At 41.2% G+C, this 288358-nt stretch overlaps 2 protein-coding genes and 1 pseudogene across 2 annotated transcripts; 1 reads left to right on the top strand and 2 right to left on the bottom strand.

Annotated features, from left to right (window-relative positions):
- Positions 1 to 7802: 7802 nt before the first annotated feature.
- LOC140691898 (tetraspanin-7-like) lies at positions 7803 to 29447 on the bottom strand. The gene is made up of 7 exons (XM_072956278.1): positions 29302 to 29447; positions 25523 to 25597; positions 23742 to 23837; positions 22156 to 22311; positions 16408 to 16491; positions 9004 to 9076; positions 7803 to 8756 (listed from the first exon to the last, which is right to left on the bottom strand). Exons 1-6 carry the CDS (start codon positions 29311 to 29313, stop codon positions 9008 to 9010), a joined length of 492 nt encoding a protein of 163 aa, XP_072812379.1. The 5' UTR covers positions 29314 to 29447; the 3' UTR covers positions 7803 to 8756; positions 9004 to 9007.
- Positions 29448 to 89667: 60220 nt separating this feature from the next.
- Positions 89668 to 203414, bottom strand: TSPAN7 (tetraspanin 7). Its single transcript, XM_006211833.2, has 8 exons — positions 203264 to 203414; positions 111173 to 111361; positions 107394 to 107468; positions 105613 to 105708; positions 104027 to 104182; positions 98279 to 98362; positions 90875 to 90947; positions 89668 to 90627 (listed from the first exon to the last, which is right to left on the bottom strand). Exons 1-7 carry the CDS (start codon positions 203342 to 203344, stop codon positions 90879 to 90881), a joined length of 750 nt encoding a protein of 249 aa, XP_006211895.1. The 5' UTR covers positions 203345 to 203414; the 3' UTR covers positions 89668 to 90627; positions 90875 to 90878.
- A 179-nt stretch (positions 203415 to 203593) lies between these two features.
- On the top strand, positions 203594 to 253455 carry LOC102538875 (ferritin light chain pseudogene; annotated as a pseudogene).
- Positions 253456 to 288358: the final 34903 nt, after the last annotated feature.

Raw genomic sequence — 288358 nt, 5'->3', positions numbered from 1 at the left:
CTTATGTAATGTGTTAACATTAGGGAGACAGGAAATCTTTGCAACTTTTTGATAAATCTAAAATTATTCCAAAATAAAAAGTTTCTTTAAAAGAATCCTTACTGAAGAGAAGTTTACTTATAAAAATTAAAAATACAAGAAAACAATATACCACGAGTGACAGCAAACACACATCCAGGAGGATTAGCATTCAGAAAATTTAGATAATAGAGTATCTTAGGGAAGGATAAAAAATGGTTGAGGATTGTTAGAGACGGGCTACTATATAAAAGGAACAGAAGATTTAAAAATAATTTACTATTAAAAATAGACAAATTTGAGAAGAAAACTAGAAGACAACTGAGGAAATTATCCAGGATGATCTGCAAGAAATAATAAAGATGTGGAAAAAATGAGACTCTAAGAGACATATAAATTAGTCCGTCATAAATGGAAGAGGGGCATCATAGGCAAAGAGTCTTAAAGGCAACTAGGGAGAAATGACGTTATTAGGAAGAAATGATAGGTTACCCAGAAATGAATAATTAGTCTATTAATAGTAAAAGGCCAGAAATACTTTCAACTACCAATCTAGAATTTTATCCCCATTTAAACTTAAATTCAAGAGTGAGGATGACATGAACGTTTTTCAAGACTGAGATAATTTAATATGTACAGACCCCTTGAAAACAAAACATTGCATAGCTGACTCTTGAACAACACAGGTTTAAACTATACAGGTCCACTTATATGCGGATTTATTCCAGTAAATACCACAGTACTACATGATCTGTGCAGTTGGTTGAATCCACAGATGTGGAACTGTGGACACAGAGGGCTAATTATAAAGTTGTGCAGATTTTCAACTGCACGGAGGGTCAGTGCCCCTAACTTCAGTAAAAACAAACGAGCCCAGAAGAATTGAGACACAAGATGCAATAGTCAAAACAAAGCAAAAAAAAAAAAAAAACTGGTACACATGTAATTAAGTCTAAATAAGCTCTAAAAACTATAATAGTTATGATTCACTTGAGGACATGGTAGAATCAAAACATCAGGCAACAAAAACGTGGAAGTGAGAGATGACAAAATTAAAATACTCTAAGGTCTCTTATTTTGAAGGAAGATGGAGATTCTGATTAACTTTACATTTCAAGTATGCACATTAAGAAATTAAGATTAACCACTGAAAGAATAAACACATACTGTATAATTTCAAAAATACATAAAAATAATTCAAGAGAAGATAGGAAGAAAACACAAATGAATAGTAGACAAAAAATATGGTAGAAATAAAACCAAATATATCAGTAATACATAACTGGATTAAGCTTTTCAGTTGACTTTCTCAGGTGAGCTAAAAGAAAGCAAAATGCAGTTATATGCTGTTTAAGAAGACACATCTAAAATATTACAGAGAAAGGTTGAAAACGGCTATAGAATAATACCTTTGGCAATGTTCATCAGAAGAAATTATAAAAACTATTATCAGACAAAATGAATTTTAAATGAAAAATCAATTAGAAATACAGAGGGTCAGTCCACAGTGATAATTTTTCAATGAGACATAATATGGAACTTGCATGTCCTTAAAGACATAGCTTTTAAACACAAAGGAAAAAGTGACAGGTCACACAGGGGATTTTAATGTATCATTCTCAGAACTTCATATGTCAGAGAAAACATTCATAAGAACAAAGACATGTTGAATAATCACAAAATTTACTATTTGGATAGATTTACAAGCGTGTTACCCCACACCCCATAATTAGAGAAGACAGACATTTTAAGCAGAGACAGAGCAAACACTGGCCACATAGGTGGGCACAAAGTAGGTCTTAATAACTAGCCTTTATCTTACAAACCAATTTCTTTTAAACAAAAGGCAGTCCGAAGCTCTACACATTTGGAAACTTTAAAAAAAAATTCCAAATTTATTATTCAATGAATAAATCTTAATGGAACTGGCAAATGTCTACAACTGAAAAACAAAAATTGCAAATGAAAACAAATGTGGCTAAAGTAGCACTTAGAATTTACAGTCTTTTATAAACATGTTAGAAAAGATCACTTAAAATATTAACGAGCTAAGAACGCAACACAAAAAGAAAAAAACATGGAAACCCAAAGAATGTAGAAGGCAGAAGGCAGCAGAAATTAATGAAATCAAAAACAACAGAGAGGATCAAATCAAAAGACTAGCTCCTTAGAAAGACATAAAATAGACAAATTTCTGGCATGACTGAAAAACAAACATTAGGAATAAAGGTAACAAATCTAGAGGCCATTAAGAGAAAGACAAATATCATATGATATCACTTCTGTGTGGAATCTAAAAAAAAAAAATGACACATATGAACTTACTAACAAAATAAACTTATGGTTACCAAAGGGGAAAGGGGTGGAGAGGGAAATATTAGGAGTTTGGGATTATCAGATACACACTACTATATATAAAACAGATAAACAACAAGGTCCTACTATATAGCACAAGGGACTATATTCACTATCTTGTAATAATGTATAATGAAAAAGAATATGAAATGCAAATATATATGTGTAACCTAATCACTATGATGTACACCAGAAACTAACACAACATTGTAAATCAACTATAATTTTTAGAAAGATATCAAAAATAAGACAGTACTAGCACAGGGAGCTATATTCAATATCTTGTAATAACCTTTAATGAAAAAGAATATGAAAATGAATACATATATGTATATGCATGACTGGGGCATTGTGCTGTACACCAGAAACTGACACACTGTAACTGATGGTACTTCAGTAAAATTTAAAAATATTAAAAAATACAAGAATTGGAGACATCAGTAAAAAAATTTTTTTAATTAAAAAAACACTAAAAAAAGACATTACTATAACTTCATAAATTTGAAAGAAAAAATGGACAATGTTCTACAAAATAATTGATCTAAAATGTGAGGCACAGAGAGAAATTGTTGTAGTCAATTAGGATTGGAGTTATCAGGAAGTATATCACAGAAGAGATGGTCTTTGAAGATGGGTGGCCTTGGGAGAAGGCATGCCACAAAGGGAAAATGAGAGGAAAAGCAGGGGCTGGGAGCAAGTATGTGTTAAGCAGAGTAAGATAATCTCAAGTAAACGGGATAGAAGGGGCATAAGGTGAAAAAGGTAAGCTAAGTCAGCTTCTAGTACAGTGGTACCCTATCCTGGCTGCACACTGAAATCACCTGAGGAGCCTTCAAAAAAAAAATATCAATAGCCAGGCCAGACCCTAAGAAATCAGTCCCTGGGGTGGTCTCTGACTACAATCTCAAATATCTATTCAACCTATGCTTTGTCCAGAGGCTTTTAAAATATATATATATATATTTGTAAATATATACATATATATATACACATATATATATATTCTTAAAAAATATATATATATTCTTTTTCATTATAGGTTATTACAAAATATTGAGTATCATTCTCTGTGCTATACAGTGTGTACAGAGGCTTTTAATACTGATAAATGTGTGCAAACAATAAGGATAAAATTTTTGTTTTGTGTATTTTCTATTACTTTAATCCTAATAAATTCCTTAGACTGTTCCAACATTTTTAAATGACATGATTCAATTATTTCCTCCTCCCAGCCTCAACTCTTTATATATTTAGGAAATGTAAACTAATTGTATTAGAATGAGTACAACACAAATAAAAAGCAAAGCTCTTTCTAAAATCAACCCACAAATAACGGAGGGACTATGGAATCAAACGTTGCTCTCGCTAAGAAGAAAGGACTTCTGATATTTCAGATTATCTGTGTCACTGCTTTCACCTCTTCCCACAAATGTGCTTAATCAAGAACTGACTGGATCAGAAGAATTACTATTGTTAAAATGTCCATACTACACAAAGCCATCTACAGATTCAACTGGCAGAACCCACAGTCACAGTGGAGGATTCAATCCCACTAGGAATAGCAACCCCTATCAAAAGTCCAATGACCTTTTTCACAGAACTACAAAAAGCAATCCTAAAATTCCTATGGAACCACAAGACTCAAAACAGCCAAAGAAATGCTGAGAAAGAACAACAAAGCTGAAGACACCACACTTCCTGATTTCAAATTATATTACAAAGCTATTTTAATCAAAGTAGTGTGGTTTCAGCATAAAAACAGATGCAGAGATCATGGAATAGAATCAACCAATATTTGACAAGGAAGCCAAGAATACTCAGTGAGGAAAGGACGTCTCTTCAATAAATGGATATCCACATGTAGGAGAATGGAATTGGACGTCTATTACACCACTCACAAAATTTGACTTAAAATGGATTAAAGACTTAACTATAAGACCTGAAACCATAAAACTCCTAGAAGAAAACATGAAAAGTTCCTTCACATTGCTTTTAACAATGAAGTTTTGGATATGAAACCAAAAGCACAAAAAACAAAAGCAAAAATAAACAAGTGGGACTACATGAAAATAAAAAGCTTCTGCACACCAACAGATACAGTCACGAAAATGAAGAGGCAACCTACAAGTGGGAGGAGATACGTGCAAACCGCATATAAGAAGTTAATATCCAAAATACATAAGGAACTCCTACAACTCAATAGCAAAAAAAATCCAATTGAAAAATGGGCAGAGGATCTGAATAGACATTTTTGCATTTTGCAATGAAGATGTACAAATGGCTAACAGGTACTTGAAAAAGTGTTCACTGTCACTATCAAAGAAATGCATATCCCACAATGAATTATCACCTCGCATTTGTTACAATAGCTATCATCAAAAAATGAGAGCGAACACATGCTGAAAAGGATGTGGAGTTTGAATAAGGGAACTCCTGTGCACTGTTGGTGGGAATGTGAATTGGTGCAGCTGCCATAGAAAACAGTATGGCGGTTCCTCAAAAAATTAAAAATAGAACCACCATATGATACAGTAATTTCACTCCTGGGTATATATCCCCCCCAAAACAAAAGCCCCCCAAAACAAAAACACTAATTCAAAAAGATACAAGCACTCCAATGTTCACAGCAGCATTACTTACAATTGCCAAGATATGGAAGCAACCTAAGTGTCCATCAACAGATGAATGGATAAAGAGGATGTATATATATGTGTGTGTATACACACACACACACGGAATATTCTTCAGCCATGAGAAAAAAGGAAATCCTGCCATTTGTAATGCCATGGATAGATCTGAGGGCATTATGCTATGTAAAATAAGTCAGAGAAAGACAAATACTATATTATCTCAACATACATGGAATAGAATAAAAGCTGAACTCAGAGAAAGAGTAGAATGATTGGTTACCAGTGGCTGGGAGGTGGCAGAAATGGGGAGATATCAGTCAAAGGGTACAAACTTGTAGTTAAAAGATGCACAAGTTGGGGGAGGGTATAGCTGAGTAGTGGAGTGCGTGCTTAGCATGCATAAGGTCCTTGGTTCAATCCCCAGTACCTGAAAGCAACCTGTCTTAATAAACAAACAAACCTAATTACATCCCCTGAAAAGGACAAAAAAATTGTAAAAGATGCACAAGTTCTAAGGATCAGAACTATAGCACAGCATGACAACTATAGTTAACAATACTGTATTATATGCTTGCAAGTTGCTAAGAGTAGATTTTAAATGCTCTTACCACAGAAAAGAAATGGTAATTGTTAATTAATCCTACCATGGTAATCATTTTGCAATATATCAGTGGATCAAATTATCACCTTGTACACCTCAAGGCTACACAACATTATATCAATTATATCTCAATAAAGCTGGGAAAAAATAATTGACTATATTGTGAAAAGTTAAATGACAGGCTGAGAGGAAATAAATACATCCAAACAAGGATTTGCATCCAGAATACATAAAGAATTCCTACAAATCAATTTATGATAACTGAATTTTTAAAAACACAAAGACTTGAACACCTCATAAAAAAGGATATCAAAGTGCAATGACATACTGAGTATTCAATATCACTAATCATAATGTGAAGACAAACTAAGATACTGCCACACACAGAATGGCTAAAACCTAAGTCTGAGAATAGCAAGTGTTGGTGAGGATGTGGAACAACTAGAACTTTGCTACACTGGTGCGAGTGTGAATTAGTATAACAACTTTGGAATAATGTTAAGCAATACCTTCTAAAGCTAAATATCTTATTTCTGAGCAATTCCACTGATGTTTACATCCACCAAAAAGCATATACCATAAAGCTCATTGTGGTTGTATTCACAGTAGCCCAAACCTGAAAGCAACCCAAATGTGTGCAGCAGAATGGATCAGTTGTGCTATATTCATACAGTGGACTCTTACACAACAATGAAGACAAGACTATGCTTATATGTACCACATAACTCTTGCAGACAACGCTGAGTGAAAGAAGGTACGTGAAACAGTCTGTACTGTATGACTTCATTTACATGAAGTCCAAGAACAGACAAAACTAATCTATGGTAATGGACTTCAGAGTAGCGGTGACTCTTGCGGGGATGGGGGCAGTGGTTACTGACTGAGAAGGGGCAGGAGGGAACCTTCGGGGGTTCTAAAAAAAATTCTGTATCTTACCTGGGTGATTGTTATACTGGTTTATATATGTAAAAATTCAAGCTGTCCACTTACATTTTGTGCAGTTTACCACATGTAAATGTTATACCTCAGGAAAAAAAAAAGAAAAAAGGTATTTCAACTTGTGTCTTTTTCATTTCATTTGAAGGAGGAATATGCATTATACACAAGTCCTTCGAGGTTGAAAACATGAATGCCTTACAGTTTTAAAGTCAAATCAACCTTAGTCCAAATGTTTCACGTTGAAATTATGTAATGATGAGCTCTGACTTTAATTTAGAAATGTAGAGCTTTCTTGCTTACCAAAGCAGAACGATGTTAGTGTTAGTATACCAGTAAACGCATAGTTTGCAAAAGGTGAACCACGGGTGGTTCTATTTAGGATTTTACAGAAAAGCCTCATTTCCGTATGTAATAAAATAGAAATTTAAATGAAACTTTAAAGTTTTGTGATACATATGTTTCCATAGAAGAGATCTTAATTCTCTAAAAACGCTGACCTTTGGAAGAGAGACTATCTGAAGGTATGGGTCAGTACCCTTTGTAAGCCTTTTAGGATCTACCTGATGCAGAGTTTGGGCTAATAAATGCATCTAGTTAAAACACTGTCTCCCATCCTAATTACAGAGAGGAGGGAGCTTTTTAGATCCACTTATTTGGAAACAGATCAATAAATGCTTTTACTAGTTCTTAAAGATGATTCACTAAGAAGGAAAAAATAGATCACAGATAATATACACTGCACATACTGCTAAAATGCTCTTTACATCAAGTGTAAGGACTCCATACTTGAGTGCAAACCAGGCCGCTGGGACAACTGAATGGTATGATGTCATCTCTTTTTTAGACAGTTATTCAGAGAAGAAGGGAGGAAGGGAAGAATACATGCTCATTAGAAACAATAAAGGGAAAAACAGATGCATATTTCCTTTTTTTAAAAAATGACATCCAGACTTAAAAAAACCAAACAAACACATCTTTCTGCCTCCAGCCTGAAATAACATGAAGATTCTGTTTTCACAGCCAACAGTATATCCTGCTTGTGATAAATGATTCAAATTTCTGGAATGTCCATAAAAAATCTAACCCTTCGATTTTTCCACTGCCTGATGCTATTTTGGTAGAGTGGGAGCTGCTGGTGTAGGGGGATGTGCCAGTGTGTAAGGTGGTCCACTTCCAATTCTCTGTGGAACAAGATGGACTAGAAATGTGTTTAAAAACTTAACCAACCAAAGAACAAAACCAGAACACAGCAATTTGTAATGACTCTATTTATTAATACGTGTATCACAAATGTTCACAATATCAATGCATTCTTGTTGGCATGCGAGACAGAGGCATTATTTTTTAAGATCTTTTAAAAATATTTTGACTTTTGTTCCCCCTTCACACTCATTTTTAAATTGATTTGATGAGGTCCTCAATGTCTGTAATGTCAATGCAAAGAAAAAAGTAGAAAGTAAAATAACACAGTAGCAGTTAATTGGGGAAAAACAGAAGTCATATTATTTCCTTCACGGGAAGCAACAATACAGCTTTGTAAGAGGATTATACAGGTTTCAACTGAGAAGCCTAGCTGCACTACACTGCACGTTCCCAGGCATGTAACAAGGAGCAAGGATGCCGCCCAGAGTGCAACAATTTCCTTCGTGCCTGTTTCTCCTCACGGACAATTACCAATGTCTCTCTTTGCATGTCCTAAGCAGCCTGAAGAAGGTAGGAAAGAGCCTTAGTAAAAGGGAAAACCCAACCAAAGGAGATGAAGCCAAAAGAACAGATAGCTATCTGCTTGTCTACATCTGGGGGAGGGGGCATTTATCAATCAAGATCAAGGGCTAACAGGAGCCTCCCACACTACATGCAGGGCCCAGCAGGGCCAGTGATGGTGCGGATAACCAGTCACCTACGATGAGCTGCAGCTGGACCAGGTACAGATGGAGGAGCCGGCACGCACAGGGCCTCGGGTGGGGTCCCCTAGGACTAGATGCAGGGAACCTGGCTACACTCTGGCACGATGGGGCTTCACAAAATGGAACGCTACACATGATGCAGGCTGAAAGGTGGAGCAGAGGCTGTGTGGGAGTGTCAGTTGCACGCAGGGTGGGGGGTTAGGGGAGGTGTGTTATGTACTGTGCTCTAACATTCTTTGGAAGTCTTTCAAAGATTGCTGCCATTCCTTTTGAAAACAGGTCTCTTATTCCGTCGTTCTTGAAAGACTAAGAGAGAAACGAAAACATGTGAGTGGCTCACCATTAACAAGGACTTCAAATAAGGTGACAAGCTGAAGAGAGCATGTATATGTTTTCCACAACAGCAGTGATCACAGCTATGAGGCTTTGGCACGTGGACAAGTGCCACCAAGATCAAAGAATGAAGTGGCCAGGCAGCACCCTTGTCCCTTTGAAGGGTTGTATGTGCCCCAAAGGGAGCACCCTGCAATTCACACTCCCCACCACCACTCACCTCCTTACACCATCTCATACTGGTTGGCCGTGATGAACCGGGACAGACAGCAGGCCAGCAGCATGCCAATCAGCTGTTGGCAGAAGAAAAGTAAGAAGGAAGATCTCAAGTCACTGAGCTGCACAATTCTTTGACCCCCACCCCAATGTAATTTTTAACAGTGGAGGGCTTTCGTATGTGAATGGAGGGAAGGGCACGAGGGAAAACGATCAAACCTGATTTCGGCTGTAGGGAGTCTAAGCGCTGGTGGAAGACAGCTCGAGGTTCTCGAACTGGCCATTGAAAAACAACTTTTGACATGTAAGTAGCATTGAAATGTGTTCATGTATTCTGAGAGTGATGAAAAACTGAAGCACCACAGAATTAGCAAGGTATTAACAAAAATGCCAAAATCGAATTCAAAACCAGCTAAGTGCATGCATTGGGGAAGCTATCTCAACACAGGATGATACTCCAGCCATACCCAGCTGACAGCATGACAATTCTTTCCTTGAGATGATGAGATGCTATACTTGGTGAGTTTGCCAGTGAAGTAAGAAAAGTCATGGCTTGTGGGGGCCAGGGGGTGGGGAGGGGAGTGGGACTTTAATTTCTTTTTGTCTCTAAACCATGTAGATATTTTAGGCCTAAATGGGCCCATCTACACCCAAGGTCTACTGGTTTTTCAGGGGCCCCAGGACAACTGCTATCAGGGTACCTCTACCTCCTCAGAAGACCTCACTCTTCTACCCATCTTTGGGCCTTGACTTAACTATAGCACAGTGGAGCTGATAAAAGCTGTTGTAACAATATTGCACAGTGGAGCTGATAAAAGCTGTTGTAACAATATTGAGATATCCTTAAACACATCTTGCACATTCTGCTCGTTAGAAACCAAAATTCTCATTCCTGACTCTAGAGGATCAGCACTCTTCAGACAGGAGCGTGACTGCACCCGTGTCTAGAGGCCTGCAGTATCTCTTGGCTAAACGGAGTCCCTTCTCCTTGCCTTAAGCAATTGGCCATGTTTGCTTGGCTCAGAGGTGGCAATGACCTTTTGACCTCATCTAGTACAGTGTCAAGTGTGGCCCCTGGACCAGGAGAATCAGCATCACCCGGGACCTCGTTAGACACACATTCTCAGGGCCCACCCGAGACCTGCTGAATCAGACACTCTTGCGGATGGGGCCCAGCAACTGGTGTTTTAACAAGCCTTCCAGGCGAGAGAACCACTCATCCAGTCCATCTGGTCACCCCTCTCTTACAGGTGACACACCTGCAGTCACACTGGGTCCCAGTGTTGGTCAAGGCAACACCTGAACTCTGTTCTGCTAGCTCTCTGCCCAACTCCGCAGGTTCCAGTCCACCTGCCTCCCTTTTTTGGTGCCATCCCAGATTCTTATCTTTCTTTTTAAAATTGCAATTGTGCTGTGAAATATGCAAACTATAACTTCTATCAGGTAAGGAAGATCGCCACCTTACTGGACTTACCTTATCTCCTACTAAGGCTCTGGCCAACATCATTTTGTGCCACAAAATCCATAGTATCATGCACCTACCACCAAGTGGCCAAAGGCACCATGGCTGTAACCTCCAGAATACTGTGCCAAATGAGAAACTAAAATCCCTCCCATGAGTGCAAGGACTTTGAACCTTATAGCTTGTCCCTGTTCATTAGAACTGCCATTTTTCAGGACCAACACACACCAGATCACACGTGATGCCCTCAAAAATCAGATGCCAGCCAAACCCCAAAAAGCATTAGAGGCACATAGCACATTCAGAGATATCAAGCTATTTAACCCTTATGACATCCCTGTGCAGTATTACCATCCCAATTTTCCAGGTAAGATAATGGGTTCAGGGAGGTTCAAGAATTTCCCCCAAGCCATATAGGTAACCCACACAAAGTTCAAGGTTCCGCTCTTTTCTTCTAGCCAAGAATAGCCCCTTTGCCCCTTTTCTAGCCTCCACCTCCACCCTGGGGACCAGACCCCTGTCCTCTCCGGAGTCAGCCCTCCGCCTCACACCCCCAGGGGCTCCTTCCTGCCTGACACTGCACATGTCAGGGAGAGGGCTCGCAGTGGGTATCTCTTTATTTCAAGTTCCTAGATGCTCCTTTCTTTTTAAAGCTTAGTATTTCAGGTTCTTCTCGTTGACCTCATGTGTTTTAGCACATCCAGTGGTCACCCTTTCACTTCATAGTCGGCAGTGCTCCCGGCCCCCCGCCGGCAATTCATAAGCCACACAGCCAGACAACCCTTCAGTATGCTTTCATAGTTCTTTTATCAAAAATGCCTGCTTTCAAGGGAATATAGCTTGTCCATCCACCTTTTTTTGTTCCCCAAACAGAAACAGCATCATTGCTAAACACTGGACATACTAACTCTCTCACAGAAACCATAACTTTAAAAAATACAGGTAGAAAGAAAAGCTGTTTGCTTTTAAAATAATTATATTTTGTATTTCTGGGGCAAGAACATACTTTCTTCAGTTTGCCCATGGCAGAAGACAGATTTGTTTTTAAATCACTTTTTTAACATCCACTAAGATAGTTTTTTCAAAAAAAAAAAAAAGGTCTCAAGTTGAGGTACGTATGAGCCTTGTGAAAACAGCAGTTCACACGTATTGGCTTTTAGTTACTTCTAGTGCAAGAGAAACCAGGCTTCGGGATATGGTAGGTGTTTTGAATTATTCACAGGGTTACTGATTTCAAATCTGCTATCGTGTTTCATCATGTTTGAGAGAAAACTTTGCTCTCTCATTTCCACAAGTACAAGTCAAGGGAAGGTGGGGAACGGGGAAGCATCCTGTACTTAATGCCAATTATTATTGGGTTATTTCCGGGTACATAACTGAAAGCCTGTTAACGGTAAAGACACAGCCTCTTTCACAGTCTGAGCCAGGACAAAAGGCCCACTTGCCACTAGACCCAATTAATCTGTAGATAGAGAAATCCATCCTTATTTAGATGAAACCCTTTTTTAGGTTAAGTATGTATAAAAAGCGCCTCAAAGAACAGAGGTCGGCTCTGTGGGAGTCCGGGCTGCTGATATGTATTAAGGCTGGAGTCTGTGGGCAGAAGAACAAACTTCGCTTTAATCCCAGAGGGAGACAGGAGAAGGAGCGCCTGCCTCGGGTGCCGAAAAGCCCTTGGGACGGAGACCCCAGAACCAGCCCTCACTCCCCCCGTGCCTGGGGAAATGCCAATCCCGTACAGCCTAGGCAGTTTGAGATCACATTATTTATATTTGGTTGACTAAGCTTTGTAATTAGCCTTTGTCCAATTTGTGGAAGCCACGTTTTATTTTTACCACCATCGGCCTTGTCGATATGTTCTGCGTTCTTTTGGGTCACAAAACCCTCTGGGAGGCCCTGCTGCTTCACGAACGGAGAAGCCAGAGAGAGGGAGGAAGAGAAGAAAGGCTCTCTACTTAAAAAAGGCCGACTCTAGGCTTTCTCGAAGCACCTCCTCCCCAGACAGCTCGGAGAGGGCTGGGCATCACTGGGGCTCTGTGAGTCACAGCACCGGGGCAGACTCCAACAGGTGGGAGACAGGGGATGAGAGAGAAGTGGGGTCCAGGTCGGCAAAGATAAGGGACGTAAAAGGCGATGGGGCCAGGGTGTCTTCCCCTGCGATCCCCACGGGAGCCCATCGTGGCCCCATCTCTGGTACTGAGGGGCAGAGAGAGGCCAGCAAACACAGCTGTAAAGGCAGCTTTCTTAACAAGAAAGTGGCAAGCAGTAGGTCAAAAATTCAGATTCTTCTAACGCCTATGGAGATCTTATGTTGGTGACTTAACTGGGAAAGTAAATAAAACTTCCACGCCTTTGGGAACGTGCCAAGGAATCTGGTATGAATAAAACTGTATAAATGCTTTTAGGGACCGTTCCAGGGCCTGAAAATACTAGGAGAATAAGTTAAATGTTCCGTTAGCCTTATGTGGCCATGCCTCATGGAGGCTACCGACAGCTGTATCCTGCCCTCCATACGGAAAAGGTAAACAGGTCCCAGAAAAGAACGCTTGGCCCATGATGCATCACCTCAGCAGCCCCTGGGCCCGGGGGAGGCCCTGCAGGGGTGAGGGTCAGGGGGTGGATGGGTGGGGAAAGGATCTGCAGCTTCCTTTTTCCTTGCAATTTCACAGACTCAAACCCTCTCTGTATAAAGGCACAAAATAAGTTCCATTTAGGTGCCACGTGGGGCAATGCTTAGAGATGTCTTTGGCCTCAATGTTTATAGAGCAGAGCAGGCGAGATCGTCACCCGGCATCTACGGTGGCCGCCTAACCTCAAGCACGTCGCTCAGCTCTCTCCTCCTGGAGAAGAGCTCTACCGTCCCTACCGAGGGATGTCACATTCTGTGCTGTGGGGGATTCATCCAGCCTAACAGCTTCCAAGTCTAGCGAAGCTACTTACGTTGGGTACAAAGTGCTAAATATGGAGACCCACAGCAGAAGGCCAAGCAAGGCGGGAGGCAGTGCCACAAACTGAGCGATGTGAGTGTCCGGACTTGGACTCTTGGCTTCCAGGTCACTTTAGGGATGAGGAAGGCGTTGATCTTTCTCAGTGTGTGTGTGTGTCCCCTCCCCCAAGCCCTCTCAAATAAAAGAGTAGCTGCCAAAGCTGTCAAAACACACTCAACCACCTGCTATAAAATTATAGGGGGGCCTGCCCATCAAGTCCAGACAAATGGGCTTTTCCTTGAGACAGCAAAGGCAACAGGACTTTGTGGACAGAAGTGTTAAACGCCTGCCCAGACCCTTCCGTCCAAAAACAGAACTCAAGAGCTTTAAGTTACTAAGTCGGGTAACGGGACAAAGTTCTTGCACAGGTGGTTGAAAGGCTAGGCTCAGCTTAGTTCTCCTTGTACCTCATACCACCTTTACTTTCTAAGACAACGGATGAGCAAGGCCAGTTTTTTCCAACAGAGGAGCGCGTGGACATCACAGAGCAGGTGAGGAAAAGGGAAGAGAGAAGGTGGAGGGCAGGTGAGGAGGGGGGAGAGTGAGCTCTGTTCTTTCCTACCCACTTTGGCCTCCCTGCGGCCTCTGCTCAGCAGAGGCTGCTTTATTATAAGAAGGCTGAGACACAGGCCAACACGATGGATTTCTCAATATTAGGCAACCATTGCTGTGTTTTCCTATGATACTTGTCCGAAAGTCTTTGAACACACGTGGCTAAAGCTTGGGTTCCTGGTCAGTGACCAGCACCAGCGGGGCTGGTTCTTCTTGAACAGGCATCTGGTAAGTGGCCACCATGGTCCCAGAGAGGCCCTGGATCTACTGGCTTCTGGAAGCCAGCTTCAGCTTCCAGGCCCTCGGAGGCCGCCGGCACTAGGAACTGCTACTAACAGCCAGCCGTGGCCCGTCCTCTCCCTGCCCCAAGCCGAGCACGCCAGAGCTCAAGTCCCTGCCCCACGGCGCTGGACTGCCCACGGGGGTGAATGGGACTGACTCTGCAATGCTATTGAGCTTTGGGTTTTGTTTTTTTATCCCGACAACTGCTTCACCTTGGTGAGACATAAACTCTCTGCAGAGAGGGTCTGTCTGGGGCTTCCCGGGGGGGGGGATCAAAGCCCCTCTCTCACTGCCCCAGAGGGCCGCGGAGCAAATGCAGCAAGCCCCGTTTTCTTCAAGGGACTTCTTCAAGGCAGCACAGAGATGAACACCCATCGGGCCAGATAACCATCGGTCTACCCCAAAGTCCCTTCGTAGGGATGCGAGAGAGAAGTGGGAGAGGTATTAATGAGATTCTTGACGGCTTGGTTCATCCCATTCATGAGAGTAGGACTGTCTTGTCAAGCCCTCGCGGCCACATGGAAATATTCTTGGATGATAACATGTTTCATCCATGAGATTCTAGGCTCTTTGAGGCTCTCTTCTCCCCAGGGAGAGTAGAGCAGCAGGTCCCTTTATGGTTCCCAGGCAGCTATTAGGGGAGACTTCGGCGATAGTCCCTCCTCCAAGATACGTCACTGAAGTGCTATTACTGAGATATGACAGCAACCCGGAGAACGTGCAGGGCTGCAACTTCTTTTGACAGGTCTTGGAGACTGAGTTAATTGGCACTATTTGTGGTACCTACTCTAGTTTGTGGAAGGGTGGGGTTTAATTCACTTCATGAGCTACAAAAAACAAAGCATGGTAAAAGGACTTGGAAATTGCCACAGGAAATACACCCTCGTGCTGCCTGAGTCCACATGGCCTTGTGAGATGAACCGTCACACAAGTTTTTGTGACTGCTTGGGAAGAAAAGTTTTTCGACTTATCTAAGGCCAAGCCTCCTGTTTGCAAAAACTACCAGGCTAACGTGCTCTTCCTTGATCTCAGAGATGGTTAGGACACAGGTATGTTCGTTTTGTGTATAATTTAATAAGTATACGTACAATGTATGCCCTTTTCTGTATATGTGTTATTTCAATAAAAACGTTTCAGGAACAAACTTGAATTAAATGCAACTGCATCCGCAGTGCTCGGTAAGAAGGAAAGAGGCATAGAATAGGGGACGGCGGGGGAGTCATTATAGTCTGGGAGGGCCAGTACACACTTCAGGCAGGTAAAATCAGAGCCATGGAAACATTACGGGGATAATGGTAATTGGGCTTTGCTGGAAAAGTAATCTTTTGGTCTGAAAAAAATCTGAGTTAGAGATAAATCAGGTTTTTATTTGGTTGGTCAATATCTATGCAGATCCTTCTACCCACAGCAATAGTACAGCAAGGTCGCATCGTTTGGCTGGGAGGTCAGAAGCCTGTGGGGCGATACATGGCCTGGTGGAGGGGGGCAAATTTTTAGCTTTAGCTTTATCATGTTCCACCCTAGAGTATGTGTGGCTTGCTTAGTTTGCATAATTACTTCTCCCATTCTTTTTTAGAGGCTGGGTGGAGATAAAGGGATAGAAAGTCTGATATGTACAAATTCAGTTTCCTCTTAAGAAACAATAATTAGAACCTAGAGGCTAAAATAATGATCATAAGATGAAATTTCCTAAATTTAGGCTTTCTTTAAAGCGAGCGATCTCATGCATAATCCACAGGAACTAAGAACAAAAAAAGGGCAGATCAACCAGGAAAAATGCCTCCCCGCGCCCCACAAATCCAAATCAGCCATTTGATGCGTGGCATTGTTTATGCTCCAATTAAGGCAGCACTTTGTGCAGCTAACCTCCATTTGACCTACAGAAGAAGCAAGTTGTTTTTCTGGAGCTAGTCATTAGTTGAACTGTAACCGATATTCCCTTGATGGCAAAACTTCATTTAAGTTGAAAAAGGAAAATCAATAAACAGATGACCTGAGGACTAATGAGCAAGGAGTTCTGACCCCATCTATCAGCCCTTCCCCGGGGCCGCCAGGGACTCTGGAGACCAGGGAGAGAAATGAGAGCAAGAGGCAGAGGAAAAGCTGGACCTGGTCGCAAACTTACCTGGGAGAATGCGATTCCAAAAGCCACTCCAGCGATGATTCCCATGTTGGTCTCCATGAAACTGGTCACCAGATCATAACAACCCTGAAAACAGAGAGAGACGGTCTCAGAGACATGTTTTACCCAAGCCAGATGGGGCTGTGTTACCCTGTAACACTCCCACATACACCCCAACCTTCATTCCACGAGCAGAATGAAAAAATCTCAAAGATACAAAAGGTGTAGAGAGTAGTACAATGAACCCCCAACTGACCCTTCCTCTAACATCACAATTAACATGTGGCCAATCTTGTTTTGTTGAAATCTCTTCAACACTCATCCCCCCCGGCTGGATTATTTTAAAGCAAGTCTCAGACATACACTTTCATCTGCAAATGTTTCCATAGTGGGATTAAATTTAGCAAGAAGTCTGTAAGATCTATGCAGTGAACACAGTAGGGATACAGAAGTAGACTTGGACAGATGAAAAGGCATTCCACATCCTCGAACAGGAAAACCCAGCATCATAAACATAGCTACGAGCCTTTTGACAACAAATGACAAAACCTTAGATAAATAAAGTGAAATCATCTGGTTAGAAAGAGGTGTTTGAATACCTGCCAACTTTATGGCATTTTAGGCTTCTTCCTATGGAGACCATTAAGTTTTTTGTGTTTTTGTTTTTGTTTTTTTAAGCAGGGAAAAAACCTATGTTCTGGAGTCATCTTTTCCACAAACTTACTATATGACCTTGAACAAGTCACTTCCTCTCTCTCTAGATGTCAATAACCTCATTCATAAAAAGAAGTGAGTTTCCCTTTAACATACTATGAAACTCCAAATGTTGTGACTAAAACCAATACCAATTTTACCAATTTCAATATTAGTTTAAAATTGATATAGCTCAGTGGCAGAGCACATGCTTAGCATGCACAAGATCCTGAGTTCAATCCCCAGTACCTCCATTTAAAAAAAAAAAAACAGGTCCCTACGGATACTGATAAAAGTCAATTTATGTACCAGGACTCATGAAACAGAGGCCACCCTAGTGGCTTGGCCCACATCACAAATCCTCGACACCCATCAAGGAATCCCAAGATATGTCAACTACAATCTTCTAACTCAGCTGGAACTAGCTTACCTTACGCTAGAGTTCGGTTTCTTTAAAATAAATGGTCTGGTTGGAGTTCAGCAATGCTGCCAAGTAAGTTTTGTTGCTGTTACTCTGGATTACATGTTGTCAGCCTGGCCCAGGTAGGACACCAAATAATGTACTTTACTCATAACACAAAGGCAAAAGCGGACACTTCCTTGTCTGACAGCTCAAACAGTGGGAATTAGTGAGTGTGTATGTGTGCGCGTGCGCTCGCACACATGTGTGAGGGTTTTATATTATACTTATTTGGAACTGGGCCAAATCAACCTAGACTTCTATTTAGCCTTGGAAGACGTGTTTTTTTTTTTTCCAGTTTTCTGGAAAAGGGCTTCAGCTTGAACGTATAAAGTCTGTGAAAAATCAAGACGTTGACTGCATTAACAGGGTAAAGGAAATTGTTGTTTATCAAGAAAGGCCCACTAAATCGTAATAACATCTGAAGAATGAGAACAAAGAACATCTTCCATTTTTAAATTCAAAATTTAACAATTTAACATGTCTCATAGAGCTTCTGAAAATGCTGCCAATGCTGTATCTTTTAATAAGCGATGTTTTATGCAGTCTGTTGGCAAATTAAAAGAGATGCATTAACTTAGCAGCAGTGCTTTGACACATGTTTTCAATGCAATGGACAGACTATACTCCTTGGTTATGTGATGCAAATGTGAAGGCCAGGGCAGGGGTGGGAAAGGAAATACGTTATTGCTCATGGGAAGTTTTGAAATTCGATTCTCTCTTTTAGGAGAAGCTGGCAAGCTGACTTCATTTTAATAGTGAAACTATATATCACATGATTTTCCAAAAGGTAGTAGAAAGGAGGTCAGTTCAGGTTAGGAAGAAGTCAAAGCAAGAAGAGAGGTGGATATTCCAGCACTTTCCCAAATGGTAGTGGCTAAGATAGCTTCTCTCTGTGCTGGTCATCTTTCATTGGGGTGTCTCCTCCCTGCAGTGACAGTCGGGCAGGGGAATGCACTTGAGATCACCAGCGGTGTTAGGTCCGCTCAAAATATGGAAACACAAATCCAGTAATAAAAACCCGAGAGAAGTGAAGTGGGCTGTTCTCTTACTCTGGGAAATAGTTTGCAATAGGTGTTTTTGTTTATTTGTTTCTGCTGTGAACTTTAATTCTACCCATAAAGTGAATATGTTTTTCTAAGGTATGACTTCCACTCCACTGTGGGAGATTTCAGAGTCAGTCACATTATTTTTGATCAGCCCACTCCAACCAGGAAGGGGAATCAGTAAAATGAAGTAAGGGCCTGGCATGAGTACAACTGTGGCCAAACCGTTCTCTCTACACCTTGTTCTTCAAAGCGGGTGGTTTTGTTGTTGTTGTTTGTTTGTTTTTAATGAGCAGCAATAGCATCACGGGGGATTTGGTTAGCAATGCAGAATCTGAGGCCTCCCTCCAGACCCACCGCATCAGAATCTGCCAAATTCTGGGGTTATTCATTTTTAATGAGTTTTAATGAACGTTAACAATAGCTCGAGAAGTTTCATGTGTGCATTAAAGTCTGAGAAGCACACTCCTGGATAACAACAGTTCCCCCACTATTCTTCACTGTAAACAGAAAGCAAATTAATGAATTGCATCAGTCAGAGAGTTACTTAAGATGAGAAGATGAACTGATTTCACTTCTTCGTGGTTGTTCCAACGATCGAAGACCAAGGTTGAAATAAACATCTTCCATCTCTAGCCTTTTCTCTGTTTTTTGCTCCAGGGGCCCACGAGCCCATTTTCCAGGTCTCAGCCTAGCTCCGCAGACTACCACAACTACTTTGATCCTACAAGCCCAGTCCATGTTTGCATTCCACCCGAAATTCTCCCTGAAACCACAATCTTATCTGCCCACAACAATCTCTTTTAATTTCCTAAAATGAAAGCCTGGTTGTCAGGTGTGAGATAAATCTACAGAGAGAACTGCTAAATGTCCTAGGAAACACCCAGAAACAGAACAGGTAATTTGCTCGCCCTCTCAGCAAGTCTAAATCAACACGGCCTCCAATGGAAAACACCTGGAAGTGGCAGACTTGCAATAGCAGGAGCAGACGGCTAGTCCCAGACAGGTTCTGGGAAGAGGTATCTCAGGATCTGCCAAGTAGAATAACTCCCTCTCTTCCTCTTGCCCTTGATCTTAAAAAAAAAAAAAAAAGTCAAGGAATTCCTAGGGAGTACGGGCTCAGCTATGAGTTAACTGAACCTGCAGACATTTCAGCATCCTGCTTAGCAAAACCAAAATCAGTGGTGTCCCCCAAACAACAAATATCCTGCTTAACCGTTCTCGCCTCCTTCCTCCTTTCTCCCAGTTATCTGTACAAGGTAGGTTTCTCAGGCTGCCAGGTAAGAGCCAAGATTCCCCTTTCTGTGGACCCTATGGTGTTCAAGACACCAAGAGATCTACAGAGATTTAGAATCTACTTATTCTATGTAACAGGATCCCGCATAACTAGAATGAGGCAGTCGTTAAGCCTCCTGGGGGAGGCTAACCTTCACGAGCACCTGATACTACAACCTCCACCCCATCCGCATCTCCTACCTTTTAAAGATGAGAGGTGTGTCTGAGACTTAGGCCCGGGAAGTAATTCATCTGAGAAGTTCAGGTGGGCATTAACTGAGAATATCTAATGAAACTGAGTAGACAGATTTGTTTTCATTCACTTTTTCTCCACTGAGGGAGCCAGGGTGGAGTGTCTAAGGGAAGTAAGAGAGAAGTTACGTACCTCTTTGAGGTATGTGAGGTACCCAGGAAGATATAAAGTAGGATTCGGTGGCGGGGGGTGTGTGTGTGGGGAGGGAGACCAGTTTGTAGGTTACCAGTGAGATGATTTCTTTCTGGAAATCGCTGAAAGGATGATAGAAATGAAAACAAAGAAAAGATCCTCCCTACAAGGACCTGCTGCATCATTTCTAACAAAAGACTGAGTGTGGGGTAGTGGGAGACAGTCACACTACAGCTAACATTGAACATCATAGTTAACATGCATCTTGTCCCTACTCTGTGCTGTGCACTGTGCTTTAGATATTTTATCTCATTCAATCCTCGTATCTATCCTAAGGGGCAAGATTATTACCTCTATTTTACATATGAGAAACACAAGGCTGAGAAGGTTAAGTAACTTGATCACACAACCAGCAAGTGGCTGAGCCAAAATTTAAACTGGAGTCTGTGGTCCTGACTTCTAGGCCCTCAAATTTCACAAAAGAAGAGGAAGTCTGGGTGAAATTAAAAACAAAAACAAAAACAAAAACATATCAAGGTTCATGATTGCTGCTTCTACAAAGGACCTCCGGAGGCTGAGCTGTGCCCATATCTCACTGCTGTAAAGCACGTCTTGCCTTCTATACATTGGAGCATCCACCGAGTGCTACGTCTGCTCAGCACTTCATCAAGTGGCGGCATAATGACACACATGGGTGCTCAGCAGGGAGGCCCATGAAGAAACCAGAAGTCACCTTACTGATGAGAAGCGAAGGAGGCCTCGCACTTTGAGTTCACAGGAAAATGCCAGTCAGAACAGATGGCCTCTTAGCTAAGAAGCTGTCAGCACTGAACATCCTGTCTCACCACGCCCATAGCCAAGTAACACGCCCCAAGTGACAAAACGAGCTCCTAGACTGGCGACAGTGCCTCGCAGCAGTTCTGCCATCGACACCAAAATTAAATGGGTAAAATATAGAAACTATCTCTTAACATTCTAATCTTGAAAAGATGTTATCTTCTCTGAATTAGTCAGTTGTTGGCTGAGATCCTATAGGATTTTAAAGACCTTAGAAAACTAGAACTTTACCTTAGTGAGAAAGTAAAATTAATCTGATGGCTGCATAACCACAGGTAAACTCAACAGTAGGCTTTTCCCTGTTCCTTTTGTTTCACCAGAACATATTTTCTACCTGGCATTTCTCTACGTGTCTAAGAGCATAGATAGCCTTTGCGCACAGCTGGGCCATGTCTTCACCATGTTCTCTGCAGAGCAGATTACAGAATTGATTTTCCTTTTCTCTGACTACTTAAATTTCATTTCCCACACGTCTACTATGTACTAACTTTCCAATTTCTTTTAGCCAGTTTTTTTTTCCCCTCTAATTTCTCTGGGAGTCAGGATATTGACAGTGTGTTGAGCTGAAGTTGTTGATTTTCTTTTCCTACAGCACTGAACTCCCCAAGATAAAGGCCACCCTCTTTGCAGGAGCAGATGCCGCCTGCCAACTCAACTCCCTCTTCCCGCTGAGGACTGGCGCCCAGCTGGGAACAATTTCATGTTTCAAAAGTATGTTAAGCGGAAGAAGGACGTCCAGAAAGAAGAAAGGCACCATTCCCTGACATCAGCATCAGAGCTAACAGGAACCACTTGCTAAACCTTCCGAACTATGCCTCGTAGGGTCTGGCTGAGGGAGAGGGACGCGAGGCCGAGCTGAGTCACGGCTCTCTCTTCCAGGCGTGGGCGGCCTTGAGCGCCTCTGCTCGGCAATCAAGAACCACAAAGGAAGATTCTTGACTCTCTCCAAGACTCCCATTTCTAACCTATTCGTCAGAATTTCACAGAGGCCAAAAAGCCCTCCCCAAACATTCACTACTGATCCCATCAGGGCTGGGGGCGGGGGAAGCAAGTACCTTCTGGTTAACTTTAGTGGCGGCCACGGTCAGGTTGTGCAGATCCTGGGGGTTACAGTCGGTGTCGTTCATGCAGCAGCTCGGGGGGATGCCGTGTTCCAGGAAGTAGGGGCTGGTGCTCCAGTTGGTGTAGTTCTGCACGCCACAGCAGCTCAGCTGTTAGCAGGGAAGGGAAAAGACTCAAGTGCGGCAGAGCAGAGGCATGGTGCTCTGCGCACTCACCGCCCTGCGACTTCTAAAACGAAAGCACGGGCCAAGCCCCTAAGCCAACAGGCGCAGCCCTGGTGCGTCAGGATGAGCTGAAGCTCCACTAACAGTTCTGCGCGCTGGAAAGCCCGCTTGAACTCAGCGGAGGAAGTGAGTTCTAGATCACAACGCTCATTGGTTCCCTTAGCACCGCCGCAAAGCAAAGCAGGTGTGCTGGGCCCGGCTACGCAGCAAAATCACCTGTGTGATTGGATGCCGTTAAAGAGGCAGGTGCAGCTCAACCAAATCGGGGCTGTCGATGGGGTACCGAGGCAAAATGGGTTTTAAAAAGCTCACTACGGAATCTATCCTAATTCGTACATAAATGGTTTAGGGGGGAACAAAAGGTGCACACGGAGGAAGAGAGCTGGGGCTGGTAAGCTAGCTGATCTTGTAAATCAAGTTTCACAGGGACACATCCATGCCTATGCGTTCCGTGTCGCCTAGGGTGGCTTTTGTGCCACAACAGCAGAGCTGGGTAGCTGGGACAGAGAATGCCTGGCCTTCACAGCCTAAAAGAGCTGCTATTTGACCCTTTACAGCAAAGGTGTGCCAACTGCTGACATAGAGGGTGTTAAAGCCAATGAGGCAAAACATAATTATTTGGCAAATCTGGGTAAAAGGTGTACAGCTCCTTGGACTCTTGCAATTTTTCTGTGTAAGTTGGAAATTTTATCAACATAAGTTACAAAAAAACCCTCATAAAAATCAGAATACTGCTTCTGAAGTAAAACCAAAACTAAAACAATACAAGACAGCCCTCAACCCAAAACCTCTCTAGTTGATCCTGATGGGCCGTTGGGCTCGAGTACCACCAGGCAGGAAACATTGACTTTCCTCATATCCTCCGCGAAGCACCAGGCAGCCCAGCCATTCACACACCTGAAACATCCTCAGTCGCTCCTAGATCCGCTCTCCACACCCACTGCCCCACCCAAGCCCGTGGAAGCAGCTCAGCTGGGCTCTCCACCCAGCCTAAAGACACCATCTCCAGAATGCCGGCCTTAGGGAGCCAACTCAAAGTAGGGCTGTCCTACACTCACTGCCTACCTCCTTGTCAAGGTTTTGGATTTTAAGGGCAAACTAGCTCTCCCTGGGATGCTCACATCCTTACCAAGGAAAAGCAAACCAGAGGGAGTTGTCCTCTTTGACGCTAATTACCTGGATCATTAGACCCTGAATAAGTACTGGATGTCTACTCTTGGTAAGGGATCTGGATCAAGAGGTGGAGAATGGGGATCAAGAGCTAACGCTGCTGGTCCAACGTCACGGACAGCCCACAAGTCCAAGGCCAGACCCTGTGGGCAGCCGGCAGCCCCATTTCCTTCCCTGGGACTTACACTGCGCTGCACGTGGTCCACCGCCCGGCTCCTCTCGTCGTTGCCCTTGTAATTCTGCATGGCGTCCGTGTAGGTCCTCAGGAAGGTGTCCTTGATCTAGGGAAGACAAGGAGGAACGTGGCTCTGGTCCACTGCGGCCCAGATGGACTCAGATTCATCCCAACTTCCGCCCCAAAATAGCCTCTCCTGAAAGTCTCTGAATAAATGTAGGCCAGGGAGGAAATGCCCTGTTTCTAGAGACAAAAGGGCTCAGGAAATTAACCAAGGGATTTATCAGCTCAGGAGCTTAAAAGAATTCTTTCCCCCTACCCCCAATCCAGAGGAACCCTGCCTAATGACCTACGGAGTGGCTGGTCATTTTCAGAAGGGGCCGTCATGGTGGAATGCTCACCCTCAGGCCTGGGTTTTCTAGTTATTTGCTTTGAATTGGTTAACCGGGGATAACTCAAACATGGGGCCCAGTCCCAGCAGCACACACGGGGGGAAGGTGGGAGCGAGCCGGGCCAGGCCTGGGCTTCACACAGGCACTGAAGGCACCTCTAGGGCTGTCGAGGCCATGGCTTCATCAGGTGTCACCTCAGCTGAGAATCAGAATTGGGGGGTCTACTTGCAGATGCAGAGCTCACATCAAATGGGTTCTAGAAGTCAGCCTTGGCATGTGAGGGGCCATGTCTGGTAAAGGGGAAAAGCAGGGTGATGGGGAGAGGGGGCAGGAAGCACAGAAGGCAGGCTCACTGGGAACTTCAGCCGGCCAAGCACAAAAGCACAGCCCGAGTACAGGTGAGGCCAGACTTTCCAGGGCCGCACAGACACTCAACCTCACCATCCTTCCCACCTCCGTCTCCTGATTCTTCCCATTCCAACACACATGTGGCTGCTTCGATCTTTACTGTTATTTACAGGGAATAATAATGAATTTTGGAGGGAGAAGGGGAGTTAAAACCAGAACTTTATTGTAGCGTATACACCTTCTGACCTATCATCAATGTGCACATCTGAAAAGTGATACCGCAGCGGCTACAGGCGGCCCAGGAATGTCTCAGCTCCGTGCTAGCATCTATATGTTGTCTAAATAGAGCAGCCTGGGGTACCATACATGGAAGGATGGCCACACAAGACAGCAGTGGTGTCCTTGAAACTAGCAGGAGCACAAAAGATTCAAAACTATTTTCCTCCAGCTGTAGAAATCTATAAAATGTTACATGTCAGATGAAAACAAAGCGCAGCTGTAGGGGTTTTAGATCGTGAAGTCTTCTCTCCTTTTCCCTCCCCACCAAGCAAAGCAGCTGGGCTCCTGACCACTGGGGTGTGGATCTTACCCCAGGCGGCAGGGGGCGCCCGGCAGGGCTCTGGGGAGGAGAGCACAGGCTGCTTTGGGGAAATCGAGCACTTTGCCTTTGGCGAACGACGAGTAGGGCTTGCCCTTGCCGCCTGAGAAACCCTGTTATATGGACACACACTCGTGCCTTGCGGAAGCAGCTGTTTTAAAAGTATTTCATCTATATGGAAGGTCACTTTTAAAACAAGGTGGAGAACCCTTTTATGCCACAGCTATGTAAAGAAATAGAGATAACGATTAACAAGCAAGATTTCAGGTTTGGCGAAATTCGTGCGTTTAGAATTGCATTGGAATTTCCACTCCCAGTACATGGCATCTGGAAACTAGCGACACCACTGGAGATGCCAGCGAGCCTCTACACACCCCTTACACGTTCCCTGAGGTTTCCAAAATCCTCCTCCCAAAGACCCTTAATTGAGTTCTCCACTTGGCCGATACTCACCTCATGACGAAACACAAACCCTGAAATGCCAGCAACGAGCTCAGCCAGGAACACGAGGGACAGGAACATGGCATACTGCAAAGTCAAGTGCACGGGGACAGAGTCAGATACGGCGGCAGGAAGACGCGTGCTAGCGCCATGCCTGTCAGCCCGGCTCCACGGGGACAAACCTGGGCGGGCTCTTTACAACCAAGTATCCCCTCTTCTGAACGTTAGGCTCCCTAAGCTAGAAAGGACTCTGTGTCACAGGACACAGCTCCGCCTTGTCTGGGAGTCCTTCAGACCCTCTTCCTCACAAGGGTCACCTGGCGTCTGCAAGCCGAGTCCCCTCCCTCCATCCGTCCACCCCTGGCAGCTCATTCAGTTTTTAAACTGTTCCCACAGCTAGAAGGGCCTCCTTCCCCTTGGCCACAGTCTGCCCACTTATAACTTCCACTTGCTGGTGTTGGATCGGCTTCCAGGAGACCCCAGGACCAGCCCGACCTCTCTTCCGTGCCACGGCCCTTCCTCGGTGCCAACACAGTCGTTGTTAATCTGCTGCTTCTCTTCCTCGGGGCCACCCTCCCGTTTCCTTAAGCACATCTCCTAGGAAGTGGCTTCCAACCCCCTTCCTTTGGAGTCGTATTCCCCCCGTCCCTCCCATCCTAACAGAACGGCCGGGGGTGCACAGGCCTGCCTCACCGTCTCCCTCACAGTGGCCTGAATGCGGCACCCACGGTGGTGCCCTGGGACCCCTTACCTCTCGTGCTCTGCGCACAGTGTAGTGTTAATGGCCTTTTGAAAAGCAAATCGGCTACCCTACTGCTGAACAATGTTTGCAGGCACCTAGAAGTGCTTCTTACTCAGCTCACGCTCCCTGCGCTTTCCGAGCTGACTGTCTGTGTGCGCACACACGCCTCAGCTCAGGGCGATTACACGGTACTTATGAGACATTAAGGGTTTCCATTTTTGTGACTTTGAAAAGCAGATAAAAGGAAAGAGAATTGATTCCTTTCCTACAAGGCATATGTCTTACAATCTGCCTCTTCTCAGCTCAAAATGAAATAACGACAGTCCTGAGTGTTCGGAATGGCCCTCGATGATGCCCTGGAATGTGCGTACGCTGCACACGGCCGCGTTACTTACTTGTAAAGTATACATATGCGCGTAGGGTCATAAATTATTTTTTCTTAGCTAGGGGCACATATATTAAATAGAGGAAATGCCAGTTTCATTCAAAATATTAATAAAAGTTTCTACACACACTTAAAGCACAGACACTAAAATATCAAGCACACAGTTACTAACAGAACGCTCCATGTTCGTGACTTCTGTCTCTCAACTTGGTACAAAATGCAACGAGAAGCACATTTTACCGGAGGGAGTCTCGCCCCAGGCCTAGACTCCACCAGAAAGTCCTTTGAGATAGTAAACCGTCAACAGGCAGGTGGGAGAAAGAACACTGGATTTCGGTCCTAGCCTTGTTGTGGAATATCTCTTAGGAAAGAGGTCACCGCTCTGGGCCTCCATAAAGTGAAAACAGTTATTTCCAGTTGTTTTGCAATGAATGAGGTTAAATGAGGGCCGTACAATTCTAGACAGACAGTTAATCAAGTGACTTCTGCTCTCTTCAGCTACATCAGCAGTTTCCTGTCTCTGGGAAGTTCTCTGCTTCCAGGAGCTTCCAGGGGAGAACTGCCGCGCCTTCAGAAGGCCTTGGCCAAGAGCCTACTGGGAAGAGCTCGTGCTAAACCCAGGTGGGAGGGCTCGAGTTTTCTCCAAATGAGAATACTGTAGTACAGGCAGTGCTGGCTTTGGAAAGAAACATATCTTGGTTCCAATCCCGGCTCTCTGCACGTTAGCTGTGGGAACCTGGACAAGTTATTTCACCTCCAGGTCTTTATCACATAACAGGAGCATCCAACGTGCACTTCACGGAGGTGGCGAGGAATAAACAGAACACGGTCTGCACCCAGGACAACATCGAGCAGGTGAAAGGAACGAAATGATAGTTTCTAAAAGACCAGAAACAAACCCAAAATGAAACCCCTAAAAATTCTCTACTCCCCAAAAGGCTCACTTGCTGGCGAGCTCACAAGTGTCAGGAGAAAACGGCCACGTGGTGTGAAGCCACTTTCAGAAGAGGCCAGGGGTCACTGCTGCAGCCTTGCATGCCCTCTTCAGCCCGCCGCAGTCATGGTGTTTGGGCTGGAAGAAAACTTGGTGATTTAGTCCAATACTGTTCTTTCATAAATGGGGACAAAGGCCCAAAGAGGTTACATCCTTGCCCCTGAGACTTAAGCCAGCAAGTGTCAGGGTCAGGCAGGTCTCCAGACCAAGTCCCTTCCCTTCTTGTTTGGACAGATGGATTTTTTGCAATCTTTCTTTTCTATGCCTCTGGAGTTAATTCTCCCCTTGTTACTCACTGTATTAAAGAAAGGGTTCTCAGCACTGGCTGTGTAATAGAACCCCCCGAAGAGCTTTTGGAAAAAATGTGAGGCCAGAGCCTCACCACCACAGATCCTGGTTCCATTGGCTGGAGATGGGGCCCTGGCAAAAGTGCTCTTCAAAAGCTGCCCGCGTGACTTAGGCATGCATCAAAGCTGAGGACCACAGCACTAGACCAAAGCAGACCCTAGGCTTGTAAGAAGGACTAGAAGGTAGACACAGGGCGCTGGTGGAGGTGACAGCAGCAGAAGTGCCTCACTATGGCCTCACTACAGCTTCTCCACCAACCTGGAAGGATCAGGGGCAGCCAGGGTATCCACCTCCCGCATGGGCTGCAGGACAGAAAGTGGCCAAATCAGGCACAGCCTCCATGGGGTTGCCAACAAAGAGACTGACAGGTGCCCGCTTGGAAGGTGGTTCTTTGCAGTGACTCACACCCATATCCATCACTGGCTGGTATCAAGGGTTATGACAATCTAGGGCTAAACAAGAAAGTCCAGGCAAGCCCACACTGACGGAACCTCTGCTCCCCTCTTTCACAGATCAAGACATCCGAACGAAATCCTTTTAAACAAAATTTTCTTTTGAGGAGAGGCCCTTGCTACCTTTTATCTAGAAAAAAACTTCCATATTAACTCTTTTAATAAAAAGCATGGATGAATGACTGGAGAATCAGGCAACTCGTCTACCAACAAGTTAAGGCTTGTGGTAACAGCCTTTCCAAAGCCTGCCCCTACCCTTTGGGAAGCATCAGTGCTGTGTGTGTTCTATTAAAGGCTACCTAGCACTGGTCCTGGTAGCCAACACCTGGCACTGCATTAACCCTCTGCTGGGTGGGGAAGCCCTGGCTTAGCTCAGCTCCCACCGCCTCGCACCAGGGTGTGCGGGTGTAGAGAAGAGAGTGCCCGTGCGTCCGAGCCCTGCCAAGGTCAAGGAGGAAGAACGTCTTTCTCCAAAGGCAACTTGGACATGAAAGGCTGCTTATGGCCGGGACGCTGCCTTGTCCACCCAGGCTGCACATCACCTGCCTGAAGACATTTTTTAAGACAGAATTCAAAACTGGAACAGGGCATCTTGCCATGAGGATACAAATGGCTTATTGGAACCGCTGGCCACTGCCTTGTCATCATCTACCTCAAGGGACCAGGACTAGTTTTGCGCTAGGCGGTGTTTGGGGCTGTTTCTCCCTCTAGGGGATTAAAGGGTGGATTAGGTAAGAGCCTGAACTAAAATTAGAGTCAGCGAATATTAAGGTCTCGTCTGTGGCTTTAAGAAGGGCCACTTCACTTTCATGTGATTTCTATTTTTACAGAGCGGAGTTGGAAAGCAGAATTATATTGTGCCACACTCACCAGTTTCAGCATCCATGGGCTACCACGGCACGTAGCAAAGCACCCGAACAGGCCAAAGACGACGATAGTGGTGCCAGTTCCGATGAGCACGTAGGGAGCATTTGTGGAGTTCTCGGCGATAAGGGAGATATAGGTGCCCAGAGTGAGCTTGCCCCAGACTCCGACGGCCAGCAGGATCACCCCGGTGATCTGAAAAGGGGGAGGAGGGAGACGGGAGCATGAAACTCCTGCTGGAAAAGGTGAGGATCAACACAGAGCAACGTGGCCGGAGTGTGAAGACTCGAGTTTCCATGAGCAAGACGGCACTTGCTGTGGGATTCCCTGAAGCGGTGGGAAATGTCAGACACCATTAACTAAAGCCATCATGGAGTAAAGATCCTTTGATTTTGGACAAGTAAATCTGTCCCTTACACACTCCCATATGCAGGTACTATGTTCATCGGAAATCAAGCCAACAATCAAGAACTTTAAAAAAAATCTGCATAAAAATGTACATTCTAATACAGGTCTGAGCACTTTCTCAGGTCTGGTCTGAGAGCTGCTGCCCAACACTGAGCTGGGCGCAACCAGTGAGGACGTCAGCCTCCCTCTTCAATGGCATGTGTGTATATAGCATGTTTTAAGGATATTCTACATGATGTTTTAAAGAACACAGTGGTTTTCTTTGACTGCAATCACAAACATCTCTACAAAAGCAAAATACTCAACAAAATACTTTGAATCCCTACTGACGCGCTGCCATATTTACAATACTCTATTCACTATAAAACAACAGAAGAATCTGAACAGTTCCTGGAATTAGACTGTAATACGATTTGTCTAATTCTGCTGATCTGTCGGAAGGAAATCCCCATGGCATGTCTAAACCGCAGAACCCTGCACGGGTCAGGCCCTTCCTTCGGGGGATGGACCTGGGGCCGCACACCACGCCATACGCTCCATCCCCTGCAGGCCACACACCCACCAGCTTCAGCTGCTGAAGCCAGTGGTTGACTTTGTGTCTCTTATCTCCCCGGTCTGTCCCTCCTTCAGTTTACCAATAGCTCAGCAACTCACCTGAACTGACACCCCTCCAATGGCCACCACTTCTGACATCTTAAGAGGCTTGAGAGAAGCCAGGGTGTCCAAGGAAGCCCTTTCCCAGTTTTGTCACCCAACACCTCCGCTCCCTGTCCAGCCTGCCCATTCAAGTGAGGAGGCAAGATGAGAAACTGGAGAACACCTGTATGACACAAATCAATGCCCACCTCTCCAAGGTTTCCCCTGTCAATCAACACACTGGTCCGTCATGTCTATAAGTGAACACCACCAAATAGATGCTACACGAGGAAACATCTGGCCGGGCCAGCAAAGATGCCTAGGACTTTCTCTTTTTACACTTCCTTCTGCAGTTTGGAGCCATCAAGTTCCACCATCAGATGGTTCCTCTGCGCAGAAAAAAGAACAGACCCTCCTCCACCTTCCCCCATATCAGCTGAGAGTGGGCCCCACCTGTCTGGGGGATGCGATCAGTGGAAACAATAAGAGTGTGGTGAAACTTTTCTACCCCCACCCCGACAGCCTCTGTCCGTTGTAGAACCATCACTGTGAAAGACAGAAGTAAAAGCTTTAAATCGATCGAGGAACTTGTGCTACTTTTATAAGGCAAAGGTGAAGGAATGAGATGCAATCTTGAGGAGAAAGCGTTTGACATTAATATTTGGGCGAAAGTGGCCCGGTGGAGGTCTACCGTCTTCGAAAAGTCAAAATGGGGATGGCCTTCGTGACTTAAGAAAACCAAGAACTCATTTGTTGCCAAGAGTTCCAAGTCCTCTACTGACACCTGGTGGTTGCTAAAGAAAGTACCTCCCTTGAACACCTTTTCTGGCATACTCTTCCAAATGGAGACAAGATGCTTTTCACCCGCTAGAATCAAAATTTAAGATTCAACTCTCCACTTGTTTGGGGTAAGAATGCGGTGAACATAAGTTAGGTAGAAAGGACAGCGCCTGAGCTATCTTTTATTACTTGACGCTTAGCACGGTGCCAGGCACAGAGTAAATGCTTAATATTCATTAACAAATACATTTCATTTCTCTGGGTCTTAGAACCTCTATTTAATAAAACAGTCTTTCAAATGCCAAATACTCAGAAAACTTCTCCATCAGGTAGATGCTGAGAGGTCACTTAAAATGAAACCAAAGAGAATCTTTCTCCCCTATGTCCCTCTCTGGCATTATCTACCTAGAACTGTAAGTATTACAATGTAAGTGTACTAAACTAGTTAAACTAGGTGTTTAGGGTGAGTATAAGTGTCATCCAGACACTTGGGGTTTTATGCGATTGCGTCCAAAGATTCAGTAACCCTTCGGACATTCACCGAGTAGCGGCATTCCATACACCACTATTGCCAATCATTCTTGGAATGTGACTGCTTTAATGAAAGTGTACGCTGCTCACCAAGTATAAGAGTCTGATATATTTCTGTGGCCAGTGATTTCATGAAGTTCACTTATACTACCTTAACAAATATTACATGCAGTATGTCAAAGTTGACACAAATCAGGATTAAGGCAAATAGTATTAGCATTTTTATTCCTTTTCTTTCAAAAAAATCATTTCTCCAAATTGAGCTATTGGTTTGAGTTTGAAACCTCTCCTCATAAAGCACAAAGCCTATACTATAAACTTGTTAAAATGTTCATATCATGTAAATTACACATTCTATCTTTTTTTTTTTTTGAAGAAAGACAATTTTTACAGACCTCAAGGATGCCTCTTGAAGATTGCCAATGGGCGCAAACCAGGACAACACCATAGGCACCATATTGCATGGGAGAAAAGCCATCCAACATTTTGACCTTGACCACGTCAGACATCCTTTAAGGAACTCCACCTCTGAAATGAGGTGGAAACTGGGATAGACAGGCCCCTTCCAGCACCTGTGTTCTAGGAATATAAAAACCACTCAGAGAGGAATGCCCTTCTCCAGTGTTGCTTCTCTCGTACTTGAACATTCCTGATGGACCAGCTCTGTGTTTGGAAGCCCGAACCCCACATGTGCAGGTTCTCCTGCGCACACCAAACCCACCCCTTCAGCCTCATCCCCCTCACTAGTCTTTGTGGACTCTATGGACTTCCAGGAGAACCGAGCTGCTCTTTGGGAGCTTCCCATACTTTCCTGCTTCTCCATCTTTGCTCATAATGGTCCTCTTACCCAGAATTCTTACCCTTCCTATCCCTACCCGTCTATACCCTAAATACTCCGGGTATACTATATGCACTCCCCACAGCCTCCTTCAACAGAACTTGCTCTGCAGGGTGCCACCATCGTGCACCCTATCCCCCGCCCATGCGCATCCAGGACTGTGATTCCCCTTGAGGGCAGGAGCTGGGGGCCTTGCATACAGTCAATGTGCAGTACCTGTCTGCCGAGTGAACAAATTAGCAGCTGGCTGCGGAGTTAAGGGGGAAGGTGTTTCCTGTTAGCCATCCGCCTGCTCTACCGTCTGAACATCTCTGAGCAACTATTAGACATGGTGGAATGCCAGTGTGAGCAGGCATTGTCATCTGGGGAAATAACAATGTTAAGGAGAAAGAGGAAAGGAAGAAATAGACAAAGAGGAAAAGGTTGGGCTGTGGAGCAGCCTGAAGCGAGTAAAACTGCAAACTGTATTTGGTGATGGTAGCAGTGGTGGACTTGCAGTGAGTCTTGGAAGAAACTGCCAGGCAGTTGAAGGAAAAAGCTCTAAGCAAAGGGCTAAAGATCATAAAACACAATAAACTAGTGCTCACTCACATTTTTCCTCCTATAATAATGCTTCTTATAAAGGGTAAGAAACATACAAAGGCGAGCCAAAGACAAAAGTCGTGGTCTATAGGACTTTTTTCCTTGGTTCCCCCCCTTTTTTTTGGAAAGGATTTTGTTTTTAGAGCAGTTAGGTTTATAACAAAATTGAAAAGGAGGTACAGAGATTTCCCAACATTCCCTGCCCCTCCACACATATAGCCTCCCCATCATCAACATCAGTCCTCAGAATGGCATATTTTTTATCTTGGTTCCTGTTTACAAGCACAGAAACACTCACCCATCCACGTGCCTCTACCAGCACCCACGAAGTGAAAAGCAAAAGACGAGTTCTCTTGACATCTGCCTTCTGCTCTGGGGTGCAGTGAGTAGGTTCAGAGCTCACCAAAATAATTGTGTGTCTGAGCTCTTCAGCGACCTCAAATTCCAAAATCAATCAGTGTGTCACTGATTTGGCTTTCTCATGCAAGTTTTGCTTCTTTCTCAGAAGAATCAATTAGCCAGCAGCCTGGAGCGTGGCCGAGGAGGGGACAGATCGGAGAATATGGATAAACCATGTGAGTGGCCCGGTGAAGGCCCCACCACCTTACTGCCCGCATATCAACCACAGGCCAGGAGGGCAGGCTCGGCGCCCACCAGCACTAACCAGGCTGAGGCTCTCGGTCTCTCTTTGCTCCCAGCATCTCACGATGGCTCGACATTTTCTGCACGCTTACAGCGCAGCTCACAGTGTGTGTGGGGGGGGGGCGGGGGGCACATTACCTCCAGCTACTACTAATTTAGACTTGGTGAGGAGGCTGAAGAAATGATAACGGTTCCATCAGAAACGGCAGATCAGAACTAAAAAAGCTTTAGTGTGATAGCTCACATTACTTGAAAATTGCACTAAAAGAAAACTACAGGTACGTTTGCCACTGTGCCAAGGGGTGTCTGAGATGCTATGGAAGAGACTGACCGAGGTTTACATTCATCCTGAAGTGGATGCTGGGGGAGCAGGTGGCAGAGATAAACGAGTCCCCTGCTCCTGCCAGGTCAGTGCCACTAATGCTGGGAAGTCGCCCTACTGTCCCTACAGCGTCCTGATCCTCAGAGAAGGGGGGTGTATAGCATTTCCATCTTTCTCACACGCCCAGAGACATTTCCTTGAGCCACTCCCTTTTCTGCACACAGACCATACCGCCTCGGATTAAACTGCAGCAGCTCTTCTGGGGCCCATGACAGGCTGTGCCAGGTTTGGGTCTGATAGAGTACAGTACACATACTCTTTTTTTCCCCCTTTAACTGCGTCATACACTAAATAGGAACTTGTGGCATCATTAGAATAACGTGCAGACATTCATGTAGAAAGTGGGGCTCATGAGCCATGTGTTATGCAATTAAGGGAAAAAAGATAACAGAAAATGGAATTATAGAAGCACAAGCTATTGAGAAGATGTACCCTTCTCTAAGAAGCCATCTGAGAGAGAAAGCACAGGATCTAAAACCAGCCGAAAGGAACACGCAGAAGAGACTGGAGGCAGAAATCGCAGTTAGATAGCCATTTTAGGTGGAAGCCGCAATTCAATCATCCCAGAGGTCTACAGGTTAATTCACTCTCAGCCACTATACAGAGATAGTGGGAAATATCCTTCCCCCATTCCAGATGGCTCTATAACTCAGAAAAAAAACGCCTGCCACAGAAACTCCATACACATTATCAATAATTAAAACACAGGTCCTTAGAAGTTCGATTTTAAGAGAAAAGGCAGTCAACAAGCTATGCTTTCAGCTCGTCCATACGGGGAGCGTGTATTTGGAGGGGACCGCAAGGGAGGGCATGTCTGTGCACAGTGCTCTGACCTGATTTTATAAAGATGGGTAAAGCAACCAGAAAGGCATAGAAACCAGCAGCTTCCAGAATCTCATGGTCTTCTCTTTAAACTTGAAGAAGTAACAGTGTGAATCTGTCATATTTACAACTTAAGATTTTATTACGAATTATTTGTGTAAATAGTTAATGCTTTAAAATAGACTAAGAACCTTCAGTTGCAGTTTTGTCGCTAGTAAGCTGTGTGACTTTGGGAAGATCGCCTAACCTTTCTGGGCCTCGGTTCCCCGTTCAGTAAGATCAGGAGGTGGGAAATCCTGACTTCCAGCGCTTCCTGCAGTAACAGCGTTTTGATACAACAAATCTTAATTTCAAACTTGACCTCCATATTCCCTCTGAAATACTTATAGACGTACCAGAAGTTTATTCGGTCCTCCCTGTGACTGACAAACTGTCACCAGCGGGAACAGGAAAGTCGGCTCATTTTGGGACTTGAAGCCAGCTTTCCAAGGTGACAAGTGGTTGCTGGGGAAGAGAAAGGGGGGCACGTGCTGTAGTTTTACACAGACATCCAAAAATGCATAAGTTTGCTGGCACAACAGCAAGCTTTACTTTCTCTATGAAGATGACACTGTCATCTTAAGAGCAACAAGACATATGCTTTGCACTGTTTCTTTCTAGGCAAGTATGTTAGCCAATTCGATCCTTTTGCCCTGTCACTCTTCTGTCTATGTGTGTGGGTGCGTGTGTATGTGCGTGGAAGGGGACACACATTACACAGCATGGTGGGGAGGCTAGCGGTATCAGTAAGAAAGAGATGGGGAAGTTGAGAAGAGGAAGAGAATTGAGATGCTCTTAAAAGCTGACTTGTTAAAATGGAGTTGGAGAACCGACAGGAAACCCAGAGGCCATGTGGTCCAGGCCCTGTTTTCTTCAGAAGGCAGTTGTGGAGGTGGGACTGGAGTTCCGCAGCAATCAGAGCTGCAGGTGAGGACTGAGGCCAGAGGTGACAGCGAGGGAGGAACGTGTCTCAGGAAGCAGAAGCAGGAACAGCGGGAAGGACAAGGGCTAAGGCTTGAGGAAGACGGTCACTCCGATGTGGGAGGACAATGCTAGGAGACGAGGAGCAGCGAGGAGACACAGAGCAGAGTGGACACGTCTGTGAAGGTAGCCGCCCAGAGGAGAAGTAGGAGACACGGAAGAAAGACACATTTTTCTCCTCTAAAGACTCATGGGAAACAAAATCCCAGCACAGTTCACTGACCCCAGGTGCGCCCATGAGTAGACAGGACAGTCTTTATATATACACCCAGTAAAGCCCACTGAGATTATATTTTGTATTTGAATATTATTTCATCCTGTAGCCAATTCATGGAATTTCAATTCCAGGAGCGAGGTCATGAGCCTAGAGTGATGGGGCACAAACTCGAGGTTCTATTTGGATTTCATCAGTGACCATACAGCTAGGGTCAGAAGTGCAGATTGTCTATCGGATCATAGATGCTTTTGAAATATGAAAAGGGCTTTGAACAGCACCGTGAGAAGTCCGGAATTCCAGCTCTGGCTGTGGACCCCTCACAGGCGCTCCTTCACTTGTGTGGTGAAGCAGCTGATCACTTCATAGGAAACGGCTGCAGGGATGTTTTCAGTCCAGCAAACAATGCTTCCTTCTCCCAGATGGCTTATATTTGCATCCACCCTCTCGGACCAGTCAAGTCGTATATCTGCGCTTTAGTTCTTCATCTGCGAAATGACAGGACGGGCCCTGGTGACGTCTACAGGAGTCCTTCCCAGCTAAAGTTGTATGTGTTACCTTGAATTGCCCAGAGGTCCTCAGAGGGGCCAAGATCAAGCCCAACTGTTAGCTAGGATGCAGACCACACTGGTCAATGGCTTTTACCAAGGGCTGGTGCTGGCTGGATTCCATGCACAGCCTGGGGGAGTTCAGCTGGGGTTGGCCAGAGACTGAATGATCTCTAATGTCCTAGGGGCCCAGGAAGTGGTAGAAACTGATCAATATGGCGACAGCACTTTTCTGAATCAAAAACTGGGTCTGGAAATAGTAGAGACGTTGGAAAGAGGCCTATTACAGAAAATCAGGGCTGTGCAGCTGCTAAAGTCATAATAAAGACCACTTTATCAAAATAGCCTTTTACTACTTGAATAATGAAACCCCTTCGAATGCGGCCCAAGCAGTTCCACCTTATACTTAATTCCATTATTCAACAAAGGGTCACAGGAAATTTCCAAACATGTTATTAGGGACTCTGTGAATCCCATCAGGAAATGAGAAAGAATGGGCAGCCCTGAATTGGTTTCACATTTCCTGTATATTATTCTAAAAGATTCTGGACTTTAGGTCTCCTCCCTCTTAAACAAATCCCTAAAGTAAGGCCCTAGAATTAAAAAAAATTCACTCCATGTTTATTAGCACATTGAGAAATGTTCCATTATATCAGGGAGAAATTTTAAGACGGCAGCTTTTTCTGAGCCTCTTGGCATTACTTGTTATTTCTAAGTATTGTTGAGTTCTCCTTGAAAATGTTTAAAACAGGACTTAGTTTTTGATTTACACTAAAAGGGAAAAGTGAGCACACTGGAGGGGCTAAGACTGTCTCGATGTAGTTCACACCTCTGGTTTCACCAATGACCCAGATATATAAATAGACGGCATATAGATGAATGCCTGTTAGGAACTGGGGCCAGCAAAGCCACTTGTGAGGAGATTTATGTACTTAGAAATCAGGACCAGCTGCAGTGGCTAAAGTGACAGAAGCTTAATGTTTGGGGGAGTTCCTCTATGCCACACCTCCTCTGTGGAAGCCCCAAGTTGATCTCACTCGTATTTAAAATCCGTCGGCCCAGTTAACACACACAAAGGTGGGTGAGTGGAAGGAGCACCAAGCCTTAGCACCCTCAGCAGGGGCCAGCCGACTGAAGGCAGAGCTGTGGGGAGAAACCACTTCCTTTCCATTCCTCATGTGATGGAGGACTGGATCCACACTCTGAAAAGATGAATCCAATTCCACGCTAATAAGAAAAGATATTTTTAAAGAAGTTCGTGTCCGGGTCAGCTTATAAACAAGAGCTCCAAGTCTATTACTGATGCTTGTTGACAGACAGTTTGTGCTGACCACACATTTCTCCTGCCCTGTATTGTTAACCGTGTGTATCAAGATTTGAAAAGCCTTGTGGGAGGGAAAAAAGGTCTTTAACCTCCTTTGTCTCCACCAGAGCCTCACCCACATCCTGTACCTGATTTTCCCAGACAACATGTCATTCAGACGTTCTGTCCCGATACCCATGTAAGCAGAATCACTGCTTGTCTGGCTATGAATCTCAATATTTAACTGGAAAGCTAGTCACTGTGCCTGTAATGAACGCACAGGGGAGCTCAGTAAATGCAGAATAGACCTTAGTGGTGCTCTCTTCTCCAAATTCAGCTCCCTTACAGTGGCCGTGTCCTAACAACGACTCCACAAACGGGACCTGGAACGCCCGTCTGTGACTGAGCCATACACGCCTCGCTTGGGATTATGCTGTTGAACAGATTTAGCTCTCTAGGAGTTTCATTCTTTTCAAAAGGGAAAATGTTCTTTGCCTAATGCCTACATAGGATTATCATCTTCAAAATACGAAAACCAAAACCCTAGTCCTCCATATATACCTATATATACTTTATACACACATGTGTAAAGTAAACAAGGAGCTAGAACTCAGACGGTGAAGAAATCCCTGAAGGCCTGTGCTCTGTCTGGCTGTGTGTTGATCAGGGTGAGGAGGTAGGGTGTCTGGGGGAACTTACGCTTCTCTGCAGGTGAAACTGGGGCTGGTAAGACATGAGAGAGAGGATCTATTAATGAGTAAAAAAAAATGAGTAAAAAAATGAGTAAAGTAAGTGAAAAAAATTAAATGAGTAAAATGAGTTTAAATGAGTGGAAAAAAATTATTAAATTAGTAAAAAAAAAATCTGTGGCAGAAACATGCCCACAATATTCAATGAGATTCTTACATGAACAGTGAGGTGGTGCTCTCCCTTCAGTGGTCATAACTTTCTCCTGAGATGATTTACGGGAGGGAAAAAACAACATTTCTATTAGGGATGGAATTAACTTTCCTCTCAACCTTCAGATATCCACACTGCACACACATGTGATAGTGCCACCCAAAAAGACGCACAGAGAAAAGTCAGAAGTCTAATACTATGAGGGTGTTGTGGAGGGGGGAGTGACTTTAGGTAGCACAAGTTCTTGACAAAAAAAAAATCAGCTATTACAGAAAAGCACTGTGAAGACACTTTGCCCACCATCACCTGGGCAAAGCAGCCATCTCTGCCTTCTCTCCCTGCCTCCATCTTTGCTCATTACAGATCTCAGTTTTTCAACATGTTCCACATCTCAGTTTTAGAAAACAAACCCGAATACACCCCAGTGAGTAGCATTACTTTTAACCCAGGCAGGGTGATCCCTTCAAACCTAAGTCCAACAACACGACTCCTTTGCTCAAGTGTCTTCCACACATTCCACTCTCAGAGCGAAAGCCAATGTTCTCACCCTGGCGAGCAAGGCTCTACTTGACCTGCACTGCTCGAGAGTTCTCTGATGTGACCCCCGCTCCCGGCTCCCCCCGTGCTTACTAGGCTCCAGGAGCATGCAAAAGGAAGAAGTGAGCACGCTGGAGGGGTTAAGACTGTCTCAATGTAGTTCACACCTCCGGTTTCACTGATGACCTAGTCTTTGGCCAATTCACTTCTTATCCAGCATATTGCTTCATAAATATCTCCTTCTGACCACAATGGGGACTAAATGAGAACGTGTGGAATAGTTCCGTCTAATCCATCACCACTAATGGAAACATAATTCGAAGCTCTAACATCCTGTAACTCCATGAGGTCTGTAATTGATGGTTAGGAGTCAAGAATGAGCAGTGCTTATACCAGCAAGATTTCTCTTTTAAAAAATGTACTATGGCAGGGGGCCGGAGGGGGGCAGCACTTTCTATGTGCTGGGCACTGGGTTAAGTGCTTTAATGCTTTATCTAGCTCAATCCTCCTAATAACCCTACGAAACTTGCTCGAGGTCATCACCACTAAGTGGCAGAGTAGGTACTCAAGCCCCAGTCCTCAACCACTGCCTTCCTCTCGCGTCCTCTTAAGTAACCAGCCCTGGAGAAGATTCTTTCTCTCCAACCCTCTACTCGTAATTCTTCTACAAGAAAGCTCGGAAGCCAGTGTCATCCATCCTGGCACCGATGCCAGGTGGATTCTCAACCCTGAGAATCTGGATGCCACAACTAAAAAATAAAATCTGCAGGCATGGTCACCGATTTATTTATTTTAAAATGCTATCCATTATTTCTCCCCTTTCAAGCAGGAAAATCTACAGAAACGGAAACATGTTCTGCTCCAAGCTACAGCTTAATACTTTAAAAACCAGGGATGGACAATAAATATCCTAATGTATATATTGTGATGAATTAGAAAGGTTAAATATCACAAATCCCAGACACAAATCTAACACAAGGACCAATCTCCAGAATGAGTAAAGCTTGACATACAAACAGGAAATTGTAGCATGTTCTGGGGAAAGTTTAGAGGTACTCTGGGTTTGGTCTTGAGAAGAGAAACAAGAAGCCATGGCTGAAATATATATGTGGAGAACCCACTCTGAAGCTGTGGAATGATCAGACTTTCAAAGTAGCTCTGACCCAAAGCGCTGGGCTGAGTCACCAGCTAAAGGCAGCGGCATCCTGCCTGCCTGCCCCGCAGCCCGGAAAGGGGATGCGATCGATCAGTCCTTCACGAACTCCGGGCGCAGACCGGCAACACAGTTAACTGTGTGTGTATGTGCCTATGATAAACGGCATTTATTGAGCAGTACTGGGCTCTCTTTATGCTTCGTCACATTTCTTCTTCATCTCTTTTGCAGATTAAAAACAGGCTTTGAAAACTGAGGTTTTTGAAAGGTCAGGCAACGTGCTCAAAGTCACAAAGCTAGTAAGTGGTACAGCCCAGGGTTAAATTCATCTCCATCTGCCTCCAAGGCAGTTTCCCCAGCCATCGTGATCTCTGCCTCCTGTGGCAGTGTGAGCCAAGCGGGCCAGCTTCCAGGGCCGTGGTCCCCTTGGCCCAAATTATCCAGTCCCTGGGCTTCCCCTCCAGGTGGCTAAGTGATGGGATGAGAAGCCTGGTTTTTCTTATACCACCTCAGTGCTTGTTAAGAGTGAGTTATGAGAAAATCAGCCCTCTGAACCAATTCTCATGAGTTTTTAAGGCAGTTCCTAGTGTTCAACATGCAGGAAACATGTGTGGAACTCAGAATGCATTTTCTTTCAGAAACAGTGTTAGATACGATGCCTGTGTTCCTAGGCCAGTCCTCAAAGGTCTATATTTAAGCCACTAACGGGGAAAGTTACAGGAAAACAGATTCTTGTCTCAGTCCAAGGAAGAACCTTCTAATAGTACGCATTGCCTCAGATGGAGTGGGTTGCCTTAAGACGTGTGACAACAGAAGGTAAACAGCTTTCTGGGCATTTCCACAGGGTCTCCAGAGGCCACCATGAGACAGAAGTGCCAAGGAAGGGGAGCCAGCAGGAAAGGCAGAATTGCCAGAAAAAAGTCATTCTGATCCTGACTGTTGCCCTGGAAGCCGTGTGCTTTTCCGGCCGATCATCTCCCTGGATTTTCACACATGAATCAACAGGACCTTCAGCAACGCAGGAACCAGGCAAACCGTTTTTCCTACGCTCCAAGCAACGTTGCCTTTGACCTCCAAGAGGAACTGGTTAGAAATACCTGCTCAGTGAAATGACGTCGCAACTAAAATGAGCTGTGCTCATTAAGCGGGGAGATGGCACCTGGAGGAACGTCTTGCTCTGTCATTATAATCCCTGCCCCTTCCCCAGGCAATACGTCCCCTCTCCGCCATGTCATGCTGGAGTCAGAAATCCTGGCTGACTTTCAGAATCAAAGAAGCTGGTTAAAGATAAATTTACAAAAGCTATAGAGGCAACCTGCATGCTTTTCACATATCGACAAAGATTCTTTCAAAAAACCTGACATATATTGGAGGTAAAAAAAAAAAAAAGAAAGTGTCTAATAAGGTCCTATTAGTAATAGTATACTGCACCAGAAATCGCTTCTCTGTAAAACAGTTACTGAGCTCCTCAGAAGGGCTGTGCAATTAGCACTTGGTCATGGCTATGGGGACAGCTACAGCTCCACTTTTTACCCCTGAGGTGAAGTAGCCGCCACGGCCAAGCTCCCTCCCGTGTGGAGCGCGCTGCTTGTGTCTGCTCGACCCTCCGGCCCCATCGCTGCCCAGCCAGGTCCCACTGGCCCTTCAAAGCACAACTACAATGCCCTCTCCACCAAGAGGCCTTTCCTGACACTCCAAGACAGTCATCATTTCATCTTCCTCTTAACGTGCATAGGATTCGTCAGATCTCTCTTATGAACAGCACTATGCCTCGCGTCCTAAGCCTTTGTGAACACCTTACTGCATCCCCCGTGACCCCCTCCCACCAGAGGAGAGGGACTGCCGGCAGTCTACCTGGTCAGCCTCATTCTCAACACTCTATGGCTGTGCAGCACCAGAAAATTTTTCTGGCAGAGCAAGTCACTGCCTCTTGCAGGAGCCCCGTGTCCAGCACAACCACAGGTGAGACTGTGTTCTTAACCATACACACCCTGTGGCATCAAGTGCTTGTTTCTGATAACTAAATGTGATCATAGAGGGTGCCTGGATAGCAAATGTCTCATCTAGGGCACACTGATGCACACTCAACTTTGGCCCCAGAGGATGCTGGGAGGGCATGGCATGGGCAAAGTGGGTTGGGGGGACCTGACAGGTAAGAAGAACCGGAGATGCACCGACAGTCAGGCATGGCACCAGCATTAAGGGTTGTTGCATTGCTTCCACACTGTCCTTAGAAACAAATGTGACTGCTGTGGTCTTCGGCAAATCGGAAGTTCAGAATAATACAACTTGATCATCAGGCGTCCCCAACTCAGAAGCCACTAATATAAGTCCCCTCCTTTCCTGATAGTCACCATCAACTACTTATTTTAAAAAACAGGCTTCCCAGCAAAAAGCAGAAATCCTTCCCCACTGACAGGCAGTATTGGCTAAAAGTGACTGAAAGGGGCACATAAGGGGCCAGAACAGCAGAGCCCCCCTGTATTCCACACAAGCTAATGTGACCAAGGACACTCTTTCCTGGGCACAGGGGAAGCTACCAGACCTTACCATTTGTTCGTACTCAAAGTCCAGAGCCATCTGAAGTCCCGGCACACACTGTGAGTGACTGGCTGGCAGGGTGGTCCAGCCAGCACCACGGGTATATTCTGAACTGTGAAATCAGTGGCTATTCTTATTTTTGCTAAACTGCTCTTCCAACTCATTTGGCCTTGTGTTGTTCGACCAGAAAGTATTGCAACTGTGGACTGTGTGGCTGCAGAGAAAAGCCATACAGGCCACCTTGAGCAAAAGCGGGGGAGTTTCCTAAGGGCAACTCCAGGACAGGTGCCCGGCGAGGTGCCCTTTCCCTCCCCTACAGCGAGGGCCCTGGGATGGTCTTCTCCCGCAAATCTGCCACATTCTTCTCCATTTGTGAGGACTGGGTCTCTCTACATGATGACAAAAGCCTCCCACGAGGGCACCTTCCAATTCAAACATCCAGCAGAGCCTGACGGACAGCCTTGGACACTGATTTCAAACTCGTGGAGGAGCGAGTCTGAGGGGCCCATCTCAGGTCAGGGGACCTCTCTGACACCACCGGCTGTGATGGGGGCAGGACCATGTTCCCCGCCTCATCTCATCAGCAAGAGCTCGGAGAACAGCTCTGAAAAAGTCGTAAGCAGAGCAAACCGCAGGTTACCGTGCCTGCCACTGAGAGACTTGGCCAGTCCTTTCCTCTTGGAACCAAGGAGAGGGGTTGTGAGGCAGTCTACCTGCTCGGCCTCAATTTAAACACTCTGTATTCTGTGCAGCACCAGAAAAGTCTCGGGGAAGACCAAGTCACCACCTCTTGAGAAAATGCCATCACCAGCCCAAGTCTTTGCCCAGAAGAGGCCCTGGGAGAACCCCACGTGGGTATCCAGAACCAGCTCACACGAGCGCAAGTCCTGGCCTCCTGACTGGGCTGACTGGGGGGAGGGGGCAGTGCTGACAACTTCCGGGAGGCCAGACTCTTCCCTCAGCTCCTCCCCAAAACAAGACTGAGATTCGGTGGCAAGTGCCCTCAAATAAATAAAGACACTACCCTAACGGTGGGTAGAGCTCAATGGTAGAGCGCATGCTCAGCATGCACAAGGTCCTGGGTTCAATCCCCAGTACCTCCATTAAAAATAAGTAAGTAAATAAACCTAATTACCTCCCCTGCTAAGAAAAACAACAACCCCCCCCACCAAAAAGAAATTACAAAAAAAATAAAGACATTACCCTAAGGTGACCTGTACATTGCAGAATTCACTCCGCTCTACAGCTCATTCAAAGTAGTTCTCTCTTAAATCACCCAAAGGGGTTGGCGGGATCCTTTGGCCACACGGCATCTTTTGCCACATCGGGTTAAATGCCATCACCCCTCTCCTGACTCGCCAGCTCAGCCGCCAGTGGCTTCCACTACTGCAGCAGGGACTCCACCGACACAAGAACCAGGGCTTGGCTGTTGGAGAGAGGTGGGTAAATATGGACGATACAGTATAGGAAGAGGCGGCCCCCTGTGTCACAATGTGTTAATACAATCACTTGGGGAGAGGCAAGAGCCTGCGGCTCAAGTACATATGAAACAAACACCTTCCAAAATGCCAGAGGGTGTTAATTTTTTTTTAATTTAAGTAAATGATATAGTAAAAAAAAAAAAGCAAGCAAGTTTGGGATGGCACCAGGGGCCCTCATTACACCACGGGAATAACATAATACTGTTGATTCTTTAGTCATTTAAATTGCAAGAGCCTAAACTAACATGTAGTGACAGAAATCAGAAGAGTGACTATCCCTGGAGGGGATGACAGGCGGGGCACAAGGGGTAATGGAGATGATCTTTATCTTAACTGAGGTGTGTTTTGAGGGATGACCGCAAAACACAAGCAGAAAAAGGATGAGTGAAGACATATTATTATATAATCATTAGAGACTGCAGGAGGAAGAAAATGGCTTGTGGATTTTACGTAACAACATTAACATCTTGTCTCACGTCTGTAATGTGCTTTACAGTTTGTAAAGTATTTTCATTCAGAAAATTCCATTTGATGCTCATCATAACCCCATGAGGCCCACATAATCAACATGCCCATTTGCAATATGAAGAAGCAGGTTCAGAGACAATTAAGCGTTAACCGAAGTCCCGCGTTCTGTAAGTGACCAAGATAGAACTAAAACCCGATGCCCTGCCTCACAGGCCAAGTCCTTTTGATTATACCACATCAGGGACTTTGAAAAACTAGCTTTCTTGATACATAGTTTAATTCATTTTTTCTTGTGTATCCGATTTGTGCCTGACCTGGTTCTCCAAACTTTAAGTTCCCTAGAAAAACAAGTTTATTTAAACAACATCATCCTAACGTAAAGGAATCAGGGTTGACAATCTGCTCCAACCCTAGGACTCCATCTGTGCAGAATACCCTCCAGCTCTTCAGTAATCAACCCCTGAGGATAAAGGCTCAAAAGCAAAGGGTTAAAATAAAACCTATGCAATGAACACTGCTACAATTATGTCAAATGGCAGATTGTAGTTTTGATCTGTCTTGAAACTTTTTAAGTGTCCAGCTTGCCATCTGAATAGCACACACACAGTTGAGGTTAGGGACTGAGCCATCGTGCTTTATATTTCTAGTAACCAGTAGGGTGCTCTACTTCGAGCACGGGCTCAGGAAATGCTTCTTTTCTCTATTGGTGCAGCCACTATGGAGGACACTATGGAAGTTCCTTAAAAAGCTGAAAATAGACTTACCATGTGATCTAGCAATCCCACTCCTGGGCATATATCCAGAGAAAAATAAAATTCAAAAAGACACATGCAACCCAATGTTCACAGCAGCACTATTTACGATAGCTAAGAAATGGAAGCAACCTAAATGTCCATCAACAGATGACTGGATAAAGAAGATGTGGTACATATATACAATGGAACACTACTCAGCGATAAAAAAAGAATAAAATAATGCCATTTGCAACAATATGGATGGGCCTGAAGATTGTCATTCTAAGTGAAGTGGGCCGGAAAGAGAAAGAAAAATGACTTATGACAGCATTTATATGAGGAATCTAAAAAAAAAAAAAATAATAATAATAAGGACACAAATGAACTAATTATTATTTCGATTTCTTGAATATGTGTAAGCACATTTGACTGTCCTTTATGATTGGATTAATGCATTCTGTTGATTCTTATTTTGTAGTTAGCTTTATTCCTTTGATAACTATGTAAGTTTAAAAAGCTAAAGACCTAATCTGTTCTTAGAAACAATAATCAGTACATATATATAAACTAAAAAAGTGCAGTCTACTGTATATATGTATTTACATGCAATATAATGTGTGTGTGCAGTCGAACTATAATAATTCAACCTAATAAAACTAAAAAAGGGAAAAGAAAAAAAGAAATGCTTCTTTTCTCAATAGATTTGGTACCTTCCGGGAATTAATAGGGTTAAAAACAGAATCCCGTGACACAAATTCTGTATCACAAAAATGCGCTTCAGGAAAACTCAGGACAAATTTACTATGATGGTTTGTGTATTAACTGCATGCACGCACTCTCTCCCTTTAATCCAAGCGGGGGAATCATTTACAGAGCGTAACCAAAGGACTCGAGCTAGCAAGACCAACCTGGAGAAACTTCTGCGTTAGAACAGCAGTGAGGATAATTTTTTTTTTTAATGTCTGTATTTCCAGCTGAGTGTAATGAGAAGAAAATCTCTAGTCAGGACAGCCCTTTCCAAACTTCGATGCCTGCCTTCTCCCCCAGAGCACCTGTAACTCTCCCCGAAGGTCAGATGGCTTTCAGGTTGAGTTATCTTTAAGATGCACAGCAGGGCTGTTCTTTCTAAGTGGAGCACAGGGGAATGTAAGTGCTGACCTCTGCCAAGGACGATGAGCTGGGACAACCTGCTCTCTCATGACAACCTGAAGATACGAATATCCCTGAAGTAAAGATGAAAACGATGGTAACTGTGAATTCAGTTTCTCCAGCTACACTGGTCTCTCCCATCTGGTTGCTGACATCTCCTGTTAAGAACCCCCGTTTTACACGCACCCGTCCCTCCTAATCCTTCTACTCTATTCCATGGCCACCTCAGGGAAAGAGTACAAACAAATGCCATCTTCACAAAATCCCACAGCTCTACATGGTAATTTGTATGAGCTGAATGGCCAAATAAAATTGACTGATGAAAGCCACAGCCATAGCCCATTGGCCACACAATCCTGCAGTTTTTTCTTTTTTCTTTGTTGCCGAAAGACTTTTTCCCAAGTGGTAATAACTTTCCAGGCTTCATTTGAAAATGCACCAACCCTTGCCAGATTGAAAACCAAAGTGTTAAGACTGTTTGACCAATAAAAGTCTGGAACTTGTCAGGCTAGTAACCGGCTGGCAGATGATGTAAGCAGTCTGACTTAAGTGTAAACTGGGCACACACCAAAAAAATCAACCCTCTACTTCCGAGTTCTTCCCGTATACAATGACTCTACTTCGTTATTTCATAGGGTTAATGAGTGGTTTTAATAGATAATATGTCTAATGTTCTCAGCAGCCAGTCAGGCTTGATAAGCAGGAAATGTTACACAAAAATTGTGGGGATCCCATTGTTACTTTATTGGTAATATTGATACTACTCAGCTCGTCCAGGTATTTCCACAGCCGCGATGCTACCAAGAAGCTGCACTGCCTAGAATCCTTTTATGTCCTGAATCGCTTCAATCCTTTTATGTCCTGAATTGCTTCTTGGAGGAGTCTTTCATTCTGAGACGCATCTAGACAGGAATCCAGAGGTCTGCTCCGGTTTTTAGGAAGAACAAACCATATTGTTTTGCAGCTAAACAACACCCTTTTCCTTACTTTGCACAGCTATTCCCGACTTCTCAAGAAAAAGCTTGCTTTCATTCATTTTCAAATCCGTGCTAACAAGTTGTTTTGAATTGAGCTCTTGGAAGAGGCAGGGAGTCTGTCAGCTCCTTCACCTGTAGGTCGGCCTTGGGATGACTCTGTGGGGACCCTGGTCAAGGGGGTGAGACCCAGCCAGGCAACAATGGGCTTGTCGGACTAAAAGCCATCCGAGCAGGTTCAACCTGGTATTATCAGAGTCTGAGTGCAGATTCAGTTGGAGGGGGGCTTCACTAGAAACACTGAGGTCGTGACGTTTCCTAACCCCTCACTGGATACCACATTAGAAGTCACCTACTGTCAGCAGGGAAAGAGTGAGAAGCAGGAGGCAGCAGTGGCCATGTGAACAGGCTTGCAGCAATCTACCTGGGTTAGAATAATCTTGTCTATATCACTTACCATCTGAGAGATCTTCTGCAAGTTACCCATGTGTGTGGCAAGTTACCAAGTTACCTGTAGGGTCAGGAATGATAGTACCTCCTTGACAGGGCTGATGGGGGGAGTGAGTGAGTTAAGATGGATAACGTACTTGGACTATGAGCTGGTGCATCAGGAGCGTTCAATCAATGTTAGCCATTATCTTCATCAACATCATCACTTAGTCCGACCCCCACAATTTTACAAATGAGAAGACTGAGGCCCAGAGAAGCAAAATATTTGCCCAAGACCTAAAAGAGTTTCTGGGGAAGGTGGGTAGATTTATCAGGACTGTTTATAGTGACAATACTTAATTTATTCTGAAATGCAAAAATCATTAAGAAAATACAAATGACTAAAAAGGACACTTGTTAAATTATTGAAAAACCAAGCTCCGGCATACTGTATGGTTTACTTTGATGTTGGTGTGATTTCTCCCCATTCCTAATCACTGTCATGCAGTCACAAAAGGCTGGAAAAAAAGAGACGAAATATCACAGAACGCCACCAGAACAACAATGCTGCTGCTTCTTAAATTCAAGGTCAGAAGCATCAGCACTTCCCAGCAAATCGACCCCCAAAACAGGGGACTCAGAATAATTTTAACCTATACATCACCCTGTAGAATCAAACTCTCTCTCCTGGGTATAGTTTACTGAGGTCAGTGCAGTTTGGGAAGAAGTGGGGGAGTTTGGGCTCCACTCATTTTATCACACTCACCGGAGCCATCCATCCTAGACTGAGAGCAAAATTCATCCCATTGGAGTGAGAGGAGCACAGAGCATTCACGGGGTGCTACGAACTCTGGCCAGTTACCTTGTTGGTCTTTTACAGCAAAGATACCAGCCTTTCTGCCCTAAATTCTAATCTTTCACTCATTAGCACCAAAGCAAAACTGGTTTAAATTCTCAAATTTCCCTCCTTAATCTATGCTTTGTCCCCTTGTCACCAAGTTCTTTCCTCTCACACCCAGCTTCCATCCTGACACATTTGCCTTCCTTAGTAAAACTGGGGAAACTCTAGTTTATTATAGGCTAAACCTTGATTTCATGTTTTGGTATGAAGTCCTTTCTCCTAAGTCTTAGCAATCTACCACATTGCTGGAAATATCCCCTCTTGTGACCTTCTTTGCATATTCTTTTATATTTGTCTGAATAAACAGCCTTGATTCTCTACCTTTGCTCATACGTTCTCTCCAACCTGAAAAGCACTCCTTCCCACCGATCAGTATTCTCTTCATCCTTAAGAGCCCAACTTGGGCCACGTTTTCTCCTCGGATTTAAATCCCCTACATTTAAATCTGATGCTTCAATAATATCCAACCAACTGCAGCTCCCTGCAACCCATCAGGCCATTTTGTGTCTTTGCTCATTTTCGGCCTAGACATCCCCCGGACATTTTAAAGACCCTGTGGTAAGGATCCACTGTACATCTTTCCCTGACCTCCACTCTACCGTTTTCTAGCAGAGGTCCCTTCCCCTTCTGTACTGCTCTTCACCATCACTTACACAGCATTGCCACATACCAGGAACTCTTATAAGAGTGTGTGTATCAACTTAGTCCTTATAACAATCCCACCTCCCATGAGGTAGATACTATTACTACTCCCCATTTTACAGATGAGGAAATGGAGGTACAGAGTGGTTAAATAAGCCACCCAAGATCACATAGCCAGTAAGTGGCAGAGTTAGGATTTGAATCCAAGCAGTAATAGTCCAGACTAAGCTTTCATCACTGCCCCCCAGCTGCCTACTCGTGTATCTTTCCATCACATGATTAGCCTACATTTTAATCATTTACATGTGCACCTTCTCAGTAGGGGGAGTCTTCCTCAGGTTAAAGGTGCCATATTGTTGAACCATTTTACTTTCAATGTCACTGCACTAAAGCCAACACCCTAGATTACAAAGCCACCCTATTTGCACTTATAGTGAGACGCTTCTTTCTCTGTTTCGTGTTTTAGGCCTTAGCTCTCCAAATAGATGATAGCTGGAAAATACAGACAACCTCCCAGCCATTTCTGAGTCTACCACAGTACTCAACACAGTGATGAGCAAAGGGTAATTATCCTGTAAATATCCACAGAGACTGGATGGCTGTTTCCCCCCGTGATGGTATTGTCCACTTGCCCTTACTCAGCAGCATTCTGCTGACTTCTTCAATGAGTCACCCTGAATCTTCAGTCTAGCCTTGAGACATCCTTGCCACAGCTGCCCAATTTAATGGTACCTATAACCTTGAGATGCATTCCATTTAATCCCCAGGCGTCACTGTAGACAAGGCTAAAGACAAGTTACAGATTCACTCTTGGAAAACAAATGCACACACCAGAGCATGTCAGAGACAGAACAAAAGAAACTGCTAATGGCTTTGAGGGGAAAAAAATGTGACAATGTGACAAATATCGACTATAATAGGAGGAGGGCTCTTCATACCTAATAGAAATCAGTATTTTACACCTTGCAAGGAAAATTAAGGGACAGGAGCAGGATGAGGTGGCAGCTAGTCGAGACAGACCTCACAAATCCCAAGATAAAATGATAAGAGGGAGAAGGCATTTTTTTCCATTCTGTCCCTTTTTAACCTCTCCTTCTACATCCCATCTCTGCCATTTTTGGTCTAAGCCGCAACCTCCAGTGTATAAAATGGAAATAATTTCCGCTCCACAGGGACACAATGGGAAATGCTCTGAAACAAAATGGGAAAGCACTGTGGACAGTACACCAAGGAAACGGCATCCCAGAGACATCCCTGCTGTGGGGCAGTGCTGGCCAGAGGATGGCTGCCTCCTTCAGAAAGGGTTTTTGGACTCCTTTCCTCATAATTAACTCTGTCAACATCACCCTGAAGGTAAAAATAAGCCAGAACTTAGGTTCAGCAAGTTAAGAAGGAAGTACATGCCTTCATGAGGGCAGTTGCCTTATTAGGTTCTTACACTTTTCTTTCTTCAGCTCCAAACAAACATCTGGAAGGAACAAACCTTCACCTGAGAAAGTCCAAAGCCTCTCTTTAGAACTGCAGACAGAAGAAGTCCTTGGAGAGGGCGCTGCACTCTGAGCATCAATTGTGCTGTGAACATATCTGAGACCTCTCGCTGGGAGGGCGTGCACTAGTCACCAAGGCTGAGAATTGGTGCGCAAATCCTGGAGCATGAAGACTGAGCGAAGGCTTTGCCTTGCATCTGGCCAGACACAAAGCCCAGCTCCCATGACTAGCTAACGTGTGACCTTGGGCAAAGCCTCCCTCATCTCCTGTGTCAAATGGGGATCACACACTTATCTCATGGACGCCTAGTTAGGAGTCCGTGAAATACAGCTCAAGTGCTTGGGGCCGCGACTAAAACCTAGAAAGGGCTCAATAAATGTCCTGCTCACTGCTGTAACTTAACTTCCAAAGCAGAATCAGCCTCAACTCACAGGCAGGTGTCTCCTACTTAATGTAATTCAAGAAGCGTGAGGTGGGCTTCTGCTCTCATTGCTCCTTCCCATATAAATGTCAAGAGTCCCTGAAATGTCACTTTAAAAGGCATATTTCATAGTTAAAATTTTAGCAGGAGGAGAGAAAAATACCCTTAACTGGCAATAAAATAGCAATTCATCTCAAAGCGTAAGTGCTTTAATCAAGTCAGCCTTGGCAAAGGGGTGAGGAGAGCCTGTTCAGGAAGACACTAACTGAAAGCCTCTCTCTTATTCTACAAGGAAAATTCCAGGGCTTCTCCCTGAACAGCAAATGCTGTGGACAAAGAGCTTTGGGGTAAGGTGGGCCTGAGTTCAATTCCAGCAGCTTCGTCAGATAGGGATCGTTGTCACCTTGAGCACCACCTCGCTAAGCCCGTTTCCATATCTATAAAAGCAGAGATAAGATGCAATCTTGGGAATTGCCCAATTGTTCCCAGAGTTTGCTGTTATGCTATTTATGAGTTTTCAGAGGGGGTAGGGAGGAAGCCAGGAAGAGTAGAAACATGTTGAATGTGGAACCTGGCACAATCCAGGGGCTCAAGAAATGTTAGTTTCCCTTCCCCTACAAGGGAAGCTGTCTAGACATCCAATTCTGGTAAATCAAGTTTCAATTATCCTGTAAAATGCAAAGAAAATCCAATTTTGATACTAGCCCATTTTGGAGGGGGGTAGGTAATTAGGTTTATTTATTTTAATGGAGCTGCCGGGGATTGAACCCAGGACCTTGTGCATGCTAAGAACATACTCTACCACTGAGCCTCCCCTCTGATACTAGCCCATTTTAAACCTACTTCTCTTTTTCCTGGCTTCCTCCTCATCCCCTTTCAAAACTCATGAAGGCATCTAACAGCAAAAAAAAAAAAAAGTAACAGATCTGTTGTAGCTTAAAACTGTCAATTTTTACTTGTGCATACACTTTCAAAAAGCCTATCCCATTATGGCTGAAGTTCTGAAAAGAATCGCTCTGACAAATACAGTCACAATCAGAAAACAAATGACTGTCATATAAAATTACCTCATAGTGATTACTGTGCAGGTGAAGGAAAATATTCTCATCCCTCAAGAACAAGAATCATTGCTCAGAGACGAAGGAAGGGCGGGGCCTGAACTTGAAATTGCCAAAGCAGATCCCACCGATGAAGACAGTGGGTACTTCCTCACCAAATCCAAAGCAGCAGCAATACAACCATCCACTGAGAACTGCAATCTAAGGACAGATAATACTCACATCTGACAACAATAAGCCAATACGCAGTAGAATGTGACATGTCACAAGAGGGACAACCATGTGCCACGTGGGTACAGCAAACAGGAAATCACTTCGTGAAACTAAACATTCAGACTAGAGCCAGCCAGATGGAAGAGATCCTGCCGGCTGGGGATGGCCAGGGGAGAACATTCCAGGCAGAAGGGAGCATACCCTCAGCGTAAAGAGGCCACCCCCTCCCCATGCTGGGTTCTGGGTACACATGCTGGGCTCACTGGTATCCCTTGTCTTCCACTTAGGTATACAACCTTGGGTAAGTTCTTTTAATTTCCCTGAGACCCAGTTTTCCTTCTCCTCAAAGGGGATGATGATAGCCACCTGCGAGAGGGCTGGTAAGTGGATCAGATGAGCTGATGTAAACTAAACCACTTAGGCCCAGGCCTAACCATCAATGCCCAATACACTGTGGCTGCTGCTCTCCTTATTCTTCTAAAGACTAAATAAATGTCTTTGCAGATGCTTTCTCGATGTGGCTCAGAGAAGCCTGCTAGAACAATTACTTACCTATGCGGTGGGTCAGAGGCAAAGGGTGTTGTACAGGTAGCTAAGTGCATTCTCCACTCACACTAGGAAGGCCCCACCTATTACAGCACGAAAACCAAAGGTACCAAAGCCCACCCTTTCCCCAGAGAAGGTCCCCGCCTGCTGCCTGCTTTAACCTCCTGCATTCTAGGGAGAAGTGCCAATTAACCAGAGTGTGTACAGTGTCATACTAGGGTTCAGTGAGTTTTCTTATTAACTGAGAATTAATAGAAAGCCCATTTGTTTAAACTCTTAAAAAAAATCTTAAATCCGTGAGTCTATCCTTTGCCTCAGAGAGTGCATTGTGGCCATAATTTAATCTGTCTTTGATGATTTAAGACCTAGCAGGGCCCCAGGTCCATATAATTAAGGATGGTTCCACCCAACTGAGGCTTTAGCAGAAGCTGGGCCGACTGCAAAAGCAAGTTGATGGGAGTGGGAGACAATTTGAGACTAGTGTCAAAGTCAAGGGTTTCAGACTTGTCCATGATCAATCTACATAAGAATTAAGATTTATACTGAAACCCTGTATACACAACTTAAATGAGGGTTTCTCAGAGCAGTACTCACCTGCCCTCCCAGCATGCATTCTGATATTTTCTACTCTACTGAAAATATCATTCTCTAGGTAGCACTCAGGTTGTGCCCTAGACGGCCTCTTGCTCTGTGTTTTTGGACAGACGCCACATAGAGATAAGGAGATAAGTCAATACGATTTCAATTGGATAAATTGGGAGTTCGGGATTTGCAGATACTACTAACTACTATATATAAAATAGATAAACAACAAGTTTCTACTGTACAGCACAGGGGACTATAGTCAATACCTTGTAGTAACCTATAATGAGAAAGAATATGAAAAGGAATATATGTATGTACGTGTATGAATGAAACATTATGCTGTACGCCAGAAATTGACACAACATTGTAAACTGACTATACTTCAATAAAAATAATTTCAAAGACAAAAAAACCCTCAGAAGATCAAAGGCTGCAGCATTTTGCTGGAGCTGGGGACTTAGAGGGGAGGGAGGTATAGCTCCCTAATGTGTAGTCCTAAGGAGCTGCCCTTTCTTTGCCCTCGCAAAGTCAGCCGGGGCCTGTGCCATGCCCTACAAAGTCATAGTACATGGTGGGGAATCCTTAATACTTAAACAGGTCAATGGAGAGTGGGGGTGGTTCCTGGCTGGGGGGGGCTCCAGGTCTGATGTACCAGTCGCCTGGTCCTCCTGGGGCCGGGGCAAGCCATTACCTCTGGAGAGGCCACAGCACACCTGCATCTTAACACATCCTCCGCTTCACAGTAAGCTCCGAATCACTGCAACATGAAAACATTTTTTTTTTGCATCGCTCAGCTGTCACAAATGTCTGTGGGAATCCCAAGCACACCAGAGGCACTTCTCCACAAAGAAGCTTCTATCAATGAAGAGCCTACTGTGCCGCGGGCCACCTGTGTGGCCCAGCATGGCCATCCAGGAAAATAAACTCCTTGCAGCTAGAGAAAACCATTGGCAGCCATCCACGCTGGCAAACTGCCGTGTGCGTGCGTGCACGGAAAGATTTCCTATCAGCAGGGGCTTGCTCTCCTGCGAGGAAAGATGGCTGTGTTTCAAGAGGCAACTGGGAAGGAAAAACTGAGTTCAGCGTCCCCAGTGATAACTTAGCAGCACAGGAAGGAAAACAAACTCGACTGAACCGGGCCACCCTAGGGACCCAGTATGGAACCGAAGCAATGACTGCCATGACATTTCTAAGTCTAGGACCAAAGACACAAGATTATATATCTCTTCGATATGGACATGGCCTTGAGCATGTAAGCGGAAACCAATGGGGGAAGGAGTCTTAGAGGAAGCAAATTAAAGCAACAGCAGAATAACTGACTCACCCATCATATGAATTAAAAGCACCACTTTTGGATTTTGTTTTAATTGACATATAATTGACTTTCAAGCAATTTCGGAATTTTACAGGAAGGAAATCTGCCAGTTAGAATATGCAAAGGCCAATTTGCAGGATACCAAAAGCAGCAGTAAGCTGAAATCCTAACCAAGACACAGGAACTTCCAATGTGGCCAGCTAAGGAAAAACTTCCCAGAAAGTCAGGATGCAACAATGAACTTGAATTACGAAGGGGTAATTTCTTACAACCACATGCTTTGTGACATCTTGGCAATTTGCCCTGTGATGTTTCTTCAATAGGACCACAGTCTTATTAGAAAAGGCATGGAAAAAAAAATCTTGCCTGGCCCTCATACTGACTTAAGTTACCAGGCCCACAGGCCTGCGGATGCCCGGCCTGGCCCCTCCCAACAGGTGCCTCAACTGTTAGTGTCATCTTTCACTTCTGCTCAACACGATGGCCTTGGGGCTGGAGTTGCATCTTTTTCCATGATGTTCTACTCTTTGTGTTAATTCTCATCCAAAAATTACCTTGGAGATTTGCTTGGTGGCCTCCCTGTTCCTGAGTGTAAGACATTTGATTGCGAACAGAGACAGCTTTGGAACAGAGGGTAATCTGCAACTTTAAATGTTTCTCTATGAGGAAAGGGTGAATACCATTTACTCAAAGTCTGAGGAATGGTTATGAAATGATTGGAGCAAGGGAAAAGAAAATCGCAGAAGAAACAGCTTCTGTTTTGCTGCTAAGTGGTTTGACTTATGAAAGAGTGAAGAGGGCAGATACACTTAGCTATTCTTACCATCAACACCAGGAGGGCTCGGCACTATTTGACTCAGATGTGGCTTGTCTGAGGCTGGAGTACAACCCATGCAAGTTTTGCAAAATAAATCCTCCCTAATTAGCAAGTACATATACATTAGTGGGGCTGCCAGTAAGGAATTTAAAAAATTTCGTCTGAAAAACGAGTAATTGAATCCTTTGACAGAAATGGGAAGCTTGCAATGAGTTTCGTGGGGTATTAGTCACAAACTAAGGCCTGCACGCCCTGCCTCCCTGGAGTTGGCCATGGGGTAGCCATGCAGCCCCACAGCCACCCCCTCACCTGCAAGGGCTCACACAGGTAGTAGAACAGTGGTTTGGAAAATGGCTTAGAGTCCCACGCTGTAATTTACTGCTGTGGGACTTTGGGTAACTTACTTATCTTCTCCCTCAGTTTCCTTAACTGTTAAATGAAGACAATTTTACTACCTAAAAAGATAGTACACGAATACAATAAAAGAAAAAGACAATATAACACAAGGTTGTACTAAGGACTAAATGAGGTACCACAACATGGGGCATATAGTAAGTGTTCAATAAACATTAGCTATCGGCATCACGTTTTTAGATTTTTCCAAAGCTTGCTTTATTTTTCTTCTCTTTCTGACAGTGACATTTCTAAAAGTGAAATATCATTCATCCTCATCAACAAAAGAAGGGAAATGGTGTCTATTTCATAAGCAATTTAACCAGAGAGACTTACATCATCTTCTTTAGGAAACGGAAATAGTTTCGAAGCAAGATCCTTTTATGACATTGCCTCTGCCCCCAAACATCTTGCCAAAATGGAACAGAAGAGACATTCCATAATGGTTTTCTTCCTTCAGAGGCATCTCCGTCTCTGCGAGAAAACCCCTCCATTCAAGTTAAAGGACAAAATTCAAACTAGGTCTTGGGGTCTGTTTCCTTTAAAACTAATTTAAACTTGATTTCATTGACTGGATTAATTAGCTCTTTTCTCCTCCAATCTTCAGAGTTCAGGGTAAAGATGTCATTTATTTTTGCAGTGGGAAGTCACAAGTCACGGATGTACCCCCAAAGATACATCTGTGTCAGGCTGCTCTCAGGCAAGGAGAAGAAGGAGAGTCTGAGATGGCAGTAACAGAGGCTGCATAGAATCCACTCAGCCAATACCAAAGTTCCAGGACCAGGCAGGGTTCACTGCCTGGAAGTTCACCGTGGAGTCAGATCCAGGGCTACGGCCCTGCCTGCTGGGTCACATCCTGCTTCTCTCATGGCCTTCGGCCTAGATAAGCACCCTCACATTTGTTCATGGTGGAAGGACTCACTTCCCAGACCCCTCCTGCCCACATCTCCTTATCGGCCCATGCAGACAGGGACAGAGGTTGAGCATTATCAGACAGCTGAGGTTCAAGTGCTACTTCTTGCTTCTTGCTTCTCCTGCACTGAACTGTCCACTTCCCCTTAGACACAACCCAGACTTCGCAGGCGGGCATTTGCTTCCCTTCAGTCCTGGCTTTGAGCTATCTTTCCGGTAGGATCTGGCTCTGTTCTCGAACATGAAGTGGCTGCTGGATCCCCAGTGGACATTACGTTGTCCTCCTCTTGGGCTTTGTTGTGTTCCCTTTCTTAGGCGCAAGTCCTCCACCCATGGCCCACCCAGCCCCCAGGTCAGCCAGGTCCTGCTTCTCTTGGAAATCTTGGTTCCCTCACTACCCTAGAGCCCTCTAGGCCTTGCCCTCCCCAGCTGTTTGGCTCTTCCTTGGGCTTTCATTTAACTTAACCTCTTATGAGTGAGTTTTGTTTCCCTAACTAGGTGATAAGGCTCTTGTGATCAAGGGTCCTGCGGTCGATTTCAGCGGCCCCTCCCGCACGGGGTCCAGCACAGTGCTACACATTCAGATATTTACTAACTGCATGTTACGAGTAAGACCTTGGATGCTTCTGACCTGTAACCTGAGGGCCTTGTCAGAACTTTCTACCCCAGGATGCTTGTTTCTGACCATTCCTTCTCTGCTCCAGCCTGGGGACCCACGTCCTCCGTGTATTCCTTCAACCTTGGGGTTCCCCGAATTGCTCGGGTCTTGCTCTTCTGCTCTCCTCATCCCCTGGAGAAATTTCATCCACTCCATATTTTCTTCCACCAGTGACAAGAGTGAAGCCTAACCATCCTCTGGAGTTAAACTTCCTCTCCCTGGCTGGTACTTACATGCCAGTCAGTCACCCGTACTTGGATATCTCTGAGGTACGTCCAGCTCAGCCTGTCGAAAGCCAGAACCATTGCTGTTCCTCAACCCTGCTCCTGTTCCTGTGTTCTCTCTCTGCTGGTAGCCCCACTGCCCTCCTAGTTGTCCAAGCTGGAAACCCAAGAGCCATCCTTGATTCCTCCTCAGATACCAAACCCTGCCAACTTGAACCCCCAAATGTAACCCTTTTCCACCCCAACTGTCAGTGCTTTAGCCAAGGCCTGCTGATATCACCTCTGGATATTATAGCCTCTTCTTAGCCAGTCTGACTTTAATCTCATGCTTCTCAATTTCTCCCGGAATGGTCAGTTTCCCCTGTTCAAAACAGTTCCCCAGCTCTTTGTTGCCTACACTGCGAGGTCCCCAGTTCTCAACCTGTTGTATAAGGCCCACAGGGCTCTGTTCCTGGCTGCTATTCCTCCTGCTTTGTCTCGAACAACTGCCACTGAACACAGCATCAACATGGAACTGTTTACCGTACCTGCCCACCCACCTGCCACCACACCCATCTTATTACCTTGTCTCTTTCTCCAAATACCTGCCTTGGCTTCACTGCTGTTCCACTTTCTCTTGAGCTGGCCAGCTCTGCTCATCCTTTACAACTGGACTCAGGGTGCCCTTCTCCAGGAAGCGAAACATTTGTTTGTATCTGATCCCTCCCATTTCAGTCCCCCACTCCAACCTAAGCAATACCCCATCCAAATCATTGATTTCATATAGAACACAGTATTCTATTTATTTATGCTACTTTTCCTTTTCTGTATCTGGCTTCCCACTTGATTGTGAGCTCCATGAGGACAGGGTTCATATTTTATGTATCTTCAGTCTGACACATACTAAGCGCCCAGTTTGCTGAATGAAAAAAGTGTTTATTGCTCCTCAGCATATAGACAATTGCAGTGACAGAGGAAACTTCTTCAGGTACCAGCTTTTACAGCTGTGTAGAACGTGTGTGGGTTTATGTGGGATAAAGGTGTCAGAATTGGCGTCAATGCTGTGATCGATCATGTATATTTAGTACTTGTTTCTTTGTTCCCTTTGCAACTTTTCCCGGCTGAGCTTCAATACAGCATCACAGAGTGGGAGACATGAACTCTGTGCCTGTTATGAAACTACTGTGGTATATAGGTTAAGTGTGTGTGGCAATGGGCTGCTTATATAATCAGATTTGCCTGGATATTGCTTCTGGGCTGAGGCCACAAGTTGCCAAGTAATGAGGGGTAAACCACAAGCATAAGCCAGAATAAACCGAGTGCTGTCAGGATAAAGAGGACTGTAAAACTGGAGTTGGAGAGGAACAGAAAACAAAACAGTATTGCCTTGTATTCGTGGAGCTGTTGTCATGGCTTCTGGGGCAGTATTTGATGACTCAAGTATCAGGCCATTTTATCTTGGTTTTTGGTGGTTAGTAAGGAAAAATGATAAAGCTTCAAATTCAACTTAAATAGGAGGCAATTATCTGCAGTCTCTCAATCACTCCAAGTGTGAAAGGTAATCTGTTGGTCAGCTCTGTCGGCTTCTGCCCTCTACTGATTCACTTGGAGTTGCTAAAACTCTTAACCTTGAACAGTTTTTGGTCTCTGTAAGAAAAGGGAAGATGATTTTGCCTAGAAATTAAGAAAAGTGTATCTTTGTGTATAGACACTTGCATTTTTGAAATTAGAATTCGAGTATATTTTACTTTTTTGGTTACTATCCAGTCATTACCCACTCCTGAAAGCCTAATTTAAGCTGTAGAGAACTGTATTAACTCTTACTTTTGTAAGCCTGGCCATGCCCTCGATAAATGTGGCTTCTTGATTCTGGTAGAATGGTTGACACATTGATTTTATAACTTCATCCTGCCTAGAATTATTAATAGTTCATTGTTCTGCTTGATCTTTCTTCCCTGTTAATCTTTGTGAGATTTGTGGTTTGTAATTGTTTTGTAGCCAGCATTCTCAAATAATGTAGTTTTCATTTTACGTTAATCAGAAGTGGAATGTTATTGGGTAAAATACTCCTTAGGAGCATAATGAAAAGGACCCATTAATTTTCAGGGCAAGAGGGCTAATTACTCCCCACCCCCTTCATTCTGTATTAATTGCTAATAACTTTTTATAGAATTGAGTACATGAAGCTAATTTTGATTACTTCTTTTCAATGTATGACATATCTGAAACGCTTGGTCAGAACAAGAAAAGAAGCTTTAGAAGGTCGAGTGCTTAATAAATATGCTTTATCATATTAAAGTAAATGAGTCAAAATTGAAAAGAAATTTGAGACTCCAAGAGGGAATACTCATGTTTTTAATTAAGAGGGTCTGTAATTGGGAGACCTGAACATTTTATGAGCACACACGTGGGCAAAACTTCCTAAGAGATACTTTATAGTATCATTATTGAAAATACTAACTAATAAATATAAAATGAACAACTAATTTATACTGTGTAGCACAGGGAACTGTATTCAGTATCTTGTAACTTATGGTGTAAAAGAATACGAAAATGAATATATGTATGTTCATGTATAGCTGAAGCATTATGTTGCACACCAGAAATTGGCACAACATTGTAAACTGACTGTATATCAATAAAAATATATATATATAGATACCCCCCCCCAAAAAAAAGAGACAGCATAGTATGGTGGTTAAGCATGGGGCACTGGTGCCAGTCTGATTCAGTGAGAATCCCAACTCCACTGCTGTGTCCTCAGGAAAATTGCTTAACCTTCTTATTGCTCAGTTTATTAATCTGTAAAATGGGGACAATGAGAGTGCTTCCTAATTCATATTATTGTTGTGAAAATTAAATGGGATAAAGCCTTTAGAATAGTTCCTGATATTAATATTATCAATGTTAGATATTTTTAGTATTAAAAAGCATTCTCATATTTGCAACCCAAATGTCCATCAGCTGAATGGATAGACAAAATATGGTCTGTCCACACAATGGAATATTTATTATTAGCCTTAAAAAGGGAAGGAAATCCACTCACATGCTACAACATGGATGAACCTTGAGGACATTATGCTAAGTGAAATAAGACAGTCACAAAAAGAAAAATACTGTATGATTCCAGTTATATGAAGTATCTAAACTAATCAAATTTATAGCAACAGAAAGTAGAGTGGTGGTTATCAGGGGATAGGGGAAGTGAGAAATGGAGAGTTATTTAATGGGTATAGCATTTCGGATTTGCAAGATGAAAAATTTCTGGAGATTAATTAATTGCACTACAGTGTGAACATACTTAGCACCACTGAACTGTGCACTTAATAGTTAAGATGATAATTTTTATGTTTGGTGTTTTTTTGTTTTTTTTTACCACAGTCAGTAAAAAACAAAAATTCCCTTTTGAACACAAGAGCATTTCTGGGAAGCTGGTAATGTTCTATATCTTGATCTTGGTGCTAGTGATACGAGTGTGTTTAGCTTGTGAAAATTCGTGAAATACATGTTTATGAGTAATTTCTGTTTGCCTCTTACACATCAAAAGTTTAAAAACAAAGATACTCCCTTCCTTGAATGACATAAGCTTGCAATCTCATAGCCAGGAAAAGCACACGATTATCTATGGAAACAAAATTTTAAAATACTAACATACACAGAAATGAGTATTCAGTCAAATAGAAATGACTAGCAAGCAGATGTGCTAAGAATTCAAGAAATTCAAACACCCTTTGTATAATGTTACAACCTGAATTAACTTAAGAAAATGACACAATGCAATGCAGACAGAATTGCTAACCTGCACAAGGATTCCATTTTTTCAATCAACCACACTGAGAGGAAAACTCAGAAGAATTCAGTGACACAAACCATACCTTTTAAAAATAATAAACAATAACTGACAAACTTCTGTAACAGCTTTTTTTAGATTTAATTCACTTAGCATATAATTCGCCTATTTTAAGTGTAAAATTCAGTGATTTTAGTACATCCAGAGGTGTGTAACCATCACCATAATCAACTGTAGAACATTTTCATTGTCTCAGAAAGAAACCCTGGATCCTTTAACACTCCCCATTTTTCCCCATCATCCATGCCCCTACCTGTCTACCCATAGGCAACCACTAATCTACTTTGTCTCTATAAATATGCTTATTATTTATATTCATACAAATAGAAGCATACAATATGATCTTCTCTGACTGGTTTCTTTCACTCAGCATAATGACTGAGAGTCCTCCATGTTGTAGATGCATTTTATTTCTTGTGTGATTATCCTGGCTAGAACTTTCAGATCAGAGTAGAAGAGAAGGGACAATTCTTGTGATAAACCCTCTGTATTAAAACATTATTGTTTTTATATATTGTTGGATTTGATTTGTTGCAATTTTGTTTAGAATTTTTTAATCCATGTTCATTGGGGTATTGGTCTGTAGTTTTCTTTAATGTCTTTTTCAGGTTTTGGTATAAGAATAATGCTGTCCTTATAGAATGATTTGAGAATTTTCCCCCACCCCTTTTTCTTCAGTTTTCAAAAATACTTCATCTCACATAACTGAAACTTTTAATCCTTTGACTAATACTTCCCTATTCCCTCCTCCCGCAGCCCCTGGCAACTACCGTTCTACAATATGCTTCTGTGAGTTTGACTATTTTAAATTCATAGTATCAGTGGTATCATGTAGTATTTGTCTGTGTCTGGCTTATTTCACTTAGCATAATGTCAATATTGATTCTAGGTTCATCCATGTTGTTGCAAAAGGCAGGATTTCCTTTTTTTTTTTAAATTGAAGTATAGTTGATAAACTATGTTGTCTTAATTTCAGGTGTACAGCATAGTGATTCAGTGTTTTTTATATATTTATATATATACACACATATATATGTACACACACATATGTATACATTTTCCATTATACATTATTACAAGATAATGAATATAGTTCCCTGTGCTATACAGTAGGTCCTTGTTGTTTATTTTATATGTAGTGTGTTTCTGTTAATCCCAAACTGTTAATTGTGCCTCCCCATCATTCTCTTCTCCTTTAGTAACCATAGTTTGTTTTCTATGTGAATCTGTTTCTGGTTTGTAGATAAGTTCATTTCTATCATTTTTTTTAGATTCCACATATAAGTGATATCATACGGTATTTGTCTTTCTCTGTCTGACTGACTTCACTTAGTATGATAATCTAGATCCATCCATGTTGCTGCAAATAGTACTAGCTCATTCTTTTTAATGACTAAGTAGTATTCCATTGTATATGTATACCACAACTTCTTTATCCATTCATCTGTCAGTGGACATTTAGGTTGCTGCCATGTCTTGGCTATTGTACATAGCCAAGCAGCCATAGTGCTGCTTTGAACATTGGGGTGCATGGATCTTTTTGGGTTAGAGTTTCTCTGGATATATGCCCGGAACTGGGACTGTTGGATCATATTGTTAAGTCTATTCCTAGTTTCTAAGGAACCTCTATACTGTTTTCCATAATGGCTGCACCAATTTACATTCCCATGAACAGTGTAGCAGGGTTCCCTTTTCTCCATATCCTCTCCAACATTATTTGTAGACTTTTTAATGATGGCCATTCTGACTGGTGTGAGGTGATACCTCACTGAAGTTTTCATTGGCATTTCTCTAACAATTAGTGATATTGAGCATCTTTTCATGTGCTTGTTGGTTGTATGCCTTCTTTGGAGCAATGTCTGTTTAGGTCTTCTGCCCATTTTTTGATTGTTTTTTGATATTAAGCTGTATGAGCTGTTTTTATATTTGGGAAATTAATCTATCAGTTACATCATTTGTAAATATTTTCTCCCATTCTGTAGGTTGTCTTTTCATTTTTGTTTATGGTTTCCTTTGCTGTGCAAAAGCTTTTAAGTTTAATTAGGTCCCATTTGCTTATTTTTGCTTTTATTTCCATTACTCTAGGAGACAAATAAAAAATATTGCTGCAGTTTATGTTAAAGAGTGTTCTGCCTATGTTTCCTCTAGGAGTTTTAGAGTATCTGGTCTTACATTTAGGTCTTTAATCCATTTTGAGTCTATTTTTGAATATAGTGTTAGAGAATGTTTTAATTTCATTCTTTTTACATGTAACTGTCCAGTTTTCCCAATTATTGAAGAGACTTATTGCTTATTGAAGAGACTATCTTTTCTCCACTGTATATTCTTATCTCCTTTGTTATAGATTAATTGACCATAAATGCATATGTTTATTTCTGGGCTTTCTGTCCTGTTCCATTGATCTATGTGGCTGTTTTTCATGCCAGTACCATACTGTTTTGATTACTGTAGCTTTGTAATATAGTCTGAAATCACGAGGTGTGATTCCTGTAGCTCCAATCTTCTTTCTCAGGATTGTTTTGGCTATTCAGGGTCTTTTGTGTTTCCACACAAATTTTAAAATTTCTGTTCCAGTTCTGTGGAAAATACAGTTGGTAATTTAATAGGGATTTCATAGAATCTGTATAATGCCTTGGGTAGTATGGCCATTTTAACAATATTGATTCTTCCAATTCAAGAACACAGTATATTTTTCCATCTGTTTGTGTCATCTTGAATTTTCTTCAACAGCATCTTACAGTTTTCAAAGTATAGCTCTTTTGCCACCTTAGGTAGGTTTAATTCACAGGTATTTTATTCTTTTTGATGTGATGGTAAATGGGATTAATTTTTTTCTGATATTATGTTGTTAGTGTATAGAAATACAACAGATTTCTCTATACTAATTTTGTATCCTGCAACTTTACTAGAATTGATGAGCTCTAGTAGTTTTCTGGTAGCATCTTTAGGATTTTTCTATGCACAGTACCATGTCATCTGCAAACAGTGATTCTTCTTTTCCAATTTGAATTCCTTTTCTTTATTTTTCTCCTCTGGTTGCTGTGGCTAGGACTTTCAAAACTATGTTGAATGAAAGTGATGAGAATGGATATCCTTGTCTTGTTCCTGATCTTAGAGGAAATGCTTTCAGCTTTTCACCACTGAGTATGATGTTAGCTGTGGGTTTGTCATATATGGCCTTTATTTTATTGAGGTATGTTCCCTCTATGCCCACTTTATGAAGAGTTTTTATCATAAATTATTTTTATCAATTAAATTGAATTTTATCAAAAGCTTTTTCTGCATCTATTGAGATGATATATGGTTTTTATTCTTCAGTTTGTTAATGTGGTATCTCACATTGATTGACTAGCCAATATTGAAAAATCCTTGCATCTCTGGAATAAATTCCACTTGATCATGATGTATGATCCTTTTAATGTATTGTTGGAGTCTGTTTGCTAGTATTTTGTTGAGGATTTTTGCATCTGTGCTCATCAGTTATTTTTTATTTTTTTGTGATATCTTTGTCTGGTTTTGATATTGGGGTGATGCTAGCCTCATAGAATGAGTTTGGAAGTGTTCCTTCCTCTGCAATTTTTTGGACTAGTTTAAGGAGGATAGGCGTTAACTCTTCTCTAAATGTTTGGTAGAATTCACCTGTGAAGCCATCTGGTCCTGGACTTTGGTTTGTTGAGAGTTTTTAAATTACTGACTCAATTTCAGTACTGGTAATTGGTCTATTCATATTTTCTATTTCTTCCTGATTCAGTCTTGGGAGATTGTACTTTTCTAAGAATCTGTCCATTTCTTCTAGGTTGTCCATTTTATTGGTGTATTATTGCTTGTAGTAGCCTCTTATGATTCTTTTTATTTCTATGGTGCCAACTGTAACTCCTCCACTGTGATTTCTGATTTTATTGATTTGGGCCCTCTCCCTTTTCTTCTTGATGAGTCTGACTAAAGGTTTATCAATTTCGTTTATCTTTTCAGAGGACCATCTTTTAGTTTCATTGATCTTTTCTGTTTGGGGTTTTTTTGTTTCTTTCATTTATTTCTGCTCTGATCTTTATGATTTCTTTCCTTCTGCTAACTTTGGGTTTTGTTTTTTCTCTAGTTGCTTTAGGTGTAAGGTTAGGTTGTTTGTTAGAGATTTTTCTTGTTTCCTGAGGTTAGCTTCTATCACTGTAAACTTCCCTCTTAGAACTGCTTTTGCTTCATCCCATTGTCATGTTTTCATTTTGATTTGTCTCTAGGTTTTTTTTTTTTTGGTGGGGGGGAGGTTAATTAGGTTTATTTGTTTACATACTTTTTTAAATGGAGGTACTGGGGATTGAACCCAGGACCTCGTGCATGCTTAGCATGCACTCTCTCAGAGCTATACCCTCCTCCCTAGGTATTTTTAATTTTTTAAAATGTTCTTCCATGATCCCTTGGTTTAGTAGCATATTGCATAACCTCCACGTGTTTGTGTTTTTTTGCAGTTTTTTTCTTGTTGTTGATTTCTCATCTCATAGTGTTGTGGTTGGGAAAGATGCTTGATGTGATTTCAGTTTTCTTAAATTTACCCAGGCGTGCTCTGTGGACCAGCATATATCTATCCTGGAGAATGTTCCATGTGCACTTGGAAAGAATGTATATTCTGCTGCTTTTGGGTGGAATGCTCTATAAATATCAATTACATCTATCTGGTCACCTGTGTCATTTAAGGCCTGTGTTGATTTTCTGTCTGGGTGATCTTCCATTGATGTAAGTGGGGTGTTAAAGTCCCACACTATTACTGTCGATTTCTCCTTTTATTTCTGTAAACGTTTACCTTCTATATTGAGGTGCTCCTATACTGGGTGTATATTTAGTTACAATTAGATCTTCTTGGATTGATCCCTTGGTTATTAGGTAGTGTCCTTCTTTGTCTCTCGTAGCAATCTTTATTTCAAAGTCTATTTTGTCTAATATAAGTATTGCTATGGCATTCTTTTGATTTTCATTTGCATAGAATACCTTTTTCCATCCCCTCACTTTGTCTGTATGTGTGTCTATCTGAAGTGAGTCTCTTGTAGACAGCAAATAGATGGATTTTGTTTTTGTATCCATTCCGCCGGGCTGTGTCTTTTGGTTGGAGCATTTAGTCCTTTCACATTTAATTATCGAAATATATGCTTTTATTGCCATTTTGTTAATTATTTTGGATTTGTTTTTGTAGGTCTTTTTTTTTCCATTTCATCTTTTGTTCTCTTGTGATTTGGTCACTGTCTTTAGTATTATGTTTAGATTCATTTTTCTTTTTTGTATTTATATCTATTACTGATTTTTGGTTTATGGTTACCATGAGGCTTCAGTATAGCAGTCTATATATCTATATACACATACACACACACATATATAAAATTGCTTCAAGTCACTGATACTTTAATTTCAAATGTATTTTAAATACCCTGAATTTGAGCTCTCCTCCCCTCACAATTACTGTTTTTGACATCATATTATATATGTAATTGTTCTGTGTGTCCCTTAACTGCTTATTGTGGATACAGATGACTTTACTACTTTTGTCTTTTAACCTTCCTACTAGTTTGTTTGTAGATGACTTCCTGATTTTGCTGTATGTTTGCCTTTACTGGTGAGCTTTTCTATTTCATAATTTTCTTGTTTCTAGTTGTGGCCTTTTTCACCTAGAGAAATTCCTTTAGCATTTGTTGTAAAGCTAGTTTGGTGGTGCTGAATTCTTTAGCATTGTTTGTAAAGCTTTTGGTTCCTCCATCAAATTTGATGTATGAGAGCTTTGCTGGGCAGAATATTCTTGACTGTAGGTTTTCCCCTTTCATCACTTTAAATATATTGTGCCGCTCCTTTCTGGCCTGAAGTTTCTGCTGAAAAAGCAGCTGATAGTCTTATGGTAGTTCCCTTGTATGTTATTTGTTGCTTTTCCCTTGTTACTTTTAATATTCTCTATCTTTAATTTTTCATTTTAATTACAATATGTCTAGGTGTGTTCCTCTTAGGGTTAATCTTGTATAGAACTCTCTGTGCTTCCTAGACTTGGGTGACTGTTTCCTTTAGATTAGGGAAGTTTTCAGCTATTATCTCTTGAAATATTTTCTCAGACCCTTTCTCTCTTCTTCTTCTGGGACCCTTATAATGAGAATATTAGTACACTTGATGTTGTCCCAGAGGTCTCTTAAATTGTCCTCATTTCTTTTCATTCTTTGTTCTGCAGTAGTTTTCACTACTCTGTCTTCTAGTTCAGTGATCCATTCTTCTGCTTCATTTAGCCTATTATTGGTTCCTTCTAGTGTATTTTTCATTTCAGTTATTGTATTCTTCATCTGTTTGGTTTTTCTTTATATTTTCTCTTTTTTAAAAACTTCTAACTTCTCGCTCTGTGCATCCATTGTCCTCCTGAGTTCTCTGATCATCTTTACAATCATTACTCTGAATTCTTTCTCAGGTAGATTGCCTGTCTCCACATCACTTAGTTCTTCTGGGATTTTTATCTTGTTCCTTTGTCTGAAACATATTCCCCTACCACCTCATTTTGTCTAAATTGCTATTTGTATTTTTATGTATGGGGTAGGTTAGTTACATTTCTCAACTTTGGAGAAGTGGCCCTTTGTAGGAGACTTTGTATGCATTCTAGCAGTGCACTCCCCTCTTGTTACCCAAGGGCCAGGGGCCAGCTGCTCCCAGGGTAGTCTGGCCTGAGTTTGGAAACTTGTTCCATAGGCTGTGGGATCATAGTTTTCTTGCTTCTGGTGTCTGCCACCTGGTGGGTGAGGCTGGTCTAGAGGCTAGTGCAGGTTTCCTGGTGGGAGGGGCCAGTGCCTGCCCAGTGGTGAATGGAGCTGGTTCTTGGCACTCTGGTGGGCAGGGCCGTTTCTAGGGGCATGTCTAGAGGTGTCTGTGGCTCAGGAAGTCTTGAGGTTGTTTCCATATCCTGGCTATTGTGAATAATGCTGCAGTGAACATGAGAGTGCAGATATCTCTTTGATATCCTGAGTTCAATTCCTTTGGACATATACCCAGAAGTAGGATTGCTGGATCATATGGTAGTTCTATTTTTATATTTTTTAGGAACCTTTGTACTTTTTTCCATAGTGGCTGCACCACTTTACGTTGATTCCAAGAGTGTATGAGAGTTCACTTCTCTCCACACCCCTACCAAAACTTTTTATAATAGCCATCCTAACAGCTGTGAGATTATCTCATTGTGCTTTTGATTTGCATTTCTCTGGTGATTAGTGATGTTGAGCACCTTTTCATATACCTGTTGGCCATGTGTATGTCTTCATTGGAAAAATGTCTACTTCTTTGTCAATTTTTAAATCAGGTTATTTGATTTTTTTTTTTTTTTGCTTTTGAGTTGTAGGTGTTCGTTATGTATTTTGGATATTAACCTTTTATCAGATTTATGGTTTGCAAATATCTTCTCCCATTTCATAGATTGCCTTTTCATTTTGTTGACTGTTTCCTTTGCTGTGTAGAAGCTTTTTAGCTCAATGCAATCCCGATTGTCTATTTCTGCTTTTGTTGCCTGTGCTATTGGTATCATATCCAGGAAATCATTGCCTAGGCCAGTGTCAAGAAGCTTTTTTCCATATGTTTTCTTCTAGGAGTTTTATAGTTTCAGGTCTTATGTGTAAGTCTTTAATCCATTTTTAATTTGATTTTTAAGTAAAGTGTAAGATAGGAATCCATTTATTAAAGAGACTATCATTTCCCCAATGTGTATTCTTGGCATCTCTGTCAAATATTAATTGATCCTAAGGATGTGAGTTTATTTCTTGGCTCTCTATTTTGTTCCATTGGTCTGTGTCTCTTTTTATGTCAGTATCATACTGTTTTGATTACTGTAGCTTTGTAATATATTTTGAAATCAGGAAGTTTGATGCCTCCAGCTTTGTCTTTCTTGCTCAAAATTGCTTTGGCTATTTGGGGTTTTTTGTGCTTCCATATGAATTTTAGGATAGTTTTTTTATTTCCCTAAGAACATCATTGGTGTTGATAGAGATTGCATTAAATCTGTAGATCACTTTGGGTAGTATGGGTATTTCAACAATATTCGTCCTTCCAATCCAAGAACATGGATATTTTTCCATTTATCTGTGTGTCTGCTTTAATTTATTTCATCAGCATTTTATAGTTTTCAGTGTACAAGTCTTTCATATCTTTGGTTAAGTGTATTCCTAGGTATTTTTTTTATGCTATTGTAAATGGGATTTTTTTTTTTAAATTTCCTTTTTGGACAGTTCATTGTTAGTGTATAGAAACAACTGTTTTGTATGTTGGTTTTGTATCCTGCAACTTTGCTGAATTTTTTATTAATTATAATAGGTGTTTTTTTTTTTTTGCAAAGTCTTTAGGGTTTTCTTACATATAAGATCATGTCATCTACAAACAGAGCTGCTTTTACTTTTTTCTTTCTGATTTGGATACCTTTTATTTCTCTTTCTTGCCTAATTACTCTGGCTAGGACTTCTAGTTCTATGCTGAATAGTAGTGGCAAGAGTGGGCATCCTTGCCTTGCTCCAGGTCTCAGAGGAAAAGCTTTCAGTTTTCCACCATTGAGTATGATGTTAGCTGTGGGCTTTTCTCACAGGGCCTTTACTGTGGTGAGGTATGTTCCTTCTATACCTAATTTGTTGAGAGTCTTTGTGGGGGAATATTTTAAATTATTATTTTAATGTCTGTGATAGATAGAAGGGCTATTCCTGTTAAACTTATCTTCTTGAGTGAAGTTTGGTATTTTCTGCCTTTCAAGAAATTTTTAGCCATCTGAATTTTCAGAGGTATTTATATAAAATAGTTCATAATATACGATTATCCCTTTAATATCTGAAGACTTTGTATTAGTTTCACTCCACTCATTTCTGATAATGGTGATTTGTGTTTATCCTTTCCCTGATAATTCTCACTGTAGGTTTATCAATTATATTGATCTTTTCAAAGAACCAGCTATTGGTTTAAATGATTTTGTCTATTGTTATTTTGTTTTCTTTTTCATTGATTTCCACTGTTTTTTTTATTATGTCCTTTCTTCTGCTTATTCTGGGTTTAATTTCCTCTTTCTCTAGTTTCTTCAGGTGGAAGTTGTAGTCATTCATTTAACATTGAAATGTGATTATTTTCTAATTTTTAGTGCTTTAAATGTCCTACTAAATACTGCTTTTGCAGTTTTCCATAAATTTTAATATGATGACTTTTTATTTTCTTTATGTTCAAAACACTTTTTTCTTTGAACCACAGGTTATTTAGAACTATGTATAGTTTTTAAATATTTGAGGAATTTCCAGAGGTCTTTTTGTTATTGATCCCTATTTAAACTCCACTATGGTCAGAAAATATATATTTTTTAAAAAAAAGTACAGTTAGTTACAATGTGTCAGTTTCTGGTGTACAGCACAATGCCCCAGTCATGCATATACATATATATATTTGTTTTCATAGTCTTAGAAAATATACTTTGTATAAGTTTTAATCTTTAAATTTATGGAAACTTATTTTATGGCCCATAATATGTTCTATCTTGGTAAATATTCTGTATAAAGTTGGTTGATTTTGTTCAAGTCTACTATATCCTTTATGATTTATTTTTTGCTTTAAAAAAAATTATTGCTGAGAAAGGGGCATTGAAGTCTCCAACTATAATTGTAGATTAGATGTGTTTATTTCTTTGTAGTTATATCATATTTGCATGATTTATTAGGTGCTTAAACTTTCACAATTGTTATTATTTCTGATGATCCCTTTATCATTAATTACCTTCTTTACACTGGTAGTATTCTTTACTCTATAATCTAATTTGTTTAACAGTGATATAGTCACTCCAGCTTTCTGTCAATTAGTGTTAGCATAGCATATCTTTTTCCATCTCTTTACTTTTTAACTTACTTACGTCTTTATAGTTAAAGTGTATTCTCATAGGTTCCATATAGTTGGGTCTTGCTTTTTTAATACAATCTGACAGTCTCTACCTTTTAATTGGGGCCTTTAGTCCACTTACATTTAATACTATTATTGATATAGTTAGGTTTAAACTTTTATCTTGCTACATGTTTTTTGTCATACCTGTGCTTTGTTCTTTTTTCCTTTTTTCTACCTCCTTTTAAATTGAATACTTTTAAAATCCTATTTTATTCCACTGGTTGACTTCTTAATTATGACTTTTAGGTTTATTGGTTGCTTTAGGATTTATAGTATATATCTTTAATCACAATCTAACCTTCAAGTGATGCTGTGCGACTTCACATATATTGAAAGAGCCTTACAATAGCATTCTTCCATTTCTCCCCTCCCGAGCTTTGTGCTATTATATTTTGTTTTTACATGTACAACTCATGCCACATTGCTATTATTCTTGTTTAAACAGTCAATTATCTTTTAAATAAAAGTAAAAGAAAAAAGTCATATATTTACTCAAGTAGTTACTGTTTCTGGTGCCCTTTATTGTGTAGATACGTATTTCCAGCTAGTATCATTTTTCTTCTGCCTAAAGGACCTCTTTTAACATTTTTTATAGCATGGATCTATTGGTGGTGAATTCTTTCAGATTTTTTTATGTTTGTAAAGTCGTTATTTCCTTGGGGCTTGAAAGATATTTCTGCTGAGTAAAAAATTCTAGGTTAATTTTTTGTTTGTTTCCTTTCAGTTTTTAAAAGATGCTATTCAATTGTTGGCTTAGTCTGCTCCAGCTGCTATAATAAAAATATCATATACTGGGTGGCTTAAACAACAAACACTTAATTTCTTACAATTCTGGAGGCCAGGATGTCCAAGATGAAGGTACCAGCTGATTTGGTGTCTGGTGAGGTATCTGGCCCACTTCCTGGTTCGTAGACAGCCATGTTTTCACTGCAACTTCACATGGTTGAAGGGACTAGGGAGCTCTCTGGGGTCTTTTTTTTTTATAAGGGCACAATGCCATTCATGAGGACTTCACCCTTATGATCTAATCACCTCCTAAAGACCCCCCACCTCCTAATACCATCACCTTGGGGAACAGGATTTCAACATAAGAATTTTGCAGGGATCTAAACATTTGATCATTTGCAACTGTCATCTTTCTTACATTTTTCTTTCCCAACAGAAGTTTATTATCATCCTTACCTTTGTTTCTCTGGACGTCACCTCTTTTTCCTCTGGTGAATTAAAAGTTTTTCCTTTTATCACTGATTTTGTACAGTTTGCTTATGATATGTGCCTTAAAGTAGTTCTCTTCGTCTTTTTGTATTCAGGCTTTGTTAAGCTTCTTGGATATCTGGGTTTATAGGTTTCAACAAGTTTGGGGAATTTACTTACAGGAATACAAAAATATCCAGTACTTGCCTCAGCAGTGGGGAATAATTAGCCTTAGGATAAACGTGGCCCTGGTTCCCCTAACAAATATTTTTTTAAAAAGGCTTGAAGGTATTAAATGGTTTTGAAGTAATTGAACTATGTTTTAGACCCTTTTGAATACTCTGCCCAATGCCCTGGGAATTGTTTTTCTGGACTTGCTGATGAGGATAGGAACTATCCCTGCACCTGTGTGAGCCTCAAGCACTGTTTCATCCACCAGTCTGGGGTAGTTTTCCCACACACGTGCACCAATCCCTATTCTCCCGAATACTTAAGGGTGCTCCTCTGTGACCTCTGGAGTTCTCTCTCTGTGCAGCTCTGTCCTCTCCAGCACTCTGTCCTGCGAACTCTAGCTGCTTTGGTCTCCCTGGACTCTCTGCTTTCTATGTTCAACTCAGGGATGGTGCCTCAGGAGGTTTCCTCTCCCTCCATCACAAGTCAGTGAGCTGAGGGAATCAGACTGCTCACTTCCTCTTTCTTTCCGTCTCTTGGGGATTACTATTCTTCTGATTTCAATGTCTTCACATCTGTCGTTTCATACATTTTGCCTAGGTGTTGGTTGTTTCAGGCAGGAGGGTAAATCTGGCCCCTTGTACTCCAATTTTGCTAAAATTGATAGTTCCTTATCTGAACCTATTTTAAAACCAAAATAACTTCCCTGTTAATTCTTCTCTGGTAGAGGACTTTTTTTTTAAATATTGTATTTTATTTATTTCTGTTATTCCTAATTCTACAGATTTATAAGTCACATAGTCTTCATTTTGATTCATGCAGTTTCTCCCTTAGGCAGTAACTCCTGTAAAAAGGTAAAAATATTGAAATCTAAGAGTAGAAATGTGATCTTCCACAAATCTTGCCCACAACGGTGTGTATGTGTGGCATCGCATAGACACTGTGTGGATGTTGGTGGTGGCTGGAGGGGCTGGAGGCTGGCTCTCCATTGGTGGAACTGCCCTTTGGTAGGCGAGGTCTGGCTTGATTCCCAATTGTCTTAGTTACAAAGAATCCTCAAAGGACTAGGGTGGTCACTGGACCGACCAGTCATTGAACTATAAGATATCAAAGGGATCTTGAGAGTCTTTGGAAACATCTAGTCCCATCCTGATTTTGTAGATGAGGAAGATGAAGTGGTAGGCATCTAAGAGACTTATACAAGTCTCCTAGGAAATTCTGAGGCCTAAGCTGGTAAGTCTCTGGACTCCCATCCTGTCAGTGCTTCTACACGGCACTGCTCACTAGCTATGGCTCTGCTTGCAAAATACGTCTGTGTAGTGCAGTGGTAACGCTAGCATTCATCGGGCATTTCTGAGACACCATTATTCTTGATTGGCATTTAATTTACCCTATTTTCTAATATCATCCTACTTCTTGTTTATGAGCAATTTACACTTCAGGGACTGGGGCAGGTATGTCCAATCTGAAAGTGGAAGAATGAGGCACTTTCTGATGCCAAAGCAGAGTAGTTTCAAACTAGTAATTGGTGAAAAATGAGTTAGAAATATTCCATAGGCATTTAATTTGGGAACTAAAAGTTCTCAAGGTAGGTTTTCTTTTTACCTTTCCTTTTAAAAGTTCTATTGAGATTTAAAGTACACCAGTAAAGTGTAAAAAAATTTAAGGCAATTTGAATTTTTACTATTTATATATCTTTTGAAATGAAACGCTGTTATCCCAAATGAACTGGGTAGATAATCACCTGTAATAATTTATCTCCAAGTGGATCCCGCTACTCCACATTTACCCATTGATCACGTGCGCACTGGTAGACAGGCAACGGGTATTTGCACGATGGATTTATGTGAAATGGTACTTATATCTGGAGTAGAAATTCTAGCTTTGCAATGTAAGCATATCCTGGCATTTCAGCTGTCACGGATACTGGGTTTGGAAGATATGACTCTTGGGAGTTTTAGTACCTTCAGCTGTTAAGTGAAAAGAATGCCAAGCTTCCGCAGGTACCGGCTTAGATTTCTTGCTTGTTATCATGGACAGACCTGCATGTCCTACAACAGAAAGCTCAGTGTAGGCCGCTCCTTGAGCAAGAAAAACAGAACTTCCCACTTCAACCAACTCAGCTCCACTCGTTCTGTTAAGACAACTTTGGGGCCACAGAGAATTTAATATATTGGAATTTAAAAAATAGTCTGTGCTTGCCCAGTTCCATGGATCCGTCTTCCTTTTTAAAAAATCAGAAATACCTAGTGCAGATTGAATTTGTCAAACTATATTTCTGAGGGGCAGAGCGGGTAAAAGAAGGAAGCGGTCCCCCCAAAGCTGTCCTCTTCTGAGTGTTCAGGCACCGGCTCCCCTCCGGTTTGCCTTCCGACTTAACGAATGCATAAGCTTTCCATTTACTGCTTTCAGCGGTTTGAGCGATCCATGTGGCTTCCTGCCCTGGAGGAATTTCACAGCTAAATTGTTGCATACAATTACATAAAATAAATTTAAACTGGGTAGGGTGAGTAGCAGGCAGGCTAGTCTGAGTGTTTCTACTGAGTTATTAACCCTTGGTAAAGCGGGAGAAATCACTGCGTAAAAATGAGGTCTTGCTGCTTTCTAAACCAGCTGATAAATGATACCATCTGCTGGAAAGGAATTCTCATTGCCCTCACCACTCCCCCCACCCACTTACAAGAATAGGCATTCTCCATTTATTACGTACTGGCTTCCATGTGCAAGAAGGGCGGTGGGCTGCGGGGCTGTCACCTCCCCCCAGTGGCAGAGGATTCTAGCTGACTGGCTTACACTATAAGCCTGGTTCTCCAGGTGGCCAAACAGCCTGCATTTTTAGGACACCGATCATTCTTTGGGCTCAGTGACCTAAATCGGTGTTCTCAAACCTGACTGCACCTCCAAGTCCTCTAGGGAGCCTTCACTCCCAGGTGATTCCAAAGAACAGTCAAGATTGGAAACCAGCGGCCTTTGTCAGTACTTCTCAAATGTTTGTGTCTATGAATCTCCTGGAGATCTTGTTACAGGGCAGATTCCGATTCGGATTTTGGGTAGGGCCTGAGATTCTGCATGTGTAACAAGCTCCCCGGCAAAGCCCACATTTTGTGTAGCTCTGATTTCTCTCAGTAGCGTCATAATCCAGTGGTGCTCAAACTTTTTTTTCTTAAAGCTATGAAACCCTTTCTTCAAACCTGTCACAGGAAAGCCCCATATACCTCACATAGAACTGGTGCGGTCCTGATGGTGCAGGGACGGAGCTGGTGTACAAAGCTCATGAACCATGAGGACAGTGTGCACATTCTGTGTTAATGGATGCACTGTGAACACCATTATGCCCTCCTGCATGGCGTTAACTCTTCTTTGCAAGGAAATAGCTATAATTAGAGAGGAACTGAATTTCTGGAAGCGTCTTCAGGATCCTTATTTGGGGGAGGTCTTTAGCCTTGTTGACTTAACCACAAATGGCTGGTTTCCATAATAAATACGCATACCTGTGTCCACAGTGCCCAACCCAAAGCTTTAGGTCGATGTTTGCCCACCTTTTAAATTAACTAAGTTGAGATGATGTCAGCCTGTCTGCCTGGGCTCAGAAAAGAATTCAACCATGTAGTGAAAATTGGACTGTTTTCATTTTCTTTCTGAAACATCTAATTTTACTCATTCATACGTTTGTCATCTGTCTGCTTCCATAAAATCGTAAGTTCCATGAGGGCCAGGGTCTGCTCTGTCTTGTCACAACTGCAGCCCCACTTTCAGAGCAGTGCCTAGCACATAGTAGGTGTTTAATAAATATCAATGGAATGCCTGTATTGAGCTCTTAAAAACTCAATATTTGGGTCCTTTTCTTCTTGATGAGCCTGGCTAGAGGACTGTTGATTTTGTTTACCCTTTCAAAGAACCAGCTCTTGGTTTTACCGATTTCTTTTTCTATTAATTTTTGGATTTTTGGGGGGCGGGGAGTAATAGGTTTATTTATTTTAATGGAGGGACTGGGGATTGAACCCAGGACCTCGTGCATGCTGAGCACACACTCTACCACTGAGCTATGCCCTCCTCTACCTTTTTCTATTGATTTTTCATCTCTATTTCCTCTCTGATCTGTGTTTCCTTCCTCCTTCTGACTTTAGGTTTTATTTGTCCTTTTAAAAATTCTTTTCAGTGGGAGGTTAGGTTATTTGATGTTTTTCTTGTTTTTGAGGAAGGCCTGTGAAGTTCAAAGAACTGCTCTGGCTGCAGCCCATAGATTTTGTATGCTTTCCCGTCATTCCCATTTGCATGCAGTCTTTTTCCATCCTCTCACTTTCTATGTGTGTCCTTCACCCTAAGGTGGGTCTCCTGGAGGCAGCATATTGTAGACTCTTGTTTTTTATCTAGTCTGCCACTCTTGTCTTCTGATTGGAGCATTTTAGTCCCTTGTCATTTAAGATCATTATTGACAAGGTTTAAAATGGTAATAGATGCATTGTTTTCCAGTTGATTTTGTATTTCTTTTTGGCTTTTGTTTCTTTGGTTTCCTTTTGTATTATGCTTGTGTTCTCTTTTTGGTTTCTGTGAATCTTTTGTACTCCCCTGAACACAAACCTGCACAACCAGACTATCAGAAATTCCTTCAATCGTGCTTTCTAGACACTTACTGTTCTGGAGAGGACTTTAGACATATTCATTTATCATTAAGTATCCTCTTAAAACTGTAATCTTCTAGGATTCTCTATCTGTAGTTTTTCTTATTGCTGAATTTCCCTTAACCCAGTAATTATTCCTTTTTTTTTTAAATTGAAATGTGGTCAGTTTACAGTGTTGTGTCGATTTCTGGTGTACAGCATAATATTAAAGTTGACCTAAGAATATCTGAAATATGGGGGGGAAAGATATTTGAATTGTTCATGCTTATTTGAGGCTAACACGCAACATTCATTTGAAAAAACAATGTAATCTTTTTGCTCCCAAATGACAAATAACTCCACTTCTCTATTTTTTAAATTGCAGCAACCATCATTTCACATAATTAATCCTCATGAAGTAAAGGTAGTGGAGGAAAGGGTAACAGTTGAGTACCAAGTTATTAATTTTAAATGATTTCTCTGCAGTGTTTTTCTACCAAGAGGTGTGTAGTAGCACAGAAATGACATAATTACTAGAGTTTTTCAAGAGAGTAGACATGCAGGATTTAGAAACTCTTCCAAGATAATGAAAAAATAGGTGATATATTTGAAAACTTGCAGCATTTGATTTTTGCTGACCATCAGGAATTCCAACTCCTAAAGAGAAATGTTTGAGGAGGTGGGGCCAAAACAAGCCTTGGCTTAGTCATGAAAGCAATGGGAGCCGCGAGATCAGTGAGCGCAGAGGACAGACTGACTTGTAAAGCAGTGCTCTTCCCGAGTTTGGTTGCTTAGCTGAGTTAACCTTGTGTGAGTCATTCAGTGCATCCCCGAGGGAAGAAAATCCCACGTAGCTGTGGCAGGCAGCGTCTAGGACGCCCCGAACAGTCCAGCCTCCTGGCTGCACAGCTTTGCGTGAGCCCCCACTTCTGCATGACAGGACTTACTTACTCACGACTTCGGTGTGTTGGAAGTGATGGCATGTCACTCCTGAGGTTAGATTATCAAAAAGTGGCTTCTGTCTTGAACATTCTTTCTCTCCCTGTCTCCCTCTGTATTTCAATAAAAATATAGAATCACTTTTTTTTTAGATTTCTAAAATATATCTACCCAGTTCTTTTGAGATAAGGGTTTCGTATGAAAAGACATATAAATAAACTGCCTTAATTTTTTACACTTTGTGTATTTTAAATCTCAATAGAACTTTTAAAATGAAAGGTAAAAAGCAAACCTACCTTGAGAACTTCTAGTTCCCAAATTAAATGCCTATGGAATATTCTTTCTCTCCCCCTCTCCCCCCCACTCCTCTCTCCCCCTCCTTCCCTCTCTACTCCACCCCCTCTACCCACCCATCTCTCCCCCTCCCCTCCCCCTCCCCAAATAGCCCCCTTAGCCCCCACCCACCCCTCTCCCCCTGACTCCTCTCACTCTCCTCTCTCCCTCCACCCCCTCTTTCTCCCTGTCTCTCCCCTCTCTCCCTCCATCTCTCTCCCCCTCCTCTTTCTCTCTACCCCCTTTCTCTCTCTTCTCTCTCCACCCCCTCTCCCTCTCTCTCTTCTCTCTCCCTCTCCACCCCCTTCTCCCCCATCTCTCTCCTTCTCCCTCCCCCCCCAGTCTCTCCCACTCCTCTCTACTCCCCCTCTCTACCCCTCCCCTCCCTCTCTCCATCTCTCTCTCTCCCCATCTCTCCCACTCTCTACTTCTCCCCCCCCCACCTCAGCAAGTCATCTGCCAAGCACCCCGTGGCAGCATAGGGTAGCAATATGGAGAGGCCTCTGTGACGAGGGACCAAGGCCTGTCAACAGTCACCTGAATGAGGCCAGAAGCTGATTTCCATCCCCCACGTTGAACCCTTAGAGATCACAGCCCACCACAGTTGGTTAATTTCAACTTCCTGAGAGACCTTGAGAGCCAGAAGCTCCCAGCTAACTCACACCTGGATTCCCGATCCACAGAAACTGTGATGATAAATGTTCATTTTAAACTGGTAAGTAAGTGATGGAGCAATTTGTTATAAAACTACAGATAAGTAATATAGTTGTATTTATAGAATATACTGTATTGGCCTTTTTACAATTAACTGTACAAACCTGAATTATTCTAGTAGGAAGATGAGTAGCTTGCACAGTCTGTTATATACATAGACATTAATCAGCACTGCTTGAAGACAGGCATCATCATCTTCACATGCCCCAAGATATAAATCCAGTAGGTTTTCAGTTAATCTTTGAATTAGATTGCTCCATGGAAAATCACACAATAGGTCAAGAGGATCCAAGAACAGATAACTTAACTCCCCTACCCTGGGAGCTCTCCCACAAACCTCCGTGTGCATGCAGTGCCCACTGCTGTTTGTTGCAGAGAGTTGCTAGGTCTAGAAGTTTATTTGTTCTTGGATCCTTCTGGTGTTTGTTTGCCTATTTGTATAAGTTATATTGGAGGTTCTGTTAGGAAACAGAAGAAAGAAAACAAAGAAACAAAAATTGGGGCTTTTGTCCATAGGTCTAAAACGAGAACACAAGCTGGATCATTGAAGGACTCCTCGAGGTAGGTAGAGTTAGTTATTTTGAGGACAGTGGGAGATACTGTGATATATCCGTTAGATAAAAATAGTGATACAGTAAGTGGAAAACAAGATGTGAAGCAAAAATAGAATGCCACAGAATTCTAGAGATAAAACAACTAGGACTTGTGGAACAACTCAAACTAAGAAAATATATATATACATGAGATCAGTTAAGCTTCTGGCACACAGTTGAAAGATCTGGAGTTCATTCATTACTCACAGGAGAACCTAAAACATTCTTAGGTTATGCCAGTCACTGTGAGGGTATAAAGGCGGTACTGACAGTGTCCTTGCCCTCAAGAACACTATAAAAAGAGCCTAACCAATTATGAGTAAAGTGACTTACACAGGGAACAATTAGAACAAGAAAGCAACATGTAATGCACTGCAAATCATAGAATCCAGGTCCTGGCAACATGGCAAAAAGACAAAAAGCCACACCCACTAGGCAGAACCCCAGATACCGGATAAAAATGTTTAAGAATTAAATATACATCTGAAAACAGATGAATCTCCAAGAGAACAGAAACGAATTTAAAACTAGAAAAGGCTCTTGAGTTATGTTCCATCAATGACCAGGGTACAGGGTGTGGTGGAACATTGGACTGAGTATACTCCTCAATGCCTTGAGGGTTTAATGCCCACAAGGGGTCAAGAGACATATTCCTGAGCTCACACTGAATGATCTGTATCTTCATGACCCTGCATAAATCCAGTGAAGCCCTATAGAAATAACAAGATTTTCAGGTGTGGAGTCTAAATTAATACTCCCTATGTTGTATGATTCCTCAAGCTGAGAAGCTAAAAATCTGGTTCTGGTTCTGGATCAGCTAAAACTTCTTGGGTGCCTGTCTAAAGAAATGCCAAACTTCTCTGGGGGGACAATTACATAACCCAGATTGCATGGTACTACCACAGAAAAACCAATCCACTCGCTCAACGTAGTATCCTGGATTTGATCCTGGAACAGAAAAAATGGAGGAAAACCTGGTGAAATCGGAATAAAGTCCAAAGTTTAGTTAATAGTAATGTATTGGTGTTGGTTTGTTAGTTTTGACAAATGAACAAGACTTATGTAATGTGTTAACATTAGGGAGACAGGAAATCTTTGCAACTTTTTGATAAATCTAAAATTATTCCAAAATAAAAAGTTTCTTTAAAAGAATCCTTACTGAAGAGAAGTTTACTTATAAAAATTAAAAATACAAGAAAACAATATACCACGAGTGACAGCAAACACACATCCAGGAGGATTAGCATTCAGAAAATTTAGATAATAGAGTATCTTAGGGAAGGATAAAAAATGGTTGAGGATTGTTAGAGACGGGCTACTATATAAAAGGAACAGAAGATTTAAAAATAATTTACTATTAAAAATAGACAAATTTGAGAAGAAAACTAGAAGACAACTGAGGAAATTATCCAGGATGATCTGCAAGAAATAATAAAGATGTGGAAAAAATGAGACTCTAAGAGACATATAAATTAGTCCGTCATAAATGGAAGAGGGGCATCATAGGCAAAGAGTCTTAAAGGCAACTAGGGAGAAATGACGTTATTAGGAAGAAATGATAGGTTACCCAGAAATGAATAATTAGTCTATTAATAGTAAAAGGCCAGAAATACTTTCAACTACCAATCTAGAATTTTATCCCCATTTAAACTTAAATTCAAGAGTGAGGATGACATGAACGTTTTTCAAGACTGAGATAATTTAATATGTACAGACCCCTTGAAAACAAAACATTGCATAGCTGACTCTTGAACAACACAGGTTTAAACTATACAGGTCCACTTATATGCGGATTTATTCCAGTAAATACCACAGTACTACATGATCTGTGCAGTTGGTTGAATCCACAGATGTGGAACTGTGGACACAGAGGGCTAATTATAAAGTTGTGCAGATTTTCAACTGCACGGAGGGTCAGTGCCCCTAACTTCAGTAAAAACAAACGAGCCCAGAAGAATTGAGACACAAGATGCAATAGTCAAAACAAAGCAAAAAAAAAAAAAAAACTGGTACACATGTAATTAAGTCTAAATAAGCTCTAAAAACTATAATAGTTATGATTCACTTGAGGACATGGTAGAATCAAAACATCAGGCAACAAAAACGTGGAAGTGAGAGATGACAAAATTAAAATACTCTAAGGTCTCTTATTTTGAAGGAAGATGGAGATTCTGATTAACTTTACATTTCAAGTATGCACATTAAGAAATTAAGATTAACCACTGAAAGAATAAACACATACTGTATAATTTCAAAAATACATAAAAATAATTCAAGAGAAGATAGGAAGAAAACACAAATGAATAGTAGACAAAAAATATGGTAGAAATAAAACCAAATATATCAGTAATACATAACTGGATTAAGCTTTTCAGTTGACTTTCTCAGGTGAGCTAAAAGAAAGCAAAATGCAGTTATATGCTGTTTAAGAAGACACATCTAAAATATTACAGAGAAAGGTTGAAAACGGCTATAGAATAATACCTTTGGCAATGTTCATCAGAAGAAATTATAAAAACTATTATCAGACAAAATGAATTTTAAATGAAAAATCAATTAGAAATACAGAGGGTCAGTCCACAGTGATAATTTTTCAATGAGACATAATATGGAACTTGCATGTCCTTAAAGACATAGCTTTTAAACACAAAGGAAAAAGTGACAGGTCACACAGGGGATTTTAATGTATCATTCTCAGAACTTCATATGTCAGAGAAAACATTCATAAGAACAAAGACATGTTGAATAATCACAAAATTTACTATTTGGATAGATTTACAAGCGTGTTACCCCACACCCCATAATTAGAGAAGACAGACATTTTAAGCAGAGACAGAGCAAACACTGGCCACATAGGTGGGCACAAAGTAGGTCTTAATAACTAGCCTTTATCTTACAAACCAATTTCTTTTAAACAAAAGGCAGTCCGAAGCTCTACACATTTGGAAACTTTAAAAAAAAATTCCAAATTTATTATTCAATGAATAAATCTTAATGGAACTGGCAAATGTCTACAACTGAAAAACAAAAATTGCAAATGAAAACAAATGTGGCTAAAGTAGCACTTAGAATTTACAGTCTTTTATAAACATGTTAGAAAAGATCACTTAAAATATTAACGAGCTAAGAACGCAACACAAAAAGAAAAAAACATGGAAACCCAAAGAATGTAGAAGGCAGAAGGCAGCAGAAATTAATGAAATCAAAAACAACAGAGAGGATCAAATCAAAAGACTAGCTCCTTAGAAAGACATAAAATAGACAAATTTCTGGCATGACTGAAAAACAAACATTAGGAATAAAGGTAACAAATCTAGAGGCCATTAAGAGAAAGACAAATATCATATGATATCACTTCTGTGTGGAATCTAAAAAAAAAAAATGACACATATGAACTTACTAACAAAATAAACTTATGGTTACCAAAGGGGAAAGGGGTGGAGAGGGAAATATTAGGAGTTTGGGATTATCAGATACACACTACTATATATAAAACAGATAAACAACAAGGTCCTACTATATAGCACAAGGGACTATATTCACTATCTTGTAATAATGTATAATGAAAAAGAATATGAAATGCAAATATATATGTGTAACCTAATCACTATGATGTACACCAGAAACTAACACAACATTGTAAATCAACTATAATTTTTAGAAAGATATCAAAAATAAGACAGTACTAGCACAGGGAGCTATATTCAATATCTTGTAATAACCTTTAATGAAAAAGAATATGAAAATGAATACATATATGTATATGCATGACTGGGGCATTGTGCTGTACACCAGAAACTGACACACTGTAACTGATGGTACTTCAGTAAAATTTAAAAATATTAAAAAATACAAGAATTGGAGACATCAGTAAAAAAATTTTTTTAATTAAAAAAACACTAAAAAAAGACATTACTATAACTTCATAAATTTGAAAGAAAAAATGGACAATGTTCTACAAAATAATTGATCTAAAATGTGAGGCACAGAGAGAAATTGTTGTAGTCAATTAGGATTGGAGTTATCAGGAAGTATATCACAGAAGAGATGGTCTTTGAAGATGGGTGGCCTTGGGAGAAGGCATGCCACAAAGGGAAAATGAGAGGAAAAGCAGGGGCTGGGAGCAAGTATGTGTTAAGCAGAGTAAGATAATCTCAAGTAAACGGGATAGAAGGGGCATAAGGTGAAAAAGGTAAGCTAAGTCAGCTTCTAGTACAGTGGTACCCTATCCTGGCTGCACACTGAAATCACCTGAGGAGCCTTCAAAAAAAAAATATCAATAGCCAGGCCAGACCCTAAGAAATCAGTCCCTGGGGTGGTCTCTGACTACAATCTCAAATATCTATTCAACCTATGCTTTGTCCAGAGGCTTTTAAAATATATATATATATATTTGTAAATATATACATATATATATACACATATATATATATTCTTAAAAAATATATATATATTCTTTTTCATTATAGGTTATTACAAAATATTGAGTATCATTCTCTGTGCTATACAGTGTGTACAGAGGCTTTTAATACTGATAAATGTGTGCAAACAATAAGGATAAAATTTTTGTTTTGTGTATTTTCTATTACTTTAATCCTAATAAATTCCTTAGACTGTTCCAACATTTTTAAATGACATGATTCAATTATTTCCTCCTCCCAGCCTCAACTCTTTATATATTTAGGAAATGTAAACTAATTGTATTAGAATGAGTACAACACAAATAAAAAGCAAAGCTCTTTCTAAAATCAACCCACAAATAACGGAGGGACTATGGAATCAAACGTTGCTCTCGCTAAGAAGAAAGGACTTCTGATATTTCAGATTATCTGTGTCACTGCTTTCACCTCTTCCCACAAATGTGCTTAATCAAGAACTGACTGGATCAGAAGAATTACTATTGTTAAAATGTCCATACTACACAAAGCCATCTACAGATTCAACTGGCAGAACCCACAGTCACAGTGGAGGATTCAATCCCACTAGGAATAGCAACCCCTATCAAAAGTCCAATGACCTTTTTCACAGAACTACAAAAAGCAATCCTAAAATTCCTATGGAACCACAAGACTCAAAACAGCCAAAGAAATGCTGAGAAAGAACAACAAAGCTGAAGACACCACACTTCCTGATTTCAAATTATATTACAAAGCTATTTTAATCAAAGTAGTGTGGTTTCAGCATAAAAACAGATGCAGAGATCATGGAATAGAATCAACCAATATTTGACAAGGAAGCCAAGAATACTCAGTGAGGAAAGGACGTCTCTTCAATAAATGGATATCCACATGTAGGAGAATGGAATTGGACGTCTATTACACCACTCACAAAATTTGACTTAAAATGGATTAAAGACTTAACTATAAGACCTGAAACCATAAAACTCCTAGAAGAAAACATGAAAAGTTCCTTCACATTGCTTTTAACAATGAAGTTTTGGATATGAAACCAAAAGCACAAAAAACAAAAGCAAAAATAAACAAGTGGGACTACATGAAAATAAAAAGCTTCTGCACACCAACAGATACAGTCACGAAAATGAAGAGGCAACCTACAAGTGGGAGGAGATACGTGCAAACCGCATATAAGAAGTTAATATCCAAAATACATAAGGAACTCCTACAACTCAATAGCAAAAAAAATCCAATTGAAAAATGGGCAGAGGATCTGAATAGACATTTTTGCATTTTGCAATGAAGATGTACAAATGGCTAACAGGTACTTGAAAAAGTGTTCACTGTCACTATCAAAGAAATGCATATCCCACAATGAATTATCACCTCGCATTTGTTACAATAGCTATCATCAAAAAATGAGAGCGAACACATGCTGAAAAGGATGTGGAGTTTGAATAAGGGAACTCCTGTGCACTGTTGGTGGGAATGTGAATTGGTGCAGCTGCCATAGAAAACAGTATGGCGGTTCCTCAAAAAATTAAAAATAGAACCACCATATGATACAGTAATTTCACTCCTGGGTATATATCCCCCCCAAAACAAAAGCCCCCCAAAACAAAAACACTAATTCAAAAAGATACAAGCACTCCAATGTTCACAGCAGCATTACTTACAATTGCCAAGATATGGAAGCAACCTAAGTGTCCATCAACAGATGAATGGATAAAGAGGATGTATATATATGTGTGTGTATACACACACACACACGGAATATTCTTCAGCCATGAGAAAAAAGGAAATCCTGCCATTTGTAATGCCATGGATAGATCTGAGGGCATTATGCTATGTAAAATAAGTCAGAGAAAGACAAATACTATATTATCTCAACATACATGGAATAGAATAAAAGCTGAACTCAGAGAAAGAGTAGAATGATTGGTTACCAGTGGCTGGGAGGTGGCAGAAATGGGGAGATATCAGTCAAAGGGTACAAACTTGTAGTTAAAAGATGCACAAGTTGGGGGAGGGTATAGCTGAGTAGTGGAGTGCGTGCTTAGCATGCATAAGGTCCTTGGTTCAATCCCCAGTACCTGAAAGCAACCTGTCTTAATAAACAAACAAACCTAATTACATCCCCTGAAAAGGACAAAAAAATTGTAAAAGATGCACAAGTTCTAAGGATCAGAACTATAGCACAGCATGACAACTATAGTTAACAATACTGTATTATATGCTTGCAAGTTGCTAAGAGTAGATTTTAAATGCTCTTACCACAGAAAAGAAATGGTAATTGTTAATTAATCCTACCATGGTAATCATTTTGCAATATATCAGTGGATCAAATTATCACCTTGTACACCTCAAGGCTACACAACATTATATCAATTATATCTCAATAAAGCTGGGAAAAAATAATTGACTATATTGTGAAAAGTTAAATGACAGGCTGAGAGGAAATAAATACATCCAAACAAGGATTTGCATCCAGAATACATAAAGAATTCCTACAAATCAATTTATGATAACTGAATTTTTAAAAACACAAAGACTTGAACACCTCATAAAAAAGGATATCAAAGTGCAATGACATACTGAGTATTCAATATCACTAATCATAATGTGAAGACAAACTAAGATACTGCCACACACAGAATGGCTAAAACCTAAGTCTGAGAATAGCAAGTGTTGGTGAGGATGTGGAACAACTAGAACTTTGCTACACTGGTGCGAGTGTGAATTAGTATAACAACTTTGGAATAATGTTAAGCAATACCTTCTAAAGCTAAATATCTTATTTCTGAGCAATTCCACTGATGTTTACATCCACCAAAAAGCATATACCATAAAGCTCATTGTGGTTGTATTCACAGTAGCCCAAACCTGAAAGCAACCCAAATGTGTGCAGCAGAATGGATCAGTTGTGCTATATTCATACAGTGGACTCTTACACAACAATGAAGACAAGACTATGCTTATATGTACCACATAACTCTTGCAGACAACGCTGAGTGAAAGAAGGTACGTGAAACAGTCTGTACTGTATGACTTCATTTACATGAAGTCCAAGAACAGACAAAACTAATCTATGGTAATGGACTTCAGAGTAGCGGTGACTCTTGCGGGGATGGGGGCAGTGGTTACTGACTGAGAAGGGGCAGGAGGGAACCTTCGGGGGTTCTAAAAAAAATTCTGTATCTTACCTGGGTGATTGTTATACTGGTTTATATATGTAAAAATTCAAGCTGTCCACTTACATTTTGTGCAGTTTACCACATGTAAATGTTATACCTCAGGAAAAAAAAAAGAAAAAAGGTATTTCAACTTGTGTCTTTTTCATTTCATTTGAAGGAGGAATATGCATTATACACAAGTCCTTCGAGGTTGAAAACATGAATGCCTTACAGTTTTAAAGTCAAATCAACCTTAGTCCAAATGTTTCACGTTGAAATTATGTAATGATGAGCTCTGACTTTAATTTAGAAATGTAGAGCTTTCTTGCTTACCAAAGCAGAACGATGTTAGTGTTAGTATACCAGTAAACGCATAGTTTGCAAAAGGTGAACCACGGGTGGTTCTATTTAGGATTTTACAGAAAAGCCTCATTTCCGTATGTAATAAAATAGAAATTTAAATGAAACTTTAAAGTTTTGTGATACATATGTTTCCATAGAAGAGATCTTAATTCTCTAAAAACGCTGACCTTTGGAAGAGAGACTATCTGAAGGTATGGGTCAGTACCCTTTGTAAGCCTTTTAGGATCTACCTGATGCAGAGTTTGGGCTAATAAATGCATCTAGTTAAAACACTGTCTCCCATCCTAATTACAGAGAGGAGGGAGCTTTTTAGATCCACTTATTTGGAAACAGATCAATAAATGCTTTTACTAGTTCTTAAAGATGATTCACTAAGAAGGAAAAAATAGATCACAGATAATATACACTGCACATACTGCTAAAATGCTCTTTACATCAAGTGTAAGGACTCCATACTTGAGTGCAAACCAGGCCGCTGGGACAACTGAATGGTATGATGTCATCTCTTTTTTAGACAGTTATTCAGAGAAGAAGGGAGGAAGGGAAGAATACATGCTCATTAGAAACAATAAAGGGAAAAACAGATGCATATTTCCTTTTTTTAAAAAATGACATCCAGACTTAAAAAAACCAAACAAACACATCTTTCTGCCTCCAGCCTGAAATAACATGAAGATTCTGTTTTCACAGCCAACAGTATATCCTGCTTGTGATAAATGATTCAAATTTCTGGAATGTCCATAAAAAATCTAACCCTTCGATTTTTCCACTGCCTGATGCTATTTTGGTAGAGTGGGAGCTGCTGGTGTAGGGGGATGTGCCAGTGTGTAAGGTGGTCCACTTCCAATTCTCTGTGGAACAAGATGGACTAGAAATGTGTTTAAAAACTTAACCAACCAAAGAACAAAACCAGAACACAGCAATTTGTAATGACTCTATTTATTAATACGTGTATCACAAATGTTCACAATATCAATGCATTCTTGTTGGCATGCGAGACAGAGGCATTATTTTTTAAGATCTTTTAAAAATATTTTGACTTTTGTTCCCCCTTCACACTCATTTTTAAATTGATTTGATGAGGTCCTCAATGTCTGTAATGTCAATGCAAAGAAAAAAGTAGAAAGTAAAATAACACAGTAGCAGTTAATTGGGGAAAAACAGAAGTCATATTATTTCCTTCACGGGAAGCAACAATACAGCTTTGTAAGAGGATTATACAGGTTTCAACTGAGAAGCCTAGCTGCACTACACTGCACGTTCCCAGGCATGTAACAAGGAGCAAGGATGCCGCCCAGAGTGCAACAATTTCCTTCGTGCCTGTTTCTCCTCACGGACAATTACCAATGTCTCTCTTTGCATGTCCTAAGCAGCCTGAAGAAGGTAGGAAAGAGCCTTAGTAAAAGGGAAAACCCAACCAAAGGAGATGAAGCCAAAAGAACAGATAGCTATCTGCTTGTCTACATCTGGGGGAGGGGGCATTTATCAATCAAGATCAAGGGCTAACAGGAGCCTCCCACACTACATGCAGGGCCCAGCAGGGCCAGTGATGGTGCGGATAACCAGTCACCTACGATGAGCTGCAGCTGGACCAGGTACAGATGGAGGAGCCGGCACGCACAGGGCCTCGGGTGGGGTCCCCTAGGACTAGATGCAGGGAACCTGGCTACACTCTGGCACGATGGGGCTTCACAAAATGGAACGCTACACATGATGCAGGCTGAAAGGTGGAGCAGAGGCTGTGTGGGAGTGTCAGTTGCACGCAGGGTGGGGGGTTAGGGGAGGTGTGTTATGTACTGTGCTCTAACATTCTTTGGAAGTCTTTCAAAGATTGCTGCCATTCCTTTTGAAAACAGGTCTCTTATTCCGTCGTTCTTGAAAGACTAAGAGAGAAACGAAAACATGTGAGTGGCTCACCATTAACAAGGACTTCAAATAAGGTGACAAGCTGAAGAGAGCATGTATATGTTTTCCACAACAGCAGTGATCACAGCTATGAGGCTTTGGCACGTGGACAAGTGCCACCAAGATCAAAGAATGAAGTGGCCAGGCAGCACCCTTGTCCCTTTGAAGGGTTGTATGTGCCCCAAAGGGAGCACCCTGCAATTCACACTCCCCACCACCACTCACCTCCTTACACCATCTCATACTGGTTGGCCGTGATGAACCGGGACAGACAGCAGGCCAGCAGCATGCCAATCAGCTGTTGGCAGAAGAAAAGTAAGAAGGAAGATCTCAAGTCACTGAGCTGCACAATTCTTTGACCCCCACCCCAATGTAATTTTTAACAGTGGAGGGCTTTCGTATGTGAATGGAGGGAAGGGCACGAGGGAAAACGATCAAACCTGATTTCGGCTGTAGGGAGTCTAAGCGCTGGTGGAAGACAGCTCGAGGTTCTCGAACTGGCCATTGAAAAACAACTTTTGACATGTAAGTAGCATTGAAATGTGTTCATGTATTCTGAGAGTGATGAAAAACTGAAGCACCACAGAATTAGCAAGGTATTAACAAAAATGCCAAAATCGAATTCAAAACCAGCTAAGTGCATGCATTGGGGAAGCTATCTCAACACAGGATGATACTCCAGCCATACCCAGCTGACAGCATGACAATTCTTTCCTTGAGATGATGAGATGCTATACTTGGTGAGTTTGCCAGTGAAGTAAGAAAAGTCATGGCTTGTGGGGGCCAGGGGGTGGGGAGGGGAGTGGGACTTTAATTTCTTTTTGTCTCTAAACCATGTAGATATTTTAGGCCTAAATGGGCCCATCTACACCCAAGGTCTACTGGTTTTTCAGGGGCCCCAGGACAACTGCTATCAGGGTACCTCTACCTCCTCAGAAGACCTCACTCTTCTACCCATCTTTGGGCCTTGACTTAACTATAGCACAGTGGAGCTGATAAAAGCTGTTGTAACAATATTGCACAGTGGAGCTGATAAAAGCTGTTGTAACAATATTGAGATATCCTTAAACACATCTTGCACATTCTGCTCGTTAGAAACCAAAATTCTCATTCCTGACTCTAGAGGATCAGCACTCTTCAGACAGGAGCGTGACTGCACCCGTGTCTAGAGGCCTGCAGTATCTCTTGGCTAAACGGAGTCCCTTCTCCTTGCCTTAAGCAATTGGCCATGTTTGCTTGGCTCAGAGGTGGCAATGACCTTTTGACCTCATCTAGTACAGTGTCAAGTGTGGCCCCTGGACCAGGAGAATCAGCATCACCCGGGACCTCGTTAGACACACATTCTCAGGGCCCACCCGAGACCTGCTGAATCAGACACTCTTGCGGATGGGGCCCAGCAACTGGTGTTTTAACAAGCCTTCCAGGCGAGAGAACCACTCATCCAGTCCATCTGGTCACCCCTCTCTTACAGGTGACACACCTGCAGTCACACTGGGTCCCAGTGTTGGTCAAGGCAACACCTGAACTCTGTTCTGCTAGCTCTCTGCCCAACTCCGCAGGTTCCAGTCCACCTGCCTCCCTTTTTTGGTGCCATCCCAGATTCTTATCTTTCTTTTTAAAATTGCAATTGTGCTGTGAAATATGCAAACTATAACTTCTATCAGGTAAGGAAGATCGCCACCTTACTGGACTTACCTTATCTCCTACTAAGGCTCTGGCCAACATCATTTTGTGCCACAAAATCCATAGTATCATGCACCTACCACCAAGTGGCCAAAGGCACCATGGCTGTAACCTCCAGAATACTGTGCCAAATGAGAAACTAAAATCCCTCCCATGAGTGCAAGGACTTTGAACCTTATAGCTTGTCCCTGTTCATTAGAACTGCCATTTTTCAGGACCAACACACACCAGATCACACGTGATGCCCTCAAAAATCAGATGCCAGCCAAACCCCAAAAAGCATTAGAGGCACATAGCACATTCAGAGATATCAAGCTATTTAACCCTTATGACATCCCTGTGCAGTATTACCATCCCAATTTTCCAGGTAAGATAATGGGTTCAGGGAGGTTCAAGAATTTCCCCCAAGCCATATAGGTAACCCACACAAAGTTCAAGGTTCCGCTCTTTTCTTCTAGCCAAGAATAGCCCCTTTGCCCCTTTTCTAGCCTCCACCTCCACCCTGGGGACCAGACCCCTGTCCTCTCCGGAGTCAGCCCTCCGCCTCACACCCCCAGGGGCTCCTTCCTGCCTGACACTGCACATGTCAGGGAGAGGGCTCGCAGTGGGTATCTCTTTATTTCAAGTTCCTAGATGCTCCTTTCTTTTTAAAGCTTAGTATTTCAGGTTCTTCTCGTTGACCTCATGTGTTTTAGCACATCCAGTGGTCACCCTTTCACTTCATAGTCGGCAGTGCTCCCGGCCCCCCGCCGGCAATTCATAAGCCACACAGCCAGACAACCCTTCAGTATGCTTTCATAGTTCTTTTATCAAAAATGCCTGCTTTCAAGGGAATATAGCTTGTCCATCCACCTTTTTTTGTTCCCCAAACAGAAACAGCATCATTGCTAAACACTGGACATACTAACTCTCTCACAGAAACCATAACTTTAAAAAATACAGGTAGAAAGAAAAGCTGTTTGCTTTTAAAATAATTATATTTTGTATTTCTGGGGCAAGAACATACTTTCTTCAGTTTGCCCATGGCAGAAGACAGATTTGTTTTTAAATCACTTTTTTAACATCCACTAAGATAGTTTTTTCAAAAAAAAAAAAAAGGTCTCAAGTTGAGGTACGTATGAGCCTTGTGAAAACAGCAGTTCACACGTATTGGCTTTTAGTTACTTCTAGTGCAAGAGAAACCAGGCTTCGGGATATGGTAGGTGTTTTGAATTATTCACAGGGTTACTGATTTCAAATCTGCTATCGTGTTTCATCATGTTTGAGAGAAAACTTTGCTCTCTCATTTCCACAAGTACAAGTCAAGGGAAGGTGGGGAACGGGGAAGCATCCTGTACTTAATGCCAATTATTATTGGGTTATTTCCGGGTACATAACTGAAAGCCTGTTAACGGTAAAGACACAGCCTCTTTCACAGTCTGAGCCAGGACAAAAGGCCCACTTGCCACTAGACCCAATTAATCTGTAGATAGAGAAATCCATCCTTATTTAGATGAAACCCTTTTTTAGGTTAAGTATGTATAAAAAGCGCCTCAAAGAACAGAGGTCGGCTCTGTGGGAGTCCGGGCTGCTGATATGTATTAAGGCTGGAGTCTGTGGGCAGAAGAACAAACTTCGCTTTAATCCCAGAGGGAGACAGGAGAAGGAGCGCCTGCCTCGGGTGCCGAAAAGCCCTTGGGACGGAGACCCCAGAACCAGCCCTCACTCCCCCCGTGCCTGGGGAAATGCCAATCCCGTACAGCCTAGGCAGTTTGAGATCACATTATTTATATTTGGTTGACTAAGCTTTGTAATTAGCCTTTGTCCAATTTGTGGAAGCCACGTTTTATTTTTACCACCATCGGCCTTGTCGATATGTTCTGCGTTCTTTTGGGTCACAAAACCCTCTGGGAGGCCCTGCTGCTTCACGAACGGAGAAGCCAGAGAGAGGGAGGAAGAGAAGAAAGGCTCTCTACTTAAAAAAGGCCGACTCTAGGCTTTCTCGAAGCACCTCCTCCCCAGACAGCTCGGAGAGGGCTGGGCATCACTGGGGCTCTGTGAGTCACAGCACCGGGGCAGACTCCAACAGGTGGGAGACAGGGGATGAGAGAGAAGTGGGGTCCAGGTCGGCAAAGATAAGGGACGTAAAAGGCGATGGGGCCAGGGTGTCTTCCCCTGCGATCCCCACGGGAGCCCATCGTGGCCCCATCTCTGGTACTGAGGGGCAGAGAGAGGCCAGCAAACACAGCTGTAAAGGCAGCTTTCTTAACAAGAAAGTGGCAAGCAGTAGGTCAAAAATTCAGATTCTTCTAACGCCTATGGAGATCTTATGTTGGTGACTTAACTGGGAAAGTAAATAAAACTTCCACGCCTTTGGGAACGTGCCAAGGAATCTGGTATGAATAAAACTGTATAAATGCTTTTAGGGACCGTTCCAGGGCCTGAAAATACTAGGAGAATAAGTTAAATGTTCCGTTAGCCTTATGTGGCCATGCCTCATGGAGGCTACCGACAGCTGTATCCTGCCCTCCATACGGAAAAGGTAAACAGGTCCCAGAAAAGAACGCTTGGCCCATGATGCATCACCTCAGCAGCCCCTGGGCCCGGGGGAGGCCCTGCAGGGGTGAGGGTCAGGGGGTGGATGGGTGGGGAAAGGATCTGCAGCTTCCTTTTTCCTTGCAATTTCACAGACTCAAACCCTCTCTGTATAAAGGCACAAAATAAGTTCCATTTAGGTGCCACGTGGGGCAATGCTTAGAGATGTCTTTGGCCTCAATGTTTATAGAGCAGAGCAGGCGAGATCGTCACCCGGCATCTACGGTGGCCGCCTAACCTCAAGCACGTCGCTCAGCTCTCTCCTCCTGGAGAAGAGCTCTACCGTCCCTACCGAGGGATGTCACATTCTGTGCTGTGGGGGATTCATCCAGCCTAACAGCTTCCAAGTCTAGCGAAGCTACTTACGTTGGGTACAAAGTGCTAAATATGGAGACCCACAGCAGAAGGCCAAGCAAGGCGGGAGGCAGTGCCACAAACTGAGCGATGTGAGTGTCCGGACTTGGACTCTTGGCTTCCAGGTCACTTTAGGGATGAGGAAGGCGTTGATCTTTCTCAGTGTGTGTGTGTGTCCCCTCCCCCAAGCCCTCTCAAATAAAAGAGTAGCTGCCAAAGCTGTCAAAACACACTCAACCACCTGCTATAAAATTATAGGGGGGCCTGCCCATCAAGTCCAGACAAATGGGCTTTTCCTTGAGACAGCAAAGGCAACAGGACTTTGTGGACAGAAGTGTTAAACGCCTGCCCAGACCCTTCCGTCCAAAAACAGAACTCAAGAGCTTTAAGTTACTAAGTCGGGTAACGGGACAAAGTTCTTGCACAGGTGGTTGAAAGGCTAGGCTCAGCTTAGTTCTCCTTGTACCTCATACCACCTTTACTTTCTAAGACAACGGATGAGCAAGGCCAGTTTTTTCCAACAGAGGAGCGCGTGGACATCACAGAGCAGGTGAGGAAAAGGGAAGAGAGAAGGTGGAGGGCAGGTGAGGAGGGGGGAGAGTGAGCTCTGTTCTTTCCTACCCACTTTGGCCTCCCTGCGGCCTCTGCTCAGCAGAGGCTGCTTTATTATAAGAAGGCTGAGACACAGGCCAACACGATGGATTTCTCAATATTAGGCAACCATTGCTGTGTTTTCCTATGATACTTGTCCGAAAGTCTTTGAACACACGTGGCTAAAGCTTGGGTTCCTGGTCAGTGACCAGCACCAGCGGGGCTGGTTCTTCTTGAACAGGCATCTGGTAAGTGGCCACCATGGTCCCAGAGAGGCCCTGGATCTACTGGCTTCTGGAAGCCAGCTTCAGCTTCCAGGCCCTCGGAGGCCGCCGGCACTAGGAACTGCTACTAACAGCCAGCCGTGGCCCGTCCTCTCCCTGCCCCAAGCCGAGCACGCCAGAGCTCAAGTCCCTGCCCCACGGCGCTGGACTGCCCACGGGGGTGAATGGGACTGACTCTGCAATGCTATTGAGCTTTGGGTTTTGTTTTTTTATCCCGACAACTGCTTCACCTTGGTGAGACATAAACTCTCTGCAGAGAGGGTCTGTCTGGGGCTTCCCGGGGGGGGGGATCAAAGCCCCTCTCTCACTGCCCCAGAGGGCCGCGGAGCAAATGCAGCAAGCCCCGTTTTCTTCAAGGGACTTCTTCAAGGCAGCACAGAGATGAACACCCATCGGGCCAGATAACCATCGGTCTACCCCAAAGTCCCTTCGTAGGGATGCGAGAGAGAAGTGGGAGAGGTATTAATGAGATTCTTGACGGCTTGGTTCATCCCATTCATGAGAGTAGGACTGTCTTGTCAAGCCCTCGCGGCCACATGGAAATATTCTTGGATGATAACATGTTTCATCCATGAGATTCTAGGCTCTTTGAGGCTCTCTTCTCCCCAGGGAGAGTAGAGCAGCAGGTCCCTTTATGGTTCCCAGGCAGCTATTAGGGGAGACTTCGGCGATAGTCCCTCCTCCAAGATACGTCACTGAAGTGCTATTACTGAGATATGACAGCAACCCGGAGAACGTGCAGGGCTGCAACTTCTTTTGACAGGTCTTGGAGACTGAGTTAATTGGCACTATTTGTGGTACCTACTCTAGTTTGTGGAAGGGTGGGGTTTAATTCACTTCATGAGCTACAAAAAACAAAGCATGGTAAAAGGACTTGGAAATTGCCACAGGAAATACACCCTCGTGCTGCCTGAGTCCACATGGCCTTGTGAGATGAACCGTCACACAAGTTTTTGTGACTGCTTGGGAAGAAAAGTTTTTCGACTTATCTAAGGCCAAGCCTCCTGTTTGCAAAAACTACCAGGCTAACGTGCTCTTCCTTGATCTCAGAGATGGTTAGGACACAGGTATGTTCGTTTTGTGTATAATTTAATAAGTATACGTACAATGTATGCCCTTTTCTGTATATGTGTTATTTCAATAAAAACGTTTCAGGAACAAACTTGAATTAAATGCAACTGCATCCGCAGTGCTCGGTAAGAAGGAAAGAGGCATAGAATAGGGGACGGCGGGGGAGTCATTATAGTCTGGGAGGGCCAGTACACACTTCAGGCAGGTAAAATCAGAGCCATGGAAACATTACGGGGATAATGGTAATTGGGCTTTGCTGGAAAAGTAATCTTTTGGTCTGAAAAAAATCTGAGTTAGAGATAAATCAGGTTTTTATTTGGTTGGTCAATATCTATGCAGATCCTTCTACCCACAGCAATAGTACAGCAAGGTCGCATCGTTTGGCTGGGAGGTCAGAAGCCTGTGGGGCGATACATGGCCTGGTGGAGGGGGGCAAATTTTTAGCTTTAGCTTTATCATGTTCCACCCTAGAGTATGTGTGGCTTGCTTAGTTTGCATAATTACTTCTCCCATTCTTTTTTAGAGGCTGGGTGGAGATAAAGGGATAGAAAGTCTGATATGTACAAATTCAGTTTCCTCTTAAGAAACAATAATTAGAACCTAGAGGCTAAAATAATGATCATAAGATGAAATTTCCTAAATTTAGGCTTTCTTTAAAGCGAGCGATCTCATGCATAATCCACAGGAACTAAGAACAAAAAAAGGGCAGATCAACCAGGAAAAATGCCTCCCCGCGCCCCACAAATCCAAATCAGCCATTTGATGCGTGGCATTGTTTATGCTCCAATTAAGGCAGCACTTTGTGCAGCTAACCTCCATTTGACCTACAGAAGAAGCAAGTTGTTTTTCTGGAGCTAGTCATTAGTTGAACTGTAACCGATATTCCCTTGATGGCAAAACTTCATTTAAGTTGAAAAAGGAAAATCAATAAACAGATGACCTGAGGACTAATGAGCAAGGAGTTCTGACCCCATCTATCAGCCCTTCCCCGGGGCCGCCAGGGACTCTGGAGACCAGGGAGAGAAATGAGAGCAAGAGGCAGAGGAAAAGCTGGACCTGGTCGCAAACTTACCTGGGAGAATGCGATTCCAAAAGCCACTCCAGCGATGATTCCCATGTTGGTCTCCATGAAACTGGTCACCAGATCATAACAACCCTGAAAACAGAGAGAGACGGTCTCAGAGACATGTTTTACCCAAGCCAGATGGGGCTGTGTTACCCTGTAACACTCCCACATACACCCCAACCTTCATTCCACGAGCAGAATGAAAAAATCTCAAAGATACAAAAGGTGTAGAGAGTAGTACAATGAACCCCCAACTGACCCTTCCTCTAACATCACAATTAACATGTGGCCAATCTTGTTTTGTTGAAATCTCTTCAACACTCATCCCCCCCGGCTGGATTATTTTAAAGCAAGTCTCAGACATACACTTTCATCTGCAAATGTTTCCATAGTGGGATTAAATTTAGCAAGAAGTCTGTAAGATCTATGCAGTGAACACAGTAGGGATACAGAAGTAGACTTGGACAGATGAAAAGGCATTCCACATCCTCGAACAGGAAAACCCAGCATCATAAACATAGCTACGAGCCTTTTGACAACAAATGACAAAACCTTAGATAAATAAAGTGAAATCATCTGGTTAGAAAGAGGTGTTTGAATACCTGCCAACTTTATGGCATTTTAGGCTTCTTCCTATGGAGACCATTAAGTTTTTTGTGTTTTTGTTTTTGTTTTTTTAAGCAGGGAAAAAACCTATGTTCTGGAGTCATCTTTTCCACAAACTTACTATATGACCTTGAACAAGTCACTTCCTCTCTCTCTAGATGTCAATAACCTCATTCATAAAAAGAAGTGAGTTTCCCTTTAACATACTATGAAACTCCAAATGTTGTGACTAAAACCAATACCAATTTTACCAATTTCAATATTAGTTTAAAATTGATATAGCTCAGTGGCAGAGCACATGCTTAGCATGCACAAGATCCTGAGTTCAATCCCCAGTACCTCCATTTAAAAAAAAAAAAACAGGTCCCTACGGATACTGATAAAAGTCAATTTATGTACCAGGACTCATGAAACAGAGGCCACCCTAGTGGCTTGGCCCACATCACAAATCCTCGACACCCATCAAGGAATCCCAAGATATGTCAACTACAATCTTCTAACTCAGCTGGAACTAGCTTACCTTACGCTAGAGTTCGGTTTCTTTAAAATAAATGGTCTGGTTGGAGTTCAGCAATGCTGCCAAGTAAGTTTTGTTGCTGTTACTCTGGATTACATGTTGTCAGCCTGGCCCAGGTAGGACACCAAATAATGTACTTTACTCATAACACAAAGGCAAAAGCGGACACTTCCTTGTCTGACAGCTCAAACAGTGGGAATTAGTGAGTGTGTATGTGTGCGCGTGCGCTCGCACACATGTGTGAGGGTTTTATATTATACTTATTTGGAACTGGGCCAAATCAACCTAGACTTCTATTTAGCCTTGGAAGACGTGTTTTTTTTTTTTCCAGTTTTCTGGAAAAGGGCTTCAGCTTGAACGTATAAAGTCTGTGAAAAATCAAGACGTTGACTGCATTAACAGGGTAAAGGAAATTGTTGTTTATCAAGAAAGGCCCACTAAATCGTAATAACATCTGAAGAATGAGAACAAAGAACATCTTCCATTTTTAAATTCAAAATTTAACAATTTAACATGTCTCATAGAGCTTCTGAAAATGCTGCCAATGCTGTATCTTTTAATAAGCGATGTTTTATGCAGTCTGTTGGCAAATTAAAAGAGATGCATTAACTTAGCAGCAGTGCTTTGACACATGTTTTCAATGCAATGGACAGACTATACTCCTTGGTTATGTGATGCAAATGTGAAGGCCAGGGCAGGGGTGGGAAAGGAAATACGTTATTGCTCATGGGAAGTTTTGAAATTCGATTCTCTCTTTTAGGAGAAGCTGGCAAGCTGACTTCATTTTAATAGTGAAACTATATATCACATGATTTTCCAAAAGGTAGTAGAAAGGAGGTCAGTTCAGGTTAGGAAGAAGTCAAAGCAAGAAGAGAGGTGGATATTCCAGCACTTTCCCAAATGGTAGTGGCTAAGATAGCTTCTCTCTGTGCTGGTCATCTTTCATTGGGGTGTCTCCTCCCTGCAGTGACAGTCGGGCAGGGGAATGCACTTGAGATCACCAGCGGTGTTAGGTCCGCTCAAAATATGGAAACACAAATCCAGTAATAAAAACCCGAGAGAAGTGAAGTGGGCTGTTCTCTTACTCTGGGAAATAGTTTGCAATAGGTGTTTTTGTTTATTTGTTTCTGCTGTGAACTTTAATTCTACCCATAAAGTGAATATGTTTTTCTAAGGTATGACTTCCACTCCACTGTGGGAGATTTCAGAGTCAGTCACATTATTTTTGATCAGCCCACTCCAACCAGGAAGGGGAATCAGTAAAATGAAGTAAGGGCCTGGCATGAGTACAACTGTGGCCAAACCGTTCTCTCTACACCTTGTTCTTCAAAGCGGGTGGTTTTGTTGTTGTTGTTTGTTTGTTTTTAATGAGCAGCAATAGCATCACGGGGGATTTGGTTAGCAATGCAGAATCTGAGGCCTCCCTCCAGACCCACCGCATCAGAATCTGCCAAATTCTGGGGTTATTCATTTTTAATGAGTTTTAATGAACGTTAACAATAGCTCGAGAAGTTTCATGTGTGCATTAAAGTCTGAGAAGCACACTCCTGGATAACAACAGTTCCCCCACTATTCTTCACTGTAAACAGAAAGCAAATTAATGAATTGCATCAGTCAGAGAGTTACTTAAGATGAGAAGATGAACTGATTTCACTTCTTCGTGGTTGTTCCAACGATCGAAGACCAAGGTTGAAATAAACATCTTCCATCTCTAGCCTTTTCTCTGTTTTTTGCTCCAGGGGCCCACGAGCCCATTTTCCAGGTCTCAGCCTAGCTCCGCAGACTACCACAACTACTTTGATCCTACAAGCCCAGTCCATGTTTGCATTCCACCCGAAATTCTCCCTGAAACCACAATCTTATCTGCCCACAACAATCTCTTTTAATTTCCTAAAATGAAAGCCTGGTTGTCAGGTGTGAGATAAATCTACAGAGAGAACTGCTAAATGTCCTAGGAAACACCCAGAAACAGAACAGGTAATTTGCTCGCCCTCTCAGCAAGTCTAAATCAACACGGCCTCCAATGGAAAACACCTGGAAGTGGCAGACTTGCAATAGCAGGAGCAGACGGCTAGTCCCAGACAGGTTCTGGGAAGAGGTATCTCAGGATCTGCCAAGTAGAATAACTCCCTCTCTTCCTCTTGCCCTTGATCTTAAAAAAAAAAAAAAAAGTCAAGGAATTCCTAGGGAGTACGGGCTCAGCTATGAGTTAACTGAACCTGCAGACATTTCAGCATCCTGCTTAGCAAAACCAAAATCAGTGGTGTCCCCCAAACAACAAATATCCTGCTTAACCGTTCTCGCCTCCTTCCTCCTTTCTCCCAGTTATCTGTACAAGGTAGGTTTCTCAGGCTGCCAGGTAAGAGCCAAGATTCCCCTTTCTGTGGACCCTATGGTGTTCAAGACACCAAGAGATCTACAGAGATTTAGAATCTACTTATTCTATGTAACAGGATCCCGCATAACTAGAATGAGGCAGTCGTTAAGCCTCCTGGGGGAGGCTAACCTTCACGAGCACCTGATACTACAACCTCCACCCCATCCGCATCTCCTACCTTTTAAAGATGAGAGGTGTGTCTGAGACTTAGGCCCGGGAAGTAATTCATCTGAGAAGTTCAGGTGGGCATTAACTGAGAATATCTAATGAAACTGAGTAGACAGATTTGTTTTCATTCACTTTTTCTCCACTGAGGGAGCCAGGGTGGAGTGTCTAAGGGAAGTAAGAGAGAAGTTACGTACCTCTTTGAGGTATGTGAGGTACCCAGGAAGATATAAAGTAGGATTCGGTGGCGGGGGGTGTGTGTGTGGGGAGGGAGACCAGTTTGTAGGTTACCAGTGAGATGATTTCTTTCTGGAAATCGCTGAAAGGATGATAGAAATGAAAACAAAGAAAAGATCCTCCCTACAAGGACCTGCTGCATCATTTCTAACAAAAGACTGAGTGTGGGGTAGTGGGAGACAGTCACACTACAGCTAACATTGAACATCATAGTTAACATGCATCTTGTCCCTACTCTGTGCTGTGCACTGTGCTTTAGATATTTTATCTCATTCAATCCTCGTATCTATCCTAAGGGGCAAGATTATTACCTCTATTTTACATATGAGAAACACAAGGCTGAGAAGGTTAAGTAACTTGATCACACAACCAGCAAGTGGCTGAGCCAAAATTTAAACTGGAGTCTGTGGTCCTGACTTCTAGGCCCTCAAATTTCACAAAAGAAGAGGAAGTCTGGGTGAAATTAAAAACAAAAACAAAAACAAAAACATATCAAGGTTCATGATTGCTGCTTCTACAAAGGACCTCCGGAGGCTGAGCTGTGCCCATATCTCACTGCTGTAAAGCACGTCTTGCCTTCTATACATTGGAGCATCCACCGAGTGCTACGTCTGCTCAGCACTTCATCAAGTGGCGGCATAATGACACACATGGGTGCTCAGCAGGGAGGCCCATGAAGAAACCAGAAGTCACCTTACTGATGAGAAGCGAAGGAGGCCTCGCACTTTGAGTTCACAGGAAAATGCCAGTCAGAACAGATGGCCTCTTAGCTAAGAAGCTGTCAGCACTGAACATCCTGTCTCACCACGCCCATAGCCAAGTAACACGCCCCAAGTGACAAAACGAGCTCCTAGACTGGCGACAGTGCCTCGCAGCAGTTCTGCCATCGACACCAAAATTAAATGGGTAAAATATAGAAACTATCTCTTAACATTCTAATCTTGAAAAGATGTTATCTTCTCTGAATTAGTCAGTTGTTGGCTGAGATCCTATAGGATTTTAAAGACCTTAGAAAACTAGAACTTTACCTTAGTGAGAAAGTAAAATTAATCTGATGGCTGCATAACCACAGGTAAACTCAACAGTAGGCTTTTCCCTGTTCCTTTTGTTTCACCAGAACATATTTTCTACCTGGCATTTCTCTACGTGTCTAAGAGCATAGATAGCCTTTGCGCACAGCTGGGCCATGTCTTCACCATGTTCTCTGCAGAGCAGATTACAGAATTGATTTTCCTTTTCTCTGACTACTTAAATTTCATTTCCCACACGTCTACTATGTACTAACTTTCCAATTTCTTTTAGCCAGTTTTTTTTTCCCCTCTAATTTCTCTGGGAGTCAGGATATTGACAGTGTGTTGAGCTGAAGTTGTTGATTTTCTTTTCCTACAGCACTGAACTCCCCAAGATAAAGGCCACCCTCTTTGCAGGAGCAGATGCCGCCTGCCAACTCAACTCCCTCTTCCCGCTGAGGACTGGCGCCCAGCTGGGAACAATTTCATGTTTCAAAAGTATGTTAAGCGGAAGAAGGACGTCCAGAAAGAAGAAAGGCACCATTCCCTGACATCAGCATCAGAGCTAACAGGAACCACTTGCTAAACCTTCCGAACTATGCCTCGTAGGGTCTGGCTGAGGGAGAGGGACGCGAGGCCGAGCTGAGTCACGGCTCTCTCTTCCAGGCGTGGGCGGCCTTGAGCGCCTCTGCTCGGCAATCAAGAACCACAAAGGAAGATTCTTGACTCTCTCCAAGACTCCCATTTCTAACCTATTCGTCAGAATTTCACAGAGGCCAAAAAGCCCTCCCCAAACATTCACTACTGATCCCATCAGGGCTGGGGGCGGGGGAAGCAAGTACCTTCTGGTTAACTTTAGTGGCGGCCACGGTCAGGTTGTGCAGATCCTGGGGGTTACAGTCGGTGTCGTTCATGCAGCAGCTCGGGGGGATGCCGTGTTCCAGGAAGTAGGGGCTGGTGCTCCAGTTGGTGTAGTTCTGCACGCCACAGCAGCTCAGCTGTTAGCAGGGAAGGGAAAAGACTCAAGTGCGGCAGAGCAGAGGCATGGTGCTCTGCGCACTCACCGCCCTGCGACTTCTAAAACGAAAGCACGGGCCAAGCCCCTAAGCCAACAGGCGCAGCCCTGGTGCGTCAGGATGAGCTGAAGCTCCACTAACAGTTCTGCGCGCTGGAAAGCCCGCTTGAACTCAGCGGAGGAAGTGAGTTCTAGATCACAACGCTCATTGGTTCCCTTAGCACCGCCGCAAAGCAAAGCAGGTGTGCTGGGCCCGGCTACGCAGCAAAATCACCTGTGTGATTGGATGCCGTTAAAGAGGCAGGTGCAGCTCAACCAAATCGGGGCTGTCGATGGGGTACCGAGGCAAAATGGGTTTTAAAAAGCTCACTACGGAATCTATCCTAATTCGTACATAAATGGTTTAGGGGGGAACAAAAGGTGCACACGGAGGAAGAGAGCTGGGGCTGGTAAGCTAGCTGATCTTGTAAATCAAGTTTCACAGGGACACATCCATGCCTATGCGTTCCGTGTCGCCTAGGGTGGCTTTTGTGCCACAACAGCAGAGCTGGGTAGCTGGGACAGAGAATGCCTGGCCTTCACAGCCTAAAAGAGCTGCTATTTGACCCTTTACAGCAAAGGTGTGCCAACTGCTGACATAGAGGGTGTTAAAGCCAATGAGGCAAAACATAATTATTTGGCAAATCTGGGTAAAAGGTGTACAGCTCCTTGGACTCTTGCAATTTTTCTGTGTAAGTTGGAAATTTTATCAACATAAGTTACAAAAAAACCCTCATAAAAATCAGAATACTGCTTCTGAAGTAAAACCAAAACTAAAACAATACAAGACAGCCCTCAACCCAAAACCTCTCTAGTTGATCCTGATGGGCCGTTGGGCTCGAGTACCACCAGGCAGGAAACATTGACTTTCCTCATATCCTCCGCGAAGCACCAGGCAGCCCAGCCATTCACACACCTGAAACATCCTCAGTCGCTCCTAGATCCGCTCTCCACACCCACTGCCCCACCCAAGCCCGTGGAAGCAGCTCAGCTGGGCTCTCCACCCAGCCTAAAGACACCATCTCCAGAATGCCGGCCTTAGGGAGCCAACTCAAAGTAGGGCTGTCCTACACTCACTGCCTACCTCCTTGTCAAGGTTTTGGATTTTAAGGGCAAACTAGCTCTCCCTGGGATGCTCACATCCTTACCAAGGAAAAGCAAACCAGAGGGAGTTGTCCTCTTTGACGCTAATTACCTGGATCATTAGACCCTGAATAAGTACTGGATGTCTACTCTTGGTAAGGGATCTGGATCAAGAGGTGGAGAATGGGGATCAAGAGCTAACGCTGCTGGTCCAACGTCACGGACAGCCCACAAGTCCAAGGCCAGACCCTGTGGGCAGCCGGCAGCCCCATTTCCTTCCCTGGGACTTACACTGCGCTGCACGTGGTCCACCGCCCGGCTCCTCTCGTCGTTGCCCTTGTAATTCTGCATGGCGTCCGTGTAGGTCCTCAGGAAGGTGTCCTTGATCTAGGGAAGACAAGGAGGAACGTGGCTCTGGTCCACTGCGGCCCAGATGGACTCAGATTCATCCCAACTTCCGCCCCAAAATAGCCTCTCCTGAAAGTCTCTGAATAAATGTAGGCCAGGGAGGAAATGCCCTGTTTCTAGAGACAAAAGGGCTCAGGAAATTAACCAAGGGATTTATCAGCTCAGGAGCTTAAAAGAATTCTTTCCCCCTACCCCCAATCCAGAGGAACCCTGCCTAATGACCTACGGAGTGGCTGGTCATTTTCAGAAGGGGCCGTCATGGTGGAATGCTCACCCTCAGGCCTGGGTTTTCTAGTTATTTGCTTTGAATTGGTTAACCGGGGATAACTCAAACATGGGGCCCAGTCCCAGCAGCACACACGGGGGGAAGGTGGGAGCGAGCCGGGCCAGGCCTGGGCTTCACACAGGCACTGAAGGCACCTCTAGGGCTGTCGAGGCCATGGCTTCATCAGGTGTCACCTCAGCTGAGAATCAGAATTGGGGGGTCTACTTGCAGATGCAGAGCTCACATCAAATGGGTTCTAGAAGTCAGCCTTGGCATGTGAGGGGCCATGTCTGGTAAAGGGGAAAAGCAGGGTGATGGGGAGAGGGGGCAGGAAGCACAGAAGGCAGGCTCACTGGGAACTTCAGCCGGCCAAGCACAAAAGCACAGCCCGAGTACAGGTGAGGCCAGACTTTCCAGGGCCGCACAGACACTCAACCTCACCATCCTTCCCACCTCCGTCTCCTGATTCTTCCCATTCCAACACACATGTGGCTGCTTCGATCTTTACTGTTATTTACAGGGAATAATAATGAATTTTGGAGGGAGAAGGGGAGTTAAAACCAGAACTTTATTGTAGCGTATACACCTTCTGACCTATCATCAATGTGCACATCTGAAAAGTGATACCGCAGCGGCTACAGGCGGCCCAGGAATGTCTCAGCTCCGTGCTAGCATCTATATGTTGTCTAAATAGAGCAGCCTGGGGTACCATACATGGAAGGATGGCCACACAAGACAGCAGTGGTGTCCTTGAAACTAGCAGGAGCACAAAAGATTCAAAACTATTTTCCTCCAGCTGTAGAAATCTATAAAATGTTACATGTCAGATGAAAACAAAGCGCAGCTGTAGGGGTTTTAGATCGTGAAGTCTTCTCTCCTTTTCCCTCCCCACCAAGCAAAGCAGCTGGGCTCCTGACCACTGGGGTGTGGATCTTACCCCAGGCGGCAGGGGGCGCCCGGCAGGGCTCTGGGGAGGAGAGCACAGGCTGCTTTGGGGAAATCGAGCACTTTGCCTTTGGCGAACGACGAGTAGGGCTTGCCCTTGCCGCCTGAGAAACCCTGTTATATGGACACACACTCGTGCCTTGCGGAAGCAGCTGTTTTAAAAGTATTTCATCTATATGGAAGGTCACTTTTAAAACAAGGTGGAGAACCCTTTTATGCCACAGCTATGTAAAGAAATAGAGATAACGATTAACAAGCAAGATTTCAGGTTTGGCGAAATTCGTGCGTTTAGAATTGCATTGGAATTTCCACTCCCAGTACATGGCATCTGGAAACTAGCGACACCACTGGAGATGCCAGCGAGCCTCTACACACCCCTTACACGTTCCCTGAGGTTTCCAAAATCCTCCTCCCAAAGACCCTTAATTGAGTTCTCCACTTGGCCGATACTCACCTCATGACGAAACACAAACCCTGAAATGCCAGCAACGAGCTCAGCCAGGAACACGAGGGACAGGAACATGGCATACTGCAAAGTCAAGTGCACGGGGACAGAGTCAGATACGGCGGCAGGAAGACGCGTGCTAGCGCCATGCCTGTCAGCCCGGCTCCACGGGGACAAACCTGGGCGGGCTCTTTACAACCAAGTATCCCCTCTTCTGAACGTTAGGCTCCCTAAGCTAGAAAGGACTCTGTGTCACAGGACACAGCTCCGCCTTGTCTGGGAGTCCTTCAGACCCTCTTCCTCACAAGGGTCACCTGGCGTCTGCAAGCCGAGTCCCCTCCCTCCATCCGTCCACCCCTGGCAGCTCATTCAGTTTTTAAACTGTTCCCACAGCTAGAAGGGCCTCCTTCCCCTTGGCCACAGTCTGCCCACTTATAACTTCCACTTGCTGGTGTTGGATCGGCTTCCAGGAGACCCCAGGACCAGCCCGACCTCTCTTCCGTGCCACGGCCCTTCCTCGGTGCCAACACAGTCGTTGTTAATCTGCTGCTTCTCTTCCTCGGGGCCACCCTCCCGTTTCCTTAAGCACATCTCCTAGGAAGTGGCTTCCAACCCCCTTCCTTTGGAGTCGTATTCCCCCCGTCCCTCCCATCCTAACAGAACGGCCGGGGGTGCACAGGCCTGCCTCACCGTCTCCCTCACAGTGGCCTGAATGCGGCACCCACGGTGGTGCCCTGGGACCCCTTACCTCTCGTGCTCTGCGCACAGTGTAGTGTTAATGGCCTTTTGAAAAGCAAATCGGCTACCCTACTGCTGAACAATGTTTGCAGGCACCTAGAAGTGCTTCTTACTCAGCTCACGCTCCCTGCGCTTTCCGAGCTGACTGTCTGTGTGCGCACACACGCCTCAGCTCAGGGCGATTACACGGTACTTATGAGACATTAAGGGTTTCCATTTTTGTGACTTTGAAAAGCAGATAAAAGGAAAGAGAATTGATTCCTTTCCTACAAGGCATATGTCTTACAATCTGCCTCTTCTCAGCTCAAAATGAAATAACGACAGTCCTGAGTGTTCGGAATGGCCCTCGATGATGCCCTGGAATGTGCGTACGCTGCACACGGCCGCGTTACTTACTTGTAAAGTATACATATGCGCGTAGGGTCATAAATTATTTTTTCTTAGCTAGGGGCACATATATTAAATAGAGGAAATGCCAGTTTCATTCAAAATATTAATAAAAGTTTCTACACACACTTAAAGCACAGACACTAAAATATCAAGCACACAGTTACTAACAGAACGCTCCATGTTCGTGACTTCTGTCTCTCAACTTGGTACAAAATGCAACGAGAAGCACATTTTACCGGAGGGAGTCTCGCCCCAGGCCTAGACTCCACCAGAAAGTCCTTTGAGATAGTAAACCGTCAACAGGCAGGTGGGAGAAAGAACACTGGATTTCGGTCCTAGCCTTGTTGTGGAATATCTCTTAGGAAAGAGGTCACCGCTCTGGGCCTCCATAAAGTGAAAACAGTTATTTCCAGTTGTTTTGCAATGAATGAGGTTAAATGAGGGCCGTACAATTCTAGACAGACAGTTAATCAAGTGACTTCTGCTCTCTTCAGCTACATCAGCAGTTTCCTGTCTCTGGGAAGTTCTCTGCTTCCAGGAGCTTCCAGGGGAGAACTGCCGCGCCTTCAGAAGGCCTTGGCCAAGAGCCTACTGGGAAGAGCTCGTGCTAAACCCAGGTGGGAGGGCTCGAGTTTTCTCCAAATGAGAATACTGTAGTACAGGCAGTGCTGGCTTTGGAAAGAAACATATCTTGGTTCCAATCCCGGCTCTCTGCACGTTAGCTGTGGGAACCTGGACAAGTTATTTCACCTCCAGGTCTTTATCACATAACAGGAGCATCCAACGTGCACTTCACGGAGGTGGCGAGGAATAAACAGAACACGGTCTGCACCCAGGACAACATCGAGCAGGTGAAAGGAACGAAATGATAGTTTCTAAAAGACCAGAAACAAACCCAAAATGAAACCCCTAAAAATTCTCTACTCCCCAAAAGGCTCACTTGCTGGCGAGCTCACAAGTGTCAGGAGAAAACGGCCACGTGGTGTGAAGCCACTTTCAGAAGAGGCCAGGGGTCACTGCTGCAGCCTTGCATGCCCTCTTCAGCCCGCCGCAGTCATGGTGTTTGGGCTGGAAGAAAACTTGGTGATTTAGTCCAATACTGTTCTTTCATAAATGGGGACAAAGGCCCAAAGAGGTTACATCCTTGCCCCTGAGACTTAAGCCAGCAAGTGTCAGGGTCAGGCAGGTCTCCAGACCAAGTCCCTTCCCTTCTTGTTTGGACAGATGGATTTTTTGCAATCTTTCTTTTCTATGCCTCTGGAGTTAATTCTCCCCTTGTTACTCACTGTATTAAAGAAAGGGTTCTCAGCACTGGCTGTGTAATAGAACCCCCCGAAGAGCTTTTGGAAAAAATGTGAGGCCAGAGCCTCACCACCACAGATCCTGGTTCCATTGGCTGGAGATGGGGCCCTGGCAAAAGTGCTCTTCAAAAGCTGCCCGCGTGACTTAGGCATGCATCAAAGCTGAGGACCACAGCACTAGACCAAAGCAGACCCTAGGCTTGTAAGAAGGACTAGAAGGTAGACACAGGGCGCTGGTGGAGGTGACAGCAGCAGAAGTGCCTCACTATGGCCTCACTACAGCTTCTCCACCAACCTGGAAGGATCAGGGGCAGCCAGGGTATCCACCTCCCGCATGGGCTGCAGGACAGAAAGTGGCCAAATCAGGCACAGCCTCCATGGGGTTGCCAACAAAGAGACTGACAGGTGCCCGCTTGGAAGGTGGTTCTTTGCAGTGACTCACACCCATATCCATCACTGGCTGGTATCAAGGGTTATGACAATCTAGGGCTAAACAAGAAAGTCCAGGCAAGCCCACACTGACGGAACCTCTGCTCCCCTCTTTCACAGATCAAGACATCCGAACGAAATCCTTTTAAACAAAATTTTCTTTTGAGGAGAGGCCCTTGCTACCTTTTATCTAGAAAAAAACTTCCATATTAACTCTTTTAATAAAAAGCATGGATGAATGACTGGAGAATCAGGCAACTCGTCTACCAACAAGTTAAGGCTTGTGGTAACAGCCTTTCCAAAGCCTGCCCCTACCCTTTGGGAAGCATCAGTGCTGTGTGTGTTCTATTAAAGGCTACCTAGCACTGGTCCTGGTAGCCAACACCTGGCACTGCATTAACCCTCTGCTGGGTGGGGAAGCCCTGGCTTAGCTCAGCTCCCACCGCCTCGCACCAGGGTGTGCGGGTGTAGAGAAGAGAGTGCCCGTGCGTCCGAGCCCTGCCAAGGTCAAGGAGGAAGAACGTCTTTCTCCAAAGGCAACTTGGACATGAAAGGCTGCTTATGGCCGGGACGCTGCCTTGTCCACCCAGGCTGCACATCACCTGCCTGAAGACATTTTTTAAGACAGAATTCAAAACTGGAACAGGGCATCTTGCCATGAGGATACAAATGGCTTATTGGAACCGCTGGCCACTGCCTTGTCATCATCTACCTCAAGGGACCAGGACTAGTTTTGCGCTAGGCGGTGTTTGGGGCTGTTTCTCCCTCTAGGGGATTAAAGGGTGGATTAGGTAAGAGCCTGAACTAAAATTAGAGTCAGCGAATATTAAGGTCTCGTCTGTGGCTTTAAGAAGGGCCACTTCACTTTCATGTGATTTCTATTTTTACAGAGCGGAGTTGGAAAGCAGAATTATATTGTGCCACACTCACCAGTTTCAGCATCCATGGGCTACCACGGCACGTAGCAAAGCACCCGAACAGGCCAAAGACGACGATAGTGGTGCCAGTTCCGATGAGCACGTAGGGAGCATTTGTGGAGTTCTCGGCGATAAGGGAGATATAGGTGCCCAGAGTGAGCTTGCCCCAGACTCCGACGGCCAGCAGGATCACCCCGGTGATCTGAAAAGGGGGAGGAGGGAGACGGGAGCATGAAACTCCTGCTGGAAAAGGTGAGGATCAACACAGAGCAACGTGGCCGGAGTGTGAAGACTCGAGTTTCCATGAGCAAGACGGCACTTGCTGTGGGATTCCCTGAAGCGGTGGGAAATGTCAGACACCATTAACTAAAGCCATCATGGAGTAAAGATCCTTTGATTTTGGACAAGTAAATCTGTCCCTTACACACTCCCATATGCAGGTACTATGTTCATCGGAAATCAAGCCAACAATCAAGAACTTTAAAAAAAATCTGCATAAAAATGTACATTCTAATACAGGTCTGAGCACTTTCTCAGGTCTGGTCTGAGAGCTGCTGCCCAACACTGAGCTGGGCGCAACCAGTGAGGACGTCAGCCTCCCTCTTCAATGGCATGTGTGTATATAGCATGTTTTAAGGATATTCTACATGATGTTTTAAAGAACACAGTGGTTTTCTTTGACTGCAATCACAAACATCTCTACAAAAGCAAAATACTCAACAAAATACTTTGAATCCCTACTGACGCGCTGCCATATTTACAATACTCTATTCACTATAAAACAACAGAAGAATCTGAACAGTTCCTGGAATTAGACTGTAATACGATTTGTCTAATTCTGCTGATCTGTCGGAAGGAAATCCCCATGGCATGTCTAAACCGCAGAACCCTGCACGGGTCAGGCCCTTCCTTCGGGGGATGGACCTGGGGCCGCACACCACGCCATACGCTCCATCCCCTGCAGGCCACACACCCACCAGCTTCAGCTGCTGAAGCCAGTGGTTGACTTTGTGTCTCTTATCTCCCCGGTCTGTCCCTCCTTCAGTTTACCAATAGCTCAGCAACTCACCTGAACTGACACCCCTCCAATGGCCACCACTTCTGACATCTTAAGAGGCTTGAGAGAAGCCAGGGTGTCCAAGGAAGCCCTTTCCCAGTTTTGTCACCCAACACCTCCGCTCCCTGTCCAGCCTGCCCATTCAAGTGAGGAGGCAAGATGAGAAACTGGAGAACACCTGTATGACACAAATCAATGCCCACCTCTCCAAGGTTTCCCCTGTCAATCAACACACTGGTCCGTCATGTCTATAAGTGAACACCACCAAATAGATGCTACACGAGGAAACATCTGGCCGGGCCAGCAAAGATGCCTAGGACTTTCTCTTTTTACACTTCCTTCTGCAGTTTGGAGCCATCAAGTTCCACCATCAGATGGTTCCTCTGCGCAGAAAAAAGAACAGACCCTCCTCCACCTTCCCCCATATCAGCTGAGAGTGGGCCCCACCTGTCTGGGGGATGCGATCAGTGGAAACAATAAGAGTGTGGTGAAACTTTTCTACCCCCACCCCGACAGCCTCTGTCCGTTGTAGAACCATCACTGTGAAAGACAGAAGTAAAAGCTTTAAATCGATCGAGGAACTTGTGCTACTTTTATAAGGCAAAGGTGAAGGAATGAGATGCAATCTTGAGGAGAAAGCGTTTGACATTAATATTTGGGCGAAAGTGGCCCGGTGGAGGTCTACCGTCTTCGAAAAGTCAAAATGGGGATGGCCTTCGTGACTTAAGAAAACCAAGAACTCATTTGTTGCCAAGAGTTCCAAGTCCTCTACTGACACCTGGTGGTTGCTAAAGAAAGTACCTCCCTTGAACACCTTTTCTGGCATACTCTTCCAAATGGAGACAAGATGCTTTTCACCCGCTAGAATCAAAATTTAAGATTCAACTCTCCACTTGTTTGGGGTAAGAATGCGGTGAACATAAGTTAGGTAGAAAGGACAGCGCCTGAGCTATCTTTTATTACTTGACGCTTAGCACGGTGCCAGGCACAGAGTAAATGCTTAATATTCATTAACAAATACATTTCATTTCTCTGGGTCTTAGAACCTCTATTTAATAAAACAGTCTTTCAAATGCCAAATACTCAGAAAACTTCTCCATCAGGTAGATGCTGAGAGGTCACTTAAAATGAAACCAAAGAGAATCTTTCTCCCCTATGTCCCTCTCTGGCATTATCTACCTAGAACTGTAAGTATTACAATGTAAGTGTACTAAACTAGTTAAACTAGGTGTTTAGGGTGAGTATAAGTGTCATCCAGACACTTGGGGTTTTATGCGATTGCGTCCAAAGATTCAGTAACCCTTCGGACATTCACCGAGTAGCGGCATTCCATACACCACTATTGCCAATCATTCTTGGAATGTGACTGCTTTAATGAAAGTGTACGCTGCTCACCAAGTATAAGAGTCTGATATATTTCTGTGGCCAGTGATTTCATGAAGTTCACTTATACTACCTTAACAAATATTACATGCAGTATGTCAAAGTTGACACAAATCAGGATTAAGGCAAATAGTATTAGCATTTTTATTCCTTTTCTTTCAAAAAAATCATTTCTCCAAATTGAGCTATTGGTTTGAGTTTGAAACCTCTCCTCATAAAGCACAAAGCCTATACTATAAACTTGTTAAAATGTTCATATCATGTAAATTACACATTCTATCTTTTTTTTTTTTTGAAGAAAGACAATTTTTACAGACCTCAAGGATGCCTCTTGAAGATTGCCAATGGGCGCAAACCAGGACAACACCATAGGCACCATATTGCATGGGAGAAAAGCCATCCAACATTTTGACCTTGACCACGTCAGACATCCTTTAAGGAACTCCACCTCTGAAATGAGGTGGAAACTGGGATAGACAGGCCCCTTCCAGCACCTGTGTTCTAGGAATATAAAAACCACTCAGAGAGGAATGCCCTTCTCCAGTGTTGCTTCTCTCGTACTTGAACATTCCTGATGGACCAGCTCTGTGTTTGGAAGCCCGAACCCCACATGTGCAGGTTCTCCTGCGCACACCAAACCCACCCCTTCAGCCTCATCCCCCTCACTAGTCTTTGTGGACTCTATGGACTTCCAGGAGAACCGAGCTGCTCTTTGGGAGCTTCCCATACTTTCCTGCTTCTCCATCTTTGCTCATAATGGTCCTCTTACCCAGAATTCTTACCCTTCCTATCCCTACCCGTCTATACCCTAAATACTCCGGGTATACTATATGCACTCCCCACAGCCTCCTTCAACAGAACTTGCTCTGCAGGGTGCCACCATCGTGCACCCTATCCCCCGCCCATGCGCATCCAGGACTGTGATTCCCCTTGAGGGCAGGAGCTGGGGGCCTTGCATACAGTCAATGTGCAGTACCTGTCTGCCGAGTGAACAAATTAGCAGCTGGCTGCGGAGTTAAGGGGGAAGGTGTTTCCTGTTAGCCATCCGCCTGCTCTACCGTCTGAACATCTCTGAGCAACTATTAGACATGGTGGAATGCCAGTGTGAGCAGGCATTGTCATCTGGGGAAATAACAATGTTAAGGAGAAAGAGGAAAGGAAGAAATAGACAAAGAGGAAAAGGTTGGGCTGTGGAGCAGCCTGAAGCGAGTAAAACTGCAAACTGTATTTGGTGATGGTAGCAGTGGTGGACTTGCAGTGAGTCTTGGAAGAAACTGCCAGGCAGTTGAAGGAAAAAGCTCTAAGCAAAGGGCTAAAGATCATAAAACACAATAAACTAGTGCTCACTCACATTTTTCCTCCTATAATAATGCTTCTTATAAAGGGTAAGAAACATACAAAGGCGAGCCAAAGACAAAAGTCGTGGTCTATAGGACTTTTTTCCTTGGTTCCCCCCCTTTTTTTTGGAAAGGATTTTGTTTTTAGAGCAGTTAGGTTTATAACAAAATTGAAAAGGAGGTACAGAGATTTCCCAACATTCCCTGCCCCTCCACACATATAGCCTCCCCATCATCAACATCAGTCCTCAGAATGGCATATTTTTTATCTTGGTTCCTGTTTACAAGCACAGAAACACTCACCCATCCACGTGCCTCTACCAGCACCCACGAAGTGAAAAGCAAAAGACGAGTTCTCTTGACATCTGCCTTCTGCTCTGGGGTGCAGTGAGTAGGTTCAGAGCTCACCAAAATAATTGTGTGTCTGAGCTCTTCAGCGACCTCAAATTCCAAAATCAATCAGTGTGTCACTGATTTGGCTTTCTCATGCAAGTTTTGCTTCTTTCTCAGAAGAATCAATTAGCCAGCAGCCTGGAGCGTGGCCGAGGAGGGGACAGATCGGAGAATATGGATAAACCATGTGAGTGGCCCGGTGAAGGCCCCACCACCTTACTGCCCGCATATCAACCACAGGCCAGGAGGGCAGGCTCGGCGCCCACCAGCACTAACCAGGCTGAGGCTCTCGGTCTCTCTTTGCTCCCAGCATCTCACGATGGCTCGACATTTTCTGCACGCTTACAGCGCAGCTCACAGTGTGTGTGGGGGGGGGGCGGGGGGCACATTACCTCCAGCTACTACTAATTTAGACTTGGTGAGGAGGCTGAAGAAATGATAACGGTTCCATCAGAAACGGCAGATCAGAACTAAAAAAGCTTTAGTGTGATAGCTCACATTACTTGAAAATTGCACTAAAAGAAAACTACAGGTACGTTTGCCACTGTGCCAAGGGGTGTCTGAGATGCTATGGAAGAGACTGACCGAGGTTTACATTCATCCTGAAGTGGATGCTGGGGGAGCAGGTGGCAGAGATAAACGAGTCCCCTGCTCCTGCCAGGTCAGTGCCACTAATGCTGGGAAGTCGCCCTACTGTCCCTACAGCGTCCTGATCCTCAGAGAAGGGGGGTGTATAGCATTTCCATCTTTCTCACACGCCCAGAGACATTTCCTTGAGCCACTCCCTTTTCTGCACACAGACCATACCGCCTCGGATTAAACTGCAGCAGCTCTTCTGGGGCCCATGACAGGCTGTGCCAGGTTTGGGTCTGATAGAGTACAGTACACATACTCTTTTTTTCCCCCTTTAACTGCGTCATACACTAAATAGGAACTTGTGGCATCATTAGAATAACGTGCAGACATTCATGTAGAAAGTGGGGCTCATGAGCCATGTGTTATGCAATTAAGGGAAAAAAGATAACAGAAAATGGAATTATAGAAGCACAAGCTATTGAGAAGATGTACCCTTCTCTAAGAAGCCATCTGAGAGAGAAAGCACAGGATCTAAAACCAGCCGAAAGGAACACGCAGAAGAGACTGGAGGCAGAAATCGCAGTTAGATAGCCATTTTAGGTGGAAGCCGCAATTCAATCATCCCAGAGGTCTACAGGTTAATTCACTCTCAGCCACTATACAGAGATAGTGGGAAATATCCTTCCCCCATTCCAGATGGCTCTATAACTCAGAAAAAAAACGCCTGCCACAGAAACTCCATACACATTATCAATAATTAAAACACAGGTCCTTAGAAGTTCGATTTTAAGAGAAAAGGCAGTCAACAAGCTATGCTTTCAGCTCGTCCATACGGGGAGCGTGTATTTGGAGGGGACCGCAAGGGAGGGCATGTCTGTGCACAGTGCTCTGACCTGATTTTATAAAGATGGGTAAAGCAACCAGAAAGGCATAGAAACCAGCAGCTTCCAGAATCTCATGGTCTTCTCTTTAAACTTGAAGAAGTAACAGTGTGAATCTGTCATATTTACAACTTAAGATTTTATTACGAATTATTTGTGTAAATAGTTAATGCTTTAAAATAGACTAAGAACCTTCAGTTGCAGTTTTGTCGCTAGTAAGCTGTGTGACTTTGGGAAGATCGCCTAACCTTTCTGGGCCTCGGTTCCCCGTTCAGTAAGATCAGGAGGTGGGAAATCCTGACTTCCAGCGCTTCCTGCAGTAACAGCGTTTTGATACAACAAATCTTAATTTCAAACTTGACCTCCATATTCCCTCTGAAATACTTATAGACGTACCAGAAGTTTATTCGGTCCTCCCTGTGACTGACAAACTGTCACCAGCGGGAACAGGAAAGTCGGCTCATTTTGGGACTTGAAGCCAGCTTTCCAAGGTGACAAGTGGTTGCTGGGGAAGAGAAAGGGGGGCACGTGCTGTAGTTTTACACAGACATCCAAAAATGCATAAGTTTGCTGGCACAACAGCAAGCTTTACTTTCTCTATGAAGATGACACTGTCATCTTAAGAGCAACAAGACATATGCTTTGCACTGTTTCTTTCTAGGCAAGTATGTTAGCCAATTCGATCCTTTTGCCCTGTCACTCTTCTGTCTATGTGTGTGGGTGCGTGTGTATGTGCGTGGAAGGGGACACACATTACACAGCATGGTGGGGAGGCTAGCGGTATCAGTAAGAAAGAGATGGGGAAGTTGAGAAGAGGAAGAGAATTGAGATGCTCTTAAAAGCTGACTTGTTAAAATGGAGTTGGAGAACCGACAGGAAACCCAGAGGCCATGTGGTCCAGGCCCTGTTTTCTTCAGAAGGCAGTTGTGGAGGTGGGACTGGAGTTCCGCAGCAATCAGAGCTGCAGGTGAGGACTGAGGCCAGAGGTGACAGCGAGGGAGGAACGTGTCTCAGGAAGCAGAAGCAGGAACAGCGGGAAGGACAAGGGCTAAGGCTTGAGGAAGACGGTCACTCCGATGTGGGAGGACAATGCTAGGAGACGAGGAGCAGCGAGGAGACACAGAGCAGAGTGGACACGTCTGTGAAGGTAGCCGCCCAGAGGAGAAGTAGGAGACACGGAAGAAAGACACATTTTTCTCCTCTAAAGACTCATGGGAAACAAAATCCCAGCACAGTTCACTGACCCCAGGTGCGCCCATGAGTAGACAGGACAGTCTTTATATATACACCCAGTAAAGCCCACTGAGATTATATTTTGTATTTGAATATTATTTCATCCTGTAGCCAATTCATGGAATTTCAATTCCAGGAGCGAGGTCATGAGCCTAGAGTGATGGGGCACAAACTCGAGGTTCTATTTGGATTTCATCAGTGACCATACAGCTAGGGTCAGAAGTGCAGATTGTCTATCGGATCATAGATGCTTTTGAAATATGAAAAGGGCTTTGAACAGCACCGTGAGAAGTCCGGAATTCCAGCTCTGGCTGTGGACCCCTCACAGGCGCTCCTTCACTTGTGTGGTGAAGCAGCTGATCACTTCATAGGAAACGGCTGCAGGGATGTTTTCAGTCCAGCAAACAATGCTTCCTTCTCCCAGATGGCTTATATTTGCATCCACCCTCTCGGACCAGTCAAGTCGTATATCTGCGCTTTAGTTCTTCATCTGCGAAATGACAGGACGGGCCCTGGTGACGTCTACAGGAGTCCTTCCCAGCTAAAGTTGTATGTGTTACCTTGAATTGCCCAGAGGTCCTCAGAGGGGCCAAGATCAAGCCCAACTGTTAGCTAGGATGCAGACCACACTGGTCAATGGCTTTTACCAAGGGCTGGTGCTGGCTGGATTCCATGCACAGCCTGGGGGAGTTCAGCTGGGGTTGGCCAGAGACTGAATGATCTCTAATGTCCTAGGGGCCCAGGAAGTGGTAGAAACTGATCAATATGGCGACAGCACTTTTCTGAATCAAAAACTGGGTCTGGAAATAGTAGAGACGTTGGAAAGAGGCCTATTACAGAAAATCAGGGCTGTGCAGCTGCTAAAGTCATAATAAAGACCACTTTATCAAAATAGCCTTTTACTACTTGAATAATGAAACCCCTTCGAATGCGGCCCAAGCAGTTCCACCTTATACTTAATTCCATTATTCAACAAAGGGTCACAGGAAATTTCCAAACATGTTATTAGGGACTCTGTGAATCCCATCAGGAAATGAGAAAGAATGGGCAGCCCTGAATTGGTTTCACATTTCCTGTATATTATTCTAAAAGATTCTGGACTTTAGGTCTCCTCCCTCTTAAACAAATCCCTAAAGTAAGGCCCTAGAATTAAAAAAAATTCACTCCATGTTTATTAGCACATTGAGAAATGTTCCATTATATCAGGGAGAAATTTTAAGACGGCAGCTTTTTCTGAGCCTCTTGGCATTACTTGTTATTTCTAAGTATTGTTGAGTTCTCCTTGAAAATGTTTAAAACAGGACTTAGTTTTTGATTTACACTAAAAGGGAAAAGTGAGCACACTGGAGGGGCTAAGACTGTCTCGATGTAGTTCACACCTCTGGTTTCACCAATGACCCAGATATATAAATAGACGGCATATAGATGAATGCCTGTTAGGAACTGGGGCCAGCAAAGCCACTTGTGAGGAGATTTATGTACTTAGAAATCAGGACCAGCTGCAGTGGCTAAAGTGACAGAAGCTTAATGTTTGGGGGAGTTCCTCTATGCCACACCTCCTCTGTGGAAGCCCCAAGTTGATCTCACTCGTATTTAAAATCCGTCGGCCCAGTTAACACACACAAAGGTGGGTGAGTGGAAGGAGCACCAAGCCTTAGCACCCTCAGCAGGGGCCAGCCGACTGAAGGCAGAGCTGTGGGGAGAAACCACTTCCTTTCCATTCCTCATGTGATGGAGGACTGGATCCACACTCTGAAAAGATGAATCCAATTCCACGCTAATAAGAAAAGATATTTTTAAAGAAGTTCGTGTCCGGGTCAGCTTATAAACAAGAGCTCCAAGTCTATTACTGATGCTTGTTGACAGACAGTTTGTGCTGACCACACATTTCTCCTGCCCTGTATTGTTAACCGTGTGTATCAAGATTTGAAAAGCCTTGTGGGAGGGAAAAAAGGTCTTTAACCTCCTTTGTCTCCACCAGAGCCTCACCCACATCCTGTACCTGATTTTCCCAGACAACATGTCATTCAGACGTTCTGTCCCGATACCCATGTAAGCAGAATCACTGCTTGTCTGGCTATGAATCTCAATATTTAACTGGAAAGCTAGTCACTGTGCCTGTAATGAACGCACAGGGGAGCTCAGTAAATGCAGAATAGACCTTAGTGGTGCTCTCTTCTCCAAATTCAGCTCCCTTACAGTGGCCGTGTCCTAACAACGACTCCACAAACGGGACCTGGAACGCCCGTCTGTGACTGAGCCATACACGCCTCGCTTGGGATTATGCTGTTGAACAGATTTAGCTCTCTAGGAGTTTCATTCTTTTCAAAAGGGAAAATGTTCTTTGCCTAATGCCTACATAGGATTATCATCTTCAAAATACGAAAACCAAAACCCTAGTCCTCCATATATACCTATATATACTTTATACACACATGTGTAAAGTAAACAAGGAGCTAGAACTCAGACGGTGAAGAAATCCCTGAAGGCCTGTGCTCTGTCTGGCTGTGTGTTGATCAGGGTGAGGAGGTAGGGTGTCTGGGGGAACTTACGCTTCTCTGCAGGTGAAACTGGGGCTGGTAAGACATGAGAGAGAGGATCTATTAATGAGTAAAAAAAAATGAGTAAAAAAATGAGTAAAGTAAGTGAAAAAAATTAAATGAGTAAAATGAGTTTAAATGAGTGGAAAAAAATTATTAAATTAGTAAAAAAAAAATCTGTGGCAGAAACATGCCCACAATATTCAATGAGATTCTTACATGAACAGTGAGGTGGTGCTCTCCCTTCAGTGGTCATAACTTTCTCCTGAGATGATTTACGGGAGGGAAAAAACAACATTTCTATTAGGGATGGAATTAACTTTCCTCTCAACCTTCAGATATCCACACTGCACACACATGTGATAGTGCCACCCAAAAAGACGCACAGAGAAAAGTCAGAAGTCTAATACTATGAGGGTGTTGTGGAGGGGGGAGTGACTTTAGGTAGCACAAGTTCTTGACAAAAAAAAAATCAGCTATTACAGAAAAGCACTGTGAAGACACTTTGCCCACCATCACCTGGGCAAAGCAGCCATCTCTGCCTTCTCTCCCTGCCTCCATCTTTGCTCATTACAGATCTCAGTTTTTCAACATGTTCCACATCTCAGTTTTAGAAAACAAACCCGAATACACCCCAGTGAGTAGCATTACTTTTAACCCAGGCAGGGTGATCCCTTCAAACCTAAGTCCAACAACACGACTCCTTTGCTCAAGTGTCTTCCACACATTCCACTCTCAGAGCGAAAGCCAATGTTCTCACCCTGGCGAGCAAGGCTCTACTTGACCTGCACTGCTCGAGAGTTCTCTGATGTGACCCCCGCTCCCGGCTCCCCCCGTGCTTACTAGGCTCCAGGAGCATGCAAAAGGAAGAAGTGAGCACGCTGGAGGGGTTAAGACTGTCTCAATGTAGTTCACACCTCCGGTTTCACTGATGACCTAGTCTTTGGCCAATTCACTTCTTATCCAGCATATTGCTTCATAAATATCTCCTTCTGACCACAATGGGGACTAAATGAGAACGTGTGGAATAGTTCCGTCTAATCCATCACCACTAATGGAAACATAATTCGAAGCTCTAACATCCTGTAACTCCATGAGGTCTGTAATTGATGGTTAGGAGTCAAGAATGAGCAGTGCTTATACCAGCAAGATTTCTCTTTTAAAAAATGTACTATGGCAGGGGGCCGGAGGGGGGCAGCACTTTCTATGTGCTGGGCACTGGGTTAAGTGCTTTAATGCTTTATCTAGCTCAATCCTCCTAATAACCCTACGAAACTTGCTCGAGGTCATCACCACTAAGTGGCAGAGTAGGTACTCAAGCCCCAGTCCTCAACCACTGCCTTCCTCTCGCGTCCTCTTAAGTAACCAGCCCTGGAGAAGATTCTTTCTCTCCAACCCTCTACTCGTAATTCTTCTACAAGAAAGCTCGGAAGCCAGTGTCATCCATCCTGGCACCGATGCCAGGTGGATTCTCAACCCTGAGAATCTGGATGCCACAACTAAAAAATAAAATCTGCAGGCATGGTCACCGATTTATTTATTTTAAAATGCTATCCATTATTTCTCCCCTTTCAAGCAGGAAAATCTACAGAAACGGAAACATGTTCTGCTCCAAGCTACAGCTTAATACTTTAAAAACCAGGGATGGACAATAAATATCCTAATGTATATATTGTGATGAATTAGAAAGGTTAAATATCACAAATCCCAGACACAAATCTAACACAAGGACCAATCTCCAGAATGAGTAAAGCTTGACATACAAACAGGAAATTGTAGCATGTTCTGGGGAAAGTTTAGAGGTACTCTGGGTTTGGTCTTGAGAAGAGAAACAAGAAGCCATGGCTGAAATATATATGTGGAGAACCCACTCTGAAGCTGTGGAATGATCAGACTTTCAAAGTAGCTCTGACCCAAAGCGCTGGGCTGAGTCACCAGCTAAAGGCAGCGGCATCCTGCCTGCCTGCCCCGCAGCCCGGAAAGGGGATGCGATCGATCAGTCCTTCACGAACTCCGGGCGCAGACCGGCAACACAGTTAACTGTGTGTGTATGTGCCTATGATAAACGGCATTTATTGAGCAGTACTGGGCTCTCTTTATGCTTCGTCACATTTCTTCTTCATCTCTTTTGCAGATTAAAAACAGGCTTTGAAAACTGAGGTTTTTGAAAGGTCAGGCAACGTGCTCAAAGTCACAAAGCTAGTAAGTGGTACAGCCCAGGGTTAAATTCATCTCCATCTGCCTCCAAGGCAGTTTCCCCAGCCATCGTGATCTCTGCCTCCTGTGGCAGTGTGAGCCAAGCGGGCCAGCTTCCAGGGCCGTGGTCCCCTTGGCCCAAATTATCCAGTCCCTGGGCTTCCCCTCCAGGTGGCTAAGTGATGGGATGAGAAGCCTGGTTTTTCTTATACCACCTCAGTGCTTGTTAAGAGTGAGTTATGAGAAAATCAGCCCTCTGAACCAATTCTCATGAGTTTTTAAGGCAGTTCCTAGTGTTCAACATGCAGGAAACATGTGTGGAACTCAGAATGCATTTTCTTTCAGAAACAGTGTTAGATACGATGCCTGTGTTCCTAGGCCAGTCCTCAAAGGTCTATATTTAAGCCACTAACGGGGAAAGTTACAGGAAAACAGATTCTTGTCTCAGTCCAAGGAAGAACCTTCTAATAGTACGCATTGCCTCAGATGGAGTGGGTTGCCTTAAGACGTGTGACAACAGAAGGTAAACAGCTTTCTGGGCATTTCCACAGGGTCTCCAGAGGCCACCATGAGACAGAAGTGCCAAGGAAGGGGAGCCAGCAGGAAAGGCAGAATTGCCAGAAAAAAGTCATTCTGATCCTGACTGTTGCCCTGGAAGCCGTGTGCTTTTCCGGCCGATCATCTCCCTGGATTTTCACACATGAATCAACAGGACCTTCAGCAACGCAGGAACCAGGCAAACCGTTTTTCCTACGCTCCAAGCAACGTTGCCTTTGACCTCCAAGAGGAACTGGTTAGAAATACCTGCTCAGTGAAATGACGTCGCAACTAAAATGAGCTGTGCTCATTAAGCGGGGAGATGGCACCTGGAGGAACGTCTTGCTCTGTCATTATAATCCCTGCCCCTTCCCCAGGCAATACGTCCCCTCTCCGCCATGTCATGCTGGAGTCAGAAATCCTGGCTGACTTTCAGAATCAAAGAAGCTGGTTAAAGATAAATTTACAAAAGCTATAGAGGCAACCTGCATGCTTTTCACATATCGACAAAGATTCTTTCAAAAAACCTGACATATATTGGAGGTAAAAAAAAAAAAAAGAAAGTGTCTAATAAGGTCCTATTAGTAATAGTATACTGCACCAGAAATCGCTTCTCTGTAAAACAGTTACTGAGCTCCTCAGAAGGGCTGTGCAATTAGCACTTGGTCATGGCTATGGGGACAGCTACAGCTCCACTTTTTACCCCTGAGGTGAAGTAGCCGCCACGGCCAAGCTCCCTCCCGTGTGGAGCGCGCTGCTTGTGTCTGCTCGACCCTCCGGCCCCATCGCTGCCCAGCCAGGTCCCACTGGCCCTTCAAAGCACAACTACAATGCCCTCTCCACCAAGAGGCCTTTCCTGACACTCCAAGACAGTCATCATTTCATCTTCCTCTTAACGTGCATAGGATTCGTCAGATCTCTCTTATGAACAGCACTATGCCTCGCGTCCTAAGCCTTTGTGAACACCTTACTGCATCCCCCGTGACCCCCTCCCACCAGAGGAGAGGGACTGCCGGCAGTCTACCTGGTCAGCCTCATTCTCAACACTCTATGGCTGTGCAGCACCAGAAAATTTTTCTGGCAGAGCAAGTCACTGCCTCTTGCAGGAGCCCCGTGTCCAGCACAACCACAGGTGAGACTGTGTTCTTAACCATACACACCCTGTGGCATCAAGTGCTTGTTTCTGATAACTAAATGTGATCATAGAGGGTGCCTGGATAGCAAATGTCTCATCTAGGGCACACTGATGCACACTCAACTTTGGCCCCAGAGGATGCTGGGAGGGCATGGCATGGGCAAAGTGGGTTGGGGGGACCTGACAGGTAAGAAGAACCGGAGATGCACCGACAGTCAGGCATGGCACCAGCATTAAGGGTTGTTGCATTGCTTCCACACTGTCCTTAGAAACAAATGTGACTGCTGTGGTCTTCGGCAAATCGGAAGTTCAGAATAATACAACTTGATCATCAGGCGTCCCCAACTCAGAAGCCACTAATATAAGTCCCCTCCTTTCCTGATAGTCACCATCAACTACTTATTTTAAAAAACAGGCTTCCCAGCAAAAAGCAGAAATCCTTCCCCACTGACAGGCAGTATTGGCTAAAAGTGACTGAAAGGGGCACATAAGGGGCCAGAACAGCAGAGCCCCCCTGTATTCCACACAAGCTAATGTGACCAAGGACACTCTTTCCTGGGCACAGGGGAAGCTACCAGACCTTACCATTTGTTCGTACTCAAAGTCCAGAGCCATCTGAAGTCCCGGCACACACTGTGAGTGACTGGCTGGCAGGGTGGTCCAGCCAGCACCACGGGTATATTCTGAACTGTGAAATCAGTGGCTATTCTTATTTTTGCTAAACTGCTCTTCCAACTCATTTGGCCTTGTGTTGTTCGACCAGAAAGTATTGCAACTGTGGACTGTGTGGCTGCAGAGAAAAGCCATACAGGCCACCTTGAGCAAAAGCGGGGGAGTTTCCTAAGGGCAACTCCAGGACAGGTGCCCGGCGAGGTGCCCTTTCCCTCCCCTACAGCGAGGGCCCTGGGATGGTCTTCTCCCGCAAATCTGCCACATTCTTCTCCATTTGTGAGGACTGGGTCTCTCTACATGATGACAAAAGCCTCCCACGAGGGCACCTTCCAATTCAAACATCCAGCAGAGCCTGACGGACAGCCTTGGACACTGATTTCAAACTCGTGGAGGAGCGAGTCTGAGGGGCCCATCTCAGGTCAGGGGACCTCTCTGACACCACCGGCTGTGATGGGGGCAGGACCATGTTCCCCGCCTCATCTCATCAGCAAGAGCTCGGAGAACAGCTCTGAAAAAGTCGTAAGCAGAGCAAACCGCAGGTTACCGTGCCTGCCACTGAGAGACTTGGCCAGTCCTTTCCTCTTGGAACCAAGGAGAGGGGTTGTGAGGCAGTCTACCTGCTCGGCCTCAATTTAAACACTCTGTATTCTGTGCAGCACCAGAAAAGTCTCGGGGAAGACCAAGTCACCACCTCTTGAGAAAATGCCATCACCAGCCCAAGTCTTTGCCCAGAAGAGGCCCTGGGAGAACCCCACGTGGGTATCCAGAACCAGCTCACACGAGCGCAAGTCCTGGCCTCCTGACTGGGCTGACTGGGGGGAGGGGGCAGTGCTGACAACTTCCGGGAGGCCAGACTCTTCCCTCAGCTCCTCCCCAAAACAAGACTGAGATTCGGTGGCAAGTGCCCTCAAATAAATAAAGACACTACCCTAACGGTGGGTAGAGCTCAATGGTAGAGCGCATGCTCAGCATGCACAAGGTCCTGGGTTCAATCCCCAGTACCTCCATTAAAAATAAGTAAGTAAATAAACCTAATTACCTCCCCTGCTAAGAAAAACAACAACCCCCCCCACCAAAAAGAAATTACAAAAAAAATAAAGACATTACCCTAAGGTGACCTGTACATTGCAGAATTCACTCCGCTCTACAGCTCATTCAAAGTAGTTCTCTCTTAAATCACCCAAAGGGGTTGGCGGGATCCTTTGGCCACACGGCATCTTTTGCCACATCGGGTTAAATGCCATCACCCCTCTCCTGACTCGCCAGCTCAGCCGCCAGTGGCTTCCACTACTGCAGCAGGGACTCCACCGACACAAGAACCAGGGCTTGGCTGTTGGAGAGAGGTGGGTAAATATGGACGATACAGTATAGGAAGAGGCGGCCCCCTGTGTCACAATGTGTTAATACAATCACTTGGGGAGAGGCAAGAGCCTGCGGCTCAAGTACATATGAAACAAACACCTTCCAAAATGCCAGAGGGTGTTAATTTTTTTTTAATTTAAGTAAATGATATAGTAAAAAAAAAAAAGCAAGCAAGTTTGGGATGGCACCAGGGGCCCTCATTACACCACGGGAATAACATAATACTGTTGATTCTTTAGTCATTTAAATTGCAAGAGCCTAAACTAACATGTAGTGACAGAAATCAGAAGAGTGACTATCCCTGGAGGGGATGACAGGCGGGGCACAAGGGGTAATGGAGATGATCTTTATCTTAACTGAGGTGTGTTTTGAGGGATGACCGCAAAACACAAGCAGAAAAAGGATGAGTGAAGACATATTATTATATAATCATTAGAGACTGCAGGAGGAAGAAAATGGCTTGTGGATTTTACGTAACAACATTAACATCTTGTCTCACGTCTGTAATGTGCTTTACAGTTTGTAAAGTATTTTCATTCAGAAAATTCCATTTGATGCTCATCATAACCCCATGAGGCCCACATAATCAACATGCCCATTTGCAATATGAAGAAGCAGGTTCAGAGACAATTAAGCGTTAACCGAAGTCCCGCGTTCTGTAAGTGACCAAGATAGAACTAAAACCCGATGCCCTGCCTCACAGGCCAAGTCCTTTTGATTATACCACATCAGGGACTTTGAAAAACTAGCTTTCTTGATACATAGTTTAATTCATTTTTTCTTGTGTATCCGATTTGTGCCTGACCTGGTTCTCCAAACTTTAAGTTCCCTAGAAAAACAAGTTTATTTAAACAACATCATCCTAACGTAAAGGAATCAGGGTTGACAATCTGCTCCAACCCTAGGACTCCATCTGTGCAGAATACCCTCCAGCTCTTCAGTAATCAACCCCTGAGGATAAAGGCTCAAAAGCAAAGGGTTAAAATAAAACCTATGCAATGAACACTGCTACAATTATGTCAAATGGCAGATTGTAGTTTTGATCTGTCTTGAAACTTTTTAAGTGTCCAGCTTGCCATCTGAATAGCACACACACAGTTGAGGTTAGGGACTGAGCCATCGTGCTTTATATTTCTAGTAACCAGTAGGGTGCTCTACTTCGAGCACGGGCTCAGGAAATGCTTCTTTTCTCTATTGGTGCAGCCACTATGGAGGACACTATGGAAGTTCCTTAAAAAGCTGAAAATAGACTTACCATGTGATCTAGCAATCCCACTCCTGGGCATATATCCAGAGAAAAATAAAATTCAAAAAGACACATGCAACCCAATGTTCACAGCAGCACTATTTACGATAGCTAAGAAATGGAAGCAACCTAAATGTCCATCAACAGATGACTGGATAAAGAAGATGTGGTACATATATACAATGGAACACTACTCAGCGATAAAAAAAGAATAAAATAATGCCATTTGCAACAATATGGATGGGCCTGAAGATTGTCATTCTAAGTGAAGTGGGCCGGAAAGAGAAAGAAAAATGACTTATGACAGCATTTATATGAGGAATCTAAAAAAAAAAAAAATAATAATAATAAGGACACAAATGAACTAATTATTATTTCGATTTCTTGAATATGTGTAAGCACATTTGACTGTCCTTTATGATTGGATTAATGCATTCTGTTGATTCTTATTTTGTAGTTAGCTTTATTCCTTTGATAACTATGTAAGTTTAAAAAGCTAAAGACCTAATCTGTTCTTAGAAACAATAATCAGTACATATATATAAACTAAAAAAGTGCAGTCTACTGTATATATGTATTTACATGCAATATAATGTGTGTGTGCAGTCGAACTATAATAATTCAACCTAATAAAACTAAAAAAGGGAAAAGAAAAAAAGAAATGCTTCTTTTCTCAATAGATTTGGTACCTTCCGGGAATTAATAGGGTTAAAAACAGAATCCCGTGACACAAATTCTGTATCACAAAAATGCGCTTCAGGAAAACTCAGGACAAATTTACTATGATGGTTTGTGTATTAACTGCATGCACGCACTCTCTCCCTTTAATCCAAGCGGGGGAATCATTTACAGAGCGTAACCAAAGGACTCGAGCTAGCAAGACCAACCTGGAGAAACTTCTGCGTTAGAACAGCAGTGAGGATAATTTTTTTTTTTAATGTCTGTATTTCCAGCTGAGTGTAATGAGAAGAAAATCTCTAGTCAGGACAGCCCTTTCCAAACTTCGATGCCTGCCTTCTCCCCCAGAGCACCTGTAACTCTCCCCGAAGGTCAGATGGCTTTCAGGTTGAGTTATCTTTAAGATGCACAGCAGGGCTGTTCTTTCTAAGTGGAGCACAGGGGAATGTAAGTGCTGACCTCTGCCAAGGACGATGAGCTGGGACAACCTGCTCTCTCATGACAACCTGAAGATACGAATATCCCTGAAGTAAAGATGAAAACGATGGTAACTGTGAATTCAGTTTCTCCAGCTACACTGGTCTCTCCCATCTGGTTGCTGACATCTCCTGTTAAGAACCCCCGTTTTACACGCACCCGTCCCTCCTAATCCTTCTACTCTATTCCATGGCCACCTCAGGGAAAGAGTACAAACAAATGCCATCTTCACAAAATCCCACAGCTCTACATGGTAATTTGTATGAGCTGAATGGCCAAATAAAATTGACTGATGAAAGCCACAGCCATAGCCCATTGGCCACACAATCCTGCAGTTTTTTCTTTTTTCTTTGTTGCCGAAAGACTTTTTCCCAAGTGGTAATAACTTTCCAGGCTTCATTTGAAAATGCACCAACCCTTGCCAGATTGAAAACCAAAGTGTTAAGACTGTTTGACCAATAAAAGTCTGGAACTTGTCAGGCTAGTAACCGGCTGGCAGATGATGTAAGCAGTCTGACTTAAGTGTAAACTGGGCACACACCAAAAAAATCAACCCTCTACTTCCGAGTTCTTCCCGTATACAATGACTCTACTTCGTTATTTCATAGGGTTAATGAGTGGTTTTAATAGATAATATGTCTAATGTTCTCAGCAGCCAGTCAGGCTTGATAAGCAGGAAATGTTACACAAAAATTGTGGGGATCCCATTGTTACTTTATTGGTAATATTGATACTACTCAGCTCGTCCAGGTATTTCCACAGCCGCGATGCTACCAAGAAGCTGCACTGCCTAGAATCCTTTTATGTCCTGAATCGCTTCAATCCTTTTATGTCCTGAATTGCTTCTTGGAGGAGTCTTTCATTCTGAGACGCATCTAGACAGGAATCCAGAGGTCTGCTCCGGTTTTTAGGAAGAACAAACCATATTGTTTTGCAGCTAAACAACACCCTTTTCCTTACTTTGCACAGCTATTCCCGACTTCTCAAGAAAAAGCTTGCTTTCATTCATTTTCAAATCCGTGCTAACAAGTTGTTTTGAATTGAGCTCTTGGAAGAGGCAGGGAGTCTGTCAGCTCCTTCACCTGTAGGTCGGCCTTGGGATGACTCTGTGGGGACCCTGGTCAAGGGGGTGAGACCCAGCCAGGCAACAATGGGCTTGTCGGACTAAAAGCCATCCGAGCAGGTTCAACCTGGTATTATCAGAGTCTGAGTGCAGATTCAGTTGGAGGGGGGCTTCACTAGAAACACTGAGGTCGTGACGTTTCCTAACCCCTCACTGGATACCACATTAGAAGTCACCTACTGTCAGCAGGGAAAGAGTGAGAAGCAGGAGGCAGCAGTGGCCATGTGAACAGGCTTGCAGCAATCTACCTGGGTTAGAATAATCTTGTCTATATCACTTACCATCTGAGAGATCTTCTGCAAGTTACCCATGTGTGTGGCAAGTTACCAAGTTACCTGTAGGGTCAGGAATGATAGTACCTCCTTGACAGGGCTGATGGGGGGAGTGAGTGAGTTAAGATGGATAACGTACTTGGACTATGAGCTGGTGCATCAGGAGCGTTCAATCAATGTTAGCCATTATCTTCATCAACATCATCACTTAGTCCGACCCCCACAATTTTACAAATGAGAAGACTGAGGCCCAGAGAAGCAAAATATTTGCCCAAGACCTAAAAGAGTTTCTGGGGAAGGTGGGTAGATTTATCAGGACTGTTTATAGTGACAATACTTAATTTATTCTGAAATGCAAAAATCATTAAGAAAATACAAATGACTAAAAAGGACACTTGTTAAATTATTGAAAAACCAAGCTCCGGCATACTGTATGGTTTACTTTGATGTTGGTGTGATTTCTCCCCATTCCTAATCACTGTCATGCAGTCACAAAAGGCTGGAAAAAAAGAGACGAAATATCACAGAACGCCACCAGAACAACAATGCTGCTGCTTCTTAAATTCAAGGTCAGAAGCATCAGCACTTCCCAGCAAATCGACCCCCAAAACAGGGGACTCAGAATAATTTTAACCTATACATCACCCTGTAGAATCAAACTCTCTCTCCTGGGTATAGTTTACTGAGGTCAGTGCAGTTTGGGAAGAAGTGGGGGAGTTTGGGCTCCACTCATTTTATCACACTCACCGGAGCCATCCATCCTAGACTGAGAGCAAAATTCATCCCATTGGAGTGAGAGGAGCACAGAGCATTCACGGGGTGCTACGAACTCTGGCCAGTTACCTTGTTGGTCTTTTACAGCAAAGATACCAGCCTTTCTGCCCTAAATTCTAATCTTTCACTCATTAGCACCAAAGCAAAACTGGTTTAAATTCTCAAATTTCCCTCCTTAATCTATGCTTTGTCCCCTTGTCACCAAGTTCTTTCCTCTCACACCCAGCTTCCATCCTGACACATTTGCCTTCCTTAGTAAAACTGGGGAAACTCTAGTTTATTATAGGCTAAACCTTGATTTCATGTTTTGGTATGAAGTCCTTTCTCCTAAGTCTTAGCAATCTACCACATTGCTGGAAATATCCCCTCTTGTGACCTTCTTTGCATATTCTTTTATATTTGTCTGAATAAACAGCCTTGATTCTCTACCTTTGCTCATACGTTCTCTCCAACCTGAAAAGCACTCCTTCCCACCGATCAGTATTCTCTTCATCCTTAAGAGCCCAACTTGGGCCACGTTTTCTCCTCGGATTTAAATCCCCTACATTTAAATCTGATGCTTCAATAATATCCAACCAACTGCAGCTCCCTGCAACCCATCAGGCCATTTTGTGTCTTTGCTCATTTTCGGCCTAGACATCCCCCGGACATTTTAAAGACCCTGTGGTAAGGATCCACTGTACATCTTTCCCTGACCTCCACTCTACCGTTTTCTAGCAGAGGTCCCTTCCCCTTCTGTACTGCTCTTCACCATCACTTACACAGCATTGCCACATACCAGGAACTCTTATAAGAGTGTGTGTATCAACTTAGTCCTTATAACAATCCCACCTCCCATGAGGTAGATACTATTACTACTCCCCATTTTACAGATGAGGAAATGGAGGTACAGAGTGGTTAAATAAGCCACCCAAGATCACATAGCCAGTAAGTGGCAGAGTTAGGATTTGAATCCAAGCAGTAATAGTCCAGACTAAGCTTTCATCACTGCCCCCCAGCTGCCTACTCGTGTATCTTTCCATCACATGATTAGCCTACATTTTAATCATTTACATGTGCACCTTCTCAGTAGGGGGAGTCTTCCTCAGGTTAAAGGTGCCATATTGTTGAACCATTTTACTTTCAATGTCACTGCACTAAAGCCAACACCCTAGATTACAAAGCCACCCTATTTGCACTTATAGTGAGACGCTTCTTTCTCTGTTTCGTGTTTTAGGCCTTAGCTCTCCAAATAGATGATAGCTGGAAAATACAGACAACCTCCCAGCCATTTCTGAGTCTACCACAGTACTCAACACAGTGATGAGCAAAGGGTAATTATCCTGTAAATATCCACAGAGACTGGATGGCTGTTTCCCCCCGTGATGGTATTGTCCACTTGCCCTTACTCAGCAGCATTCTGCTGACTTCTTCAATGAGTCACCCTGAATCTTCAGTCTAGCCTTGAGACATCCTTGCCACAGCTGCCCAATTTAATGGTACCTATAACCTTGAGATGCATTCCATTTAATCCCCAGGCGTCACTGTAGACAAGGCTAAAGACAAGTTACAGATTCACTCTTGGAAAACAAATGCACACACCAGAGCATGTCAGAGACAGAACAAAAGAAACTGCTAATGGCTTTGAGGGGAAAAAAATGTGACAATGTGACAAATATCGACTATAATAGGAGGAGGGCTCTTCATACCTAATAGAAATCAGTATTTTACACCTTGCAAGGAAAATTAAGGGACAGGAGCAGGATGAGGTGGCAGCTAGTCGAGACAGACCTCACAAATCCCAAGATAAAATGATAAGAGGGAGAAGGCATTTTTTTCCATTCTGTCCCTTTTTAACCTCTCCTTCTACATCCCATCTCTGCCATTTTTGGTCTAAGCCGCAACCTCCAGTGTATAAAATGGAAATAATTTCCGCTCCACAGGGACACAATGGGAAATGCTCTGAAACAAAATGGGAAAGCACTGTGGACAGTACACCAAGGAAACGGCATCCCAGAGACATCCCTGCTGTGGGGCAGTGCTGGCCAGAGGATGGCTGCCTCCTTCAGAAAGGGTTTTTGGACTCCTTTCCTCATAATTAACTCTGTCAACATCACCCTGAAGGTAAAAATAAGCCAGAACTTAGGTTCAGCAAGTTAAGAAGGAAGTACATGCCTTCATGAGGGCAGTTGCCTTATTAGGTTCTTACACTTTTCTTTCTTCAGCTCCAAACAAACATCTGGAAGGAACAAACCTTCACCTGAGAAAGTCCAAAGCCTCTCTTTAGAACTGCAGACAGAAGAAGTCCTTGGAGAGGGCGCTGCACTCTGAGCATCAATTGTGCTGTGAACATATCTGAGACCTCTCGCTGGGAGGGCGTGCACTAGTCACCAAGGCTGAGAATTGGTGCGCAAATCCTGGAGCATGAAGACTGAGCGAAGGCTTTGCCTTGCATCTGGCCAGACACAAAGCCCAGCTCCCATGACTAGCTAACGTGTGACCTTGGGCAAAGCCTCCCTCATCTCCTGTGTCAAATGGGGATCACACACTTATCTCATGGACGCCTAGTTAGGAGTCCGTGAAATACAGCTCAAGTGCTTGGGGCCGCGACTAAAACCTAGAAAGGGCTCAATAAATGTCCTGCTCACTGCTGTAACTTAACTTCCAAAGCAGAATCAGCCTCAACTCACAGGCAGGTGTCTCCTACTTAATGTAATTCAAGAAGCGTGAGGTGGGCTTCTGCTCTCATTGCTCCTTCCCATATAAATGTCAAGAGTCCCTGAAATGTCACTTTAAAAGGCATATTTCATAGTTAAAATTTTAGCAGGAGGAGAGAAAAATACCCTTAACTGGCAATAAAATAGCAATTCATCTCAAAGCGTAAGTGCTTTAATCAAGTCAGCCTTGGCAAAGGGGTGAGGAGAGCCTGTTCAGGAAGACACTAACTGAAAGCCTCTCTCTTATTCTACAAGGAAAATTCCAGGGCTTCTCCCTGAACAGCAAATGCTGTGGACAAAGAGCTTTGGGGTAAGGTGGGCCTGAGTTCAATTCCAGCAGCTTCGTCAGATAGGGATCGTTGTCACCTTGAGCACCACCTCGCTAAGCCCGTTTCCATATCTATAAAAGCAGAGATAAGATGCAATCTTGGGAATTGCCCAATTGTTCCCAGAGTTTGCTGTTATGCTATTTATGAGTTTTCAGAGGGGGTAGGGAGGAAGCCAGGAAGAGTAGAAACATGTTGAATGTGGAACCTGGCACAATCCAGGGGCTCAAGAAATGTTAGTTTCCCTTCCCCTACAAGGGAAGCTGTCTAGACATCCAATTCTGGTAAATCAAGTTTCAATTATCCTGTAAAATGCAAAGAAAATCCAATTTTGATACTAGCCCATTTTGGAGGGGGGTAGGTAATTAGGTTTATTTATTTTAATGGAGCTGCCGGGGATTGAACCCAGGACCTTGTGCATGCTAAGAACATACTCTACCACTGAGCCTCCCCTCTGATACTAGCCCATTTTAAACCTACTTCTCTTTTTCCTGGCTTCCTCCTCATCCCCTTTCAAAACTCATGAAGGCATCTAACAGCAAAAAAAAAAAAAAGTAACAGATCTGTTGTAGCTTAAAACTGTCAATTTTTACTTGTGCATACACTTTCAAAAAGCCTATCCCATTATGGCTGAAGTTCTGAAAAGAATCGCTCTGACAAATACAGTCACAATCAGAAAACAAATGACTGTCATATAAAATTACCTCATAGTGATTACTGTGCAGGTGAAGGAAAATATTCTCATCCCTCAAGAACAAGAATCATTGCTCAGAGACGAAGGAAGGGCGGGGCCTGAACTTGAAATTGCCAAAGCAGATCCCACCGATGAAGACAGTGGGTACTTCCTCACCAAATCCAAAGCAGCAGCAATACAACCATCCACTGAGAACTGCAATCTAAGGACAGATAATACTCACATCTGACAACAATAAGCCAATACGCAGTAGAATGTGACATGTCACAAGAGGGACAACCATGTGCCACGTGGGTACAGCAAACAGGAAATCACTTCGTGAAACTAAACATTCAGACTAGAGCCAGCCAGATGGAAGAGATCCTGCCGGCTGGGGATGGCCAGGGGAGAACATTCCAGGCAGAAGGGAGCATACCCTCAGCGTAAAGAGGCCACCCCCTCCCCATGCTGGGTTCTGGGTACACATGCTGGGCTCACTGGTATCCCTTGTCTTCCACTTAGGTATACAACCTTGGGTAAGTTCTTTTAATTTCCCTGAGACCCAGTTTTCCTTCTCCTCAAAGGGGATGATGATAGCCACCTGCGAGAGGGCTGGTAAGTGGATCAGATGAGCTGATGTAAACTAAACCACTTAGGCCCAGGCCTAACCATCAATGCCCAATACACTGTGGCTGCTGCTCTCCTTATTCTTCTAAAGACTAAATAAATGTCTTTGCAGATGCTTTCTCGATGTGGCTCAGAGAAGCCTGCTAGAACAATTACTTACCTATGCGGTGGGTCAGAGGCAAAGGGTGTTGTACAGGTAGCTAAGTGCATTCTCCACTCACACTAGGAAGGCCCCACCTATTACAGCACGAAAACCAAAGGTACCAAAGCCCACCCTTTCCCCAGAGAAGGTCCCCGCCTGCTGCCTGCTTTAACCTCCTGCATTCTAGGGAGAAGTGCCAATTAACCAGAGTGTGTACAGTGTCATACTAGGGTTCAGTGAGTTTTCTTATTAACTGAGAATTAATAGAAAGCCCATTTGTTTAAACTCTTAAAAAAAATCTTAAATCCGTGAGTCTATCCTTTGCCTCAGAGAGTGCATTGTGGCCATAATTTAATCTGTCTTTGATGATTTAAGACCTAGCAGGGCCCCAGGTCCATATAATTAAGGATGGTTCCACCCAACTGAGGCTTTAGCAGAAGCTGGGCCGACTGCAAAAGCAAGTTGATGGGAGTGGGAGACAATTTGAGACTAGTGTCAAAGTCAAGGGTTTCAGACTTGTCCATGATCAATCTACATAAGAATTAAGATTTATACTGAAACCCTGTATACACAACTTAAATGAGGGTTTCTCAGAGCAGTACTCACCTGCCCTCCCAGCATGCATTCTGATATTTTCTACTCTACTGAAAATATCATTCTCTAGGTAGCACTCAGGTTGTGCCCTAGACGGCCTCTTGCTCTGTGTTTTTGGACAGACGCCACATAGAGATAAGGAGATAAGTCAATACGATTTCAATTGGATAAATTGGGAGTTCGGGATTTGCAGATACTACTAACTACTATATATAAAATAGATAAACAACAAGTTTCTACTGTACAGCACAGGGGACTATAGTCAATACCTTGTAGTAACCTATAATGAGAAAGAATATGAAAAGGAATATATGTATGTACGTGTATGAATGAAACATTATGCTGTACGCCAGAAATTGACACAACATTGTAAACTGACTATACTTCAATAAAAATAATTTCAAAGACAAAAAAACCCTCAGAAGATCAAAGGCTGCAGCATTTTGCTGGAGCTGGGGACTTAGAGGGGAGGGAGGTATAGCTCCCTAATGTGTAGTCCTAAGGAGCTGCCCTTTCTTTGCCCTCGCAAAGTCAGCCGGGGCCTGTGCCATGCCCTACAAAGTCATAGTACATGGTGGGGAATCCTTAATACTTAAACAGGTCAATGGAGAGTGGGGGTGGTTCCTGGCTGGGGGGGGCTCCAGGTCTGATGTACCAGTCGCCTGGTCCTCCTGGGGCCGGGGCAAGCCATTACCTCTGGAGAGGCCACAGCACACCTGCATCTTAACACATCCTCCGCTTCACAGTAAGCTCCGAATCACTGCAACATGAAAACATTTTTTTTTTGCATCGCTCAGCTGTCACAAATGTCTGTGGGAATCCCAAGCACACCAGAGGCACTTCTCCACAAAGAAGCTTCTATCAATGAAGAGCCTACTGTGCCGCGGGCCACCTGTGTGGCCCAGCATGGCCATCCAGGAAAATAAACTCCTTGCAGCTAGAGAAAACCATTGGCAGCCATCCACGCTGGCAAACTGCCGTGTGCGTGCGTGCACGGAAAGATTTCCTATCAGCAGGGGCTTGCTCTCCTGCGAGGAAAGATGGCTGTGTTTCAAGAGGCAACTGGGAAGGAAAAACTGAGTTCAGCGTCCCCAGTGATAACTTAGCAGCACAGGAAGGAAAACAAACTCGACTGAACCGGGCCACCCTAGGGACCCAGTATGGAACCGAAGCAATGACTGCCATGACATTTCTAAGTCTAGGACCAAAGACACAAGATTATATATCTCTTCGATATGGACATGGCCTTGAGCATGTAAGCGGAAACCAATGGGGGAAGGAGTCTTAGAGGAAGCAAATTAAAGCAACAGCAGAATAACTGACTCACCCATCATATGAATTAAAAGCACCACTTTTGGATTTTGTTTTAATTGACATATAATTGACTTTCAAGCAATTTCGGAATTTTACAGGAAGGAAATCTGCCAGTTAGAATATGCAAAGGCCAATTTGCAGGATACCAAAAGCAGCAGTAAGCTGAAATCCTAACCAAGACACAGGAACTTCCAATGTGGCCAGCTAAGGAAAAACTTCCCAGAAAGTCAGGATGCAACAATGAACTTGAATTACGAAGGGGTAATTTCTTACAACCACATGCTTTGTGACATCTTGGCAATTTGCCCTGTGATGTTTCTTCAATAGGACCACAGTCTTATTAGAAAAGGCATGGAAAAAAAAATCTTGCCTGGCCCTCATACTGACTTAAGTTACCAGGCCCACAGGCCTGCGGATGCCCGGCCTGGCCCCTCCCAACAGGTGCCTCAACTGTTAGTGTCATCTTTCACTTCTGCTCAACACGATGGCCTTGGGGCTGGAGTTGCATCTTTTTCCATGATGTTCTACTCTTTGTGTTAATTCTCATCCAAAAATTACCTTGGAGATTTGCTTGGTGGCCTCCCTGTTCCTGAGTGTAAGACATTTGATTGCGAACAGAGACAGCTTTGGAACAGAGGGTAATCTGCAACTTTAAATGTTTCTCTATGAGGAAAGGGTGAATACCATTTACTCAAAGTCTGAGGAATGGTTATGAAATGATTGGAGCAAGGGAAAAGAAAATCGCAGAAGAAACAGCTTCTGTTTTGCTGCTAAGTGGTTTGACTTATGAAAGAGTGAAGAGGGCAGATACACTTAGCTATTCTTACCATCAACACCAGGAGGGCTCGGCACTATTTGACTCAGATGTGGCTTGTCTGAGGCTGGAGTACAACCCATGCAAGTTTTGCAAAATAAATCCTCCCTAATTAGCAAGTACATATACATTAGTGGGGCTGCCAGTAAGGAATTTAAAAAATTTCGTCTGAAAAACGAGTAATTGAATCCTTTGACAGAAATGGGAAGCTTGCAATGAGTTTCGTGGGGTATTAGTCACAAACTAAGGCCTGCACGCCCTGCCTCCCTGGAGTTGGCCATGGGGTAGCCATGCAGCCCCACAGCCACCCCCTCACCTGCAAGGGCTCACACAGGTAGTAGAACAGTGGTTTGGAAAATGGCTTAGAGTCCCACGCTGTAATTTACTGCTGTGGGACTTTGGGTAACTTACTTATCTTCTCCCTCAGTTTCCTTAACTGTTAAATGAAGACAATTTTACTACCTAAAAAGATAGTACACGAATACAATAAAAGAAAAAGACAATATAACACAAGGTTGTACTAAGGACTAAATGAGGTACCACAACATGGGGCATATAGTAAGTGTTCAATAAACATTAGCTATCGGCATCACGTTTTTAGATTTTTCCAAAGCTTGCTTTATTTTTCTTCTCTTTCTGACAGTGACATTTCTAAAAGTGAAATATCATTCATCCTCATCAACAAAAGAAGGGAAATGGTGTCTATTTCATAAGCAATTTAACCAGAGAGACTTACATCATCTTCTTTAGGAAACGGAAATAGTTTCGAAGCAAGATCCTTTTATGACATTGCCTCTGCCCCCAAACATCTTGCCAAAATGGAACAGAAGAGACATTCCATAATGGTTTTCTTCCTTCAGAGGCATCTCCGTCTCTGCGAGAAAACCCCTCCATTCAAGTTAAAGGACAAAATTCAAACTAGGTCTTGGGGTCTGTTTCCTTTAAAACTAATTTAAACTTGATTTCATTGACTGGATTAATTAGCTCTTTTCTCCTCCAATCTTCAGAGTTCAGGGTAAAGATGTCATTTATTTTTGCAGTGGGAAGTCACAAGTCACGGATGTACCCCCAAAGATACATCTGTGTCAGGCTGCTCTCAGGCAAGGAGAAGAAGGAGAGTCTGAGATGGCAGTAACAGAGGCTGCATAGAATCCACTCAGCCAATACCAAAGTTCCAGGACCAGGCAGGGTTCACTGCCTGGAAGTTCACCGTGGAGTCAGATCCAGGGCTACGGCCCTGCCTGCTGGGTCACATCCTGCTTCTCTCATGGCCTTCGGCCTAGATAAGCACCCTCACATTTGTTCATGGTGGAAGGACTCACTTCCCAGACCCCTCCTGCCCACATCTCCTTATCGGCCCATGCAGACAGGGACAGAGGTTGAGCATTATCAGACAGCTGAGGTTCAAGTGCTACTTCTTGCACCTCTGAGGCACAAATTTTTCATGTCTCTGGCCTATCTCACAAAGCACTGAGAGGCTGGAAAGAAGTTTTACGAGGATCCTCGGGATGCTGCCAAGAGCTGTGTCAATAAATGTGAGGTTCCTCGTGAAGGAAAGAGGACAGGAAGGAAAATAATCTGGATGATGAGACTAAATAAAGTCCCTAAGCAGACAGAGGAATTGGGAATGCTGCTACCATGGCGACTCTCTCCTGCCCACTTCTAAAACCCAGCCAGAGAGAGATGGGGTACAGCCGGGGGCCAGATCAGATTCACCTGCCGGGTAAAACACAGACCACCGGAGTCACAGCCCTAACAGCGGAACAAGGCAAGTGCCAAGTCCCAGAAACGTTAGTTCCGTTTTAAATCATCTTTAAAATGATCTGGACAAACCTTTGACCAAAACCTACAATTATTCACATACAAATATGAGTTGTGGAATGACAGAGGAGCGTTTGATGGGGTTTATTTTCTAAAGCCTTATGCAGGTCTGTCAGAGCTTTTAGGTGCTAAGAACACAAGCCAATTTGCCTTTTCTCTCCCCTAAATCTTCAGATACCCAAGTAGCCTTGGCTATCAGCTACCCGATTCAAGGACCTTTCTGTCACTTCTTTGCATAAGAACATCTATATACATATTTAATAGGCAAACCAATCTGAAATAAAAGTGAGAATGACTGATCTAAATATTTTGATTTGTACACTTTTAAGTATTAACCACTACGAACTAGGATAATAGTGCTATCTGTTATCAACCTTTTACTAGTATAAATGAACTAGTTCTGACGTAGGCATCTAGCAGTCATCTCAAATATAACCAAAGTTGAGGGCTGGAGTTAGTTAGTTAACAACATTTTAAAGAAAATGAAATTAGCAAAGTGGTGGATATAACTGAAAACCCTAGTATAAAAGATCATTGAAATGATAAACATTTTTAAAAGAGAACAGCAATACAATCTATAGGTATTGAAAATACTAGTCTTTCTATGGCCCACTTTATTCAAATTGAGAAAGCATTTGGAAATGTAAAAGGAAAATAAAAACTAAGAGACCAAAAGGCACGAACCTATAAATAAGAAATGCTCAGTTGGCTGATAACCCAATAATTAGCTCACATTGACATGAAAACATCAAAGCTTTAAATTCTGTAACAAATGGATAAAAAGAGACAGTAAAACAAAGTCAGAGAAAGTACTTTCTTTATGAATGTGGATGTTAAAGAAAATTCTCATGATTAATCTAACCAGTTAGATTTACTTGGAGAAGTAGCTGTCTCTACCTCAGTCAACACTAAATACTAATCAGTTAACACAGTTTCCTGATGTAAGTTATTTTGCCAAAAAAAAACAAACAGAAGTACCTTTAAATTTTAAATTTATTACCATCTGTAAGAGTACTGGTTTTGTGGTCCCCTTTGTAACTATCATTTGTGTACATAGCTTCTATCATTTGACTATTTCTCTTAAGGCTAAATTCAGGCAGTACCTAACTTTGGATAAGTAAGGCCTTATCCAAAGTATGTACACAATAGCTATCTGATGGTTGAATGAATGAGGGGGACTGGCTTCTTAGAAAAACTAAAATAAATCTTTTCTCTGATAAACAGTTTAAATGGGGTTGACTTCAGCAACAGGAAAGCATTAAGGAGATTTTTAAAAATCTTAAGATTTATCACGTGCAAGTACAAGTGGACTTAGCCTGCTTTGCTCCACAAAGTAAACCCAAGACCAGAAGGATAGATGTTTTAAGAAGGCATAGTTAAGAAAACATCTTTGTACATAAACATATACCACATGGCCTTAGACTACTTGGTGGGGTTGTATGTGCCCCATCTCTGGAGGCTGGATATTCCTCGATCCAGGAACCAGAAGAAGACACTTGTGCAGTTGAAAAGCAAATCTAGACCACATGACCTCTAGGCTTCTCTCCTTGGATGGCTGCATATCGCCCTAAGGTTTACCCTCCTACAGATGATCTTTCTTCTTCTTTATCAATTAATGATCTGGTTTATATTCTTAAATAGTAGAGCAAAATTCTTCTCATTAACAGTGATGGCAAAAATGAAATCATCAGTCAACATTCAAGTCTTTAAAGTGTTCCTTCCTTGATAAGAGCCATTTTGGAGATATTCACATGTGTAACTCTTGGTAGAGATACCTTCCTGACAAGCGTAACACTGACAAACAACAGCCAACAAATATTACAGCATTAAGTCATGAAATCAAACTGGACTTCAGCTTTTGCCAAGACTAATTAAATGCCACAAGGCCAACCATTTCAAACCTTCCTTTCTGGCAGCCAGCGGGCCAGTGGAAGTGAACTCTTGAAAGTACAGTAGTTTAACAGTTAGTAGCTGAAATTAACTCTGGTTCTGCTTGTTAACACAATTTTATTTTGTCCCTAGCTCAAACAGTATTTTAAAGATTCAATGTTTTAGATTATCTCACAACCAGGTTGCTCGGAAATAAAATGGCCTAAAAAGGGTTAATAGCCACCAATTTGGAAGCTGTTGGGTATAGAAGGAGAGTTTTATGCAAACCAAACAAATAAATGCTAACTTGGAGACCTACAACTCCCTGCAGTGGAATTTTACCAATTAGCATCGTCACTGCTACAGGAACAAAATGAAGATCAATTGTCTGGGGTGACTTCAGAATGCCAGACTGTTGAAAGCTTAATGGCATTAGCACAATTAGAAGGCGAGAAGTTTACACCAATAAAGGCAGGTGTAATTTTAGAGCCAATTCCCTGGAGAATGTTCTCTAAATGATTGTCTTCTCCATAGTTTAACACAGTCATAAGACCTCCAGATATAACTGCATAGGATATATCAAAGATGTACCGGGGCTGAAAAAGCCTTTGGAAGCTTTATACCTATTAAAAGCATTGTCCTGGTGAAGTCATGACACAACATGAAAGCTTAGAGTTTAGGTAAGTATTCAACTAAGACACAGCAGATCGTAAAGGCAAGAAGCAACTGCTCTTTCTTCAATTCACATCTCCCAAATTAGGGGAGCAACAGAGGAAATGTCTCAAACTAGAGCAATTTCTCCACTTCAAACCTGGGATTCGGGGAAAAACAACAAAACAAAGAGTGAGGCAAGGCTTATTCAAATGGTCTCTTTGGAAATAGGTGGGGGAACTGAAATTCCCAAATGGACAGAGGCAATTCAAAGACACATCCATGCTGATCCTTACCAGTTCTCTTTTAAGTTGTCCCCAAACTTCCTGCCATAAAATGCACTGAGAACAGCACCATTAGGATGCCAGAATAAAAAATAAATTCAAAACGAATGTTTAAAGATTCCAATGGAAGATATTTACTTTCAAGGTTGGTGGATTTAGAAAACAAAAAGAAAATTTAAAGCAGTTCCTGTTCAAAAAATTACTATACCTATGAATACTGAAGAATTCCAGCAAACTGATCACTTATTCTCTGATTTACAGGGGAAAAAAATCTTAAAATTCAGAAGCAAAAAAAAAAAAAATGAGGCGGGTGGAACCTACCCGTCCCACTTTGCCCCAGAGGAACATGTAACTGGGCAGCAGCACAGGCTAAGAGGCCAGTACTCCAGGCTTATCCAGTCCTTGGTACTCTCCCTCGGCTCTTGCCCTGCGCGGATGTGGACAGGAGCAGCGTTCACTTCTCTTCACAGATGGAGGAGCACTTCTGCGTGACTGCGGGGCCACGTTGCAGGGGTCTTCGCCAGATGATTTGGGAATAAAAAGAGATCATCTGAACTATCCTAGATCGCACCAAAAAGAAAACTATAGAAGTAGAAGGGAAGAATAAGAGGGATTACAAAGGACAGAAATGCTGGCCCCCTAAATGCCCTCAAGGTATATAATAAACATAACATAATCATTACGGCAGAATAGTCAAGAGATGTACAAAAATTGCCCTACATATACTGGGTCCCTACTTGGAGACATGCTTGGACAATTTTTTTTCCATTTAAAATATATCTTCTTTAAAGAATTAAAGTCTAGTTGATTTACAATGTTGTGTTAGTTGCTGGTATACAGCATAGTGATTCAGTTTTATATATATATATTCCTTTTCATATTCTTTTTCATTATATGTGGATTTTAAATCATGTCATATTAAGGATATTGCTATATCCATAAACAGTCTTTACCTGGGTATACCACTGGGGCATAATCCTCACCAGTGTGCCCAAGTCTTAGTCTAGATGGGCGTAAATCCAGTCCTACTATGGGAGAGGAAACAGACTAAAACAAACAAAAAACCTCAAACCCATGTAGAATAACATTTGTTAGGTGAGGCCTGTGTATTTACCACCCTTTAAACCCATGGTTTGTTGATTTTCAAAAATCATGACTACAAAGACAGCTACAGACCAGAGAGGTACACCCATTCCCTATTTTCTCTTAGAAACAAGTACGCGTTTGCAACAAATCAAAATCACAGACGTTAACAGTGCACAGCAGCACCTTCCCCACCGCATGAAGAACACAAGCATGTTCTAAACTGACGTGGACATTGTGCATTGTAACTAGGCATAAAATAAATTAAAATGATCACTTTTTGTTCTTTTCTCCTTTGTATTCCCAATTTTGAAAATGCCTCATTCTCCTCCACAAGTACCACCAAAAGGATCCTAAACCTTCCACAGCACAAAATATCGTAAACGCTGGAAATCAGACTCATTCGGCCATAACTCGATGATTAGGCCAATTCCAGAGTCCCTTTGCCCCTTTCCTGTGCAAAGAAACAAAAAAAAAAAGCCAATGCCATTTAGATGAGAATGGCCTGGTTTCCAGCTATTAAGGCGCTCTATCCTTGTGAACCACAAACAGTAAATTGAGCTGAGACCTAAAGATGAAACAAGGCTGGGGGAATAAAGACCATGAGAAGGCCAGATTTCTAAAAGGCCTACCTACACATGTGATGCTAACCTCAGGGCATTGCAGGCCCCCAGATCGGAGCAGCGTTAAGCTGCAACAAGCTCTAATGCTCTTAGATATTTTTGTGCTGAGTATCACACCTCCAGTCCAGTTTCCTAAGAAGAGTGACTGGGGCCCTGAGTCTTTAATCATGTGTCTGCAGCCACAGGAACACTGTCCTGCAGCACAGTCAGGCTGAATCACTTCTGCTCAGCTTTGCCATTCCAAGGCTCCTTCTGCAACATCACTAGTTCTCCACAAGGTCTCCTCCAAGCCTACTCAAAAACCAACAAGGAGCTGGAGGGTAATCGAGTGAATGGTGTGATAATTCTGGATGCAGTTTAGGTACTTCTAATGCACTGCCCCAAGTTTAATCAAAATGATGCTGCCAACAACTACAAAAAAATGTGAGAACTGGGGTGAAAAATTCTCCACACCACATCACATCACCGTCTTAAGGCTGTAAGTTCTGTGCTGTCCATTCTAGTAACCACTAGCCACAGTGGCCGCTGGGCACTTGAAATGTGGCTGGTACAAACTGAGATGTGCTGTAAGTGTAAACCACACACCAGATTTCAAGGACTGAGCCTGAAAAATAAAGCACAAAAAATATGTCATGCATTTTTACCTCTTTCTTTTTACTTTTTAATGTGGGCACTAGAAAATTTTAAATTACGTCTGAGGCTCACGCTCTATTTCTTTTGAACAAAACTGTTGCAAACTTTCTTTAATAAGAAAAGAATATCAAAGAGCAAAGGCACTTGAAATACATGGCATAGTTCTTATCTCTATTTATGCTCCTTGGCCCAAGCCAAAGACTATCTCAGACCTAAAACTCATTCATTGGCCATTAAAAATAGCTATAAAAATGCAAAACATCCTGCATTTCACAAATTTCCTTAGGTCAGAGGTTTTCGTGTTTTACTCAGCAACATGCCAGAGGTGCTCCGGACGCCTCTCATTAGAGCTATTATAACTCCCCTCTCCCTGCGGCTAGCTCTGTCTCCCAAGAAGGCCACTTAGGCAAGTGGTCTAGAAAGGCAGGCAGGGGCAACGATGGGGTACATGATGTAGGAAGAAGAAAAAAACTTGGGCCCAAGTCAGGAGGGGACAGAGGCATCAATCTCAGCAGAGGATGGTGGCGGAGGGAGAGACAAGGACTGACTCCCCATTTCGAGCTATAAAAGCCCCAACCAGAGGAGCCATGGACAAGGCTTCAGTGTCTCACCAGAGCTGTGACCATTGTCCCCAAGCCCTTGGAGCACTGGAATGACAGTCTCCACCCGGATTCTGATCAATCCTGCTCCAGGCACCAATGCTCAGTGGCAGGGGCATTTCCTTAAGCAGGCAGAGAACAGGCTGGTTATAATTTTTGAGCTTCGAAAAGTGTGCTGTGTGCCCAGTTTTTGTAATAGATCTGTGCTCAAGTAAATTTGTAAACAAGTTGGCCTCTGGTCAAAATTTAAAATCTCATGGTAAGAATCCACATTGTCAACCCTGGGCCAATACTAAGCTACATTACTGACTTCTAAAATCAATGGGCAGTCATTTCCCATTACAGATCTCGGGTTTTCGACATATCCCACACGTCAGTTTTAGGAAACAAACCTAAATACACCCCAGTGAGTGGCGTTACTTTTCTTGATGATGTCATCAAATACAAAGACCAAAAACCAAATACTCAGTACTTGTGAAATGAGAATCAAGTCAATAAACTGATAAATACAAATGCGTGGAACAGCCCAGCTGTCCAAATTCACCAAGGAATGGTCAAGAGAGCAGAGGGGTTAAAAACAATGAGAATATTTAGCTGACAGCTGAATATAAAACAAGAAGCTTTGACATTCAGCTCTAATACTGGATGAAACAGAGAGTAATGAGACAGATTATGAAATCGTGCATGCAGAGATTTTTATTGTGCTACTTAAATCAAGATGTGTGACATTCATGTGGAAGCCTCCACTGATGAGCACTACGTACCTGGCCACACCACACACACATAAGGGCTGTTTCCCTGTTCAGTAAAAGAGGACTACAGATTTTTTTAAAAAATGCCATTGCAAGTGCTCCCAGGATGAAAAGGACATGTCTGATGCAGTCCCTTCTGGAGCCATGTTCAGAGTCACAAATGGGTCCTCGCAGATGTGATCTAATCACTCCAGGAGTCATTTGCATACCTGGCTTAGGACCCACGGGTCACTCCTGAGAGTCCATTTACCCACCAGGCAAAAGTACTTGGGATTAATGCCAGTGGACCTCTGTTTCTGGACACCACCCAGGAGAAGGCAATAGGGTCTAGACCCCTGCATCTGAGAAGTCTTCCCTAATAAGTAGGGAACGCCACCTTTAACCAAGGAAGGTCAGAGAGCCAGCCTGGAGGAAGCCACTCTGGGAGTCAAGCAGGTTTGTTTCCCAGATTCCAGGCTGGAGGGCTCTGAGCAGTTTCTCTGAAAGAGCTATAAACTCCTACTGTGGCCACCAGAGGACTTAGCAGGGGTGGGGTAGAGGACACTGCCCTCTAGAGGAGCCATGCATTATTACTGATAGAGGGCCTATATTCTTCTGATACCTGAGTCAATCATGCCATCCACCTGGCGGGCAAAAGTTACTCAGCTTGATAGTCTTCTAATGATAAAAGAAAAAGACTTTTTTTTTCTTTCAGGAGACCTTAAGTTGGAATCACTGAAGCATTGGTAGGGGTTTCAGACCTCTATATAGACGTTATATGATAATCTGGCCCTGACATTCCTCAATATGTCTCTGATTGTTGGCTGGGTTTACTCAGATGCAGGGGGTTAGCTAGCAGTCGGCTGATCTATGCACATCTATTCTCATATGTTAAGTTCATCATTCACAAGATGTTTTCAACTGTATCACCTCATTGTGATTTTAACAATCTGAAAAATGTCATCTCCATTTATACATGAGAAAACTAAGGCCAAGAGGGTAAGTGGATCATATTTTTCCTAGGAGGGCTCAGACTGCCCACCCCTCATCCATCAGAGGTCTCCTGGAACTAATGCTTCTCCCAGCCATACACCACACCTGCTTCTCCTGCAAGTCATCTTTGCTTACTCCTGGACGTAAACCCTTCTAGTCATGACCTCTTCAGTTCCTCTCCTTACCCACTTTCCCAACATGTGGCAGATTGCAAAAATGGCCCCCAATTTTTTTAATCCCTCCTTACATCCATACCCTTTGCCATATAATTTTATGGCTTACTCTGAGCTCAGCTATGTGACTTTTTTGGACCAACAGGATGTTAGGAAATATGACCCAAGTAGAGACTTGAGAAGTCTCTTTGATGAGGCCATGCCCAGGATGGTCTACTGGTCGCAGGAAGAAGATGAGAGATACATGGGACAGCCAAGTTACCCCAGCATAGGTCAGCTGGCAGACAGCTAACCTCCAGACATAAACCCAACCAAGATCATTAGAGCCACTTAGGTGATCCCCATCTGACTCTAGAAACATGTGCAGAAAGTACTTGTTATATGCCCCCCAAGGTTTTGTTGTTGATTATTAAGCAGCATTAACATGGCAAAGATAACTGAAACACATGGCAAAGTCCTTCCAAAGTCTTTCCATCAAAACTCAGTTACTTTGCTGAGGAATAAGCTCCTCTCTTTGGAATGTCCCTTTCAGCTCCTGGCCCTCTGCAGAATCCATCTCTCCTCTCAGCATACCATGTCTTCTGTGGCCTTTTCTCCTATATCCAACACACTCATAACCATGAACCTTGTTAGAATTTTTCTTATGACCCAATGCCACTTGCAGACCATTGCCCTTCCACTCATCAACAGCTATCCCTTCTCCCCTGGTGCTCAGAACATCTGGCTATACCATATACCACATTCTACCCCTTCCTAGGAAAGTACGATTCCCTTATGTTTTTAAAGATTGACAGATGGTTGACGGTTTTACCCTCTATTCTACACCCTATCATCCAGGGTGATTTCTGGCATCTGCTGCCATCTACTTCCGTGGCCACAACACAGTATCTGTCAGGACCTGGAACACTCTACCTCCAGAAGAGTAAATTCAGATCTCACTCTGCGCCCACACCCTCCCATCTTTCCAGCTCTGCCACTTCTTTAGTTTTACTCTATTTATTCTTCACTAAGTCAACCATTTATTCAAAACCTGCCGTGCCCCAGGCACAATGCTGGGCACTGAAAAAAAAATAGCAGTGAACAAGAAATAAAGTCTTTGAAGTGACAAATTCACATGATTTCCATCCTTCATAAATTGCTGACACTGACTGCTACCATCTTCCTGGTATCTTGCCCACTCTCCACAAGGGCTTTTTCAAACATTATCCTCTCAAACCACCTACCTTGCCTCATGAAGTTCCCATAGATTATTTCTTAACACATCACAAAGAAAATTGAAACCATCAGAAAAAAACTCACCTTAACTTGCTGCCCTACCTCTGTACCTGTATCCACACATGCTTCTTCCTCCCGAGTTGTTGAAATCAAAGATGTGTCCTTTGACCTGTTCAAGACTAATACTTCCACCTGTGCTCTGGACCCTACATCCAAGGATCTCTACTCCATTATTTTCCCCTCCCCACTTAATATTCAGCCTTTCACTTTCCACTGAGTTATTACTGCAGAGTAATCTTCAGGCAGGCCTAGCTGCTCAAACAGGTAACATCCCAAATCTCTCCTTTAACATTATTTTTCTTGTTCATATAGAACTATACTGTAGGGATTCGGCAGGTGGCATCCAAAGATGGTCCTCCCTGTAGCCAGGAGATAGGAAAAGAATGGAGGATGATGTGGGATCAGGGTTCAAATCCTAGACCTGCAACTTACTGGCTAGGTGATGGTGAGCTGGTCTCAGGGTTTAGACACACTGAGGGAGACACTTACAGAATCTCCTACACTGAATGGGGTGGGAAATGTATCTGCACCATGTCCTGGTAACAGGCTATGGACATGTAGCTAGTGTTTCAGATTCTGTAAAAGTATAATGTTTCTAGGCAAAGGGGAACTGTTTTTCATTTTCCTATCTCCCACAAATAAATACAAGATATGGAAAATTCCCAGGAGGTTCTTGTCTCTTCCAGAAAACAAAAAATTAGGACAGATGCCTGTGAAGTATTTTCAAGGCCCTATTACCAGAATTCTCAGCCCTTGCACATTAGAATCACGTGGGGAGCTTTCAAAAATGCTGACGACTGGGCCCCACTCAAAACCAGTTAAATTAGACTCTCTGGGGGGTGGGGGTGGTGGAACGTAGGCATCAGTGTTCCTTAAGCACCTAGGTGACACCAATGTACAGCCAAGGTTGAGAACCACCGCCTTTGAAGAATGAACACTCAATATTATATTTTTGCTTTTTAATTAGAGTAAGCAAGATACAGAAAGATTAAATATACTACTTATAATCAAGTAAGATAATTCTGCCTTGGTCATTTGTTTCTTCTCGCCTTAATCTTTTAGGCTCTAGGAACTATTTCTAGGCGATGTTTCTTAGTTTCAAGACCATTAATACTCAAACCGATTTCTAAGGACCTGTGAGCTTACTCAGCCCTATTAAGACCCTACTAAGAGAAGTCAACATTTATTAGCCAAAAAGCAGAGAAGCTCCTCCACGGCTAGCATAAATAATTTAGTAACCTGAACATAAATACAATAATTTGCCGTGCCAAAGCACCTTTCATCATGAATCTGGTTTTAAGGGTCTCAAGAGATGTGCATGGTCAGAAACAATCTGGCAGCAACATTTCCTCTAGCTGGTAGGCCTGATACAGCTTTATGAGTCAAAGTTTTAAATAACAGCACTCTTGAGGGCTGAGGGTTGTGGCTTACTGGGTAGAAAACAGAGATGCTGAATGGAAAAGTATGGCTAATATATTATTTGGTTGTACCTCTTGCCTGGAGCCAGCCTGAGCTATTCCAACTTTATAAATGAGTCCACTGGATGGCTCTGAAGAAACCACCCAAAAGCACACACAGCTGTTTGCCAAGAAAACAAGAATCCATGAAACCTGGCTGGGGGACCTGGGCCTGTGTCCTCAGCCTTAAAATAAATGGATGACAGCGTGCTTCAGTTCAAACACTGGAATACTTATCTCCCCTTCGTGTGATTCTACCTCAGTCACTGGTGAGAAGGGGGAAGAGCACGGAGAAGGCTAGAACATAATTTGGGAAGAGAAGGAAGTGGGGGCTTAAGGAAAAGTGCAGCTGCAGTTAGAACTGGGGTGTGTGTGTGTTTGCAGAAAGAAGATCAGTTCAGACTGGGGACACCCTGAGTTGGAAATATCAAAGTAGAGAAGGCTGCGGGATATGGGTTTGGGATCAGGGGAAAGACTGGGAGTGTTCAGGATTTAGTTGGCATTTAAAAAGTCGTGACATGGAATGAGGGCACGGAGGGAGCTGGTATAGAGAAAAGAGGCCCAGACTGAGACCTGGGGCCCGCCTACATTAAGAGATTGAGGAGAAGACCAAGTAAAGGCGGCTCAGAAAGCCGGTGAGTTATAAGCAAAACCAAGAGAGTGGGGTGCTTTGGAAGCCTAGTGAAGAGTGTAGTGGTGAGACGGTGGTGGGGCAAAGAAAAATCAGCACATTTCTTCCACCCATGCTTAATTTCGGTTTCAGTAACTCATTCAGTTCAGACTTGGATCTTTTCTTTCTTTCCCTGATGATGACCATGTGATGGAGTGATCCACAAAACAGTATGCATGTCTGGTGAGCTTTAATATTCCCAGCGACTGAAGTTCAATCCTCTTCTCACCTAATTGGAGGAACGGAAGCCGAGCTCCGGGAAGGCCTTTGATCTGACCTACCCCGGGGCATTAGCCTCAGTAGCTTGTCTCCTCATTCCAATGAAAGCCAAGCTTCTCGGAAATCACAGGGTCTTCCGGTCACACTTACGAAGGGGAATAAACACAACTGCCTGACTCTACAGCCTCCTGTGACACGAGGAGGGGTTGTCCCCAGATGTGCAGATTGAAATAAAAAAAACAAACAAACCCGTAACTCAATTGAGACTTCTTCAAAGCCAGCGATCCCCAACATGGAGAAATAAGTGCACAACTAACATTTGCATACTGTTTTGTGGATCACACTTTCACACGGTCATCATCAGGGAAAGAAAGAAAAGAATCAAATCTGAACTGAATGAGTGACTGAAACCAAAATTAAACACGGATGGAAGAAATGCGCCGAGTTTTCTTTGTCTCACCACCGTCTCACCACTACACTCTACTGAAGGTGAACTGCCAACATGATGATCAATTCCTCCACTCTTCCAAGTAGGACTCAATCCTGATCTAATGCAAGGTATCGTGTGCCCGTGAGAGTCTTAACCAAAGTTACAGCTATTTATTTAGTGCCAAAGAAATTCACTTACCTTGGAGCCTTTCAGTCCCAGGCAAATCAAAGAAAGCTTAGATCGCAGAACCAAGCATGGAAATTTTTGAATTCTTTTAAAGAACTGATTTCAAGACCAACAATCAATATACTGTGGTCTGGCCAAGGTCTGGTAGCCTGAAAACTTTTGGACTCTCTTCAGGGATCCAGAAGTAGAGGACTACATTAAAATCTGTTCTTTTTGGTTTTATAAATTAGATGTTTAGGGACTATTGGCTATAAAAAGCCAAATGGTTGATTATAAATGCTGAAGTCACTCATCTGTACAGCATATCCTGGATTAAAATTCTGCACCTGCATTTATTTGTAAAATAAGCCTAGCTGGAAAGGAATTACATCAGCAAAATCAAGAGGGATGGGTCAAAACAATCCCCAACAGAGTCTGGGATGCTATGTTTCTGAAAGATGAGTGACAAAGCACTTGCTCCCTCTTTCTCATCAGGAAGCTGTGTTTTTGTTTTTAACTGATTAATTTCAGAATGATATAAATGAATGTAATAAAAAATTTAAAAGACACAAAGGAATTCAATGGTGAAGAGAATCTTCTTTCCACCTGGAACCCCTAACTTCCCAGTTCCCTTTCCTGGAGTCAACCACCATCACCAGTTTGTGTTCAGGGGACTGTTTAAAATCTTTTGATGAGAATTCCTCCATTCTTCTACTCTTTTCCTTACCAGCTTAGATCTTATTACTTTACTTTTTGTCCTTTGGCTGCCTGGGGTTTTGTTGTGCTGTTCATTTAAGATGCGTCATGCAAAAAACACCACGAAAAGCCAGGTTCTACCAACTCTTCTTATATAGTGACAATGGCAGACAATATCTTATTCAGAGGCTCAGGTTTGGTTCACTAGAATTATTTCCTAAAAGTTAAGAAGACTGCCAGTGACAGAATAACCAGGTATACTGGCCCAGGACTTTTTAAACTACTGTGTCAAATGGAGGATGAAAAAAAAAAGTACTGTCTTGAAAATAAAATAAAATAAAATTCAATACGACGGGCTGATCTTGCTTTAAAACCAGTGAAGTCGTATGTTCTAAGGGTTAAATTAAAATATCGAAATGTCTTTCCCACCTATGCTCTCCTTGCTGATATCCAGTCTTAAGCCTTCTCACATCTGATTTGTCTTAGAATATAGACAGTAATTGTTTGGTAATTAACTGCCACATTGTCCAACACCCTCGGTTGCCTGTATCATGCCTCCTGGATCCTTAGACTGTCCCACTCTATCCAGAAGGGAGAGCATCTCTCACTCTGGCAGCTTCTAAGTTCACATCTCCTGGGCTTCTAGGTGCCAGGCATCATGCTAAATGCCAGGAATAGAGAAAAAAAAAAAACCCACATGCCTTGCCATCCGCGAGGCAGCAATTTCAGGACACCAAGGGCAGAGGCCAGTCACAGGTTTTTCCCCAACTCTATTTCCGACTAAAGGTCATGCCAAGACATGCTCAGACCCCACCTGCCCTACGTCTAGTGCTCTGCCAGGTGGTGGTTCTCTTCAATGCCCTGAGAAGTTGTGGATTCCCAAGCTGGGGTTGGCCCCTGGAAGGCTGACAGTGAACAGCAAGAGGAACGGTCCACAACTCACAGCCAAATCTCTACAGGCCAGACCAGGCCCCTGCTGGAGCTGGGGAGGGAGGCTTCTGACTGCTTTCATGAATTTTCTCGAGAAAGACACTGTAGGTCCATAGCGACAACTCCTTTGCTTCCCTTGGGACACAGAATTAAGAAAAACCTGGCTGTCAATCTCAAACAGAAAAGGCAAGCGATTTCCAAACCGAGGACAGGAAGGGGAATTTCAAATGCCACAAGTTCTCCTGTGTGCAGATTCAGGGCCTATCTCCCAAGAAAGGAGTCAAAGATCAAGGCAGGGCCTTGCTTGACAACCAGAGGCAAGGGTTAGGTCTGGCCATCCACCTGCTTCCATGAGAAAGGGACTTCTGTACTTGGTGGCAGTCAGGATCCTGAGACCCAGGAAGGGGATTTTCCTGATGGCCTGTCATCACTGACGGGTTAGAGCTGCCCCTGGAAGGCAAGGTGCATGCCGGAACTGTGTTTTCGCAGAAGTCAGCCTACTCTTCTCACGGCTCCCTCTCTACCTGCTTTTCCTCCATGTCTCATCATTTCTGTCCTAAAACACAGCCTCCACCTTGCTACACAGGCCGACAAGTTCATCCACCCTCACCACGGCCCCCAGAACTTTCAAGTGGGTCTGCATAACAGTAAATACATCACACTCCTATCCCTGACCCAGAAGACACTCTTGTCTTACAGAAAAGTATGGGAAGATACATTATTGTTAAATTAGGAAAATCTGAGTAGCTTCATTTTTGGTTGGGATAGCCCACTGCTTCAGTTCTTTTTCTTCTTCATTTTATCTCCCAATGTAGGTTTTTTTAAGCCTCTGTATTTATGGCTATCTACAACCCCCAAATAAAAAGATGATGTGTACAACGCATGAAAGCCCCAAATAATCCTAAAATTCCATTCTTCAACTGTATCAAATTTTGCAGTTTTGTCCCAGTATGCCATGCTGGCCATCCATGAATACAAAACAAAGAATGCCAATATGGCAGAAGTCACAGAGCTGCTCAGAGTTCCTGTGTAAATTAAGAACTAAAGGTTATGAACCTCAAATGACAGTATGTCCTGCCTGGAAACAGGCTCCTGCCTTTCACACAGCTCTTAGCTCCCTTAAGGCTTCTGTGGTTAACTCTAAAATTAAGCAGCAAAGGATTATTTCAGAAACAGGGAGCTCTCTGAGAGGGACTTAAGGCTGAGGCCATGCCTTACTTAGCTACTTCACACTGATAACCTTCCCCATTCCAGGTGCCTTTTGGAGTGTAAACAAGGTGAGGGCAGGAAGAATATCTCCTGCAAAAAGAGGACAGCCCACTTGCTGTGTTCTTTCAGGAGGCACTGAGTACTCTGAGCAGAGTGAACAGAGCAGGGGCTGGATGGCAGCCTGAGGTGCACACTTGGGCATCCCCGATCCCAGCAGGGCACGCGCTAGGGCTGTGCTCCTGGTAAAAGTGGGGCCCAAACAGCTGCCATGGAAACAGAGCTGTCACCTCTGTTTCCTACTCAAGCAGGAGGCCTGGGATATGCCATGGGCAGCAGCGCCTACCACCTGGGCCATTCTTATCACTTAGGCTCTTGACACTAGGATTTCTGGGCTGGCCAAGACTTCAGAATGAGTGGAGACTTGACATTGCCAGCAAAACAAGCAGGATCTGAGATATCCTCTCAAGCAAAAGATAAGAGAGGGATGGAATCCTCGGTAAGATGCAGGTGTCAAAGGAGTACAACACTCTCCAGCCAGCATTTCAATGCCAGAAAGCAAAGCCATCGAGCTTTCAGTATAGCCAACTACCCGCCCATCATCTGTGCCACCAGGCATGCCTCCCATCTCCCACCTCCCACCACTCACTCCTGACTCCACACAGCCATTTTCCCTTGTTGTCTCCTTGTGTCCCTGTGTCCATTTTCCCTTAAAGCATCTTAAATGGTATCAGAGACCTAGGTGACAAAGAAGACGCCTGGCCTTTAAACTGCTGCACTCACTGAGCTAGGGAATTCACATGAAGGCTCTCCCACTAGCATGAAATGGTACCGTTTTCAAGGCAGCTCTGCGAGCAGGGGTATAGTCTGAGATGCTGGAACTGTTTGAGTCAAAGGCTTGTGGGGGACTGAACTCTCCTCACTCTCCCACCCTCACTCTCAGACACAAAGGACTGCTCCCACTGGAAAGCAAATCAGAGGGAAATTATGTCTCAACTACCCTTACTTGCAGATAATTTCCAGATACCCTGTATCAAGGACACCCACCCATCCGTCCCTTTTTCAGACAGGAAATCTAGTAAAAAGGAAGTCAGCTTGCTGACAGTCCGGGGTTTTTCTGAACTTCCCCATCCTCTAGAAACGCACAAGACAGGTTAGCTGTTCTGCCCAAGGAGCAACAGCGTTTGATGGACCAGGACAGAGGCTAGCAGTTAAAGATGTGCAGGAAAGTAAATGTATAATGGGCTGCCAACTTAATGAGTTTGAGTCCCCCAATGTGCTTATTGAAGTCTCTGTACTCCTGATTGTTTAAAATTCATGCTTCCTGCTCTCCCAGTCCTTGTCCCCTCTACGGTCCCTCCCAGTGCTGGCCTAATTCTCCCAGTCTCCCCTCCTCCACCTTCTTACAAGTGCACCAAGAGCTTTCAAGGTTCACATGACCTTTCTTGAAAACATCCTTTTCTTAGTGCCCTAAATTATTTTTATCATCAACTCGTGTTAAGTCTCCACTCCATCCATTTGGTCCTTCTCCCTGACATGAGCAAACAAATAGTAAAGACATTAGAGGAGGATGAGTTCTTCCTAATATCCAGTCTTCCCCTGTCCCCACCACACCCTACAGCAAAGAAACTATTTGTCCCCTCATCTGGTCAAATGTATGTGTGAATGTCACAAGATGAGGGTTGATTTCCCTTAATCAGAGGAGAGGAGCACTCCAGGAAAAGGGAGGGCAGACAGACAGTGGTCCTTCACATGGTGTTCCTCGAAGTGTGGTATGAAGCCTTCCTGCTGGACCAAAGCTTTGCAGATCTGTTCAAAATGCAGATTTCTGAGTATAACATCAGACCTCTGGTTCTAGTCTCTCGGGGGTGTATAAAGTAAGTGTTTCGAAGGAAAGCTCTGCATTGTCTACATATAGCACATCCCCCCAGGCTGCAAGCTTTCATTGCCTTTGAGCTCTTTTGTCACTCTTTATAGGTGACTGGTAGACATCACAACTGTAATTGTCCAGTTTTCATTGACTTCCCTTCCCCCACTGCAGGAAAAAAATGGTTCTGCCTCCATTTGCAATTCAATCCCTTCACTCAGTATACATTTATGCTTTTTGACTTTTTCCCTTTGAACTGCTTATAGCATCTGCTGGTTCTCTGAGTAAAATACGATCATTAATAAGTGTTCATTTTTATAACTGCATGAAAGAAGTCAATTTACTTTTTCTGAATATTTCCATTAACAGGGGTAGCACCCAGGAAAACTGGCACTGTGCAGCAGGGTTGACAAAAGACAGATCTGCCAAACGTGGCCAGCCAGCTTCTTTCTGCAGAGTTTTGGAACACAGCCACACCTATCCATTTATTTATTGTCTGCAGCTGCTTTCAAGCCATGATGGCGAAGTGGCGACAGAGACCCTTCAGCTTGCAAAGTTTAAAATATTTACTATCTGGCCCTTTATAGAAACACTGGGCCAACTCCTGCTCTAGGGGAATAGCTTTCAAAGATCTGTATTTACCAAGCAAAGCTTTCTGAGTCACTCCGAGGCAATTTGGGCCAGGTCGGCTATGAGGATCAGCCAGGCTATTGAAACCTCAGAAGCAATACTAACATAGGGTGTGGCACCAGCCCTCTAAGGTGAAAGGAGGCGCACCGGGGCTCAGGGCGACCGAGTAGGGTGGCTCTGAAGAAGAACAGGCTTTGTGGAGGACGAGCGGCCCTCCACAAAAACTTCCCATCTCAGTAAGTGATGGATATCCCTTCACATACTCATTCAATAAGCACTTATGGAGCACCTATTACTACATATAGCACGCATTGCGGGCCGTGCAGGTGAAAGGCGGGAACGCTACCCTACAGATGGCCACAATCCAACACAGCACTATCGGCCACCACTGTGCAGCAGTAAGTCATCGCGGTTAAGACGAAAGCCCTGGAGTCAGACTGTCTGGGCTTCAAGCCTGGCTCTACCACTTACTAGCTATATAACCCAGAGCACACTAACCTCTCAGTGACTGTTTTCTCATCTGTAAAGTGGGGATATTAATATAGTACCTACCTTAAAAGGTTCTCATGAGGCTTCAATGAGTTACACATAAAACCCTTAGAACAGAGACTAAGAGGCAGCAAACGCTGGCAATTAGAGCTATATTACGATTAGTGCCCCCAGTTACACACCAGTTACTATAGTAGACTCCTCCAACCATGTGCATCCTCTCTAACCCTTACAATAACCATGTAGGTTGGGAATCAGTCCTATTTCATTGCTGTAGAAACAAGCCCAGAGAGGTCAAGTGACTTTTCCCAGAATGCAAGTTGTGGACGGAACTGGAGCCTGCATCCAATTCCAAAGTCTAGGCTTTTTCCAGTTTAAATCCCCATGTGCAAGTTCTAAAGGGATGGTGACCTCAGGACTGCAGATTTGTGCTGACAAGGTCTTGCAAATTTCTCTGATTCAAAATCTGGCTTTGGTACAGCAGATTTTTCTGATATGAGACACCTATATATTTACATTTGGGATAATAAGAATGGAAGAGATGATAGTCCCATGATGAAAAATGTTTAAAAAATAAAATATAAGGTAAACTATTTAATTACTCCCAAATAAAATACTCAAGGCATATGTTATCCATCGTTTTCTCTCCTAGGTAAAGATCTACTTAAATTTGAAAGCCAATACTGTAAAGCGGTTTACAGAGTGCCCTTATAATGTTCTTTTCTTCAGAACTTGAGGGAACATAAAAGGCCCCAAATGTGCATTTTAAAGCAGCTGAAATTGGTCCAGCACTCTTTTAATCCCTTTAAATGAAAAGGGTTCTCTCCATAGAGACTAAAAATAATTTGGCCCAAAACACTGTACTAAAATGGAACCCCAGCTAATTTCAAGGGTTCATAAGCAGAGGCAGGTTAATATTACTCTGTAATTTTTTTTTAAAAAAAACACCTTATTTCCAACTATTTGTAAGTGTTTTATACTATATTCTTCTAGGCAAAGGACTAGCTATACTTATGGGAAAGCATGCCAACAGAATCTTATTCTTTTTTTAACGTTTTTTATTGATTTATAATCATTTTACAATGTTGTGTCAAATTCCAGTGTTCAGCACAATTTTTCAGTCATTCATGGACATATACACACTCATTGTCACATTTTTTTCTCTGTGATTTATCATAATATTTTGTGTATATTTCCCTGTGCTATACAGTGTAATCTTGTTTATCTATTCTACAATTTTGAAATCCCAGTCTATCCCTTCCCACCCTCTACCCCCAGAATCTTATTCTTAACAAGCAAGCAGCCATGCTTAGAAAGCTCACTGAAGCTGAAACTTGTTATAAGAATGATAATATTCTCTCAGCATTCGGAAAAAAAGGTCTCATTGTTTACCAATATTTCTAATACTCAAACCTATCTAGTCTACACTTAAAGCTATAGGCAATGTTTTAACTCTGAAATATCTATATAGATATATACAGATATGTAATTTGGCCTGAAAATTTTGGTTGGAAAAAGGTTTGCAGAAAACCATAATAAATAATTAAACCTGTAAACACTCTAAAGCTCCCATTTCTGGCTGTATTTATTTTGCAAATCAATGGCTTCGTACTGTTGCAGAGCAGAAGCAAAACTGTCAAGAGGGAAATGAGATGGCACTCGTGACACCGCATGGGTGATGAGTTACCTAACCTTGTGGCCGTACAGAAAATAAGCCCTTCATTACAGCACAGTCTCACCCGCAGGACACACATTCTACTGGGTGGGCCAGGAAACCGTGCGTGCTTTGTTCTATAGACAGACGGCACAACAGTGCGGATGAATGACCTTCAGCCACACATCAAGCTAGCGGGGAGGCGCGAGGCGCGGCAGCTGGGGCAAGCAGGTGCTTCTCACGCTTTGTGGATGCCCCATTCACTTTTCAAAAGCCCAGGCAAGGTTACTCAACCCAATACATGTCAGAATATTTTTCTCCTTCAGAGTCCAATTAACTCAGAGAGCCTCATACGCTTCATAGGCATCAGTTCAAATCAGCTCCCAGGATAAGGAAAGCACTGGGTTTGTTTAAAAAAAACAAAACAAAACTTCCACAGGGTTTCAAAATGCAGATCTTGGACTGGATTCAGATCCCAGCACTGCCACTTTTTAGGAGTGACCTTGGGTGCACTGCTTAATTTGAGTGTCAGTTTTGTCTTTTGTAAATTAAGGATGACGACCGTTCCTACCTGCATGTCTACAGATGGCAAGGTGTTCGATATGTGAACAGAAATGTTGCGAATGGACTTGGCTTTTGGCTTCAAACAGTAAAATGTGTTCTGGATCCAAAGATGTAAAAAAGAAAACAAATTCCAGCTTCCAAGTTAAGTCAGTAGGTTGGTAATCTGATGTATCTGATTTCACATTCTTGTTAGCCCACTAAGACCACATAAAGGAACTGGTTTTTTAAAAGACAAACCGAGGAGAAAAGGAGAGGGGGCAATAGCAACCAAGTTTTGGAAGCTGCAAAGCAGACAGATGAGTGGTAACCAATTCAGCAGGCAAGGGAAAAAAATGATCTCAAACCATCAGGGAGGACAGCTGAAAATTGGCACCAGGCTCCTCTGGAACTGGGGATACAGAGGATGGCAAAAGTGCAAAAGGCTGGAAAGAAAGCTGTTTCACAAGATATTACTTCTAGCTTCTCACTCCATTCATTGAGTGACTGACTGCCCTTTCCCCACCCCGGCAAATGTCCCGAGGATTATTTCTTGAAGAGGGTAAAATACAGGGCATCTGGCTTGGGAGGCATCACTGGGCCATCAGTACTCTGGTGAAAACGGGGGCATTAAGTGACCAGACAGATGAACGCTGAACCCTGAATACAGAGACAGCCTCCACCCCAGGCTTCTACCCCTGGGAGCTGCCAGGCTGAACTCCAGACCCACCCCTCCCATCAGGAGACTGGAAGGCTTCTCTAGGACATCTAAATAACCCAAGGGAAAAGACCTAAAGATACCAAGTTTGGGGTTTTGCATCAAATATCCAATCTGGATCACCCTATGGTAAAATGAATTTGACAAGATCCCTCGACCTGATCAAAACTTCACAGCAGCTTTCTAGTCTCCAAGCAACCAAGGATTACTAGACACCTGTGAATAGCCTCTCCAAAGATAACAGAGATCACAACAAGCAACCGAAAGAGAGCAACCTGGAGGGAACAGAGACTACCGAGCTTGGAGAAAACTTCAGCAAATATATGTCAATCATACCCTTGGAGAGATAAGACATTATATCCATGAAATACGAAAAAAAAAAAAGATCAACAACAAAACTCAGAAAATTAAGAAGCCCAAACATTTGCAGAATTAAAAAACATTATGAGAAATTCAAAAATAGAAGTGTTAGAAGATATCTTCCCAAAATTCAAATATGAAGAAGTTAAAAATAGGAGAAAAGGAAAAATCAAGTAACTTCTATGGAGAGTCCAGCTCCTGAATGTTAGCTGCAGAATGAAAAAAGAAAAATGAAGAACCAAAAGAATGTTCAAGAAAAATTTCCAAAACTGAAGGAATGGAAGTGTCAGAGTGGAATGGCACATGGTATGTCACAGACCATCTAGCACAGTGGGTGAAAGCAAATCCAGGCCGTGGCACATTCATGTGACATTTCAGATCCTTGGGGACAAAAAGACGTGATAAGCTTCCAAAGAGAAAAAAAATCAGGTCACAAGTAGCCTATCAGGAATCAGAATGGCTTCACACTTCGCAACAGCAACAGTAGAAAGAGAGGACAATGGGCCAACGTGCCAAGTTCCCTTCACAACTTCGGTTTCTAACTTGGAATTCTAGTCCCAAACTGCCAAGCAAGTGTGATGGAAGAATAGACATTTTCAGACGAGCCAAGGCTTCGACAAATTTACTTCCCACATACCTTTCCTCACAAAGTTACTGGAGGACATGCATTAGCAAAACAAGCAACGAGGAAGACAAGATGGGAGGAAAAGCAGTTCTAACACAGGAGAGGTCAAGGGAAGCCTGGCTGAGAGTGAAGGAGGGCCCCAGGATGACAGCTGGGCACCAAAAAAGAGGGCACCAGTCCGGAGATGGGCACACTGAGGACTGTCATGACAGGACATTTGCTGCCATTAAACCTGAGGACAGAATGACCAGGTGGCCAGGGCCTGGATCCTTCTCGTGTTGCTTTTCCTGACCGCGGGCTGACAGCAGCTCTGCCACCCACATCGGCAGAGGACCCTCATCTCGCTGCCTGGCCACCGCATTCTGCTTTGACCTACTCCTGAGCGCTGGGGGCAGGCCCCGGTGAGCTAAGAGGGAAATGCCGGGCATGCTGTATCTGGCTCTACACTACAGCACTATCAGATGTCTTGATGGGGGGGAGCCCTGTTTTTCCTTCGATTCGCTTGTGGCCTTGCCCATCAACTTCCCCAGAATAACTTTATGGAACGTGAAGCCAGATTTCTCCCAGAGACGTAGTGCAATTGATCTTCCCTTGGGACTTTCATCCTTTTCCTTACACAGCTAGGTTTGTGCTTGCCACTTGCTTTTCAAAACCAAACAATATAGTGTGTAGGAATATGTACATACAAGGGGACACTGAAAAGAGTGAGAAAATGAGGAACACAAAGCAGGGCAGTGGTTATATCTGGAGGCAAGGAGTATCGTGCAGCTAGGGGAGGGCAGTGGGGAAAGGTCTTTAGTGAGCTGCTACTGCCCCATTTCTTAAACTGGGGATGGGCACATGGGTGGTTATAATTCTCTACACTCTACTGTAGCTACTCAACTTTCTTCTGTATTTAGGATACACTTTGCTATTTTTTTTTAATTTATTTTTAAATTAAAATTTTTTTTAAATTTTTTTGGGGGGGGATTATGTTTATTTATTTATTTAAATGAAGTTACTGGGGATTGAACCCAGGACCGTGTGCATGCTAAGTGCACACTCTACCAGTGAGCTATACCCTCTCCCCCACATTTTGCCATTTAAAAAATGATTTGGATCACAGATTATATTGCAAATCCCACAGAATCGGTACCATTTGTCTCTGGTGTCCCCCTAAACAGCAGTAGACAGAGTCTGTTCCAGTCATCACAGTCCCTTTTATGCGCCCCAAGACAGCAGTCACAGAAATGCAATTCTAGAAGACACTTTACAACAGGAACAAACAGAAACAGGACCCTCCGTAATTAGCTTTCATGTACAGCCATAATGAGAAATGCCCTCATGCTCCCCTCACAGTGGGATTCCCGCGAGCCCGACAGGCTTCTGAGACAAATTCAAGTGCCAAGCAGAAGTGACTGTGCTCACGGTCTCCCCGACATGTATTAGTCTTGTTTGAACAGGCTGGCAATTCCAAAATAAATACCCAAATAACAGGTTCACTTTCCCAGCATGATTCAGATGCAACAGCAGAAACCTTTACCATTAACCACTGACCCAGGTTTGGTAGACTTCCTTAAATGCTACGGATGCTGCACTCATACCACCATGACCAAAAGTCATTATCCTTTAAAGGCATTTTGCTGTTCAATTTCACAGTGCAACTCCATCAGAAAAACTGCTTCCAAATACTCACATCCCCTTCTATGTCCAGTCAGAGAGGAAAAGAAAGAGACAGAGTACTCTAGCTCAAAGAGGACTGAAGATGCCACAGTCCAAGCCTCTCGCTGTGCGGCCAGCTGGCCAAGATGTGGCCTGCCTTCTCTACTGTCGCTGATCTTGTTCCTCCTTGTGAGATTCACCCAGAGGTACAGATGTAGAGGATCAAAACCAACTGGGCTCTGATTTGAGTAAGGGCATCGATTCCATGGGCCAAAGTAATAAAGCGAAAATGGCTGGCTAAATCATAGGACTACAGGAGTCACACTTCCAACATTTCCAAAATATTGTCAGAACCAGTCTTCAGAAGCAATCATTTTTCCCCCCACATTGAAACCGCCTCTGCTTGAAACAAGACTGCTCCTTTGTGTATAAGCTCACCTCTGAAGTGAAGCAAGTCATGGCCACAGTGCTCCTTTTCATCAGATGTTTCCGGTAAAGTCATGGCCATCAGTAATCTCTCTTCTAGATCCGAGCTTCTGAACCTTGGCTGCACACTGGAGTCACCTAAGCAGCTTTAAAAACTGCTGGGCCTGGGTCTTGCTGATTTACCAGGTCTGGAGAGTGGCCATGGCTACTTGACTTTGACAAGCTCCCCAGGTGATTGTAACTTGCAGCCAAGGGTGAGAACCACTGGTCTACTGGAGAATAATGGTGACTAGTTTCTTCCCATCAAAAATATAAGCTACCATTTCCTAAAATCCATCACTGCTATAATAAAGTGTGTCTGCTTTTACCTGCCAGGCAGCACAGCTAAGTGACTAGGAGTCAGGCTGCCTGGGTTTGACTACTGGCTTTGTCACTCACTAGCTGAGAATTCTTGGGCAATTTACATAACTGCCCGTGCCTCAGTTTTCTCATTTGAGAAATGGGCTAATATGAGTATCCATACCTCCCAGGATAGCAGGTATTAAACTAGTGCTATTTATAGAATGCTTACACCAATGGCTATGACACAGAACATGCCTTAGAAATGTTTGTTAAATAAAATATCCAGCCAGTTTCTGTCCAGCCCCAAAGAGAAACTAAAAAAGAAATTGGCAATTGTGTTAACTGAAATAATTCGGAATCAGATAAAACTTTCCTCAGGATGCCAAGTGCACATTTTGGGGACAAAAATCCCTCAAATTTTCTGCACTATCTCCTACTTTTCTAATGGAACTTTATCCAACTCTGGTGAAAGGGGCGTTTTTGAGGTCCAAGAGGGAATTTTAACATAACATAGCAACATTCTTTCTTACTGTGTCCACCCTTCATCATTTCAGACACCCATGTCTTTGTTAACAAACTGGTGTGAAATCTGAGCGCTGTGTTTGTAGGAATTGCCAAGAACGGCTTTAGAATTCCAAGTTTTTCTTTTCAAAGGACTGCGTCCCTGCCTCACTCAGAAGATAAAGGAATATTTTTTCAAAGGGTTTTCTGCACTGTTGTAGGAAACAGAGGTCCCTGAATTGTTCCAACTTTATTTAAAAAAAAAAAAAAGCTGTATGCCAAGCACCATGCACAGAAATCCATTAATTCTAAAAGATATTTAAAACAGAAGATCAAAACTGAATATAGTCTTGAAACGTATGTGAGAACAGATATTTGGCTGCACGAGCTTTTCGACTACAAGAATAAATATAAAATAGTATTTGAGGAGAGATATTTTCATACATGCAGCTCCTCAATACAGAGGAAGCCTGATGGTAAACATTTCAGAGTCTCACCCACTGTCTTCCACTAATAATAGGACTGGTTCATCAAGGAAGCACACACACACACACACACACACAGAAAAAAGCTACAGAAAGGCTGTGTGAAGAGAAAGCTCTAAATAATATTCACCAGCAACACTTCAAACACGTTCAGCTCGCTAATGCCTGCTTTCAAGAACCAACATTTAAGTTCTCTAATGCTGTGAAGTAGCTTCTTAAAAATAATAAAAACTCATTTTGAAACATGCAGATTACTAATTAGACACCACTGAGGGAATGTGTAAACAGGGCCAACATTTCTACAGGGTAATTTGGCGCCGAGAAGCAAAAGCATTCACAGGGTGTATGTTCTCTGACTCAGGATTCAGCTTCTAAGGATTTATCCTTGGGAATTAACTGGACACACATGTAAAAATGCACATGCAAAGGGAGGTTATCACATTGCTTAACTGCAAAAAAGGGAGTAAAAGTATCGCAGAGCGTTGGTTATCTAGAGGATGCTAAGTTCATACAATGGGGTCCTAGGGCAGAGAAGTGTTTGAGCTAAATGCAAAAATATCTGCAATAAGGTTAGCAAGAACAAAAGGTGGTTAAATTATTTGAGTAGCAGGACTCCGTTTTTGTAGAAAATAAGGAAACAAATCATAGGAAATAAGTATGAAAGGCTATACACCAAAATGTTAAAGGAAGTTACCTCTAATGGGATTGTGGGAATTCTTCTTCCGGGGAGTCATTCCTAATTATTTCATTATGTATGGCTGGTACAATTAAATAAATAAATAACACATGAAAAACATTGAAAATAACATGTAATAAAGATATACTGAATAAAATATATAGAATAAAGAAGAGAGCAGACCGCTCTTTAACCTTCTTCCCATTTCACAAGAGCTCTATGTGACAAGCTTCAGGAATAACACCTAGGAAAGGAAGATACCACGTGGCTCTTATCCACTAAGAAATATTCAGAAAAAAAAGGCGGTTGGATTGAACATTTAAAACCAAACACTATCTTCTAAAGTGAGGACTGCCCACATTGGGTTCTGCTATTGCGGTGGTCAGCAATCAAGTTTTTCCGGAATTTTAGGGTCTCAAGATCCTAACAGTGGTAAATGCTAACAGTTCAGTTCCCCTCACTTTGTTCTCTTTAAATGGCATCTCAAGAACTCTTCTGGGAGTGTGAATTGCCCATAAGAAACAAATGTTTTAAGGAACTAAAAGCTTAGTGTCCTCAACTTACTTTGACTTGTTTGTTACAACTCTCTGCCCTCTTGATCTCTTCCCCCCTCCCCTTGCTTTGTTTTATTTCTCCAGTTGGCCCATATTTTCCTAAAGGCTGGGGTCCTTCCTCCCCAGGGACCAGGCTAAGGTCAGGGAAAATTTAGGTGATGCCAGAGTTTGAGGATGCCCGGGAAGCAGAAAGATAGAGCTTTGAAGCCATTCAAACCTCATGTGGTAATCCTAATTCCAAGTCAGAACTGGCTTCTCCTCTTTCTTTTTTTCTCTCAAGGCTAAAATTAGACCGGAAACCAGTCTGTCTGCAGACACTAAGCATGGCCATGATTTGGTTCCTGCAGGGTCAGCAGGCGAGTCCTAAAGATCGTTGAGCAACTCAGTGATCAGCGCTCTGGCTCGTCCCAAGCACACGGCTCAGATGTCAGAACACGAACTCACAGAACTGAAGACCACTAGAGTTAAACGTGGCCTTCTGAATTTGATAGCTGGGATGCTACTGAAAGTGTGGTTGCTCAGCAGCATTGCTTGAGTAAAAATTCTCGGGCCCCATCACGGACCTTCTGAACCAGAAGCTTTGGGGTGGGGTCCAGGTATCCTCATGTTTACGAACTCTCCACGTGCTTAAGGCTAACCTAAGTGAAAACTACTATTATAGAGCATGAAACTGAAGCACACTGAGGGTATAATTGTCTTCACAAAACTGGAGGCGAAAAAAAGCTGTTGTTCTAAGTGAGACATCTAAATAAAGCTACTCTTCCTTGTTTCAAGATCTATAATATTGTACCTACAGGTCTCTGGATTATCTTTCATTTCTAGACATCTTTTCCTTTGTACATCACTACACTTGGAGAAACGGTGGCAACCAATACAGAGCCGCCCAATGCTGTCTCTGGAGCATGAAGAAGCATTTAATTCAAACTCTTTTTACAAATCACTGGATTAATGAAATTCACCATACACAGGAGTTCGGGGATGTCGACTGCATGCAAATCACGTTGAACAAGCTAAAGAGCCGACTTCGACAGGAGCTCCCAGAACATCGGAGCAGCAAACACCAGAATAGGAATTTGACTATGCATGAATCTACGACAAGAACTGCAGCTTCTTATCTTACTTTCTCAGGCTGTCCTCCTCTATGTCCACACCAAGACTCAGACAGGAGCTCTAAACTGTAGATGGTTCTATCTCACAAAAAAAGCTGGGTTCCCAAAAGATCATTTCTAAATCATTTGTTTGAAACCTGGACACATTTCCTCATACAATGTTATAAATGGTCTTAGATGTCTCATAACAATAGATTTTCAACAAAACTGATACTGTAAAAAAAATCTAATCATTTAAAAATGCCTCCACTAGGGAAAAAAAATGTTCCAAGCTCCAATTTTGATGCATCTTCACAAAGAGAGCTGCTCTGGTGACAATGGCTCCCCTGGGTGTGCGTTGGTGATGGGGGTCATAGCAGTAGCTTCTGGTAATGCAGAAATGTTGGGGGGCAGGTATCTTTTACTGCATTCATCACCTCTAGGTTACAGACTACCAATATAATGAACTTCTGATTCAGAATCCGAGGACCAAAATATCTCGCTTAACACATTAGCTTCCATACTAGAAAACTCTGAATTAATACCCTGAAAGGAGGCTGTAGCTCTGGCTCTGTAGGTACCAAGACCAAAGTCAATTGCTGCTTTCTCTCACCCATTTTTCTACTATCCCTCCTCCTCCTCCTCAGTTGGGCTAGGTGCTGCCTCTTTGTAATTAAATTTTCCATTTATCACCAATTTGTCTAAATCATTTCTACATTTCCTTTTTAATAAGATTAATTAAACACTTAAGATATTGGTATTTTTAAAGTAACATTACAGAAACCCCAGACCCCTTAGCTGTTGCTCCCAAGTCCCCACATTCCCTCCAACTCTAAGCAAATGCGAACCTACTTTCTGTCTTTATAGATTTGCTTATTCTGGCCATTTTATATCAGCGGAATAATACAACATATGGTCTTTTATTACTGGCTTCTTTAACTTAGCGTAATGTTTTCAAGGTTCATCCATGTTGTAGCTTAAATCAGTACTTTATTCCTTCTAATTGCCAAATAATATTAAACTGTGCATGTGTGTATATATATATATTTTGTATATATGTATTATGTATAAAATATTTTATTTTCGCATCCATCACTTGATGGACATTTGGGTTGTTTCCACTCTTTGGCTATTATGAATAATGATGCTATGAACATTTGTGTACAAGCTTTTGTGTGGAAGTACATTTCCCTTACTCTTGGGTCTAGGTATATGAGTGAAATTGCCTGAAAGCATGGCAGCTCTATGTTTAGGTGTTTAAGGAACTGCCAGACTGTTGTCTAAAGCGGCTGCATCATTTTACATTCCCAGCAGCAATATATAAGGGTTCCAATTTTTCCACATCCTTGCCAACACTTAGTATTTTTTTTATTATAGACATTCTAGTGGGTGTGAAGTGGTATCTCAGTTTAATTTTCATTTGCATTTCCCTAATTAATGACATCAAGCCCTTTCCATGTACTTATTGGCCTATTTGATATCTGCTTTGGAGAAATGTCTACTCAGATCCTTTGCCCATTTTAAAAACCATATTATTTGCCTTTTTAAATATTAACTTGTAAGAGTTATTCATATATTCTTTTTTTATTTTTTACTTTTATTTATTTTTGGGGGGGGAGGTCATTAGGTTTATTTGCTTATTTATTTTAATGCAGGTACTGGAGATAGAGCCCAGGACCTTGTGTATGCTAGGCACTGAGCTGTACCCTCCCCCATTCATATATTCTTGATGCAAGTCCCTTTTTAGATATATGATTGGCAAAAATTTCTCCCATTCGGTGGGCTCTGACATCTGCTTTGTTACTGACCACACTGACTGTGTCTGCTCACATCATTAGATACATATATCAACCTATTCTCAACACACTACAGCTGGCTTTCCCGTTGCTGGGTCCTGACTCAGGACCTTACCATTGCTCTTACCCCGGCCTGAAATGCTTCCTGAGCACACAGCCTGTGCCCCCACTTCATTCAGGCCTCTGCTCCAATGTCTGCACCTCAGAGAGGCCTTCCCTAAAACTGCAACTCCCCCACCCACCTCTCCATTCCCTTACCCCTCTTTTATGTAAGTGCTATGAAAATACATCAGGGATTGATACTTGTTTGTCAGAAACTTGTATTTGTTTGCCTTTCTTTGATTACTGGTAAACACGAATATTTCTTAAATATTTATTGGCAGCCATGTGTGTATTTATATTTCTTCTTTTGTAAACATCCTATTCATGACTTTTGCTGATTTTTATATTGACAGATTTGTCTTTCTTTTTAATTTTTAGGAGTATTACCCCTTTGTCTATTATCTATAATTTTCCCAGCTGTATTTTCCTTATTTATTCAGTGTTTGCCAGATAAGAGTTCTTCATTTTTATCTAGACAGTCTGCCAGTCTTCACATTTACTGCCTTTGGTGCTTTATTTCTCAGGAATAAGCAAAAGTTAGTGGGTTTTATACTTAAGATACTTTTCTTATAAATCCCTTTGCCAGACTGTCCTATCATTTCTCATTCAGAAAGCACATTCATCACACCACCGAAGAAACTTGGTTTTCCTCCATCCTCAGCTCTTATTCCCTCATCCCAGCAACCAGAAGATCTGCTTTCATTTCACTGAAAGCATTTGGCTCAAAATGCTTTCAAAACTCCGCTGTGGGAGACAATTACACTCACACCCCCAACAAGTCACACCTCCTCGTATCCAAGCCCTTGTGTAGTGTCACCTTCCACAGTGACTCTGGGCTTGGGGAGGTGATTTGCTTTGGCTAGTGGGACTCTGGCAGACTTTACTTAGAGGCATGAACTCTTCCACTAAGATGTGAAAAAGCTCAGGCTGGCCTCTAAGAGGATGAGACAGAAATATGGAGATAATGCTTATGGTTAGCAGAAAGAACACAAGGCAGCTTTTCTGCTAATTACAAGCAAGGAACATCCCTTTTAGTTAGAAATTACCCAAGCTCAATCAGGCGATAAGTCTGACACTTGCTAGCTGCAGAGACAAGAGAAATGGGGCTTAGAAAACACACGAACATTGCTAAATTATACTCTTTCAGGCCTCTTATTTATAGGTCGTCAAATAGTAAGATTCCACTCTTAGCTGGGCTGGACAGACACGACAGAAACAGCATAATATCTCTGAAAGTGACAAACAGCTGGCAGAGCTTAAGAGCTTCCCTTGCAGAGGGAAGGAACAGAACAAAGAGCCAAAGAAGAGAATGGCAGCCAGTAAGGCTTAAGTGAGGTGCTTTCCACAAGTGGGACTTCCATTTCTGTGTTTTACATACACACACACAAAAAAAAAAAAAAGAAGAAGAAGAAGAAGAAAAAAGAAAGCAGGGGGTTGGGGAGAAAAACAAGATCAAGGGAAACTTAAGACCCTTTGTCTGCTTAGGCTTCCCAGCTGGGTACACAGCTCACCCAAATATCTAGCCTCTCCTGCTGTTACTAAAAATACATAGAATAGCTCTTCCAGGAGGAAAATGGTCACGTATCACCAAGGAGACGGGAAGACACTCATGATATAGTTTTTAAAATGACTTCGGAATCCAAACAACGCTCAATTCCTCTCTCTGGAGTCTGCCAAGCGGGTAATGAAAGCTCCTGCCGTAAGAGAGAATTCAGATAGAATTTTGTCTGTTCGCATCTGATACTGGGAATCAGCTGAAATCTAAAGTGCCTTAAAACGGGCTCATTGTGCAGGCAGACATTCTGGCATGAAAACTGGAAAAGGTTGCCACCAAAAGAAATGCACATTGTCTTGCACCAACTGCTACTAGAAAGAGATTTCAAGGATTCTAGCAGAAAAGGGAGTGTAGGATTGACAAGAAATTGAGCATGACAGCGAGTGCTGGTGGGAGAAATGTACAACCAACTCATTCTCAAATGCAGGGTATTTCTCATAAAACCGGGAGACAAGGCTCTTTGTCTGTGGTATGCAGCATGGAAAAGATAGGATGCGTGTTTTTCTTACAACCTCACACAGTTGCTTTTCTTTGAACAGTGCCCTTTGCTTGCTTCCTGCTGCCAAGAAAATGTAGGACAAGCTAATACGAGCACCACAAAACGAGGGACACCATTAAAGCTAATTGCAATTCGTCTCCACATCTCCAGTACTTGATTGACTCAAATAAGACAGGCTATTGGTGCCTTGTTCTCATTATTTTCTCATTTTCATAATGCTTATTGTCTTCAAATTCACCATTAATATTATACTTTATATTTGGTCCTTTTATTTGTTTTCTTCTCCATATGCAGTACTTAAAATTCTTACATATGTGCTTGATTCCCCTTCAAGAGAAGGTGGAGGTTCCCCTAACATTTCCAAACAGAGATTTTTTTTTTCAGTGTAAAACTCAGGTAAAGAGAATTGGGTAAGTCATATTAATCAAAATCCTCAGTCCATGACCACTCATCATGGCCTTCTTGTTTATTTGTGTTTATTATATTCACATGCACGCGCGCGCACACACACACACACACACAAACTCACTATTTAACACAGAAACTAGAACATAGACAATAACTTATATCTTTCTATGTGGTCATCCCTGTCCCCTCCCTGTGCCTTCCTCCTCCCAAGGTAACCACTATCTGGAATCTCATGTTGGACATCGATATATTCTTATCATGCAATCTTGAAGGACTTACTTTCATTTATTATATTAATTAGATTCATCATAGTGTTCTATGTTGCAACAGTTCATTCATTTTGACTGCTGTATGTTACTCACTGTGTCAATTAGGGAAAGGAAGAATTAAAATCCTTGATAGATACTGATAGGGTATCAGTGCTTTGTTGCATTAAATCACTCTATGTTCTTTATTTGAACAAATGCTACACTAAACATCACATGTTTTAAAACAACTGACTAAATAAAAACAAGGTGCTACTGTTTTAATTGGACTGCACAGTTAATCTCTTCACCCTCATTTTTTTGTTTTATTTTCCAGGATTGAATGCTCATTATATATTTATTCTACCCTGGGTTTCCTTGAAGATCAGGGCTATCAGAACTGATGCAGATCAGGGCTGTTGATACAAAGATACTCTTATAAAAGGGAGAGTGACACCAAGTTGAAGACTCCTTTCGATCAGGGATCAACAGGGGAAATTTTTTGTTTAATTAATCCCAATACGAGAGGTACTTTTCAGCATCTTAGACCTGGAGGTGACTGCCTGGTAGATGAAAAAAGGGAAGCAGAGGGACAGAGCATACAAAGGCACAGAGGTGGGAGAGTACCAAGTGGTCAGGGAGCTTCAAGCATGGTGACAAGGAAGTCAGAGGTCAAATTTCAGGTAATTTTGAAACTTATCCCAAGGTAACTGGGAGCCACTGAGAGATTTCACACAGAGGAAGGATGGGATCAGATTTACCAGAGTAGAAAGTGGGCTGCACTAGAGAGTGGGCTCTAGATGAGAGCACTGGGAAATTTGTCTAGGATCCAGGCAATCAGTGATGTGGACCTGGACTGAGGCAGCAACATAGATCATGGATGCAGAAGGGGAAGACACAAATTCTGAGAAAGACAACACAGACCCAAAAGAAAATGAGCTTAACACACAAACTGGCAGTCCAAAAGCAACTGTAGTGCAATTGTTTCACATGCCATGCCTAAAAGAACGCAATCACATTCATAGTAAGACAAAAGCCTCCTTACCATATTGCTTCGATCCCAAGAAAGCCTCCAAGTATTGGTGAAGTGTGTTTTTGTGAATTACCAGCTATCTTCATTGGGAATTGTGCTCACAGAATACAACTAAAAATTTCTTACAAGTTAGTCTTGCCACCACCCATAAAAGAGAAAATGGTGCCCAGTTGGAATCCTAGCCTAAATGATTTGTAAACATACAGTTGATTCTCATTATTTGCAGCAGTTATGTTCTGTTAAGTTGCCACAAATTCTAAATTAAACAAATAGTGACCTGTTGCTCCTAGTGGAAATACAGAGTTAGGTTCCTGAGAACTTTGGGTCGTAACAATTTTGATAACCAAAAAGACACATAATTTTGTTTTATGTGTTTCTGTTTAACCTATTTAATATGTATTCTTGGTTCATTAACATTAAGTCACAGCCAAAATCACTGTAGCTCTTGCGTGAAGGAAGCCTATTTAACACACACACTTTCTCTGTAAGGCACATCACAGCCTTCTTATACTTAGCAACACTAGTCAGCCTTTCAGCACCACACCTTGGGGCCATTTTTAAACAGTAAAATCACCAACAAAAAGCACAAAATTGGGGGCAACGTGGCAATAAACAGACTATGAAAAGGACCCTTGTTTATAATATGAGAGCTGAAACAGGCAGAGCATTGCCTACTTCAGCCTCCAATGGGAATATGTGTGTCAGGTGACTCAAATTTTTGCAACTCTGTGCATGTCTGTGAATAACTAACTGCAGAAGCTCTGTGAGTACTGATTTGAGGGTTACAAATGGATTTTGAGCAAGCAGGCAAATTCAAAAATACAGAATCCATGAAAAATGAGGACTGACTATCTCCAAGAAATCAATCTCTGCCTTAAAGCATCAACAGGTGCTTTAGTAGGTAGGCAGAAGGAGTCAGTGACAATGCCAAATCCTTCGTTATATGCTTTCCCCCAGTAAGTTCCAAAGTGTCTCCTTAGACATCATATCAAAATGACCCCTGTGTGCATCTCCTATGAGCCTGGAAAACCCAGTTATAAATCAGTCTTTAAATGTTAGACAATCAAAGCTTTGAAGAATTGAGAAAGATGTTGTTTTAGAAAAAGAAAAATGGAAAGAACCAAGAATAAATTCTAGATGCCCAGATTTCTCAACAAATTGTACACCTTCTGTGTTAGTGCTTCTCAAAGTTTACTGTGCTCAAGAATCCCCTGGGAATTTTGTGACTAAGGCAAATTTTGATTCAGGAGGTCTGAATTCTTCATTTCCACCAACTCCTAGATGCTGCTGCACATCATTGAGCAGCAAAATTTCTTTCTACTCAAGAAATTCATCAGCCCCAACATGGACCTACATCCAATAGACGATAATTATTTAGATTAAAAAAAAAAACAAGCAGTTCAGTTAAAGACTATGCATTAGATCCTTAAAAAGTAACTAAACTTTCAGAATATCAGCAGTTCCACATGTAAAATGGTCTAAACAATGCCATTCAATTTCCTCCCAAAGTCTATCAGTGTTGCATTCTTTACTGATCTTTCCAGGCCACTGATTCCAACTGGAAAGGTTGTTTTTTAACAATTTAAAAATTCAGTTCCATTTGAGACCAAGCGTAGGGTTCTCTACCACTTAAGCAAGTCTTTATTAGAGTATGCTATGACCTCAATATTGCTTTCTAAAAAAACCCTCAGATTTAGTGGTATTTTTCTCTTCTTCCAATGGACCACTGACAGAATCAAGGAAGTAAAGGAACAATCATCTGAAAGGTGCAGAATGCTTCATCTGCTGGCAGCTGACATACAAGCGGGCAAAGCATCATTTTAACATGCAGAGAAACGCTAGGATTATTAGGATGCTGTTATCTGCAGATAAAGGCATTTGCTTCTCGTTGCCTTTGTGCTTTTACCCCCAGATACACAGCATAAATCAAAGATGGCTTTATGAAATAAAGGGCAGTACAAGTGTGTATTCGGTGACCTGTCATCGTGGAAGGAAATCTGGCACCAAAGAGCCTGCAAGGACAGCAGTTTGATGCAAAATCCCCAATAGAAATTTGGCTTCCAAGATATAATTCAGAGGAACATTAGTCTCCCACAAAGACCTGCAGAGCTACAAAAATAACAACAAAGCAAATAAAAAGAAGAGTGTGTTCCCTGGTGCTTCAGAGGGGCAGACATTTGTGGAAGGCAGAGAGTAAGAAATGCCTTTGGGATGCTCAAGACTGATCTTTCCAGGCCGCTGATTCCAACTTGAAAGTTTGTTTTTCAACAATTTAAAAATTCAAAGTTCCATTTGAGACCAAGCATAGGGTTCTCTACCACTTAAGCAAGTCTGATTTCCCATGCCACTTGAAAACTGTACAGTTGTCTATTTTCTTTAAACCAAGTTTCTTTCAGCACACACGGTACTAGTTGCAGCTAAGAAGAAAAAATTACTGTCTTCCACATGAATGGCCAATAGGCACATGAGAAAATGCTAAATATCCCTAATTATCAGAGAAATGCAAACCAAAACTAAATATCAATATACAGGTGAGTAGTTAAATAAACTATGATACAGCTACACAGCAGAGAATTATGCTACCATAAAAAAGAACAAGGAAGAGCTCTATGAATTGATATGGAATGGTTCACAGGATAAATTACTAAGTGAAAAAGGCAAAATGCAAAAAATGTATCTATAGTATGCTACTCTTCACGTAAGAAAAAGAGGAGATATAAGAAAACATTCATGTAGCTTCTCATTTGTGCAAAAGAAATGCAGTAAGGGTAAACAGAAACTAAAGAAACTGGTTACCTAATGGGGTGGATGATAAGGGATTGAAAAGGGGGCAATAGGAAGGGACAGTTGGGATGAGGAGGGAGTGACACTTGTGAGTGCACCCTTTTGTATAGCCCTGACTTTGAGAACCATGGTAATGTTTAACATACAGAAAATATAGAGAATTAAAACCAACCAGGATGTGTGTGTTTTAGGGGAAGAGAGCAAAATGGAATACAAACAGTAACAATAGAATCCAATGGTATCACAAGTGAATAATATAACCACACTGAAGAGGATGAGGAAAAAAAAAAAGAATTAGCCTTAGTAACCGGAAAATAGTATCTTAACTTGAAACTGCAAATTAAGACAAAAAAGAACTGTACCTAGAATTGTACTCTAACTAGTAAATGTGTTTCCCACAAAGGTCTGGGTTAGAAATTCTCTAACTACTTTTGTGTATACTAGGATTAAGGAAGTCAGTAAATATATTTACATATATTATAGACAATGAGAGCCAGGTTTCTCATCAACAGAGAAAGAAGGCTAGAATGAAACATGGATTAGAATGAGAGGTGTCAAGGAATCAGTATGAGTCCATGATTTTGATTGATTGATAGATAGAACAGACAGAAAAAAGTGAAGGAAGACTGATAGAGACACATGCACTTGCAATGGTTAGTATATTTATAAATATCTTCTAACCCCTGGGAGGGCTGAGAAGTGATAAAATTCCAGTACCAAATCAGTACACCTAGGGCCCAGGCCCAAAATCCTAAATACTATTCTGTAATAAAAATTAACAAGAAAGGGTGGGGACAGAAAAAAATTTACAGAAATATTGGCCAGAATTTCCCAAATTTTGTGCCAACAATAAGGCTACATATTCAACAACTTCAACAAACTCTGAGCAAAACGTGAAGAAAAGTACACCAAGGCATAGATCATCATCAAATTGCTAAAAACTAACAATAAAGAAAATAATCTTAAAAGCTGCCAGAGAAAACAGAAATATTACATATAGAGGAACAAAGATAAGAATGACGTATTTCTCATTAGAAATAATACAAGCAGGACAACAGATAAACAACATCTTTAAAATACAGAAATTTTAAAACTATCAACGTAGAATTCTATACCAGTGAAGATATCTTTCAAAAACAAAGGTTAAATGAATAATTTGTCAGACATACAAAAGCTGAAAGAATTAATCACCAGCAAATCTGTACCATGAAAAACATTGGAATAAGTACTTCAGAAAGAAAGAAAATGATACCAGATGGAAATATGGATCTACATTAAGGAATGAAAGGTAATAGAAATAAACACTTAGGTAATGATTAGATTTTCTCTTCTTATTTAAATATCTTTAAAAGAAGACTATTTAAACAAAAATAATAATGCAGAATAGTGTTTACAACATACATAAAATAAAATGTATAATATAACAGAAGACAGGCTAGGAATGGAGAAATGGAAGTATTGTATACTATTGCAAAGTTCTTGTAAGTGAGGTGGTATACTGTCACTTGATGTCACCTTGGTAAGTTAAGGATGTATACTATAAGTCCTAAAGCAACCAATAAAATCATAAAACAAAGAATTATAGCTAATAAGCCAACAGATGAATAAAATAGAATCATAAGAAATAATCAAAAATAAGGCAGAAGAAGAAAATAAAGAAGAGGTAGGACAAATAGGAAACACTGCAATATAGTAGATTTAAACCTAACCATATGAATAATCATATTAAATGTAAGTGGTCTAAACACCCCAATAAAAAGGCAGAGATTGTCAATTTGGATAAAAAAGACCGATATACACTTTACATATAAACGCACAACTAGGTTAAAAGTAAAAGGATAGAAAAAGATATTTTAACACTAGTCAAAAGAAAACTGGAGTAGCTATATTAATATTAGACAAAGCATATTTCAGAGCAAAGAGTATTACTAGAGATATAAAAGTCCATTTCATAATGAAAAAGGCTTAATTTATCACAAGGACACTTAAGAACAGAGCTTGAAAATACATGAAGCAAAACTGACAGAATTTCAAGGAGAATTAGACAAATCCAGGAATATAGTTGGAGATTTCAAAAAGAATATTTCAATCGACAGAACAAGTATTGAGAAAACTAGTTAAGGATAAATTTGACCATTAACAATGTTGACATAGATAGAACAGTCCACAAACAAGAGAAAAATACATAATATTTTCTAGTACACATGGAACACTTGCCAAAACCACATTCTGACCTATTAAACAAGTCTCAGTAGATTTAAAATGGAATGGATTCAAGTCATATCAAGTATGTTCTTCCCACAAAGAAATTAATTTAGAAATTAATAAGAGAAAGATCTCTGGAAAATCTCCACCTATTTGGAAATAAAATACACTTCTAAATCACCTGTGAGTTAAAGAAAAAATCAAAAGAGAAGTTAGAAAGAATTTTGAACCAAATGAAGATGAAAAGACAACATATTAAAAATTTGGGAATGCAGCTACAACAGTATTCAGAGGACAAGTAAAAGCATTCATTAGAAGGGAAGAACAATCTCAGATCCATGACTTCATCTTCTACTTTAAGAAACTGGGGGAAAAACGAAACCCAAAGTCAGCAGAAGAAAAGATACAAGATCAGGGCCAAAATCAATAAAATAAGGAAATTCTAAAAAGCAATAGAGAAAAATCAGTAAAACTCAAAACTTGCTCTTTTGAGAAGATCAATAAAGTTGATAAACCTCTAGCAGACTGATCTAGAAAAAGAGAGAAGACACAAATTACAAAATGGAGATTGGAAAAGGAAATATCATTATATATTCTACAAATATTGAAAGCATGATCAGGGAATATTATTAAAAACTTTATGCTAATAAATTGGATAACCTAGATGAAATGGACTAATTCCTTGAAAGATACAAACCACCAGTCACTCAAGAAAAATTAGATAACCTGAATAGATCTCTACCTATTAAAGAAATTGAATTTATAGCTAAAATCTTCCCATAAAGAAAATTCCAGGCCTAGAAGGCTTCGCTAGTGAAATCAAATATTTAAGGAGGAACTAATACCAATTCCATACAATCACTTCCATAAAAATGGAATAAAAAGGAAGAAAACTAGGAGGACTAACACTGATTGATTTCAAGAATTAAATTGAATCAGAATTCACGAAGATCAAAGACTTACGTTCTTGCAAAGACAGTGTTAAGAGAATGAAAAGCAAGCCACAGACTGGGAGAAAATATTTGTAATTCACATTATCTAATAAAGGACTTGTATCCAAAAAATATAAAGAACTCTCAATACTCAATTGTAGGAAAATAACCCTCTAAAAATGGGACAAATATTTGAACAGACACTTCACCAAAGAGTATATACATAGATGCAAATAAGCACATGAAAAATGTTCATCATCACTAATCATTAGGAAAATACAAATTAAAACTGCAATGAGATACCACTACACATCTATTAAAATACATAAAAATTTTAAAACTTACCATGCCAAGTGTTGATGAGGATATAGAGAGACTGGAACTGTAGGTGTGAATGTAAAACAGTACAACCATTTTGTAGGCCAGTTTGGCAGTTTCTAGAAAAATTAAACAGATACCTACCATATGATCCAGCCATTTCACTCCTAGGTATTTACCCAAGAAAAATGAAGGCATATGTCCACAGAAACACTTGAACACAAATATACATAACAGCTTTATTGCTAACAGCCAGAAATTGGAAACAACACAAATGTCCATCAACAAACAAATGGGTAAACAAACCGAGATATAACCATTTAATGAAAAACAACTCAGGAATAAAACTGAATAAATTTGAAATGAAATATGAAGTGAAATTGAAATAAAAAATGTAATGAAATAAATACACATTACAACATGGATGAATCTCCAAATAATTTTGCTGAGTGAAAAAAGCCAGACAGAAAAATACACACTGTATGATTCCAAGTACATAAAACGCTGGAAAATGCAAATTATAGTAATGGAAAGCAGACCAGCAATTGCCTGGGAAAGAGGAATGGGAAGTGGCCTGATAAGTATGCTCACTTTCTTCATTGCGGTGATAGTTTCTCAGGTATATACACGTGTCAAAATTTAAATTGTACACTTTAAATATGTTCAGTTAATTGTATGTCAATTATACCTCAGTAAAATTGTTAAAAACAATCAATCAAGCAAACAAAAGCCTACCTTTTATTTCCATGTATATTTCATGCCACCTATCATTGGAATATAAACTCCTTTAAAAGCAAGGAGTATGTTAGGGCATTCATGCCCAGGCTAACAGACACGAACCATTCCCAATGCCCATGACATTGAAAAACTAAAGAGAAATTTTCTTAGAAATTAAAAGACAGTATTTATTAGGAAACTTTGATCAACGACTCAAGTAGCAAAGACTAACAACTTTATGCAATTAGCAGTCATGACTTTAACACAATAAAGGAACATTTTATTCCAGCTCACAAACCAGAAGTTCTCAGACACAATGCCTTAGGACTATGACCACTTGGGTCATGGAAAAGTAAGTGGACATTTATGCCAACATACACTATAGCATTATAGCTATACACGAATTTTTCATTTTATCAAATTCATAATTTATATGGTCCTACCTCACAAATTGTAGAGGAATGACAAATTAGGTAATCTGCAACAACAACAAAAAATGGATCGATAGCTTTAGTCTATAAACACTCTTATAAAAAACTAAAACACCACTGACAGAAAAATGGCCAGATTAAAGAACAGACGATTCATAAAATACAAATAGATTTTTACAGTTTTACCTTACATATATATAATTTACCATTTTTTAAAAATTTATAAATTTTCAGTTTTTAGAAATCTTTATCAATGGCAAGAGTGTGCTATAACTGACACTTTCTTACACAATTAGCAGGGGGATGTTGGCAAACATCCTTTCTGAAAGCTCTTCTAGCAAAATTTTTTAATATTTGAAAACATTCATATTTAATTCTACCATAAAGATAGATTAAGCAAGTAATAACATGTAAAGCCAAAGATTTAAATGCAAAACTACTAATCACAATCTTCTATTAGTGAAAAACTAGAAACAGCATATAAACCCAATAGCAGGGAAACTGCTAAACAAATAAATCACAGGATTGAAAAATGCATGGCCATTTAATGTTATTTTTAAAGAATTTTTTAAAACATGGGAAAATTCTGAATCAATGAATGAAAAATATCAGGACACAAATCTGTTTAGCACAGCATGATTCCAAATCTGTCTCACTCCTCTAGATGTTGAAAGTATTGCACTGTTCTGTAAGTACTTTCACCAAATTGTGATCCTTAGTGGCTCATTGCCAATCATACGGCTAACCAACTAAAGGCTTGAGCATCATCAAACAAAAATTCTGAACTCAGAAAATCCAATCCATCCTTCCAATGCTAACCTGGTGTCAGCCTAGGGGTTAAATAACCACAAACCCGTTAGCAAAACACTTTCAGTGTCAAGAGGGACGGTAAAAATATTGAAGAAAAGAGAAAAGTAGGGGCAAATGGGGAATTTAAATGCCTGAGATTTTTGCCCACACTCTAGTCCATCAAGAATAATCTGGGATGGTTCTATAATGCCGTCTTTCAGACAACGATAAAGCCATTCCAAAATATCACTTCTTTTGGACAAGACACTCTTGGAACTCAATTGCCAGTGGTAAGATGGCACCCCGGGCTAAGAGGCCAAGGAAGAAGGGACTAAGGACAAACATTCCCACAGAAAAAGCTTCTTTTCTTAGCATTTGAAATGTTGTTCCAAAACAGTCCCGATTTTCTCAAGTTGGAAGACAGTTTTCATCATGAGAGTTCTGAAATACCAAGGTTACCATAAGGGATGACAAATGATCCCAAGATTACATGGTGGAATTGGCAGAATTATTCAACATGACTTCTTTCTCCAGCAATTCTTGATTGGCACGTAAGACCAAGAAAGGAAAACCAGCAAGCACAGCATTTTCAATTTGTGGGTATATTTTTTTTCCTTTTCACAGAGTATCATTTCAGTACTGTTGATAGTTTGCCTAAAACAAACCCACAAATAAAACCAGCAAGAGTCCTATAGTTTTTCTGAGCCATAGCCTATAGTATTAAACTGTAGTTACAAATACCCCCTAAATGTTACAATGCTCTAAACCTTACCTCATTTTTCTGCTATTATACAAGAACTGTTATAGTCTCACTACAGCACAATTGTATGAATATAAATCAAGAGTAACTGATCACCACCTTTCCACCTAACTTTTCTGTGTTTCTCTGAGACACATGAACAAACTCCCCATGAAACCTGGAATATGAATACCGCCTTGACTGGAAAGGGAACTAAAGAGGAAAAGAGAAAACACCAGCCAAGCACTCAGACTCACTTATCACTCCAAGTCGCATCTCAAATCATCTCCCAAACTCCAATTACAGCAATTAGTGGTCAAGGCAGAGCTCCCCCTCTAAGAATGTGGTTCAGCAAAGTAAGCAAGGGTTTCCATTCACTTTACCGCAGACAACAGCTACTACTTACTGAGGTTAAATTCAACCACCAAAGTAGCCAACATTCTGGAAATTATCCTTTAAGAGAGAACTATATATTCTTTGTCTGCTTTCAAACAGCTAGTTTTATTTTAACGTGGATGAACAACAAAAAAAAAACCCTAGAAAATGCAAAGGGAATCCAGAAATTTATAGACAATAAAGCTCAGTACTTTATGATAGAGCCTAATACAAGTTTCCTATTTTACAACACAGGAGCTATCCTCTAAGTCAGTCTTTCAGAGGTCTACACGTGACCCTCCAAGTAAAAATAAAGCACTCACTAGATTCATATTAAAACAGGGTAAAATTGAGACCTCAGTCCAAGGGCATTATCCTTCATGAATGACCATATACATTCCACCTACTAGTCACAAGCTACTCATTAGTACTTGAGTTAAGTTTCCTTCTGCCCTGGAATATATCATCATTTAATAAATGTATATTTGAAGCTACATATTAAACATGATTATAGTGGTGGTTGTACACTGTACATATTTGTCAAAATTCACCAAATCTTACACTTAACATTGGTGAATTTTATTGCATGTGTGTGTATATATAAAATATAAACTATGCATATATTTTATAAATGTATTTTATATGTAATTTATAAATGTATATATTTAATTTATAAAAGATATGTATATAAAATATATATGTGTATGTGTATCTATCTATCTATATATATAAAATCTCTCCAACTAAGCTGATTAAACAACATCAATCTTATTAGAGCCCCATGGAACATGAATGTGAACTGATAATTCACTCCTAAAACATGGAAGTAACAGTGACTAGGGAGGAATCACAGGGAAAGAAAAAAAGCTCATTTATACTACAGCGGGGTTTTTCAGCCTCGGCAATACTGACATTTTGGGCCAGATGCTTCTTTGCTGTGGGGGACTATCTCGGGCATGTTGTAGGATGTTTAGCAGGACTGCTGGCCTCCACCCATCAGATGCCAGTCACATCTTCCTCCTTCGGCTGTGACGACGGGAAATGTTTCCAGACATTGCCAAATATACCCTGGGGGCAAAACCACCCTGCAGTTGAGAATCTCTGCATTAGATCCTTACAACAAGATCTATTATGCAAATTCAGCTAAAGCTAGTGGTGAAAGATAACAATCCCAGAGAAAGAAAAAAAATGAGAATGTTGATGACTTAAGAGTTATACAGGACACTTTCAAATACAGGAAATCAATACAATCAACACCTTCCTCCACAGCTAATGAGCATAAGTAAATCTGGAAACATTTCAAGTACATTCTTCCAGGAGTTGTCATTAAACTTATGTGTTAGGTTTCATAGCTATAAATAATCACTATTGACCAACTCTCTTTTAATAACTTCATAAATTGGTCATTTGTTTTAGTGCAACATAAAGGAATTAAAGAACTGATCATATACTCTTCGGAGAGAATGCAAATATGTCCCAGAGTTTCAATAAACTGACTTTTTAAAGCTCAAGTCCCTAAATCCAATATTTAGTCAAACTAAAAGAAAAATTGATACCACTTCTGCCTACAAATTAAACTAACAAAAGACATTAAATAAGGCCATATGTGAGACAGAGTGTGAGTAAATGGTTTGATCTGTTCATCTCCTAACATAAGATACCAGGTTAAAAGAAATAAACTGTTTAATAATTTCACGTTTGGAAATACATTCCAAGGAAATAACCCCCAAAAGAAATTAGATGCAAAATATTCAAAGCATTTCTGATATTAATTAGTGCACAACTCCCAATTCTGCAAACTAAGGCAAAGTAACAAACATAATGCTTTGTCAGACACATAGATGATGGTTGAAAGAAACCTGAGTTTCTAGTCCGATGCCTGGTCTCCAAATCACTGAGGGGACTCGAAGGTAATAAAGAGGGCTCACTGAGCATTCTCAGAAACTTTTTTTTTTTAAGTGCCTAGGTCAAGGCTCCAGGTAGTTCAGAAAAACAAAGAAACAAGCACAGTCAGATGGATAAATGACCTGGTTAACAGTTACATATTTTTGTGTTGTATACAAATTATTCGTATGCAAATACTATATACAAATATACTGTATATAAACACAAGCAATTACATTTATAAAAAATTCTTAAAAGTATAATTTATTAGTCAAAAACTCTCTCAGACCACAGGATTTAGGGGGAAAATATGATGCCTTTTGTGGGGAAATGAAATATGATCCCAGAATTGATATGAGTGGGCAACAAATGAAAATATACACTCCCCATTATTAACCAGGGGAACACAAATTAAAAGCATGGTGATACTATTAAACATGCACCAGATTGGAAAAATACTGAGAAGTTTAACAAGGTCAGGTGCTGGAGAAGATGCAAAATAATTAGAATTGTCACCAACTTACAACTGCTTTTCAAAACAGTGTATTTTGCTAGGTTTGATTTATTTTTTAATATACTCCATATATGAGTAAAAACCAGAGGGGAAGGGGGTGGTGGGAGGGTGAAATGGGAGAGGGCCAACTGTATGGTAACAGATGGACACTAAGCTTTTAGTGGTAAGTACGCTGTAGTACATTCAGAAGTCAAAATATAAGTTTATATACATGAACCTTATATAATGTTATAAACCAATATTACCTCAATTTTTAAAAAGTTAGCCGTATCTTTTAAGTTAAAGATGCACCTGCATCTTCACAAATGTTCAACAGGAAGCAAAAGAATGTTCATAGTAGCATTATTCATAAAAGCAAAGTGGGGACCACCCAAATGTCCAATAAGAGAATGGATAGTTTGTGGTACAATCATACAGTAAAATACTATACAGCAATGAAAAGAGCAAATATAATTGCAAGCAGCAAGGTGGATGGGTCTCATACAACATTAAGTAAAAGAAGTCACAGAATACACTATTATTCAATTTATATAATGTTCAAAAATAGGCAAAAACAAAAGAGAGAGAAGATAGGTGGTACAACTATTAAGAAAAGCAAGGGGTGGCAAATATGTCTGTAGATGTTTTCCCTACAGAGGGGAGGGGGCGGAGGAAGACATAATAAAGAGGGTCACTCAGAAGGCTTCTGGGGGTGCTGCCAATATTCTATTTCTTAACCTGGGAGGTTAACTACAATAAGCATTTGCTTTTTAATTACTCTTTAAACTGTACAAAAGTATTTTCATAGTCCTTTATGTTTCTTTCACAACGCAAAGGCTTAATTTTTCAAATACAAAGCAATATACACAACAACTTTGACATTTGCAAGTCCACATCTGAGTAACATTAACTGGAAAAAGCAGAACTCAGTGTGTTTAAGATGATTACAAGTACATAGATATAAAGATACAATAACAAAGACCACAGGCTAATTGGAAGTGACATGATAAAGCCATGCTCTTCGGGGCTTTTCTGGGAGGAGTGCTTAGGTTCATAATTTCAGACCTATCTGATATCACACAACAGATTAAATCTAGAGCTGATGGTGTCAAAAAATCAATATGCAAAAAGAGGGTCAATTGACAATGGGTTTAGAATAACCATAAGTCTCTGAATTGATGTTTAATAGGCACTATCAAAAGGCAAACACACAAGGTGGATCTGAGAGACTTAAGATTGTATACTCAAGACTAGATGTCAGCTGATTCTACAACTGATATTTATCAGCCACAGAAAATTTTTTGGTTGACAATTATATTTCATGGCAAAAATTTTTATTGTCATTATACAGCAGAGTACTGTATTTTTTAAATTAGTGGTGATATAATCATAAAAGTAAAAATAGTGATTATATGTGTGAATAAGCCATGAAGCCACATCAGTTTGGATAAAGCAAATGAGTGGAGAAATTTTCAAGGTTAGGTGTAAGGAAAATGAGAGAGAAAGAAAGGATCATGCAAATTTCAGGAAATGGCAGAATGGCCCACCCTAATTTCATTTGCTCATTCCAATCACAATTATATTTAACACCAGAGTGCTTTATATCATGGCCATCTCTTATTCACTCATGTGTAAACTAACCAAGACAGTCCTTTTCCATTTCTATTGCACGGTTTATATATCTCCCTTAAAAATAAATTAAAAAAAAATCAGGTTCATGTTTTTTTCATGCTAAAAGAATAATAAGGAAGGCAAATCTGGTGGTGCTGTCAATTTGGGGGAAATTGACAGCAATCTGAAACAGTCGATTGGCTTCTAAGTTATCTACTTCAGCACAGATAACTGGAATGATCAGATTAACAATGGTCAGCAAATAGCAAAAAACACACTGAATTCTGCATCATCCAAATTCAAAATTATGGATCCTCCTTATTCTTCAGGTCTCAGCTCAAGTGTCACCTGCTCAGGGAGGTTTTCTGGGATCACTCTAACAAGTAAGCCCCCACACCACCATCCCATGGACTCTTTCTTGTAGAGAACTTATCACAATTTGAAAGTGTCATATTTGTTTTCTTTTTATTGTCTATTTTCCTCCCTAACCGAGCAGCTTGTTCATTCTGTTTGCTGCTAAATCCCAGAAACTGACATAGAACATGCACTCAGCATTCCTAGAAAATTCCTTGAGCAAATGCAATGAATAAATATGGAAAGCTGACAGGTAAGCAGGTAAGTGATTACTACATGAGTCCGATCAGCACATACCCACAAATTTAACTTAGTTTTGTAGGTGACATGAAAGAACTACCAGTCTTTATCAGATTATTTTGTTTTAGAACGATTACTTCTACGGAATAGATGGGATGAAATGAGGAGGCTGGAGGTAGGGGACATAGGAAAATGGTGTAATGGTAAGAGAGGTGAGAGAGAAGACAGAGTCAGTGAGATGGGGAGAAGAAAAGCGATGTGTGAGCTACTTGAGAATTAGAATCAACGGAGCATGGTGATTCATGGGATAAGAGTGAAGGTAAGGCCAAGCGAAAGTCCAGCACTTATAACTTAGGAAAGTGGATATAACAGATACATATATAAAGAAAGGAGATTTGGAGGAGGTAGAAATGAGAGGGGGGAAAAAAGACAAACTCCATTCATTAACTGCTGGAGAGGGGATATTGAGGGGGGCTGCCTTAACATACAAAAGACAATGTAACTTGGCACTTTCTGTTCAACTGAGACTTAACCTGAATGCAGCTTTTTTTCCTCTCTCTGACCAGTGGCCCCATCTACAAATACAGTCTTTAAAAAAAACAAATCCTCCAAAATCCTTATTAATTAAACTTTACAATTGTAGGGACCTGATGCAGAGGGCACTCAGCAGCCCCAGAAAAATATTGCCATGGTTACACAGGAACACTAGGTTTAGACAGGTCCGTTGAAGCTAGGCCCCGAGTCAACAGGCCCCAAGGTTCAAAGCACTTCCTTCTGCCACCTGACTGATCTGGGACAGGACAGTATCCCAGTTTGAATGATGGTACAACTAGAACACATGTGCGTTAACTAATATAGTTTAAGGAATACTTTATGTTAATGATCTCTGTATTTGTAATGTATGATTTATTATTATCACTGCTGTTTGTGTATGATTGGTCCAAGGAGGCTCATCTATAGGATAGGATTTTAGCAGCCTGCGAGGGCCTTCCTTTTTATAACTAGACCTTCTCCAGTGCCCTCCAATGTCTTAAATTCTTTACATCATCGCTAAGATAGCTAATTACCCTGATACGAACAAGAATTCCTTTTGCCATTCACAGGGAGTATGAATGACTGGTCAGATTATTGCCTGCAAACAAGTACAAGGGAGGAAGCAAGATCACTCTAGCTGACACTTTTACTTGGCAATTGTGCCAGTGAGCTTTATCTGTGTGTCCATTTGTGGATTAGATAACTGTATTTAAGCTAGTGTCAGCTCCATAGGAAAATGCCTGATGACTCCCACTGCTTTCAGCTTCGTTTCTTTAAAGCAAAGAAACAACTGCATCCCCAGCAGTTTTTAATGCCTTGGTTTGTGTCTTGTTCTAAGTGGTTGGGAACTTATAGCCATACGAGACAAGTTCGTATCCTGACCATATTTAACAGCAGCTGGAGAAATAATACCCATGCAGTTTGGGGCAGTAATTTGCAGACTTTTAGGCATATGATTTTTTTTTTTAATGAGAGTGGAAAGACTCGGGATTCTGACGTCTTGCCCACACCAGCCACAAACTGTAAAGGGAAAAAAGACATTTACAGATTCAGACCTTTGGAAGTGAATGGGCAGTTGCCCAGATGTTCAGGATGAACCCTAAGCCTGACATTAGGATCCTTTAGATAGTCTTCAGCGTCCACTATCTGTGAAGCACTGTAACTCTCACTTGAGAAACCGGAGTTTTGAGGTGGGAGGACAGGAAAAAATGTGAAAAGATGGCCCTGGCCTCAGTTTTCTACAAAAGAGCCATGTGGGATAACTACTCCCACTGAAGTTGTCAACTGTGACCTTTCTGGAAAAACAAGAATTCTCTGTGTATGAAGCGTTGACCAGCTTATAGAAGCCAAGGCTGGAACCAATAAGAACTTGTGCTTCAGGGCAGTGTGAATTCTCAAAAAGTCCCCTCTAGCCCATCTACAAAGGTCTACCATGGAGAACTGTGCCCCTGACAGTGAGCACTGGGCCAGCGCAGGTGGAGAGGTCCATTTTGAAGCCTCACTTACACATGACCTTGGACTAAATTCTGGATCTCAGCTGCCTCTTCTCAAAATGAGGAGCAGTAATTACTACCTCAACAGGTCGTTATGAAGATGAAACAAGATAATGCATGTGCAGTGTTTAATACTATCCTTGTCCTTTAGTAAATGCTCAATAATCATGTAGCAGCTATTAGTAATAACAAGACAACAACATCACCATGACCTAAATACAGTGAGCTGCATACAGTCGGTACTCCCTTGTTGCTGCCAGGACCATTTGTAAGTCTTACTTTGCTCCATGTGGATCACTCAGCACTTTTCTCTCTTCTAGCAATAAAAATCCACTTCGAGAAAAACCATTTAAATCAAGAATAAAAATAACTTCTTTAACTCAAACCACTATATAACACACCTATCAGCTATCAAAGCCATGTCTGCCTTAGATTTTTTTATTTTTTGACTAAGTATGAAAAACACACCAAAATATATTAGAAGCTTAACTGTTTCATGATCAGTGCTACACTAGAAACCCTCTCAACTCACATGATCAGGAAATACATATATATATACACACCAATGTTCACCAAAGCATCACTTCTTACAAATAAACAGGAAATGAGTGTCCACGGGTAGGAAAATGGATAAATAATGATATATGCATTCAAAAAATGGACTAGATGAGAGGTCAGCAAACTTTCTCTGTAAAGGGCCAGACAGTAATTATTTTAGGCTTTGCAAGCTGTACAGTCTCTCTCACAACTACTCAATTCTGCTGCTTATTTACAAAAAGAGGTGGCTGGCGAGATTTGGCCCATGGGCCATGGTTCATTTACCCCTGAACCCTTGATCCACAGCTATTAACATCGAAACATGTCAAACATCAGAACAATATGCACAACATGATTTATTTACATAACGTTTAAAAATCTTAAGGCAATACTTTATAGTCATTGTGGATGTGTACATATTAGTAAATGTGTAAAAATAGGCTCAACTGATAAACTCTGAACTCATGACAGAAGATGTACGAGAATCAACCGTAATTTTTTGTATATTTCCTTAAAATCCAAATATCCAAGCCCAAAACAAGTGAGGCTTAATGCCAAGACCTGATAAAGCTGGGTGGCAGACACATGGATAATTATCATATTATTCCCTTAGTATTTTATTTGAAATGCAGCCCCCAAATTTCTTTTTAAATACTCAATCGGAACAGGCATTTCCCTTTATTTTGAGGAGACAAGACTTAAAAATCAAGTTGAATGTGTTTTCGCTCTGCATTAATTTAATCCAACTGCTAAAATAGACCAGGCTGAGGAGCTGCCACGTTATAAATGAGACGAGGGGGTAAACACAGGCATCCCGTCTTTGACAAACCAAAGAGAACTATATAAACATGCCCAGGAAAAAAAATTGTTTTTGAAACAGTATTCACTGTTTTCTTAATTAGGAAAGTAATTCATGCTATGTGTAAGGGGAGAAGAAAAACCCTGAAAAATAATGGCAAGCACAAAGGAAAATGTAGACCGTGAATCACCTATCGTCCAACCGTGACTATTAACATTCTGATGTGGGTCCCCATCCAGGACTTGTTATGTGCATTTTTTAACTTAGAAAAAATGGTATACCGTATATACATATTGTTTTGTAGACAGCTTATTTGAACAGATTTTATTAGAATATTCATTTATGCATCTCTTTTTTCCTGTATTTTTATCTCAAAATGGTTCGCACGCTTTACACGAAGAGTTCACTATTGATATCTTAGCTCAAAAGACTTTGATCCCAGTTGCCAACCATGTGGAGAAGTGCATTTCACCTCCATTTGTCGTCTAGACCAAATCAAAGCCCCCCAAAGCCCTCATTGAGCCACGACTCAGAGCTGCCTGTTCTAAGCTGTTTGTAAAAATTGTCTGGCTAGCTACCACCTCTGTAGACCAGGACCATTTGATGAAAAATACAACATACAAAGCAGTTACTTGTTTGTCCTCAAAACATCTCTGAAGGATATAAACTAAAACAACTGCCAACCTTACTTTGTAAACAGAGCAGCTGCTGTTAAGGAGATTAATAAGTAACTTGATCCTACCCTATAGCAGAACCTTCATCCCTTAAACAAGACTTACTGGAAACTCAGGCTTCCATCACTGCTGCGGGCTGAGTGCTTTGCTACACCTATTAAACCTACTATCAGCAAGCAATTTAGCATCAACTGCATTTATAACTCTGGGCTTCCTGTGCAGCTGAAAAGAATACTGTTTACAAATTCATGCCACTTACATGAACAAATCGGGCTTTTCTCAACTTTGCATCTTCACGTCAACCTCCTCTTTTAACGCCAAATCTGCTTTTCTGATAACTTCATCCACCTAATCACCCTTCTTGGTTAGCCATGGAGCTTTACTGTTAGGAAGGAGGAGGAAATAAGGAGGAAAGGAATCATGCCCCTGTGGTCATAGCTCACCAGAACCATGAAAAGTCACTCTTCCAGGCCAGAAGGGAAAAACAAGCATGGGCTGCTGTAGATCTGTCCAGGAACCTACACAGTCTAGTGGCCAGGAGTTCACTGGTCCCACTCAGCTCTCCACCACTCCCATTGACTTAGATTTCCCCTTTCCCTGCCATTTCTCCCCATGTTTCTTTCTCCTGTCCCTACACCAGCTGTCTCTCTTACATCTCAAGTTCAAATGCCTAAAAAAGAACTGCTCCATTCAGATCTTACAAGCCTGCTCATCTCAAGTTCTCCTGACCAGCCAACAAGCAAATATCCAAGGGTCAGATCCTTTCCCCTGATCAATTAACTGTGACCATGGTGGATGGAGGGATGGGCCAGGAAGAATAGAGATGGCCAAAACTAAAGAATTGCCCAGGACCACTTCTGCCAGCGGAAGACTAAAATGAACCAGCTTCTGAGAGCTGGCCTGGCTTTTAAATCTACTGGTGTCTCAAACTAAACACATCATATTAGTCTCAAACCAACTTCTTCTAAAGTCTGCAATTCCATGAGGGCATCACCATTATCCAGGTTCTTCAAGCAAATAACACTGAGGTTCTCACTCATTCACAAATGTCCTTCCCACATTACAAAGTAGCTTACCACTGTCCTCTACTCTTGATTCCCGTTGTCACCCTGTATTAGATCTTTGCTCTTTCCTAGTTGACCTGGTTTCACTACTTGTTGCCTTCCTTATTCCAACTCAGTCAACTTTAGAGTTTCACAGGACAATGGCAGAGTCGAGTAGATGCAACAGAGACCACATGGCCCACAAAGCCTAAAATATTTACTATCTGGCCCCTTACAGAAAAAGTGTGCTGGCTCCTTCCCCAGAGCAGTAGTTTACAAAGTGTGGTCAGTAGGCCAGGGCTGGTCAGCAAACTGTTATCAATCTAAAATGAAAAGGAGCTTGCATCAGAATGTAAATAGATTTTTTTTTCTAACAAGATTTTCTTAATGAAGAAAGCAGTATGTTAGTTAACAGTCTGGTACTGGCTCTGCACCTCACCATAACTGTTTACTTGACTTTATTGTACTTATGCCATATAATTGTAAACATTTTATAAGCAAATACATTGATTTTTTTAATTTAATTGCTTCTGAGTCCCCAGCTTGGTTAAAGTCTCTCTGAATCCCTATATTGTACACACAATTTCTATACTTTCTTACAGAATTTGGTTTTGTGTTTACATCTAAGCATTTAAACCAACTAGAAGTTTTAATATAATTCAAGTAAGGGCTCCATTTTTTTTCCATGTGTGCAGTAGCACCAGCATCATTTAAACCTGGCTTTCTGTCACTAAACTCAATATCCCTTTTCATATATTAAATCATATATACTAGAATTTATTTCTGGATTTGTTATCATTTCATGATCCTATTTGTCTCTCTGTAAGTCAACGTCATATTGAATCAATTAGTGACTTAATAGTTGTATTAGTTACACATAGCTACATGATACTATTACCATAAATTTAGAGACCTAAAACATCACACAATTATTATCTCAGAGTTTATGTAGGGTCAGGGGTCTGGGTACCGCTCAACTACGTCTTCTGTTTCAGGGTCTTCCAAAGCCTCAATTAAGGTGTTAGGTGGCTACAGTCTCATCTGAAGCTTAAATGGGGACGGATCTGCTTCCAAGATCACTTGATTGTTGATATCATTTTGTTGATATCATTTCGCAGGCTGCCAAACTGAGGGCCTCAGTTGCTTTCGGTCAGCGGGAGACTGCCCTCAGTTCCTTGCCATGTGGACCTCTCCATAGGGTAGATCACAGCATAGAAGCTTGCTTCTTCAAAGCCAGCCAGGGACAGAGTCTCTCAGGAAGACAGACACCACAATCTTATCTAATATGATCATGTACATACATTCAAACACCTTTGCTGTATTCTATTGGTCAGAAACACAGCTCCTGCCCACACCCAAGTGAAGGACGTTACACAAGAATATCATAAATGGGATCATGGTGGCCATTTTATATAAAATAGCATATTCTGATAACACTGGTAAGGCACATACTTCCCTTTCCCCTCATATTTCTCTTGATTTCTCAGGCATTCACTCTTCTACCTAAATATTATTTTATCAAATGCCACCCCACTAAAAAATCCTGTTGGGACTCTACTTGGAATTACTTTGAACACATTTTTTTTTAAACTGATGTTTTTATAATATTAAATCTCCCCAATCAAGAACACAATGTCCTTTAATCTGTTTGGATCTTATGACCCTCAGTAAGATTTTAGTTCTCTTCATATAAGAGATTTGTCTTTCTTGTTAACTTTATTATGAAATAGTTATGATTTCTGTTGCTACGGAGACTGAAATTTTCCCCCTTCTCCTTTTCTAAGGCTTATGATAAAATGAAATGCAATTAATTTTTAAATTTTTATTTTGCTCCTAGCCACTTCACCGAATTCTCATAGTAGTTTTTTATCTTTAAACTAGACTCTATTAGGTTTCTTAGAATACAACAATTGAATCTGTGAAGAGGTAATTTTATCTCTTCTTTCTCCAACACTGAGTTATTTTTTGTCTTATTACATTTGTAGATCAACCAAAACCACAAATAATAATGGTAACCAAAAATCCCCGTCTAGTTCCCAACTGATTCAAATGTTTCTAGTATTACACTACTTGAACAAATATTTACTGTTGGTTTTAACAACTGTTGAATGGAAATCATCTCAACTAATAAAAAAAAATAATAGTGGATACTCCACCCTCAAGGAAGTAGAGCATAACTCCCCACTCCTTAAGTGTGAGCTAGGCATTGTGGCTTACTTCCAAAGGGTACAGTATGGAAATGGGGAAAAAGAGTAACTTTACAGTGAGAAATCTGACAAATTATCTCAGCCAAGTAACCAAGGTCAGTATCAACAGTGATAAGTCATGCTGATAGCATGTACTGTTCAGATGATGGGAGGAAAATGTCACTTAACCCCTTTGATCTTCCTCCCCAAACATATAACCCTTGTCTAATCATGAGAAAAAAAATCATACAAATCACAATTGAGGGACATTTGTACAAAGTACATGACTCTTCAAAACTGTCAAAGTCATCAAAAACAAGGGAAGTCTGAGGAACGGTCATAGCCAGATGAAGTCTAAGGAGAAATGACTACCAAACATAATATGGTAGCCTGAATGGGATATTAGGTAAAAACTCAGAAAATCTGAATGAAGTATGGACTTCAGTTAATAGTGAATCAATCTTGGTTCATTAACTGCAACATATAAATGTACCATACTGCTGTAGGATGTGAATAATAGGACAAACTGTGTGGTATATGGGAACTCTATGTACTATCTCCATAATTTGTCTGTTCTAAAATTAAAAGTTTATTTTAAAAAAGAATAAGGAGTCATCAATTTCTCATTTGATTTTTTAGCTGAAATATAGCTGATGTACAATATTATATAAGTTACAGTTGTACAGCATAGTGAGTCACAATTTTTAAAGGTCATACTCCATTTATAGTTATTATAAAATATTGGCTATATTCTCTATGTTGTACAATATATCCTTGCAGCTTATTTATTTTATAAATTTTAAATGACAAGTTTATATTCATTTACTCTAAATAGGAATATCCTTATCCCAGTGACAGGGCTAAATTCAGCGACCTAAATTCATTATGTTTTTGGTTTCCACTCAAACTCTTCTGGAATCCCAGCTCTCTTTGGTAGCAATCTATAAAACCTAAGAAGTTAATAATCCTTAATTTCCAGGATAGGGAGTGTTCTGATCAACTTATTCATTTAACAAATATTAACACAATACCTCCCATATGCAAGAAATTAAGAAGCAACACTCTATGCTATAAGAAATAATGCTGCCAAAATATATGAGACACATTACAAAGCACTTGAATGTCATTTAACTTTCACTACTTGACTGAGGCAGATATCTTCTATTCTGAAGAGGAAACTGAGGCCCAGAGAGAGCATGTGACTTGCCTAAGGTCACACAGCAAATGTCCAAGCCAAGACTACACACGGGACTAGTTTTAAATCCCCTGCAATAGAAGGCAATAGCTAAAAGAACACCAAGAGAGTGATACAGTTTAGAATATGAAGCAGAAATTGGAAGAAGAAAGAAATCTTGAAAAGCTCCATCAGAAATAGAAATTGAACACAAGTAGAGATGAGGATGTGGAAGGGATGTTTAGGAACATTTACCACCCAGCTGCATTATCAAGCTTTGGGTTCCTTTTCAACCTAAGGTCTTTGAGAAGTCCTAACACATTCCCTAGAAATCATAAACTCTCAAATACTGTCTGTGGAACGATGAGAACAAGGAACTGACCCAGGAATTCTATACATCATTATGATTATGTTTGAAGAATGGGAATTGAGGCACAGAGGCAATGTCAATTCACTAAGAAACAAGCATTGGTAGTCTGAGGCAAAAATAAAAGTCCCTACATTGGTGGGGGGAAGAAGACTGATTATTCAATAGGCATGGCAACTAGTAACCACCACCACCCACTTCTAAACCTATTTGATCAGTGGCAATTCACCTCTAATCATCAACAACTCAACTAGTTTCAGGAAACATACTTCTGGCTAATTACAATGACAGCCTCACACAATTCAAGGTCAACCAATCAGCAGCAGATGCACTGCGGTGACTGCTTCTCAGAGGCAAACAAGTCTCACCCAAATAGCCATGGTTCTAGGGCCAGGGTCAGCCACTCCTGCCTCTGTAACCAAAGCAACCATCAAACACCACCACACTTGCCCAAAAGATCAGAAATTCACTCATAAACCGTGCTTGGCTAGTACAGTTCTCCCTGTGGTAAGTAAAGAATTCCAGATTTTTGTTTTACATATTGGATGACAGTCTAATCTTTTGACAGAGGGCAAAGCAAGCCTCTTCCCCACTTTTCAGTACAACCATAAACAAATACATTCCCCCTAAAGAATGGAAACGACTGTAAACTCTAAGAATTCAATTGCAGACACTTGGCAGAGACTAGTTCATTGGGTGATAAAAATACTGGATTGCCTATATATTGCTTGTAGAACCTTCTCCTCAAACTAGCTTTATGGTACTACAGATCACTACAGGAAAGCATTCATATGGTAAGTATTTATAACAAACTGCATCGCAGACCAGAGTCACATCCGAGGAATGAGAATCATCTTGGGAATGGTTTAAAAAAATACATACCCAGGCCCCTCTCCAGATCAATTAAAATTGAAACATCATGAGCTAGGACCAAACATCTGTGTTTTTAAAAGCCCCTTAGTGATTCTAATGAGCACTCCTCTAGTCAATGACGAGCAAGTTCTCCTAGGAATGACAAGGCCGTTTTGGTTCACTAAGAGACCCTGGAGACCTAGCCTCAGACTTTTCAGCAAAGCAGACGCAATCAACAGGCCAATGCTAGATACTCAATGGCTAGATATTCCCTAGCTATCTCCAGATCCAAGAGACACAAGATGGACCAGGCCTGCTCCTGCTGTCGTATACTGAGTTCTCTGAATCAGCGGTTCACAATTCTACCTGCACAGCTGAATCACCTGGGAGATGATTCTAAAACTATGAATGCTGGCACCCTCCTCCAGGCCAACTGAATCAGAATCTCTCGGGGTGAGGTCTAAGCACATAGTATTTTAGCACTCCTTAGGCAATCCTGATGGGCAAACAGGGTGGAGAATCATGGATCTAGATTTTTCACCTAGTACCTGCAACTGACCCACTCCATCTTCTAGTACAAGGCAACTGCAAGCTCTCCTAAAATAAATGATGATGAAAAAGCCTATCATACCTTAAAGGAAGCACAAAGAAAATCTTCCACAGTAGAATTGTGATCCTTAATTCTCACCGAATTATTTCACAGGCTTACATGTTCACGTGATCGAGAAACCAAAGGGAAAACAAGACAAAGAAAAACCCTCTGTCTCCCCTCTCCCCTGTGTCTTTTTCTTGATGAATATGGGGGCTCTATATAAAAGGGGACAAAAGTGTTCAGCCAAGAATGAAAAGCATTCTGTCAAGGCAAGTGGGATAACAGCCAAAAAAAAAAAAACATTTAAAAGCAGCAATCCACTGATCTGCTTGTCATGAGGAGATAACCCAAATTGGAAGCTGCTAAAATGGGTCCAAAGGAGAAAAAGACATAAGAACATATTTTTAAAGTGCACTTCAAATTGCTTTAGCAGTGCATTAGTCACCTATGTCAAAGGTTTTACATGTTTAAACAAAGAAACACTGTCACCTTCTGAGGTGCTTGCTTAAAACTACATAACGCTGAACAGTCAATGAATCATAAGTAATGTAGCTCACGGTAGGGTCAAATCAAGAACTCTAGCTATAATTAAAATTGAGAAAAGTATTTCATTCTATCTGGGTAAAAGTTCAGCTAGTTTCTAAGCAACTATTGAGTGGAAAAGACTTAATGTTCCCCAAATGCTATAAAAGGTAGTGCACATATCCTAACTGCATATTGCACAGAAGAAGTAAAGTTGATTAAATAAGGAAAAACTCTTCAGGTTATAATGCACAAGTCCTGTAATAAACATGAAGGGTTATCATCGTAGTAACAGAAAACAGCAGAGCAATGACCCATTTAACATCAAGCGCCCTACACCCCACCATACTTTGATCTCTGCTGCTTCCACGTGAAATTAATCCAGCAAGGTCTGCATCAGATTAGAAGACACACGGGCCTTCACACCTGGTGGGAAGAAATTAGATGAGCAGAAAAAACAGCAGCAACCTTCAGAGCTTCATTCCCATTTGTCCAACTTCAGTCCCTGATGACCAGATGAACTTAAAAGAGGATGTGCTTCAGTAAGCCTGTTCCAACCGGGAACGCTCCCCTCAACATTCAAAAGCTTTTTAAAAATTGAAAAGTAGATACCAATATCTATTAGAATAACCCAACTATTGCCATCTTAGATGCTCTATTCAATCACTCACAATCAACTACCTATTTAATTAGTACCATGCAATGTAGAGATACAGATATAAAGGACTTCCAGTTAAATATGATGAATTGAACACATCCATTTACCTTGGCTATCTCCCAAAACTCCACTGAAATGACACTAAAAGGATTTTTTTAATCCACAATAACAAAGAGAATGGAAGAGGAGACAACCACAATGACATTTTGGAAGCTGAGAAAAAGCCAAATCCTATGGCAGCTGTGAGAAAAGCCAAGAATAAAATATTTGCACACAAGCACCCCCCAGAAGGCAGCTCCATGCACTCCTGGAACTAGGGATGAAAGGGGGCTAAAATAAGGAGAATCTGGTAAAAAAAGCTTTATGAAAAGCAATTAGATCCCTCCCAACTTCTAGTCTCTGCCTTCTCCCCCATTCCAGCATGGGTTCACTTTCTAGGGAGGGTGAACTGAACTGGGGGACAAAAGCACAGTGAACATTGGATTCTACACTTGAAACAGGAGCTTAAACAAGGGTTTATATATTACATGTGGAGACACCCATATCCCTAACCTTATTCATCCAGAGAGAAGATTGGGAGATTCTTCTATAGGAAATCTCATTAGACCAAAGGAAAAGACCTAAAGAGACGGACTTTGGTCCCAAAACTCAACTTACAATCAACAAACTCCTACTTCATGCTAAGAGCTTCCAATCAGCATTTTCAGTGCTCTACTCTTAAACATATATAGAACAGAGAGCAAATGGTTAGCAGAAATTTGAGGTAAATCTGTAATATGCCAGAAAACAGAAAAGCTTGGAGGAAACTATGCAGAAAGAAGCAAACTTTAAAAAAAATCATTAATATTGTCAGAGGGGTTTTAAAATGATACCACATTTATGAAACAAGAGCAGGGTGCTAGAAAAAGAAAGACTCCAACAGAGAGCTCCTAGAAATCAATGTATAAAACAGATGAAAAAACGTAGTAGCAGGCAAGGTAAAGTGAGAGATCTCCCAGAAAGTAGAACAAAAAGACAAAGAGAATTAGAAAATAGAAGGGGAATAATTAGATGATCTAAGAGGTCCAACAGCGAAAGAGAACAGAGAAAATGAAGGGAAATAAATTTAAAACAAAATAAACAAAAAAACAAACAAACAAGAAAACAGTTCAAGAAAACTTCCCCAGACAGAAGGACCTGAGTTTGCAGATTGAAAGGGTGCACAGGAAAGAGATAAAAACAGACATATAGCAATTGTGAAATTTCAGAGCACTAAGAACAAGAAAGAGATTCCAGAAGCTTTCAGAGAAGAGAAGCAGAATTTAAGAAGAATCAAAATAACATGTGATTTCTCAACAGCAACAAGAATAAGAAAACCTGGGAGAGAAGAAGAGACAGAAAAATTCTTGATGCTACTAGTCTACCACCATTTTAAGCTCAAATGTCTTCTGGTCCTAAATCTAAATCAAGGTAAGAGAAGAGAAATAGTACCATTAAAATGATTCACAGAGAACCTGAGGAAAAAATTCTGCCTAATCTTTCCTCCATCTTCCAGTCAAAAGCACACTAAGATCATCCTTTTTGTTAGTTACCTGACATAACTTCAGAGGTTATGACAAATATGTGAGTACCTACTATGTGCCAGACAGTTTTAGGTGCTAGAGAAAGATAAATTTATCAACTGCATTTACTGAATTGGTAAATGATTCTTATAGACAGTATTTTCTTCATGATCTTGGATTTGGCAAAGAATTCTTAGCTATGACACCAAAAGCACAAGCAACAAAACAAACATAGCTAAACTGGATTTTATCAAAATAAAAAACTGTTGTATTTCAAAGGACACCATCAAGAAAGTGAAAAAACAACCCACCAAATAGGAGAAAATATTTGCAAATGCTATATCTGATAAGAGACTTGAATTAATAAAGGGCACATACCACTCAATAATAAAAAAGAATAACCCCAATTTTTAAAAGGGCAAAGGATATGAATAGACATTTCTTCAAGGAAGATATGCAAATGACCAATAAACACATTAAAAAGATGCTCGACATCATTACTCATCAGGGAAATTCAAATCAAAACCACAAGGAGATACCTACTAGAATGGCTAGAATCAAAAAGTCAGGTAATAACAAATGCTAGTGAGGATGTGGAGAAATGAAAATCTTCATATGCTGCTGGAAGAAATGTAAAATGGTGCCATCTGTATGGCAGTTCTTCAAATGATTAATCACAGAGTTACCACGTGACCTAGCAATTCCAATCCTAGGTATCTACCCAAGAGAAATGGAAACTTATGTTCACACAAAAACTTGTACATAAATGTTTATAGCACTGCTATTCATAACAGTCAAAAGATAGGAACAACCCAAACGTCTATCAGTGGACAAATGAGTGAACAAAATGTGATATAATGCTCCATACGATGGAGCGTTATTTGGCCAGAAAAAGGAATAAACATGGACGAATTTTGAAAATATTTTGCTAAGTAAAAGCAGCCATTCATGAAAGACGACATACTATATGATTTCATTTAAATGAGATGTCCAGAAAAGGGAAATCTTCAGAGACAGAAAGTAATTAGTGATTGCTTAGGGTGGTGGGGGTTGTTGGAGGGGAAAGGGGAATGATAGCTAAAGGGTATGGGGTTTCTTCTTCAGGTAATGAAAATGTTCTAAAATTGACTGGGGTGATGGTTGCACATATCTGCAAATATACTAAAAACCACTGAATTGTACACTTTAAAAAGAGTGAGTTATATGTTAGTGAATTATATCTCAATAAAGCTGTTTTTAAAAGAAAAAAAAAGCATTTAAGGTACAATGGAAAATACAGCATGTGGACCATGGCTTATTAATGAAAATGTCTTACTTAAAATACCCTTGCATCTGAAGACATCTCATTCTTTGGTTGTGAAGTATGAAATGATTACTGAATGCTATTTGACTGAAACGACTGAAAAATGCTTCATTTTGTTTAGCACGCTATAATTTTATTTAAAACTAGACAAATCTTAAAAGTAGGAAAAACGTAAAATGCAGGCACCAAGGGAACTTCAGAGGACATAAAATTCAGTGGTTAAGATGCATTAGGGGGCATTAAGTAATTAGATGCATGGGGTGTTTGTGTTGGCGGGGGAGGTTAAAGAGCTCATATGAAAAGCCTTGGTCCAAAAGACTCCCTTTTTTACCAGCCTGCAGTGATGCTGAAAGATTTTTCAGAAAACTAAATATAATTACCCATATATGATTTACTCCAGTAACAAATAGGAAGTCTAGTAAATACTAAAAGGCCAAACACAAAGAGATTTAAGGAAACAAATAAAAAACAAAACCAGTTCCCAGGAATGGCTACTGGGAAGTTTCAGCAACCAGGATGCATTATTGTTTTCGGTAAGAAGAACATAATATATGATCTGTACAGAGCTCACAATTCCACTACTGAGATTTTTCAACCTGCATCATTTTCAATCCAAATAAAGTCCATTTCTGTGTTTGCCCTGTGTGATATACCAGTTAATTTATCTTATCTCATTGCAGAGTTCTTGGTATGCCTGGTCCCCAGAGTCCAGTTTCCAGACCTGAAGAATCACCAGTGCCCGTGACAAGGAATGTTCGCGGAGGCGGGGGAGGGGGCATTAGGGATTTTTTTTTCCATCCTTAATAAACCTCATTTCCTGCCTTGGTCATTACAAACAGCCTGGTTCACCATTAAGCCGAGTCTGGGTACCTCATAAAGCACTGTGCCTCAGTTTCAAGCCAAAATTAGGGCTAATGGGGAGGGGGGAACAACCAAAGACGGGATTGGTTTTTTCTGCAGAGCCTCAGGTTTCAAAATGACTGCCTTAAAAGCTGAAAACCCAGATTATTTGGGGGGTGAGGGGGTAATGACACACATTCATTCTTCTGCGGGGTAGCTGTGGCTTAGTGTGGGAAAGGGGGACTTGGGAGAAGGAAGTCGTCTACATGGAAAGAGAAATAACGGGGAATGGTCTTTAGGTACCACCCACTTCAAGTGAATCACTGCAGTGTCAGCCCTGCACTGATTCCACGAATTGCCAAACAGGATGAGGTAAGGCACAAGCCTGGAGCGCCCCCCTCCTCCTCCCGCGCGCAGAAAGGCGCATCGCTCCGCGAGGTGCACCATGCAGCCCCTCGAGGCTTCAGCTGAGGGGCTGACGTCACCCTTCTGCATTGAGCTTCAAGGACCCGTAGCAGCACCAGTTAGATGAGGAGTAGAGTTGGGGCGCTATTGCCGTCACCGAGTGGCGGGGGTCCTCCCGCAGGGCTCTGCGGGCTGGGTTCACGCAATGAGAAAAAGACCAGATGAGTGTAAGGGTGGAGGGGAGTGGGAAAAGGGCCGTTAAGCACCATCTCCTGGGTCGCCAAGAAAGCTCAAAGATGCCCCTGGTTTATGTAAGACCCTTTCCCCTCCGTGCGTCTCCGCCCGCCCCCCGATCCGTGTGCTTCGGGGCCTTTGGTCGCCCTTGCCCAGCCAGGCAGGGCTCCTGGCGCCTGCCTCCCGCAGCCCCAAGGGGTCAGGAATAACTGGGAATCTGGAATCAACCCCTGCGCTCTCGCGCCTGCTCCCAGCCGGCCACAGGTTATCTCCAAGAGGCATGGAGAACAGGCTGGTAAGGAAAGATGGGGAGAGGTGTCCAGAGAGGAAAACAGACGAATAAATCCGCAACTTTCCCAAGAGGTTGACCCTAACTCGCGAGCTTAAAAAAATAAATCAATGTATTAAAAATATTTTAGAAAGGTCGACAACCTGCAGTCACCGCCACCACGCAGCCCCCTGCACCCTGAGCCGCGCAGGGTCCAGAGTCCGAGCAGCCCCAAGCCTGCAACCCGCCATCGTGCAGCCCTGGCCCAGCACCCTGCGCCTGTCTTCTTCAGGAGGGGACCGAGATTTGATTTTTGGTTTGGTTTTTTTCCCTCCCCCTTCCCTTCCCGGAGCATCACTACATGGACGGACGGACGGCGCCCCGGCCACCGGTCCGGCGTGGCCACTCACCCAGAAGACGAAGGAGTAGATGATGAGAAGGGTTTTGAGACAGGTTATCACAGGTTTGGTCTCCATTCTCCTCGATGCCATACTACAGAGCTCCGGCGGCGGCGGCGGCGGGCGGCGGGCGAGCGCGCGGGAGGGGGGGGAGGGGGCGGGGCGGGGCGGGGCGGGGGCTCGTGCCGCGAGAGGCCCCGTGCGCGCGCAGGCGAGACGTTGCGCGTGCGTGAGCGCGCCCTCGCGGAGCGCCCGCTTTAGGAACCGGCCAGCAGCGACTGCGCATGCTCAGAAGGCCGCTCGCCCGGCGAGCCCGCGTAGGCTCAGCCCTTCAGACGAGGAGCGGGCCGGGCAGCCGCGAGGGAGTGGGAGAACCTGGAGGCCGGGTCGAAGGTCAGGGCCTCTTCCAGGCCGCCACAGCACGTAAGTTTCTGCTTTGTACATAGTACGCTTTCCATTTGCAGGCTTGTCTGCACCTGGCTTACTGGTATCCCCGAAAAGCAATCAGATTTCTGCATTTGGACGCCCCACCAGGCCTTCTGAGATGGAAGTGGCCCAGTAGTCATGTCCTTGGAATAAGCGGGCCTTGTCTGTGCCAGTAACAGACTGTGACAGGTGGCCAGAGATACAGCTGGAAGGCTGGTCAGGAAACCGAGCGCTCAGACACCCCAAATCCTTGCCACCACGGGAGCTCCATGTTTTAGATTTCCTCACATTTTGAAATCATGCAGCTGAATGACAGGAAGTTTCTATATGAAGGTACCATTCTTTCTGTACATAAAATGAATAACAGATAACAGAAAAAAAAGTTTTAAGTCCCTGCGGATCATTTTTCCCACCCTCACAAGTACAGACCACCTCACACTCAGGAAAGAGAACTGTATCAAGGTCAAAAAATAATGTTCAAAAACAATTCAGAAGTTCCTCAAAAAGCTAAACATAGAGTTACCATATGACCCAGTGATTCCACTCCTAGGTATAGACCCAAGAGAAGTAAAAACATTATGTTCACACAAAAGCCTGTCCATGAATGTTCATAGCAGCACCATTTACCATAGCCAAAAAGCAGAAACAACCCCAACGTCCATCAATTATAAATGGGTGAACATGATGTAATGCATTCATTCAATGGAAAATTCTTTGGCCACAAAAAAGATGAAGTACTGATACACGCTATAACATGTATGAACCCTGAAAATATGCTATGTGAAAGAAGCCAGATACAAAAGACCACACAGTGAATGTTCCATCCAGAATAGATCCCTAGAGACAGGTTAGTGGTTGCAAGGGGCAGCAGGAATGAGGAGTGACTGTTAATGAGTGGGGGGTTTCTTTTGGGAGTGACAAAAATGTTCTGGAATTAGATTGTGGTGATGGTTGCCCAATTTTGTGACTATACTAAAAACTACTGAGTTGGACGCTTTAAAAGGGTGAATTTTATGGCACGTGAATTATATTCCAATAAAAAAAGTACACTCCACCCAGATTTTCTGTGGCTGGTTTGGAGAGGAACACACAGTACAGATTCTTTGGGAGATTTAGCCTGATTCCTGAGAGGCTCTGCAGTTAAAACAGCAACACTATCCCCGGCCAACTCGACTGTGGATGATGTTAAGGATAGCTTTTGTGAAAGCGTGAAAAACAGAGTCAATAAAGCTTGAGGAAAGCCTTGCCAAGGTCACTTGCAGGAGTAATTATTACCGCCAATGGGTTGTACATGGTCTCAGGTCAGTAAGGCCATTGTATAAACAGGACACAAATATGAGGAAGAGGAGGACTTGCTTAAGGTAATGATCAACCATAACAAAGAGGTATGTGGTCATAGAGGGGAGTGGAGAGAAATATGGGTGCAGGTGGAAAAAGATTAGGAACAGATTGGCAAGGTTTCCCTTCGAAAGGAAGACCTTGTACAATGATTCTGTACTCTGGTTGCTCATTTGCATCACCTGGAGCACTTAAGACCACACAAAGCTATGACTGCCTGTGCCCAATCTCAGGTAGCCTGAGTCAATTGGTTTGGGGTTGAGGGCTCAGCAGGTTTTAAAGTTCTTCAGGTGGTCCTAATAGGAATCAAGAGTTGAGGAACACTGTCCCAAGTGCAATGAGCTTAAACCCAACTTCAGAAAGGAGCTTTCTTCACTTTTATACTCCCTGGGCAGCAGCAAGAAAAGGATACTGAAAACTTCAAACCCAGTGGGTACTCTTAGCTGCAAAAAGTCTTGCCCATGCATAATTATTCTGTAAAGGGGTCAGAAATCTCAGTTTTTCAACCCAACAGGGACACCACTGAGCATCATAGATAGTTCCATGAGTTAATATATGATATTCACAGATGGCACCCATCAGCTCAACTAACTCACCATTTCACAGTTTGTCCAGAGCCTTTAGGGGAAAATTTGGGCTGTTCTAGCGAAAATAAGTTATTTAAATGTAAAAATAAATATGAATATTTGGTAATGTAATTAATGGGTAAATTAACATAGCCACAGCTAGATCCTTGCTAGGGTGACAAACCATGCCAGTTTTCCCAGGACTGAATGATTTCCTTTAACTCTGGATTTTTATTGCTAAAACTGAAACAAGTCAGCCACACTGTCAGTGAACTAGCAGCCCTGACATCCTCTGGGAGAACTTATTGAAAATGCAGAGCCTCGGGCCTCACCCCAAGCCTATGTTAACAAGATCCCCAGGGCGTTCAGATGCACAACAATGTCCGGCATTTTGTCATGGATTGAATTGTGTTGCCTCAAACGACATGTTAAAGCCCTAACCCCATTACCTCCGAATGTGACCTTATTTGGAAATAGTGTTGTTGCCGATGTAATTATTAAAGAGGAGGTCATACTGGAGTAGGGTGAGCCCTTCATCCAGTATGACTGGTGTCCTTAAAAGAAGAAAAGACCCGGGGAGGGGGCTATGTGAAGGCACAGAGACACACAGGGGAGAAGCCGTGTGACTGATGGAAATATTGTAACTGTAAGCCAAAGACAGCCAAGAATTGACTGTCACCACTGGAAGCTAAGAAGAGGCAAAGAAGGATTGCGCCCAGTCTCAGAGGGAGCATGGCCCTGCTGACACTTTGATTTCAGACTTTTGGCCTCCAGAACTGTGAGAAAATACATTTTAAGAATTATTTTAAGCCACACGTTTTGGGGTACTTTGTTACAGCTGCCACGGGAAACTAATAAATGTCTAAGATTCACTGATCTTCAGTCCCTCAACATATAACCACAGCTACCATATCACCCAGCAGTTCCACTGCTAGGTATATGCCCAAAAGAATTGAAAGCAGGTGTTCTAACAAAAACACGTACATGAGTGTTCACAGCAGCACTAGTCACAGTAGCTGAAAGGTGGAAACAGCCTAAACAAATGTCTGTCAACTAAGGAATGGATAAACAAGATGTGGTAAATCCACACAATGGAATATTGCTTGGTCATAAAAAGGAATGATATACTGACAATATGGATGAATCTTGGAAACTTTATACTGAGTGAAAGAAGTTGGACACAAATACCACATATTGTATGATTCCATTTGTATGAACTATCCAGAACAGGCAAATCCATAGAGATGGAAAGCAGATTAATGGTCTGGTTGCCTGGGGATGGAGGAGGAGGGGATGGAAAGTGACTACTTAATAGGTACAGTGTTTCTTCTTGAGGTGATGAAAAAGTTCTGGAGCTAGATAGTGATGATGATTGTACAACGTTGTGAATATACTTATTGCCACTGAATTGTATACTTTTAAATGGTTAAAGTAGTAAATTTTATGTTATGTGTATTTTGTGATACATGCAAATAACATATAACCACAGCAAGTTCAAATGCCCTGTGGCCTGAAGGAATGGTACATTTGGGGAGCTGACAGAAGTTCAGCAAGGCTCAACAGCAGGGGCAAAAGTAGTGTACAGGAGGCTGGAGAGAGGTCAACCCATCCAGGTCCTATTAGATGATAATAAATCAGAGTTGGAATATTTTGCTTAAAAACAAGGGGAGCTTTTGGGTTTTATTTGCCTTAAATTGAACAAATACTTCAAGGAAAACTAGACTGCCAGCAAAGCACCTACCTGGTCCCTGTTCCTACTGTCACCGCCTCAATCTATTGTTCACACAGCAACCAGAGTGATCTTGTTCAAACACAAACCATATCATGTCACTCTCTTGCTTAAACCCCTCCAGTGATTTCCCATCATTACACAAAGAATCAAATTTTGACTATCCCAAATTTATCCCTTTCTACCCCCTCTGCCTGGTAACCATAAGATTTGTTTACTGTGTCTGCAAGTCTGTTTCTGTTTTGTAGATGAGTTCATAGTGTCCCTTTTTTTCTTTTTTCTTTTTTTTTTAGATTCCACATAGGAATGATATCATATGGTATTTTTCTTTCTCTTTCTGGCTTACTTCACTTAGAATGATGATCACTAGGTCCATCCATGTTACTGCAAATGGCATTATTTTATTCTTTTATGGCTGAGTAATATTCCATTGTATAAATATAGTACAACTTCTTTATCCAGTCATCTGTCCATGGACATTTAGGTTGTTTCCATGTCTTGGTTATTGCATATAGTGCTGCTATGAACATTGGCGTGCATGTATCTTTTCAAATTACAGTTCCCTCCAATATAGCCCAGGAGTGGGATTGCTGCATCATAGGGTAAGTCTATTTTTATTTTTTTGAGGAATCTCCATACTGTCCTCCATAGTGGCTGCACAAAACTACACTCCCACCAACAGTGCAGGAGGGTTCTCTTTTCATGATTGATGGCCATTCTAACTGGTGTGACGTGATACCTCGTTATAGTTTGATTTGCATTTCTCTGATAATTAGCTATATTGAGCATTTTTCATGTGCCTATTGGCCATTTGTATGTCTTCATTGGAGAATTACTTGTTTAGGTCTTCTGCCCATTTTTGGATTGGGTTTTTTTTTGTTTTGCTTTGTTTTTTGTTACTAAGTTGTATGAGCTGTTATATATATTCTGGAAATTAAGCCTTTGTCAGTCACATCATTTGCAAATATTTTCTCCCATTCCATATGTTATCGTGTTGTTTTGCTCATGGTTTCTTTTGCTGTGCAAAAGCTTATAAGTTTAATTAGGTCACATTTGTTTATTTTTCCTCTTATCAAATTTCAACTCTTTACCTTGACTTAGGAAGCATACATGAGCTGGCTCCGCCTTCCTCTCCCATGACTCTCCCTTTACCCCGGTGCTTCAGCTTCTCTGGCCTTCTTTCTGTTCTTCAATCAGACTTCATTTTGCCTGAAAGCCTTCACACTGGTTGGTCCTATCTTTAGATGCTTTGCCCCTTAAACTCTGAATGGTTGGTCCCTTCCTTTCTATCATTTAGATCTCAGTATAGATATCACCTCCTCAGAAAGGCCACTTCAGATGAAAATAGCCACCCTGTTGAAAATAGCCACCTAGTCACTCTATGTTCTAATTCTCTGCATTGCTCTTATCTAACATTTTCTTATTCGTTGTGCTTGTTTTGTTGTCCGCCTCTCCCACTAATCTCCACACAGACTGGTCGTTTTGTTCACTGTTGTATCCCCAGTACCTCGATATAGTAGCAATGCAAAAATTATTGAACAGACGGATGGTATATAGTAGTCACTTGGTAGATGATTGTTGACTGATTGAAGAAAAATGTGATATTTGAAATGGACTTTGAAATATGAATAAGATAATAGTGGTCTTTGAGCAACGGATGAGCTCATTACAGCTAAGAAACAGCATGAACAAAAGCTGAAAGCTAACTCAGATGAGTGGTGAGGTGTACTAGAAGCCACAGAGTAGGAAAGGATGCAGAAGTGTAGGTTGGAGGAGGACCTTGCTCAGGCCAAGTTTGACTCTGGTTTAGGCAGTAGGGAGCAGTGAGGGGTCTCTCAGTAGGGGAGTGACATGATCTGACTCATGTTCTAGCTACATAATTTGGGAAGCAGTATGCAGGATTAAAGCCGACAGAAGAGAGAGACTAGAAACAGGAAAAGGGTTAGGAGGTAATTGCAATAACCTAGGTAGGAGTTGATGAGAGGGCTGGGCCGTAGGAAGTGGCAGTGGGGCTGGAGGAGGGGCGGGGACAATGCATCTCAACTCCGGCTACATTGAAATCCATTGGGGAGCTTTTAGACTTCTGGATGCCTGGGCTTCATCTCCCAGAGGTTCTGATTAACTTGGTCTGTGGTGGGGTCCCAGCAATCAGTATTTTTAAAAGCTCACCAGACACTCTAGCTGGGATTGAAACCCCTCGGACAGACAGAAGAAATTGTTCAGAAGTAGAACAGACAGCCCTCAGGACTAAGTGGGTTTGGGTCATGAAGGAAAAGGAGGAATTGAATATGACTTACTGCTAGTCTGACTAAATTTGGGGGACAGCTTTTAAAATGCATAATCCCAATATATGGTACATCTGAGCAAGGGACTAGTTTATGGTTATTAGTATGTATTAGTATTAAAGTAGGTATGTGAAGAACTTTTTTAGTCACAAAGATAAATTTTTGTTATAATACTAAGAAATGTAAGAATATATAGAAAAGAAATTGGAAGAAAATTTTCACACTGGTAGCTGTAGAGGGGTGGGGTTATAGGTGATTTTATTTCCTATTTTTTATGTTTACTCTATTTCCCCAAATTTCTAAATGATTATATATAACATTTATAATAAAGAAAAATATTTTACAAAGGAAGCCCTCTACACAAAAGATTAAAATATTAAAGTTTTAGGAATCAAGGAGGGGAAGCCTTGAACTATTCTGAAAATTTGCTTAAATGAACTTTGAGCATATGTCCATCCATCTAAATTTCTATATTTATTAATATATCTTTGTGTTTCCAGGGGTCCCTACCTGAGCACCCAAAATGACTTTTACCCTGGGATTCAGAAATGTCTACAGGACTGAGACAGGACCTGCTAAAGGTATGTTTGCAAAAGCCACTTGGGAAAGCACTCAACCAAAGAGAGGAAAGACCTAAGGTTTGCCGATTTGGTCTAAGGAGCCTTGGTGTAAACATCAGACGGTTAGGATTGTTCTGAGAACAGCTCGATGTATTATACGTGGAATGAATGATGCAGGCCCTCGTCTTTCCTCAGTAGACATTTACCCCTGAGCCTTGGGGGGAAACATTAAAAAAAACACTAGATTAGAAAAGAATTTCGTAAAGATGTTGGGAGCACAAAGTTTTGCAGCCAGTATAGCCTGCTTAACCAAAAATTGCAGGGACAAAGGGTGCTGTTCTCATTTCAGCAGAATGACAGCCGAATTGTCTCAGAACATGGGATAGAAACATAAGAGGCTCAGACAACTTCCTCAAACAGCACAAGCTAAAAGGAAGGAAAAGGCCAGCGCCACCTTGTAACAGGACTGCATTTGTGAGACTACAGTGGCAGCACTAAAGGAAGGCCACACTTGTAAATACAAGTGCCACCTCCCTTCACACTGCAGACTTCCTGAACATGTTGGGAGGAATTTGAGAAGGGTTGAAGTTCTTCCATTTTTTTTTTGACCCAGCAATTCCTCTATCAGTTTTCCCTACAAAAATAAATGTACAGCATATATTTATAAGATTACTAATTGTGAAAATCACTATTGGAATAGTGAAAATAGAAATAATACAAATATTCATCAATAGTATTTTGCCGCTTAGTCATTCTACAGAATTTTAAACATCTGCTATTTGCCAGGTGCTTGTCTAAGCCCTGGAAATATAGTTGTGACCAGACCAAAGCAGGACCCTGTTCTCAGGGAGCTTGCACTCTACTGGAGAAGACGAACAATAAAATAAATTTTAGCATCTCCATACTACAGAACACTATGATATAGTTTTTATATATTAGGTATATTTAACTGTATTAAAACAAAAGGTCCATCAAGATATAATACATAATATATAATTTTTACATATGAAAACAAATTCCAGAAGAGAATCATAGTATTCTGTGAATATAATGATATAATGTATTAGAGTGTTCATAGGAAAAAATCAGGATGAAACATACATGATAATCTTTGAATGGTATTAGGATGGAATTTTACCTCTGAAAATGCTCATTTGATTTTTTTTTACAAGCAGTATGACATTTATAATAAAAATTATTAAAAAGAAACACTGTGTATAGAGGCTAAACCCTAGAAATGCTTTTTGAAAAATTGTTATTGGGATTTTATATTTATCCTGTGGCTGTTGGTCATAGGGAGATGCTGGTAACACTTTTGTATATTTGGGGAAACAAAAAATTTTAATTATGACTTCAGAATAATCCCTTCAGATCTCAACCAAATGGGAATGCACTATGTGTTATAGGTCCACATGGACAGAACCCCAGTGTTCTTCCTTTCGTTATGACACAAATCTACTCATGGAGGGACAGAGCAGAGCTACTTAGAGCCACTATTTTACGTATCATTTGTTGCTGAGCTCAAGGAGGACACATCCGGTCTTATATACCTTTCTTGGAGATTAAATATCATTGTCCATTGGGTTCAAAAACTATCCCATTGATGGCTTTGCTTTCCACATTTTGTATTTCCAAAGAAATAATCTAAATACCCAGCAGTGGGGGATTAGTTAAATAAATGTTGTTACTGTGCAGTCATTTTCCACTTGATTCTCAGCTGTGCTTTCAGTGTTCTTCTCTGGATCACAGGGGTTTAGAAACCAGCACACTACATTTTTCATATTCCCTTTCAGCTTGCGTCCTGTTAGGTTTGCTACTGGGAGGCACTGGTGGAGAGACGATAAGGTGGAAAAGAGAGTAGCCTTTCTGTCTGTCTCTAGGGGTCCTTCCAATTGCAATAGAGGCAGCAACAATGACAACAGGCAACTATTTGTTCCCAAAACATCTGTGGCAGTTTTAACAGCATCAATAAGGCTATGGACTCCTGGGCTTCTACTCAGTGGTAGCAGTAGCCCCAAAAGAGGCAGTAACAGTACCTCTTACAGATCAGCAGCAAGTACAGGCTTGTGGGCTCCAGCCTAAGAGTGGTGGCAGCTTTCAGTTCATTTATGTATGTAAATCTTTGATTACTCATAACCTTTTATTAAAATAATGTTATGCTTTTATTCTGACTCCACTACCTGTGTCATAATAAATACCTGTATCTATCCTGTGACATGAAAGATATTATTGATGGAAACTTGGCTCAAATGAATTCAGCCAAAAAGATAATAGTTCCAGGTATCCAGGTTCTGTGCAATTTTTTAACCATTTTTAGTCATTTATATCATAATGTTTGTTGACCCTATTTTTGAAATCCAAAGAATGGTTAGTGTTCATTGACTTCAGTAGAAATATTCTCTACATAATGATGACTAATACATCTTAATTAGATTCATTTGTTAAGAAGTATCTTTGCACTTCATTAACACAATATATAAAAATGAGTATGTTGAAATTCCTTCCTTCTAGTTACAGTGAAGTGTACTTTAGCTATTTAAGCATGCAGATGTTACATAACCCAGGCCAGAACCCCATCTTACTTAAATGGGTTAAGTGGCTGAATTTAAGGTGAAGACTGGGCCAGCATGACTAAAGCAGAGCAGAACATTGAGTTGATTATCAACGAGTTAACCTTTGAATTCAGTTGATGTACATGACCCTGACCATAAACTTCCTTTTGTAAGAATTATTCCCATCAGTGAGCTGATGGCTGTCAATAATTGAGTTATATCATGATTATAGTTAGAAACATTTATTGATTGACTGTTGGCATCAGGATTTGAACCCAAACAGACTGATGCAGGAGCCTGCCCTCTTGACAACAGGTTTTGGAGTCAGACTGCCTGGGTTTCCTCCTGACCTCTGCCACTTAACAGTCTTCACATCTGTAAAATGGGGTTATTAATAGTTGTCACCTTATTGTCTTCACAAGGTGATGTATATGAAGTGTTTGGAATCGTTCTGGCATAGTGGGTGTTCAATGAATGTTGGCTGTTGTTGTAATAACACTGTGCCTTGATAAATCACTTACACTCAAATCCTTATCTCAAGGTCTGCTTCTGGGAAACCCAACTTAGGGCAAGGGGTGCGTGTGTGTACTAGGTCAGTATAAAACATTTCTTACTGGACATCATGATCAAAAATACTGAATTAAAAAAAAACCTCTGATCTATATCCATCCCTTCATTTTACAACTGAGTAAACTGCAGCCCAGACAAGTAAAGTGATTAACCCAATATTACTGAACCCTTAATAGTTAGATGAGCCCTTGGTTTTATTTTGACTTCCTGTGCTTAGCCTGTGGTTATAAAATCACTTCCGCTGGATTGAACTTCAACTCTGCCACTTAATAATTATGTAACTTAAGTCAGTTCAGTCCTTCTGGGCTTTAGTCCCCTCATCTGTAACATGGGGATAATAACTACCCTGAGTAGAAAGAAAAAGTTGGACTGAAATGAAATCAAATTCCAGCTTCACCATCCACTAGCTTTATCCTCCCATTTTTTTATTGTGATAAAATGCACAGAACAGAAAATGTAGCACCTTAACCATTTTAAGTACAGTTCAGTGGATTAGGCACATTCATATTGTTGTCCAGCTTTCACCACCATTCATCTCCAGAACTCTTTTCATCTTGAAAAACTAAAACTCTACCCCCATTAAACCATAATTCCCCATTCCCCTCTCCCTGTGTCTCCTGGCAACCACCATTCTACTTCTTGTCTCTGTGATTTACCATTCAGTGGCTTTCCGAACTTAAGCAAATAATGCATTTTCATTTCCCTCGTCTTGGGTGAAAAGAGACTAATACTTTCTAGTGTACAGTTATCAAAATACCTGGTTTATATAACCAACAGCAGCTGGAATTGCTATCATGTACACGGAAGTGCTTTGTAAACTATCAAACACCATAAAATGTGAGTTATTGTGGTTATTGTTATAATACCACGCATTAATAGGACCCCAAATTTTGCTTATCCATGTAGGGTTATATATCAAAGCATTATAAATTTTTGATCAACCTCATGTCATTGTTTTAAACTAAGCTATGTTAATAGTACCGCCAAGCTTGTTTTTGTGTTTTTCTCTGAATAAAACCAAATCAATTTTTCTTTATGGGAAAATCATTTGAAAAATCTTTTTCTAAATGAATGATTTTATATTTTAAGTAATTTTTAGTTATGTGGAAAAGCGTAAAAAAGATAAATTATAAATGTGTGAGGGGGTTTTAGTTCTTTGTATCTCAAAACCTGGTAATGTGTCTGACAGTAAGGGAGAAGAAAGCTCCAGGGACCTTTCTTCTTTGAGTAAAGAGGTGGAATGATTTCATAGTGTATATTAATGTAAGCCTGTCTCTCCGTTTGGAGCTACCACCATTCTGTCCTGATGGATCAAATATTTCAAATTTTTAAGGAGAAATAGTTAAAAGGAAATGTATCATGTAAACAGAAATTTTTGCAGAAACCAGAAGAAAAGAATTTTTTAAATGTAATAACTTGAGGCCTATATTTAGATAAGAGCCTATTTGCACTTGGGTTAGCCAGTCTGCAAATTGGGAGAATGAACTCGCCTATGCAGGGGAAAAAATAAAGCCTGATTCTCACTGAGGGACTGTGAAACTAATTTTTCGTTTTGGGGATTTATTTTGGTTTATTTTGTTGTTGCTAAAAAAATAACTGAGTTCATTGAAAACTTTGACCCTCTCTGTAATGAAACAAGCACCCACATACGTTTCTGGTGGAAAATAGTATATCTCTTATGAAAGGTAATTTGGCAGTATTCATCAAAATTACACATGCAGTTTGGACCCAGGAATTCTACTTCTGGACATGTACATGTGTGCATATACATTTCGCTTATTCTGTCAAGTATTTCTTTTGTAGCCGAATTTATATAGATAATACAGTGTCCCTAAGCAGACGTAAGGAGACTTGGAGACTTTTTACAGGCATCAAGATGTACCTTTATCTACCACATGTGCACACACACATATATAACAAAATGTATATGCAAGGTTGTTCATTATAGTTTTTTTAAATTTTGGTAATAGTTAGAAGTTTGGAAGCCACCAAATGTCCATCAATTTAAGATTGGTTTAAGAAACATCCTCACAATAAAATGCTAAGCAAATATGAAAAGATTGAGGATGCTTTTTATGTGCTGATATGCTACAAATTCTAAAATATGTTATTAAATAAAAATGTCAAGATGCAGTACAGTGCATACGCTAACTTTTATATAAAAATGGGGGAAATATTAATATTTATGTTCAAGCACTGGTGGGATAAACAAGCAAACAAAATACCCACTTTCTCAAAACTAGAGGTAAAATAATAAAATTCACATGTTCAGTCCTCTCCTTTGTATAAGGAAATGTACTAATAATTGAAAAAAAATGTTTCCCAACCTTAGGACTTGTCTCTGAGAGGGTCAGACATCAGTCTCCCAAGCCCAAAGGCAGGTGTGACCCTGAATGGGGCCCTTGAAGCCAATTTTGTGTCTTCAAGAAAGATGATGTGCTAAGGATTGAAAAATGTTACTTTTGTTCCATCCTTTTTCTAAGTCCTTGGGAACGTAAATGTATTTGGAATTTACTGAGTTTTCGCATCCTTTGGGGACCCAGTGAAAAGTGAGTTATTCTTATATCCTCTTGTACAATTTTAATCTTCACTAACAGAATACAGACCTGAGCTTATCGGTAGTAACTCATAAAATTGTCCTGCACATCTCACCACTTAGGTTATCTGTTACCTTGTTTAGTAAGCCACAATTGAGCAGTTATTCTTGTCCTTATATTCCCTGCCACATCTAGCAAAGGCCTCATTTAACAGATGCTCAATAAATGTTTGCCAAATTGAGCCACTTGCTTTATTTTACATCGATAAAATCATCCAGATGCAGAGAAAATGTTAAAATTATTTACATTTCAGTTGTGAAATCGAAGTCCAGAACACTGACCTTCCTTTTGAAATATGAAACGCTTATCTCAGAAAACCCTTGGTTTATCATTTTGGAAAATATGCTTTTACATTTTGATGTTCAATCCCTAGACAATCAAGGCAAAACAGTGCTGCTGGAATTTAAACCAGTGGGAGAGACATGTACTAAATATATTGATTTGTTTTTTTCGAGATGTATTTCGTCATCTTGTATATGATTTCTGTATTTTTTTGCCTGATGCAAGTTGGTGGTCAAGATATAATTAACAGGCTTTCCAAAGTTACTACGTTATTGCCAGCTATCAGACAACTGCAATTGCCTTTTCAATTTCAAACCTTAGAAACAGAGCTCTACCAAAGCACATCTTCTCATTAATTCAGTCTTCTTCAAATTTGGTGCATTCCATGAACAAAATCAAATAATTGGTGATAATTATACTATTGAAACCATAAAATCTAGGTCCCCGACTGAGAGAAAGGTTATAGACTAGAAGAAAATATTTGCAAATTATATATCTGAAAAGTCTTATATCCAGAATATATAAAGAACTCTTACAACTCAATAACCAGGCAAATAATAAAATTAAAAACAAGAAAATTTGAATAGATGTTTCACCAAAGAAGACATACAACTGGCTAAGAAGTACATGAAAAGATGCTGAATATCATTAGTCATTAGGCAAATGCAAATAAAAACCAAAATGAGATACCACCTTACACCCACAAGAATGGCTGCAATCAGAAGGACAGACATTAGACAGTGTTAGGGAAGATAAGGAGAAATGGGAACTTAATACATTTGTGGAAGATATGTAAGATGATTCAGCAACTTTGGGAAAAGTTTGGCAGTCTCTTAAAAAGGTAAACGTGCATTTATCATATGACCCGGCCATTCTACTCCTGGGTATCTACCCAAGAAAAATGAAAACAGCATTCACACAAAGACTTATATGTGGATGTTCATAGCAGCATTATTTATAATAGTCAAAAACTGAAACAGTCCAAATACTCATCAACTGGAGAGTAAATAAATTGTGGCATATCTATACAGTGGAATTTTACTTAGCAATAAAAAGGAATAAAGGATTGATACATGCTACAAGAACACTGTGCTAAGGGAAAGAAGTCAGATACAAAAGACTGCATATTATATGAGAACTGGCAAATCTATAAAGACAGAAATTAGATAATGTTTTCATAGGCTGGAAGTGAGAATGGAGATTGACTAAAAGTGGGTTGAAGGGATCTTTTTGGGGTGGTAAAAATGTCCTAAAATTGGATTTTGGTCATGGTTACAAACTATAAATTTACTAAAAAGTATTTAATTGTACAGTTAAACCAAATGAATTTTATGATATAAAATTATATCTCAATAAATCTGTTGAAGTTTTTTAAAAAAATTAGGTTACAAGGTATTCTGTTTGACATTTTATCCTAAATTTTTTTCTTACTTTATTATCGAACTTTGATTTGAGGATGTGTTTGCATATCTTCTTTTAAATTAAGGAATATGTGTTCATTGAAGAAAATTCAGAAAATATACAAGAAAAATCCTTCTATAATTCTACTCCTTAAGCTCAACACTGTCAGTATTTTGGTGTATACCTTCTGTAGAGGGCATTCATCATAGTCCTCATACTCATGGTTGCCCATCAGCTTTTGGATAGTCTTTCTACAGTTGGAGAATGTGTTGGTTTTAAAATCTGTTGGAAAATCTTTGATTCCTCCCATCAAAAGGTGGAGTCTAGTACCCTTTTTCTTGAAACTGGATGAGCATTTGTAGTTACCTCAGTGACTAGAATGTGGCAGAAATGATGCTGTGTGACTTTAGACCCTAGGTTATAGAAGGCTGTATCACTTCTACATAGCTCTCTCTTTGGGGATGCTCACCCTTGAAACCTAATCATCATGTTGTAAAGAAGCCCCACCACGGTATCAAATACCGGCCTCCCAGATATCACCAGAACAACACATTGATAACACAAAGCTGAGTATATTGCTTAAACCACTACCTCATGGAATCTGAAAGAGTCTCAGAGAGGGAAGACAGTATATCTGGTAATATATTGAGAGCTGGGAGGTTGATTTAAAGTGGGTCTATCAAATTGGGGCTTGATTCAGTTTGGGTAACGATCTTAGGATTGGTGGCCATGAGGTGAATATTTTGAGGTTAGAGGCTCAAAGAATCTTGGTATGTAAACTCTTCTGTTGAAGAGTGATAGGTCTTTCAGGAAGTTCCTATAAAGAGCAATAATTTTACTTGCAACTTTTATCTTCCTGGGCAACAGTCTACTGGAATACTAAATTTATGCTAACAAATACAGTTAAATGTAGAAAGTAAACTGAGTAGGGGCAAGTAGTATGGTTTTTTATGGAGAGGACACATAGGTCCCAGGTAAAGTCACAGCCCGAAAGCCATCATCAATCACTAGACATGTAAGTGAGTGAGCTGTCAGATGATTCTAACCCGCAGTGACACTGAGTCAGACAGATGCACTGTCCCCTCCAAATCTTGCCCAAATTGCAGATTCGTGAGCAAAGTGAATGTTGTTGTTGCTTTAAGCTGCTAAGTTTTTTGGGTGGCTTGTTACACACCAGTACGTAACCAAAATGAGGGAATTTCCATATCTCAGTCCACTTTTCCCAACATAAGAGTAAAAACTCAAATTCACAGCCCTATTTGTGTTCAGTGTGTAGGGACGTGACCTTGACCCTGTCAAACAGATGCATTCATGTGAGACACTGGTTTAGAAGTGAGCAATCTGTGATGCTGCTGTTTCCTCTGGAGATGTGTCTAGTCTCTAGTGGTGGCAATGACAGTAGTTTCTTGATGGTTGCAAAACTGAGTTCCTGCCATAGACCTGGCATCAGGATGGCAGCAATTTGGGCTTCCCCTGTTGATCAGTGACAGTAGCTTATCAAGTCTATTTTGAGGTGTGGTTTCAAGTTCTGTTCCTGGAAGTTAAGCTTCCAGCCCAGTTCTGCAGCCCTCTGAGCAATTATGAGAACTATGAATGAGTGACTTTTCTGCTTAATAATCAACTTGATCAAGAAAATGGCACCAGAAATGGTTGCAGGCAGCAGATCCTCAGGAAGGTGGGGGGAAATCTTAGATTGATTATCTCTTAATCGTTGTTGATGTCTCTGAAAACCTGACTGGCACTGAGTCAGTCCAAGACATGCATCAATCAAATAGCTAATTGAAGTATTATCTGTGCTCACTAGGAATAACAGGCTCATTTTGGGTAAAGTTCTAAGGGATGTAAGGGCAGTTGTAATAGGATAATATGAAAGGCTTAAGAAATTGCAAATGTGCGGTATAAGCTAGTTGCTTCTAGCTGAACTTCACAGTTTAAAGAAGGAGGAGAGCTTGTATCAAGGCAAAAGCAGAAATCCGTGGAATTTCTATGATTTTATTCAAAGCATCTCTTATCCCTTGCAGCCACTGGGCTGAGAGAACTAAAACAAAAGTCAAATTTTGACTCTTAGGCTGTTGTATTGGTTTACCAGAGATTTTACATTAAAGTTATATTTGGATTGGGAGAGAACGAATACCAGGAATTGGAATGGAAACATGTAGGACTCAGATAACTCAGTTCTTCAAACCACATAGAGCTTCTCTTCCTCTCCTGGTTAATGAGGCTGTTCATTCCTTGAACAAGGAAATTTCAAATGGAAAATCTGTTAATCTCAATCATGGTTTAATTTTATTTTTACCTAATTCATGAAATCAAAGTAAAGTTTTTAGAAGTTCATTCTGTCAAAGGGAAAAATATGGCATTATTACTAATTCAATTGAAAATTCAGTTTAAAAGTTCAACATTGAAGATACAGTTCTCTCTTTTGTGATACAATATGAAAATAATACTTTGTGAAGCTCAGTGTTATGTTGAAAAGGTCTTGACTAAGTGAAGATGCCTATGGAGCAGACTTGTACTTGGAATTAGCTGACATGCGCAAATGATTTAAAACTGAGTCTAAAAAGCTATAACAATCAAAATTTAGGAGGCAGTTGTCAAAATTTGCACAGACTATACACACACACATTAACTGATCTAAAAAACTTTTACAATGAAGTTCATATTGAATAACAAAAATATTTTAGCATAGCGGTATGTGGTTTCTCTCAAGCTGAGAAAAACTCATATAGGAAAGACTGGGACATTTTTTAATTAAAATAAACTTCAGAAGTATTATAATTTTCAAATTTATATTTTGGCCTCCTTATTCCCTAGAAGGCCACAGTGGGCAACACCAAAGTTATATTTCTATGAAAGTAAAACATTTATTCTGACACCATGTATGTTGAAAATTAAATTTCTCTGCATTCTGTCTTCTGATGACCATGGTGTATATCTTGCTAGTACAGTTGTGTTCCTATGATCTGTGCAAGTCACCCTAATCTTTTAACTTGTGTAAAGCACATACCACAAAATGATGCTCTTCAATATTTGTTCTAGGCTTCTTGCTAACCTCCACAGAAAGTACTCGGACTCTTAAAAAATACAATGAGATACAGAACAGGTCACTTATAAGAAGATAAACTGATGGTCCCTCTATGCTACTCAGAGCTGTTGTTGAGATGCATTTAATAATGGGATCACTGAAAAGATTATTAAGCTCCAAATACAGTCAATTAAGAACCTGCCAAGAAGGAGAAAGGGGACTTTTCTGGCCCTCCACTACTCTGCCCTGTGTTCTCTCTGGTAGACCTTTGTTGTTTTCAGCTGCCCAGCATCCACTGCCACTTTCTAAGAGTTCCTTACTTTTCTTTTGTGGACTATCTCTTCCTCATTAGGGTGGTCTTGGTGTAACATAATTCCAGGTTCCTGCCTCACCCTTTGGAAGCCAAAGGCATTCAGTCCTTCCTTGCCTTGCCCGCCTCAAGAGCCAGGATGGAGACACTGACCTGAGCTTGGCTGATATGATGCTCTTTCCTAAGACTGAATCCTGAGCAAATGATAAACAAAAACAATTGAAGGTCACACACTAATTAGTCTCTTCTTGCTTTAAGTTGCTGGCTCCGGAAAGTATCTGACACCATACTTGAGCAACTACACAGACAATCTGAATTCTGTATACATGTCAGAAAGCATAACTACCAACTCAGTGACATTCAATATTTACCCAAAGCTGAACTTTGATAAAGAGAAAGGTCATATTTATAAGGATTGTCTTGCATTAGATGTCCCTGCCTATTTTTCAAGGCCAGAGGTTTTTAACTGACAGTAGTAGGTCAACTCTGGACTGCAGATGTGTTTGTTCAGCCAGTATTTTAACTGACATAGTTACTGATATATTATCAGGAGATAATTCCTACAAATCTGACTTTACAGCCTCTCTTAAGAGTTGGAAAATCTGGATACACTGGGCTTACTTTACCCTCTTGGCAATATCAGCAAGAGCTGAGGTGGCTGCGCCCTTAGACTGTGCGTGGGCTTCTCCAGTTTAACACAGCCCCAGCACCACCCTCCCTTATCATCGTAGTCTCAATTTGCTTCACTCATTTACATTACCTATGTGGCCTCTGTAAACTTGGGAGAATGTTCACTCTGGTCTCAGAACCAGGCTGGCCTTTTCTGAGCTACCAGTTTATCAATTCTTTATGAGTGTTGTGAACTAGGTAACTTAGTACATCTCCCTCTTAACTCTATAAATGCACAAATTTGTGACTCAGTTGCAGGAGACCTTATGCGCTTTATATATTTAACCTTATTCCAGATTTAATCTTTTCCCAAGCTTATCTTAATCTTTAATTCCTCATTTACTTAAAATATCTTGTAGAAAATTTATTTAAATCTTTTTTTGGAACAATGCAGTGAATTCTGCCTCTGCGTATCTATTAGGGATGATTTATAAGAAAATTAAGCCAGCCATTAGCTACAGACCCCAAGTAACTCACTGTCTTCTCCATTTTGAAGAGGATGATCAAGGGGAAAGAAGTAGTAGTGAAAAAAAGGCCCCCCCCCGCCACCATACAAATGAGTATAAACAAGAAGGTACTGGAGTTCGTGCACATCTGATCAAATCATATCACAAAATATGTTATTATATCACACCTATCAGAATGGCTAAAATTCAAAATAGTGATAACACCAAATGTTAGTGAGGATGCAAAGGAACTGGATCACTTATACATTGCTGGTGGGAATGTATGGTAGAGCCACTCTAGAAAAGAGTATGACAGCTTCTTACAAAACTAAACATATGCTTACCGTACAACCCATCAGTTTCACTCTTGTACATTCATTCCAGGGAAATAAAATTTACATTCACAAAAATCTGTACATGAATGTTCATAGAGCTTTATTCATAATATCCCCAAATAGGAAACAACCCAATTGTTTTTTTTTTTTTCAAGTATAGTCGATTGACAATATTGTTTTAGTTTCTGGTGTATAGCAAAGCGATTCAGTTATATATATATATGTGTGTGTGTGTATATATATATATTTTTTTTTTTAATGATTGATTGCTTAAAGAACTATGGGACATCCATACCATGAAATACAACTCGGCTACAAAAAGGAACAAGCTAATGATATGCATAACAGCTTGGATGGATTTCCAGGGAATTATACTGAGTGAAAAAAGATAATCTCAAAAGTTTACATACTATATGATTTCATGTATATAACATTCTTGAAATGACAAGATCATAGAAATGGAGAGCAGATTAATGGTTGCCAGGGATTGGGAGTAGTCGCAATAGTGGGAGGGAGGTTGCTGTTGCTATAAAGGGTGCATAAGAGATCCTTGTGTTGGGATTGTTCTGTATCTTGACTATTGACTATAATGATTGTGACATGAAACTAAACGTGTGATAAAATTGCATAGAACTAAATAGACACACACACAAAGGATTTTATATAAAACTGGTGAAACACCTATATAAAATCAGTTAATTGCATCAATCTCAATTTTCTGGTTGTGATATTGTACTCTAGTTAGGCAAGATGTTACCACTATTGGGGGAAACTAGGTGAAGAGTATATGTGATCTCTCTGTATTATTTCTTAAAATTGCATGCAAATGTACAATTAATTCAAGATAAAAAGTTAAAAACATACCATTATTTGTACAAAAGTACTGATTAAAAACTTAGCTTCAAGATAATGGATCCAACATTATAGCAAAAGGATTTAGGTAATTATGTATGATTCCATATAATAACACATGTATGTTATTATGCCCCATCAGTCTAGCAAAGAGCCTGTTTCAGTTATTACGACTGTGCAACAAATTACCCCTAAACTTGGGTGGTTTGAAATAATAACAACATTTATTTTGCTCTCAAATCTGTAATTTGAGCAAGACTCATCTGTCTGCTGCATTTTGGCATCAATTTTGGGGGGTGATACTTGAAGACTGGGAGCAGGAATCATTTGAAAACTCATTCACATACTTAGTGATTGATGCTAGGTGGTTGATGGAGAGATCTTAGTTGGAAATGTCAACTGGAACATGTACAGGTGACCTCTCCGTGAGAATTTAGCTTCTTTATAACATGGGGACTAAGTCAGTGATGAGAGTCTCCAGAAATTCATAACCTTTATGACTTAGCCTCAGAAGTCATGCAGTGTCACTTCAGCCAGAGTCACAGTCCTGCCCAGAATTAAAGGGAGTGAACGGAGATCACATCTCTTGATATAGAAGTTTCAATGTCACAGTGCAAGGTGAACATACTGGAAAGGGATATATTAGTGTGGCTGTCTGAAAAAATATAATTGAAATAGGGCCTGACACACTGTAAATGCTCAGTACACATTTGTAATGAATGAAAGGAGGGAGGGCAACTGTATACCTTCTTCCCTCCTTGAGCACCCTTGCCCTCTTCTCTGCCCTACTGGGCAAAGACCTTCAGTCCCATTTTTCTGACACTCAGAAATCTGTTCTCAACACTCCTCTCCTCTCCCTAAATACGGTGACTAGTATGGTGACTTTGTAATGTGTTACCTTGAATAGCTGGGCCTCACATTCCACAAATCCCTTTCCTACATGTTTCTGATTATAATGAGCCACAAGAGAGAATTTTTTATGAGATTTAGAGAGAAGAAGAGAAGAGCAGCCATTTTGTAGCTCACACACATTGTCAACAATCTGCTAGCTTCCCTCGTGGAAGTGAGACAGCAGCTGGGTTTTCATCTGCTCCATCTTCCCCTGGCTCCTCCTTCAGCTGCTTCTACCGCTGGGCCGGGTGTGTGGGTTCAGCTCAGTGATGAAGGGTCCCCAGCTTCTACAGGACAGCCATTCTATAAAGGTCAGAGGCAACAAGAACTGACACAGGTTTCAGCCCAGCCTTGTGGTCGTCAGCTGGCCCTTGTGGGTTCCAACTCGTTCTTGCTTTCCCTCATTTCATATCCATCTTCCCTTCCCCCGCTGCCTGCTCTGTGGCCTTTTAAGCTCCAGCATCAGAGGCAAAGACAACAACCTTACAGAGACTGCTTAACTAGCTCCCACAATTGTGCAAGGTCAAATCCCTGTAACAAATCCCTTTTGTGCATGCAGTGGTTTTGCTTCTCTGATTGAACCCTATATGATACGGAATTTGACATCAGAAGTTCCCAGTCCCAGGAAATATGCAAGTTCCTATGAACTGATCTTTTAAACAGTATATTGAGGTATAATTGACACACATATTGATTAATTTTTCACTCATCCAACATTCAACAGATATTCTGTTGAGCTGCTTCTATACCTCTATTCATCTAATCTTTTTATTTTCAATAAAGACTATTTCTTTAAAAGTATGACTAAGTGTAATTTAACTTCTGACATTTTTGAAAGACCTATTAAATAAATAGATGAGAAAATCATTTTGTTTTGTGAGAACCCAGATTCCTTTTTTTTTTTTTTTTGTGGGAGAAAGGGTTACCAGAGACAGAAGTATTTATGGCTCATCAGGAATAATTTGGTGCATTTGGGGACTCTTAAAGGGAGAATGGAATGTTGGGATTTCAAGCTGTGGGAGAGATGTTTTGGTCTTAGGTAGGGGCGGGGGAGGAACATTTCTGTACATTCTATTGTTTGGCTTTCACGTATGCTGTGTCTCATGCAGCACCTCCTGAGGAGCTGGAGGGAGGCAAACAGAATAAGAGAACAAAGAGCCTCTTCACACAGGCCCCCCACCCCCCACCCATTCCTGGGGTTGCGTCTTCCTTACTCTTCTGATCTGAGGAAGGGGAATTGAGTTGATTGGGTAATTTGTACAAAGTGGTCTCCATCAAGCAACCTCGCGATAGTCTTACTGACAAGGGATACTTAGCTGCTTTTAAACCTCATAAATCACAATTTAAAATCTGTTGCACAGAGGGAAACATTACTGTGACTCATTTTTCCTTGAAGACGGATAAGCATCAGCTCATGCATTTTCAGGGAGCTCTCATTTCTGTGTAGATGTATCTATTTTGCAATTTAAATATCTCACTTTTACGATTGATATTAAAGGGCTGCAGTACTGTAATGCGACTGGATGTGTGAGACCCCTAGAATTTGGTTAATTATGTATAATGTTCAGAGTAGCTGGGAGTCATTTTCCTGATGCCTAAATTGTAAAAGATTTAAAGCCTATCACTTTGCCAGAGACTCCTTCTGAGTCTTCACACATCAAAGCATTCCAATAAAGAAAAAATATATATACGTACATTTTATCTAAATTAGACCAAAGGACCATATAGACACAAGTGCTACACAGCTTGGACACACTGGGATGACTGTCCCAATTGTTGACATATTGGAAAAACTTCCATATTGTATGGTGAAGAGATGCTGCTATCTCCACAAGGCCCCCTTCCTGCCACCCCAGTCACCTCTGTCCATCCCCTGAAACTCCACACACCACTCTTTGACCCAGCAAATAAAGAGTTATTGTCCACCACAGAAGGGTGCCTTCAGGACCCACCCCAACACTCGGGTGGGTCTTCAGTCTGATGCCTCAGTTATATACAGCTATTAAATATTTTTAATATCTCTCCTGCACACAGATGAAATGGAGAAGGGGCCAGCATGGAAGTTGGGAGGTTTAAGTTGGAGTCCTTGCTTAACCTCTCTGGGCCTCAGTTGCTGCCATTTATTAAATGGGAGATTTGCTCAAGATTATGGCTAATAACCCTTTGATTTCTATTCTGGGATTCTATGATTTAGAAACATCTGAATGTTTCCCTTTTTCATCTTAGAGGTCTGGTGTCTTGCAGAGGGAGAAGAATGGCTAAAAGGAGTTGGATAGCTTGTTCCAAAAGGCTGGCCAAGCAGTGGGACTTATCAAGAAAAAAGGCACGGGAAACAAAACAGGGAACACGGTATAAAATCCCTGCACAACCATGCTGAGAAAACCATTTGCAATTCTGATTCTGAAACCTCTCAAAAAATTCATATTGGAGCTGGAAGGTGCCCAGAAAAGGGCAGCTAAAATGACTAGAAAAACAGGAGGTTTCTCTATATGAAGGCAGATGGAAAGATTTCTTAGTCTTCTGCCTGGAAAGGCAAGGTTAAATAGGAGAGAGGGTCACAAACTATACATTTTTGTAAGACATGGAGGGATTTACACCAACTTATTCATCACACCTTATAAGCAGCTCTTGAAGATTGAAAGGACTAAATTTAGAGGCCTCTCCCCTCTGCACCCCAGATAGGAATGTGAAGTGGGAGTGATGAGCTTACGAAACTTGTTACTCCCAAGCAGTGCTATGAGCTTGACACTGATTCAAATAAGATAGATATTATTTCATGGAGACGAATCTATAACCTCTGTAGGAACACTGCTACTCAGGACACATCAGGGAAGGCAATTCTGACCTCTTCTAACCCAGTATGGCCACTATCAAAGAGAGAATGGAGGCCCAAGTGACACCCAAGTATGCTTCCAGGAGGACAATTCACTTTGACCTTTTTTTCTTTTATTTTTCTTTATTTTGTTGTTATTATTTTATAGAAGTAACGAATGGTCACTACTAGAAAGGAAATTGAAACAGTTCAGAAGACTATGAAATGTAGAGTAAAATTTTCTCCTGCCAACATCCTTCTCCTTAGAGGTAACTACATGAATAGGTGCCTTCCATTTCTCCTTGTAAAAAAAATACACACACACACACATATATATTGTGTGTATGTATATATATATAATATGTATGTATATATAATATATATATGATAGTATGCATACAGTTTACTTAATAAAATATCTTGGGTACCTTTCTATATCATTACATATAAACTTAATTTCTTCAGTGGCTACATAATCCATTTTGTGAACAGGCCATAATTTATTTAATCTACTAACAGATATTTAGGATATTTCCAGCATTTGCCATATTTGCAATATTACATGAATATCTTTTGTTCTCACATATATTTTATATCTTGGTTCACTTCTTTGTTAGGGTGCTTTTATACAATAACTTCCTGGAAATACCGCTACATTAAATTATATCACATGTGATACAGCTTATAAAAATGGTCAAATTTGTCCTCCAAGTTATGCTGTAAGCAACTGTTTATGAGTGTTCCGCATTCCCTACGTGATCCCAATGTGACAGTGCTTACATTTCCACGTTTTTATTGCTGCTTCTCCCAGCTACACAGAGAAGTATTCAGTGAAGTGTATTCCTACTCTCCTAAGAGCACAGATGTTATGAGGATAGCAAAGTGATATAAATAAGCTTGGGGACTTGGAGAAATGCCATATAACGATATCTCTACTGGCCAAATGGATAAAATCATGAAGAGTTTTCTGATGAATTTCATTTCTAGGTTCCCAAACAGGATATTTAATCTGAATCTTACTTTTTAAATTTATTTACTATATATTTCATTCATAGAAGAGCGTATGCCTTAGAAAATATAAAAAATGAATAGCTGTGTGGAATCTTCTTTCTTTATGGCAATGAGAGGTTGGGTTGAATAGAATAATGGCAGTTTTCATTTCCATTGACCTGATCATTGTGGAAATCACACAGTCTCCCCTTTTTGTGTCCTTTGCCTAATCCTCTCCCTACATGTATTCAGTAATGTATAAGTGATTGATAGCCCTTATTCATTTTAATTTTGTGACTATTTGAAAGTAATTAATTTCAGTGAACACTGTGGGTTTATTTAAATTCTAAAGCTAAGGGGTTAAGGTGTTATATACATCCCAGAATTATATGCATATTACTAAGAAACAAGGACTTACATCCAAGGAATAGATCCCCAGTTGTGAACTTTTCAGTACTAAAAAGCAGATGGGAATGTCTATCATAGAGTGGGCCTAGAGGGAAAGCTAGATGAGGGTATGTGTGTGTTGGGGAAGTGAGGCAGTGGTCCATATGCTTCTGAAATATACCTGCTATTCCTGGCTATGCAAATTGATGAAAAACTGCCAGAGCTGGGAAGCTGGTTGATGATAAGAAATAGCTCCTTTCTCTCCTCTGCCTCAGCCTGCAGCATATGGACCCCGAGGCTGTTACGGACAGGAAGATAAACTGGATGTCCCATACCCAAGCCAGTTCTCTCCCTATGCTACCTAGCTGCATCCTACTATGTCACAGAAACACAGGCCTTCGTGAGTCTGATCAAGAAGAAGGTGTTTTTTAAAGCAGTTCCCCAATGAAGGCATATAGATGGCCAATAGGCACATGAAAAGAATGTTAAATATCCCTAATTATCAGAGAAATGCAAATCAAAACTACAGTGAAGTATCACCTCACACCAATCAGAATGGCCACCATTAAAAAGTCCGCAAATGATAAATGCTGGAGAGGGTGTGGAGCAAAGGGAACCCTCCCACACTGTTGGTGGGAATGTAGTTTGGTGCAGCCCTTATGGAAAACAGTATGGAGATTCCTCAAAAAACTAAAAATAGACTTACCATATGATCCAGCAATCCTACTTCTGGGTACATATCCTGAGGGAACTCTAATTTGAAAAGATACATGCACCCCAATGTTCATAGCGGCACTATTTACAATAGCCAAGACATGGAAACAACCTAAATGTCCACTGATAGATGACTGGATAAAGAAGCAGTGGTGTATATATATACAGTGGACTACTACTCAGCCATAAAAAAGGAATGAAATAATGCCATTTGCAGCAACATGGGTGGACCTGGAGATCGTCATTCTAAGTGAAGTAGGCCAGAAAGAAAAAGAAAAATACACTGTGATATCACTTATATGTGGACTCTAAAATAAAAGACACAAATGAACTTACTTACAAAACAGAAACAGACTCAGACATAGAAAACAAACTCATGGTTACCAGGGAGAAAGGGGATAGAAAGGGGTAAAATGAGAGTTCGAGATTTGCAGGTACTAACTACTATATATAAAACAGATAAACAGGTTTCTTCTGTATAACACAGGCAACTATATTCAATATCTTGTAGTAACCTATAGTGAAAAAGAATATGAAAAGGAATATGTATATGTATATGTTTGACTGAAACATTATGCTGTACACTAGCAATTGACACAACATTGTAAACTGACTACACTTCAGAAAAAGAAAAAAGATGTTTTTCAAGCAGGAATGTGGAGAGTCTAGGGTAGAAATTTCAGCCGGCTTATAGATCTGGGCATTGGTTTGCTACTCCTTGGCACTTTGGTTCTTATTACTATGGCTACACTTCCCACTCCCTGTGACCATGGGCATTCATGGGGTTCATGTTGCTTTTTCATTTGAACACCATAGAGCATGTTTTAAGCCCCAGCAGTCAGAGGCATTTGTTTGCAGAACTTAATTCCCATACAAAGTAAATAAATAAATACATTTTTAAAAATCACTTCCTCTTTTGTGAGACTGCCAATTTGTCTTCTTCAAGGGGGCAATTTTGTCACTGTCAAAACCACAGTGATAAATAATCTCCCTGTATTTGAATTTTAAAATGAAGCCCTCCAGAGGGTTTGGCTCAGAGAGAACCCGGGATAGCTTACTTTGCTGGACTCAAGCTCAATTTAAAATTCACATGTTTATAAAGAGAACTTCTTCCTTTCTATTTTGGACTGAAAGAGGGAAAATAATGAGGAAAGGAAGTTAAGGCTTACCTTAGTAATTAAGGAGTCCCAACGGATTGACTTGCTAATAGAGACCCAATTAAAACACATTTTTGAAGGATTTTGTTAGAACTTGTAAACACCCCAGAGCTTGTTCTAGAATGTCAGCTTTTTTTCCTTTTAAGTTTACAATTATATTTTTGTTGAATGTTGCATACCCAGTAGGACTAGGGGAAATCAATGTCTATTAATCAATTTTCAGACAATGCACAAGCCCCTAGCACTTCAGAGCCAGATATGGCTTCATAATTTCCTTGTAGTCCACATGTCATGGCCTACCCTTTTATTAGAGAAGCCTGTCATTAATAAAAGAAAGCACTTTGCTTCATTTGTGTCTGAAGGTCAGAAATTGCTGTACTTAGTAAGTTCACAGCCTCACTGCCAACAGACAGGCACCTGCCAGGTTGAGAGGGTACAGCCATCTGGAACAGCGTAGAACAGGGTGAGGAAGGCTTTTTCAATTCGCCAAGAAAGAAATTACTACATTAAATGAGTGACATGGGACCCAAAAAATGAATGCCCCATCTATCCACCTGCTGTTTTTGATCTAGAAGTCATTCAGTCCTTTGGTAATTGTCGGGGAACTTTGGGAAGGAAACCCATTTCATAAATCCACATGGCTACAGAGATTGCTGCAATGGTTATCATCACACTCAATGCCTCTGGGTTCCTGTGGGCTGTTACATGGCTTGGTTGACTCTGACTCACCAACATGTGCTTCTGTGAAGCATCTTGATGTCCTCGCTGCTAATACCCCCGGCATGAGAATTTGAGAGTGATCTGAGATGAAATCGCTGCCTTGAGGTCATTGCAGGTGTTAACACTCTCAGTTTTACCTCGGGTGCAAGTGAATGGTAAAGTTTACACATTTAACCCACTGCACTGTTGGTCTGAGAATATAATGAAAAGAGCCCTTTTATTGAATCTACTCTTGGGATCCCAGGAGCCTTTCTGGAGGATCTTCATGGTGTCAAAGCAACAAATGTTCAGTTCAGTGATTAATCAGCCAAGCTAGTTGTCTTAGTTTTGCTTCCCCGAGAAGCAGACCTCAAGACAAGTATCTAAGTACAAGTAGTTTATTTGGACGTGATTCCTGGGAACACTCTTAAATGAATGGGGAAGTGAGACAGGGAAGATAAAGAAAGTAATAAAGGGTGAGTCTTCCAGCAGGATACCACTGTGGAATCTCCAAGGGACGCTTTAAGAGCTAATGTAGAACAGGCATTAACACATTACAACCCGTGGGCCAAATCAAGCCTGGTTTTATACAGCCCATGAGCTATGAGTGGTTTTTATATTTTTTGATGGTTACGAACATCAAAAGAAGACTAATAATTCGTGACACATAAAAATTATGTGAAATTCAAATTTCAGTGTCTATAAATAAAGTTTTAGTGGAACATAGCCATGCTCATTCGTTTATGAATTGTTAATGGCTGCTTTCACCCTAGAATAGCAGAGTTGAAGAGCTGCAATAGAAACCATGTGGTGACAAAGTCTAAAATATCTACTCTGGCCTTTTACAGAAATGGTTTGCTACCCATGATGATACCTCAGAGGTATCCCGCTTGAGAGTCTTGAGAGCTGGTGGCCTTATCCGCTAAGTCCCATCCGTCAGTGCACAAGGGCTGTTCCTGGAGGGCTTTAATTTCCCAGCACTTATAGCCATCCCTGGAGAATAGCCAGGTGTTCTGAATTTTGTGAAAATTCATTCTCAACTCCAGGCGACATAATTTCCTATTTTTCCCAATTTTATAATTTCCTAGTTTTCTATATCCCAAAGAAAACTCAGTTCCATTCTGAGCCCAAGAGCACAAAATGAATTAAATGTTTCTGCCTATGTTCTCATCATAGATTGAATTAAGCAATCTATATCATCTAAATTACATAGAAGAGCATTAGGTTCAAAATATGTTGCCTCTGTGGAGCAGAGCTGGTGGTAATGAAGTATGTTTTCTCAGTTGGCATCAACCCATAATAATGGGTAAGCTGGAGGTGAGAATGTCTTTCTCTTCTATACATCTTCACCAAGTAGATAGTTATTTCAGTAAGAATGATATCAAAACCTAAAGGGAGATTAAGTTACATACTGAATTCCACAATTAATGTTTTGCTTGTAAATAACTAAAATCTATGAAACATAAAAGGCAGAAGCATTGTCCAAGTAATTGTAAACAAAACTGGCACTTGCCACGGCAAAACTTGTTCTGGTACTGGATTCTAGGTACATTTTTTTCCCCAAGACTGTATGTCCTCTGCAAAAGTGCTTTTTAAATGAAGACTAAGCATAGCCAATTTCATACAGCCTTATGCACTAATTTTCTTAGATGTTCAAACATCACCAAACTCTCTCTTTAAAGGTGACAATAGAAGCACAGCTTAAAATCCAAAATGAACAATCCAGAAAAAGATTAAATTGAAAACAAAAATCATTTTTTTATTCAGAAACTATTTCAGGTTCATCTCTGGTCACTAAAACTAAGCACGTTGTTTCCTCTAGTAGAGTTGTTAAAGGCTCCAGAGTTTTACATGTTGTTTATGTCCCAACATACCAGTTTATTATTAAAGAGGAAAAAGTCTATTTGTCCACCCCCAGATTTGAAGTTAGAACAAACTGTACATTTTAATGATTTTGTGCATGACCCCCTTACTTCATATTGTACATGCTACAGAACTCCCAGATTAAGTGCTGCCAAATTTCGTCGTGCCTGCATAAACTTCCCCCTGCTAATTGGCAGGTTAACCTCCAGCCTTGGGATTTGCCCTCTGAAAGACAAGCCTTCTGTGCAAAGCTATCCCAGTTTTCCTGTCTTAGGAGGAGGATGTTTGGTGATAGCAGGATAACAAAGCATTCGTCTTGTATACAGTGGCCTGCTTCTATCTTTCTGGCTTGCCATATTTGTTTTTCCAAGGCCAGAAGACACTTTTCCTCCCACTGTTTAAGGTGGTCCCCAAAATTCCACTCATTCATTCAACTATTTATTCATTTGATAAATCTTTGTGTTCCAACAATATGTCAGGCAATATCCTCTTAAATCCCCCTGCCACATCACCCCCAACTACCACACACATATCCCTTTGACTCATCTCAGGTAAAGCTGATAGGAGGTTGGAGGAATGTATGCACTGTGCTGGGGTGGACATTACCCCCGCCACCAGACCGCATGACAGATCTCCCAGTCTTTAGATGGTAGAGTGAGGATTGATGCCAGGCTTGTGAAATTCTGGGTTGAATCCCTTGAAAGAGCTCTTCAGGAAACCCAAGTGATCTTACCAGGAAGATTTACCTTCTGGACCCTAAAGGCTTTTAGGCAGCTGAGTAGGTTTGGCTATCAAAAGAAATAAAAGTTATTAAGCATGGCGAGGGATCAGAGTTCCAGCTAAAATTTAGGCAGTATAGCTTTGTGGTTAACAAGACGGCTCTGGAAATGGATGACAATTGCAGTTCAGCTCTCTGCCTGTAAAATTGGTTTTGTAACCCATAGTAGAATATTTTCTGTGTCCTTCATTAGGCCAATCAGCATGGTATATGGTCATAACAATGTAAGTTCTGTTTCCTCTCGCCTTGAAATCACACCTAAGTATTTACCTTGGGGTTGAACTTAAGGCTAGTGGATTTGTAAAAATATTTGTCTATTCTTAGTGTGCCAGTGTTATGTCTTTTTCTCTTCTGCCAGATCTTTTTCTTTTGAGCAATAACTAGCCCCTTATTTCCATATTCGTAGAAGTCCATTATGTCATGCACCATGTTTCATTGATAACTGCGAGATCATATATGCCTCAGAATATTAAAATATTAGACTACCTTTGTATTGCTTTTAATTGTGAATATTCCTTGGGTTGTTATGTAGCAGGAGTAACAAACACCTGGTAAGCATGCTCTAATCCCTCCTTCCTGCACAAGGCAGGCATTGCTAATCAGACATAGCCCTCTGAATGCAGCTTCAGAATATTTCTCAACACAAAGTTCAGGAAGCCTCTATCAAGATGAAGTCTATTTGCCATGCTTGGTATAGTAAGCTATGAATCCTGTTCTTAGGGGTTAATGTCAAGAAAATTACTTTTGAGATAGGTTTGAGCCAGTTTTAATTTGGAAGGGATGAAAAGAAAGAAAGAGAAGAGCAAATAGAACATTGCTCATATAAAGCAATGTTTTTCCGAGGAGAATGCTTATCGGATTTAATTTCCATTCTGGCAGATGGATTCTAACGTTTAAACAGAATCTCTTGGGCTTGAAGAGACCTCTTGTGGGTCATTTAGCTCATATCTCAGCACTACCAGAAGATAGTTCTCATTATTTTTCTTAAATCCTGTCTTAAAAATAAATGGGTGTCTAATGAGTCTTTAAATAGTGGTTTTACTACCTCCCCTGGATGCATGTGCCATAACTTCTGTATTCTAATAGCTTCTTAGCTTCTGTATTTTAATAGCTACCAGTTCTTCTCTAATATTTATTTAAAATTTCCCCATAGCATCACAAGTCCATTGCTGCATCCTTCATAATCACCCTGCCTTTAACCTTTAACTAATCCAGTGGACAGGCACAGCTGGCAGCCACCGAATAAGAAACATGAGCCATGGACGTTATGGATGGACTGGTCACCATAATCCCCTTGGATTTAACAGTCGTTCCTGACCAGTTCCCATTTTGAACCCCACGTCCCCTAACTCCAAAAGCTTGGAGGATAATTGGCAATCATGCATCTGGCCCTTTGGATTTAATACTGTTACTTCGAATCTTGGCTTGTTTCACTTGCTTGCTCCTCCATTTCTTTGTACCCAGGGCTGCTTCACGAATCCCTGCAGTGCTTCTCCCTATTATTCAACCCTGACACTCACATAGGGGTAATTCAGACAAAATTCTTCTAGAGCCTTATTTAGAATGTTGACATTAAAGCATGATTATGTCTAGATTGTGCATGCCCTGGTCTATTAAGGAGGGTTCTTATCACCCATTGATGGAGTGAGACATTATCTTCGTAGTATGATTTGAGTGGATAGCCTCTATAATTAAAACTATCTTCCCTACTCAGGAGAAGTGCTGGAAATTCAATCACTGGAGAGTTTTTCTCTTGATTAGTCATAAGGCAATCTGAGATTCTCTTTTAAAATAATGATGGCCTAGAAGGATTAACCCATTAGGTCAAAACCTCTTTAGTATGAATTGACTATATTTTAGCACACTTCCTTCCCAAGCAAGTGATTGAGCCTAAGTAGTATAATGGAGTCTTTGGAGGAAGTGATGCTGAAAGGCAGAAAAGTCATGCTGGGAAAGCACCAAAGGAAAATTCTGCCTATTTCACCATGTAGTCGTGAGCGAACCTGAAGTCAACTCTCAGACCCATACAAGTAAGACTTTCTCATTGTGTTTCCTTAAGGCTAAGTTCCAAATCAATATCTCTCCTACTTATCAAGTGTTCTTTATTCATTAATCCTACCTTTGGCTGCCTGCGACTTCAAAGATTATCTGCATGCTATCTTATTACCAGACCCTGGGAGGCCTTTCTTCTTTTTCACATCAAATCTCAGCTTCCCCTCAAAGCCAAGATCATTACATACCCTCCATAAAGCCTTCTCTGGAACTTCAAAGCTGACATGCTATCTTCTTACTCTCGATTTCTTTAGCAAAAATAACTCTAGGGAATTAAAATGAAAAGGAAACAAACTATGTTCACTGAGTATCCACTATGTGCCAGACACTATGCTAAGCACATCTAAGGTATCTTAATATTCACAACAACCACATCACATAGGTGTTATTATCTCCATTATATAATGGAGAGCTGAAATCATAAAGGATCTGTAACTTTCCAAAATTCAGGAAACCAGGTCCCAAATCCCTGTCATTTCTCTGCCTATCATTCCCATGAGAAGTTAGCGTACTTAGTTTTGTAACGGATAATTTTTTAGGTGTGAAGAAGTCCCTGTATATAATGTTCTCTTTTACTTTACAATTTTTGGAAGTGTTTAAAAAGAGAAAGGGATTAAGTACAATTAAGCAGAGACTATAGAAACTCAGAAGGGAAACTCACAGCGATTGCTTTAACACAAACTTCCATTTTATGCTAAAATAGTTCCCATCCTTCTGACTGTAGCTTTCCACAAATGGTTGCAGGTGTGGCAATGTATTGGTTCCCTACGGCCTTCAGGGTGGTTCAGTGCAGCATAGAGGAATTAAAACCCCTCTGGCCAAATGCCTCTGGCCATAAGCACTCTCCTTTACTTATCCCAAAATGTCTTACAAATATTATCACTTTCTGTGTGAGCTGTGATATATAAAAGGTAGAAAATTATCCTTCTAAAGAACTATTCTTATAAAGAAGAGTTCCAGAGTAGTATCTCCTTACTTGTGGTGGCCACACATAAATAACTTAACTGACAAATGAGACTCAAGACAAGTGACGTTAGTTATATGGACACCTTGTTTTCTTATAGTTTTGAAGCATAAGGCTTTGTACTCCTGAGGAGGTAAAATGAAAATGGAAAAAGAAAACAGATCTCTTGTTGAAGGAAACACACCTACCTGGAAAACTGCTCTGCACTTAATGTGGAAAGTTAAGGAGAAAGGTGTTATGTCTTATGTTCTTAAGGTAAATCATTAGATTAGAGCAGTCTATAAGATTCTAATTCCAAACCCATGAACATTCACAAAAGCTGCCCAGCTGGTGCTGGGTAGCTTTTGATATCTGGATGCCTGGAAGGTCTGTGGGTAAGATGGAGTAAAACTTTTCTGCTTGAGAAAAGAATGTAAATAATTTATCAAGGGATTATTGGTGCCAAGTAGCTTAGATTTAGCATTGTGCCACTTTGCCATAGTGTCTTTTTTTTTTTGCTACAGTCACTCTAGCTTTCCTTTTAGTAGCATTTGCATACAACAATATTTTTTCTTTTAATATACCTATATCATTGTATTTGAAGTGAATCTCTTGTAAACAGCATATAGTTGGGTCTTGTTTTTTTGAAATCTATTCTGACAATCTGACTTTTACATTAACACTTAATATAATTATTGATGTTTGGATTTAAGCCTATTATTTGTTTTGTTATTTGTTCCTTCTATTTTTCATGTTTCCCTTCTTCTGCCTCCTTTTGGATTATTTGAACATAATTTAATATTCTATTTTCATTTTTCTATTGTGTTTTTTGCTATTTCTTTATATACTATTTTTAGTGTTGGTTATAAGGATAGTATACATATTCAGTTTTTCACAGTCCACTCAGAATCAGTAATTTACTACTTCAACTGGAAAAATATTACCACCCTATAGGTCCATATACCCTCCCCGCCTTTATATTATAGTTACTTTTTATATAGTATATCTACATACATCAAAAACTTCATCAGAAAATGTGATAAATTTTGCTCTTAGTAATCAAATTTATTTTTTAAAACTCAAGAGGAGTGAATATTCTATTTACCCAGATATTTACCATTTTGTTGCTCTTCTTCCATTCCTAATATTCCAAGTTTTTTCCTGGTAACATATCCCGTCTGTTTGAGAAATTTCCTTTAACAATTCTTTCAGCAAAGGTTTGTTGGTGAGGAACTTCTGGTTTCCAGTTCTGCACATAAGGAGCTTGGAAGCTGCCACTCCGTTTTAACAAGTAAAACGCTGAGAAGACTGAAAAATCAATAATTTTTCTTGGATCCATAAGAGAGAAAAAATTATAGAGCAAACCACTGCTCCCAAGATTGGAGGGACAGAAAGGCAAATAAAGGGATTTGTAGCTTACTAGAGCAGAGACTCACTAGCAGAAACCACTGCAGGAACCAGCGTTGGGGTAGGGAAATCTGCATTGTAATTGATGATGTACAACATAGCTACAGCTAACATCATATTTAATGATGAGAAACCCAAAGCTTTCCAACTAAGATCAGGTACAAGGCAAAGATGCCCCCCCCTTACCACTCCTTTTCAACATCATACTGGAAGTTCTAGCCAATGCATTAAGAATGTGAAATAAAAGGTATGTAGATTGAGAAGGAAAAGTAAAACTGTCTTTGTTCACGGATGACATGATCATCTATGTAGAAAATTCAAAAGAATCAACAAGAAACTCCTGGAACTTATAAGTAATTATAGCAAGGTTGCAGGATACAAGGTTAATATGAAAAACTCAATCACTTTCTTATATACCAGCAATGAACAAGTAGAATTTGAAACACAATACCATTTACGTTAGCACCCCCCAAAATGAAATATGTATAAATCTAACAAATATGTATAAGATCTATATGAGGAAAAGTACAAATCTCTGATGAACAAAATCAAAGAACTAAATAAATGGACAGCTATTCCATGGTCATGGATAGGAAAACTCAATATTGTCACTATGTCCATTCTTCCCAATGTGATCTCTAGAGTCAATATAGTTCCAATCAATATCCCAGCAAGTTATAACATGGATATTGACAAGTTGATTCTAAAGTTTATATGGAGAGACAAAAGACCCAGAATAGCCAACATAATATTAAAGAAAAACAAAGTTAGAGGACTGATGCTATCTGACTTCAAGAATTATAGAGCTACAGTAATTAAGGCAGTGTGGTATTGGTGAAAGAACAGACAGATACATCAATGGAGCAAAATAGAGAGCTCAGAAATAGATCCTCATAAATATAGTCAACTGATCTTTGACAAAGGAATAAAGGCAATACAATGGAGCAAAGATAATCTATTTAACAAATGGTACTGGAAAACTAGACGTGCACATGCAAAAATAAGGATAATGATAATGTATAGACACAGACCTTACACTCATCACAATGATCAACTCAAAATGGATCACAGACCTATATGTAAAACACAAAACTATAAATATCCTAGAAGATAACATAGGAGAAAACCTAGATGATCTTGGGTATAGTGATGCTTTTTTAGATACAACATTGAAGACATGATCCATGAAAGAAATAATCGATAAGCTGGAGTTCATTAAAAACAAAAACTTATGTTCTGTCAGAGACAATATCAAGAGACTTAAAAAACAAGCCACAGACTGGAGAAAATATTTTCAAAAGACACATCTAATAAAGGACTATCATCCAAAATATACAAAGAACTCTTTAAACTTTAAGAAGATCTACAGATGGCAAATAAGCATATGTAAAGATGCTCCACATATGTCATCAGGAAAATGCAAATTAAAACAATGAGATACATTACATACCTATTAGAATGGCCAAAATCTGGAACACTCACAACATCAAATATGGTAAGGATCTTGAACAACAGGAACTCTCGTACATTGCAGTGGGAATGTGAAATGGTACAGCCACTTTGGAAGACAGTTTGGCAGTGTCTAAGAAAACTAAGCATACTCTTACCATATGATCCAACAATTGTGCTCCTTGGCATTTATCCAAAGATGAAAACTTGATCACACAAAAATCTGCATGTGGATATTTATATAAGCTTTATTCATAATTTCCAAAACCTGGAAGCAGCCAAGATGTCCTTCAATAGGTTAATGGATAAATAAAATGCGATACATCCAAACATGGAATGTTATGGAGCACTAAAAAGAAATGACCCATCAAGCCATGAAAAGACATAGAGGTACCTTAAATGCATGTTACTGAGTGAAAGAAGCCAATCTGAAAAGGATGCATACTGTATGATTCCAACTTATGACATTATGGAAAAGGCAAAACTACAGAGGCAGTAAAAAGATCATTAGTTGCTGTTGGGAGTGGGGAGATGAATAGAGGCACACAGGATTTTTAGGACAATGAAAATACTCTGTATGATATTATAATGATGGATTTATGTCATTATACATTTATCCAAGCCCACTGAATATATAACATTAAGAGTGAACCCTTAGGTACTAACTATGGACTTTGGATGATTATGATGTATTAATGTGGGTTCATCCCTGGTAAAAAAAAAAATATACTGTTCTGGTGAGTGATACTGATAGTGGGGGAGGCTATGCATGTGTGGGGCAGAGGGCATATGGGAAATCATACCTTCCTCTCAATTTTATTATAAACCTAAAACTGCTCTAATAAGGTCTTTAAAAGAAAGTCTTCTGGAAATAAATTCTGTTAGTTTTCCTTTATCTAATAATGCCTTTATTTTATCCTCATTACTAAAGGATTGAGTTAACAGTTTTTTCCTCCCAGCGCTTTGAAAAAATGCACTTCCACTTCCTTCCAGCTTCCACAGTTTCTGAAGAGAATTTGCTGACATCCAAACTGTTAGTCTCCTATAAGTAATGTGACTTTTTCTCTGGCTATTCTTAAGATTTCTCTTTGTATTTAGTTTTTAGTAATTTGTGATGTGTCTGGGCATGGAATTCTTTGGTTTTATACTATTTGAGATCCATTGAGCTTCTTAAATCTGTACGTTTATGTCTTTTGCCAAATTTGGGGTGTTTTTAGCCATTGTTTCCTCAAATATTTTTTCTACGGCATGCTCTTTCTTATCTCCTTCTGGGACTCAATGACACAAATGTTAAACGTTTAGTATTTTCCTACAACTTCCTAAGGCTATGTTTATTATTTTTTCAATATTTTTCTCCCTGTTGTTTGGATTAGATAATTTACCAATAAATTCACTATTTACTCCACTATTTTCATTTTCGTTTTGAGCCCATCTTGTGACTTTTTAATTTTGGTTATTGGATTTTTCATTTCAAAATTTCTATATGATTCCTCTTTACATATTCTGTTTCTCTGCTGAGACTTTCTATATTTCCATTCATTTCAAAAGCACTCTCCTTTACTTCTTGGAACATTTTAATAATAATTGCTTTAAAGTCTTTGATATCCCAACATGTGTCACCACGGCATTGGTGTTGTTGGTTGTCTTTTCCCATGTGAGATTAGGTTTTTCCTGGTTTTCTGTTTGCTGAGTAATTTTAGATTTTATCTTGAATGTTTTGGGAGATTCTGGGTTATGAGATTCTGGATCTTGTTTAAATCCTATAGGGAATGTAGATTTTTTTTTTTAACAGGCAACCAACTTGTTTAGGTTCAGGCTGCACATTCCAAACAGCCTTCTGTGGGTTGTACCTCCGGTGGCAGTTCGGTTTCAAAGCCTCTGCATTACTATTCTGATCTGTCTTGTATGTGTGCTACTCAGTGGCCAGTCTGGGACCTGGACAGTCTTCCATCCCATAATTCAGTTGTCAAAATCTTTGCGATATTGTTTAGGGTCAGATGCACATATGTTTAGCTAGGCAGTGAGCCTAGAAGTTCATAAACAATCTTATGGGGTCATTTTCCCAAGCTATACTCTCTCCAAAATTTCCCCATGACTTTTTCTTCTCTGGAGCTCACCTTTTTAGTCTCTGACCCCAGAAAGATGGGGCTTTAGCTACTATGCTGTGCTGTGTGCTTTCCACAACTATACTCATGTCTAGGACTAAGCAGCAGGAGAGAAGAAAGAGAAAAAAGCAACGGGATGTCACCACATCCTCTTGGGACACAGCTCTTCTGATCAGACATAATGGTTCCCCCCTTTAGTTTTAGGCATCTATAGGCCCCCACTGCTGTTTGCTGTCTCTGCTGCTGCTGCCACTGCAGGACTTCCTGGAGTGCAAGAGAACAGAGCAAAGGGGAAAAAAACCTGAAAGATTTCCCCTACTCTCTCTGAGCATCAGGAGATCTCGTCCCTGCCCTTCCAGTCAGAACTAGAGGACTTCTGGAGCCCTCTCTGTCCCTGCTCAGTATCCACTTCTAAGTTTTGGGACGCCTTGATTCTAGGCCAGGGATAGCAGGAGATAAAAAATGATAAACTCCCCACCAGTTTGGTAATCCGTTGGATTCTGGTATGTCTTCTTTCCCAATCTGCATGCTACTGTTTACTTTTCAGGGTCCTCAAATGGCTGCCCCATGCCTTCTGTCCAGGTTTTATAGCTTCATTGAGTGAGACAAACAGGGTATATTACCCCACTTTTCTTGGAACCAAGAACCCCCTATTTCTTTTATATCTTGCTACAAATATGTCTCTGTATTTATTCACAGAATCTTTATTATTTTTACAACTTTTTTCTTTGGAAAAGTCTCCTCAACTGCTGAATAACAATATTGTCTTAGGCAATGTAGAAGCAGACAAGGAGACGAGGATTCTTACTGAGGGAGTGTTCTCAGGAGAAACCTCTATGGAAGTGAAAGAAGCAGGAAAAGCAGAAGAAGCTAAGTAAGCAAAGAAGTGCTTTCAGCAGAGATCTAACCTCAGCCTTGATTCCACAGAGAGCTCTAGGGCAAGATGGCGCCACGGAGTTTTCTCCCATGAGGCAAAGGGGCTAGTCTTTTGCTCCTTAATACCAGTCAGTCACTGGCCGTGTTGGCGGGTATATAACCTCTTACGCATCTCCGGGTGAAGTGGGTTCTGTCAGTTAAGAACAAGTCTCCAAAGTAGAGTGCAGCTGTGAACTATTAGCAGCCAACACTAACAGCTGCTAAATATAAAAAAAAATAGAGCTCATCTTGGTTCTTGGTAAGATGGAGTCAGGAGCTGGGGGATGGGTGCACTAGACTGGTAAAGGAGCTCTGGGTGGGGCATCAGCACCATCATTATGATGATTAATCATACATTTCAGTGGTGATAGTCACTGAATGCCCCATTTCCTTCCAAAACACAGAGGACCACTAACTAGTGGTGGCATTGCAGGAACCATGCCCAGGCTGAAATCATCAGCCTCTAGGGCAATGGTCGTCAACATTTAGTGTGCACGAGAATCCCTTGGGGAGCTTGTTAAAGATGCAGATTCCAACACCAATGAAGAGATTTGTATTCAGTAGACCTGTGAGAACTACACTTTAACAAGGAACTCTGTGATTCACTGTGAGATTATGTGAGTAGTCATACAACCCAGCGTATTTCAACGATGGCAAACATTGCTCTGTCTTAATTTTGTCTCCCACAATAAATCTGAAGCTTCTAAGGGCAGATGTTGAACTTCAGTAGTTTTTCCTATAATGATGTTCACAACCATAACTTTTTTATACTGAACATTTTTTAAAAGCCCTTATCAGTTCACCATTCCAATGATCCAAGTAACCACTTTATGGGAGCTGGAACTGAAGTGGTTTTAAGTATCTGGGGCACAGAAACAAAATCTCAGAGCATGAGCCATAGAAGTTACCGGATTCTAGAAGGCAATAGAGGCAGCTAGTCTCATCAGCAGTGAATCATAACTTTTTAAAAATAATCTTCAGACAGTCCAGGAGTATCAGAAGCTGACTGACACAAAATGCCCATCTCTGCCAAGTGCCCAGCACCAGGAATCAAAACATATGTCTGGGGTGGGCCTGGGAGAGGAGCATCTGTTTTTACAGCTGTAATTGTCCGTACAGATTGGGGTCAGCGTCAGTCATACCATTTTTCACACAAAGGACAGAATATTGATCAGTACCTAAGCCTGCCTCACAATACCAGCTCTATTTTGGATATCTGGACAGACTCTAAGATCAAAAATGAAACAGTATTTCCAGAGTGACACAATAAAACAAAACCTAGTATGAGAAACCAATAGACTATCAAGTATTTCTTTAATTCCTTTGTAAGAATTAGGCTGCATGCTGTGAGAGCAAAGGATTTACTTAGGAAGCTCTGCATAATAAGATAAAGGATCTTCCCACAGAAAATCTTAAAAAATAAGCAGTTTTACCCTACTGCATTTTTATCCTTTCTGATTTTATTAGCCTATCAAACACACACTTAAATAGGGAAGGTATTTTATCTATTCTTGAAGACCAAATAGAAGTGTCATCCAGTTGTAGTTTGGGAACTCAGACATGTAAGGAAGCATATTAAGGTTTTATGGACCATTAAAAGTACAGATATTTTACTGATTAGTCAGATCAAAATGTCATTTCTGGTCATAACAAATAAGTGGTTTGGGATTTGTTATTCCCAAAGGAGGTATCATTGAGACTGAGCCTTGCCCAAGGGCATGTTTATAAATATATCAGTTTTACAAAACAGATGAAGCACCTGGTTGTTTATATTCCCTTAATGACTGACTCTGTCTGCTTCTAATGTACAGTCAAATGAGCTTGTTGCTTGCTGATAAATCCTTCTAGGACTCAATAGGTCAAAGTAAAGAGCTAGTGTTGTGTGGCAACCTGTGATCATCTGTCTCACTTCCTTGAGGAAAGAGAAGCTCTGAGCCGAGGCAATGTATCGTAGGCAAAAAACAATTGATTAACAAGCATCAGGAAAGATCATTTTTCTGACTTCATTTATGTGCTTGTGTAAGCAGGCAAGCTAGACTAATCATGCCTCTGAGAAAAAGTAAAAAATGATTGGGGATGAGTTGGGGAATTGGCCGGGGAGCTATAATTCTGGGAGACCATTTTGTCTCTTGGGATTAATAGTTCCTGTAGGAATCCAGAGACCATGACAATGAGTGTGAGTGAATTGGACCTAGACCTTGTATTGTAGGTTGGGCTTTTTGGGAAGCTGACTCAGACTGAGCATAGGAGGCAGGATGCTTATTAGGGTGTGCCCTGGGGAAAGGAGTGGAGGGAAGAAGGAGTGGGCAGAAGGAGTGTGATGCAAGCCCAACAACAGCTTTGGCCGACCTACAGGGAGCTCTGGAGCTAGAATGGCCCTTGAGAGTTGTCCTCAGCTGGGCCCAAACGGCTGGGAGTTTATACTCCTGCACTGAGCTATCACTGGATATGGGCAGCCTCAGAAAGTCATCAGGGAAACTGCCTTTTGGTCAAGGTGGCTCTCTGTAGCTGAGACAGTTCTTGAAGAGACTGAGAGCTGAGGGTTGTCTACCAGCAGCACTCCTAGCAGCTGGGAAAACAAGGACTTCATTGAAGAAGGAACTGGGCAGTGTATGCAAGTGGCCACCACACCTGGTCAGATTTGGGCTCTGGCTTATCTGAGTGATTGATTATGCCAAGCAATGGGAACCCAAAAGAACTGCAAGGCTAGTTGTCAAAGACAAGTCATGCTGCCTGAATTTTGTTGCTTCTGCCTCTAAGAATCATTTTATTTTGAGATTTGACAGGGAAGGGCAGAAATGGACCTGGCCCTAGGTCTGTCTACATGGGTGAGGCAGGCTAGGGTGAAGTCAAGGGTGAAGGTGACATGCTGGGGCTATCCACAGAGCATCAGAATGGTGAGTGGGTGTATCGTCCAAGGCCTTCAGCAAGGATCAAGCAGTCAATATTAGGGCATCCAACATGAAACAAAAGTCAGGAGTGGGTAATACTTGGAAGGCTGTGCAGCCTGTTGAGATGTAAGGGAAGGCAAGGCACTGGGACAAAAAATGATAACAACTACCCTTTAGTAAGTGCTTATGTGGATCAGGGACCGTGCTAAGCACTTTATACACATCACCTCATTTCATGCTTACAAGTCTGTGTAGTAGGCATAATTTTCTCCATTTTTATGGGCAAAGAAACCAATTCAGAGAGGAACTTATTCAAAATTATATGGCTCGTAAAAGGCAGATATTCTGGAGACAGACTGCCTGGGTTCGAATTCTGGCTCCTACTAGCTGTGTGACCTGGGGCAAATTACTTAACCTCTCTCTTGCTCAGTAGCTTCATCTTTAAAATGGGAATAATAATAGTACTTACCTTTTAGAGCTGTTATGGGCATAAAATGCATTAATATCAATGAAGTACCAAAAGCAATGCCTGACACAGCTTAAGAGCTATGTAATTGTCTGTGAACTAAGTGAATGAGTCAACCTAACTCCAAAGCCTGTGTTCTTGACTATTATGCTACCCTGGTAGGACTCTGACTCTCAGGATGTGGAGGGAGAAAGCTAGGCAGCCTAAGTACTAGGAATTAGCTAAGATAGTAGGCAACTAATCATTCACTCATTCATTCATTCACTCATTCATTTGCTTATTCACAAATATTCACTGAGCACCTCTATACATGTGCTAGGACTTTTTCCTAGGTACTGGAGATAAAGCTATGACCAAAACAGCTAAAGTCCCAGCTATCATAGAGCTTATATCCTAGTGAGGAGACAGGCAATAAACTAAATGATAGACAAGTATCTAAATAATGTCAGGTAGTGGTAAGAGTTATGAAGAAACTGAAAGCAGGAGAAGGGCTCAGGAAGCTGTGGAGGTGGGGCTGTGGGGACAGGCTAAGTGTGTGTTCCTTTAGAAAAGAGATCAGGAAAAGCCTTTGTGATGAGGTGACATTTGAGCAGAGACCCAAAGGAGTCAGGAAAGGAGTCAGGCAGTAATCTGGAAGACAAGCCCAGGCAGAGAAAATAGTGAGAAAAGCCTGCCGCTCAGCGCCGTCCTGAGCTGGGGTGTGGGCTGGCCTTAGAAGGAGAGGAGATGGTGGGCAAGGCGGCTTTCTTCAGCGGATCCAACCTCCAAAGCGGGCCGACAGCTGCAGGCCGCCTTCCAGCAGCATTCCCAGCAGCTGGGGGAATAAGTGTTTCATTCCTTAAGGGCCATGTGGGTGGCACAGCCCAGATCCATCACCCTCCTCATGCTTTAGTTGCTGCTTCTACAATTTGGCTTACTTCTGGAAACACAGATCTTTGTCACCAAAGAATATACACTAACCATTTTGAAAACTTCATCAGAGTTCTTGTGCAAAAGTACAAAAGTTGAAGTGTTCCTTTGTCTACAAGTAGCTAGAAGGACATTGTAAATATTGGAACCCTGATTCCTGAATAATACAGGGGGAAAAGAGCAAACGTCTGAATCTGAAAGTTCTTTGGAAGGGAGTACTTTAGCAGATGGGTGATTTAAAAATGTGATACCGTGGATTCTTCTGCAACTCGATAACACACTAGCACTGCCCACATGCTCTAGAAACCATGTGAATGAAGAAGGCTGTCATTAGAGCTGGAGTTTGCTTTGTGATTTTGGCAATGGTTCGCTCTTAGGCCAGGTTCAGATTTCCCAGTTTCTGAATTCTAACCAGAAATTGCTGTTATAGTGTGTTGGGGAGATGGCTGCTGGAGATTGTGGCAAGAAGATAGAATTCTCTGCCTTTTAAGGCATCTTAATCACGATTTTGGCAGCATAGGGGCCTTCAGCTTAGGAAACTGAGCAGCCATTTCCATAGCAGAGAAATCAGCTACTGTTTGACCCAGAGAGGGAGCTTTCGGCTGTTGTTTGTTGACCTGAGCCAAGGGAAACAAGATGACAGATTGGACAAGCAGCACACCATGCAATTTATGCCCTTCACGGACTGTCAAACATTAATTTAATTTAATTTTAATCATTCCCATCTGGTGCTTATATAGAGCATCAGGCCCAGATAGATATTTCCTTATCTTGAACTGGGGAACAGTGCTGTGTTTTGGCCTGCAGCCACGTCCATGCACCCTGAGGAGGGGGCATGGGGACCATAGGAGGGGAGATCTGTACTGATGCCAGACACGCAATCATCACCAGCCCCCGAAGCTGTAAATGGGACCTGTGGTTGGTGCTGGCTCCACCATGGGTCAGTGGCCTCTTCTGCCCCAAGTCATAGAGACATAAATGCTGAGTCATCTGTTTGGATTCCTGGACATTGGCAAAGGGGGCTGGCTGGGGATGGTGTTTGGGTGAGTTGGGGCATCTGATTCTGTGGCTCAAACCTCTTGAGCAGCTAAAGTGACCAGTAGCCACATTTAACCTGTTCATGAAGTAATTATTAAGCACTGACAATGGGGATAAGGATGGGGATCAAGTGACCTTTGAGTTTTCATCACCCTTGAGAATCTGTGACTCTTTGTGTCAATCACGGTGCCAGGCCCAGCAGGGAATAAGGACGAAGTCTAAGGCAGCACTGGTGCCCTACTAGTCACCTCAGTCCAGGAGGGGTTCTCCTTTCTTCCCCATCCCAGACTGAAGGTTGGGTTATTGGTGGCTAGTAGAGGTAGGAGTGTCAACAAAGTCCCAAGAGAGTATGAGAGGGAGCATGGAAAGAGATGCCCTTCATTTTCCTGAATTTTAATTTCTCAAATGCAAAGTAGCTTGGTGCCCAGAAGGCTGGAGGATGCCATTCATCAAGCCAGCTCTGGCTTCAGGAGACAAACACTGAGCCCTGTTCATTGCTTTGTGGACCAAGATCACATGACCTACTTGAAAGAGGAGAACAAGTTTTCCGCTTTTCTTTGAAAATAGAAACAGGTCTTTTTTTCTTGAGTTTTCTGTGGTAATTATAAGTACATGCTCATTCCCTAAATAATTCAGATAATATAGAAAAGTAGAAAGTAACAAATTTGTCATAGACAGATACAGACCACTGTTAACATTCTGATATATGTCTTTACATCTTCACTCACACACTCTCTCACACACACACACACACACACACACACACACGGTCATGTTATAGATAATGAAAAGCAAAGCCTCTTGCTGGGTGAGTCTCTTCTCCAGCCAGATGTCAGCATGACCAGAAGGAACATTCAGGGGCTTCAAGCAGGGGAAGGGAGAGTGGCACTGCAAAAGTTGCCACTTCAAATTTCAAGGCTGGATGTTCTTTCCAGCTCAAGCTGTGTCTGTCCAACCCACCTCTTGGCAACCACCAAGGACCGACTTGCCAGCCCTTCTGAAATATGAGGCCACCTCTACTCAGAATCTTGTTTCTTTCTATGAAACATTACATTTCTCCTTTTAAAAAGTAACAGAAAGCACTAGGGCTAAGACACAAGTGCAAATTGGAAGAAACATTTGGAAGAGTCACAGTGGAGCACAGTAAGGAAAGAAAAATCATTTTGTGCCTCTTTTTCCCGATTAGACAGATTTGTTTTCTTCATGTTACAAGAGAACACTATTCTATATAGAACCCATTTTCCCATTTTGATACGCATGCATCAAAATTAAAAGGATGTGATCTCCAAGTGTATGTTGTCCCAGGGAAGGATGTGGTTGAATTTGTCTCCCTTCTGGAGAGTGACTGGAGAATAGAGGCCCACAGAGCCAGGTGTGAGGAGCGGTGGGGAAGGGAAGTCATACCAGTGGGAAGGTGGGCTGGGCTTATTTTATATTCTTCTGGAAGTAAGAACCAGAACAAAAGGATCAAACTTATTGTGAGGCAGGGAGCTGACACATGAGATTTGAGAGGATGGAGAAGGGAAAGGAGTGAAGGCAGCTAATATTTATTTAGCACCTACTATCTGTCAGAAGTTGTGCTAAATTCCTTGTATTATCTTACTTAACCTTCACAGTAATCTTAAGAGATAGATAATATTACTACTGGTATTTTATAGCTAAAGAGAGTAAGATTCAGAAAGGTTAAGTAACTTGCCCAAAGTTACAAAGTGAGTCAGCTTTAAATTCAGGTCACCTTGGCTCCCAAGTGGCTCTGTTTTCCCACATCACACTCACTGAAAATGGAATGGGTATCCCTCACGAGCTAATGTGTTCTGGGTAACCTGGGTGTATTTAAGCAAAGACTAGATGATCATTTATCAGAGACATTCTTAAGGGGATTCATGCATTGGTAACAGAACGTGGTTTTTAAGAATCTTTCCAACTGCATATTCTAACAAGGTCTCTCTAGGCAATGGACAGAAATATAAAAGTCCAGTTCCTTTGGCCCATGTTGAAACAAACTTTAGGTGTAATTTAGACTACAAAGCTACACACCGGGATGATTATGAAACTGAGACTTCCTAAAATTGCAGCCTTGCTTCCTGGCTTCCATTATTTCTCTGTCCTGCTTTCCCCACACTCTTTTGGTCTCTCTGGGACACTTTTCCAACAAACCACTTGCATAGGAATCCTCATCTCAAGGTCTGCTTCTGGGGAATCTGACCCAAGACATAAACATTCCAAAGTCTACATTTGAGAATAAGAGGTGAATTCTACTATTCATATGGGATGTTCTGTAATCTTACCCTCTACTATAAGGTCATTAGATATTTCTTGCTTTAGTGGATGATGATCTTGGGCTGGAGAACTGGGAAAAGAAATAGACCTCTGCCACTTACGCACTGCTTCCCTCCCTCCACAGCCGGCAGGGTCACAAAGGACCTCAGGAAGTGGTGTTGAATCTCACTTAGCCAAGGGGAGTAAGAGAAGCTGACTTTGCTTATGCTTTAAATGAATTAGACCTTGGGCACCCAAAGCTGTGCCTCTGTGCTTTTCCATACTTGAAATGACATTGCCACAGAAGATTGTGATTCAGCAAAACAGGTCCACAGTGAGGAAACATGAATCAAACACATACTGGTATATGCTTCTAATATTACTGAATAGAATTTGACAGGGTCTCCACAATTTTATTGCAAAACTGATCGATAATACAGCACTATTTTTTTTGAGTGCTTTCTACTTGTTTGGCAGCATTTTCTCATGCATTATATCATTGAATCCTTGTGGTATGCTTGTAAGATATTAACATTGCCATTTTACAGGCAAGACAGCTGAGGCTCAGAGAGGTTATGCTGTCCGCCTAAGGTTACGCTTGTAACTAGTGATACAGCTAGGATTTGAGCCCCTGTTCGTCCCATTCCAACGACTATATGCTTAACCACCCACCAGAGTACAGTTCCCACACTGGCTTTCTTCTCTCTAAAGTGATGAGGGAAAGATTTATCAACATTTGCACAAGGCAGGAAACTATCTCATCTGCGAAGGTTTATATAGACATTTTTCTTTTCCAAGAATAAGTAAATGTATAGGAAATTGAAATATATTAAATGAGCCTGACATGCCGCAATACAGAAAGTATGTTATATGGTGAAGTTTTCTCTAAGCTTAGCATTTTCTTGTTACAAGGTCAATATAATGATTAATGGTTTATGCACAAGGTAGAAAATGGTCATTTTCTTTGCAGTCATTTGGAGGGTATTGCATGCAGTATAAATTCTCTCCTATTTGGGTACGTGCTCAGATTGTTCTTGGATTTGAATTTTTGTTTTTCCCCCTCTTCTCCATCCCTAACCTCTTTGTGGCCCTGGAAGGAAGGCCAGAAAGGCTGCAGGACTACTCATGTTTTACCCAATTAATTCCTTCCAGGATTGAAAAATGTGCTATTCCTGAATTCTAACAGTTTTTGCAAACCTCAAATGCATATGAGAACGCTTTGGGACGACAGCCTTACATGAAAAAAAAATGGAGAATATATTCTGTATTTAGATACAGGATATGTGTTCATATTTTAGCTTCATCAGTGAAGGGAGACTGCAGCTGTCTTTTTGAAATTTTAAGATGTCAGTTTTCAACAACATAGAAAGTAAAATTTAAAAGTAGTTGCAAAAGAATGGATTTTTATTTTCATTTAGAACTAGATCCAAAGTTTAGAGCAAAATTCTCCTCTCTGAGGTTCAAATATTATTTACCCTGAATAGAATATGCCTTCTTGTTTGATAGAAAACACATGAAAGTGTTATAATTGTGAAACAGCCCCAGGCAAGTGGTATTTAGGAAAATAAAATGCTAAGCGTGGAATCACAATGCTGGAAAAGCCCCTATGAGAATGTCTAGTTCTGCCCTCATCTTCCAACTGAGAATGGCTAACGCATCCTGTATGGGTTATTTTCTATTTTGGTAGGATTTACAAACCTACATTTTCATCTTTAGAGCCCATTCACATGACATGTTTCAGTTAATAGGGGAATATGTGGGTAACCACAGGAAGCCACCAGTACCTAACAAAACACCTGGCACATAAACAGTATTTGAAACTTTTAGTAGAAGGAATAAATGCATCAACAAATGAAAAAAATGAGGGCTGAATAGTAGAACATTTATGATGGGATTCTTACTGATATGATTAATTAATAAAACGGAAGGGGATTATGCCCAAGCTCAACATCTTGCAAACTCTATCCATTTCACATTCCATAGTGTGGATTTGGTCCTTCTCAGTGTATTTGAAACAAAGACCCTTTTGAGTGTAAAAGGGGGTGCTATTTTTTAATTAATTAATTAATTTAGGGGGCACTATTAATAATTACACCAGGACAACAAGACTGCTCTGGGCAAACTGGAACTAATAGTCACCTTGTTGGTGAGGGATTAGGAGCAGGGGAAAATATATTTACACAGGCTCTAAAGTAAGAAACAAGGAAATTTTAAATCACAAGTGAAGATTGGAGGGGTTTCGCTATCAATACTTCTAACCTTTTTACCTCAGACATTCTTACTTTACCATGGAATTATGGTAAAAAATGGGGCAAAATGATGAAGACTCCCTTCCAATAATTAGGAAAGAATTAACTTCTTGCCAAAAGTTAGACTGAGGAACTGAGCCCAGCAGACCCCCAGATCTGTCTAGCTTCACCAGCACTTGGATGGAACAAACTGGGTCCTCGCACCCCAGGCGACCCTCCCCCATCCCAGCCCCCCTCCCCATTCCCTTGCCTGCCTCACTACCCTCTAGCCCCGCCCCTCACTACCCTCTAGCCCCGCCCCTCACGACCATCTGGCCCCGCCCCTCACGACCATCTGGCTCCGCCCCTCACTACCCTCTAGTCCCACCCCTCACGACCCTCTAGCCCCGCCCCTCACTATCCTCTAGCCGCCCCCCCCTTCACTCACAACTTCCAGCACCATCTTGGCGGCTTTATCCCCTGCTTCCAGGATCAGCCTCACACCATACTTCATGGAGAAGTCCTCCTCAGTGTTGACAACCATGAGCTCCCAGCCCCAGCAGAGTTATGCCACCGAGGTGAAGGCCGCTGTCAGCCGTCTGATCAACCTGCACCTGCGGGCCTCGTCCACCTACCTCTCCCTGGGCTTATACTTCGAAGGCGATAAGGTAGCTCTGGAGGGTGTGGGCCGCTTCTTCCGTGAGTTGGCTGAGAAAAAGCGCGAGGGCGCCCAGCGTCTCTTGAAGATGCAGAAGCTGTGCGACTGCTGCGCCCTGGAACAGGACGTGCAGAAGCTGTCCCCAGATGAGTGGCATGCTAGCGTGGACGCCATGGAAGCCGCCATGGCCCTGGAGAAGAGCCTGAACCAGGCCCTTCTGGATCTGCATGCCCTAGGTTCTACGAATGCAGACGCTCCCCTCTGCAAATTCCTAGAGATCCACTTCCTAGAGGAGGAGATGAAGCTCATCAAGAAGATGGGCGACCACCTGACCGACCTCCGCAGTCTGGCCGGCCCGAGGCCGGGCTAGGCGAGTATCTCTTCGAAAGGCTCACCTGCAAGCACGACTAGGAGCCCCGGGAGCCCAGCGGCCTCTGGCAGAGCCCTCTGCCTCCCCACCCCTGCATCATCTTTGCCCGAGCCTCTTTCTCCAGCCAGGAGGCAACTTTCTCACCACCTTGAAACCTTCACCCAAGCCATGGCACCAGATGGAAACAAAAAAGATGTTTTTTTTTGTTTTTTGTTTTTGTTTTTGCAGAGGGGAAAAAAAGCTAGGCTGTGAGGGAATAAATAAAAATATCTGAATTGAATGGTTTGTAGTCTGTTTAATTCTCTGGATTTTCTAAATAAAGAAATTGTTCCTAACTTTGTGTATCACCTGGTTATGTTGAGTATCTGATAAGCTATGTTTTTCCTGTCACGAATGATAAACACACCATCCATAAAACGTTGCATACAGTTTTAGAGGTTTCATGACTTCTCTGAAGTCATTCTGGGTACCGGATTGAAAACCCTGTTGCTCTAAAATGTGTCTTTGGTTTTGGCGAGCAGAGCGTTGAGTACCTTTACCATATTGTATTGTGTTCCCCCCTCAACCCCCCAACTCCTGATAAAATTGCTTTTCCTGATTTTTAAGTTGGTGTCATGCCATCTGCCTTTATTGAAAAAAGAAACCTGTGAAATTCATCTTTGTGTCTCCCATTAGGTTTCTACTGAGAACACTGATTGTTACATCATACACTGACTTCTTTATGAAGCCTCTCAAGAGAACTGTCTTTCTGGTCTTAATATTAGGAATAACAGTGCTTTGCTTGGGTAATTGGCTTGTTTTTGTTTTATGGACACTGTAAATGATGTAACTAATTAAGTTTCCTTTTCTGACTGCCTGCTAAAAAGCTTAGAGCCAAATTTGTGGCCCACCCAGAGTAAATGAGTAGGGTTGTATAAGCATTTTTTATACACTTCATTCCTGATTCTTCCATTACTGATTCCTTGATGTATTTTCTAGATTCTTTTAAGCTACCTTAAACCCTTTCGGGAACAAGGTTGTGTATAAACAGATAAATAAAGTGAACTTTAAAATGCAGATTTAAAAATGGCTCTGCAGTTCATTTTGGAGAAAAGAGAAGATAAGCACTAAGAGAGCCAAAATGATTAGAGTGGAGGTGGGTCAGAGGGAAGTTAAATTCCGGAAGTCGAGAGCAGGAGAAGCTGTAAAATGTAGCCTTCTTTTAAAAATGTGTTTCATTTTTATGTGTGAGTTGTTTTCTACTAAATCCGTACATTTGTATCCCACAAATAGCAATCTAATAATTGTGTATTATTTTCTTTGCATTTTAAAAAGACGAAGTTATAACTTGTTCTCAAAACACAGAAATGGAAAAAAAATCAATTCTTTTCCTACAACAACTCTCCTTCCCAGTGCAGGAAGACCAAAGGCGTACTATCATTTGTTTTACCTTACAAGAGTCAGAGGCATAGGAAGAATATTTTACAGAGATTGGGACAACTGTTTTGTTCAGTTAAGGAGAAACCTTACCTTCCTGTTTTCATACAATTTCTTGATAATAAAAAAGAATATACTGGAAAAGTTATTCTTACAGAAAAGAGTTTTGTCCATTTGCTAGTAGTGGGCAATAAGAGATACAAGGAAGCAGTTAACAATTTTTAGCTTTGGATTAAAACTCGGATCTCTATATTTAAAATTATTTTCAAATTAGCACTCAAATCTAAGCATATAAATCTGAATGAGAACAAAACCACCTAATAACTATGAGGCCAATTGAAAGTCTAATTTGGTAGGTTATTTGGGAAGGATACAACCATTTGTTTCCAAATAATGACATTGTATTTGTCAAACCATTACTTATTAGTGTCTTTTAATGTCAAGAATGGGGCTGTAAGAGAAAGCTTTATTGAAGTCCCCCAAATAGGCTGAATGTTTTTTGGCAATCAAATAATTCTTGAAAAACAGCAAGTAGCTGAGCAGACAATAAATGATTCAAAGACATATGGCTAAAATATTAGTTTAGCTTTAAAAATTACTTAAGCTTCTTGGCAAATTTATTTGTGGAAAATGGGGATTTGATGACATTAAAATTCTAGAGCTTAGCTTGGAAACAGATCCTGCAGTGATTTTCTCTATGGCTGACCACTGTGTATGTATGTGAGTGTGTGTGTTGGTGCAGTTGCACAGAGAGTTAAAATAACTGATTCCTGTAGGCTGTGACTAAGTTCTTATACCAGCCTTCAAGGCTCTCCCTGGTCTACCATGTGTACTCTACTTTTTAAATCAAAACTTCTACTACTTCCCTATTGTTGAAAGTTTGGAGAATACTAATTGCTCATCTTTACTTTCATCCAAGTTCACATCAATTAGAACAGACACAAGAAGAGAGATGGAAATCAAGACAGCTTTATGGGTGCTAAAACCAAACTGGAGAAGGTGTTAGGGCTTCCTACTGCCACACCCTAAATTAAAATTCAACCACCCGGTTTCAGAGCAGAAACCAGGCTGGACTGGCCAGAGGCAAGCTCAACCTTTTCTGCTAATACTGTGGAGAGTGGAACCCAGGGCAATGCTGGTGACCCAAGGGAAGTGGGGAGGACATGGCAGGCCCTGTTGCCTTGTCATTACAAGTGACCCTGTACTCTGGCTAATGTGTACCAAAAAACACCAGACTCTCCACATTCACTCCAATAATCCCCTGTTAGGGACCAGAGTAGAAGTTTCCTCTCTTTTTATAGAAGTATGAGGCCTAGGAATGCTGCAAACAACTGCAGGAGCTCTCTGCTGTAGCCAAAGTGCTCCATTTGCTGTTCCAGTACCTGCAGTTATCATGTGTTCCCCTCACCTGGAAAGCCCTTCATACTCCTCTTCACTAAATCAAACTCAGTCTACTTTTCAGCCTAGTTCCAATCTGCCTTCTGTGAAATCTCCCTTGACCAACCCAAACAAGTCATCTGGCATCGATTCTTCTTCTTAGTTGTCTTATGGTGCCCACTAGACTGTAGGCAAGTTGCAGTCTGAAAGGCAGAAAGCATAGTGGTTGAGCAATGGGTGCTGGGTCTGACTGTTCAGATCTTGCTGCTAACTCATCTTGGTCTAGTCTCTTCACCTTTCTTGGTCCCAGTTTCCTCCTCTGAAAAATTGGACATGATCATAATAAAGATGATACTATCCAATGCAAAGATTTTAGGGAGGATTAAATGAAACAAGCCATGTAAGATCCCTAAGTCATGGCCCAGCATTTGCTAAATGCACAATACTGGTTAGCTGTTTTTATCAACTGATTTTATATCCCAGCAGAGCTTAGTAAAGAACTATGATAGTAACATCTCAAAATAAGCTTGCTTCTCAGTTTCGGGAAAATAGGTAACTTAAGATTCTACAACATTCTTGAATGATCATTTCTCCCTCTAAATAGGCCCTATGTATGGAAGTGAAATGTGGGGATTTGCTCATTTCTTGGTTGTGACATTCAGTATGTAGGAAGGGGGAAAAAAGAAAATGAAGGAGGACCACTTTCTCTTTACTTGAATAAGGGGAGCCACCTTATTTAGGACCTGGGATTAATTGTTTTGATGACCACACTGCTAAAAGTAGGCATGATAGCATTTTAACCTCTCTGGAAGGACAAGCCACACAAAAGGGTCATTTCAGAGCTGAAACTAATTAGCTGCTGGCTGCTACTCTTTGCATAGTTTCCAATTCTTCTCTGCCCACTCTTTTTGCCCACACATCCTCCTCCTTAACACTTCTTGGTAGCCTTGGGTATGTCAGCATGAGGGAGCAGGAACTGAATAGGCACAGTCAAAACTCCAGGCATCACTGAGGCCTTGAACTTCTTTACTATATGGCCTGTTTAAGGCTCTTACTTTTGGAATCTATGTGGTTGACTCTCTCCAGAAAGATGTACAGTCTTAGAGGGTTAGGTTAAAAATACTACTTATTTAGAAAAGGACATTTTTACTGCATTCATGTCATGTTATTTATCTCCATAATCCATTTATCCACCTTGATGAATAATTTATTCTTTGCAATAATAATGAAACAGGCAGTAATCCATGGGGGTGGGAAAGGGCACACATTAGGAAAGCGTTTTGAATTAATACAAGGTTTCAGCTGATTATAAACTCCCCAAAAAGCAGACATCCCCAGGATTTTAGCAGTTCTGTTAGCTAAGTTAGGGATTAATAGGAATCAGAGAAAAGTCTGGATTTTACCAGGAGACCTCTAAGGGCCCTCAACTGCATGAGGTGTCAGGTCAAAGTGTGGGGGATGTGGGAGGAGGCAGCTATTCTGGGATTTTAAATCAAGTACATATTCCTGCAAAAAATTCATTCCCTGAATCTAATACTGAGAAAATATCAGATTCAAGTTGAACGGCATTCTACAAAATATCTAGCCTGTACTTCTCAAAAGTATGAAGGTCAAGAAAAGCAGAGAAAGACTAAGGAATTGTTCCAGGTTAGAGACATGACAGCTACATGTGTGATCTTGGACCAGTGTAGGGGGGAAAACTATAAAGGACATTGGGACAATTTATAAAATTTTTAATATGGACTATGAATTGGATAATGATATTGTATCAATGTTAAATCTCCTGATTTGGATAATTGTGTGGTAGTTACGTAGGAGAATGTCCTTGCTTTTAGAAAATATATACCAAAGTATTTAGGGGTAAGCTGGGCACAGTATCTCTAACTTGCTCAAAAATGGTTGGGAAAAACAATTGGTGAATTGGTAGGAAGGGTAAACTATTGTTGCAGCTTTTCTGAAAGTTTGGGTTTATATCTAAATAAAAAATTTCCCCTAAAAGTCAATCACAGATCTTTTAGACCTATAACTACTGCATCTAGCATAATGCCTAACTTATAATATACCAAGTACTCAAAAATAATTTGTTGGATGAATATTATAATATTGACCCTGTGGACTCAGATTTCTAGTCACAGGGCTTCAAAAACAATTTAAATACAAGAAAATTACAAATTCTTTTTTCCTTCCACAACATAAATTATATACTTTCAGATTTCTCATCTAACCCTCATCCCCAAAAAAGGATGTCAACAATGTTTTTTTTTAAAAGAGAGTAGTCAGAACAGGGAGGCAAGGAAAAGGAAATCCTATTATTTTATCACTGAGCAAGTGATATTGCTGCTGGATTAAGTATTTTAATTTTCTAGACCTTATGATTTTATATCTTCAAAGAAGAATCTATGCTACTTGCTTTTCTGGTGAAAAAAAAATTTTCTTTCAGCCAAGATATGCCTTTAATACTATGCAGAGCTTCAGGATTTAAAACTCCTGTCAACTTGAAAAATCATAGAGCAGGATTTTTCACTTTTATTCCCTTCTTTTCAGCTCTTATTCCACACCTGTGAATGCTATCAGTATGTAGACATACTATAACCTTTCTTTGGGGCCTTTCTCTTTGATCATCATCTCAAAAAATGCATTCCCTGATGTTCAAAACTTATCTGACATTCACAACTAGACCCCAGTATTATTGCAAGCCAGTCAAACGTTCACAGCCAGGCCATTTTATTCTGTTGGACATGAACAATTTCAAAGAAGACCAAACTTAAAGTTACTCTGAGACCATGATAAAATGAAACAAAACGAGGTCACTTCATAATTTTGTCTAAGCACAGGCAAAACCAGAGTCACTGTGACTTTCACAAAATACCCAATCTTTGCATTCCCTCGCTTTCTGATGACATCTAATCTAGAGCAAATCTCTGCTTCCTTGGTCTCTACTTCCTTGGTCCCAAATCATCTATCGAAAGCCCAAATCCTACAATAGTTTCTTTCTACACATTCTTACTGAGACACCCCACAGTCCCTCATGATGTATGTTCTTACTCTTTAATGAGTAGAATTCCAACTTATTTAACTACAAGTGTGTTCTTGGTTGTCTTTGGCTGAAGGGCGATGACATGCAATTCTAGGGGATATTCATCATTCAATGTACAAATATTTGATAGTTTTTTATTAGAGGTGCCCAAAGAAGGTATGTCCAGCCTCTTGTTTCATCTAATTTGTAAGTATTTACTGGTTATGTTGATTTATTCATTCAAAAATATTTATTAAGCATTTACTCTGTACCAGGCTCTAAGTGCTGCAGATGAAGAAATATTTCAGACAGTTTACTTTCTCAATGAGATCACTCTCTGGTAGGCAAGACAAACACATAAAAACATAAACTTCAGTACAGTATGTAAATTGTATAGTAGAAGTTAAGAGCCAGGTAGTGGTTTGCAAAGAAGGGTGGATTGTTCTACTTGGGTGGAACATGGAATACTTTTATGAAAGAAGAATTACTTAACTGATCTTGAAAGATGATCAGTGTTGCCCAGTTGGACAAGGGAAGAAAAGGTCTAGACAGAGAGGAGGCACTTGAGGCAGACTGAATGACTGGAGTGCTTGGAATGAGAGAGCGAAGAGAAGTCTGGAGAGAAAGTCCGGGCAAGGCCCTGGTCATGGTGGGTTTAGTGGATTTAATCTAACAGTAGCAAGGAGATCACCAGAATTTATGGAGGAAGCAATACAAATACTTTAAGGTGTGGGCCATGCGTTCAAAGAGTTTACATTCCTGTTGGTAAAATGAAACTCACAAATAAAAAACAACCAGAGAGGAACACAAGCAATATAGAATTACAGCACCTACATCCTTTTCATCTACCCTGGAAATTGCTTGCAAGTAGTTCTCATACAGCTCTTTGCCAGAGGGTACTTTCTGGCCACAAGAGCATGCTTGGTCTGCATATGGGAGAGTTCAGAAGTGTAAAAACTTTTGCCCCTTCCCTCATAATGACCTTGAACTGATAAGGGATGGAAATTAGTGTATAAATATCTCAGTGTCCTCAGCTGTCAGTAGGACAATTCTGAAACATGTTTTACAGAGTATCTCAGAAAATGCCAAGTAAGACTGAGCCCTGGGTTTCCCGCAGCAGTAATAATCCTTTCATTTACACACATTTATTAATTTTCCTTCCTTCCTTCACCATGCTTCTGGAGATCATACCTCCGCTCCCAGGAAACTAGTCATGCCCAAATCCTTGCTGAGGGTCTGCTTTTCCAGAACCCCAAACTAAGACAAAGATGAATTAATAAATTATGTGTTACAGCCTCTATTGGCTCTAGGAACTTCCAGAAGAACCCATTCTTTTCTCCTTTTATCCTCTAAGCAGTGTGCCTCACCCTTTGACCCCCACATCCTTGCTCCATGTATTGCTCATTATCTAGCCCCGAGGTAGGTAACAGTCTATCCCCATAGTGTTGATTGTCTCAGGGGAGACTCCACCTGTAAAGTGCACACTCCCATGCGAAACTGTTACTCTTTTCTGATATCAGCTAGGCGAGTGAGTTGGCTGCCTTTCAACTTTCAAATAAAATCATCACACTTTGGGAGCACTGAGACCATTGCCAGTCACTGTAGCTTCCTAAATATTCATTAAGTATAACAGCTGGGGCTTGGTAAACACATTTTTCCAGACAGTGGTCATTTGGAATTCTCTGAGTAATGACAACTCTAGTACTAAGATCAGCTATAAATTTATTCATCTGAACATCCAGGTCATTGGACCCACTGAGACTCAAGAAGAACATTTGAGCCTATTTCTCTGAAGCAAATATTAATGAGCCGGATATCTATTCTTGAGTCAGCTCACATTCCAATTATTATTAGCTGTTTGCATCAGTAAACTTGCATTTAGCATGACACCTGTTGCAAAGAGAATCATGTTTCTTTATGCCTGTAACAACAATTTACATCTCTAGGAGCAGTCAGACTTTGACATTGACTCTATTCCTATAACAGCATTGACTGGAAAATCTTTTTGGCATGATGGGATAGAGTGAGAAGTAAAACCAAAAAAAGAAATTGGAATGTGATCCTTTTTCAAATGATTAGCCAAAAGCTAGTAAGAATTGTGAAAGTATGTATTAAAGATAGAATTTAGTAAATAAACGGTTTATAAAATCAACATATACATATATAAATTAATAACAAGGATGGTGGTTAAGTGGGTATATACTTTTATTAAAACTCATTGAACTGTACACTTAAAATCTGTGTATATTGTTGCATGTAAATTATACCTTCATAAAGTTGATTAAAATTAATAAACTTTGTATATATAAAAAATAACAGGTTAGAAAAAATAATGGAAGAGAAGACCCCATTTAAAACAGCAAATAATTAACCAAAATAAATCAAATATAATACTCAGGTGGAAATTTATTTTCAAAAACTCCAAAACCTATATGAGAAAAACTATAACACATTTCTGATAGGCACAAGACTACACATGAACAAATGAAAAGACATACCATATTCTGCTTAGGAAAATTTATTATCACTGAGATGTCAAGTCACCTTAAGCTAATTTCTTAGTTTGCATACTAACTGAATATTTAATAGTATTGAAGAATTATTGTCAATTTTTGGATGTGATAATGGTATTGCAATTATATTTAAAAGAATTCTTACCTTTTAGAGATATACTTTGAAATATTTATCAGTAAAATAATATGATTTTCTGGAGTTTGCTTCACAAAACTCCAGCAGTGGGGAGAGGGGAGAAGTGGTTGAAGGTATAGATGAAACAAGAGGGCCATTTGTTGATAGCTGTTGAAACTAGCCGGTGATGGTTTAAGGGGGTTCACTGTACTACTCTCCTTACTTTCCTATATGGTTTTAATTTTCATATCAAATAGTTAGATAAAGAAAATGTAGTCTGTCTTTAAATAAATAAAATTTCATTTACAGATATCATTCTGATATTCTTTTTTCCCCCTTATAATGGTTGATCAAACAAATAAAACCTCAGAGTATAAATCAGTATTTCCCAAAACCAAAAGGAAGGAAAGAGGGAAGGGGAGGGGGAAGGATGGAAGAGTAAAAGAAGGAAAGTAGGTTGAAGGGAAGGAGAGAGGGAAGAAAAAACATATGATCAAGAAGTTTGGCATATATTGCAGATATTTTCTTGCTCTTACAGATTCATAGTGTGCAGTAGCCAGTGATTTTTTTTTAATTTTATTTTTTGAAGTGTAGTTGATTTACAGTGTTAGTTTCAGGTGTACAACAAATCGATTCAGTTATACGTACATACATATGTTCATTTTCATAGTCTTTTCCATTATAGCTTATTATAAGAAATTGAATATAGTTCCCTGTGCTATACATTAGGTCTTTGTTGTTTATCTATTTTATATATAGTACTGTGTGTCTGTTCATCTCCAGCCCCTAATTTATTCTTCCCAGCCCTTTCCCTTTTGGTAACCATAGTTTGTTTTCTAGGTCCATGAGTCTATTTCTGGTAAATAAACTTTGTATCTTTTTTTTTTTAGATTCCACATATAAATGATATCATATGATGTTTGTCTTTCTCTGTCTGACTTACTTTACTTAATATGATCATCTCTAGTTTCATCCATGTTAGCCAGTGATTCTTTACCAGGTGAATATCGGAACCATCCAGAGAGTAATATTTTTTCTCTTATTCCCTGGATCTGAGGGGAGTCCAGTCACCTGAAGTTTCTAAGAGTTCCCCAGGTGATTCAAATGTACATTTTTAAGTGAGTCACTGTGGGCATATAAAATGCCTAGAAAATTCCTGCAGTCAAGAAACTTGTTTGATATTGCTTACCTTGATATTTCCCAAACTTATGTGACCAAGGAACCCTTTTATCATATAAACCTATTAAGATCTCCCCAAACCAGTGGTCTGCAACAGGCAGCAAAAGGCAAGCTTAAGCTTCCTTGAATGCCATCTACACAGTAGGAGCTTAGATTAGATTACCTCCAAGGTATCTTCTAGCTATAAAATTTGAAAACTGTATGGCCCACATCTCTAGGGGTGAAAAGTAACTACTATCTTAATTAATTTGTGCCTTTATATTCAGCCAAATGATTCCATCAGTCAATAATATCCTGATGAATTTTTTTATTGAAGTATAATCGATTTAACTTAAATGTGCTTTTGGTCCTTATTTTTGACAGCTTTCTGTCTTCCAATCTTACTTCTGTATCTCATCCCCTACTTCTTATCTTAAATATATCATCTGAGTAAGATTAGTAAAATCTTACCAATGTCTTTTTCACTTTTTAGTGAAAGAAACAGAATTTATGGCACTACCTTAAAAAATAAGCTCTGCCAATAGAAAATTTATATTTTCTTTCAAAAAGAAAAGTTTAAGAAAATGGCTTTTTACTGACCCGTCCAATTAAAAAGTAGATATCAATGGGAGCAGAGCCCTTTGGAAATTTAATGGTTGTTGCTAGGGTGACCAGCCATTTTGGTTTGCCAGGGACTGAGCTGTTTCCCAGGACACAGGACTTTCAGTGCTAAAACGAGAACAATCTCAGATAAATCAGGGCAGTTGTTGCCAACCGCTGTTTGAAATGGATGGAGAAGGTGTGTGTTTCTCCCTGTGGGTCATTATGCAACTGCTTTTATCTTCTGGACGTTTTCTACTCCTGCCATCATTGTGGCTGACTACGGCTCACTGTCATTCGTTCCATTATTACCTTTTCTTGCTGTGGGCGTTGAAGGGCTGCATGTTTTTCAATTTTACTTCTATCTTCTCTGAGTTTTAATCTGTCATTGCATGGCAACAAGAGGAATAGAGAGCTGGAGAAAGCATCCTTGGCTGATGTCCATTTACATGGCAACTGTGCTATACGTGGGTGGTGATGCTGGGGCAGGGAGAGGCACATGTTGGAAAACATGATGTTGACTCAGAGGCACTGAACATAACTTATAATTGCACAAAAAGCCAGCTGGTAACCAATTTGCATTGTGGCTTATTGATTGATTAATTGAAATAAGCACAAAGACATGAGCTTATTTGGCTGCATTAAAAAAATTCTTTACCCAATCCTCACACACACAAATAATTTATTTGTTGTTTACTTTGTTGTTCTAAGGGCACTAAGTACCAATCACACTGGAAAGTTAATGCTTTTCTAGCTGTTTATTGCCACCATTCTAGCTAAATTTATTGAATTGTAAAATTTCCACAGGTGATAGATTATCAGTTAGAATTTTTATTGGTAAGTCACTGAGCCAGAAGTTGCAAGTGTTAACACAGAATAACAAGCTTGACTCCTTCTCTGCTTTCCAGGCAGCAGTTGTTTTTACTGTTGTTGTTGCTTTCGTTTGGTTTGGTTTTTGGTTTTGGTTTTTAATACCGCACACTTATTATCTCCCAGTTTCTATGAGTCAGGAATTCAGGCACAGCTTAACTGAACCCTCTGGCTCAGGCTCTCTCATAGGCTGCAGTCACGGTGTGGACTGTGGCTATAATCTCACTGGGAAAGGATTCACTTCTAAGCTCACTCACGTGGTTATTGGCAAGATTCAGTTTCTTGCAAATGTTCGGACTGAGGGCCTCAGTTGTTTGCCGACTCTTGACTGGAGGCCACCCTGAATTCCTTGCTACATAGGCCTCCCCAACATGGCAACTTTGCTTCATCAAAGCCAGCAAGAGGGTCTGCTGGTAAGAGGGAATTTACAATCTTGTGTGACTATCATGGAAGTGTCATCTTATCACCATATTGTATTTGTTAGAGGCAAATCACTAGGTGCAGTTCACACTCAAGGGGAGGGGACTACGTACGGGTGTGAAAACCAAAAGCCAGGAATCATGGGGGACCCTCTTAGATGTCTGCTTTCCATTTAGCAGTTTTGGAAGCAGCCTAGCCAAATGGTTGGCTGAACTGCCTCTGAAGCCTTGCTTGGATTCCCAGCACTGCCACCTAGTAGCTACGTAGCCTTGAAAAAGTTATTTAACCTCTAAACTTCAATTTCTCCATCCATTAATTCAGAATAATAATAGTACTTAGCTCTCGGGGTTGTTGTGAGGGTTAAATTTACATGAAATTACTTATGTGCACTTTTAGCATGGTGCCTGGCATGTGGTAGGTACCCAGAACTGTTTCTTGTCTTGGCCATGGTTGCCTAGCAGCACCCTGAGAGACAGGCAGATGGGTTAGGGAGCAGAGAAGAGGAAGTCAAGCCAGGGTGATATCTCAGCAAAAATCCTGCAATGGTTAACTTCAGCCTGATCCTGCAGAGGGACTCTCAGTGTGAGGCAGCCCTCCAAGTTGTATCATCTTGAGGTCAGGCAGCTGTGCTTTCATACTCCCATACGGGCTCAATATCCCCTGGTCAGCAACCACCCTCCTCAAGGCAGAGTGGGGGGATGGGAGCTCCCAGCACTAGCCCTCTGACCTTGTGGGCAAAGCAGCTCCAGTAGCCTGAGGGCAGCTCTGAAGAAGAGCTGCCACAGGCACTGGCCTGGCAATTCAGAGAACACTGACGTTGCTGGAGGGAGGGCACGTAATAGTCAAGTGGCAAAAAGGGATATCTGGGAGGAGCACTGATACTGTCCAATATGTTACCCAATTTAAAAATGCAGGTTCCAGTCTGAGTAGGGGGATAAAACAAGTTCACAGAAAACTGTAATTAGATGCAAAATGTAATAATTGCTGTAACTGAAGTTTCAGATGGGGTCTTGGCAGAAGTTTCACCCAGATTCTTACAAGAGAAGACAGAACATAAGGCATCCAAAATGATATTGAATATTGGTCAAAATTTTCACAAGCTGAGATGAGGAAAGTGGTATGAACAGAGGCAAGGAGACAGGGAATATGGAGACAGATTTAGGGAACAAGTAAGTCAGTTTTCTTGTAGGATATAGTAGGAGTAGATGGGAAAAAGCCAAGCATAGATGGGTTGGGGATGGATCACAAAGCAGCTTGAATGTTGGGATGAAAACTTTGCACTTAACTGAAAAGGAACGGAGGAGCTATTAAAGGTTTTTGAACAAGTGAACTATTACTGCTCTACTTTAGGAAATTAATTTGACTACACTGAATTTGATTGACTGGAACAAGAAAGGAAGGGTAGGGGAAGAGAAATTAGAAGCTTATTACAAAAGCAAAATGAGTGATTGTGAGGATTGCGAGTAGGGTAGTGAGAATGGAATACAGGAGGCAGATGCAGATGTTGCAAAGGCAGAGCGCTTACAGATTTGGCATCTGATTGGATAAAGTGATGGACAAAGAACAGGCTTCCAGCCTTTGGGAAAGGGGATAATTTGTGGAAGAACATGATGAATTTACCTTTGGACTTTCTGAGTTTGAGATGTTGGATTATGCAGGGAGTAATGTCCACTAGGAAGTTGTGAATGTGGGAATAGAGCTTGAGAAAATAATTGCACTGAGATATAAGTTTGGCAGATGAAACCACGGACATTGGTGAACTCATCAAGATTCAAAAATGAGGAAAAAGATAACCAATGAGAAAGTCTTGGGAAGGATTTAGGAGCAAGAGGAGGAAGAAAAATCAGTGCAAGAAGACAGAGAAGGAGCATATAGAAGCAGAACAAAGAGGGTTTGGTGTTAAAATCAGGAGGAGAGAGAGGCTCAAAGAGAACAACATGAAAAAAAATGGAGAGAGATGGAGAGGAATAGGGAGAAGGAGAAAACAATGGGATTGACAATTAGCAGTTCATCTGTGAGCTTGGTGAGTGGTTTCAGTGGGGCAGCAACAATGGAATACACAGTTCAGAGGGATAAGCAGTGAGCAGGTTATGAGAATTTTTTCAAGAAATTTAATTGCAGTGAGTTTGGCAGCCTGTGGGAGCTAGGGATACAATTATTTTCAATACAGGATAAACCTAAAAATGTGAGCAAGGGGAAGGGACAGTAAAACAGTAATTAAAATATAGGTTGATGGAGCCAGACCTAAAGTGTCACTAGAAGAGGTGGAGAGAATATATGTATTCTTCCTATCCTTGCAAGCACTGGTCAGGTCAATAACTCATTCATTACAGCTTCCTGTGGTTGATGTAGTTATCAGCCCTTCGTGGCATTCCCTTTAAACTTCAACTCTTTCAAACTGTTACTCAAATAGTGTCTCTAGTAAAGTGTCTACTTTCAGATGAAGCTTGCCATTTGAGAGAGTAATTTGCAAAAGATGACTACATCAGGGTGAGGAATAGCAGATGCGTGACTAGCAGTGAAAGTTCACAAATCCACCCACCACACTCGTCATTATGGAGGAGAGCAATTACCCTAGAACAAAATGCAATTTCCACATGTAATTTTTGGTTTCTGTGTTAACTAAAGGTTACACTAGCACACAGATAAAATATCCTTCAATTGAACTTCATGTGCCTAGTTGCTTGAGATAACTCTAAAGGTAAGGATTTGGGGGCAAGTTTATTAGTCAAAGGCTCTAAATAGAACAAGAAATGAAAGAATCTTAAAATTAGTCACTATATTATCTTTATCTTCAATATATTTTTGTTGTTTGGGTTTCTTTCCTCAGACACTAGGAGGGATTTGGGGTTTTAAAGTGGGCCTGAGAATAAAAAAAAAGTTAAGCTATGTCTGTGACATTATTACTGTTTTCCCAAAGTATCATCCTGAATTACAAACATGAAATTAAGCTTCTTAGATCCAGCAAGACTGCCCTGTGCAGACAGTGACAGTGGCAGCTGTTCCCTTGTTAAAGGCTTAGTGGTGGTGGTGACCTCTGAAAGCCATGCGGAGCCATGCTGCTTTGTGTGCTCACTTCCCTGCTGCTAGATTGATATGTGTTGTAGTTAACAAACTTGGAATTAATTTAGCCATATTGTATGTGTGTGAGGTAGTTTCTTTTCACCACTTTTTTCTTTCTTTCTTTTTTTTTTAACATTTTTTATTGATTTATAATCATTTTACAATGTTGTGTCAAATTCCAGTGTAGAGCATAATTTTTCAGTTATACATGAACATATATATATATTCATTGTCACATTTTTTTCTCTGTGAGCTACCGTAAGATCTTGTATATATTTCCCTGTGCTGTACAGTATAATCTTGTTTATCTATTCTACATTTTGAAATCCCGTCTGTCCCTTCCCACCCCCTGCCCCCTTGGCAACCACAAGTTTGTGTTCTATGTCTGTGAGTCTATTTCTGTTTTGTATTTATGCTTTGTTTTGTTTTTTTGTTTTTGTTTTTGTTTTTGTTTTTGTTTTAGATTCCACATATGAGCGATCTCATATGGTATTTTTCTTTCTCTTTCTGGCTTACTTCACTTAGAATGACATTCTCCAGGAGCATCCATGTTGCTGCAAATGGCGTTATGTTGTAGGTTTTTATGGCTGAATAGTATTCCATTGTATAAATATACTTCAGCTTCTTTATCCAGTCATCTGTTGATGGACATTTGGGCTGTTTCCATGTGTTGGCTACTGTAAATAGTGCTGCTATGAACATTGGAGTACAGGTGTCTTTTTGAAGTAGGGTTCCTTCTAGAATTATGCCCAGGAGCGGGATTCCTGGGTCATATGGTAAGTCTATTCCTAGTCTTTTGAGGAATCTCCATACTGTTTTCCACAGTGGCTGCACCAAACTGCATTCCCACCAGCAGTGAAGGAGGGTTCCCTTTTCTCCACAGCCTCTCCAGCATTTGTCATTTGTGGATACACTTTTTTCTTTCCTTTCACCACAGGAAAAAAAAAAAACCTAAGGACCGAACAATACAACAGAAAAAAAAATCACAGGTATAAATCAAGAAAACATTGCTGAAATGAAAAAAGCCTTTGAATATACAGATGGGAATGGCATGATGTATCCTAGGAAAATTTGATACTGAATGAGCATGCCAATTATTAACCTCTCAGCTCCAAACATACTCTTCTTCTATATTCCACTTGGTGATGCTGGGGCTGAGACTCTGAAAATTACATTTTTCATTTGCCAGCTGGTTTCTTGTTAGGCTCTACCAATATTGGAATACAGGAGAAGGGAACATCCTTCCTTCTCTTTATATGATACTCCCCATTAGCATAGTCCCAGCAGTAATACTTTATTGGTTCCTGTCTCCAGCTTCTTTTGGTATTTACATAACTGACTGAACTTGCCCCTTCGAGATAACAGCAGCAGCAGGAACTGTACACTCTTCAGAGGTCTGAGGTTGAACTCTGCAGGGTCTTCTCCAAGCTTCTAGGTTCTGATCATCTCCCCTCTTTATTTTCCCAGTCTTGGAAGTGATATTTCCTGCAGATATTACCTCTGGGCTCCCCCAGTCAGTGTTCTCCTTTTGTTCTTTCAGCCCTTTTACACCCATGTAAATTCCCTATATTAAATCCCCTCTGTTGAAATACCTAGCACAATGTCTGTTTTAATGACTGAACCTTGACTGACAGAATGAGCAAAAATGAAACATATCCTAGTAAATTTTCTAGACTTCAGAAACAAAGTGTCCTGTGGGCAGTAAAACATAAAGATTATACCACCTACAAGGGAAAAAAACAAAGTTGATAATATTCAACCCTAGAAGAGGGTAAATACATCAATGCCTATAAACTTCTAAGGGAAAAAAGAGTCCTAAGAACATTATACCATCTAAAATGTTGTTCAAGTATAGAGCCAACAGATAAATATTTTCAGATTTACAAGAATTCAGGAAAAATATTCCTTTGAAATATTTTTGATGAAACTAAAATAAACGTTTTCTCAAACAAAAGATGGGTACTCTATGACAAATGAACTGGCAATAGGCATTAACTTCTCTTAAATATATGCCAAATACTAAAGTAAGATGGGAGATTGCAAATGTTGTGAAATATGGCAATAAGCCAAAAACTTACTAACAAAACTCAAGAAGTAGAGGAGACACATTTTCTAACAGATTGTTGACTGTTTGTAGAAATGCAGTAGACTTTTATCCATTTGGGGGGAAGATTTGAATATGACAATCAGTAACCTTGGTCCAGTGGACTGGACATTCATGGGATACTGCATGCCCAAACTAGAGAAAGCACATTTTTTCAAGCATATAGGGAACACTTATAAAAATGTATTATATGGTAGACCATAAGATAAGCAGAGGAAGAGGGGATGCACCTCAGCTCATTGGTGAGGCTACCACAACCTTGATTCCAAACACAAATCAAGGATAGTACAAGAAAGGAAAATCACAGGCTGTTCTCAATGATGAATATAGACATAGGAACCCAAAGCACTACATTAACAAACTAAATTTAGCAAGTTTTAAAAAGATTACTATGTTTAGTTTATTCCAGAAATGTAACATTAATTTCATATTAGAAAATTGATCAATGTAATTTACCACATTGATAATTTAAAAGTGAAAAACCACATGGATATAGAAAATCAATCTGATAATAAAGTCAAGTACAGACTCATAACAGTCAGCAAACTAGAAATAAAAGAACCTTCTCTTACCTGATAAAAGACATCTATCAATATTGACAGCAATTATTGCACTCAATGGTGACAAAATGAAAGAATTACCTTTAAGATCAGATAAAAAGAAAACCCAAAGCAGCCTTCTATCACAACTTCTGTTCAGCTGTACCGGATGTGCTAGCCAGTGCAATAAAACAAGAAGAAAATTTAATGTATGAGAATTGAAAAAAGGGAAAGCTGCCATTATAGCAGATGATGTGATTATCTATGTAGAAACTCTGAAAGAATTAATAATTCATGAGTTAAAAGTATAGCAGTTTCCCTGAATTTCCTTTCCTCCATGTCATTTAATTTTTCTTTTATAGTTTTTAAAATCCTGTCTCTGAGCTACATTCTAGGTAGTTCCTTTAGATCTTCCAGCTGTTGCTGCCACAACATATTCTTCTGATGGCTAAGCCTGTTTCCTTCCATGCTGCCGTGGTGCAGCAGAACTGGAAGTCCCAGTTGCATCTTCTCTCTCTTCATGTGGTATTCATCTTCTGTCCCTCTCAGGAAACGTGAACTTAATTGGAGTTTGTTCCTGGAATCCTCTCTGGTAGTCCCTCACCTTGCCATCTCCTGCCAATTTTCATTTCCCTCCTCCAATAGTACAGGCACAGTCCAGCAAGTCTCTGGCTATGGAGATATCTGATGAGAGATTGAAATTCCAGCCTCCTTTTCTGGTATGCATCCATCACTTTATGAGTAATTCTCTTGAAACTCCCATCTTGGTTTTGAACAAAGAGAGCATCCTCCCTCAGCCCAGTCAGAGAAAGGATATATGGTAATGGTGAAGGTTTAAAACTGCTCACTTTATAGATACTAAAGAGCCATGGGCTTTCCCCCAGTTCTCACTTTGTATTAACTAGGAGAGAGATGGGGTAGGGTGGGTGGTGGGAGTGTGTGTTATTTTGCTCTCCGGTTCATACGCCTTTCAGGGGTGTGGCTAGCCCCAACTCTAAATGGCTTGATGAACTTAGATTTAGAGTAATTAGTCTTTTGTTATCCACTTTGGGCCTTAACTGTAACTCCAGGGCAACAGGAAAATCCCACGCAATATCTGATTATACATTGAAGCATTATTTTTGAGAAAGGTCAGTCAGTCATTGAGCTACTCAACTGTTACTGTCGGTTGTATTCCCAACTGTACTTCTGAATTTACTCTGCTTCACTCAAATAACTAAATGAATATGTGTTTAGAAGAATTGCAATCTTTCTGAGCTCTTAGTTCTGATATATCCATTTATCTTGTAATTTCTAAAATTACTTCTGCTCTGAGAAAGAGTTGGTCAAATATTTTAGAATGCATGAAGTTTACACAATTCAGTACACTGTAGCCTCATCATGGGTATTCCCCAAAACAATAGCAAACAAAAAAACCCATCAACTTCTGGTTAGCTTTACAAATCAGAGTATATACAAGCACAATCTATTGATTGTCTGAGATGAACACACACTGGCATCACCCATTAACAACTCTAATTAGGGAAGCCATCAATTAAAGTAAAGTAGGCCTTGGGCTGTGACTAAACGTGACAGAAAACAGTCATGATCTGCTAATTGTCTAATCACTAATGGACGTTATTAGTGAATTGAGGGACATTATGACTCCCATAAAAACAGTAAAATTTTAAAATAAAAGGACATGTGTTTATTGTAAAACAAGTTAAACAAGACAGAAAAGAATGAAAAAGAACATAAAAATCTCCACAAATCCCCTGACTTGGAGATAAATGCTATTAATATTTTGGTAGGTATCTTTATAGACATATAGATATTGTTCTTTTGAAAGAATCACATTTTGTTACTGTTTTGGGTATCTGTAACATACATTACCATTTCAGATGCTTCTCAATATTCTCCATAACCTCTTGACATTCTTTCATTTTCTAGGAGTAAGATAAATGTTTAACCAGTGTCCATTTATAGACTACTAGCCTGAAAAGAAGTGATAGGAGCAATCTCCAGAAGCCTGGAATGTGAAGAAGCTATGGAGAATTTTGAGAAACATCCAAAAATTCAAGAGTTGCCCACAATTTTAGGGAAATTCCCCAACTTTGATAAGGAGGACTATATTTGAAGACATGACGTTAGCAAGTTAGTTCTGCCCATGATCTCATGCTGGTGTTAAATTGGTGGTAACTTCTTTTTAGTTTCCTTCTGTGTGGATCTTCTTTATAATTAATTGTCTTTCTGGTGTCTCCTTTAATTGCCTAAGCAGGACTGCCACCTAGCTTCGGTTGCTAAGCTTTCAGAATGTCAGAGCTTCCATCAAATAATCAGTGGCCAACTTGAAGGTCCCTTCAAATGCCTTTTTCACTTATCACTTCAAGTGCCTTTATCCCAGGACAAAGGAGCTCTTTATTTGGACTATTATAGTTCAATCTTTGTTATATTATCACTGCAGGCATTGAAGTTTTCAGAGGAAAAAGTAGAATGATTTATCCTTGTGTGAACAGAGGATAACAAGAATGAACAGGACCTTTGGCCACCCAGAGGATGGAGCAAAAGGGATAATGCCTTGATTAAGGGTGGTGGGCAGGGACATCCTTCTTCCCCAAGGAGATGTTAAGTTTCATAGATCACTCAGAATATCAGGTGCCTTATAATAGAAATAATTACTTGATTACTGTCAGAATCAGTGGTTCTCAACCCTGGCTGCACATGAGAATTATCCCGGAGGCTTTGAGACAGTATTGATGACTAGGCCTTACCTCTGAATACACTGATTTAATTGTTCCAAAGTGTTTCTCAGGCATCAGTATTTTTCATTTTTTCAGTGATTCCAGTGAACACACAGGGTTGCAAATCACTGGTCAAAATGAATAGAAGAGAGTGGAAGTCTCATATCTGTAATTTAGATTGTGCATGATGTCAGTTTGAACATCTGTGGGGGAAGGAGAAATGGAAAAAAGGTAGGAAATGTTCCCATTTCGGTCATCTGTGCTTTAGCGTTGTTTCCTTATAGCTTGGATAACCATATAATTTATTGTCCAAATCAGGACGCTTGTGAAAGCGAAAGAGGGAGCTACTAACAATTATGCCAGGATAACAGTTGTTAACTGTAACTGTCCAGGTGAACTGGGGCCAATTGTCACTCATATAGCTGTGGCCTGCCTCTCCTCTTGGTCTCAGTAATGGCCCAAAATTAAGCTATGCTTTTGTTGATGTTTTAATATCTGCCCATCAGAAGATTTTTAAGTCATTTTTTCAAAATGTGCTTTTATCATGTGAAATTTTGGCAATTCATTTTTGGAAAGTTATTTTTTGAGGGTTAAAAAAGTCTACTTTCTCAAGATTCTTACTTCACTTTTTCACCATGGCTCTCCTGCAGGAGAGACAGGAAATAAAACCCACATACATTACGGGGGTTTCTCCTCCACTGTGGATACTTTTTAGGACCTCCAGCCAAAGTTTAAAGAGAAAGACATTAGAAACCACTTGTTCTAATTAAGTTTTTAGTTTGTGTGTGGATTTTGTACATACATATTGGGTCCATTTCCCGTTAACAAAGAAAATTAAATGTTAACTGAACTTAACACATTTGTGAATGCAGAGTCTTAATTAATTGCCTTTATTGATTAAGTTTGTTCTTCTGGCCAAATGAAATGTCTATGAAAGCTCTATAAAGAAGTAGAAGTGTCATATAAGTGGAAGGCATTATTATATCATTGAAAGTTTGTATTTTAAAACAAAGAAAATCCTCATTTTCCTGGGGCTTTGATTCAATGGGTTTTCAATATTTTTTTTAACCTGAGAACAATTTTAGCAAATAAAATCTTACATGGAAATTCTATAGATAAAACAAGCTAAAGATCAGCTTCTTGGATTGAAGTGAGAAGAGTTGATTGGTTTGGGAATAGGGGAAGGGGGCTATTCAGCCCATACGCCTCACCTCCACCCTTTCTGGATAGGGGCACAGGAAGAGAGTAGAGGAGTAACTTTGGGGATGGGAAATCTATAGTGTGTTCCTAATTTCAGTCCCAGATTTCTGCGATAGCTCAATATATTAGTTTACTTCCAGAAGTTTCCTTTTCATTTGAGGGAGGATAATAGATTCTGCCATCTGCTTGCCACTCAGGGATGATATGTGAGCCAAAGGTGATAAATATGACATGCTTTGATTTCTGCCAAAGATAATTTACATAAATCTAAAGTATTTTATATTTGTGTAATAAAATTATTATTAATTATTTAAAAAGCAGCAGTCCAGAGAGAGAAAAGGAGGCAGAGGTTTAGTTGTTGATGTAAAGAGTATTTCCTTAAGAATACTACACTTTTTTTTTGCTTTTGTAATTTCTTTTTTTTTTATTGAAGTATAGTCAGTTCACAATGTGTCAATTTCTCATGTACAGCATAATGTTTCAGGTATACACATAAATACATATATTCTTTTTCATATTCTTCTCCATTGTAGGTTACAGCAAGATATTGAATATAGTTCCCTGTGCTGTACAGAAGAAACTTGTTGATCTATTTTATATATAGTAGTTAGTATCTGCAAATCTCCAACTCCCAATTTATCCCTTCCCATCTCCTTTACCCCTGGTAACCATAACTTTGTTTTCTATGCCTGTGAGACTTTTTCTGTTTTGTAAATAAGTTCATTTATGTCTTTTTTTTTTTACATTCCACGTGTAAGTGATACCATATGGTATTTTTCTTTATATTTTCTGTTATTCATAAAGCCAAGGTAACAGGTCTACAGTTATGTTTCTTTCAAATTTCCTTCTTTTTTATGAAGTATAGTTGATTTACAATGTTGTGTTAGTTTCAGATGTACAGCAAAGTGATTCAGTTATATGTGTGTGTGTGTGTATACTCTTTATCAGACTCTTTTCCATTGTAGGTTATTACAAGATATTGAATATAGTTCCTTGTGCTATACAGCAAGTCCTTGTTGTTTATTTATTTTATATATAGTAATGTGTATCTGTTAATCCCAAACTCCTAATTTATCCCTCCTCCATTTTCCTCTTTGGTAACCATAAGTTTTCTATGTCTGTGAGTCTGTTTCTGTATTGTAAATAAGTTCATTTGTATCACTTTTTTTTAGATTTCACATATAATTGATATCACATGGTATTTGTCTTTGTCTGACTAACTTCACTTAGTATGATAATCTCTAGGTCCATCCATGTTGCTACAAATGGCATTATTTCATTTTTATGGCTGAGTAATATTCTACTGTGTGTGTGTATGTGTGTGTATATATATATCATATCTTCTTTATCCAGTCATCTGTCAATGGCCATTTAGCTTGCTTCTATGTCTTGGCAATTATAAATAGTGCTGATATGAACATTGGGGAGCATGTATCTTTTCGAATTAGAGTTTTCTCTATATATATGCTTAGGAGTGGGATTGCAGGATCATATGGTAACTCTATTTTTAGTTTTTAAGGAACCTCAAAACAGTTCTCCATAGTGCCTGCACCAACTGACATTCCCACCAACAGTGTAGGAGGGTTCCCTTTTCTCTACACCCTCTCCACCATTTATTATTCATAGACTTTAATGATGGTCATTCTGACTGGTGTGAGGTGATACCTCACTGTAGTTTCAATTTGCATTTCTCTGATAATTAGTGCTATTGTGCATCTTTCATGTGCCTGTTGACCATCTGTATGTCTTCTTTAGAGAAATATCTATTTAGATCTTCTGCCCATTTTTTGATTGGATTGTGTTTTTTTCAATATTGAGCCATATGAGCTGTTTTTATATTTTGGAAATTAATCTCTTTTCAGTCACATTGTTTGCAAATATATTCTCCTATTCTGTAGGTTGTCTTTTCATTTTGTTTATGGCTTTCTTTACTATGAAAAAACCTTTAAGTTTAATTAGGTCCTATTTGTTTATTTTTGCTTTTATTTCTTTTGCCTTGGGAGACTGACCTAAGAAAACATTGCTACAATTTATGTCAGAGAATGTTCTCCTATGTTCTTTTTCAGGAGGTTTATGGTGTCATGTCTTTATTTAGGTCTTTAAAGCATTTTGAGTTCATTTTTGTGTATGGTGTGAGGGAGTATTCTAACTTCATTGATTTACATGTGGCTGTCTAGCTATCCCAACACCACTTGCTGAAAAGACTGTCTTTTCTCCATTGTATATTCTTGTTTCCTTTGTTGAAAATTAATTGACCATAGATGTGTGGGTTTTATTCTGGGCTCTCTTTTCTGTTGTATTGATCCATATGTCTGTTTTTGTGCCAGTACCATGCTGTTTTGATTGCTGTAGCTTTGTAGTATTGACTGAAGTCTGGGAGGGTTATGCCTCCAGTTTTATTCTTTTTCCTCAGGATTGCTCTGGCAATTCTGAGTCTTTTGTGGCTCCATATACATTTTAGGATTATTTGTTCTAGTCCTGTGAAAAATGTCATAGGTAATTTGATAGAGATTGCATTAAATCTGTAGGTTGCTTTGGGTAGTATGGCCATTTTAACAACATTAATTTTTTCCAATCCAAGAGCATAGGGTATCTTTTTGTATCTTTGAATCATCTTAGTTTCCTTTATATGTGTTTTGTTGTCCTCAGTGTATGTCTTTCATATCCTTGGTCAGATTTATTCCTAGGTTGTTTGTTTGTTTTTTTTTTTTTGATGCAATTTTAAAAGGGATTTTTTAAAACTTTCTCTTTGTAATATTTCATTATTAGTGTAAGAAAATGTGGCAGATTTCTATATGTTAATCTTTTATCCTCCTACCTTGCTGAATTTGTTTATCAATTCTAATAGTTTTTGTGTGGAGTCTTTAGGACTTTTTATACAGAATATTGTTTCATCTGCAAATAGTGACAGTTTTACCTCTTCCCTTCTGATTTGGATACCTTTTATTTTTTTTCTTGTCTGATTACTCTGGGTAGGACTTTAAATACTATGTTGAGTAGAAGTAATGAGAGTGGGTATCCTTGTCTTGTTCCAGATTTTAGCAGGAGAACTTTCAGCTTTTCACCATTGAGTATCATGTTGGTGTGGGTTTGTCATAAATAGCTTTTATTATACTGAGATATGTTCCCTCTATACTCATTTTGGTGAGAGTTTCAAATTTCCTTCTTTTATAACCATTTGTCCATCAATTGGTGAATGAATAGACAAATTGTGATATATCCACACAATGGACTATTACTCAGTAATTTTGATACACACGAAAACATGGCTGAATCTCAAAATTATGCTCAAGTGAAGAAGCCCAACACAAATAACCACATACTCAGTGACTTTTAGAAAAGACTAATCTATAGTAACAGAAAGCAAATCAGTGCCTGGGGCTAGAGGTAGGGAAGATTGACTAGAACGGGGTACAAGGGAGCATTTCAAGGTTTTGGAAATGCTTTGCATCTTGATTGTGGTGGTGGTTGCACAGATTTATAAATTTATCAAAGCTCATCAAAATATACACTTAAAATAGATTTATTTTAGTGTAGGTAAACAACATGACAATTTAGTTTATTTTAAAAGTTTCATTTCTTAAGACAAACAGTTTATTCTTGGCACTGATGCTGTTGGAACAAGATGAAATATTACATTGAAAGTCCTGGGCAAGATATAGATCAGTTGGCCTGCTTTTATCTCTTGGACATTATATCTAATTCTAGAAGCTTAAACTCTAGATGTAAATATTATTATTGTAACTACTTCTGTTTTTTCTCCTAGTTCCACTTTATCCTATGATTTATTTTATTTTTTCACTCCATTTTTAATGCTTGCTATTTTTTTATGTTGAATTGCACCCATGCAAGTTATGTGAAATCCTTTCTAGTACAAGGTAGACTATAAATTTCTTAAATAAAATAAACTTACTTAGCTTTCTTTATTATAGGCAAAAATAATGTGTGTTTTCACATCACTGTACTTATACACATACTAGTATACACACACACACACACACAAACACAAAATTACTAACCATAAATAGATTTAGAAATCCAATGAAGTTGGTGGATTTGAGAGGATATTCCTTAACTGTTTTAGGACTAATAAATGTTTGTTGTCTCTATGAATTATCTCCTAAAACAGAACCTTGACCAAATATGATTAATAGTGGACACCCTGTAGTGAAAAAGCTGGCAAGAAATAATTCTAGAAAATTCATTGGAAAATTCTGGTGTGGATCTAGATATTGTTTATTATGTTAGTGGTGGCATTGGAGATTAATAGCAATAAGCCTGCAGTGGCATGTCAGAATACCTCAAAATCAGCTTTTCTTTCCTAAAATCAAAGCTGTCTCATGGCATTGATGAAGTGTGTTGTTCAAAGATTTGCCACTGGGAAATGTGCCCAAAGAAAAGTAAATACATGAAGTTTTAGATAAGGAGTTGATGAAATAAATCTAGGAAGAACCCTTACCAAGCACTTTCATATCTTATATATGAAATATTCAAGACTTATAAAGAAATATGTTCCTGTAAAGTAGGAATACGGAAATCAGGGTGAAAAACACACAACTCCATTTGAAGGTACAGATGGTGCCTGTATGTGGTTGTGATAGGAATGAGCAATGCAGATGTGTTAATGACTTTAAAATGATCTAAAAATATGAAGTTCAAATGTGTTCAAATACAAAAAACAGAACTAAATAAAAGGTGAACAGTACAATATAAAAAGTAGAGCAACAAACATCATCTATAATTTTTGTATCAATTAAAATTTGCTCTGTTGTAAGTTGAGTACCCTTCTTTTAAACTGTTTTTATAAATACAAATGAACTATTGGCAAGTAAATTAATCTTTCTCTTCATTATGAATATTCACAAAGGAATAATATTATCACACAACCACTTTTTCTTCCTTAAGTTAAAAGCAGAGATGAACTAATTAAGTTTTAAATGTTACAGGTTTGCAGTCAAACTATGGCATCAATATTATGCCTACCCTTGACCCTTGCCCTGCAAAGTGTGGTACGTGGGTAGACCAGCAGCATCAGCATCACCTGGGAACTAGAAATGCAGGCTCATAGGCTCAACTCCAGACCTCTTGAATCAGAATCAGCATGTTAACAAACTGTCAGGGAATTTGGACGCACTTTAGTTTGAGTAGCTCTGTCCTAAGACATCAGTTGTAGCCAGAATTATTCAAGATATTTCTAAGGTGGCCAACCATCCCAGTTTGCCCTGGATTGAGAGATTACCCTGGATTTAGGGCATTCGTTGCTAAAACCAAGAATACCAGGCAAATCAAGATGAGTAGGTCACTCTAAAACTGACCAAAGTTTAACTTTAGAATTGAGGAGGAGAAAAATTACGGATATGAGGAAATTACACTCTGGGTAGATATCTGTTAATGTTAGCTCTTCTTTCATAGTCTGTGTTTCCACTTACTAATTCTAAGCATTAAGAAAATAAATGAAATGAAAAAAAATGAAAATAAATGAAATGAAGAACAGCTCCCTGTTTTCTGAGATGTTGAAATCTTATAGCCCTTTGGGTCCTCCTATGAATCAAAACTGGAGTCCAGAGTGAAAGGCCTAAGAGATAAAAATCTGTTAACTTTGTCAGTAACCTTCTTGCCATGGGGTTAATACACTTGGTAGTCTCAAGCAAGGCATTTTGTTCTATTCCTTTCCTGGTTTCTCATTCAGGATTGTTGAACTACACCTCTGGCCTGCATGTGATTATCTTATAGTTGCAAAACCTCTAAGGAAAGCCACCCGGGATAGAGCTGTGTGTTCTCATTAGTTGGGAAAACAAGGCTCTGTTTATTCCTCATTCTAGTATCATGGGGATCCTGGTTTAATTCCATCACAGGTCTAGATGTTGATTTCACACAAAGGGATTAGCCTAGGCATCTGTGAAAGTTCTAAGGCAGCCTCATAGGAGCCATCTGACTCAACACGGTGTGTCTAGGGAAAACTGGGTGTACGAAATACATCATAATTTTCTTTTAACACATGTGATTAGAAAATATTTATGAAGTAAAATCAAGCAAATAAAATGCCAGTGATGCTCTCTCATTTATCGTAGACACTGTTGTTTTGAAATCAGGCCTGATAGTAGTGTTCACCCTCCATGAGTACGGGGTGGATAGTCATACACTGAAGCAGATGCTGCCAGTGATCTTCCCATAACCATACCCTCTTCTAACCCCTTTACCATTCCCATGCTTCTTGGCTCTATGTGGATTTTCATTCCCAACAGCCAGCACCTACATCTCTTAGTTGGCTGACTACCCTCAGGCCACTGGAGCCTGATTTGCCTGGAGACGTGGAAAGCTGGAAGTGCCTGGGAATTCTGTATCCCCTGAGAGCAGCCCTTAACCAGTGATTGACAGTGAAGAGAATTAATATTCCAGCTCCCTTGCCGCCTGATGGGGACAATTCTTAGATGTGTTTTATACTGTCTCCATAAATCCCCTTTGAGACTGACCCAAAGCAGTATTCCTTGGAACTTTACTTGCTATCACACCCTGGCTTGGCCTCCTTTCCTTTCTTGTCTCGTTTCTCCATTTGCCTACTGTTTTTTTTCTAGAAATACTTCCTAATAATTCACTTTCACATGAATCCTTGTCTCTCTGCCTCTGGGCAACCTAAGACATTCATGTTACATTATCTGAAGAACATCTAAATCTCTCCTGTCTCATAAAGACAGAGGTTTATACGAATAGACATGCAAATGGCCCTTAAGCATATGCAGAGATACATTGATCATGATAAGAGAAATGAAAATTAAAACTACACTGAGATACTACTTCTCACCCATCAGAGGGGCAAAAATTTTCAAGATTTGACAACATGCTCCATTGGTGAGGCTGTGGGGAAACAGGTACCCTCATTACAGAGCTATTGAAACTTAATGACTAACTCAGTAGTCTTATTCTTAATAATAATATTGTTTTTGAGACTTTTATGGTATGCAAAGTGGAGAAATCAAATTATTAATTATGTTAATTTAATTAAGAATAAATTTTTTTCACTGTAAATGAAGGGATACAAATATAAAGTCGAAAAGAGCCCTATAAACTTAAATTTGCCTTGGAAATATCAGTATAAACTCATGATTTCTTTTGTACTTTCTAGAAATATGCATATTTCCTAATTCTATTCACTTAAAAAATGTAGAATCAATGAAAACCCAATAAGAATGAGGACCCTAACATCTCAATTATGGTCTCTAAATAGTATTTGCTACAAAAAGTAATCAGAGCTCCTTAGAGTAATGTTTAGTTCCAAGTCTGGAGCAGGGAAGGTATAAAAGGAATCTGAGATGCCACGTTGTTCTAGAAAGCAAGGAAGCTATCGAAGTCTGTTGAGGTCATGACAAAAAGGTTCCTGCTGGTGAAAGATGGGACAATTTCAGCATCAAAAAGAAAACTGAAGCACACAAAATACATAAATATCTATGATTTTATAATACTTGAAAAAAGTGAGCTTCTTTGGAAGTTACAAGAACATCAACTCATTTTTAAAATTGATTAATAAAGAGAAGGAATCCAGTATTCTGTTTCTTGTACAAGCTATGTTTTAGGGTAACTACATAGTTGATGCACAGCATTTCTAGCATAAATCATCATAAGCTGTTAAAATCAGTAGATGGATGTCAGTGGGGACCTTTATAATGGATCAGGCTGACAAAACCTGAACCCCATGTCATCAGTCAAGTCACAGAAGGAAACAATATGATCTTATTGTCATATAAGCCAAATAAGATAATTTAGGACAGTTTAATTAAAGGACTATTTACCAAGGTGTGGACATGGTTAAGGAAAACTAACATGGAATGATGGAGTACCCTAGGATTTGCATGAGCAGGAGGCCATTAACTCTAAGCCTGAAGGGATAAAGAGAAGGAGCAGTTACCAGAACCTTAAAAGAGAACTGTAGCTTTAAGGGAAGTTCACCCAATGGGAGCTGTGGCCTATGGTAACCACTGCCAACATGTGGTAACCCAACAGGGAAGCAGCCAGGGGAATAAATACCTCAACCTCACTCTCTTCCCATCCTGTGATTGATGGGTGTCTACCATTGGATAACCATGAGCCAAAAGACAAAGAAATCTGTTGATGGAGTCTATAAAAGTCAGCTCCTGGAGCAGAGAGCAGGATAGAGAAGAGTGGAGAATGGAACTGGAGAGATAAATAAGGACTATCTGACACAAATGATAAGTCCTTGCAGCATCATTCTCATTCTTTAATAGACTTGAATAAAAGACCAGACTTCATAAGGATGCTCCCACCTTCTCAATTTCTCCCTCATGTTGAAAACCAATAAAATACAGGCTGGTGTTGCAATAAATTCCAACAGAGTCCTCAGGATGAAGGCTGCAGTGACCCTATTTGTTCATCCCATTTGCCAGCTGGCAGACTGAAACATCCACAGTTAGATTCAAGATTTGGTTAGAATTCTGGGCTCCAGGGACTCTAGAGAAAGTTAAAACCTGTAACAAATCCAATCTTTCTGGCCCCTTGCAGTTCCATTAAGTTGATTTTACACGTTAATTCTCTTCAACAGAATCTTGTCAAAACTCCAAATCTTCCTTTCTCTCCCACTAATTCTTCCAGAGCTCCTACTCTTTCTATCCATGAAAAGATCTCATGATTCTTTAAGGCTTTTTAATTGAAGTATAGTTAATTTACAATAATGTGTTAGTTTCAAGTGTACAGCAAAGTGATTCAGTTATACATATATATATATATTCTTTTTCATATTATTTTCCATTATAGGTTATTACAAGATATTAAATATAGTTCCCTGTGCTATACAGTAGGTCCTTGTTGTTTATCGATTTTATATATAGTAGTGTGCATCTGTTAATCCCAAACTCCTAATTTATCCCTCCCTCCCCCTCCCCCACTTACCCCTTTGGTAACCATAAGTTTATTTTCTATGTCTGTGAGTCTATTTCTGTTTTGTACATAAGTTTATTTGTATCACTTTTTAAGATGCCACATATAAGTGATATCATACGATATTTGTCTTTGTCTGACTTACTTCACTTAGTATGATAATCTCTAGGTCCATCCATTTTGCTACAAATGGCATTATTTCATTCTTTTTATGGCTGAGTCATATTCCATTGTGTGTGTGTGTGTGTGTGTGTATACCCCATATCTTCTTTATCCAGTCATCTGTTAACGGATATTTAGGTTGCTTCCATATCTTGGCTCTTGTAAACAGTGGTATGAACATTGGGGTGCATGTATCCCTTCGAATTAGAGTTTTTTCTAGAAATGTGCCCAGGAGTGGGATTGCTGGATCATATAGTAACTCTATTTTTAATTTTTAAGGAATCCCCATACTGTTCTCAATAGTGGCTACACCAATTGACATTTCCACCAACAGTGCAGGAGGGTTCCCTTTTCTCCACACCCTCTCCAGCATTTATTACTTATAGACATTTTGATGATGGCCATTCTGAGTGATGTGAGGTGATACCTCATTGTAGTTTTAATTTGAATTTCTCTAATTTAGCAATGTTGAGCATCTTTTCATGTGCTTGTTGGCCATCTGTATGTTTTCTTTGGAGAAATGTCTATTTAGGTCTTCTGCCCATTTTTTGATTTTTTTTTGATATTAAGCTGTTTTTGCTGTTTTTATATTTTAGAAATTAATCCCTTGTTGGTCTTATCATTTGCAAATATTTTCTCCCAGTCCATAGGTTGTCTTTTCATTTTGTTTATGGTTTTCTCTGCTATCCAAAACCTTTTAAGTTTAATTAGGTCTCATTTATTTATTTTTATTCTCTTTTCCACTGTTCTAGGAGATGGATCCAAAAAAAATATTGCTGTGATTTACATAAAAGAGTGTTCTACCTATGTTTTCCTCTAGGAGTTTTATAGTATCTAGCCTTACATTTAGATCTTTAATCCATTTTGAGTTTATTTTTGTATGTGGTCTTAGAGAATGTTCTAATTTCATTTTTTTACATGTAACTGTCCAGTTTTCCCAGCACTGCATCCTTATCTTGTTCCTGATCTTAGACTAAATGTTTTCAACTTTCCACCATTGAAGGTGATGTTAGCAGTGGGTTTGTCATATATGGCCTTTATTATGTTGAGATATGTTCCCTCTAACCCCACTTTCTGGAGAGCTTTTTACCATAAATGGATGTTGAATTTTATCAAAAGCTTTTTTCTGCATCTATTGAGATGACTGTATGGTTTTTATTCTTTAATTTGTTAAAATAGTGTATCACATTATTGATTTGTAGATACTGAAAAAAATTGTTGCATTCCTGGAATAAACCCCACTTAATCACAGTGTATGATCCCTTTAATGTATTATGGGGTCAGTCTGCTAGTATTTTGTTGAGGATTTTTGCATCTATGTTCATCAGTGATAGTGGCCTGTAATTTTCTTTTTTGTGATATCTTTGCCTGGTTTTGATATCAAGGTGATGGTGGCCTCCATAGAATGAGTTAGGAAGTATTTTTTCCTCTGAAATATATTGGAATAGTTTAAGAAGGATAGGTGTTAACTCTTCTTTAAATGTTTGGTAGAATTCACCTGTGAAGCCATCTGGTCCTGGACTTCTGTTTGTTGGAAGTTTTTAAATTACTGATTCAATTCCAATATTGGTAATCAGTCTGTTCATATTTTCTATTTATTTTTGGTTTAGTCTTGGGAGATTGTACTTTTCTAAGAATTTGTCCATTTCTTCTAAGTTGTCCATTTTATTGGCATACAGTTGCTCATAGTAATCTCTTACGATCCTTTGTATTTCTGTGGTGTCAGTTGTAATTTCTCCTTTTTCATTTCTGATTTTACTAATTTGGGCCCTCTTCTTTCTTTTTTTTTTCCTTCAAGAGTCTGGATAAAGGTTGATCAATTTTCTTTATCTTTTTCAAAGAACCAGGTTTTAGTTTCATTGATCTTTTCTATTTTTTTAGTCTTTATTTCATTTATTTCTGCTATAACCTTTATGATTTCTTCTACTAACTTGGGGTTTTGATTGTTCTTCTTTCTCTAGATATACTTTAAGTGTAAAGTTGTGTTGTTTATTTGAGATTTTTCTTGTCTCCTGAGATAAGCTTATATCACTATAAACTTCTCTCTTAGAATTGCTATTTGTATTTTTATGTATGTAGTACATTAGTTACATTTCTCGACCTTGGAAAAGTGGCCCTCTGTAGGAGACATCCTATGCATCCCAGCAATGCACTCCCCTCTCGTCACCCAAGGGCCAGGGGCCAGCTGCTCACAGGGTAGTGTCTGGCCTACATTTATGGACATGGTCAGCAGGCTGCAGGACTATAGTTTTCCTGCTTCTGGTGTCTGTCCCTTGGTCTACAAGGCTGGTCTAGAGACTTGTGCAAGCTCTCTGGTGAGAAGGGTTGGTGCCTGCCCACTGGCAGGTAGAGCAGGGTCTTGGCCCTCTAGTGGGCAGGTCCCTGTGGCGACTGTGAGTTCAGGAAGTCTTTAGGCAGCCTGTCTGCTGATGGGTGGGGCTGTGTCCCCACCCAGTTTATTGTTTAGCCTGAAGCATCCCAACACTGGGTCCTACAGACTTTTGGGTGGAGCCAGGCCTTGGTGTCAAGATGTCAGTGTCCAGGAGACTCACATAGATGAATGATCCCCGATATGCTTGCCATCTGTGTCTATACCCCCAGGGTGGGCCACAGCTGCCCTATGCCTCCCCAGGAGATCCTCCAAAACCAGCAGGTAGGTCTGGCCCAGGCTCTTATCAAATGACTGCTTTTGCCCTTGGTCCCACTGTGGTGAGATTTTGTGTGCACCTTTGAAGAGTGAAGTTTCTATTTCTCCCAGTCCTGTAGGGCTTCTGCAGTCAAGCCTTGATGGCCTTCAAAGCCAAATGCTCTGGGGACTCTTCTTTCCGATGCTGGACTACCGGGCCAGGGGCCCTAGCGTGGGGCTCAGAACTCTCACTCCTGTGGGAAAACCTCTGTAATATAATTATTCTCTAGTTTGTGGGTTGCCCACCCAGGGGGTACGGGATGTGATTATATAGTGAGTCCACCCCTCCTACCCATCTCATTGTGATTCCTTCTTTATGTCTTTGGCCGTAGAAGATCTTTTCTGATAGGTTCCAATCTTTTTCATCAGTGGTTGTTCTGCAGTTAGCTGTGACTTTGTTGTGCTCATGACAGGAGGTGAGCTTAGGGTCCTTCTGCTCCGCCATCTTGACTGCTTTTTCCAGCGAACTCTCCAAAGCCAGTTTTTCCAGAGACCTTTTCCCCATCTCAGCACAGGCTCAGTCCAGGTAAGAGATCAGACCTAATGACTTTTGTCACTTAGTAACCAGAGTGACTATTATATACAGTTGATCCTCATGGTTCACAGATACCATATTTGTAAATTTACTTACTCACTAAAATTGACTTGTCACACCAAAATCAATACTCGTGGTACTTTTGCTGTCATTCACAGACATGCGCAGAGTAGTGAAAATTTTGAATTGCTCGCTCAATGTGCATGTTCCTAGCTGAGGTTGAACGTAGCAATGCTCTGCTTTCTTGCTTCAGCTCTCATACTATAAACAAGTGTGCTTTCTTAGGTTTATTTAGTGCCACATTTTCCTGATTTTTGTGCTTTTTGTTGGTGATTTTTCTGCTTAAAATAGCCCCCAATCATGTAGCACTGGGGTGCTGTCTAGCGTTTCAAGCACAAGAAAGCTGCGATGTGCTTTGTGGAGAAAACACCTGTATTAGATAAGCTTCATTCAGGGATGAGTTATAATGCTTTGGGCTGTTAGTTTAATGCTAATGAGTGTATATGAAATCAAGTAGCTTTAAACAGAAACACAGATAAAATTATGTGTCGATAGCTTGATGAAAATGTTATGACTAGAAGCTTGCAGGAACCTAACCCTGTATTTTCCTAGAGGCACTGGTTTAGTATTTGGTAATTCAATGTTTGCAGTGACTTTATAGAACATAACTACTATGAATAACAAGAATAGACAGTATTAAGGAAAAGAAAATACTTTGGGAAGTGACAGATAAAATGCCCAGACAACAGGTGGAAACTGGGACTAATAACACTGTAGTACCCTGGAGCCAGCTCCCACTAGCTTACAGAGCTGGTCATGTGCATCTCTTCCCAGCTCCACATTCATTGATGCCACACTGATAGCTTGAAATTGGCCATTGTGGTGGTGTTTACAACATGGAAATTGGTAAGTCCTATGAATCAGAGAACCAATTGTTAAATGTTTACCAGCACACCACTGACTATCACTCTTCCTTTCTGTAGTTTTCTCCTCAAATTCCTTTTGTTGAAGTACAGGAATCACAGAGAAGCTGCCACCAATTATCGTGGCTGACTGTAGCCCTAGAGGGGATAATTCTCAGGTGGATGAGTAGAAGTGTGTGGCAAGGTCCTATGCTTACTGCCTCCTTTATTCTGCCTTCGATTTCTCTCATAGAAAAATCAAACTGGAACCTTGATGACAAAGGAATCTGGGAATTATAGTTTCCAGGCTTTCAGTCCTTGTGATACAAAGGAGAACTCAGAAGGTGAAAATGATAGTGAATATCAGTAAACCCTATGTGACATGGAAGGAAAATAACTCTGGTAATAGTAAATATCAATAAACTATTCAATAAATACTTCCTATGTGCCATCTATGTGCCATTCACTGTGCTAAGGGATTTCAAGCAGTAATTTTCAAACTATGGGTTAAAATCTATAATAGGTTATGTTATTAATTTATTATGTTGTAGCCAATGTTATTTAACAAAATTGAACAAAGCAGAATAGAATAGAAATATCAGAGTACATCACATGTATTATGAGTAAATATCGTTGTAAACTTTTTGTCCCAGATAGATAGATACACAGATGTCTATGTATGTTTGCAAAGTAAAATGCATTTCTTACTGTTGATTACAGTCAAATAAAGTTTAAAAAACATAGCTTTAGAGCAAAGATTAGCAAACCTTTTCTTTAAAGGGTCAGATAGTAAATTTTTTATGCTTTGAAGGCCATGTGGTCTCTGCTACAGCTACTCAACTCTGCTCCTGTAAGATGAAAGCAGCATAGATGATAAGAAACTGAATGGACGTGGTTT

This window comes from Vicugna pacos, chromosome X (assembly GCF_048564905.1).
Source record: "Vicugna pacos chromosome X, VicPac4, whole genome shotgun sequence".
Classification (NCBI taxonomy): Eukaryota; Metazoa; Chordata; class Mammalia; order Artiodactyla; family Camelidae; genus Vicugna; species Vicugna pacos.
The sequence above is the reverse complement of the archived record's forward strand: the minus strand, read 5'-3'. Positions and strand labels throughout refer to the sequence as shown.

What these genes read in the sequence shown, in the direction of transcription:
- LOC140691898 (XM_072956278.1), bottom strand. An exon ending in GGTTTGTGTTTCGTCATGAG is followed by an intron (nt 23,838 to 25,522) that starts GTGAGTATCGGC and finishes TGTCTTCCCTAG; the next exon opens with ATCAAGGACACCTTCCTGAG. An exon ending in CCACTAAAGTTAACCAGAAG is followed by an intron (nt 16,492 to 22,155) that starts GTACTTGCTTCC and finishes CTCTGTTTTCAG; the next exon opens with GGTTGTTATGATCTGGTGAC.
- TSPAN7 (XM_006211833.2), bottom strand. Translation starts at nt 203,344, where the DNA reads ATGGCATCGAGGAGAATGGAGACCAAACCTGTGATAACCTGTCTCAAA. An exon ending in GCCCATGGATGCTGAAACTG is followed by an intron (nt 107,469 to 111,172) that starts GTGAGTGTGGCA and finishes TTGACTTTGCAG; the next exon opens with TATGCCATGTTCCTGTCCCT. An exon ending in TGGACCACGTGCAGCGCAGT is followed by an intron (nt 104,183 to 105,612) that starts GTAAGTCCCAGG and finishes CCCTGCTAACAG; the next exon opens with CTGAGCTGCTGTGGCGTGCA.